Source organism: Lepus europaeus, chromosome 8, assembly GCF_033115175.1.
Source record: "Lepus europaeus isolate LE1 chromosome 8, mLepTim1.pri, whole genome shotgun sequence".
Classification (NCBI taxonomy): Eukaryota; Metazoa; Chordata; class Mammalia; order Lagomorpha; family Leporidae; genus Lepus; species Lepus europaeus.
The window spans coordinates 73,785,019-74,073,376 of NC_084834.1; the positions used below are offsets into that span (position 1 = coordinate 73,785,019).

The 288,358-nt window shown below is 37.8% G+C and overlaps 1 protein-coding gene and 1 pseudogene across 1 annotated transcript; both read left to right on the forward strand.

The window, feature by feature from the left end:
* Positions 1-35,234: 35,234 nt before the first annotated feature.
* Positions 35,235-209,231, forward strand: TACR3 (tachykinin receptor 3). Its single transcript, XM_062199133.1, has 5 exons — positions 35,235-35,788; positions 93,409-93,597; positions 95,487-95,637; positions 207,319-207,515; positions 208,919-209,231. Exons 1-5 carry the CDS (start codon positions 35,235-35,237, stop codon positions 209,229-209,231), a joined length of 1,404 nt encoding a protein of 467 aa, XP_062055117.1.
* A 36,343-nt stretch (positions 209,232-245,574) lies between these two features.
* On the forward strand, positions 245,575-246,017 carry LOC133765584 (large ribosomal subunit protein eL28-like; annotated as a pseudogene).
* Positions 246,018-288,358: the final 42,341 nt, after the last annotated feature.

Below are 288,358 nucleotides of genomic sequence, written 5' to 3' on the forward strand. Positions count from 1 at the left end.
CCTTCTCAACATTCACAAAAAGGCATATTTTAAAGTAAATGAGGCCTGTGCAATCTGATTGAATGTATTATTCAAATAAGACTTTTTTTTTTAACAAAAAATGTTCACTTCATTGAACCATGGAAAAGTAAAATTTTATACTGATCATAAGAAATCACATTGACTAGAGATAATTCATGCTGGTAAATTAACCCTCCCTTAACAAGGCAAGGGATAGTAATAGTAATAGACTTGTAAAGTTTAAATATCATATTCTTTTGATGCTCCCATACTATATATTTACACTCGAATAAAAGCATTTTTTACATTTTCCCTTCTGAGAAAATTCATTATTCCATAACATGCCATAAAATCTTGTTTAGAAGGAATAAAAAATACTCAAGTCAGAATTGTTTTGGGCTGTTCTTTATTAAGACACTGAGTAAGATAAAATACAATTTGGGCCAAGCTTTCAAAAGGAAATTACCAAGACAGAAGGGTGATAAAAGAAATATAGAACCATAAAACATACTTTGACAGCTCTCCATGAGCAACCCTGATATAGCAGTAAACATCTGCCATTTTCGAAAGTGCTAGTACTTTACAGTCTTTTAGAAGATAGAAATTAGTCATATCCATGGAGAATAAAGACAGAACAATGTTTTTTTTTTCTTAAACTAAAAATCAACTGTAAATTTTTAGGGAATATTGCATATTTAATTTAGAATTAAAAGTAACACATAGAGTATCTGTATTTTATTATGCAATGCCTTGCCATGTTGACAAGTTAATGGGGTCGTGTCCTGGGAATATCACAGAAAGGAACTCCATCTTCTCTGAAGTGGTAGCATTCCCCACCATCAGGTCTACCCCAATGAATCACAAGTGCAGATGTTCTGAAACGCCTTCTGCTACATGAAGGATGCTACTTGCACTGTGAAATCAAGTTATCAGCTCAGGGAATATCAATCATTACAACTAGTGATTTATTTATTTATATTTGAGAGACGGAGGGGAGAGAGATAGACAAGGGAGACAGAATTTCAATTCATAGTTCCCTCTCTAAATACTCATTAATGGCCACAGTTAGGCCAGGGCAAGAGCCAAGAGCAGGAAACAGGTTCCATAGGTCTCAGCTTGGTGGCATGATCTCAATTACTTGAGCCATCACCTCTGCTTCTTGGGTTCTGTATTAGCAGAAATATTGGGGTCAACATCTGTACTGAGAATCAAACCCATCCACTCTGTCATAAGACACAGGCATATTAACCATCAGCTTACACATCTGTTCCTAGAGCTGGCAACTTGTGTGATGTTTTCCACTTTCTTTTAGACAAATGAGATTTAGAAAAAGAACAAAACTTTGTTGCCAAGGGTCTTTCAGCATTTACTAACATGTCTAACTAACTCCCAGTTTAATTTGCAGACCTTCATATTCTGAAATAATAGAAAGTGTGTTGTTGTCCTGTACTGTCTGTGCAAAAAGCTTGAAGTAATATGGAATTAATATTGCCCAATAGCTTCTCTCAGACTATGACTATTGAAAAGTGGTGCCTTATGGAGCAGCTTCAGTGGTTCTCGGGTCATTTGTATATCTGTATCTTCTCTGAGATTTCCCACATAAAAGTAAGCATCAGTCATCTATGTGGGTGAATGACTAGATAGCATGCCTTCCTCTCAAATTATACTCTTACCTCGTGGTCAGTGATTTATGTACTTACAAATAAACTGCTTACACTCAACCCTTATCTCAGTGTCTGCTTGACAACCCAAACTATGATAGGCATTAGTTTCTGGGTGGAGACCTAAGAAAAACTTCTAGAACATATGAAAAGGTAAATTAATGCAGGAGCACAGTATAAATGGCACCCAAAGTATACTAGATTCCATACCAGGTTTCACTTTATGTCATATTTGTTTGATGAGTTATAAACTAAAGTTTTGCCATACAAAATTTCATCACTCCACTCTCTGCCCTGTGCACCCCAAGACTTTGTAACTGACGTAATGTCAATTTCTACAATAATTCAAGTGCTTCCTCGACACACAGCCTATACACAATGACTGGTTTCCCATGTTTGCAAGTTTGATTTTCTTCATCATCCAGATTTAACTTACATGCTATGGTGGAAAAAATAGAAATCCTCAAACGTCCACAACTTAAGCCCCAGAGGGTATGAATATGTTACTGTAAATGTCCAAAAGGACTTTTCAGATGTGATTAAGGATCTTAAATGGGGCAGTTTATACTGGATTGCTATATGAACCCAGTACAACTACAGGATCTTTATAAATAGAAAGTGGAAGCAAAGAGACACTTAACTAGGAGGTCAGAGTGATTCACTGTGCGAACTCAACTTGCCCTCAATGACTTTGAAGATTGAGGAAGAGGCCCATGAGCCAAAGAATTTAGTCAGTCTCTAAAATTTATAAAAAAGTCATGAAAATGAATTCTTACCTAGAGCCTCTCGAAGGAAACTTAGTCCTGCTGGCACTGATTTCAGTACACTGTAGTCTGCTTTGAATTTCTGAAGTATGGACATGCAAAACAATACCTTTGTGTTGATATAAACCACTAAGTTTGTGATAATGTGTCACAGCAGCCATACCGCAATAATACAGGCACCAGTCTTCAAAGAGGCCTTCTTTAATGACCCTTTCTAGAAAGGGCTTGCCTCTGCCTACTGCCAATATTCCCAGCACCTCCTTTATTCTCAGTTCTCTAAATCAGTCACCTGTTTTCTTCATCAAGCACATTGTAGTTTGTTGTTCCTTATATTGTAAACTTTGGGAGTACAGGAACCACATCTGTATGTAAACATTTGTATCTCTTGTCCTTAGATCAGTGAAAAGTACAAATAGGTGTTGAGTGAAAAGACTTCAATGAACAAATGAACTCACTACAGTTAAGTAGGACATATAAAGATTCATCAGAAACTTTAAAGGCTTGGATCATTTGAGTTCTTCTTCTATCCCTAAAATATGACAATGAATCTACTCAAGGCTTAAAGTTATAATGGTTCATAAAAGAAATGTATGCATCTGTGTATCAATATTGCTGAAAATATACTTTTGTAAAATTTTGTTTTATACCTTTGGGAAACAAATGGTTAAGAATGTTATACTACTATAGTTTTTTTAAACAACTTAGAGAATTTATTTGGAAAGTAGGAAGTAAAAAGCATGATTCTAATATTTAAGATAGGAACAAAATTAGAAAAAGTTAAACTACAGGAAAGGCAGAGATACTGAAGTTGGCTTAATGGCTATGCAATCCAAACAAGCAAACCCAAGTTTCTTTCATGCAAATAAGCATTAAGAGTATGGGAATGTTCACAGAACAAGTCACAACAAATATTTTTAAAATTTACATAATTATACATAAATGAAAAAATAAATTAGGAAATTTACAAGAAATGTTTACAGGTTACAGTGACAACTTAGCTTATTATGAATAAATCTGTAGCACATCATAGGTGTTAACATCAGATTCAGTATTAGAAAAATTAAGACATGACAAAGCTTAGACTGGACATGAATAATACAACAGACAGAATAAGGCAACAAGCTGAAATGGCATGTGTAAGTACAATTAACCGCAAATTAAGGGATTCTCTAAATTGGGACATTAAAACATCTTCTAGGCATGATTTGGTCAAAAAAATGGGCTGAATTAAGACAAGTACCATTCTGGCCGGCGCCGCGGCTCACTAGGCTAATCCTCCACCTTGCGGCACCAGCACACCGGGTTCTAGTCCCGGTCGGGGCGCTGGATTCTGTCCCGGTTGCCCCTCTTCCAGGCCAGTTCTCTGCTGTGGCCAGGGAGTGCAGTGGAGGATGGCCCAAGTGCTTGGGCCCTGCACCCCATGGGAGACCAGGATAAGCACCTTGCTCCTGCCATCGGATCAGCACGGTGCGCCAGCCGAAGCGCGCCAATCGCGGCGGCCATTGGAGGGTGAACCAACAGCAAAGGAAGGCTTTTCTCTCTGTCTCTCTCTCTCTCACTGTCCACTCTGCCTGTCCAAAAAAAAAAAAAAAAAAAAAAAAGACAAGTACCATTCAACTTCAGTAATAAAGTCAGGAGTTTTGCTGTAGTTCAAATAAAAAATAAAAATGTATAATGTATACAAAACTGTAAAACCATCTCATCATCACTTATACTCTAATGCCATCAATTATATTGCAGACAAGTAAAGTAGGCTATTAGTGTGGGTCCACAAAGTTATTTTTTATTTCTAAATGCTGTAAACTAAAAGAGGCCACTCAAAAAAGTGGCAAATTTCAAAATGGCTTCAGTATCTGTGACAACCACTGCCTGACCTCGTATGATGGTCAAGCAACGCTCATACATACGACCAAATAATTTCAAATGTACATTGTTTATGTATATCTTACAAATTACATAAAAACTGAAATGTTTTCCTTGAAAACTCTTGAACGGTTATCACTGCAATGTATTAAGAATATTTAGAAACAGCAAAAAAAAAAAAAAACCAGTAATATGCTAGGATTGAATTAGTTGTATATTTACACATTTCAAAATCTTTTTAACTTAATTCAATCCTTTCAAAAATACATTCCTTTTTAGTCTATTTAAACAAAACCCGTGGCAGCCGTGGCCAAAAAAAAAAAAAAAATTGAAAATCTAAAAAATAACCCTTTGGTTACAGAAGGAGCTAGAATGTAATTATGGATAGTCTTAAGAAAAAACAAAAAATCCCTCCCCAGCCACATGGTTCAGCACTAACCGTGGTACCTGAAATCTCACCATCAGCTCACAGCTACATGTAAATGGTAAGGTAGGAATGTCAGACACAGTGGCTTGATTATTCTCAGGCAATCCCAAGGATAAAGTATTTTAGGTCTTCAAGATATCTGATGTGGTAATTTATGGTATTTCAACTCACTTGCAGGTGATTAAACTTGTCTTACTACTATAGTTTTAATGACCTGTGATTAAAATTTACTGCATATGGGTGAAATGGTCATTTATCCATTCAATTATTGTTTATAGCCTTTCCTTATATTCACACTAAACTAAGATCTTTTTACAATGAAATCTGGTCATTTGCAACAAAATGGAGGAATCTGGAAAACATCATGCTGAGTGAAATAAGCCAGTCCCAAAGGGACAAATATTATATGTTCTCCCTGATCAGTGACAACTAACCGAGCACCAAAAAGGAAACCTGTTAAAGTGAAATGGACACTATGAAAAACAGTGCTTTTATTCTTAAACTTCTTATTTGGCGAAGTATCAAGACATTTTACTATAATATAATTTTTTAATAAAGCACTGACTTCCCCCAACATTGACTCTTTTTAAATTTTTTAAAAGATCTTTATTTATTTATTTGAAGGCGGAGCCAGAGAGACAGAGAAGTCTTCCAACTGTTGGTTCATTCTCCAGATGCCTGCAACGGCTGGGGTTGCACCTATCCGAAGCCAGGAGCCAGGAACCAGGAGCTTCTTCCAGGTCTCCCATACAAGTGGACATCTTCCACTGCTTTCTCAGGCCATAGCAGAGAGCTGGATCGGAACTGGAACAGCCAGGACTCTAACTGGTGCCCATATGGGATCCTGGCACTGCAGACGGCAGCTTTATCTGCTTCACCACAGTGCCAGCCCCTATGATATAAATTTAAAATGTTATCTCAAAAACTAAAAAAAGCTTACTTTAAATATTCAGTGTCTCTTATGTTTCCATATTAGTTTTAGCATTTTTTTTCTATATCTGAAATAACATTGTTGGTATGTTGATTGGGATCACACTGAATCTGTAAATTGCTTTGGGTAGAATGGACATTTGGATGATATTATTTCTTTGAATCCATGAACATAAAAGATTCTTCCATTTTTTTTTGTCTTCTTCACATTCCATTCTTCATTCCATTGTGAGAAGAAAACATTCATGATAGGATTTCAAAATTTTTGAATTTGCTGATACTAGCTTTATGCCTAGCCTATGGTTTACCCAAGAGAAAGTTGCATGCACTAATGAAAAGAATCTGTATTCTTCAACTGTGGGATAAATGGTTCTGTAGATATGCTATGTCTATCTGGTCCATAGTGTATATTAATTCTATTTTTCCTTTGTTTATTTTCTGTCTAGTTGGCCTATCCATTCATAAAAGCAGGGTGTTGAAGTCCCCATTTCTGTTGTATTAGATCTATTAGCATTTGTTTTACAGCATTGTGGAATCTGGTGCATATACATTTATTATAATCAAATCTTCCTGCTGAATTGGTCTCTTAATCACTACATAGTGCCCTTCTCTGTCTCTTTTAACAGTTTTTGTGTTAAAGTCTATTCTGTCTGATATTAGGATGGCTATACCTGCTTGTTTTTGCTTTCCATTATCATGGAATATCTTTTCCCACCCTTTCATTTTCAGTCTGCTAATATTTTTTTGCTGATTTGTGTTTCTTGTAGGCAGCAAATAAGATGGGTCCATTTTTTTTAAATTTTTTTGACAGGCAGAGTGGATAGTGAGAGAGAGAGACAGAGAGAAAGGTCTTCCTTTGCCGTTGGTTCATCCTCCAATGGCCGCTGTGGCCAGCGCACTGCGCTAAACCGAAGGCAGGAGCCAGGTGCTTCTCCTGGTCTCCCACGCAGGTGCAGGGCCCAAGGACTTGGGCCATCCTCCACTGCACTCCTGGGCCACAGCAGAGAGCTGGCCTGGAAGAGGGGCAACCGGGACAGAATCCGGCGCCCCAACTGGGACTAGAACCCGGTGTGCCAGCGCCGCAAGGTGGAGGATTAGCCTATTGAGCCATGGTGCCGGCCTGGGTCCATGTTTTTAAGTCCATTCAGCCATTCTGTGTCTTTTAACTGGAGAATTTATGCATTTACATTCAAGGTGACTATTGATGAGCAATGACTATGCCTCGCCATTTTTCTGTAATTATATCTATTGTTTAGATTTCCTTTTTACTTTTACTGGGAGATTTTCTGAATTCACATTCTTTCATCACGATGGCTATCTTTCTATGTTTCTTAAGCATAATTTGTAAGGCTGGACAAGGTGGCGACAAATTCTTTCAATTTCTGTTTGTTATGGAAGGTCTTTGTTTCACCTTTATTCACCAATGGGAGATTTGCAGGGTACAGTATTCTGGTTTGACTGTTGTTTTCTCTTGAGATTTGGACTATGACTCTCCATTCTCACCTAACCTCTCAGTTTCTGGTAAGAAATCAACTGTGAGTCTAATCTGAGATCTTCTGAAAGTAATCTGGTGTTTCTCCCATGCACATTTTAGAACCTTTTCTTTATGTTTTACTGTTGAAAGTTTAATTGCAATGTGTCATGGTGAAGATGTCTTCTGGATATATCTATTAGTAGTTCTATGTGCCTCATGTAGTTGGACATCCTTTTCTTTCTCCAAATTCTATAATTATTTCACTGACTAGGACTTCTAATCCATTCTCTCTTTCCACAGGAACTCCTAAGACCAGTATGTCATATCACTGGTTAGTATCCCATAAATCTCGAACACTTTTTCATTTTTTGAATGTTTTCTTTCTGATCTCAGCTATTTCCAAAGATTTGTCTTTTAGATTGGATACTCTTTCTTCTGACTCACCAAGTCTGTTGTTAAGGCTTTCCACTTTATTTTTTTATTTGACACATTGAATTATTCATTTCTAAAATTTCAGTTCGATCTCTCTTCAAAATCTCAATCTCATGAAAAAATTTTTCCTCTCTGACATGTATGGATTTCTTTTGATTAATTCCATAATAATTATTTTGAATTCCTTTTCAGGCATTTCATCAATCTCCTCATCTTCACATTCTAGCATTTACATTTTATGTTCCTTTGGGGAAGTCTTGTTGTCTTCCTTATTCTTGTTTCTTGAATTTCTGTGTTTATTTTTAGGTACCTGAGGAAATATCTGTTTGTTTTCTCCTCTGATGGCTTTATGTTTGAACTATAACTCCGTGGCTTAGTGCAGTGTTTGCTCTTTCAGTGAATGCCCAGAGATATGTGCTGGTTGTTGCCAGGGAGCTCTGGTCAGTGCTCCAGGTTGGAGTAGGTATTCAATGTGACCCCCAAAGTGGGCATGGTAAATCATCCATTGTCAGCAGGGGAGGGTATGTAATATTACCTTTGTTGACGTAATCACACCCTCACCTCCTCTCTTCCAAGGTGATCAATTCCTGGGATTAGCCCACAGTGGATGCAACACTCTCATGCAGTGCCACATGAACCACAGAAAGGATCTGTGCAGTCTTTAGTGTGAGCACAGATCCCTCTGCAATGACTTACCCCAGGCAATCAGGGAACTCTGAGTCTCTGGTGCCAGACACAATGATTGCCCAGAGACTCAGATACATCCTGTGCCCTATCTTTTATTCACAGCATCTCACAATCATAGCATCCAAGGCTCCCAGAGTCATGGGATGCAGAAGATCAACTCTACTACACTAGCCTGTCCTGTACACAGAGAGCAGAAACATTCCCAGAGCCAGCTGCATGTGGGTGATCCGCCTTGGCACTTTGAGCCCTGGAGCTTCACTCTCAAAGCTTGCATGTCCTCCAGTCGCCAGCTCTGGGATCCAGTGTGGTTTCTATGCTCATTGCTTCACATCCACACCTTCCTCCCTCTCCAGTGTCACTCTTCCTGCTGTAGAATTTTCACTGCAAACTTCTCTCCAACTATCCCCTGGCAATGCACTCCCTCCCCTTTTCTTCCTACTATTCTCCCCTTGTCTAAATCAGTATGTCTTTTCCCTATTCACCCATCTTGAAATCTGCTGCTTTGTTTCTTTTAATTATTTGTTATTGCTAAACATTTTTCTACCAGAAATCAGGAATGAGTGAAATAGATGTTTGTGAATATATGGACCTTATTTTATTGGAATTAATTCCGGGAAAAAACTTAAAAGGAAACTGATGATATAAACCACTCTCTAAAAGAAAATATTTATTTTTAGTTATTTGTTTAAATTTAATTTGGAACTAAGAGGGGGGCGGGAGAGAGAGACAGACAGAGAGAGAGGCCCTCCACTCTGTGGTTCACTCCAAAAATGCTCATAACAGCTGGGACTGGTCAAGGCTGAACTCAATCTGAATCTCCCACATGGGTGATAAGAGCTCAAATGTTTGGGCCATAATCTGCTGTTTCCAAGAAGACTATCAGCAGGAAGCTGGATCAGAAGGAGAGAAGCTGAGACTCAAAGCAGGCAGACTGATATGAGATGCAGGCATCCAGAACAGCAACCTAATGGGTATGTCAAACTCCTGCCCTGGAAAAACAGTTTAAAACAGAATTTACTCTCTACAGCCTCCAGTTCAATATTGATTTACATTCTTCTTACCTCTGCTAAGCAACAAATTACTTTTAATCTATGAAAAAATATCATGGGCTCAACTAACAATAGCTTAGTCACAAAGTGTGGCTTTTCTACTTTATCACCTTGCTTTTTCATCATCACATCATTGGCACTTTGCGCCCTGGAGCCTCACTCTCAAAGTTTGCATGTAATGTAATGATAGAAAACAAAATATTGATGTATTTTTTCTACATTTTATAGTAAATTAGGAGGAAGTTATTCAGGGCTGGTGCTGTGGCACAGTGGGTTAACGCCCTGGCTTGAAGAGCCAGCATCCCATATGGGCACCGGTTCTAGTCCAGGATGCTTCTCTTCCAGTCAGCTCTCTGCTATGGCCTGGGATAGCAGTAGAAGATGGCTCAAGTCCTTGGGCCCCTGCACCTGTATAGGAGACCTGGAAGAAACTCCTGGCTCCTGGCTTCAGATGGGCGCAGCTCCAGCCATTGAGGCCATCTGGGGAGTGAACCATCGGATGGAAGATCTCTCTCTGTCTCTACCTCTCTCTGTAATTCTGCCTTTCAAATAAATAAAATAAATCTTTAAAAAGAATGAAGCTATTAAATAATCAGATAAAATTAAAGAAAATCATGGAAAACATCCAATAAATACTTTTAACAAGCAATATAATTTTTAGTTACCTATGTAACTTATGTAAGGAGTAAAGAGAACTTGTGATTAGGATAAAGGAGATGTCCTAAAAAGTTCATGAGAAATGCATGCTACCTTTTAATTTCATTTTTCCATAAAATTTTTGATGTATCCTCATGCTAAAGAGATTCTACATTCATTTTGTCTGTTGGGGATACTTCAGGTTAGTCAGTTGCACCTATCAATGGTCATGTTCTTGAGCAGTAACTATAAGAGATCAAAGTTAGAGATTGCAGTTCTTTTTTTTGACAGGCAGAGTTAGACAGTGAGAGAGAGAGAGAGACAGAGAGAAAGGTCTTCCTTTTTCCATTGGTTCACCCCTCAAATGGCTGCTGCAGCTGATCTGAAGCCAGGAGCCAGGTACTTCCTCCTGGTCTCCCATGTGGGTGCAGGGCCCAAGCACTTGGGCCATCCTCCCCTGCCTTCCCGGGCCACAGCAGAGAGCTGGACTGGAACAGGAGCAACCGGGACAGAATCTGGCGCCCCAACCGGGACTAGAACCCGGGGTGCTGGCACCACAGGTGGAGGATTAGTCGAGTGAGCCACGGCGACGGCCAGAAATCTAATTCTAAACAAAGGGTGAGAATTTGATCTGGCCCTGACAAAGCAACTACAGGTAAGAATCAGAATTCAATAAATCTACAGCAGGCTAATTTTTAAGTTGGTAATTTTTTATGGCTTGTGAATGATTTTATAAATGTCCAAATGACCCTTGGCAGAAAAAAATGTTCCTTACCACTGTACTATATACTTATTATAATAAACTTACTTATAATACTTATTTTTTCTCTTAGAGTTCTTTTAAAATATGATTTCATTATTATATACCTAATTCTCCTACTATAAACAAACTTACTATGCAAGGTTCAAAATTTCTTTGCAGTTCTTTAAGTCCTAATAGTGTATCTCAGTAAGGCTTTATGGTCAGAATCCAGTTCGTTTCTTTCTTTCTTTCTTTCTTTCTTTTTTTTTTTTTTTTTTTTTTTTTTTTTTTTTTTTTTTTTGACAGGCAGAGTGGATAGTGAGAGAGAGACAGAGAGAAAGGTCTTCCTTTTTGCCGTTGGTTCACCTTCCAATGGCCGCTATGGCCAGCGCGTCTCGCTGATCTGAAGCCAGGAGCCAGGTGCTTCTCCTGGTCTCCCTTGCGGGTGCAGGGCCCAAGCACTTGGGCCATCCTCCACTGCCTTCCTGGGCCATAGCAGAGAGCTGGCCTGGAAGAAGGGCAACCGGGATAGAATCCGGCGCCCTGACCGGGACTAGAACCCGGTGTGCCAGCGCCGCAAGGCGGAGGATTAGCCTGTTAAACCACGGCACCGGCCTGAATCCAGTACTTTCAATCTTTATTGACTGAAAGTTATAAGAGGCATGCAAAGAAAAAAAAATGATGAAACTCATTATCATAACAAAACCTGGAACGTGTAGATTTCTTCTGATTGTTGTTCATCTCCAAATAACTTCCTCAAATATTGCTATTGGTACTGTTAACAAACCAATAGCATTCCATAGATAACACCAAACACAACAGAGACAAAACAAAATAAAATCTTGCTCAAGTGTTTAAATTATCAAAAGTTGATTTTGTTGCAAGAAAATACAGAGCAGGTCCTCATGGCAGCACCAGTTAATTTTTCCTAGTTACACACTGTTTTCTGCTCTCCTCTTCACTCATGCTGCATCACCCATCATAAATTTCTTTCTTTAAATTTTCAGAGACAGCAATGAAATACTTCTTTGCTGGAGTCAGACTGGAAGGTTTGGATCCTTCTTCATCTTCAATAGCTGTGAGTTAAATAACTTAACCTCTATTACCTTGAATTTTTTCATCTTGTGAATGATGCTAACAATAACTAAATCAAAACGTCATTGTGAGGATAATAAGCTTATAGTATCTGACACATAAATAAGTATTTAGTGATTGTCAGAAAGAGGATTTTAATCAACCAAAATTCATAGGATTCTTTATTGTGATATCTATCCCTAGGCATATCATACATTTGGACTTTTACAATTGTATTTTCTGAATCCTAACATAGTGCCACACACAGTGCAAATCTCCCAGAAATGTACATTGTAAAGAATTGATTGTGCATTAATTGAGGTAGCATTAAATTATATTTCCATTAAGGACAATCTGTGCAATATGCATAATGGTTTTCAATATTACTTGTTTAATTTAATTAACAACTGGAGTAAAGTGATTTTGAACAAAACTGAAAGTAAATTGCTCACATCATGGTGCAATCCCTTCTAGGCCTGAAAATTTTGACTCTAATAACCAGATCTATTTCACCTTGTTCAAAATCTGAAATATTTACTTTATAGAGAAGATTGAAAATAGCATAATACTTAGTGAAAACTTGAACCAATTTCCAGTACTTGAGCTATATACAGGTGAATGCATATGAAATTGGTTTTTCAATGGGTTCTTACACGTATCTTTTTTTCTGGTGTCACAATGAGACAAAATGTAAATAAATCTTTACCAAGATGTAAGCAAATCTTATTCTTTCTTAATGTAATTAATATAAAATAGTTAAGATGATATTTTATTTTCTTTTTCATATTGACTGAAGTCCAGTCTGTATTTTACAGTTAATGCACATCTCAGTTTGACCTGCCCACATTTCAAAGACTTAGTAGTCACACGTGACTGCCTAGTCTAGTGCCTACCCTAGACAGTGCAGATGCAGTGTCTTTTCATTTACTTACATCTTACTCAAGATAAAGCTTTAAGTGCTGGCTTTTGTTTGTTCTGTCTATTGATAGCTACTAAAGTTTTAACTTAGAGCACAAAATAGTCTGATATAACATGATCAGCTGCCTTGTAATTAGTCAGTTTCATTTTTGCTAAAGTTCTCTTCCTTTCTACATCTTAAGGTTCTATTTTTGATAATACACCTCAATGGATATTGTGTTCTCTGTAATTTGTTACTTATCTATATTTAAGGAAGAAATGACTTAAATAACTCTCAGAGGAAAATGTGACACCCAATCCTGCAAAAATCCTAGGTAGCTCTTCTAAATAACACTATTCAATATCCTCCTGTAAGAATTAATTGGCATTATGCTGTAATCACTTCCTAGGAAGAATCAATTTGATCTAATTTGAGTTCATCCAACTTTCCAAAATACAAAATAATAAGTTAGCTTTTTAGCATATTCAGAAGAATTAACGTGAACTTCCAACCAAGTGGATTTGTTCCTTTCTCAACTCGATCTGAAGAGTCTTACTGAAACCAATCATTGAAACCTCTCTCACTTTAACTACCAGGGTTCTCAAGGAGAGGTTTTTAAACTTATTAATGATGGATTTATTTTTTATTTTGTCCAAGAAAAATCTTTAAAGATAAAATCTAGTCTTGTTGAAGGGAGAAAACAGGACCTCATTTCACTTTCTAATACTTGTTTTTCCCTCTGAGACTTCAGAAAAATACTCTTCAGGGTGATAAGGAACCTAGTGATGAGGATGGGGCTTTTAGCTCAGCAGTTAAGTCACATGCATTCCCCATCAGAGTACCTGATGATCCCCTGCTCTGGCTTCTGAATTCAGCTTCCTGTGAGGCAGCAGCAATGGCTCAATGGATTTCTGGAATGCTTTCCCAGTTCCTGACTCTGGCCCACTCCTGCCATTGTAAACAGCAGCACTCAAACCCTGACTTAGGATTCTTGCTTGTTTCTTAAATCTTAGAAATTCATGTACACAAAGAGAATCCCCATCTTGCCCCAGTCATTGCACATACAATACTCCAAATCATGCAGCAAACATAATTTCTAAATAAATAAAAAAGTAAATGATTAAACGTAAGTAAACATAAAAGCTATCTTTATGTTTCATTATGTTATATTTATTGACAAATTCATACTGAGGATCTTGTATTTATAGAAACAAAGAAGTTTCACAAAGCATTACCAAAAGCTTTTCTCATCTTTTTGTATAGCTTTATATGGTATGGTTCTGGTTATATTCATTACTGCTTGCTGCAGTATGTTTCTGAAAACAAATGCGAAAACATTTCTCTGCTTTGCCTTTTTAAGATTTATGTATTTATTTAAAGGCAAATTGACAAAGAGAGGGAAGGGGAAAGACAAGCAGATTTCCATCCACTGGTTCACATTCCATGTGGCTGCAACCACCAGGTCTGGGCCAGGCCAAATCCAGGAGCCGGGCATTCCACCCAGGTTTCCTACCTGGGTGGCAGGAATTCAAGTGATTCAGCCATCATCTGCTCTGTCCCAGGTACATTAGCAGGAGGTGAATCTGAAGCAGAGTATCAAGTACTCTAAACCAGGATTTTTTTTAAAGATTTATTTATTTATTTGAAAGTCAGAGTTATAAAAAGAGAGAAGGAGAGGCAGAGAGAGGTCTTTCATCCCCTGGTTCAGTCCTCAGATGGCCACAATAGCCAGAACTGTGTGGATCCAAAACCAGGAGCTAGGAACTTCTTCCAGGTCTCTCATGTGGGTTCAGGGGCCCAAGGACTTGGGCCATCTTCTGCTGCTTTCCTAGACCATAGCAAAGAGCTGGATCAGAAATGGAGCAGCTGGGACTCAAACCGGTGCCTATATGGGATGCATATGCAGGCGGCAGTTTTCCCTGCTACACCACACCGCTGGCCCCAGTGACCAGCATTCTTGTCTGTACTGCTGCATTCCAAACGGGGTTTAACCTACCACACCACCAAACGTCTGGACTACCCTTACCTTTTTCAGCAAGCTATATCTATACTCTTTTTTTCAGTATTAACGACCAAATCAGAGCCATCACGCAAATATATGATTGTAAATGCTATACAAAGTGGGGATATAAGTTTCTTTATAAATAATAATATAGATAACATTCATTCTGAGTGCATAGACTCTAACTTCAAGAACATTTATTACATCAGTTTTTTACAGTGTGTCAGCTGGGTCCTGTCAGAAGAACTATTCAAATAAGCTAATAGATTTTGCTTAAAATACTATTTAGTTTCAGTTTCATAAATAAAAAAAAATCTTAAAAGAAGTATAGTTTTAAAAATTATTTGAATTTTTAAAAACTTTTATATATTTGGTGTATTTTCCTGAAAAAGTATTGAGGGCTGTTTTTTCATTTATTCACATTGTAATATGTGAATATAAATTTACATTTATTCACATGTAATATTTTATATGTTTAAATCACCTTTTCATGTATTTTTCATTGTGCTTCAAAGCAAAATATTAGAATATAAATAATAAATATGTAAATAATTGTTTAAATATATAGGTTTCTTTGAACTTGTTCAACCTGTCATAGAAAAGAAAGGCAGAGGGGCCTGGCGCTATGGCATAGCAGGTAAAGCCACCACCTGCAGTGCTGGCATCCCCTATGGGCACAGGTTTGAGTCCTGGCTGCTCCACTTCTGATCCAACTCTCTGCTATGGCCTGAGAAAGCAGTAGAAGATGGCCAAAATCTCCACATGGGAGATTCACTTATCTCTCTCTCTCTCTCTCTCTCTCTCTCTCTCTTTGCCTCTCCTTCTCTTTGTGTAAAATAAAATAAATAAATATTTAAAAAAGAAAAGAAAGGCAGAAATGCAACTTTTAAAGGGAAATGTATTATTTGAGGAAGAAATTTGTTTCAAGTTCAGATGATAGAGGCTTAATAAACACTATTTTAAAATAATAACATGCAGAAAGATGTTTATGAATCTTGATTTAAAATGCTATCCTTGTCAAACGATTAAATTTTCATTTAATTCTTATATTGAACGCTATATGCTATATTACTGTATTATATGCTATATACTTTAATATGCAGTATTTGTAATATAGCAACACTGTATTTCTGTAGTATATGCTATATTACTGAAGAGATTAAAAAGGGCTAAGGCTCATACAATAGTCTTGGGAATATTATAAGAATATTCTTAAATATGTATTTTGTATTTCATTTCCAACAGTACTAATTGACGTAGATGTTAAGGAATTCTGAGAACAAAACTTGGGGGAGAGTCATCCTTCTGCTCAAAACTTTATCCAGCCTATCCTTCTCTCCTATAGTTGTTTTAGCTCTGAAGTTTCAATCACTCTCAATAGTTTTCTCATACCCCACAACCATTTCTTTATATATATATTTTTTTTAATTTTATGTAAGGTATACAAATTTCATCTATCTTCCATATGCCATTTTATATAAGAACCTTCAGTATCTGTGGGTTTTGGTTTCCTCAAGGGTATGCTGGAATCAATATCCTGCAGCCACAAAGAGACAACTCTACTCATTTTTTGGTTCCAGTCCTCTGTTGCATTTGGATGGGATTCTTTTCATGGGCATATACGTTACTCAAGTTGATTTTCTGCTTCTAAACTCCTAAAAGTTCCCATAACGTAACATCCCACACTGAAATTTCTTTTATCTGCTAATTATCTAAGGCGTATATTCTGGATATATTATCCAATAAATGCTAAAAATCCATGCTGTATTATTATCATTATAATCTTATTTATCTAATGTCATGATAAACACCTATTAATTCTGTCCATTGAGTGAAATTATAAATTTTCTCTTTTGCTAGGCATAATCATTAACCTGTGAGAGGTCAGATGCTTTCCAGATTGGTGTCACCCCTTTGTTCTTGTGACAATGACTGTAAACCATGTTACACCTTTAGCATCTTCAGATAACTCTGTTGGAAGACATTCATTTAGCCCAATGGCTAGGTAACACCTCAGGGAGGTTTAATAAGAGACTCAAATGTATAGTAGTCCATGGTCATTTATGTGATCACTACCTCAGTGGTCTCCCTTATTGCATGTTCTGCAATGTACTATTTGCACTTAATGAAGAAAGCCTCTAGGTACTTCCCTCCAAGCTGCAATGGTGATGGCAGACAACTAAGCCCATGTTGGGTATTTCAGGTCTCAACATAACTGCATGCTGTTCACCAGTAGAAGGACTTTGAATTAAAGCCAAATAACTAGTTTACCTTTCTAATGATGCTTCCTTGACTACACACCAGTTTAATCTCTAGTCTAAAACCCCCATAATTATTGCTGAGTAGCAATTACAACCATTTGCCAGGTTCCAGGCAATTTGGGTGCACATTGCAGACTCTTCAACAACCATTTAAGGGTGCCAGGGTTAGATCTTGATGGCTTTGACTGCATTCTAGGGTTTTGAAACGCACAGGAAGCCTGATTTTTCTCAAAACTCCATTCAAAAATCAATGTTTCTCCCAGTAAACATAAAGAGGCAGTAGTAAAGTTTCCAGATAAAAGGTCAATCTTTTCTTCCTCTTATTTCAATTTTGGGTCTGGCAAAGAAAATTCATTTTTCGTTATCTGAGGGGTATTTCCAGATGATTCTACCAAGTGGAGCCTGGGAAACTTCTTATTTGTTATAGGCCCTGTGATTTAGTTGGGTTGATTAACCATGCTCTGGTAGTCATATGCTTATAAATATTTGTAATTCAACACTATTTCGGCCTCAGATTGAGATGTCAACATCATGGCATCAATTTAACAGATAACATTTTTTCAACTGAATAAATCTAAGATTCTTATCCATATATTTAGGCAATAAGTAGAATTTAAATATTCCTATGAAAGAATATTAAATGTACAATGGAGTCCATTTCCCATGAATGAAAATTGAATTTGATTTATTTCCAAAATAGAGATGAAAAGGAAGCCATTAACTGAATCAGTAATCAAATATCAGTCTCCTGTAGCTTTTTGCACAGCTCGAACTGTTGATATCAAACACACGTCAAGCATCACTCTATTCCATTTTCCATAATCTCTAGTTAACTTCCAGAATCCACCAGCTTGTATTATCAGTCATACCGGATAAGAAGGCAGTGAGTGCTAATGTATACATAAAAAAGATCCTAAATTAAAATGAAGGGCCAGTATTGTGGCGCAGCAGGGTAAGCGCCATCCCATATTGGAGTGGTGTTTTGAGTCCCAGCCTCTCCTCATCCAGCTCCCTACTAATGCAACTGGGAAAGCAACAGGAGATAGTCAAAGTATGTGGGGCCTTGCCACCCACATGGGAGACCTGGGTGAAGTTCCTTTCTCTTGGCTTCAGATTGGTACAGCCATGGCCATCGGGGCCATCTGTGGAGTGAGCCAGCAGATGGAAGATCTCTTTCTCTGTCTCTCCCTCTCTTTCTGTCACTCTACCTTTCAAATAAGTAAAATAAATCTTTAAAATTAACTAATTAATGTAAAATTTATTTATGGTTTCTATGTACCCTATATTGTTTAAAATTATCCACTGGATAGGCCTAGGTAATTCTAGTCAAACATGCCCAAATCAAACAAGATAAAAAGTAGATACTCAACATCCTTTCCCCAACAAATTGGAAAGGAGAAGCCTCTCCCATTCAAATATCATATTTATTCCAACAATATGTTTATATAAGAAGGAAACAATGACAAAACATAACTATTATTCATAAATTTTTTCTTTGATCTATATTTTCACTGATAGACCTTACACAAATTAAATGACCATATTCTGCTTATTCAAATAGGTAACATTTAATTTTTAAGGAGTTTTAAGTATGACTTTGAACATCAGTGTCTGGTGATATAACAATGTTTCTTAACTATAGCTAGGCAATTTTAGATATACAAAAGCAAAAGACTTCACGTCACCACCAAGTGACTCAGTTGCTCTATCTCTCAGATATTTTGATTAAGTAATCTCCACAGTCCCTCCAAAACAGAGACTTGATTTCTCTCCTTCAAGTATCCAAGTAAACAATCTATACAATCAGCTTCTTCTAAGCCCAGAGAAACCAAAAGGATCTATAAACCCTTGTCTGATGAGGTAACTGAAAATAAGCTGCATCTATTTCTATAAGTTTATTCACAGAATGAATAACTTCTTTGAAAAGAAATGCAGTTATTCCTGATGAATTTTAACATTTTACTTTTTCAACTGTTTCAAATTTTCATGTTACTTTATTAAACATAACATTAAATTATATTTTCTAAACTCTACCTTTGAATCTAGAGATTCAACTATCCTGGGAAATTCTTTTTGCCATAAAAACAGGAAAATAATGAACTTGTGAGTACTGTTTCAAAATTAGTTAAATTATACCAAATAATACTCTTTTCATTTCCTTGATTTAACATATGTACCAGAGTGAATAGCATATCAGAGACATGACTTGTCAATTCATTCTCAACTCTCAAAATGTAACCCTTTTGCAGAAATAAGTATGATTCCAGCGTTTGAAATGTGCATACTTTTTTTTGCAAACTGGACTCTGAATACAACCTAACACTTTAATGTGGACTGAATTGAAGAAGCAACAATCTATTGCAAAGTTGGGGGACTATTTAATTCTTTAAGAAATAGATGTGTGCATGGCAGGCGCCGCGGCTCACTAGGCTAATCCTCCGCCTTGCGGCACCAGCACACCGGGTTCTAGTCCCGGTCGGGGCACCGATCCTGTCCCGGTTGCCCCTCTTCCAGGCCAGCTCTCTGCTGTGGCCATGGAGTGCAGTGGAGGATGGCCCAAGTCCTTGGGCCCTGCACCCCATGGGAGACCAGGAGAAGCACCTAGTTCCTGCCATCGGTTCAGCGCGGTGCGCTGGCCGCAGGGCGCTACCGCGGCGGCCATTGGAGGATGAACCAACAGCAAAGGAAGACCTTTCTCTCTGTCTCTCTCTCACTGTCCACTCTGCCTGTCAAAAATAAAAAAAGAAATAGATGTGTGCTTATGCCAAATTTTATATCTGATGTAAAAGATTCTCATCTATGACTTTCATGATATAACATTCACTTGCATATATATGATAGCAGTTATACCCACGTAATCTATGCCTATTCTCCATGTATGTGTCTAGAAACACTGGTTGTGGGGACATCAATCACTTCAGAATGAGCACAGCAGCTCATACCCACCTCCTGCTCTTGGTCCCAATTTTTAAGTAATAGCTTCACCACCAGTCCTTTCGTTAGCTGGGTTTTAATTCCAATGAGATTATATACCTTCTGCTTGTTTCTTTGTACATTGGAGGGCATTTTGTTTGACTTCTAGGAAATATTAATCACTACCATAAAGCCTGAGTCCTTGAATACTTGAAACTGTTTTCTTTATATCTGAACATGAGTTTAAATATATTACTTTCTTAAATAAATTAATTTCTTGGAAAACATTGTTACTTCCTTAAGAAATCTGAAGAATTCCTCCACTACCACCCAACTGATAATGTGTAAAATTCAAAGATCATAGAGCAGGGATTTTCTGCAGCCATTAAGTCATTGCTTGAGATGCCTGAATTGCATATTGGAGTGCATGATTTGAATCCTGACTTCTGTGCTTATAATCCAGCTTCCTGCTAATGCATACCCTGAGAGGCAGCAGGTCATGGCTCAAACAGTTGAGGCCTGATATCCATCTGGGACATTTGGACTGAATTCCAGGCTCCTAGCTTCAATCTGGCAAAGTGCTGGCTGTAATGGGCATTTGGGGAGTGAACCAATAGAGAGAAGACATCCTATCTCTCTTTCTCTCCACTCCCAACCCCGTCATTCTCTCTGCCTTTCAATTTTAAATAAATAAATAAATACTCAACACCAGAATTGATTTCTTAAACTCACAGGTGATTTGATTTTGTCCTATCGCTTGCCATATTATTTCCTTATTCAGTAATCAACTAGTTTCATTTGAATATTCTTGACATGATTCTTTTGGATAAATTTTTATTGTGATGTGGTTAATCTTTCAAATACAGATTTAGTTATCTTGTGTTTAGGAAGCTTCTAATTTTATGTCTCACTGTTGAGTTTGGGAATAGGGGGAGGGACATGGTAACAATATGTGCCATAATACTCCTTGTTGAGATTCAGCTATGTTGTCTTAAGTATCACCCTGGAAGATTTTCACTTGTTTCTATAATTCTGAAAAGCTGATTTTGACTGTTTTTTGTCACTGAATACATTGTTTTTGTGTAGAAACAGGTGTTTGGAATTATCTTCTCCCCAATTTGTGCTACCAGTTTTGTATATTGTGTTTTTGTAGTAATTCCATTATATTTGATTATCTTCCTCAGAAACTCTGGGAAGGTGTTGGATCACCAATTTTTTTCAGTGCCTATAAGTTTCTTCTTTTTTTTTTTTCCTTTTTGACAGGCAGAGTGGATAGTGAGAGAGAGAGACAGAGAGACAGGTCTTCCTTTTTGCCTTTGGTTCACCCTCCAATGGCTGCTGCGGCCAGCACATCTCGCTGATCCGAAGCCAGGAGCCAGGTGCTTCTCCTGGTCTCCCTTGCGGGTGCAGGGCCCAAGCACTTGGGCCATCCTCCACTGCCTTCCTGGGCCATAACAGAGAGCTGGCTTGGAAGAGGGGCATCCGGGATAGAATCTGGCGCCCCGACCGGGACTAGAACCCGGTGTGCTGGCGCCGCAAGGCGGAGGATTAGCCTGTTAAGCCACGGTGCCGGCCGGCCTGTAAGTTTCTTTACATTCTTATTAACTTTAACAAGTTTTATTCTCACTTGATCTTAGCCAAAAGGCCGAGAAGCAATACAAGCTTTATTCTCAAACCTACTCTTCATTTTCAGTTTTACAACAGCAGCACTTTTTATTTCTGCTTCTAATATGATTTTTTGTAATTTTTTATTTTGGAGTTCCATTTAAGTATTTTGTTAGATTTCTTTAGTTTCCATAATACATTTCATTGCCTTTTAAGCTAGTTATTATTTATCTTATACCTCTTTATTATGTTTCTTTCTTGCTTTTTATTTTATGTACAATCTTTGGATAGTGAGTATAATTCATCTTTGAAGGTGTCAGGGTGTGTTTAGTCTGTGAAACAGCTATTTGTAAAATACCATCAAGTAAGAGCCTCAATCATGGGCTTGGGAATTGAATGTTTGGGTTCAGTTTTGCTATTCCATAGGCACAAAACACTTTCTGAAGGATGATCCATTCTATAGTATAAAGTTTCTGTGCCTTTTAACGAAGCTCCTCTCTCTTAAGTTTTATATAGCAATTTCTCCCCTAAATTTCTTTGGTTCTTTCAAACCAGCAATTACAAAGACATTCAATGACTACTCTTTATGTAAATCATTCTAGAACCTTTTCTTCCAAAATGGCTGGAATGCCCATTTATTTAATTTTACCTCTCGGGCCAGTTTTGCTGTTCTTGTTGTTACTTGAGTCTTAGACATGCTGATGCAATGTGTTGGAGTATCCATAATATTAAATTCTTTTTTAAAAAGATTTATTTAATTTACTTGAAAGTCAGAGTTACAGAGAGACAGAGACAGAGGCAGAGAGAGAGGTCTTCCATCCGCTAGTTCACTCCCTAATTGGATACAACAGCCTGAGCTGTATCGATCCAAAGCCAGGAGCCAGTAACTTCTTCAAGGTCTCCCAAACAGGTGCAGGGGCCCAAGGACTTGGGCCAACTTCTACTGCTTTCCCAAGCCATAGCAGAGAGCTGGATGTGAAGTGGAGCAGCCAGGATTTGAATTGGTGCCCACATGAGATGCCGGCACTACAGACAACGGCTTTACCCAATACACCACAGTGCCAGCCCCCATAATATTAAATTCTAAAAAGTAGTTATTTATTAGACATCTTAGGGGATTTTACTTAGTAGCAAAACTCTAAACCCAATGATTTATTCCCACATGGCAACTACTCCTCTTGGAATCAATACAACATTTGATTTCTTGAGTCAATTCTGCTCCATTTATTGTCTAGATCTGGGGCTACCCACAGGTTCCAATGAAGCAGTTTTCTCTTTTGTGTTTGTTTTGTTTTGTGTTCATTTGTTTCAGAGAGGAAGAAATGATATCTTTAGACCATGATACTTTGTTTGCTCCATTTGTTTTGTATTGTTTTGCTTCCTTTTGAAGATAAACTGATTAGAGGTAGAGCAATTTGGAGAAAAAACAATAGATTAAATTGCACTCAGTTGCAAATCCAACGTTTCATGTGATTTGTTTGCCAACTGTTAAATGGTTTGTTTGCCTGTTTTCTTGGAAAGATAGCATAACAGAATGACTAAAATTCCACATTCTCATATCAGATCCTGGGTACAATTCTGCCTCCCACTACTTGCTATATACTTTGTGTGACTTTAGATACGCTATTTCACCTTCTATACCAAGGTTCTTATCCAAAAAATAGGAATAATAGTAACGTCATCACATAGGATACTTAGGACATATAAATAAGTTAATTCATATAAAGGAAATGCTTAGAACATTGTCTAGGACATATTAAGTGCTCAATAAATGTTAACATTTTGTTCAAAATTATTGTCCATACTCATTTTTCACATTACTTTTATCAAAATTATTTTCCAATGTGCTGATGAATGTGAAATATTTTTGTTAAAAACATTTCTGTGAATACTAAATTCAATTCATATAGACACTATATATTAGTACCCACACCTATCAGACATTTTAACAAAAGATGTATGATTCAATGATATCATCACAATTTTATCAGGACAAAACAGCCTAAAGGGAAAAAAAAGCCATTAATTTTAAAAAGTCAGAGCCACCAAACTTTAATTTCTCAGTTTCAAAGTTTGTGTTCATCAGTTTCCCAAAAAGAGGTAAAAATAAATAATAAAAATGAGGTGTTTATCAGTTTCTGGGTTACCTTAAAACCATAAAATACTATCTTGATAATAAGTACATAGAGTCTGGATTCTGTTTAATGTGGTTTATTATTATTTAACATTGAGATATTATAGTAATGGCAATAGTATTTCATCAGATTCAATTAACTAATTATTTAGTTAGCCAGGAATTTCAAAGCCCTAATAAAAAGGTCTTCAAGAGTTTTATTCTGTATGGTACACTTTCTTAGTCACAATAAAGAGGACATTTCTTTCATCTGATCACTTGGACTCCAAAATGATTCCCCTTTGATCCCCTTCCTTTTCAATAATGAATAGTTCCTAAACCAGATCATCATTTTATTTACAATTTAGAATGTTAAAGATATGCAGATACTATAAATGTAGAAATACAGAGATGTGTAAGACTATAAAATCACACTGAAGTGTAAATAATCCTCAGGACAACAGCAACCACTAATATCAGTGGGAGAAAATATCCTCATTTTTGAAGATTTTATTTATTTGAAAGACAGAGTTTATAGAGAGAAAGAGGAGAGACAGACTGGGAGATCTTCCATCCACTGGTTCACTCCCCAAATGATCGCAACAGCCAATCTGGGCCAATCTGAAGCCTGGATCCAGGAGCTCCCTCCAGGTCTCCCACATGGGTGCAGGGGCCCAAACGCCCGGGTCATCTTCTGCTGTTTTCCGAGGTACATTAGCAGGGAGCTGGATTGGCAATGGAGCAGCCAGAACTTGAACTGGTTCCATATGGGATGCCAGCACTGCAGGCAGAAGGTTTAACCTGCTGCATCACAGCACTGGCCTTGAAATATTCTCAATTTTCTGTCTGTAAACATATAAGTAATTTATGTGATCATACAATAATATAATATGCTATATACAAGTTTATATTTTAGTTTTTGTTTTTACTTAACAATACAACATATACTATGTAATTAATAGTCTTTAAAACACATTCTTCAAGTGGAAGTATAGAAGACTTTCTTTGAAAATGTCATGTTTCATTTTTTGAAGTTACCAAAATTACTTGATGTCACTTATATTTCTTATATTTTTGCTCTCAAAAAATATAAATACAAGGTATAACATTGTATGCAAATTCTTACCACGATTTCTGGTTACTGACTTAGTTAAATTACTAGGAGTCTCTAGGAGTAAAATTACCAGACTCAAAGAATAAGATTATTTATTAAGATTATAGATATTATATAACTAAATGAGGTATTGAGAGGGAAGTAACAAATAATGAATAAAGTTACTACAGGATAGCATGAATTCCTCCACACTTCAAAATAATAAATTACCTTAAAATAATAAACCTCAAAACTTGTATATAAGTTTTAGGAAATACAAATTTTATATATACTTTCACAAATTTTCAAATTGATTTTATAGATAGATCTACTGTGTGTCCCCAAATGACATGTGCAGGAGCAACCGGGACAGAATCCGGCGCCCCAGCCAGGATTAGAACCATATGTGCTGGCACTGCAGGCGGAGGATTAGCCAAGTGAGCCGTGGCACCAGCTGTGTATTTGATGTTCAAATACTCTGTGTGTATAAATAGTATAAATTCATATAATTCTGTCATATTAGATTGCAAGAACAGGAAAGCATCTTCAAGGCTGTATGACCTAGCATCAAAATAACTTTAATATGATGTTCTATAAATCTCATGACAGTAGATAGTATTAACCTCATGTCTTTTGAGAAAAAGAAAAGGAAAATTGGTTAGTGTATTATTCACTGCATAAAACATGTTAATATGTTTTCTTAAACAATTTCTACCCAACATGACTTGAAATAGAGTTTATAAAATGACAATTTGTAATGCAAGATGAATTTCACCTATAAATAAAAAAAGCAAATAAAATAATCTAGTGTTAAAAGGTCATACTTTATGAATCAAACATGCCATTAAACTATACAGTACCCAATTGAAGGCTGTCAATTTCATATTATATATAGGAAGAAGAAACTACCTTTTAAACATTTAGCAACCCATTAAGCTATCCATTACAAGGTTCTGTGTTAATCATCTTAGTACAACCCATGCCCTGTCTTTAAATGTCATATGTGTGTGTGTATGTACACACACACTTAGGGAGAGATACAGGAATAACAGTACCTACACAATTCTGTAAAAAGAACCAAGTTACTGACATAAACTGGGTACTAAAGAACTGGCCATCATAGGAAGCTTCCCAAAAAATTAATATTTAATTTTAATATTTAAAATAAAATGTAGAGAGTATGTGATAGACTGATAGTAATGAAAAGGGTATCCCAGGAAAAGGGTACAGTGTTGTGAAGACATAATATATAAAATAGTAGGATATGCTGAAGCATTGCAAGCAGTTTTAATCAGCTAAATAACCTTCTCAAGGAGAACGGAATGATAAAAGCAGGAAACAGGAACCAAATATTGAAGGACTTTGTTGCTCTCCACTGAAAAGCTTTTGGCAGGAGAATGACTGGTCAAATTTATGTTTAGATAGATCCTTCTAAACCATGATATAATTAACAGGAAGAGTGCTGAGTAAAATCATGATGATCTAAATGAGCATGTCATAGTATCTACAAAAAAGGTAATAGGGATCTGGAATAGGGAAATATCCGTGGGAATAGAAATAAGAAAATTGATAAAGATCTGCCTAGAATGTTCACTCTACTGGACTTGGTGAGTTGTTGGATTTGTGGCAAAAGAGTAAAGAAAGGAATGTGATGAAATATATACTAATTCCCAAGATTACAGTTTGATCAATTATTAGACCAATTTTAATATATTGAAAATTAATTCAATTTGGGAATTCTAAAAGGTGTGAAATGATTGAAGGAGTCTGAAGGGAAATTCACAGTATATATTTGATTATATCATCGTGAATAAATAGATTTGGTAGACTTTTGTCTTCCAGTAAGAGAGACTTATAAAAGCTAAATATGTCAGGGGGAGTATATAGAGTAATACAAAGTGTTAAGATGGGGAACTCTGGTATCATCATATCAAATATAAATGGATGTCATAGAAAGAGAAGCTCAAAAGATATTGTCCAAGAAGAGAAAAGTAAGTGGTTTTACAGCTTTACAGAGGAGAGGCTATTCGGGATGAAGAAATGATAATAACCTCTTTGTGGGCTGAGTTGTGGGGAAGTAGTGTGTTGCTCTAACAGATACTAAAATAAGTGGTTTTAGAACGGGATAATTGATTGAGGGTAGAAAATTTTAGAAAAACCCTTGCTTGCCTTGAAGAGACTACTATAAATATAAACACTACAAGGAATACAGAAATGGAAACTAGAGGAAAAGCTACCTTTGTGATAACATAGTGAAGAATTGGGCTGAATTGCATTTTGCTTTTATGTGGAAAGTAAAACTTTTAAGTGATGAACATGGATACTTAGTTGAAGGAGATTTTCAGACAAAATGGAATATCAGGCCTAATTTCTCCTTGTTGCTTGTACTAAAATGCAAAAGGAGGTATAACTTGAAGATGGAATTGTTAAAAGAAATCAGAAGATTTTGAAAGATTTGTAAAGTTCTCAGCCTATCTATATTTCAAGAATATGAGAAATTGTGCTCTAGAAAGAACACTAATGTATATACTTTGGCTTAAAGTATTAGAGATATGATGTGGGGATTCAATCAATAACCTCATTGGAAACATTGCCAGGCTGGATGCAAGGGGACAGAGATAGGGTAAAATGAAGAAAAGCTGTTAGACATCTGAAATTCTGCAGGCAGAAAATGAGCTACTACAGATACTCAGATGCAACCTTGTACACTTTTTCATGAAAAGGGAAGAACAATTCCAAGGATGGCTCAGCCAGTAGAGCCTCTATTTCCTTGGTTCCAGGCAGAAAGATCATTGCCTCGTTGCACCAAAAGATGAGGACTTCACTGCCACCAAACGCCTAGAAGCAGTAAACAACAGACATTGGAACATCTGGAAGCAGGGACTGGTGGAGCCCCCACATAACCAGAAGACAGAGCATCAAGACACAGATAGTAGTTCTTAGGGCTTTAAATCAAATGCTGCTCACTGCTGGGTTGCAAACTTGCTTTATAAAACTGATTCCTTGGGGCCAGCGTTGTGGTGTAGGGGTCAAAGACACCATATGCCATGCCAGCATCCTATATGGGCACTGGTTCCTGTCCCAGCTGCTCCACTTACAATTCGGTTCCTTGCTAATGGCCTGAGAAAAGCAGCAGCAGATGACCCAAATGTTTGGAACTCTGCACCCATGTGGGATACCTAGATGTCACTCTTGGCTCCTGGCTTCAGTCTGACTCTGCCTGGCCATTGTGGCTATCTGGGGAGTAAATCAGGAGATGGAAGATCTCTCTTTCTCTCTTTCTCTCTCTCTCTCTGCAGCTCTAAGTTTCAAATAAATAAATTAATCCTTCAAAAAGAAAGTTCTAAAAATAGAAATATTTGTATACAAAAAAGTGATCCCTTTATCCCATCAGTTATCTCAATTTGGAAAGAAAATATCTACCCTATGCCTGTTCCAACATTGCTTTTTGGAGAAAGATAACCTATTTTTTAGTTTCAAATATTGGATGGAGAATAATTTAGTCTCAGGATAGACTATACCTAGAGTTGCATACATAGTTGATTTTTTTTCATTTATTAAACTTTTATTTAATGAATATAAATTTCCAAAGTACAGCTTATGGGTTACAATGGCTTCCCCCCTCCCATAATTTCCCTCCAACCCGCAACCCTCCCCTTTCCCGCTCCCTCTCCCCTTCCATTCACATCAAGATTCATTTTCAATTCTCTTTATATACAGAAGATCAGTTTAGTATATATTAGGTAAAGATTTCAACAGTTTGCCCCCATATAGCAACACAAAGTGAAAAAAATACTGTTGGAGTACTAGTTATAGCATTAAATTACAGTGTACAGCACATTAAAGACAGAGATCCTACATATTTTTTTAAAAATTAATTAATTTTCTATGCCATTTCCAATTTAACACCAGGTGTTTTTTTTTTCATTTCCAATTATCTTTATATACAGAAGATCAATTCAGTATATAATTAGTAAAGATTTCATCAGTTTGTACCCACACAGAAACACAAAGTGTAGAAATACTGTTTCAGTACTAGTTATAGCATCACTGCACATAGTTGATTTATAAGATGAGGATTTAATTTTTTTTTTATTTTTGTTAAGAGGGTAGAAGTACAGCTGTTCCAAAGGAGCAGTAAATAATAAATCTCAATAGGTCTATTTCATGCATACACATTACATTTTTGGTACTCTATATTATCTACCACAAATCAAAGAAAACATGACATTTGTCTTTTGGGGTTGGCATATGTCACTTAGCATAATGGTCTCCAGTTGCATCCATTTTGTTGCAAAAGATAGGATTTCATTCTTTTTAATGGTTGGCTGAGTAATGTTTCATCATATAGCTATACACAAACACATACACATATATATATATATATATATACATATATACACACACACACACACACACATACATACGTATCACATTTTCTTTATCCTGCTATCAGCTAGTAGACATCTAGGTTGATTCCCTAGCTTAGGTATTGATAATTGAGCTGCAATAAACATGGGAATACAGATAATTCTTTCATATGCTGATTTCATTTCATTTGGATAAATTCCCAAGAGTGGCATGATTGGGTCATATGGTAGATTTTTAAGTAACATTTTGGAATAAGAGTTGGTACTCTAATGGATTAAGAACTTGGAGGAAGTTGGGATGGGGTGAATATATTTTGCATATGAGAAAGACATGAATGGGGGACTAGAGAGACGATTATTGTGGGCAGAATAATGTCCTGCATATAATGTGTTTAATGTTATACCCTAGTACCTATATACAAGGCTATCTGAAAAGAGTCCTTTCAGAATTAAGAAAATTAAAATAAGGGGTAAGGTATTTGTATTTGTATAAGACACCATTTGGTGCTTCTGCATCCTATATTGGCACAATTGGTTCAAGTCCTGGCTCCAGTTCTGATTCAGGTTCCTATTAATATGAACTCTGGGAAGACAATAGATGCTGGCTGGCTGAAGTACACAGATCCCCACAACTAGGGTGGGAGATCTGAATTGAGCTCTTGATTCCTAGTTTCATTTTGGCCCAGACCTGGCTGTTACAGACAATTTTACAGTGAACCAAAGAATAAAAGAACTATCTCTCTCTCTCTCTCTCTCTCTCTCTCTCTCTCTCTCTCTGCCTATCAAAAACTGACAGTCAGTGAAATTTTAATTTAAAAATTAAAATGAAGTATACTCGTCTGGGGTTGGCCCTAATCAAATGGCAGAGGAAGAGACAGGAGTGACATACATAGCTGCAAGATTAAACAATGCCAAAGATTCTCAGCAAACAACCAGAGTTAGAACAGAGAGTATGGAGCACTTCTCCTTCAGACTTTCAGAATGACCTCATTAACAACTTGATTTCAGACATCTATGCTTCCAAACAGAGAATAAATTTCTGACATGTTAAGCCATTTGACTGGTCATACTTAGTTATGACAGCCCTGAGAAACCAATAGAAATGTCTGCAGCTATAGAAACATCAGGAATATTAAAATGGAAAGTGACCATTTGGTTTAACTTGCAGGAAACTGATAGCACAATGTATTGGAACAATAGTATTAAGTACTAAGGAATTCAAAATTGCATTGTGAGGTGAGGAAGTCAGATATTTAATTTAGATATTTTGTTATAAAGGTTCATCTAGGAATGGAAGAAGAGTGATAAAATTGGTAATGTAAAGAGCATGCAGTAAAGAAATGGGTGTATTAATATAGATTCCCAGATGTTTCAAACTAATTTAAAAAGAGAAAAAGGATGAGATATTAGAGAGAAATGGTTTGAAGAATATTTAGCTGAGCAGTTAAGAATCCTGTTTAAGATGCCTACATCTCACATCCCAGTACATGTGAAGCTCCACTTCCTGCTGCTACCTTCCAACTAATGTCAACTCTGGGAGTAATCACCCATGTGAGAGACCTGACTTGAGTGTCTGGTTTGTGGCTTCAACCTGGTCAAGCTCTGGCTATTATTGACATTTGTATAGTGAGCCCGTTAATGGGAGCTCTCTTGTGTTTATCTTTCTCTAGCTCTCTGTTTCTCAAATGATAATAATAGGCAATGGGTTTTAAAAAGAGAGAAACCACTTTCCCTGGGTTAATAACAAATGATGAAAACAATGATAAAATGCACAGAATATTAAAATCCTTGGCTGATGGCTTTCAATTTTGACAGAAAAACCGAGGAGATTATTTGCTGAGCCTGAGAAGAAAGATGGAGAACTGAAAGATTTGAGGAATAGATTCAACTTTGGAAATAGGAACTGATTGCAGGCCCACATGGAGAGAGTGTCTGATAGAGTACAGTGATTTTTTAAGGAGCTCCTGTCTGCACAATTAAGTGAAGTTGTGTTGATTGCCAGTAATACTCAGCAAGTTGACTGTAGGAGCCCAAAACTCACAGGGTGGAACTGACCCAATGGGATAAGCAACTCTGATGAAATAACAAAGGGAAGAAAAATATAAAGCAAGGTTCAGAGTGCTAGACTATAGGGATCTAAAACTGATTTTAAAAATCTCAACATGGTAGGAAAGCAATGAACATACTAAAGGAAAAGTGTGAGAGAACTGTCAAATAGAAGGTTGTTGTCAGAGAGAAATCTGGAATTTTGACAAGCTGTTCTTCCCAAAAATAACTCCTCCACTAGCCATCAACAGTACCTAAAATACCGCACTATAATGCCTATTTTTGGAGGCCTGTCAAAATAAAAATTCAAATGTGAGGCATACCACACTAAGTGTCCTTGAGTTGCAAGAGAAGAAATAACATGACAAGTATCTATTCTATTATAAATTGTTATGTTAGCAAAAGATTGTAACACATGACCTTAATGAATTCCAAACAAAAATATGCAGAATAAAACTTAGAAGATATATAATATTCTAAACATAATATTTCAAAATAAACACTTCTTGTTTATTAGGAATAGATAGTAATCATTCATATAAACTCTCATAATTTGTACATGTATTCAGTCCAATCAGCTTAGTTTGCTATTATCTAAAATCTATCGACATCTCCTCCCAAGTCACCTACCATGCTGGACTCATTTGCCAGCATGGTCACATGCTTACATGCTCACACACACTCCCAGGTTTTAAATGCCATGGGTTAGGATCAAACTCTGGCTAATCTGGCAACCTACCATTTCCTCTGTTTCTTGGATCCTTCCTTCAGTTGTTCAAGGCTAAGATTTTCTGAGTTCTTATGCTAAGGGAAAGAGGATGAAGAAGAATTAAAAATCCAGCTGAATGGGCTCAGACAAGAGCAGGATTCAGAATCCAGAGCTACAAGGGACAGATTACTCACCAAATTTTCTTGGGAAACTTCATCTTTAGCCATTATCTCCTATACTTTCTCAGTTTTCAAAGTATAAGTAAGTCTTTCTTTGCATAACTTTATTCCATCCTCACAAAGCAATTTTTGAGAAGTTGACAGACCAGAATCTTCGTACAGAGTTAAACATTCATTTCTCTCTGCATCTTATATTCCTATTTGTACACCTGCATAAAGTAAAAAAAAAAAAAACTGCTATTCATATCTGACTGTTTCATTGTTAACTTCCCAGTACCTGGAAGACAGGATATTCCAAATGTATCTGAGAAATGACAGATAATAAATGGATACTGACTACCCTTATAGAATCCAGGGAGCCTCTCTCTAAGTAAGGTAAATCTAAGTCTCTCTCTTCCCCAAAAAGGAAGAAATTCTAAACCCTTTTCATTATTTTTACTCCTATTCCTATCATTACCATTTTTTATGCCAAATCACCTCTATTCTACTATAAACCCCTGGAAGACAGAATTGCAGAATTATACTCAGTTTTAAGTAAATAAGTACTGTTAAATGAATATATCTCTACACAATGAATATTACTACGTAAAGATTAAAATATCCTTAAATACCAAACTACCACATAACTTATTTTGTAATCTTAAATAAGTGATATGTATCATATGAAAAGTTTAATTCCTCCATGTGTCATTAGGAAAGAAAAAGACATTCATTTGTCAATCAAGTAATATCTAGACAGTAAATTAGAAGAAAGTAATCTTTATTTTTTTCATTTATTAAACTTTTATTTAATGAATATAAATTTCAAAAGTACAGCTTATGGGTTACAATGGCTTCCCCCCTCCCATAATTTCCCTCCAACCCGCAACCCTCCCCTTTCCCGCTCCCTCTCCCCTTCCATTCACATCAAGATTCATTTTCAATTCTCTTTATATACAGAAGATCAGTTTAGTATATATTAGGTAAAGATTTCAACAGTTTGCCCCCATATAGCAACACAAAGTGAAAAAAATACTGTTGGAGTACTAGTTATAGCATTAAATAACAGTGTACAGCACATTAAAGACAGAGATCCTACATAATATTTTTTAAAAATTAATTTTCTATGCCATTTCCAATTTAACACCAGTTTTTTTCATTTCCCATTATCTTTATATATAGAAGATCAATTCAGTATATACTAAGTAAAGATTTCATCAGTTTGTACCCACACAGAAACACAAAGTGTAAAAATACTGTTGAAGAAAGTAATCTTTCAAAAGAAAATAGTTTAATTTAAAATTAGTAAGCAAGTAAAGTGAAATTAAGTTTACCTATGATTTATTTTCATGGGCCTCTCTGGGAAGAAATGAGAAATAATAACATCCGTTAACTATCAGGTTTCACATGCATTTATTTTGATACATGGTTGTATCAATATGAATATTTTCAGGTTGCCTCAAATTTGTTTCCTCATAGTACCCCTTTAGCCATAAAATTGCAAGAGGGAAAACAGTATTCTTTTGCAGTGGTCCTATGTGTACACAGCAGGGTTTTTGAAGAATATGTTCCTAACCAGAAAACTAAAGAACATAGAAGGCAAAACCACAAGCTGTTTTCTCTTTACATTTGACCTGAAAACGTTTAGATGAATTGCAGGATGATTACTAGAGAGAAAAGAGCCAGTGTCTGCTGAGTTCTTCCTCCTGCTTGGTGTGGTTGAAGGAAGTCAGCAGAAATTACTTACTCCACAATCACTCTGCAAATAGGAATAAAGTTTCTGCTTTCAAATGAGGATTCTGAGGCTCAAGGAATCTGAGTCAATGAGAGTACTCCAAATGGGTTGTGGGGAAATTGGATTTAAAATAACTTTCAATGGCATATAACAATTCTGAATTTGTATATATGAGGAACCATTAGTAAATCCATGGAGATGCGTATTGTGAAAACGCAATGAATGGATTTAACAAGTATTGCACCAAAATAAACATATTTTGTAATTCTATTTTTCCACAAACTCTCTGAAATACCTCCATATTTGGGAGATCTCTAAGAAATACGTTTAACTGAAACTCTATGCACTAGCCAAGAGATTAAGGAGAGGGTTTCATCTCTGGAACCTTCTGGGGACTGCCTTGAGGCGGATCCCAGCACTCACCACTTCATCCAGCTGGAGCTCCTCCAAAGTGCTACAGCTCACCTGCTCCCAGAGGGGCGCAGAAGTCAGACCTGCAGGCTGCCTTGGGAATCTCGGGTTATCATCTGTCCCGTATCCTCACAGTCAAGTCCTGAAAACTTAGGAGACAAATGCCTGCCCAAAGCCACACAACCTGGTATTTGTATGTGCACTGATCAGAGGAGGTGACATCGGGCCCAAAGGAAAGAAGCGTAAGTCTCGCCGTCCTGCAGAACACACGCACACACACACACAACATCTTACATCTCGGGATGTCTTAGTTGCCCTCAGTGTGTTGGGATTTTCCAACCCTCCAGGAGACACCCTTGCTTCAGTCTGAAAGGTATAGCGGCGGAGGGGCTAATGTCTGGTGTCCAAAAAAAAAAAGGGGGGGGGGGAATGGGTGGGAGAGAGATGAAAAAGACCTCGAGATGAGAGAAAATTAACACAGGAGCAACCGAGCAACCGTGGAGTGAAATTCCAAAAACCTGAGACCGTGCAGGGCCCGCACCCTGGCACCACCCTGAATCCCGCCTCCGCAGCACCATGAATCCTTACAATAAATGTCTGAAAGCACGAGTCTCAGCAAAATACCCTGAAGTTAAAAGAAGAGAAACGGTCTTGGAAAGATTGAGGAAGCACGCCCGAAGCACTCGTCCGCCCGCCAAGCCCCAGGAACTTGGCGCAGGCGGCGAATGAAAGAGATAGGGAGGGCGGGAGGAGGCAAGGAGCGCAATCCTAGCGGGCACAGGAGTTGTGAGGTTCAGCGCCCCCCGCGACGTCACCAAAGCTGGAGACTCCTGGAGACTATAAAGCGCGCCCGCAGCGCAGGATCCTCAGTTCTCTGCACGGCGCCCGGTAGCTTCTCCGGGGAGGGACCCGAGCTCCATCCCCGGGGCCCGGGAGCAGCCCCTATCTAATTCTCTCTCCCCGAGGATCTCACCCCTCCCTCTTGCCAGAGCGCAAACTCCGCGGAGAAAGCGCTGCTCCTGATTCTTACCACCTGCTGGCTCATAGCAATCACTATAAAAAGCAAGAGCTGGGAGCGCCTCTCCGCTTGCTTCCAGGCGGGACTGAAGGCTTGCTCGGCGGCAAAGTGACCGGGAGGTAGAGACGAACTTCGGGCGACCCGGCCGGCTCCACCCGCGGCGATGGACTCTTTCCCCGCCGCCGAGACCTGGACGGACGGCGCTGGAGGTGCGGGCGCCGACGGCCGGAACCTGAGTGCTGCCCTGGCGGCCGGGGCGGCCGCGGAGGCGCTGGGGACTGAGTGGCTGCAACTGCTAGTTCAAGCCGGTAACCTGTCCTCCTCCCAGCCGTCCACGGTGCCGGGACTGCCCACGACTTCCCCCGCGCCCTCGCAGCCCCGGGCCAACCTCACCAACCAGTTCGTGCAGCCGTCCTGGCGCATCGCGCTCTGGTCCCTGGCTTACGGCGTGGTGGTGGCCGTGGCCGTCTTCGGAAATCTCATTGTCATCTGGATCATCCTGGCCCACAAGCGTATGAGGACCGTCACCAACTACTTCCTCGTGAACCTGGCTTTCTCCGACGCCTCCATGGCCGCCTTCAACACATTGGTCAACTTCATATACGCGCTTCACAGCGAGTGGTACTTCGGCGCCAACTACTGTCGCTTCCAGAACTTCTTTCCCATCACGGCAGTGTTCGCCAGCATCTACTCCATGACGGCTATTGCGGTGGACAGGTGAGGGGCAGGTGGCGGAGGTGGGACAAGGCTGGGCAGTGGGACACAGCTACAAAATGGGTTCTACACTACTAAAAGGGCTAAAAGTTGCTGGAGAAAGGCCACTAACGCGCTTGTAGCCCTCCAGTGGCCAAACCAGTTCCTGCTTCCATGGCTTTGCCCACTCCCTAAACGCCTGAGTCTTATTAAAGGGCATCTAAAGGTTTGAAACAAGGCAGATAGGGGGGTGTGAAAATCTGGCGTCCAAGTAGGACAAACTCAGCTGGAAACCCTTCATCCTAGCACACTTCCTCAGGTGACCTGGAACAAATGTACAAAATGTATGTTTTCTGTAAAATCTATTCCGTGGTCACTATCCTGCCAGAGAAATGGGACATGAACCAATGGGGCCCCTCTCTACCTTGCCTCCTCTGGTCTGCTGATCCTAGTCTCCCAGGCCCCCATTCCCTCAATGGGCCCTAAGGCCATCACTGCTTTGTTCTCCACTCATGGAGTCTATCAGAGAGAGCAAGCTACTTGCAAATGATTGCAGTCAGTTAGCGGTGCCCACCGTGTCTCAGATTAATTTAACTTCCAGGATTCGGTAGAGCCTGTGAACTGGGCAAATCCTTGCCTCATGTGTGTTGATTCAAAAAAAAAAAAAAAATCATTGTATGGCTGCTATAAATTTAGAATTTAATTTCTTGAATGTTTCCCCATCTACGGTGGAAATTCTGAGAATATTTAGCACTTAAAAGAAGCTGAGTGAATCTCAAGTGTGCGTTGCCATATTAAAGTTTGTAAAAACTCTCCCTGTGGGGTGGGAGTGTGTGTATTTGATGTTATGGAATGTACATACTTGCAGAGAGCAAATAGTGAATCTCCTCCTGATACTGAAATTGGCTACACTTTCGCTGAATAGTATGGTAAAATGGAGCACATCAGTTCAATCCATTCTCAGCTTTGTGATTTAGATGCATGTGAGTTGCATAAGGCTGATGCCGCTTAACCTTAAACGTAAATGTTCCCATCTGCGTAAGCAAAGCACACTTGTTTTTTACGCTCACCTATTTCAAAATAAGGTTAAAAATTCTTACTGTATTCAGCTGTTACTGTGAGAAAGCAAGTGATTTCCATCAGCCCATCCTCTGTTTACTACTATTGAATTAATGAGCAGAATGGTATTAATAGCATAGATCTATAGAAACTATTTTCACATGCCATGCCCAGAGAGCGAGAGTGAGGGAAAAGTGGTGAGATGCAACTAATTGGGAAAAGCAGAAAAATCACACTTTCCTAAAGCTTCTGAAATTCTCAGTATTCCTTCCCCATGGTCTCTGGTTTCCCACACATAGTCACCTCTTCATTTCTGCCAGAGAAATTTGGTTTCTTTTTAAGTGTGTGGTTTTTAATATGATCAGGAGGAGATGTGTGAGCATATAATATTATAGAAATGCTCAGTCTTCTTGAAACGTTGAATTGAATTACAAAATTTGATAAATCTTATTGCACATAAAACTGGTACTAAAGTCTGAGGGGGCAAACAAGGTTATTTTTCCAGTTTCTTTTGCCAATATTTCTGAAGTAGGCTTGATGTGAACTGATAATGTAAGGCTATTTCATTACATTCACTGATTTGAAAGTAATATATTTATTCACAACTTGTTAAAAACATTCAATCACTAAATCTATACAAAATTAAAAGAGCAGACAGATCTGAGGTGTACTATAAAATAATTGAAAAACTGAAGTATACTCTTGGCATGCTGAAAATCAAAACAGTTCAAAAGAACATTTGAACAATGAAAAAGAACAGAAGTTGGAGGAAAATTTATTAAAGATAATTTTTAAAAGCAAATGCTATACAAATATAGCAGCACTTATAATTCTCATTGGTTAACTAGTCCTCGGAGACTTTCTGAATTTGTGTCTTATCAAACAAGAGGTGGAAAAACTGCCCCTGTGATACTTGCAGTCATTTTCCAGGTAAATTTTTCAAGGTTTACACCACAGAACGTTCAAGAGTTCTGGTTGCTTTAGTTAGTTGCATCAACTTACCTGCCTCATTTATTGGAGAACATAGTGCATAGTATGTTTTCAAATTAGTTTTCCTATACAATTAACCCTTTACTGAAATAACACCTGATTCATTCTCATTGCTAAAGAACTACATTGTTAGACTGCAATGTGAGCACTTCCACTGCTCAATTGTGAGGCTATTTCATCTGAGTTTAATATAACCTGTATTGTGTCATTCCAGCCTAATGAAACATGTTCAACTTATTCTTTCCCTTTACCCAGAGTCCCTGAAAAACTTTTCTTAATGGCCTAGCATCCAGCTTCCAGTTCTACACACTGCTTTCTTGTCTGGAAGGCTACTCATCAGCCATCACCTCTTCTACCCATCTCTACACGTGGTGGAATTACTTTTTCCTCCACTATCCTGCCCGGCTTTGCCCTTTTGAAATGTAACAGTTAGGTATAAAACACTTCAAAGATGTTAATCATAGAGCTGAGAGGCAAACCACTGTAGTCCAATCCAAGGGCCACTGTTCTCTGAACCTTTGCACTATTCTGCATCCTAATTTGTAAAGACAGCAGGTTTTGATAAGACAACTTATTCAAGAAAAATATTAATTTAGCATTTGTTTCTTACTTGTGCACATAATTTATCCTACATAGTATTTTAGTCAAGAATGTAAAGAATAGAAAAACATTAATGCAGTAGTTAATAAAATACAAGTATTTTGATTCTTGTTTTATGGCATACACTACTTGATTTATGGGGATATTAGTAGTTTAAAGTCTTCTTCCATTTTCTAAGCACATGTTTTGTGATTAAATTAGGAACTGTAGGAATGTTTTTATTAACATATTATAAATAATCATTTTAGGGCACATGGTCCAGTATTGATCTGGATATTTAATTAAAGCACTTTGTTTAAAAAAAATTTTTGACAGAGTGGACAATGAGAGAGAGACAGAGAGAAAGGTCTTCCCCTTGCCGTTGGCTCACCCTCCAATGGCCGCCTCGGCTGGCGCACCGCGCTGATCCGAAGGCAGGAGCCAGGTGCTTCTCCTGGTCTCCCATGGGGTGCAGGGCCCAAGGACTTGGGCCATCCTCCACTGCACTCCCGGGCCACAGCAGAGAGCTGGCCTGGAAGAGGTACAAGCAGAACAGAATCCAGCACCACGACCGGGACTAGAACCTGGGGTGCCAGCATCGCAGGCAGAGGATTAGCCTAGTGAGCCACAGTGCAAGCCCTAATTAAAGCACTTTCAAAACTGCATTCACAATTTACTTTTAAACCTTAAGGGAGTCATTAAATGTTTTTAGCTTAATGTTTTCTATTAGAACAGAAGCATTAACAAATGTAGCAAAAATTACATTATATTCTTTAAACCCAGAGATATACCTAACATGAATATTTATTTCTTAAAAGATCTATTTATTTGAAAGCCAGAATTGAGAGGGAGGGAGAGAGACAGATTGATCTTCCATCAGCTGGTTCACTTCCCAAATGGCCACAATGCCCAGCTTCATCTGGGTCTCCAACATGGGTTTAGGGGTCCAAGGACTTGGACCATTTTCTGCTGATTTTCCAACTGTATTAGCAGAGAGCTGGATTGGAAGTAGAACAGCAGGTACTTGAACCAGAGCACATACATGACACAAGAGTTGCAGGCAACAGCATAACCCAGTACACCACAACACCTGCCCCATGGAAAATTATTAAAAGAACTATTTCTCTGAACTGTGAAATTTTAAACAGATTTTTAAATAAAAATTATTCTTACATGCGATTATTAATTTCCTTTAGGAAATTCTATTTTATGCATTACAGTAAAATCACTATACGAAGCTCCATGAGGGGCCTTTGAAAATAATTGTAAATAAATATACAGTCATATAACTCAGTTTGCTAACTGGTGATCTAAAAGTATTGATAGATGTTAGTGTTCCTGTAGACATTGTAGATAAAATACTTTGACAAGTGTTTAATCAGAATTTGAGTACCCTGAGCCATTCTTACTCCTCTGCACTCTAGAGAATATCACTGCCTATGCAGTTGACATTCCTCATTAGTGTCACTGTCATATTGACTCATTATTTCACCCAGATGATGAACCTGATGAGTGAGTTCAGTCCAAAATCGGTTTTTCTTCTCCTTTGAATTATTTTTAAGATATTAACTAACACTATGCACTGGAAAATCTTACTGTAAGCCTTTGGTACTTTCTAAAATTTGCAGTTCTTATTTAAAGATTTAAAGTCCCAGTTGCATCCACTAAAATTACTGCTCCAATGAGCTGTGAAATTTCTATTAAAATTACAGCTCCAATTCTTACAAATTAACCATGCACACATGGTGAAAGCAATAAATATTAATTGAGCAAATGAAACACTCATAAAAGAATAACATATAAGTAGAAGTGGCTCTTACAGGAATAGCAAACCTATGGTTGATATTGAAGTTACATGACCCATGGTAGGAATGAATCTGTCCTAAAGGAATTGGCTGTGTATTTAATAGGTTTAGTGTTAAAAAGAAACCCTTAATATAACATACTATTATACATACATTAAGAAAAATATATAACCCCAATATAAAGAACAAAATACATAAATGGAAATCTCACAAAAAATGTCTAACAAGAATAAAACCACCAGTTGTGTATGCTGTGTTCTCATTTTCTGATCTTGTGTTGGCTCAGATTACTCAAATCTGAATTTTGTATGCTATATCCAGTGGGTGTTTCAGTACTCTGCTTTCTGGACCTTTCCAGGAAAAACACTATGGCTATACAAGGGTGTTTCCCTTCTTGGGTTCAAACTTTTCTGATCTCTGCTTTCTCCCGAGCCTCTTTTCCATGGCTATGTTGATGAATCTCTGCCTTCATGTAATATTTAAATGCATAGGTTCTTCCATGCTAGATCCTTGGCTTGATTTTTCTTTTTCTGTCCTTAAGTAATATTATCTATACCATGTCTTCATTTATCACTTTTAAGAGAACTCATCTTTTTGTCTAATTTTATTTTTGTCTGGATTACAGAAAACAAAGATTTATACAATGAGAAGAAAAATATAAATGAAAAATTAGGTGAGAAATACATTTATATAAATATAAACAAATAAATGTAAAGGTAGAACATTACCACGTATTTTTATCTAACTATGAAACAAGACCAAAGAATTCTAATCACTTTTGAAAGTTGAATTTGTAATAAAACTGAGTTTATGAGTAACTACACACAAAAGAAGTTAATATGGTTTATATGTGGCAAAACAATAGTATACACACATTCCTTAACTGCTAAATAATTACTGGCACTTGAATCTCCAACTTCTTCAGAAATGAGAACAGTATCCTCAACCACACTGTCAAAAATTAAAAAACAAGTTTCCTATAAGTTTTCATTTAGCATTCCTATGAGTAGGCCATAGGGATGGTGCCAAAGCATAACTCTTGATGATGAAATTCTTCGGTTACTAAACCTGTATCTGAGCACAGTTTCCAAATTATCTGGTTTGATCCAAAGGATACAAATTGCAATTTTAAACTATAAAAATAGCAATTAAATCAAAGCCTGTGTAAAATACCCTCTTCAGTGAATTCCTACTCATTTCCATCAATTTTAATAGATAAAAACTGATTTAAGCTTATATTCACTTGATTACTTTATAATTTAGTAACCTGGATTTCATGCTTGCTATGTTTAATATAATAGATGTATGGATAAGACTAAGAACAACATTGGACCTGCCTTCATGGGGCTCAAATCCAAATATAAGCACAGGCTGAGGAATTATCCATACACCTTTTTCTCGCTGCTCTGAGCATAAGTCATCTCTACTTAGGTTTCCTCGGTATACATTAGATAAATGTTATAGGAGATTGCAGCGCCTCTGCCTCATTAGACACAGTCAGAATCTCAATGCCATTTTAGACTCAGTGGGCTCACTAACACATGAGGAACGGTTAGGCAATGGGTTTAACTGTTGATTGGATTCTACACATGCAGTGATAATATACATATATATTATCATTGTGTTTGATTTGCTTTACATGGTGAAGTTTTGAGTAGTAGTATTTTTTCTTTATAATTACCTGCAACAGAATATAATTGTTTCATGTAGCAAAATAACTTAAAATATTAAAGTTTTAGATGTTGGTAATGATTGTACAACAATGTGAATATATTTAATGCCACTGAACTGTACATTTAAAGTAACTTCAATTATAAATTTATGAACATGAAGGCACTTAAAAAAGCTGAAAATGGAATAAAAATATTTTGGTACAAAAAAAATTGAAATTCTGCAAACCAAGAGTCTTAAACAATTATAGAATATGTGTGACATGGGGACTGGCATTCTGGCATAACAGGTAAAGCCACTGTCTGCGAGGCCAACATCTAACATGGACACTGGTTTATGTCCCACATGCTCCATTTATTATCCAGCTGCTTGCTGATAGCCTTGGAAAAACAGTGCAAGGTGGACACCCACATGGGAGACCCAGATGAGGCTTTTGGCCTGTGTGTGTGTGTGTGTGTGTCTCCTTCTCTGTAGCTCTATCAAATAAATCTTAAAATGGAAAAGAACATGTGTAGTATGCTAAAACTTTGTATGAATCTCAAATTTTTCATACCAAAATAAAATTGAATTTTAATGTCACTTTCCAAGAACTTTAAGTAACCTTATATTTTATCAGTTTTTATAATAACTAATTAAAATATTTTTCAAAATATAATTAATAATGATTCTGAGATCATTAAAAATTGTTCTGGTCTCCAGAAGAAACAACTTTTTCATAAATATTTTTGTGGTAGTTTTATGGCAATGTTTCAAAATGTATTTTCTAGGTTAACTTAGAAATCATGAAGGCATTTCTGACAAGAAAGTGGCTGTTGATATTATAACAGTTTATTTTGTTGGCTATAAAATCTTTTTCTCTAATTATATAAATATAGCTCGCTTGTCAAGTAATTTGAAAATCTACCTAAAGGTATAGGAATATCTTTGCATACACTTTCTATTTTCTTTGGTTTGTTACGTAGGATTTAAAATACTTGTTTCCTGTTTTGAGCTTGTGGTATCATCTCTATGCTGTTTTTTCCTTCACATTTGCCCAAGTACCAATATTATGTACAATTCTCTTGCATGTACCCCTACTGGTAATGGGAAATACATATACAATGATATCACTATGCAGTAGTATAATGAGTTGTTCTGGAGCTGGCTTATACCAGCTAGAGAGCCAGTTGTGCACATTTCTTCCCAACTCTGCATTCAGTGTTCTTTGTAGCTTGAAATCATGGGAAGATTATTTACACCATTGGAATCTGCAGACATGACAGATTGAGTTTTGTGGGGATTCTTGGTTTATTTTGGTTTTCCAGGAACACCCTGGAAATGTGAAGATGGTTTTTTTCACCATAACTGTATATTACAAATAAACTCAAAGCTGTTAAGCTAATGAAAGCATGATTTGTAGTTTAAAGTGTTTTACTTGTTAATAAAAATATTTTCAATATCTCTTCAGAGATTTACATAAGCTTGTTTCATGCTGAAGACTACAGTATTTCAAAGTCAAACAGATATGCTTATTCCTAAGGATATTTTTGTATATATTTTCTATATAAAAATTACCATACAAAGCTTTCAGAAGTGAATTCCTTTCATGAACATGAGTGAAACAGGGCATCTTGGAAACAAATATTCATATTATATGGATTCCTAAAGGTGAAGAGACAGAAAGGCCTCAGGAACCTACTAAATGAGATATTAGTTGAAAAATTCCCAAATCTTGAATGATGTAGTATACTCCATTTAGTTCTCACATACTGTCCATGGGGTTAGTATTGTTTACCATATTAATATAGTACTCTATATTGCACTACACCAAGAATTTGGCCAGGAACAGGTGTTGAGTTATCTAATGTATACTTCAGAAGCTACTTAGATGATCACATTCTTATATTTTTGAGATCATATATTAGTAGCTTCCAGTATTTAATACTTTATACTTTCCTGGGTCATATTTCCTATAAGCTTTTTAACCCCTCTGTCCTTTTTAAAATCTATTTTGCAAAATTCTGAGATTTATTTCTCTGTCCAATAACTTTCAAGTAAGTTTGAAATGGAATGGATGAATGGAATGGCCTTTATTAGTTAACTAACTAAACATTATGTAAAAGTCTGAGTACTAATTACCAAACTTAGGCAACTAGATTATGATATTTGACACAAGCAGTTCGTGCTTTGGAAAGTAGAATGGGACTATCAAAAAGACCATGCAAATTGAAATCATATAGAATGATCAATATAAAAATAAACCAATATAAAATCAAATTCATAAAACATTAAGAACTTAAATGTATGAGACATAGAGAAGTGAAAAATAAGAACTAATACTTAGTGAATGTAATATAGAAATTGAGAATGTTCTTTTGTAGCAAACATATCAGGAATAGTTTGAACAGTGTTTTCCTTGTTGTCAGATAACATGATACAGGCAAGCATATTTTCTGTGCATCTAGCAAAGTGTCTTGATGCTTGTAAATATGAATCTGCTTCCAACATCTCATCCTTGCCACTTTGACAGTGTAAAACTATCTTTGAGAGTTTTTCAAAGATTTTAAAAAGCTGAGAGATTGAAAAGGGGAGACAAAGAGTTTTTCCATCTGCTGATTCACACCCTGAAGTCCTCAATGGCTGGGGCTGGTCCTGGCCTAAACCAGGAACCAGAAAATCCATCTAGGCCTCCCACATGGGTTGGCAGGGGCCCAAGTATTCTACATTCACAAACACATTCGTTTATATAAATGAAAATAGAATCACATACTAAAAGGATCAGCAAAAATATCATTTAAGGTTCAATGTAATTCCAGTAAAACTACAGTGGAGTTTAATACAACTTAAAATAGACTAAAGGCTTTCTGATTATAAATTCCTGGGATTAACCAAGAAATGCTTGTTAATAATGAAAACGATGATGAAGGAACGGACTACTGAGATTATACTTCAAATTATAAATGAAGACATTTGGAACTGGAACAAGAATTATCAGATTTGTAATATATGTAATGAACTTCCAATGCATATATTATTACAAATAAAGTGCCATAAATCGGTGAGAAAAGCATAATCACTGAAAAATTCTTAAATTAACTGGGGGGAAAACAAATCAATCTTACTTCACACCATGTACTAATATAAAAATTACATAATATAAAAATTACATAAAATAAATAGTATTTCCCCCAATAATCCTGTTCTATTTTGCTATCATTGAACTTCTCTGGAATGAAAGGCATAAGAACAGCAGAGAAAAAGAACAATTGATCTGATAAGATAAAAACATATAACCAAAACCTTATACAAGGATGCTTCAAAAAAGAATTTGAAAATTTTTGCACCAAAATGAGTTTGTTATCAAAATACATGCATACAGTGGGCCTTCAAAAGATGTGTGGGAATGCATACTATGAATAAACTGTGCATGGATTTTGAAATCTTTATGCACCAAAACAAACTAGCCTTTTTGAAAAAAACTAATTTGAAAAAAGCTATGGTGATGGAGAGTGCCCATCCATTGAGGCAGTCCTCTCTAATTTATTAATGCCCAGGAACATGATTTTTCACCATCAGCTAATTTAGGGTTTTGTTTGTTCTTCTTTTCCCAAGTCATTGAGATGTATCATTAGGTCATTTATTTGAGACCTTACTTTTTTAATGTAAGCACTTAATGCTCTAAAATTCCTTGTTACTACTACTTTCACTGTATCCTACAAGTTTTAGTTTCATTTTCTTTTAAGAAAGTTTTTGATTTCCTTAATTTCTTCTATGCTCCACTGATCATTCAGTAGCATGTTGTTTACTAATCAAGTATTTATGATTGTTGTTGATTTCTAGTTTTATTTCTTTGTGGTCTGAGAAGGTACGTGATCTGATTTCAATCTAATTTTACTGAGACTTTATTTGTGGTCAAATAAATGATCTATCCTACAGAATGTTCCATGTACTAGTGTGAAGAATGTGTATTCCGTAGTTGGTTGACATGTTCTGTAAATGTCTGATAGGTCTATTTGCTGAATAGACCTATACATATACATCAACTCTGTATCATTGTTGATGTTTCTGTCTGGATGATCTGTCCATTGAAAAGAGTGGGGTGTTGAAGTCCCCTATTATTGTATTGGAGTCTATCTCTCCCTATAGGTCTGATAGTATTTGCTATATATATATTGCGGTCTTATATTGGGTACATATATATTTGTTGTTACATCTTACTGAATTGATGCTTTCTTCAATATATAATGTCCTGCTTTATCTTTGTATTACATTTCTTAAAGTAAAGTCTTTTTTTTTTTATATGAATACAGCTGCTTCTGCTAGTTTATGGTTTCCAACGGCCTGGTGTGTCTCTTTCCTGCCCTTCACTTTCAGTCAGTGTGTATCTTTGTGAATTGTGTTTCTTGGAGGCAGCATATAGTTGGGTATTGTTTTCTATCCACTCAAATGACCTAAATCTTTTGGCTTAGAATTTGGTCCATTTACATTCAAGGTTAGTACTGATAGAGAAATATTAACACCTGTCATTTTATTGCCTGGTTACTAAATTATAGCTGTCCTAGTGAATTTTGTAGTGTGATGTGTTTTCATGTTTACTTCTAATGTAAGACTTTCTTACAGTAGGATTTCTTATAAGTCTGGTTTGGTAGTGATGATCTCTCTCAGTATTGCTTATCTGGTAAATACCTTATTTCTTCCTCAATTCTAAAACATAGGCTTGCTAGATAACGTTATTAGCTGAAAGTATTTTTTCTTTTTAAAACTTTAAATATGTAACCCTACTCTCAGTTTTCCTTTTTATATGATTTGATTAATTTCATGCTTTTCTACATCTTTAGGATTGTCTCATTGTCTTTAACAGTTGACAATTTGAATCCAAGATGCCTTACAGAAGCTTTTTATTTTATTTTTGTTCATTTGTTTTGGTTCAGTCTGGTTGGGATCCTTTGAGCTTCCTGTATTTAGATGTCCATGTCTCTTTCAAGACTTGGGAAACTTTCAACTAATCTCAGTTAAGAAGCTATTGATGCTTTTTTTTTTTACCTATTTTCCTTTATAATATGAATATTTGATCACAGAGTAATATCCCATATTTTGCATAGGTATTTTTATTTATATTTGTATTTGTATGGGTTATTTCAAAAGTCTTGTGCTTGAGGTTAGAAATTCCTTCCTCTACTTGCTCTAATCTGTTCTTGTGGCTCTCAATCATATTTTTTATTTTGTTGATGTTTCATCTCCAAAATTTGTTTATTCATAATTTCTATCTCCTTAGTGAATTTTTCATTCATGCCAACTATTTTCATTTTTTAAGCTGTGTTCTCTTTCATCACATTGTTTCCTGACAATTATTATTTTTGAATTTATTTCTGGAGTTTCATAGATTTCCTTCAATCAGGATCTATTTCTGGAGACCTATGTGTTCTCTTGGAGGTATCATGCCGCTTTACTCCTTCACATTTCCTATATCCCTACATTGGTGTCTGCACTTCTGGTTTAGTAATCCCTTGTTTGTGAAAACATAAGCCCTAGTTGCAGTACTGAGGCTTGTCAACTGAACCACACTCTAGTCCTATGGTCCCACGAGGTAGATTCTAGGGTATTTGAGGTATTTAGTACTGACTGTTACTCTTTTGGTGCTGCAGGATACAGTTTGGTCATTGCCCATAGTTTAAGTCAAATGTTGGGTGGTTGTAGCCACTTGCCTGAGTTGTAATGTAATGTAATGTAAATAGAGTACTCCATATACGAGTGTGAGTTACTCCAATGATTTTAACACCAACATCAACACAGATGGAACTTCTTCCAGTTTTCATGTGACATGCAAGGGTGATGCTGTTGCTTTGTCTGGGACTCCAGCACCATTTGCCAAGAGGCGCAGAGGGAACTTCCTTAGGTCAGGTCTGGATTTTTTATGTGCTGCTGAGGGAATCTCCATTACCCCCACTAGCTGCATTGAACGGAGTAAGTGAACACAGACCTGGGGCTTATGCCCAGAATTCCCACAGTTGCAGGAAATAGGGAATCCACTCGCCACACTGCAGACTATGCTGGCTCCAGTGCCTTCCAGCAACAGCATGGCTGCTTGCTGTCTAAGTCAGAACCAACTCCAGCCGTGATTCCACCACATCCAGTTGAATGTGGTGCTTTTTAGGAGTGAGGAGGAGGAGAATGGCAATGTGGCCTCCCCCAGAGGAGCAAAATAATCACTCAGCCTCCAGTCAGCTTCACAGGCCTTACTCACAGTGTTGGACCATGAAATTCTCCCTCACACAAGGCTGCTGGTTGCTGGGCTCTGCAGCCCATGGGCTCAATCTTCCTACATTGTCGTGGGAAAGTGGAGACTCCCAGCTAGGAACCAGCTGCTTACTGTAGATGCAGGGTATACCTGGTTGTCTTTTTTTTTTCTCATATCTTAGTTCTAGTATCTTAAATCAATGCAGCTTCACTCTTCAACCATCTTGCATCTGTAGAAATATTAGTATTATTGATTTTTTTTCTAGTTTTATTCACTTTTATATTACATACTTTTATTCTGATCTTTATTATTTCCTCATTTTCTTCTGCTTATTTGGAGTTTCATTTAAGTTTCTAAAAGTGGATACATGACTGCAATGGCCATTGGTGGGCCAAGTAAAGTTTGGGAGACAGAACTCTATCAGGGTCTTCCACAAGGGTGCAGGAACCCAAGGACTCAGGCTATCATCGACTGTCTTTCCAGGTCATTATCATAGAACTGGTCTCAAACTAGCACTTATTTAAAAACAGGAAGGGGAATTCCAGCATTGCAGGTGCCAGCACGACAAGCTGGCCCTATAGTTCTTAATTTCTTGCGATTTATTCTTCAACCCTTTGTTTATTTGGGAGAATGTTCTTTACCTTCTCATATTTGCTAATTTCCCAAGTATCTTTCTGTTGTTGATTTCAAATTTCATTTTATTGTGAACAAATCAAAAAAATTAAGCTTTGTAGCTTTAAATTATTTTTAAACTTTTATTTAATAAATATAAAATTCCAAAGTACAGCTTTTGGATTACAGTGGCTTTTTACCCCCATAACTTCCCTCCCACCCACAACCATCCCATTTCCCACTCCTTCTCACATCCCATTCACATCAAGATTCGTTTTCAATTCTCTTTATATACAGAAGATCAATTTAGTATATACTAAGTAAAGATTTCAACAGACTGCACCCACACAGACACACAAAGTATAGAGTACTGTTTGAGTACTAGTTATAACGTTAATTCATGTAGTACAACACTTTAAGGACAGAGATCCTACATGGAGAGTAAGTGCACAGTGACTCTTGTTATTGACTTAACAAATTGACACTCTTGTTTATGGCATCTGTAACCTCCCTAGGCTCTTGTGATGAGCTGCCAAGGCTATGGAGGCCTTTTGATTTTGCCAACTGCAATCTGACTTGGACAAGGCCATAGTCAAAGTGGAAGTTCTCTCCTCCCTTCAGAGAAAGGTACCTCCTTCTTTGATGACCTGTTCTTTCCACTGGGATCTCACTCGCAGAGATCTTTCATTTAGGTTGTTTTGTTTTGTTTTTTTGTTTTTTTTTGGTTGTGTTTTTTTTTTTTTTTTTTGCCTGAGTGTCTTGGCTTTCCATGCCTGAAATACTCTCATGGGCTTTTCAGCTGGATCCGCATGCCTTAAGGGCTGATTCTCAGGCCAGAGTACTGTTTAGGACATCTGCCATTCTATGAGTCTGCTGTGTATCCCACTTCCCATGTTGGATCGTTCTCTCCTTTTTAATTCTATCAGTTAGTATTAGTATTAGCAGACACTAGTCTTGTTTATGTGATCCCTTTGACACTTAATCCTATCATTATGATCAATTATGAACTGAAACTGATCACTTTGACTAGTGAAAGTTTGCTTTAAGAGGCCGAGTCAGGGAGACAGAGGTTTCCCATCCTTGACTCACTTCCCAAATGCTCAGCAGCCCAGGCTGGTTCAGCGACAGCCCAGGAGCTGGAAATTCAGGTTTCCGATGTGGGAGGCAAGAGTCCAGTTACTTGAACCATCACAGCTGCCTCTACCCTATAGTATGCATTCACAGGTTGCTAGATTTGGGAATCAGAGCCAGGAATTAAATCCTAGCACTTTTAGACAGCATGTAAGTATCTTAACTGTTAGATTAAATAACAACTATTCTAAAAGTTTTGAAACTTATTTTATAGAATAGATATGGCATATCTTAGAGAATGTTCCATACTGCTGAAGAATATATCTTCTGCTGCTGTAAGATTGAGTGTTCTATATATGATACAGCTAATTTATGGACAGTTTTGTATAAGTCTTAAGATGTTCTCACTGGTTTTATATCTAATTTTATGTCTATTGAAATATACAGGTATTGGTATTGAACTGATTATTCCCTTTTAAATCTGTTTTTCTCCATATATGTTGAAACTCTTGTTAAGTATATATGTTTACCTTTCTGTATTATCATAACTACCTACTGCATTTTTAGAAACTTTTTTTGTCTTAAAATCTATATTGTCTGATATGATGTGGCCATTCCATTTATGTTTTACTTATTATGCAATATTTTTGTGATATATTCTGTTTTGTTTTGCTTTAAATCTACTTGCATTTTTTATCTGATTCATTTTCTTAATGTGCATAATAGGTACCATTTGATTCTAATATTTTCCCTCTATAAAATCCTCTACTACTTACTTAAAACCGGACTGTTGAGTTTAAGTCTTACTTATCTAGGAATTGATTTCAACTTTGATTTTGTATGATTTTAGCAATTTTCCTTTTAATACTTTGAATATTCCATTCCATTCTGTTTATACACTTTTATTAACAATTATAAATATCTATGTGATAAGGTGTGATGTTCCACGTTTTTAGATTTTATTTAAGATATACAAATTTCATGTATTGTCTATTATAAATTCAGGAACATAGTGATACTTCCCACCCTACCTTCCTTCCCACCCACACTCCCACACATCTTATTCCTCCCTCTCCTATTCCCATTCTTAATCTTTACAAAGATCTATTTCTAGTTAACTTTATTTAGTGTAGGGTTAGTCTTATGAGTATAAAGGATTCAACTAATAGTATGAAGAAAAAACAAACTATACCTTAATAGTTGAAACAAGGGATGTAAACAATCATGAAATCTCAATGTTAATTTCACTCCTGTAGTTTTATATATAGAACCATGTCATTTGTCAAGAGGGATAATTTGACTTCCTTCTTTATAATTTGTATCTATTTGATTTCTTTTACTTGCCTAATGTCTCTGGTTAAAACTTACAGAAATATATTGAATAGCAATGGTGAGACTGGGCATCCTTATCTGGTTCTAGATTTTAGTGGAAATGTTTCCAACTTTTTTCTACTCAATAAGATGCTGGCTATGGGTTTGTCATAAATTGCCTTGACTGTGTTGAGGAGTGTTCCTTCTATACTTGCTTTGCTTAATATTTTTTTTCATTTTTCATGAACTTTTTTTAACTTTTATTTAATAAATATAAATTTCCAAAGTACAACTTTGGGATTATAGCGGCTTTTCCCCCCTATAACCTCCTTCCCACACGCAACCATCCCATCTCCCACTCACTCTCCCTTCCCATTCACATCAAGATTCATTTTCAATTATCTTTATATTCAGAAGATCAATTTAATATATACTAAGTAAAGATTTTAATAGTTTGCACCCACACAGAAACACAAATGCTTTTTCTGCATTTATTGAGATAATCATAGTTTTTATTCATCAGTTTGTTAATGTGATGTACCACATTTTTTGATCTGTGAATGCTGAACCATCTGAGCATATGAGGAATAAATCCCACTTGGTCCAGGTGAATGATCTTTGTGATGTGTTGTTGGATTCCATTATCTAATATCTTTGAGAATTTCTTCATCTTTATTCATCAGGGATACTAGTTTATAGTTTTCTTTCTCTGTGTCTTATTCTCATTAGGAATTAATGTGATGCTGGTCTCATAAAAGGATTTTAGGAGGATTCCCCCTCTTTCAATTGTTTTTAATAGCTGAAGACAAATTAGAATTAGTTCTTCTCAAAAAACCCTGGTCAAATTCAGCAGTGAAGCCATCTGATCCTGGCTTTTCTTTGTTGGGAGAATCTTTATCCAAGTTCCATCTTGGATATTGGTCCATTTAGGTTTACTGTGTCTTCATGACACAAGTTTGTTAGATTGCATGTATCCAGGAATCTATCCATTTCTTCCAGGTTTTCTAATTTGGTGGCATAAAGCTCTTTGTAGTAATTCCTGATTTTTTTTATTTATTTCTGTGGTATCTGTTTTTTTTTTATTAAACTTTTATTTAATGAATAAAAATTTCCAAAGTACAGCTTATGGGTTACAATGGCTTCCCCCCTCCCATAACTTCCCTCCCGCCCTCAACCATACCCTTTCCAGCTGCCTTTCCCCTTCCATTCACATAAAGATTCATTTTCAATTCTCTTTATATACAGAAGATCAGTTTATTATATATTAGGTAAAGATTTCAACAGTTTGCCCATCTAGCAACATAAAGTGAAAAAACTACCATTGGAGTAATAATTATAGCATTAAATAACAATGTACAGCACATGAAAGACAGAGATCCTACATATTTTTTTTAATTAATTAATTTATATGCCATTTCCACTTTAACACCAGGTTGTTTTTTTTTTTCATTTCCAATTATCTTTATATACAGAAGATCAATTCAGTATATAATTAGTAAAGACCTCATCAGTTTGTACCCACATAGAAACACAAAGTGTAAAAATACTGTTTCAGTACTAGTTATAGCATCACTTCACATTAGACAACACATTAAGGACAGATCCCACATGGGGTGTAAGTACACAGTGACTCCTGTTGCTGACTTAACAATTTGACACTCCTGTTCATGGCGTCAGTAATCTCCCTAGGCTCTAGTCATGAGTTGCCAGGGCTATGGAAGCCTTTAGAGTTTGCTGACTTTGATCTTATTCCGATAGGGTCACAGTCAAAGTGGAAGTTCTCTCCTCCCTTCGGAGAAAGGTACCTCCTTCTTTGGCCCCGTTCTTTCCACTGGGATCTCACTCACAAAGATCATTCATTTAGGTCTTTTATTTTTTTCAATGATATCTTGGCTTTCCATGCATACAATACTCTCATGGGCTCTTCAGCCATATACGAATGACTTGAGGGCTGATCCTGAGGCCAGAGTGTTGTTTAGGACATCTGCCATTCTATGAGTCTGCTGTGTATCCTGCTCCCCATGTTGGATCTTTCTCTCCCTTTTTGAGTCTATCAGTTAGTATTCGCAGACACTTGTCTCGTTTGTGTGATCCCTTTGACTCTTAGACAATCAGAGCCATCAATTGTGAGCTGAAATTGATTACTTGGACTAGTGTGATGGCATTGGTACATGCCACCTTGATGGAATTGTGTTGGAATCCCCTGGCACATTTCTAACTCCACCATTTGCGGCAAGACCGATTGAGCATGTCCCAAATTGTACATCTCCTCCCTCTCTTATTCCCACTCTTATATTTAACAGGGATCACTTTTCAGTTAAAATTTAAAGACCTAAGAATAATTGTGTGTTAATTACAGAGTTCAACCACTAGTACTAGAACAACAACAACAACAACAAATACTAAAAAAGATAAAGTATTACATAGTACATCTAAAGTCAGGACAAGAGCTGATCAGGTCATTGTTTCTTTTTTTTTTTAACTTTTATTTAATGAATATAAATTTCCAGTATACAGCTTATGGATTATAATGGCTTCCCCTTCCCATAATTTCCCTCCCACCCGCAACCCTCCCCTCTCCCGCTCCCTCTCCCTTTCCATTCACATCAAGATTCATTTTCAATTCTATTTATATACAGAAGATCAATTTAGTACAAAGATTTCAACAGTTTGCACCCACATAGAAACACAAAGTGAAACATACTGTTTGAGTACTAGTTATAGCATTAAATCAAAATGTACAGTACATTAAGGACAGAGATCCCACATCAGGAGCAAGCGCACAGTGGCTCCTGTTGTTGACCCAACAAATTGACACTCTAGTTTATGGCGCCAGTAACCACCCTAGGCTCCCGTCATGAGTTGCCAAGGCTATGGAAGCCTTCCAAGTTCCCCGACTCTGATCATATTTAGACAAGGTCATAAAAGACAGGGTGAGGATAGTAACCAATGATCCAAAGAGTGGCCTTAACCAGGTCTGAACAATTATACAGCATTAAGTGGGGAAGAGGACCATCAGTACACACAGGTTGGGAGTAGAGCCATTGGTGGTAGAGTAGAGGTTATGATTACAAAGGAATGAGGCCCAAGTGGACTAGACAGGGTCTAGAACAAAGGACAGAGTCATTATTAGAGGAGCTAAGAAAGGTGCTGTCTAAGCTACAAGTAATTTTTCTGATTGAGAGGCAAATAGAACCTGATAGAAGGGGCTTGATAATAATCTGTTGGGCTTTAGGCCTTGTAAGTTAAGAGGCCCAGACCTATCTATCTCTTCACATGGGGTATATCCTAAGGGAGGTGTGAACCTCCTAGGGGAAGGCACTCTGTTGACTTTCATTACTTGGCTGGCCTGGGAGGAGGGCTGGCCAGGTAAAGGCAGGGGGCATCTCTAACAAGAAATTTACAGTTCTGCCTGCAATGTTGCTGACCCTACTTGGCTGTCCCCTCAACTGCAGTGGTCACTTTGGAAGTTGGGCTGAGTGAAGGGCTTTTCAGCTTGGAGCCAATAAGCTCTGTGGCTCTGACCTGGGCATCCATCGATTCCAGGGCAGGACCATTTCCAGTGATCCAACTCTTGGCAGAGCTGCCAGGGCTCTTCACAAGCTGACTTCTGCTGAAGCCCAGGCTTACCACATTGAAAGCCACTGCAGTGGACTGGCCTGTTGGGTCTGCTTGAGGGCAGATCACTGTACAGATCAGCCATTAATAGGCCTGCCACCCATTGCTTCTGATGCCTAGCTTTCTTTTCCTCCTGGTTTGTGCAGGTCATTGTTTCTTATAGTGTCCATTTCACTTCACAGGTTTCGCCTTTGGTGCTCAGTTGTCACCGATCAGGGAAAACAAATGATATTTTTCTCTTTGGGACTGGCTTAATTCACTCAGCATGATGTTTTCCAGATTGCTCCATCTTGTTGCAAATGACCGGGTTTCGTTGTTTCTTACTGCTGTATAGTATTCTATGGAGTACATGTCCCATAATTTCTTTATCCAGTCTAGTGTTGATGGGCATTTGGGTTGGTTCCAGGTCTTAGCTATTGTGAATTGAGCTGCAAAAAACATTAATGTGCAGATGGCTTTTTTTATTTTCCAAATTAATTTCCTTTGGGTAAATTCCAAGGAGTGGGATGGCTGGGTTGTATGGTAGGGTTATGTTCAGGTGTCTGAGGAATCTCCAGACAGACTTCCATAGTGGCTTAACCAGTTTGCATTCCCACCAACAGTGGGTTAGTGTCCCTTTTTCCCCACATCCTCTCCAGCATCTGCTGTTGGTAGATTTCTGAATGTGAGCCATTCTAACCGGGGTGAGGTGAAACCTCATTGTGGTTTTGATTTGCATTTCTCTGATTGCTAGTGATCTTGAACATTTTTTCATGTGTCTGTTGGCCATTTGGATTTCCTCTTTCGAAAAATGTCTATTGAGGTCCTTGGCCCATCTCTTAAGTGGGTTGTTTGTTTTGTTGTTGTTGAGTTTCTTGATTTCTTTGTAGATTCTGGTTATCAATCCTTTATCTGTAGTATAGTCTGCAAATATTTTTTCCCATTCTGTTGGTTGCCTCTTCACTTTCCTGACTGTTTCTTTTGAAGTACAGAAACTTCTCAATTTGATGCAATCCCAAATGTTAATTTTGGTTTTGACTGCCTGTGCTGTTGGAGTATTTTCCAAGAAGTCTTTGCCTGTGACTATATCTTGCAGGGTTTCTCCAATGCTCTCTAATAATTTGATGGTTTCGGGTCGTAGATTTAAATCTTTAATCCATGTTGAGTGAATTTTTGTGTAAGGTGATAGGTATGGGTCTTGCTTCAAGCTTCTGCATGTGGAAATCCAATTTTCCCAGCACCATTTATTGAATAGGCTGTCCTTATTCCAGGGATTAGGTTTGGATCTTTGATCAAATAAGTTGGCTGATCAAAATAAGTTGGCTGTAGATGTTTGGATTGATTTCTGGTGTTTCTATTCTGTTCCATTGGTCTATCCATCTGTTTCTGTACCAGTACCATGCTGTTTTGATAACCACTGCCCTGTAGTATGTCCTGAAATCTGGTATTGTAATGCCTCCGGCTTTGTTTTTGTTGTACAAGATTGCTTTGGCTATTTGAGGTCTTCTGTGTCTCCATATGAATTTCAGCATCATTTTTTCCAGATCTGAGAAGAAGGTCTTTGGTATCTTGATTGGTATTTCATTGAATGTATAAATTGCTTTTGGGAGAATAGACATTTTGATGATATTGATTCTTCCAATCCATGAGCATGGAAGATTTCTCCATTTTTTTGGTATCCTCTTCTATTTCTTTCTTTAAGGTTTTGTAGTTTTCATCGTAGAGATCTTTAACGTCTTTGGTTAAATTTATTCCAAGGTATTTGATTGTTTTTGTAGCTATTGTGAATGGGATTGATTTTAGAAGTTCTCCCTCAGCCGTGGCATTACCTGTGTATACAAAGGCTGTTGATTTTTGTGCATTGATTTTATATCCTGCTACTTTTCCAAACTCTTCGATGAGTTCCAGCAGCCTCTTAGTAGAGTTCTTTGGGTCCCCTAAATAAAGAATCATATCATCTGCAAAGAGGGATAGTTTGAGTTCTTCCTTCCCCATTTGTATCCCTTTAATTTCTTTTACTTGCCTAATAGCTCTGGCAAAGACTTCCAGAACTATATTGAATAGCAGTGGTGAGAGTGGGCATCCCTGTCTGGTACCAGATCTCAGCGGAAATGCTTCCAACTTTTCTCCATTTAATAGGATGTTGGCCGTGGGTTTTTCATATATTGCTTTGATTGTATTGAGGAATGTTCCTTCCATACCCAGTTTGCTTAGAGTTTTCATCATGAAAGGGTGTTGTATTTTATCAAATGCTTTCTCTGCATCTATTGAGAGAATCATATATTTTTTCTTCTGCAGTCTGTTAATGTAGTGTATTCTTTTGATTGTTTTGCAAACGTTGAACCATCCTTGCATACCAGGGATAAATCCCACTTGGTCTGGGTGGATGATCTTTCTGATGTGTTGCTGCATTCTATTGGCCAGAATTTTATTGAGTATTTTTGCAGCTATGTTCATCAGGGATATTGGTCTGTAATTCTCTTTCAATGTTGCATCTTTTTCTGGCTTAGGAATTAAGGTGATGGTGGCTTCAGAGAAAGAATTTGGGAGGATTCCCTCTTGCTCGATGGCCCTGAATAGTTTGAGGAGAATTGGGGTTAATTCTTCTTTAAATGTCTGGTAGAACTCAGCAGTGAATCCATCTGGCCCTGGGCTTTTCTTTGTTGGGAGGGCCTTTATTACTGTTTCAATTTCTGTGTCAGTTCTTGGTCTGTTTAGGTTTTCTATGTGTTCCTGGCTCAATTTAGGTATGTTGTATGTGTCCAAGAATCTGTCCATTTCTGATAGATTTCCATGTTTGCTGATGATTCTTTTTATTTCTGTGGCGTCTGTTGTTAAATTTCCCTTTTCATATCTGATCCTATTGATTTGGGTTTTTTCTCTTCTTTTTTTAGTTAGTTGGGCCAATGGGGTGTCGATTTTGTTTATTTTTTCAAAAAACCAGCTCCTTGTTTGGCTGAATTTTTGTAATTTTTTTTTTTTGGATTCAATCCTGTTGATTTCTTCTTTGATTTTAATTATTTCTCTTCTCCTACTGGATTTGGGTTTGGTTTGCTGCAGATTTTCTAGATCCTTGAGATGACTTGAAAGCTCATCTATTTGGTGCCTTTCTAATTTCTTGATGTAGGCACCTATTGATATAAACTTTCCTCTTAACACTGCTTTTGTTGTATCCCATAGATTTTGGTATGTTGTGCTTTATCCTCATTTACTTCCAGAAAATTTTTGATTTCTCTTTTAATTTCTTCTATGACCCATTGTTCATTCAGGAGCATGTTGTTCAATCTCCATGTGTTTGCACGTGCTCTGGGGATTCCTGAGTTGCTAATTTCCAATTTCATTCCTTTATGGTCTGAGAAGTTGCATGGTATGATTCTAATTCTTTTGAATTTGCTGAGACTTGCTTTATGGCCTAGTATGTGGTCAATCCTAGAGAAGGTTCCATGTACTGCTGAGAAGAATGTAAAGTCCTTAGATGTAGGATGAAATGTTCTGTAGCTATCTGTTCGATCCATTTGGGCTATAGTGTCATTTAAATCTACTGTCTCCTTGTTGATCTTCTGTCCTGTTGATCTGTCTATCTCTGAGAGTGGAGTATTGAAGTCCCCCAGTCCTATTGTATTGGGGTCTAAGTCTCCCTTTAAGTCCCTAAACAAGTCTTTTAAATAAGCTGGTGCCCTGTAATTAGGTGCATATACATTGATAATCGTTATATCTTCCTGTTGAATGGATCCTTTAATCATTATATAGTGCCCCTCTTTGTATCTCCTAACAGTTTTTGTGGTAAAGTTTATGTTGTCCGATATTAAGATGGCTACGCCCGCTCTTTTTTCATTTCTGTTGGCATGGTATATCTTTTTCCAGCCTTTCACTTTCAGCCTGTATGGATCATTTTTGGATAGATGAGTTTCTTGTAAGCAGCAAAAAGATGGGTTTTGTTCCTTAACCCAGTCAGCCAATCGGTGTCTTTTAACTGGACAGTTCAAGCCATTAACATTCAATGTGACTATTGAGAAGGAGTAACTTTGCCCTGCCATTTGCCAAAGATACTTTCTAATATATGGTTTGAGATTCCTGTGATCTTTTGCTGTGAGGTTTCCTTCCTTTACCTTCTTTCATATTGGTGACCGTGTTTCTGTGTTTCTGTATGTAACACATCTTTAAGCATCTTTTGCAGGGCTGGACGAGTGGCGACAAAACTTTCAATTTCTGTTTGCTGTGAAAGGTCTTTATTTCACCTTCATTCATAAATGAGAGCTTTGCAGGATATAATATTCTGGGCTGGCAGTTTTTCTCTCTTAGTACCTGGGCTATATCTCACCATTCTCTCCTAGCTTGTAGGGTTTCTGGTGAGAAGTCAGCTGTGAGTCTAATTGGAGATCCTCTGAGAGTAATCTGGCGTTTCTCTCTTGCACATTTTAGGATCTTTTCTTTATGTTTTACTCTGGTGAGTTTGATTACGACGTGTCGTGGTGAGGATCTCTTTTGGTCATGTTTATTAGGGGTTCTATGAGCTTCCTGTACTAGGATATCTCTGTCCTTCTCCAAACCTGGGAAATTTTCTGCTAGTATCTCTATTCACTATTTGCTTTTCCCTAGCTGAATGCAAAGTTTTTGTTTTTATCTTGTCCCTCACTTCCAAGATTTTAATTTTGAGCTTTTTGCTTATTGGATTAATATTCTTCATTGAACTATAGTGGTTTTCAGGCATTATTTTCTAAATTATATTTTCCATTCCTTTCTTCATTCATTGGGACTCTGATTATGCAAATGTTGGTATATTTTTGGTGCCCCATAGCTTCCTGAAGCTCTGTTCTTTATTCTTAATTTTTTAAAAAAATTTCTTTTTAAGTTTGAAAATATCTACTAATATATCTTTAGGTTCCTTGATGCCTTATTCATCCAGCTCAAAAATATCTACATAGATTTGTTGTTGTTGCTGTAATTTCCACCTGAAGAATTTATATGATTTCTATGATTCCTTTAAATTTGTCTCCTTGGAAGTCTATATTCAATGAATCATCTCATTCTAAATTCAAATCATGGCTGCTTGTAGTTTTCTGAACATATTTGTAATAATTGCTTTGAAGTCCTTGCTAAATGAATTTCCAAGCCCGCTCAAAGATAATCCCCAATTATTTCAATTATTTCTATGTATGGGTCACATTTTCCTATTTCTTTTATGTGTCATAATTTTCTGTTGAATACTGGACCTATTTCATAATATAATATAGAAATTTTGAATTCTAAGTCCCACACTGCACCCTGGAGCTTGTTATTGTAAGGATCTTGCTTGTTTGTTCAATGGCTTGCTAATTATTTCACTCTATTTCCCTCATTGTTTATGGACCAAGGTGTCACTATTCTTTCATGTTTTATTTTTAAATCCAACATTCAAGTATTTGCCTCTGGATCAGCCAATTAGTCAATGTTTAGTCATTGATTGTATTTAGGTATTTTGAGCAGGTAAAATTTTACCATTTACCAATGTATTTTTATTGTGAGTGTATTTACACATCTTGGGAATTCACAACTCTTTTACATTTATTCAGGATATTGTGGCTTTCAGAGGCTTTCTCTAGGCTCTCCTAAGTGACAGCAGGCCTCCGCATTCCTGCTCTCTCTCCCTTTGAATCATACTATTAGATTTGAAACTGGCTGGCAGTCTTATTTTATTCAACTAAAACTTATTTTATTAGCCGTTTCTAATTTTCACCACTCAAACCTCTGTAGTTTTCAACAAAACCCTAACTGTATTTTTTCCATGCTCTACTCTAGAAAAAAGCACTCTCCTGCAACAGGGAAGCAGTTAATAGTTCTCACAGATGTGCACATCTGTGTAGGGCAGGACTTTCCTACCAAGAGCCTGAGAGAAGAAACTGTAGACCCAGGCTGCAGCTGCTCCTAGAGATCACTGCAATGATGAATACTTAGCTAATGTGACTTTTGTATACTTTTCAAAACTTTCAATATTTAATTTTGTTGTTTGTTTCATTGGTTTGGGGGGAGAGAATTTCTGTATCCTCACGGAGTCTATTGTGGAGTTTTGAGTATCCTTCATGTAAGGTATGGTTTTTTTAAATATTTCCCAATCTGTAGCTTATCTTTCTATTCCATTTGTAGTGTCTTTTGCAGAGTGAAAGTTTTCAATTTTCATCAAACTCAATACACTAGTGCTTTTCTTTATGCATTATGCCTTCATTGTCATATCTAAGACCGCTTTGCCTATACTCTGGCTACAAAGATTTTCTCTGGGTTTCTTCCTTTTTTAAATAAAGTTTATTGAAAGGCAGAGTGGCATGCACACAGACAATGGCAAAGGGTAATCAAGTGTGGAGATGGAGATTTTCATCCACCAGTCGACTCCCCTAATGGTTACAGCTTCCAGGTAAAGGACAGGCTGAAATCGGGACTCAACAAACCCAGCTCAGTCTTCCAGATGGTTTGCAGGATCCTGAATAGTTGAGCCCTCTGCAACTGCTTCCCCAGGCACATTAGCATGAAGCTGGACTGGAAGAGCATCCAGGACTTCAACCAGCACCCTGATATGGGAAGCTAACATTGCATGTGTCAGCTTATCCTGCTTTTACTTTTCATTAGTTTATAATCTATTTTCAGATATCTGATCCATTTGAGTTAGTTTTTGTGCAAAATGTGGTTGGAACTGTATGTAAAATTTTTGGCATATAAACATCCAAATATTTCAAAATGCTTGCATTACATTTTATATAGATCTATTTCTGTACTGTCCATTCTATTTTATTGATCAATGTCTATGTCAAATCCACATTTATCTTGATTCTTCAGCATGAAGTGTATCTTAAAATACTAGTGTACTTCCTACAATTTTTATTTTTTTCAAGGTTGATTTTCCTGTTTGTATTTTTGCTTATCCACATAAATTCTAAAATCTATCTACAAAATCTTAGTGTTTTGAATTACTAAACAGGTAGCTCACTTTGGAGATTATCAACAAGTTTAATATGTAAAGTTATCTGAACGATGAGAAAGGTTTATCTTTTCCAACTATTTGATAGTTTTATTGTGTTTTGTAGTGTTCAGCTCATAGATAATACACATTTATTAGTTATGCCTTATATATTTAAATATTTTTGAGTTAGTATAAATGGTACCATTTTTAATTTCAGTTTTAAATTATTCCTGGTTAATATAAAAATGCTATTTTTTTTAATTTGATGCATCTTTGCTGAAATGAATTATTAGTTCTAGGGTTTTTTTAATGGATTTGATTGTCTGTATAAAAATTTTGGGTGGGGCATCTTTCATTTCTTGTGACTCTTATGTGTTTCTATGTTTTTTTTTTCATTTATTAAACTATTATTTAATGAATATAAATTTCCAAAGTACAGCTTATGGGTTACAATGGCTTCCCCCCTCCCATAACTTCCCTCCAACCCGCAACCCTCCCCTTTCCCGCTCCCTCTCCCCTTCCATTCACATCAAGATTCATTTTCAATTCTCTTTATATACAGATTAGTTTAGTATATATTAGGTAAAAATTTCAACAGTTTGCCCCCACATAGCAACACAAAGTGAAAAAAATATTGTTGGAGTACTAGTTACAGCATTAAATAACAGTGTACAGCTCATTAAAGACAGAGATCCTATTGTGAATTGAGCTGCAATAAACATTAATGTGCAGATGGCTTTTTTATTTGCTAAATTAATTTCCTTTGGGTAAATTACAAGGAGTGGCATGGCTGGGTTGAATGGTAGGGTTATATTCAGGTTTCTGAGGAATCTCCAGACAGACTTCTATAGTGGCTTAACCAGTTTGCATTCCCACCAACAGTGGGTTAGTGTCCCTTTTTCCCCACATCCTCTCCAGCATCTGCTGTTGGTAGATTTCTGAATGTGAGCCATTCTAACCGGGGTGAGGTGAAACCTCATTGTGGTTTTGATTTGCATTTCTCTGATTGCTAATGATCTTGAACATTTTTTCATGTGTCTGTTGGCCATTTGGATTTCCTCTTTTGAAAAATGTCTATTGAGGTCCTTGGCCCATCTCTTCAGTGGGTTGTTTGTTCTGTTGTTGTGGATTTTCTTGATTTCTTTGTAGATTCTGGTTATCAATCCTTTATCTGTAGTAAAGTTTGCAAATATTTTTTCCCATTCTGTCGGTGGCCTCTTCACTTTCCTGACTGTTTCTTTTGAAGTACAGAAACTTCTCAATTTCATGCAATCCCAAATGTTAATTTGATTTTGACTGCCTGTGCTCCTGGGGTCTTTTCCAAGAAGTCTTTGCCTGTGACTATATCTTGCAGGGTTTCTCCAATGCTCTCTAATAATTTGATGGTTTCGGGTCGTAGATTTAAATCTTTAATCCATGTTGAGTGAATTTTTGTGTAAGGTGAAAGGTAGGGGTCTTGCTGCATACTTCGGCACGTGGAAATCCAATTTTCCCAGCACCATTTACTGAATAGACTGTCCTTATTCCAGGGATTAGGTTTGGATCTTTGGTCGAATATAAGTTGGCTGTAGATGTTTGGATTGATTTCTGGTGTTTCTATTCTGTTCCATTGGTCTATCCATCTCTTTCTGTACCAGTACCATGCTGTTTTGATAACAACTGCCCTGTAGTATGTCCTGAAATCTAGTATTGTGATGCCTCTGGCTTTGTTTTTGTTGTACAAGATTGCTTTGGCTATTCGAGGTCTTCTGTGTCTCCATATGAATTTCAGCATCATTTTTTCCAGATCTGAGAAGAATGTCTTCGGTATCTTGATTGGTATTGCATTGAATGTATAAATTGCTTTTGGGAGAATACACATTTTGATGATATTGATTCTTCCAATCCATGAGCATGGAAGATTTCTCCATTTTTTTGGTATCCTCTTCTATTTCTTTCTTTAAGGTTTTGTAGTTTTCATCATAGAGATCTTTAACGTCCTTGGTTAAGTTTATTCCAAGGTATTTGATTGTTTTTGTAGCTATTGTGAATGGGATTGATCTTAGAAGTTCTCCCTCAGCCGTGGCATTACCTGTGTATACAAAGGCTGTTGATTTTTGTGCATTGATTTTATATCCTGCTACTTTTCCAAACTCTTCGATGAGTTCCAGTAGGCTCTTAGTAGAGTTCTTTGGGTCCCCTAAATAAAGAATCATATCATCTGCAAAGAGGGATAGTTTGAGTTCTTCCTTCCCCATTTGTATCCCTTTAATATCTTTTTCTTGCCTGATAGCTCTGGCAAAGACTTCCAGAACTATATTGAATAGCAGATATGCTTCCAACTTTTCCCCATTTAATAGTATGTTGGCCATGGGTTTTTCATATATTGCTTTGATTGTATTGAGGAATGTTCCTTCCATACCCAGTTTGCTTAGAGTTTTCATCATGAAAGGGTGTTGTATTTATCAAATGCTTTCTCTGCGTCTATTGAGAGAATCATATGGTTTTTCTTCTGCAGTCTGTTAATGTAGTGTATTACGTTGATTGTTTTGCAAACGTTGAACCATCCCTGCATACCAGGGATAAATCCCACTTGGTCTGGGTGGATGATCTTTCTGATGTGTTGTTGCATTCTATTGGCCAGAATTTTATTGAGTATTTTTGCATGTATGTTCATCAGGGATATTGGTCTCTAATTCTCTTTCAATGCTGCATCTTTTTCTGGCTTAGGAATTAAGCTGATGCTGGCTTCATAGAAAGAATTTGGGAGGATTCCCTCTTGTTTGATGGCCCTGAATAGTTTGAGGAGAATTGGGGTTAATTCTTCTTTAAATGTCTGGTAGAATTCAGCCATGAATCCATCTGGTCCTGGGCTTTTCTTTGTTGGGAGGGCCTTTATTACTGTTTCAATTTCTGTGTCAGTTATGGGTCTGTTTAGGTTTTCTGTGTCTTCCTGGCTCAATTTAGGTAGGTTGCATGTGTCCAAGAATCTGTCCATTTCTGATAGATTTCCCTGTTTGCTGGCATACAAGTCCTTGTAGTAATTTCTGTTGATTCTTTTTATTTCTGTGGTGTCTGTTGTTAAATTTCCCTTTTCATCTCTGATCCTATTGATTTGGGTTTTTTCTCATCTTTGTTTTAGTTAGTTGGGCCAATGGGGTGTCAATTTTGTTTATTTTTTCAAAAAACCAGCTCCTTGTTTGGCTGAATTTTTGTAATTTTTTTTATTCAATCCTGTTGATTTCTTCTTTGATTTTAATTATTTCTCTTCTCCTACTGGGTTTGGTTTGCTGCAGATTTTCTAGATCCTTGAGATGACTTGAAAGCTCATCTATTTGGTGCCTTTCCAATTTCTTGATGTAGGCACCTATTGATATAAACTTTCCTCTTAACACTGCTTTTGTTGTATCCCATAGGTTTTGGTATGTTGTGCTTTATCCTCATTTACTTCCAGAAAATTTTTGATTTCTCTTTTAATTTCTTCTATGACCCATTGTTCATTCAGGAGCATGTTGTTCAATCTCCATGTGTTTGCACATGCTCTGGGGATTCCCGAGTTGCTAATTTCCAATTTCATTCCTTTATGGTCTGAGAAGCTGCATAGTATGATTCTAATTCTTTTGTGTTTGCTGAGACTTGCTTTATGGCCTAGTATGTGGTCATTCCTAGAGAAGGTTCCATGTACTGCTGAGAAGAATGTAAAGTCCTTAGATGTAGGATGAAATGTTCTGTAGCTATCTGTTCGATCCATTTGGGCTATAGTGTCATTTAAATCTACTGTCTCCTTGTTGATCTTCTGTCCTGTTGATCTGTCTATCTCTGAGAGTGGAGCATTGAAGTCCACCAGAACTATTGTATTCGGGTCTAAGTCTCCCTTTAAGTCCCTAAACAAGTCTTTTAAATAAGCTGGTGCCCTGTAATTAAGTGCATATACATTGATAATTGTATATCTTCCTGTTGAACGGATCCCTTAATCATTAAATAGTGCCCCTCTTTGTCTCTCCTAACAGTTTTTGTGGTAAAGTTTATGTTGTCCAATATTAAGATGGCTACGCCCGCTCTTTTTTCATTTCTGTTGGCATGGTATATCTTTTTCCAGCCTTTCACTTTCAGTCTGGATGCATCATTGTTGGAAAGATGTGTTTCTTGTAAGCAGCAAATAGATGGGTTTTATTCCTTAACCCAATCAGCCAATCGGTGTCTTTTAACTGGACAGTACAGGCCATTAACATTCAATGTGACTATTGAGAAGGAGTAACTTTGCCCTGTCATTTGCCAAAGATATTTTGTAATATATGCTTTGAGATTCCTGTGATCTTTTGCTGTGAGGTTTCCTTCCTTTACCTTCTTTCATATTGATTACCGTGTTTCTGTGTTTCAGTATGTAACACATCTTTAAGCATCTTTTGCAGGGCTGGACGAGTGGCGACAAATTCTTTCAATTTCTGTTTGCTGTGAAAGGTCTTTATTTCACCTTCATTCACAAATGAGAGCTTTGCAGGATATAATATTCTGGGCTGGCAGTTTTTCTCTCTTAGTACCTGGGCTATATCTCACCATTCCCTCCTAGCTTGTAGGGTTTCTGGTGAGATGTCTGCTGTTAGTCTAATTGGAGATCCTCTGAGAGTAATCTGGCATTTCTCTCTTGCACATTTTAGGATCTTTTCTTTATGTTTCACTGTGGTGAGTTTGATTACAATGTGTCATGTTGAGGATCTCTTTTGGTCATGTTTATTAGGGGTTCTATGAGCTTCCTGTACTAGGATGTCTCTTTCCTTCTCCAAACCTGGGAAATTTTCTGCTAGTATCTCACTAAAAAGGCCTTCTAATCCTTTCTCCCTCTCCATGCCTTCAGGAACTCCTAGAACCCGAATGTTGGGTTTTTTAATAGTATCCTGTAGATTCCTGACAGTATTTTTTAGATTTCTGATTTCCTCTTCTTTTCTTTGATTTGACTGTTTCCTTTCCTGTTCTCTGTCTTCTAATTCCGATATTCTCTCTTCTGCTTCACCCATTCTGTTTTTAAGGCTCTCTAATGTGTTTGTCATTTGATCTATTGAGTTCTTCATTTCATTATGGTTTCTTGTCACTATCACAGTTTCCTGTTCTACTAGTTGTTTCATTTCATTTTGATTCCTCAATATTTCATTTTCACGAGAGAGATTTTCTATCTTGTCCATTAAGAATTTCTGTAGTTCAAGAATTTGTTTTTGAGAACTTCTTAATGTTCTTATCAGTTTTTTGAGATCCGCTTCTTGCATTTCCTCTATCTCTTCATCTTCATAATCTTGCATTGGGGGGTCTTGTTCATTTGGGGGCATCATAGTGTCTTCCTTGCTCTTGTTACCTCGGTTTCTACGTTTGTTGTTGGGCATGTTGGAGATAATTTATGGTGTGTTTTTGTTTGTTTGTTTGTTTTTTTTGGCTGTGGTGTTTTTTTTTCCTTGTTATACTATGCCTCTAAGTGGGCTGTCTGCTTTGATGGATCCTTAGAGGCTGTGGTGGGTGTGGCCAGAGAGCTCTGCTTGATTCTTCAGGTGTAAGGCTGTGCAAAAAGTGACTCACCCAGATTGTTCTCTCCCTTGCTCCTTGCTGGATCTCTCTCTCTCTCTCTCTCTCTCTCTCTCTCTCTCTCTCTTTTTTTTTTTTTTTTTGACTCAGTTGGGAAGTAATTCCGCACAGCTGAGTGGAATTGAGGGTAGTTGAAATCTGGCCTCTGTGAGTATTCGTTTGATCTACCCCTGGGACCACACAGAGTTTATGCAGCCCTCAATGTGTTCTCAAGTTTCACCATAGACCCAAAGTTACTGAGTTTGTGTACTGGTTGCCACTTTACATATGTAAAATGGCTCCTGCTCTTTGTTTTGCTCGGGTTTTTTTAGGTGAGTGGAGAGAGAGGCCTCTGCCTTTCCCCACCAATGTCTCGGGTTTCTGAGGTTTTTGTCTTACCTCTAGTTCCCGCGTGTTTCTATGTTTTTTTTTTTTTATTACTTACTGCATTTTAAGTATAATGTTGAATGGGAGTGCTAAGACAGGATATCCTTTCATTATACAGGTCATAGGGGGAAAATGTATTTCATCTTAAAAATGGCATTAGTTCAAGGTTATTTGAAGATTCTCTTTATCAGAATGTGGAAATTATCCTCTATTTGTGATGAGATTTTTGGTGTATGAGTGAATTTTTATCAAATTCACTTTTGGCATCAGTTGATATGATTATATGTATATTTTGTTAAATGGTTTATTTTGGTTTTTTTTTAAAGATTTATTTTATTTGAAAGAGTTAGAGAGGTAGAGATAGAGAGGTCTTCCATCCGTTCGTTCACTCCCCAATTGACTGCAACTGCCCGAGATGTGCCGATCCGAAGCCAGGAGCTTCTTCCGGGTCTCTCAAGCAGGTGCAGGGACCCAAGGGCTTGGGCCATCTTCTACTGCTATCCTAGGCCTGGATAAGAAGATCCAGAGAGATGGATCAGAAGAGGAGCAGCCTGGACTAGAACCGGTGCCTATATGGGATGCCGGCACTTCAGGCCAGGGCTTTAACCTGCTGCGCCACAGTGCCAGCCCCTAAATGGTTTACTCTGAAATATTAAAAGCTATATTAAATTACATGGATAAATACCATTTGCAGATTATGTATTTCTCTCCTTCCTCCTTCACAATTAGATAACCAGACTTTTGAAGATTATATAAGGATTTTTTACATCTGTCATAAGGAATGTTGGTACGCAGATTTCTCTTCATTATATTGTCTTTGGCTTAAATATTAGGGTAATATTGACTTCAAAATGAGTTGTGAAGAATCCTCTTTTTTTTAATAGTGTAGTATTTTGAATCATTTTTCCCAGAAAACATTTATTTGAGGAATACAAACTTCACACATTTCATAATCACACATTTCATAATTACAACTTTAGGTACATGGTGATACTTCCCACTGTACACACTCTCCAACCCACTCTCCCACCCTTCTTTATTTATCTTTATCTTTATACATCTTTATATCTTATATCTTTATCTTTATATCTTCCTTATTCTTGTTTCCTGAATTTCTGTGTTTGTCTTTAGGCATTTGTGGAGTTGAATTTTGGATTTTTTTCTGATGGCTTTTATCTTTTAGCTATGACCCTGTAGCTTAGTGGAATGTTTGTACTTTCAGTGAATACCAATAAGTGTGCGAAGGGTGTGGCCAGGGAGCTCTGGTCCGCGCTCCAGGGTGGTGAGGGTATCCAGGGTAAAACTCAAGTTGGGCATGGCAGATCTCAATGCCCAGGTGTTAGCCCACGGTGTGTTTCATGCCACCGTATTAACCACGCAAATGATCTGTGCAGTGCTCACTGTGAGCATAGTCCCACTGCAATGACCTGCTCTAGGCAACCAAGGAGCTCTGCGCATGTGAAGCTTCACCCAGTTATTTCCCAGAGACCTAGCTACACCCTGCACATTCTCATGTAACCACCAAGTCCCCATGATCTCCGAATGCAAGGATCCCACAGTTGCTGGGTGCAGATCTTTCTCTCTGCCCTACCAACCTGTCAAGGTGACAGATGTTTCCTGAGACAGCTCCACCTAGGCATCCTGATCTGCAAGGATGCAGGTGCCTCACTGTCTATGTAGTTGCCCAGCCACCACTCACCCAGTGAGAACTGCTGATTGTTCTCTCCATTTGAATCTCTGGATCATGAGCATACCCCAGAGCCACTGGCCAAATTTTGCTCTCTCCCTGCCACTGCCACCAGTACTGCCAAGAAGATGGTATCCTGTCCCAGCCAATCATTGTGTGTGTGTGCACAAAGTCTTCCACAGCTCCCACCCAAACCCAAAATGACGCCCGCCCTTTCTCAGTTGGGCAGCGGATGCTGTTGTGGGGACATTGGGGCAAGACAAACATGCCCTCTCTACTTTCACTGGGCCTGTGGTTAACCACTAGCAACTGCTAGCTCTCAGGGCTCCAGTCCAGACTCATGCCGCACTTTCCCACTGGTGACCTCACCACTAATTGCTGCAGTCCAGTTTTACCTCCATCTCCAAGCTGCCACCTGCTCCAGCACTTGACTGCTATAGTGTGTTGTGTCCATTTTTATGCTCAGGTCCATAGCATTCCTCTTCCCCTTGTAGGGTATCTAGTGTGGTTTTCTTTCCAATTCTCCCCTGAGAATGCGCTTCCTACACTTTTTTTTTTCATGTTTTTTCTCTAGCCTAGTGCAGTATGTTGTTCCCTAGTCCATCTTCTATTTCATGAATCTGTTGTTAAGTGCATTTAGGATTATTCCTTTTTTTTTAAACATTTATTTATTTGATAGGGACAGAGAGAGAAAGGGACAGAGACAGACATGGTAGGTCATTTCACACCACATTACTTTAAATATACATATAGCCATATGCATGATCAAGTTCAACTATAAATTTTATAAATTATGACTCGAGATGAATTGAGAGAAAATGTGAGAATGAGATGGTATATCTGAGATTTCAGATATGTTCTAGAACATGAGAAAGACATATTTTAGGATACAGCTCATATCATGGAGTTGGAATACTGTATATGTTGTGACTTTCTTTGAGGTTTTAAAACTTAGTCTTATCTTGAGTTTGAGTTTTTAGTGTCTCTTTTTGCTAGTTTTTTTTTTCCAGTTTCATTCTGGTTTTTAAAATACCAGCTCTAATATTTTATAAGGAAGAACATCACTTTCTGTTTTCAATAAAATACTTATCTTTGCAAGAAAAAAATAAGAAATTAAAATGGAAAATCTAAGGAAGAAAGGGGTAAGCTTTAAGAAAAATTAATCCAACCAGAAGGAAAAATATCCAAAAAAATATAATTTTCTTTTGACAAACATTGTGCATGCCAATATCAAACAAGTTGATGTACAGGTACAGTTATCAGAAGAATTTCACTCCCAATAGCTCTACTAGTCCTATTAACTGAGAACATAAATGAGAGTTATTATGCTAAATTTAAAAATATCCTCATGCGATGAAGAAAAAAGTAGTCTAGAAAATCTGTAATTGTCACAATTTCTGGTGGTGAATGAGGTGGATTAAAGATGTTAAAGTTGAGAAACTAGGCTTCGGAATAGGTTTCCATTCTTACTACATTAAAGTAAAATTAGATATTTTTATATAACTGCTACTGCATTTCCCCTTGATAATTATGAAGAAGCTACCTGTCCCTTAAATTAACATAGACACTTTCTGATATATTATCACAACCAAGTTCCAAAAGTGATTCTTATAATCTATATACCTTCATTTATCATGGTCTGAAATATCCTGTCTAGTGCAGACTAAACATGTATCCTTATCTCAACAGAAAAAGAATTGTTAAAGATTGTGTACCACCTTATGTTCCATGAGTCTACTATCAATTGCTTAGTTGTTCAAGCTAATGGTGGCAAAAGTGTCTAAGCTTCTATAGGCCAATTAACTTTTTTTTTCATGGGGTAAGTTTTACTGCTAGATCTGTAGGTACTCTTAGAAAGGCATTACACAAGTAACAGTCATAATGTAGAGGGAAATTCACTATAACAAAATGTATTACCACTTAAAAATTATGTCTAAGTAACAACTATGTTGACAGGATTATAAAAGCATCCATCTGTTCTGAGAAATAGTTAGTAAATTCCTTTTTAGTACTTCTAGGGTAGACCAAACAGTATTTAAATTGCCAATAAACATCCAATAATATTTTCATATATTCATATGAATGCTTCCTAATATCCTCTACTATATATGATGTAAATATCATAGCATGGGTCTGAGGGAAATTGCTAAACATGTAGTGATTATTGTATACACACCAAATAGTGTCCATTGTTTTATCTGTAGCGTCAGTATGTACATGTAGGACAGTCACTGACTTTACCAGTTGTTAGTCTGAGCTATTCCCTGAAGTTGCCCCTTCTGCCCATGAGACCCAGAGAATGGTCTCATGCCAAAGTGAGGCTAAGGCTTTCCAATGACTGAATATTGCACATTTTTATAATGTAGTGGAAAGTGTAATTTTATCTAGCTAGACGTTCTTCAGACAGATTTCAATTACTCCAAGTTCTTATTAGTATGTGCTTTATGATTAATAAAATGTTAGATTTCTAAAGTTTCTAACTCTTGTGATGTAATTTCTGTTCCTAGCCCTTGTTTATATTACTGCAGAACTGGTCTTCCTACTTTTTACTTGTTGAACATTATGATTAGTGGTGAATTATGCCTGTGATTACAAAGAGAATTGAAATTATATATTTGCAAAAATTCAAAAAAGGAAGAAAGGAGGGAGACTGAGATAGAGAAGGAAGGAGGTATGTATAGTTATCTTAAAGCTGTACCTATGAAATACAAGAAAGCTGTTCTCTTTATATTAATTTTTAAAATTCTCATAGGCAACTCAAAAAATTTGCAGCGGTGCCGTGGCTTAACAGGCTAATCCTCCGCCTTGCGGCGCCAGCACACCGGGTTCTAGTCCCTGTTGGGGCGCCGGACTCTATCCCGGTTGCCCCTCTTCCAGGCCAGCTCTCTGCTATGGCCCGGGAGTGCAGTGGAGGATGGCCCAAGTGCTTGGGCCCTGCACCTGCAAGGGAGACCAGGAGAAGCACCTGGCTCCTGGCTTCGGATCAGCGAGATGCCCCGGCCGCAGCGGCCATTGGAGGGTGAACCAAAGGCAAAAAGGAAGACCTTCCTCTCTGTCTCTCTCACTATCCACTCTGCCTGTCCAAAAAAAAAAAAAAAAAAAAAAAAATTTGCAAGATATTTCCCATCAACCTCTAACCCTCACTTATTTCCATGGAAAGCACCATAGTTTTATATATTCTTAAGTACAACACATTGTTTGGACATAGTCTAACAGTATTTTGAGATATACCTTGATAAGTGTTAGAGTACTTTCAACTAAAAAATTTAAGAGTACTAGAAAAGAATTATCAATATAATTTGGCTTATTTCATGGAATTGGAGATTTTACAAGTCATATTTCATGTCAACTACCCCATGCTAGTTATAAAAAAGACAACCTAACATAGCAGAGTTTATATTAGTTTGCCTCAAGTCCTATAGTCCAAGTAGTTTCCATGCTAGAGAACACTGGTACCCATTTTTTTTCCCTTTTACTTCACTAACAATGGATAGTTTTTATTAGAAGTTTCCATTCTATCAGCCACTCCTTGTGGGTCTCCAAAGTCATCTTAACATTATCAAATATTATTAATATTTGAATTTGTGTCCTCACAAAGGTTGAAAGAGGACCATTTATGCTTGTAAAAGAAGAGCTCAATTAAAAGGATTCATTTCATCTTCTCTCTTCCCCCAACTTCCCAAAAACGTACCAGTCACTAAGGTTGTTGTTGAGATGTATTTTTAGTTTGTTCAAAGCCTAAGGATGAGCGAGTATCTGATTGGAGAAATGTTGCACCCTTTTCATGAAAACCAAAATTACTACTACTACATCAAACATTTATTTGTAGTTCTTGCTCCAAAGAACCTGATTTGATGACCCTTCAGTATATCTTCAGCACTTGCTTAACAATTCCAGGTATAAGGTTTGAAATACACTGTTACATGCCACAGTGTCATCACCTTAAAGACAAAAACACAATTCTACCCATAGAAAATATGAATTCAATTTTGTTTTGGAATACGGGAATACAAATTCAGGATTATGATTGGTCCTTAACAAGAAGAAAGCAATGCAACAGGCCAGAGTTAGGGCCTTCAAAACTAAATTTTATTTTCTTGTATTTAAATGGTCATGAATCATAAGAGATATCAGTCAATACTTTGTAGAGAGATAATGTAAATGAAATAAAGTTCTTAAATTAATGGAAATGAAATTGAGTATACAGAAGACTGATAATTCAGTGTGACAGTCCGGTCTCCTGAATTGCTTCAGTGGTGATACATGAAAATGACAGAATTGAATAATGTTTACTCACTGAATTTAGACGGTTAATTCATTTGCTTACCATGAGCTCAGAAAGACTTTGAAAAGTTATCGCCATCAAAAAGCAAAGGACATTTCAAACAGTCCTATAGTTGTGATGTGAGAACAGAAAAGCAGCTCATAAAAAATTGAACAGCTACGTTTTCATTTTATCATTATTTCTCATGTTTTAACTGAACACTGTCTCAAACAGCCCCATATCATTTTCAACCCACTTACTCTATTTTTTCATAGTACCTATTATCTATTTTGTTTTCTACAATATTCATAGGGTAATGCTCATATTTATTTGGCACTCAACATATGTTTATTGCATGGATGAAATGAATGGTGGCAATTTTTAAAAATTGCTTTCCTAATATGTTATTAACTTCAACAAGGTACCATGAAAATATACTTAAAACTCGAAATCAACAATGGAAAAAGCCTCCATTTCTGATCTTTATTGTCTGAGTTTTCAGGTTAACTAATACCTGCTCTCTTCAGCCTGCACAGTTAAATAGGAATTTAAATCATCACAACTTAAATACCCTTACTATTTGGAGATCTTTGTACCCGATGGGTATAATTATCTCTGTGAGTTTAAGGATGATAAACTGGGAATCAGAGGCTACCATTTAATTGCATTAGGAAATTGGTGGGTATGGAAACATACTAGACAAAATTGAAGGGAACCAATTATTAGTGTTAAGGAACTTACAAAGTCTCCAAGCATAACATTGGACATTTCCACTGATTCAATGAGTACTTAGTTTCCCTTATCAGTGGCATGAGATTTCATTACTTTATAAGTAATATTACTTATAATCTTTATGAGGAAGATAACCTATACATTACTCTGATGAAATAGGTTTCTGAGTAAAATCCAGGGTCAATATCTAGCTTAATCCAGGTCTTCCACATGGACCATATTCTGCTGCTTTCCCAGGTGCATTAGCAGGGAACTGGATCAGAAGTAGAACAGCAGGGACACGAAACAATGCCCATATGCGATGTCAGTATCACAGGTGGCATGTAACCCAGTGCTGGACCCTGAGTGCCCCTTTCTTAAGACTTCCTCTTCTCATTTCAGATTCTAGGGTCCTTTCGTGTTTCAGGCCTAAGAAAGCAGAGGCACCCACTCCCTGCATTGCTATTCCTAATGCTGCAGAATATTCATTCCAAGTTGGTTTTCTTTAACCTCACCACAACCTTATGACATTTGCAACTCTTTTTTTTTTATTATCTTCAGTTTATGCATTGATTGTACCATATGTTTTTCTTGGAGCATTTTGTTTTAGCTTTCTAAAATTGCTTCAGAGGGAGAGAAAGTGCAAGTGAGCACCAACTCCCATTCTACAGTTACTCCACAGATGCCAATAGTTGGCACTGGACCTGAGAAAAAGCCAGAAATTTAATCCACGTCTCCCATGTGAGTGGCACGAGCACACTTACTTATGTTACTACTGTCTCCCAGGGTCTGCTTTGGCAGGAAGCTGGAGTCAGGAGCCAGAATCAGGAATCAAACCCATGTATACCAACAAACTGCTTGGATAATAGCCCACTCCTTCCTTGGCTTTTACTGATACAATATGGTAGGTTTAGTGGAAAAAGTAATATATATGTTTAGTTTACCTGGGGTAAGGGTTATGCAAAATTGCAGTTAATCATGTAGTGAGTGAAGAAATGAGAGTATTTTAGAAAGACAACTTTGAAGACATTGTATCCTATACTAGGAAAGAGTAGTGGCAAAGAAAGCCATTATGATGTTTTAGTTTGTCCAGGCAGTTGTGGAAGTGAGGAATAGAACAATTTAGTGTTGTCAGATATGGGATTGATAATATTTGTGCAAAGGAAATGAGAAAAAGGGAGGAATTCAGAATAACTCACAAATGCATATGAATATTTAGAATGAGGGCACTCAAAAATACTGATTTTGCCAAGAGTAAAAAACCTATTAATGAAGCATGAGTATATTTTTATATAATTATATTAACATTCTGGTTTATTTTGAAGTAAATCATACTTTAGGAGGTTAGATTAAAAAAACTCTCCATGATAGTCTCTTATAGCATTTTCTTTTTAATTTAAGAGCAGCCATTTGATGCAGCCACCTGAGAGGCAAACATAGCATATCAGAGTGCCTGGTTCAAGTGCTGGCTTCTACACTTCAGATCCAGCTTCCTGCTAATATGTACACTAGTAGACAGCATATTGAACCCAAGCTAAAATACTTGGGTTCCTGCCACCTTCACAGAAGGCCTGGATTCCAGACCTAAGAGATCTGAGTTACAGACTTCTGGCTGTTCAAGGCCAGAGTGAGCCAATGGATTGAAAATCTCCCTGTCTTCATTTTTTGGTATCTTCTTCTATTTGTTTCTTTAAGGTTTTGTAATTTTCATCGTAGAGATCTTTAATGTCCTTGGTTAAGTTTATTCCAAGGTATTTGGTTGTTTTTGTAGCTATTGTGAATGGGATTGATCTTAGAAGTTCTCCCTCAGCCGTGGCATTGCCTGTGTATACAAAGGCTGTTGATTTTTGTGCATTGATTTTATATCCTGCTACTTTGCCAAACGCTTCTATGAGTTCCAATAGTCTCTTAGTACAGTTCTTTGGGTCCTCTAAATACAGAATCATATCATCTGCAAAGAGGGATAGTTTGATAGATAGAGACAGACTTCCCATTTGCTCACTGACTCTCCAAATGCCCACAATAGCAAAGGGTAGACCATGGCCCAATCTGGGAATGGGAACTCACTCCAGGTCACCCATGTGGATGGCAGGAACTCAATTCCTTGAGCGAGTAACACTACCTCCCAGAATCTACACTGATAAAAAACTGGAATCGGGGACCATAAACAAATATTGAATGAAGCCACTGCAGTATGGGACTCAAGTATCCTATCTGGCATTTTAACTGCTAGAACAAACTCTTACCCTTCACAGCATTTTTTTTTTGGAAAAATTAAATATTTATTAAACAACAATTCGATGTGAAGACACTATAATAGTTGCTGAGGATATAGCAGTGACTTAAAGGGACAACAACCCTGTTTTTGTGACATTCTTAATGTAGCTATTGGTAGAGATAAATGCCTGCTAAAACTATTGATTTGTAATTTCAGTAATATGTACCTTTTTTGATCACATGCATAGATGGTGTGTAACAAAAGAAGCCAATTATAGGAGACAGATGCAAGAGAAACTTGTTTCAGTACTATTTGATATCTGATTCATACTTGTAGCATTCTGCAAGTTAAATAATAACAGTTGCTTACAACTTACACAATTTTCAACTTGCCAGCTTGTTCCCAAATCTGCTCCCTGTCATGTTCCTGAATAAAAGGTCCTAGAACTGCGAGTGGTTTTCAGAAAAATCTCCAACTCATTAGATGCAGAATCTCAAAGTTGAGAGGATGCCTGCCTCCACCTATTTCAACAATTTGGTAGTTCACTGTTATTTGTTTCACTCAATAAGTGGTCATTCACTCTATTCTTGAGTGCCTCAAACAACAGAACATAAAGCTTTTTTGTCACTGGAGACCCTCCAATGCACCCTGGACAATTGTTATCTCTTTGTCACATAAGCCTTTTCATCATAGCTCTACCTTCTACAGTGACCTAGCACTGCCCTAATATATTTCTGCCCTACATTACAAAATGTCATGTATTGAACTAAAGCCAATAAGTATCGTTCCTCTTTTGGGGCCAAAGATTTCACTTCCTGTATTCGTTGTTACTTGATGTGTCTATCACTAGAAGTTTCTTTGGCTGTTAATATAATGCTTCTACATTTGGGCAAACTTTATACTCTCATTCATCTAAAAACTCCTCACCTTATAAAATTAAAACTAGATTAAATGTTTTTCCTATTATCCTTTAAACTGAATTTGCATACATTTGAATAATCATTACTTTATGGTCTAAAGAGAATGTTTTATGTAGTTGATTATGTAGTGTTAGCTCAATAAATCATTGATAATGTAAATATTACTTACAGATATATTTCAGCTAATGTGTATTTGAACGAAGGTATCTCTTTCAACAAAACACTTTGCCAAGAGCTCAAAAGTATTTTCATAGGGAATTAAACTCTCAAAGTAATTTTACATGTAATTGATAATATCAAAATAACTTTGTGAAACAGCTATTTAGAATTGACATGTAGAAGTGATTTTGTAGTATTTCCTATTTTCTGAGACAATATAGAGATGACACAAATCAGTGAATTTGACTTCAAAAATTGATTTTCTATTTAGAATTTTGTACACAAACTGTAACTTGTATATTTGAATAATCCATCTCTTCTCCATTAGACTCGGAACTCTACAAGGACAGGAACTACATCCATTTTGTTCTATGTGATCAAAGAATAAAACAGATTCCTGGAAACGAGTTGGCATTCAAAAAATGCTTAAATAGTAGATAATAAATAAATGGAAAAACAATCATTTTGTTTAATTTTTTAAAAAAAGTTAAGATAGTCTTAAATTTACAGAAGTTGTAGAGTTGTACAAAGAATTCCCATAAACACCTAACTCAGCTTCCCCTGTTGTTAATATCTTATATTAGTATATTTGTCACAATGCATAAACCACACCTAACTTCCCCTAACTATTTTAAATATGAATGTTTTCCCTGACAGCCATCTCAAACTCTAGTAATCAACTTTGTGTTCATTTTGAGACTTTTTCAGTTCCCATGTATGAGGAAGAACATATGGTATTTGTATTTGTCCCACTCCACATAATGTCCTCTAATTCCAACGATTTATTGCAGATAACTGGATTTTTCTTTTTATGGATGAATCTATTATATATACACACACAAACACATATCTGTGTGTGTATCACATTTTCTTTATCCATTCATCTGATAATGGATACTTTGAGTCCATACTTTGGCTATTGTGAACAGTGCTGCTATAAACATCTTCGAGCAGATGTCTCTTTGATACAGTGAGTTCAGTTCTTTTGTGTATATACATAGTAGTGGGATTGTCAGTTCATAGAACAGGTCTATTTCTAGTTTTTTAAGAAATCTCTGTACTCTTTTCCTCCCTGGTGGCACTAATTTACATTCCCCCCAACAGTGTATAATTGTTCCTGATTCTTTATCTTCACAAGCATTTGTTACTTTCTTTTTGACAATAGCTATTCTAACAGGGGTGAGGTGATATCTCATTGCATTTCCCTGATGACTATTGATGTTGAGCATTTTTTTAAATAGGTTGCCCATTAATATTTTTTTCTGCTGAGACTTGTCTATTTAAGTAATTTGGTTGTTTCTTAACTAATCAGTTGTCTTTTGGTTGTTGAGTTTCTGATATAGTCTGGATATTAAACTTTTATCTGATAAGAAGCTTTCAAATATTTCCCCCCATTCTGTTGGATGTCTCTACTACATTGACTGTTTCCTAGCTTCAGAAGTTTGAGTTTTATATAATCTCATTTATTTAGCTTGGCTTTGTTGCCTGTGCTTTTGGTATCTTATCCTCCCAAAAATCATTGCGTATCCCAAGTCTTGAAGTGTTTTGCTTATGTTTTCTTCTAGCAATTTTATAGTTTCAGGTATAAATCCATGGCTTTTATCTATATTGAGTTTATTTTTGTATATAATGAGAAATAGGAATCTAATTTCATTCTTCTACTTATGATTCTGTATGAATTTTAGAATTGTATTTTTCTAATTCCTTAAAGAGTGTAATTGCTATTTTGATAGCTATTGCATTTAATTTCTTTAGATAGTATGATATTTTGATAATAATTTTTAATCCATGAAAATGGAATACCTTTAATTTTTCTGTCCTTATAAATTTCATCAGTGTCATAATTTTCATTTTCTAGATCTTTTACTCATTTGTTTAAATTTCTTCCTAAATATTTGAAATTTTGTATGTGTTGTCAATGTGATTTCTTTTTCTCTTTGAGCAAGATATTTCCAGTGTATAAATAGGCTACAGTTTACATAGGTTGATTATGTATCCTGCACCTTTACTGAATTTGGTTATCAGTCCTAACAGGTTTCTGGTGGAATGTGTTTAGTTTTCCATGTACAACATCATGTCATCTGCAAACATGGATATTTTTTATTTCTTCCTTTACAATTTCAATGTCCATAATTTCTTCACCTTAATTGATTTTGCTAATAATTCTAATACTATATTAAATAAGAATGGTAAAAGTGTACATTGTTTTTTTCTACATATCAGAGGAAATGCTTTCAAATTTTTTCCTCTCAGTATGATACGGCCTTTTGTTTTTTCATATGTAGCTTTAATAATTGTGAGATATGTTTCTTCTGTAACAAATTTGTTGAAGGTTTTTATCATCAAGAGATGTTGAAACTGATGCTTCCTTTGCATCTATTGAGATGATCGTATGGTTTTTGTTCTTCAACTATTGATGTGATTTCCGGAATTTACTGATTTATGAATACTGAACCAGCCTTGCATCCCAGGGATAAATCCCATTTGATCATGATGCATATTTTTCCTTTAGTGTTGGATTTGGTTTGCTAATATTTTCTCTTTTTTATGTTTATTTATCTGAAAGGCAAAGTTACAGAGACACACACACAGAAATAGGCAGAAACAGAGCGATCTTCCATCTGTCATTTCACTTCCCAAGCAGCCACAATGGCTATAGCTGAGCCAGGCCAAAGCCAAGAGTCTGGAACTCCATCCAAGTCTCTCATGTAGGTGCAATAACACAAGAACTTGGGCACTCTTCTGCTATTTTCCCAGTTTCAGTATCAGGGACTGGATCTGAAGTGGAGCAGCTGTTGCTCATACGGGATGCCAGTGTTGCAGGTGGAGACCTAACACACTGTTCTACAATGCCAGCCCCTGTTGAGAATTTTTGCTTCTATGCTCATAAACGATATTGATCTGTAGTTTTCCTTCTGTGTTGTGTCCTTGGTTTTGGCATCAGTGTAATACTCCCTCCCTCTTAAAAAGAGTCTGGTGGGAGAGGCGCTGTGGCATAGTGGACTGAGCCTTTGCCTGCAGTGCTGGCATCCCACATGGGTGCTTCTCTTCCAATTCTACTCTCTGCTATGGCTTGGAAAATCAGTAGAAGTTGATCAAAGTGCTTAGACCCCTGCACCCGAATGAGACCCAGAGGAGACTTCAGATCGGCCCAGCTCCAGCTGTTGTGGCAGAGTGAACCAGAGAATGGAAGACCTTTGTCTGTAACTCTGCCTCTCAAGTAAATAAAATCTTAGAGTTTGGCAAAATTCTTTCTTTTTCAAGATTTGAAGAATATTGGAGTTAGCTCCTCTTTAACTGGTTTGCACAATTCAGTTCTAAAGCCATCAAATCTGTACTTTTCTTTGATGGGATACTTCTAATCACTTCTTCTATCTTGTTATTTGTTATGAGTCTGTTTAGATTCTCTATATCTTCTTGTTTTAACATTGTTAGGCTATTTGTATCCAGACATTTATAGATGTCTTAGTGCTTTTCTGATTTGTTATTTGAGTTTTTTCTCCTCTTTTCTTTGTCAACCTGTCTAAAGTTTTGTCTGTTTTGTTTATCATTTGAAAACATATTTTTCTACTGTTGATCTTTTGTGCTTTGTTTCAATTTCATTGATTTCTACTCTGATTTTTATTATTTCTCACCCTCTGCTAATTTTTGGCTTTGTTCTTCTAAGTCTTTGAGATTTAGCATCATAATATTTATTTGAGATGATTCTGGTTTTTTTGTTTTTGTTTTTTAATATGAGCAAGTATCAGCATAAATTTCCCTCTTAATGCTGCTTTTGCTGTTCTTCAGAGGATTTGATATGTTCTGTTCTCATTTTCATTCAAGACCGCTTTTAATTTCCTTTTAATTTTATTCAATGACCCATTTGTTGTTCAGTAGCATGGTGTTTAATATACATGTATTTGTACATTTTCTATTGTTTTCTAGTTTATTCCTTTGTGTTTTAGAGGATACATGGTATGTTTCAATCTTCTTGAATTTAGTGAGACTTGATTTGTGTTCCACTATATTGTCTAAGCTAGAAATTGTTCTATGTGCTGATGAAAAGAATGTGTATTCCATAGCTGTTGGTTGAAGTGTTCTGTAAATGGCTGTTAGGTCCATTTGTTCAACTCTGATATATCTTTAATATTCTTTCTAGATTAGCTATCCATTGATGAATGTAGGGCGTTGAAGACTCCCATTTTTGTGTTGAAGTCTATTTCTCCCTTCAGATCTAATATTGGCTTTGTTTATCTTTGTGGTCTTGAGTTGAGTGCATATATATTTATGATTGGCATATCTTCTTGCTGAATCAATCCTCTAATCAACTTACAATGCCCTTTTCTGTTTCTTTCTAATATTTTTAAATCTGTTTTATCTGATATTGTACATCTTCCATCACTGGTTCACTCCCCAATTGGCCACAAGGGCCAGAGCCAGGCTGATCAAAAACCAGTAGCTTTTTTCAGGTTTCCCACGTTGGTGCAGGGGCCCAAGAACTTGGGCCATCTTCTGCTTTCCCAAGCCTTAGTGGAGAGCTGGATCAGAAGTGGAGCAGCTGAGATTCGAACCCCAGTGCCCATATGGGATGCCAGAACTGCAGGTCAGGGCTTTAACCCTCTGCACCACAGTACCAGCATCTGATTGTGTTATTTTATTCACTTGGTCCATCTGTGTATTTTGACTGGGAAAGTTAATCCATTACAACTCAATGTTAATTTTGATAAAATATGTGGTCATTGTTGATTGATTACTGATTGTATCTGATCTGTTAGTGAATTTTGTAATGTCTTGTATTTTTGTTATGGATATTTCTATTGTACAGTCCCTTTATTTCTTGTAAGGCTGGTTTGATGATGATGCATTCTGTTTTTGTTTATATAGAAAACACTTCATTTCTCCTTCATTTCAAAGAGTAGTTTTGCTGCATGTAATATTTTTGGTTAGATGTCTTTTTCTTTCAATAACTTTAATATGTCATCCTACTTTCCTCTGGTCTCTAAGGTTTCTGTTGAAGTCTTATATTCATCTAGTTGGTTTTCCATTATATGTAACTTGATGTTCCTGTCTCACTATATTTAGAAATCCTTCTCTTTAACTTCAAAAATTTGAATATAATATGCCTCGGAAATATCTTTTTGGGTTGAATCTGGTTGGGGTCCATCCTGTATCTGGATGTCCATATCTTTCTAGACTTGATATTTTCAACTGTCATTTCATTCAGTAAGTTTTCAATGCCTCTTTCCTTCTCATCTCCTTAAGGTATCACTATAATGCAAATATTTGTTTACTTAATGATACCTCTTATATTGTATAGGCATTCTTCATTATTTTTAGTTTTTTAATTTTTTTTTTTTTTGTGATAGGGAGACAGACACACACACACACACACACACACACTTTACATCTACTAGCTCACTCCCCAGATGCCACAGCAGCTAGGGATGGATTGGGCCAAAACCTTCAGCCAGTAACTCAATACACCCTTCACATGGGTGGCAGGAAACCAATTACCTGAGCCAACACTCCTTTTCCTGGTTCTCCTTTGGTAGGAGAGTGGAATGAAGAGCCAGAACTAAGAATCAAATTCAGTTACTCTGGCTATTCTTTAAAATTCTTTTTTCTTTATTTTTGTCTTACTTAGTCCTTTCAAAAGTCGTGTCCTCCTGGTTAGAAATTCTTTCCTTTCTTGTCTATTCCATTGTTAAAGCTCACAACTTTTTATTTTGATTTTTCAATTCTTTTTTTGTTTGTTTGTTTATATTGTGCCTTTATTATACTCTTTTTAAAAAGAACTAAACTAAATTGATCTCTGATTGTTCAATTCTAAAATTTGTTTAGTTCTTTTTAATGATTTGTATCTATAGAATTTCTCATCTGTGGTTTAACTCATTTCCTTAAATTTCTGTAGGATTGTACTTGCATCTCACTGAGTTTCCTTAGAACAATTATGTGAATTCTTCAGACATTTCATAGATTGATTTCAGGACCTAGTTCTGAAGAACTGTTACGTTCCTTGGGAAGTGCCCTGCTTCCTTCTTCATATTTTCTCTTTCTGCATTGATGTCTGCCCATCTGGTATAATTCTTTGTTTATAGAGTAGGTTCTGATGGAAAAGACTTTGTTTAGGTGGAAGGCAGGGTATCACTATGATTCTTTTGCTTTGGTTCTGGGTGAGCACAGAAGAATAACTTCTGAGTGATTGCTTTAATAAATGTCAGTACTATCTATTTTACCACAATTGTCTGCATCAGCTTGTGAAAATAGAAGTGTAACTTTGAAGTGTGCATGGAATCCTAGGGTGTGTATCTGAAGCCCCCAGCAAATTGTGTTTCAGTCACACTAGGATTTTTTTTTAATTAAACTTTTATTTAATGAATATAAATTTCCAAAGTACAGCTTATGGGCTACAATGGCTTCCCCCTCCCAAAACTTCCCTCCCACCCGCAACTCTCCCCTTTCCCACTCCCTCTCCCCTTCCAATCACATCATGATTCATTTTCAATTCTCTTTATATACAGAAGATCAGTTTAGTATATATTAGGTAACGATTTCAACAGTTTGCCGCCATATAGCAACACATAGTGAAAAAAAAATACTGTTGGAATACTAGTTATAGCATTAAATAACAGTGTATAGCACATTAAAGACAGAGATCCTACATAGTTTTTTTAAAAAAATTAATTTTCTATGCCATTTCCAATTTAACACCAGGGTTTTTTTTTTTTTTTCATTTCCAATTATCTTTATATACAGAAGATCGATTCAGTATATAATTAGTAAAGATCTCATCAGTTTGTACCCACGCAGAAACACAAAGTGTAAAAATACTGTTTCAGTACTAGTTATAGCATCACTTCACATTAGACAACACATTAAGGACAGATCCCACATGGGATGTAAGTACACAGTGACTTCTGTTGCTGACTTAACAATTTGACACTCCTGTTCATGGTGTCAGTAATCTCCCTAGGCTCTAGTCATGAGTCTCCAAGGCTATGGAAGCCTTTAGAGTTCGCTGACTTTGATCTTATTCCGATAGGGTCATAGTCAAAGTGGAAGTTCTCTCCTCCCTTCAGAAAAAGGTACTTCCTTCTTTGATGGCCCCGTTCTTTCCACTGGGATCTCACTCACAGAGATCTTTCATTTAGGTCTTCTTCTTTATTTTTCTTTTCCATGGTGTCTTGGCTTTCCATGCCTACAATACTCTCATGGGCTCTTCAGCCAGATCCGAATGCCTTAAGGGCTGATTCTGAGGCCAGAGTGTTGTTTAGGATGCCTGCCATTCTATGAATCTGCTGTGTATCCCATTTCCCATGTTGGGTCTTTCTCTCCCTTTTTGATTCTATCAGTTAGTATTAGCAGACACTTGTTTGTGTGATCCCTTTGATTCTTAGACCTATCAGAGCCATCGGTTATGAACTGAAATTGATCACTTGGACTAGTGAGATGGCATTTGTACATGCCACCTTGATGGGATTGTATTGGGATCCCCTGGTACATTTCTAACTCCATCATTTGGGGCAAGTCAGATTGTGCATGTCCCAAATTGTACATCTCCTCCCTCTCTTATTCCCACTCTTAAATTTAACAGGGATCACTTTTCAGTTAAAATTTAAACACCTAAGAATAATTGTGTGTTAATTACAGAGTTCAACCACTAGTACTAGAACAACAACAACAAATACTAAAAAGGATAAAGTATTACATTGTACATCTAGAGCCAGGACAAGAGCTGATCAGGTCATAGTTTCTTATAGTGTCCATTTCACTTCCACAGGTTTCCCCTTTGGTGCTCAGTTAGTTGTCGCCAATCAGGGAAAACAAATGAAATTTGTCTCTTTGGGACTGGCTTAATTCACTCAGCATGATGTTTTCCAGATTCCTCCATCTTGCTGCAAATGACTGGGTTTCATTGTTTCTTACTGCTGTATAGTATTCTATGGAGTACATGTCCCATAATTTCTTTATCCAGTCTACTGTTGATGGGCATTTGAGTTGGTTCCAGGTCTTAGCTATTGTGAATTGAGCTGCAATAAACATTAATGTGCAGATGGCTTTTTTATTAGCCAAATTAATTTCCTTTGGGTAAATTCCAAGGAGTGGATGGCTGGGTTGTATGGTAGGGTTATGTTCAGGTTTCTGAGGAATCTCCAGACTGACTTCCACAGTGGCTTAATCAGTTTGCATTCCCACCAACAGTGGGTTAGTGTCCCTTTTTCCCCACATCCTCTCCAGCATCTGTTGTTGGTGGATTTCTGAATGTGCGCCATTCTCACCGGGGTGAGGTGAAACCTCATTGTGGTTTTGATTTGCATTTCTCTGATTGCTAGTGATCTTGAACATTTTTTCATGTGTCTGTTGGCCATTTGGATTTCTTCTTTCGAAAAATGTCTATTGAGGTCCTTGGCCCATCTCTTCAGTGGGTTGTTTGTTCTGTTGTTGTGGATTTTCTTGATTTCTTTGTAGATTCTGGTTATCAACCCTTTATCTGTAGTAAAGTTTGCAAATATTTTTTCCCATTCTGTCGGTGGCCTCTTCACTTTCCTGACTGTTTCTTTTGAAGTACAGAAACTTCTCAATTTGATGCAATCCCAATTGTTAATTTTGGCTTTGACTGCCTGTGCTCCTGGGGTCTTTTCCAAGAAGTCTGCCTGTGCCTATATCTTGCAGGGTTTCTCCAATGCTCTCTAATAATTTGATGGTTTCGGGTCGTAGATTTAAGTCTTTAATCCATGTTGAGTGAATTTTTGTGTAAGGTGAAAGGTATGGGTCTTGCTTCAAGCTTCGGCACGTGGAAATCCAATTTTCCCAGCACCATTTATTGAATAGGCTGTCCTTATTCCAGGGATTAGTTTTGAATCTTTGATCAAATATAAGTTGGCTGTAGATGTTTGGATTGATTTCTGGTGTTTCTATTCTGTTCCATTGGTCTATCCTTCTGTTTCTGTACCAGTACCATGCTGTTTTGATAACAACTGCCCTGTAGTCACACTAGGATTTGTGATGGCCTCTTTCTTGGTGGTGTGAGACACATAGCTAGGCTCTCCTCTTGTCCCACCTGAATGATGCTGGGCCTTGTGAAACTAAAAGCTGTGATTCTGGAACTATCATGTTTTATAGGACCTTCCCCAGGTCCTGCTGGGACAGTGGGACTTGGGCTGGAACTGATGGCACCAAAAGCCCTAGTCCCAGCACTGGGAGATGAAAAGCAATTTTGTCCCAAGTCTACAAGATGATATATTACATACTGGTGATTTTTCATGGGAAGGTGTTGGTCTGGAGTAGTAGAAATCAGGTAGGTTCTTCCATATGTCCCACAGGGTAGATTCTAGTGATCTTGGGAATCTAGTACTAATAGTTACAGTCCTGGAGCTACAGGATATAGTGAGATCACTACCCAGTTCTAACAGAGTGAAAGCCAACTGTGCTGGAGAATATGGACTGCTAGCCACCAGCCTGAAGCAGAAGAATGCAGTTGGGGGTCTCAAGATATCACAGGTGAATGTGAGTTACACTAAGGATTATAATACTACCACAAAAAGTCCCATATCATCAGGGCACAGACAGAACTGTCTCATTTTCCACAGGGGATGCAATGGTGATTCTGAGGTTTATGCCTTAGGCACCCAGCATCATATGCTAAAAGATGCAGTGGATCCTTCCTCAGGTGTGGTCCTCTCAGAATCTTTTGCTCTACTGCTTCTGCTGAACCCCCAAAAGTAGAGAGCAGCTTCCCTATTCGCACAGAGTGAGCAAGTGAAACTGTGGTTCCCATAACTGCCACAGCTACTGTGTACAGGAGATGAGATCTACTCTTTGCCCTGGAAAGTACCCTTTTCTAGCTCTGGTGGCTTCTGATAGCAGCCGGGCTGCTTAAGTCAGAATAAAAGTTAGTGGCTGCTCTCCTACAACATCTCAGACCCTGTCCCTTTAGGGGCAGAGGGAGTCAATGACGGTACCTTTTTCAGAGCGAGGTAGTCAAATCCCAGTCAGCTTTCTAGGCTGGAGTTAACATTAGAGGGGACTGTGGAATTCCTCCCTTAGTTAGGGCTGTGGGCCTGTTTATGGGTCACTTTCTTTTTATCGTTTCCTGATAAGATGACATCTTTAGCCAGGTAGCCTGCGCAGAAGCTGTAGTGACTGTGGGATGTTTTGCTGCTGCCTCTCGGTCTCTGAGTCGTTTACTATTTTGGTCACCTCTTAACTGAAATACCCCTCAATCAGTCTCCTTAAAATATGGTCTTTCCTTTGTCCTGGTATTTTTCTGTTATTGAAGTGAGTGATATTTCTCTGTATTCATCCATCTTTGGTTCCCCTCTAATTGTTTTTTTTTTTATATATTTATTTAGAAGAGAAAAAGTTGGGGGGAGGGAGAGAGATCTACTATCCACTGATTCATTCCCTAAATGCCCAAAAACCAAAACCAGGCCAAACTAAAACCAGGAGCCTGGAATTCTGTTTGGTCTCCCATGTGGGTGTCTGGTCTCCCATGTGGGTATCTATCTGGTCTCCCATGTGGGTATCTATCTGGTCTCCCATGTGGGTATCTATCTGGTCTCCCATGTGGGTATCTATCTGGTCTCCCATGTGGGTGTCAGGGAACTGATCATTTGAACTAGTGCCACTGCCTCCCAGGATACACATTAGTAGGAAGCTGGACTGGTGGTAGAACAACTGGGACTGAGACTTCAACAAGGGATGTGAACATCCCCAGCTCACACTGTGATGTTAGAATGCCCGTGCCAGGAAAGCTAAATTCTAAATTTAAGTTAAAAGCATATATAATGAAATTCACATACATCATTAGTCTAAAGCTATTTCAAGTAACAGTGTATAAATTTTACTGACAAAGAATTTGAGAAAATGAGCAAGTAATTTTTGTCAGCTTATGTTTCAAGTTCCTATTATATGTGTACAATGATGAATGTATGTGCATATACATATAAATTTATTTTAATAAATTCTTGTTTCAAAATTCATAAAATATTTATAATTAACTAGTTACTAGCTCATTATTACATTTGTTTAATACTTTTATGAAATGTACAAAATAGGAAATGTAAGTTAGAGCAAAATTATGTATATCTGAAATGATTTTCAAAGCAGAAACTACCCTAGCATCAAGGTGAGAAATTGAAATTTTATGAAAAGCTATTACAACTAATCATTATTTTGCACAGAGTAGTAGCCAGACCACATATATGTGGGATTTACAGACTACAACAGCTACTCTGGCCAGAATAAAATTGGAAAATGATAAAATCCATATCATTTCAGGCAAATTCAGTACAATTAAGTAGACATCTGAAAGCTGCACTCTGTCTTCATTGCAAAACTTTAATATGTGTAACTGCACATAAATCCTAAGAAAGAGCTTAATAAGATACCGACAAGAAGTGGAATTTTAGCAGATACCAATGACAATAACAAAGCTGGAGAGACTGACTTATTGAGTGTTGGCAAACAAAAGTTGTGACAGAACATGCAATTTTTCCAAAGACATCAAATTAAGCATAAAAGACTCCCTCCATTACAGCAGAGAAAAGTGGTCTCAGTATAGGGGAAAGAAAACAGAAAAGAGATGGCACTAAAAATGAGTCTTTAGCAGATACGTCTGAGAATTTCAGCCTCTATGAAAGACAGTAAGAAGTGGCTTTTAAACTTGATGATAATGCTAATTTTAAGAGCAAAGAATCTGACTTTAGCTGTTGCTGAAGACAGAACCATACCAAGGAATTTGTAGTGCCTTTGGCACTTTGGCGAAGGGAGTGACAGTGGGCAGTTCAACCAAAAGTCTAGTAAAGCTTATGTGATCACATGAAAGATTTATATTTCTTTAAAGACATAAATTACAAATATTCAAGGGATATTATATCTAAAATTGAATCATTTCTTCTCAAATTCAAGAGAGTATTTGTCCAGACAAACTTAAGTATCCATATTCTCCATAGGTACTCTGGAGCAAACAATTGTTGTGGAGAAACAGTAGGAAATATTGGTACCAAAATGAATTCCTATTCACCAATTTCATATTGATCTTCAGCAGTAATTAGCTGAGTGAATTAAGCCAGTCCCAAAGAGACAAATATCATTTGTTTTCCCTGATCGGTGACAACTGAGCACCAAAGGGGAAACCTGTTGAAGTGAAATGGACACTATAAGAAACAATGACCTGAGCAGCTCTTGTCCTGACTGTTGATGTACAATGTAATACTTTATCCTTTTTAGTATTTGTTGTTGTTGTTGTTGTTGTTGTTCTAGTACTAGTGGTTGAACTCTGTAATTAACACACAATTATTCTTAGGTCTTTAAATTTTAACTGAAAAATGATCTCTGTTAAATATAAAAGTGGAAAAAGAGAGGGAGGAGATGTACAATTTGGGACATGCTCAATTGGACTTGCCACAAATGGTGGCGTTAGAAATGTGCCAGGGGATTCCAATACAATCCCATCAAGGTGGCATGTACCAATACCATCTCACTAGTCCAAGTGATCAATTTCAGTTCACAATTGATGGCTCAGATAGGCCTAAGAGTCAAAGGGATCACACAAGACAAGTGTCTGCTAATACTAACTGATAGAATCAAAAAGGGAGAGAAGGATCCAACATGGGAAGCGGGATACACAGCAGACTCATAGAATGGCAGATGTCCTAAACAGCACTCTGGCCTCAGAATCAGCCCTTAAGGCATTCGGATCTGGCTGAAGAGCCCATGAGAGTATTGTAGGCATGGAAAGCCAAGATACCATGGAAAAGGAAAAAAAGAAGACCTAAATGAAAGATCTCTGTGAGTGAGATCCCAGTGCAATTCTACCTACTTCTTTGGTCAACTGGCTCTGTCAGTAACAGCATTTTGTCATTTCCTTTTGTCTTCAAACATTTACTTAATTCTAAGCAATTTCAGAATAGAATTTGAACCTAGATCTGCTTGATTCCTAAGACTATGGCATGATTATCATTGGCTGAATGTGTGAATGCCTGATTCATCATTCTTACATTCAAAGCCATGTATAAGCAGGCCACTACCCATTTCAAAGGACACTTTATTTTCTATGTTTCATTATAGCATTTCTAGAACAAAAATGCTAAAAGGGATAAAGTGTTAAATTGTACATCAACAGTCAGGAGAAGGGCTAATCAAGTCACTGTTTTTCATAGTGTCCCTTTCACTTCAACAGGTTTCCTTTTTTGTGGTTGGTTAGTTGTCACCTGCATTTCTAAACCAAGATATTGTTTTTGCAGTTACTCTTTTAATATTTATTGAGGTATAATTGATGTAAAAATTTTACAAATTGAATGTGAGTTTGGATGTAAACATACACCTCTGATAGAATCACCACAATCAAGGAAGTAAGTACATCCATCTTCAGAAATTCCTTTTTGCTCTTTTGTATGTGAGAGGGGATTTTTTTTTTTTGGTAAGAATATGAAATCTATGCTTTTGACATATTTTGTAGCTCCCAGTATCACTTGATAGCTGTTGGTACTATGTTGTACAAGAGGTCTCTAGAACACGTTTGTTCTGCCTAGCTGAAACTTTGTTCTCACTTAACAATTTCCCATTTTTTTTCCTCTCCCCAACTCTGGCAACTTCCATTCTATTCTCTGCCTCTATGAATTTTACTATTCTTAAATACCTCATGTATGCCGAATCATGTACCTAAGTGAAATAAGCTAATCACAAAAGGACAAGTATGATTACTTTTTCACATTTAAGATTCATATTTATTATTAGATGCCATACTTAATAAATTAAGGATATTTCTTTTAGGTAAGAATAAGATATACATATTCTAATATATCTGCTAAAATCTAACCCTGCCTAATAGTTGTAAAAGCAAAGAGCAATAAACAAATTATCTGGACCTTGAACTATTTATTTAAATGGTTAAAACTCTTTGGGCTTTTAAGTTGCTCAGACAGCACCTTTCTTAGCTCCTCTAATAATGACTCTGTCCTTTGTTCTAGACCCTGTCTAGTGCACTTGGGCCTCATTCCTTTGTAATCATAACCTCTACTCTACCACCAATGGCTCTACTCCCAACCTGTGTGTACTGATGGACCTCTTCCCCACTTAATGCTGTATAATTGTTCAGACCTGGTAAATGCCACTCTTAGGATCATTGGTTACTATCCTCAACCTGTCTTTTATGACCTTGTCTAAATATGATCAGAGTCGGCAAACTTGGAAGGCTTCCATAGCCTTGGCAACTCATGACGGGAGCCTAGGGTGGTTACTGGCGCCATAAACTAGAGTGTCAATTTGTTGGGTCAACAACAGGAGCCACTGTGCGCTTGCTCCTGATGTGGGATCTCTGTCCTTAATGTACTGTACATTTTGATTTAATGCTATAACTAGTACTCAAACAGTATGTTTCACTTTGTGTTTCTATGTGGGTGCAAACTGTTGAAGTATTTATACTAAATTGATCTTCTGTATATAAATAGAATTGAAAATGAATCTTGATGTGAATGGAAAGGGAGAGGGAGCGGGAGAGGGGAGGGTTGCGGGTGGGAGGGAAATTATGGGAGGGGGAAGCCATTGTAATCCATAAGCTGTATACTGGAAATTTATATTCATTAAATAAAAGTTAAAAAAAAAAACTCTTTGGGCTTAAGTTGTATTCTCTAGCAAAAGTATTTTTGAATTATGGATAAATCATAATTTTCCAAATAAAAATGGCCAACAGCAAAAAGAAAACAATTATGTTTCATTAAATAGAAATATAGAAATTTGGGATGGGTACTGGGCACAGCTGTTAGGATGCCAGTTGGGATACCTGCATCTTATACTGGTGTGTCTGGGCTGGAGTCTTGGCTCTGCTTTCAATTCCAGCTTCCTGGTAATGCACTCCCTGGGATGTAGCAAATGATGCTCAAATACTTACCTACATTCTTGCCATCCACATGGAAGACCTGGATTAAGTTCTTGGCTCCAGGTTTTAGCTGCAACCAGCCTATGCTGTTGTGGTTATTTAGGGAGCAAACCAGTGGATAAAAAATGTTTCTATGTCTGTGTGTCTCCCTCTTTCAAATAAAGTAAAAACTTCAAATTTTTAAAGAATATAAAAATTTAATTAGTCTGGTTTGTACTATTTTCTTCTCTGAATGTTAGCCAGAATTTGACAATTAACCATATTATATTCAATTTTAAACTGGAAATGTTTTCTCTCTATTATTATCTTTGCAAAGTCAAGAGTTCTCAATTGCCCAAAAAGTTGTAGTCTAAAAGCACTCTATGTGTGCTTTTTAGAACCTCAATTCTTGTTTCCTATAGCAACTCTTTTATACATAATTACATAGATAGACTCCATGAAAACTTTCACAATTCAAGCATAATTCAATTTGTGGGCTAACAGGAAGGTACAGCCTCAGTCAAACGTGATATCCCTGAATCCTGACCTTATCTCTGGCTGTTACATGGATGTGTCATCTACCTATTTCACATGAATTCCTCCTCTTTTTCAATTATGTAGTTATTATCCATTTTATTTCCCTAGAATTTTATTTTAAAAAGTTAAGTGGTCATAATAGAAATTAAGATTTTAAGGTGTGGGCCTAATATTTTTAAGCACTTCTCATGTGCTTTTCCAGTTCAGTTCAGCAGACATTGCTGAATTCTGATAATGTGTTAGTCACAGTACAACATAATCAATAACTTTCACCTACATGATTTCTATTGATTCCCTACTTCACTCCTAAGATGTCAGTGTTCTTATTGCTATTTTTCATTTCAGAAAGACTAAGCAATTTCAGAATAGAATTTGAACCTAGATCTGCTTGATTCCTAAGACTATGGCATGATTATCATTCTTTGTTGTCTCTACTCAAGCAAAATCCTTGTTGTGTTTAGCACATAAGGGGCAACGCTAGCCTTTGAAACTCTGTTAAACTCAAATACAAGAGAACCAACAAGATGGTCTGTTTGTGTCTTTATAGGTATATTGCCATTATCGATCCCTTGAAACCAAGACTGTCTGCCACAGCTACCAAGATTGTCATTGGAAGTATTTGGATTCTAGCATTTCTGCTTGCTTTGCCTCAGTGTCTTTACTCCAAAACCAAAGTCATGCCTGGACGTACTCTTTGCTATGTGCAATGGCCAGAAGGTCCTAAACAACATTTCATGTAAGTTAACTATTATGGTTTTAAATTCAATTTATTGAACTTTTCAAAAACTACAATTTGGGAGCAAGTAAGACATTAACGTTTCCCTCAGGGTTCACACATCATATGGGAAAAAGAAATACCTAAAGATACTAAATATCAAATGATGTATTACTTCTACCTTTGACTTTAAATCAATACTTAATAAGCTACCAGAAAACAAGGCAAGTATATTTGATTATAAATTGTCATATATTATAAATAGTTATATAAAACTTATTAGAAATATGAAGGCTTCTATATGTGATAGCACTAGAGATTCCTATTCCTAAAGTTAAGAAATAATGAATTTACTTTAAGGAAAGAAGCATTGTTATTGAAGGAAAAATAAGTGAGAAGTGAGGAACCAAAGCCCACAAGTTCTGATTGCCTCTTTTAGAAGCCTGGCTAGAGAGAAGGGAGTCCTGATGGGTTCCTCAATTTTATTTTGGTTTGATTTGGTTTGTGCTCGTTTGCTTCAACATTAAGAAACTGGAGGATGAGGTTGGAAAGGAAATAGGAATCCTTTATGATGGAAACTACTGTTTCATATTTTGGACTTAAGAAAAGCAAGAGTCCCAAAACCTAATTGTGTAATTTATCCTATTGTATTATTTTATTCTGGTCATAAATTTTATTCAATAAAATTATTTTCTATTTTAATGAATCATTTTTACTTCTAATAGTAAGTCCTGATGTCCTATTGTGGTGGGATGATTATATGATAAGGCACTGTATATATCTTTAATAATCTAGAAGAAAGGATTTTTAATGTTATCACCATTAAAAAAATAATTTATCTTGGTACAAGTAATGGCATCTTTGAAAGCATTTATTTTATCCAACTTTGCCTAAAGTTCAAATTTTAGGGAAAATATCAGGAGGCACTTTTTTAAGGAAAAATCTATCCATTATTGCTAGTAAATGTTACTTTGTATGAAAATATCACCCTCAAATTGTTGACTGAGATGCTTTTCCACTAGCTTAAAATCAATTCTTATAAAGCTACCAGGAAACCAGAATGCAAATTTTAAGACTCATTTACAAAGAAAACAAATGTATTAAAAAGACTATTGTTAACAAACTAATTACTTTAGAGGCTTCTAGGACAATAGAAGCCACATTAAATTTTATAAAATTCTGTTCAGACTGTTAAATTATGGGATGTCCTTACATTCCTTCCTAATTGCATACTTGTAATTTTAATTAAAATACATGAAATTACAGAATTTAAAAATTTATAACATGACTTTGATATGACTTATATAGCTTCATGTGATTTACCAAATTAACAATACAATCAAAGGCACCATGATATTGAAAACATGTGTGTACATATCTTTACTTGATTTTCTCAAATCATAGTCAAATAATATGTGTATCTAATGTGGCTGAGATTTTCTAAAATTGTGTTTTCAATCAAAAGTAATTTATTTTAAATATGTCTGTTATAAGACTATATAGAGTAGTGCTACACAGGACAATATATTTCAGTTGGTTAATTTATTCTGTCTCATCCCTTTTTCTCATAAAACATTTAATTAGTTTAGCACAAGAATCACCAAGCACAACATTAAGCAGAGAAAAAGTTTTTAGACTCCATTTCTAGGTAAAGAGAACATGTGTAGTTTAAATGAACACTATTCATCTGAGGTAAGTTTTTCTATATGAAGTAAAATTGGCAGAAGTCAACTGAAAGCATGTGAAGCACGACCACAGGTGACAATGGCAGGTTATTTTGATATATATGTGAAATGAGGATATAGACAAATTATAGAAAGGTTTTTGGAATTTTTAATTATGATTTAAAGAACTAATGTATATTTCATCCCGCTAGATTGTTTACCATGTGTTTTTCTTATTTCTTGTAGCTACCACATTATTGTTATCATACTGGTGTATTGTTTCCCATTACTCATCATGGGTATCACATACACCATTGTTGGAATCACGCTGTGGGGAGGAGAGATCCCAGGAGATACCTGTGACAAGTATCATGAGCAGCTAAAGGCAAAAAGAAAGGTACCTTCTATATAATTGACCTATCATTTGTGTAAAGTGTGTCACATCACAGAGGGAAAAAAACTTGTGGCATTTTCATATAATTGACTTGAGTATCTACCCTGACTTTTTAATTGTCTTTTCTTTGTCTTTTAAACATTTTTACCTTTCGGGGGGGGGGGGTTCTTCTATACACCACTGTACATGTACAGTATCAGAATATTAGTCTGCAATAAAAGAGTTACTTCCTTGCAATTTAGCTTTTTTTTTTTTTTTCAATTTGGCTTTTTAAGCAGCTTTTGCCGAGTATTCCCAGTTACTCCACTTGAAATTGCTGAAATTCATTTCAAATGGAATCGTATTTCTTCAACTATAATCATTTTTTACTTTTATTGAATAGTGTCTCTGATGTCTATAACATACCCAAATCTTCTTTTATCCCAATAATGTCATTTCTCCTTCAAAGTGGTATAACTCGTTAATTTCTTTTTTTTTTTAACTTTTATTTAATGAATATAAATTTCCAGTGTACAGCTTATGGATTACAATGGCTTCCTCCTCCCATAACTTCCCTCCCACCTGCAACCCTCCCCTCTCCCGCTCCCTCTCCCCTTCCATTCACATCAAGATTCATTTTCAATTCTCTTTATATACAGAAGATCAATTTAGTACAAAGATTTCAACAGTTTGCACCCACATAGAAACACAAAGTGAAACATACTGTTTGAGTACTAGTTATAGCATTAAATCACAATGTACAGCACATTAAGGACAGAGATCCCACATGAGGAGCAAGTGCACAGTGGCTCCTGTTGTTGACCCAACAAATTGACACTCTAGTTTATGGCACCAGTAACCACCCTAGGCTCCCGTCATGAGTTGCCAAGGCTATGGAAGCCTTCCAAGTTTGCCGACTCTGATCATATTTAGACAAGGTCATAAAAGACAGAGTGAGGATAGTAACCAATGATCCTAAGAGTGGCCTTTACCAGATTTGAACAATTATACAGCATTAAGTGGGGAAGAGGACCATCAGTACACACAGGTTGGGAGTAGAGCCATTGGTGGTAGAGTAGAGGTTATGATTACAAAGGAATGAGGCCCAAGTGCACTAGACAGGGCCTAGAACAAAGGACAGAGTCATTATTAGAGGAGCTAAGAAAGGTGCTATCTAAGCTACAAGTAATTTTTCTGATTGAGAGGCAAATAGAACCTGATAGAAGGGGCTTGATAATAATCTGGTGGGCTTTAGGCCTTGTAAATTCAGAGGCCCAGACCTATCTATCTCTTCACATGGGGTACATCCAAAGGGAGGTGTGAACCTCCTAGGGGAAGGCACTCTGTTGACTTTCATTACTTGGCTGGGCTGGGAGGAGAGCTGGCCAGGTAAAGGCAGGGGGCATCTCTAACAAGAAATTTACAGTTCTGCCTGCAATGTTGCTGACCCTACTTGGCCATACCCTCAGCTGCAGTGGTCACTTTGGAAGTTGGGCTGAGTGAAGGGCTTTTCAGCTTAGAGCCAATAAGATCTGTGGCAATGACCTGGGCATCCTTCGACTCCAGGGCAGGTCCATTTCCAGTGATCCAACTCTTGGCAGAGCTGCCAGGGCTCTTCACAAGCTGACTTCTGCTGAAGCCCAGGCTTACCACATTGAAAGCCACTGCAGTGGACTAGCCTGTTGGGTCTCCTTGAGGGCAGATCACTGTACAGATCAGCCATTAATAGGCCTGCCACCCATTGCTTCTGATGCCGAGCTTTCTTTTCCTCCTGGTTTGTGTTAAAGCAGACCAGAGGATGCAAGTCAAGGGAGTGCCCATGTCCCATCTCTAATCTTTGGTGGCCTGAACTACAAGTCTATAGTCACAGGCATGTTCTGTAGTAGTTTTTCTAAGGTAGACAGTGCCCATGAGGAAAATTATATTCTCACTTTAAAACTTTCTTTCCCTTTGGTCTGAAAGGGAGGTTTTTTCTACTTACTGTATACTTCGCTGATGGCAAAGTGAATCTAGCTATGAGATTATTATTTAAGTTCTTATTTTGGCTATGCTATTGCAGAAAAATGTTAGCCATCTCTTTTATAAGGTCTAAAGATTAAATTGTGCATCCTACAGATTCCTTCATAATAGAATTAGTTTCCTACCTTGAAGAGAATAGAGAAATGAAAGAACAAGTTGGGTTTAGAAGAGAGAAATGAGGGAGCAAGTCCTAGATCGCTTGCTGACAATAGCAATATCACATGAATACTTAGCAAACCGTTTCAACCATTAGATAACAACTTAAGAAAACATTTACCAGAAGGTCCAATGCCTTCCATAAATTTTAAGAATCATGTATTTGAAAACACCTCTTAAATATCTAACATGGTGTAGTTTGTTTAGCCTTTAAACTTAAGCACAACCATATAAAATGTTTTTAGTTTCTTTCTACCAACAAGTCTAAAACATATGATACACAGATTCAGGTCCCACAAATTAAAATGTATCTTTGATTGATTTTAGCAGCTTAAATTTATGGACAATCTTATCTATAAGCCATTTAAAATAAAACTCTTAATAAAATTTCCCCATGTGGACATACAATATGTACACACATATAATATAGCATAATAGACCAATATAGCAATTTTAATAATAGCTTTTAAAATCTTTAACTCTTTTTGTAGATCTACAAAAATAGTTAACTCCTTAATTTCTACCTCTTGTGTCTCTGTCTCTTTCCCTCTGTTCTTCCTCTTGACCAGCCACAATATTTATTTGATTTAGGGATGACAATCACTATGTTCCTAAATCTCTGTGTGTATGACATTCATGAAATTTGTTCACCTTCAAAACTAAATGAAGAACAGTGTTTTTTTTTTTTCTTCTTACTATTTGTTGAACTCTTATTGTATGGTTAATCTTCTAAGTATAAAGTAAACAATGTATATCATTGTAAAATTTAATTTAGAGAGGAAGGATAAGGAAGTTTTGGAGCATGGGTGGGAGCCAGGTAGGCTCGGAAATTTCACTATGTTCCTAATTCTGTATATGTTAATTTAAAAGTGTCCCTGAAATGCCCAAATCACATATTGGAGCACCCAGGTTTGAGTCCTAGCTTTGCTCCCAATCCTCTCTTCCTGCTAATGTGCACCCTGGGAGGCAGCAAGTGATGACTCCAGTAGTTGGGTCCCTGCCACCTACGTGGGAGACCTGTATTGAGTTCAGGGGCATGTGAATTTAGCCCAGAGCAGCCCTGGCTATTAAAGACATTTGGGGAGTGAACCAGCACATGCTAGAATGATTTCTCTGTCCCTCTCATCCCCTCCTTCCTTCCCTACCACCTCCTTGTCTCCTCCCTCCTTCTCCTCCCCATTCCATTCCTCCATACCTCTCTCTCCACTCTCTATCCCTTTTCGTGTCCCAATCAAAACAATAAAATATATTCAAATAAAAATTTTATGTTGTGGAAATGCCATAAACAATGTTTGTTAGAAACCATGAAAATGTTTTACAGTTTTATGATCTGCTAGTTGATCAGTTGAAAAATGGACTGGTTGCAGGTGTCATTAACATTGGCTGAGCGCACACACTCCACCTGTGCTGAATAAAATAAACTCCATCTGGAGGGAAGATTCCAGGACATGGATCTTTGCCCTCAGTACCGGCATGTTTAGATTTGATGAAAACAAAAATATGAGCTCTTGGTGGCCATGATAATTAGAATATGCAAATAAAGACAGAACACTAAATAATTAGGAACTAGGAAAACAAGAGCACAATGACATGCCTATGCCATACATATGACAGTTTGTGCATGCTAAGGTAACGTGTTTCCATAGCTGATTAGAAAGAGCAGTATAAGGGCCAGCATTGTGGCATTGCTTGTAAAGCCGCTGTCTGAAACTCCAGCATTCCATTGGATGCTGGTTTGAGTCTGAGCTGCTCCTCTTCTTATTCAGCTTCCTGCTAATGCACCTGGGAGAATGGCCCAAGTGCCTCTCTCTCGCCCCCTTTCAAATAAATGTTTTTAAAAACAAAAAAGCAGGGTCCTAAATCATTTTCCACTGTCTCCTCAGGCACATTTGCAGGGAGCTGAATGGGAAGTACAGCAGCCTTCCCATGTCGGATGCCTGCTGCTCAGATGGCAGCTTAACCCACTGAGCCACAAGGCCAGCCCCTACTATTAACATCTTCTATCAGTATACTTATCATAATCCATAAGCCATAAGGCACACCCAACTTCCCTTATTTTTAAATCCAAACTCCCTGTGTTACTCCACCCCTTCTAGTCTCTTGTAATCAGCATTCTTTGTTCAGATAGGTTTCATTTTGAGAATCCACTTTTGAGGGAGAATCATGATATTTATGTTTCTGCTTATTTCACTTAACATGATGTATTCTATTCCCATGTTTTCACCCCTGTGGATAAAAGGGCCTCATTATTTTCTCTGGTTGAATACTACATTTATACATATTCTTTGTCCATTCATCTGATGGACACCTTACTTTATTCCATATTTTGACTTTTTTTAAAGATTTATTTGAAAAGCAGAATTAGAGAGACAGAGAGATCTTCCATCCACTGGTTCACTCCCAAATGACCACAATGACCAGAGCTGGACAATCTGAAGCCAAGAACTTTCTTCAGGTCTCCCAAGTGGGTTCAGGGGCCCAAGCACCTGAGCCATCTTCCACTGCCTTCCCAGGCCATAAGCAGGGAGCTGTATCAGAAGTGGAGCATCCAGGTCTTGATCTTGTGCCCATTTGGGATGTCAGCATTGCAGGCGGTGACCTCACCCACTACACCACAGCGCTGGCCCTCATATTTTGACTTTTGTGAACAGTCCTGCTAAAACATGGTGGAGCAGTTTTCCCTTTAATACAATGAGTCCATGTCTTTGAGTGTATACTCAATAGTGGGATTGCTGGATCTATGGCAAATCCATTTCTAGTTTTTAAAGAAATCTCCATACTGTTTTCCACAGTGGCCACATGGATTTGTGTTGCCATTAAGGGTACATGGAGTTCTACTTTCACTACATCCTCATCAGCATTTTTCACAACAGCATTCTGATTGGGGTGAGGTAATACCTCATTGTGGTTTTGATTTGCATTTCCCTGATGGCCAGTGATATTGAAAAATTTCTCATGTGTCTCTTGGCCACTTGCATTTTTTTTCTTTAATGTATTATCTTGAAAATCTGAGTTACAGAGAGGGAAAAACAGCCAGACGTAAATAAAGAGGTCTTCCATCCATTGGTTCACTCCCCAGATGGCCACAACAGCCAGGGCTGTGCCAGGCTGAAGCCAGGAACCAAGAGCTTCATCTGGGTCTCCTGCCATCTTCTGCTGCTTTCCCCAGGCAATTTAGCATTGAGCTGGATGGGAAGTGGAGCAGCCAGGACTTGAACCATGCTCAAATGGGATGCTAAAATCATAGGCAGTGGCTTTACCATCTATGCCACAACACCAGCCCTTAATGTATTTCTTTTGAGAAATGTTTACTCAGGCATTTTGCATATATTATTTTAGATTGGTTGCTTTTTGAGGAGTGTCAAGTTTTTTAGTTGCTCCTGTATTAGATGGGTGACTACCAAATGTTTTCTTTCATTCTGTTCTATGTCTCTTCACTGTTGATGCTTTCATTTTCTATGTGGAGGTTTCTGTACATGATGTGGTCCCATTTATCTAGTTCTGTTTTTGTTGGTGATTCAGAGATCATATTTTTAAAAATCATTGCTCTTACATCAATTTTTTGAAATGGTATCCCTGTGTTTTTTTTTTCTATCAATTTCATGTTTTCACATATTATATTTGGGTCCTTACTCAATCTTGTGTTGATTTTTGTGTATGTTGAGAGGTGGAAATTAACTTCTTTTGCATGTATGATCCAGTTTTATCAGCACTATTTGTTGAAAAGACTCTGGTGTATGCTCTTGGTACCTTTGTCTAAGATTGGTTGGCTGTATGGATATGGATTGATTTGGGGGCTGCTTTTATTGATCTCTATGTCATTTTTATGCCAGTATCATCTCTTTTATTGTCTACAGCTTTATATTGTGCTTTGGGATGAGAGATTGTGATGCTTCCAGCTTGACTAACTTGCTCACAATTGCTTTAATGTCCAGGGTCTTGTGTTCCATATGAATTTGGGTTTCTTATTTTTCTGTTTCTGTGATGAAGGTCATTGGTGTATTGATGACAATTGCATTGAGTCAGTGGATTTATTTAGGTACTATGGACTTTCAGTAATACTAATTCTTCCAATCCATGAATACAGGGTATTTTTAAATTTTTTATGTTTCTTTGATTCCTCTCATAAGTGTTTTATAAATAAATTTATGGAAATCTTTTAATTTCTTGGTTAAATATATTTCATTTTTTATAAAAACTTATAATTTTTTTAATTTAGTAAATATAAATTTCCAAAGTACAGTTTATGGATTACAGTGGATTCCCCCCCCCATAATTTCCCTGCAACTTGCAACCATCCCATCTCCCGCTCCCTCTCCCATTCCATTCACATCAAGATTCATTTTTAATTCTCTTTCTATACAGAAGATTGATTCAGTATATACTAAGTAAAGATTTCATCAGTTTGCACCCACACAGAAACACAAAGTGTAAAATACTGTTTCAGTACTAGTTATAGCATTACTTCACATTGGACAACACATTAAAGACAGATCCCACATGAGGAGTAAGTACACAGTGACTCCTGTTGTTGACTTAACAATTTGACACTCTTGTTTATGGCGTCAGTAATCTCCCTAGGCTCTAGTCATGAGTTGCCAAGGCTATGGAAGCCTTTTGAGTTCTCTCAATTTGATCTTTTTCCAATAGGGTCATAGTCAAAGTGGAAGTTCTCTCCTCCCTTCAGAGAAAGCTACCTCCTTCTTTGATGGCCCCGTTCTTTCCACTGGGATCTCACTCACAGAGATCTTTCATTTAGGTCTTCTTTTATTTTTTCCCCAGACTGTCTTGGTTTCCATGCCTAAAATACTGTCATGGGCTCTTCAGCCAGATCCAAATATCTTAAGGGCTGATTCTGAGGCCAGAGTGTTGTTTAGGACGTCTGCCATCCTATGAGTCTGCTGTGTCTCCCGCTTCCCATGTTGGACCTTCTCTCAATTTTTGATTCTGTCAGTTAGTATTAGCAGACACTTGTCTTGTGTGATCCCTTTGACTCTTAAACCTATCAGAGTAATCAACTGTGATCTGAAATTGAACACTTGGATTAGTGAGATGGCATTGGTACATGTCACCTTGATGGGATTGTATTGGAATCCCCTGGCACGTTTCTAACTCCACCATTTGGGACAAGTCCAATTGAGCATGTCCCAAATTGTACATACATCTCCTCCCTCTCTTTTTCCATTCTTAAATTTAACAGGGATCACTTTTCAGTTAAAATTTAAAAACCTAAGATTAATTGTGTGTTAATTACAGAGTTCAACCACTAGTACTAGAACAAAAAACAATACTAAAATGGACAAAGTATTACATTGTACATCAAGAGTCAGCACAAGAGGTGATCAGGTCATTGTTTCTTATAGTGTCCATTTCACTTCAACAGGTTTCCCCTTTGGTGCTCAGTAGTTGTCGCCGATCAGGGAGAACATATGATATTTGTCCCTTTGGGACTGGCTTAATTCACTCAGCATGATGTTTTCCAGATTCCTCCATCTTGTTGCAAATGACCGGATTTCATTGTTTTTGACTGTTGCATAGTATTCTATAGAGTACATGTCCCATAATTTCTTTATCCGGTCTACTGTTGATGGGCATTTGGGTTGCTTCCAGGTCTTAGCTATTGTGAATTGAGCTGCAATAAACATTAATGGCAGACAGCTTTTTTGTTTGCCAAATTAATTCCCTTTGGGTAAATTCCAAGGAGTGGGACGGCTGGGTTGTATGGTAGGGTTATATTCAGGTTTCTGAGGACTCTCCAGACTGACTTCCATAGTGGCTTAATCAGTTTGCATTCCCACCAACAGTGGGTTAGTGTCCCTTTTTCCCCACATCCTCTCCAGCATCTATTGTTGCTAGATTTCTGAATGTGAGCCATTCTAACTGGGGTGAGGTGAAACCTCATTGTGGTTCTGATTTGCATTTCCCTGATTGCTAGTGATCTTGAACATTTTTTCATGTGTCTGTTGGCCCTTTGGATTTCCTCTTTGGAAAAATGTGTATTGAGGTCCTTGGCCCATCTCTTAAGTGAGTTTTTTGATTTCTTTGTAGATTCTGGTTATCAACCCTTTATCTGTAGTATAGTTTGCAAATATTTTTTCACATTCTGTCGGTTTCCTATTCACTCTCCTGACAGTTTCTTTTGAAGTACAGAAACTTCTCAATTTGATGCAATCCCAAATGTTAATTTTGGTTTTGACTGCCTGTGCTTCTGGGGTATTTTACAAGAAGTATTTACCAGTACCTATATCTTGCAGGGTTTCTCCAATGCTACTAATTTGATGGTGTAGGGTCATAGATTTAAGTCTTTAATCCATGTTGAGTGAATTTTTGTGTAAGGTGAAAGGTAGGGGTCTTCCTTCATGCTTCTGCATGTGGAAATCCAATGTTCCCAGCACCATTTATTGAATAGGCTGTCCTTATTCCAGGGATTAGTTTTGGATCTTTGATCAAATATAAGTTGGCTTTAGATGTTTGGGTTGATTTCTGGTGTTTCTATTCTGTTCCATTGGTCTATCCATCTGTTTCTGTACCAGTACCATGCTATTTTGATAACAACTGCCCTGTAGTATGTCCTGAAATCTGGTATTGTGATGCCTCCGGCTTTGTTTTTGTTGTACAAGATTGCTTTAGCTATTTGAGGTCTCCTGTTTCTCCATATGAATTTCAGCATCAATTTTTCCAGATCTGAGAAGAATGTCTTTGGTATTTTTTTTCTTTTTTTTTTAACTTTTATTTAATGAATATAAATTTCCAGTGTACGGCTCATGGATTACAATGGCTTCCCCCTCCCACAACTTCCCTCCCACCCGCAACCCTCCCCTCTCCCGCTCCCTCTCCCCTTCCATTCACATCAAGATTCATTTTCAATTCTCTTTATATACAGAAGATCAATTTAGTATAAAGATTTCAACAGTTTGCACCCACATAGAAACACAAAGTGAAACATACTGTTTGAGTACTAATTATAGCATTAAATCAAAATGTACAGCACATTAAGGACAGAGATCCCACATGAGGAGCAAGTGCACAGTGGCTCCTGTTGTTGACCCAACAAATTGACACTCTAGTTTATGGCGCCAGTAACCACCCTAGGCTCCCGTCATGAGTTGCCAAGGCTATGGAAGCCTTCCAAGTTTGCCGACTCTGATCATATTTAGACAAGGTCATAAAAGACAGGGTGAGCATAGTAACCAATGATCCTAAGAGTGGCCTTTACCAGATTTGAACAATTATACAGCATTAAGTGGGGAAGAGGTCCATCAGTACACACAGGTTGGGAGTAGAGCCATTGGTGGTAGAGTAGAGGTTATGATTACAAAGGAATGAGGCCCAAGTGCACTAGATAGGGCCTAGAATAAAGGACAGAGTCATTATTAGAGGAGCTAAGAAAGGTGCTGTCTAAGCTACAAGTAAGTTTTCTGATTGAGAGGCAAATAGAACCTGATAGAAGGGGCTTGATGATAATCTGGTGGGCTTTAGGCCTTGTAAATTCAGAGGCCCAGGCCTACCTATCTCTTCACATGGGGTATATCCTAAGGGAGGTGTGAACCTCCTAGGGGAAGGCACTCTGTTGACTTTCATTACTTGGCTGGCCTGGGAGGAGAGCTGGCCAGGTAAAGGCAGGGGGCATCTCTAACAAGAAATTTACAGTTCTGCCTGCAATGTTGCTGACCCTACTTGGCCATACCCTCAGCTGCAGTGGTCACTTTGGAAGTTGGGCTGAGTGAAGGGCTTTTCAGCTTAGAGCCAATAAGATCTGTGGCAATGACCTGGGCATCCTTCGACTCCAGGGCAGGTCCATTTCCAGTGATCCAACTCTTGGCAGAGCTGCCAGGGCTCTTCACAAGCTGACTTCTGCTGAAGCCCAGGCTTACCACATTGAAAGCCACTGCAGTGGACTAGCCTGTTGGGTCTCCTTGAGGGCAGATCACTGTACAGATCAGCCATTAATAGGCCTGCCACCCATTGCTTCTGATGCCGAGCTTTCTTTTCCTCCTGGTTTGTGTTAAAGCAGACCAGAGGATGCAAGTCAAGGGAGTGCCCGTGTCCCATCTCTAATCTTTGGTGGCCTGAACGACAAGTCTATAGTTACAGGCATGTTCTGTAGTAGTTTTTCTAAGGTAGACAATGCCCATGAGGAAAATTATATTCTCACTTTAAAACGTTCTTTCCCTTTGGTCTGAAAGGGAGGTTTTTTCTACTTACTGTATACTTCGCTGATGGCGAAGTGAATCTAGCTATGAGATTATTACTTACGTTCTTATTTTGGCTATGCTATTACAGAAAAATGTTAGCCATCTCTTTTATAAGGTCTAAAGATTAAATTGTGCGTCCTACAGATTCCTTCATAATAGAATTAGTTTCCCACCTTGAAGAGAATAGAGAAATGAAAGAACAAGTTGGGCTTAGAATAGAGAAATGAGGGAGCAGGTCTTAGATCGCTTGCTGACAATAGCAATATTACATGAATATTTAGCAAACCGTTTCAACCATTAGATAACAACTTAAGAAAACATTTACCAGAAGGTCCAATGCCTTCCATAAATTTTAAGAATCATGTATTTGAAAACACCTCTTAAATATCTAACATGGTGTAGTTTGTTTAGCCTTTAAACTTAAGCACAACCATATAAAATGTTTTTAGTTTCTTTCTACCAACAAGTTTAAAACATATGATACACAGATTCAGGTCACGCACTGGAAATTTTAGAGTCCAGATTGTTTGAAACTTTGATTTTTTGAATGCCGGTCAAGAATGCCAAGAAGGCTCAAAATCAAAAATATCTGCTTGAAATAAGATTCCTTAATATCATGACATAACATAGACCAAATTTGATCATTGTTACAAGGTGATTATTCAAGTCTTTGAAAATAAGCACATATTTAAATAACCCATAGCTCTTAATAAAAATTCAGCTGTTTTTGAACAATTAGAATTTAACAGACATCAAGAGAACATAATAGATTACTTTAACACATTGCTTTAACAGAGCATTAGAGTTTAATTCTATGTCAAAGAGAAATTGAGCTTCCTGTGATCTTTTGCTGTGAGGTTTCCTTCCTTTACCTTCTTTCATATTGGTGACTGTGTTTCTGTGTGTAACACATCTTTAAGCATCTTTTGCAGGGCAGGATGAGTGGCAATAAATTCTTTGTTTCTGTTTGCTATGAAAAGTCTTAATTTCACCTTCATTCACAACTGAGAGCTTTGCATTATATAATATTGTGGGCTGGCAGTTTTTCTTAGTACCTGGGCTATGTCTCACCATTCCCTTCTAGCTTGTAGGGTTTCTGATGAGAAGTCTGCTGTGAGTCTGATTGGAGATCCTCTAAGAGTAATCTGACGTTTCTCTCTTGCACATTTTAGGATCTTTTCTTTATGTTTCACTGTGGTGAGTTTGATTACAATGTGTCGTGGTGAGGATCTCTTTTGGTCATGTTTATTAGGGGTTCTATAAGCTTCCTGTACTAAGATGCCTCTGTCCTTCTCCAAACCTGGGAAATTTTCTGCTAGTATCTCCCTGAAAATGCCTTCTAATCCTTTCTCCCTCTCCATGCCTTCAGGAACTCCTAGAACCCGAATGTTGGGTTTTTTAATAGTATCCTGTAGATTCCCGACAATATTTTTTAGATTTCTAATTTCCTCTTCTTTTCTTTGGTTTGCCTGTTTCCTTTCCTGTTCTCTGTCTTCTAAGTCTGATATTCTCTCTTCTGCTTTGCCCATTCTGTTTTTAAGGCTCTCTAATGTGTTTGTCATTTGATCTATTGAATTCTTCATTTCATTATGATTTCTTGTCACTATCACAGTTTCTTCTACTAGTTGTTTCATTTCATTTTGATTCCTCCTTAATATTTCATTTTCATGAGAGAGATTTTCTATCTTGTCCATTAAGGATTTCTGTAGTTCAAGAATTTGTTTTTGAGAACTTCTTAATGTTCTTATCAATTTTTTGAGATCTGCTTCTTCTTCTATCTCATCATCTTCATAATCTTGAATTGGGGTGTCTTTTTCATTTGGGGGCATCATAGTGTCTTCCTTGTTCTTGTTACCTCGGTTTTTGCGTTTGTTGTTTGGCATGTTGGAGATGTTTGGTTTCTTCACTGGGGTGTTTTTTCTTGTAACACTATGGCTCTATATTAAGTGGACTGTCTGCTTTCGGTATAGTCTTAGAGGCTCGAGATGAGTGTGGACTGAGAGCTGGGTTTGGTTCCTCAGGTTTGAGGGTGTGTCAAAGATGACACTCCCAGGTTAGGCATGGTAAATCTTTCTTTTTTTTCTTTTTTTTTTTTTTTTTTGATTCAAAAGGGAAGTAATTCCGCACAGCTGAACGTAATTGGAGGTAGTTAGCAGGCGAATGATATACCCACAGGAGCCAGAGATCGGAAGCTCTTTCCCAAGGACCACACAAGGAATCTCTGCTGCCCTCAGTGTGGGCTCCAATTCTCCTGCAGTCTCCCACTGTGTTGCCAAGTTAGATGCTAATCTTCTGTTATTTCACCCCTCCCCCCAGAGTCAGGTTTTTCTGCTAGGTTCAGGACCAGTGCGGACCTGAGGTCGCCCTGCTTATGACGTATGTCCAAAATGGCGCCTGCTCTGTCTTGCTCGCCTTTGAGAGGTGAGCGGAGAGAGAGAAACTCGCGTCCGTATTGGTCACTTTTTTTTTTTATTTTTCCTCTCTCTCTTCTAGTCAGCCTGGTGAACTTTTCCCCACGGAGTTTCAAGCCTCGTTCCCTCTAGTCTCCTCTTTCCACTAACCGCTGGTGTCTCGGGCTATTGAGGTTCGGCTCACCTCGCGTTCCAGCGCTGGTGCGTTGAGTCTGCCACTGGTGTCCCGAACTTGGGCTCCCACGCTCTCCACGCAGGTCCACTGTGAATCACTAGTTCCGGAAGAGTTTCATCTGCTGTTTCTTCCCCTACTCTTCCTTGAACCTGCAGTATCTCCACTTTTACTAACATCTGTCTAGCCGAACTCTCAATGTGCTCCCTTCCTATTCCGCCATCTTGCCGCTCTCCTCGTCTTTGGTATTTTGATTGGTATTGCATTGAATCTATAAATTGCTTTTGGGAGAATGGATATGTTTATGATGTTGATTCTTCCATGCATGAGCATGGAAAATCTTTTCCATTTTTTGTATCCTCTTTTATTGCTTTCTTTAAGGAATTGTAATTTTCATCATAGAGAACTTTAACACCCTTGGCTAAGTTTATTCCAAGGTATTTGATTGTTTTTGTAGCTATTGTGAATGGGATTGATCTTAGAAGTTCTTCCTCAGCTGTGGCATTGCCTGTGTATACAGAGGCTGTTGATTTTTCTGCATTGGTTTTATATCCTGCTACTTTGCCAAACTCTTCTATGAGTTCCAATAGTCTCTTAGTACAGTTCTTTGGGTCCCCTAAATGATCATATCATCTGCAAAGAGGGATAGTTTGAGTTCTTCCTTCCCCATTTGTATCCCTTTAATTTCTTTTTCTTGCCTAATAGCTCTGGCTAAAACTTTCAGAACTATATTGAATAGCAGTAGTGAGAGTAGGCATCCCTGTCTGGTACCAGATTTCAGTGGAAATGCTTCCAACTTTTTCCCACTCAATAGGATGCTGGCTGTGGGTTTTTCATAAATTGTTTTGATTGTATTGAGGAATGTTCCTTCCATACCCAGTTTGCTTAGAGTTTTCATCATAAGAGGGTGTTGTATTTTATCAAATGCTTTCTCTGCGTCTATTGAGAGAATCATATGGTTTTTCTTCTGCAGTCTGTTAATGTGGTGTAACACGTTGATTGATTTGTGAACATTGAACCATCCCTGCATACCAGGGATAAATCCCACTTGGTCTGGGTGGATGATCTTCCTGATGTGTAGTTGCATTCTATTGCCAGAATTTTATTGAGGATTTTTACATCTATGTTCATCAGGGAAATTGGTCTCTAATGCTCTTTAAATGCTGCATCATTTTCCGGCTTAGGAATTAAGCTGATGCTGGCTTCATAGAAAGAGTTTGGGAGGATTCCCTCTTTTTCGATTGTTCTAAATAGTTTGAGAAGAATTGGAGTTAGTTCTTATTTAAATGTCTGGTAGAATTCAGCCATGAATCCATCTGGTCCTGGGCTTTTCTTTGTTGGGAGGGCCTTTATTACTGTTTCAATTTCTGTCTCAGTTATGGGTCTGTTTAGGTTTTCTATGTCTTCATGGTTCAATTTAGGTAGGTTGCATGTGTCCAAGAATCTGTCCATTTCTGATAGATTTCCCTGTTTGCTGGCATACAAGTCCTTGTAGTAATTTCTGATGATTCTTTTTATTTCTGTGGTGTCTGTTGTTACGTTTCCTTTTTCATCTCTAATTATATTGATTTCGGTCTTTTCTCTTCTTTTTTTAGTTAGTTGGGCCAATGGGGTGTCAATTTTGTTCTTTTTTTCATTTATTAAACTTTTATTTAATGAATATAAATTTCCAAAGTACAGCTTTTGGGTTACAATGGCTTCTCCCCTCCCTTAACTTCCCTCCCACCCGCAACCCTCCCCTTGCCTGCTCCCTCTCCCCTTCCATTCACATCAAGATTCATTTTTCAATTCTCTTTATATAGTGAAGATCAGTTTAGTATATATTAGGTAAAGATTTCACCATTTGGCCCCCATATAGCAACAAAAAGTGAAAAAAAATACTGTTGGAGTACTAGTTATAGCATTAAATAAGAGTGTACAGCACATTAAAGACAGAGATCCTACATAATTTTTTTAAAAAATTAATTTTCTATGCCATTTCCAATTTAACACCAGGTTTTTTTTTTTCATTTCCAATTCTCTTTATATACAGAAGATCGATTCAGTATATAATTAGTAAAGATCACATCAGTTTGCACCCACACAGAAACACAAGGTGTAAAAATACTGTTTCAGTACTAGTTATAGCATCACTGCACATTAGACAACACATTAAGGACAGATCCCACATGGGATGTAAGTACACAGTGACTCCTGTTGCTGACTTAACAATTTGACACTCTTGTTTATGGCGTCAGTAATCTCCCTAGGCTCTAGTCATGAGTTGCCAAGGCTATGGAAGCCTTTAGTGTTTGCTGACTTTGATCTTATTCCGATAGGGTCATAGTCAAAGTGGAAGTTCTCTCCTCCCTTCAGAGAAAGCTACCTCCTTCTTTGATGGCCCCGTTCTTTCCACTGGGATCTCACTCACAGAGATCTTTCATTTAGGTCTTTTTTTTTCCCCCAGACTGTCTTGGTTTCCATGCCTAAAATACTGTCATGGGCTCTTCAGCCAGCTCCAAATATCTTAAGGGCTGATTCTGAGGCCAGAGTGCTGTTTAGGACATCTGCCATCCTATGAGACTGCTGTGTATCCCGCTTCCCATGTTGGATCCTTCTCTCAATTTTTGATTCTGTCAGTTAGTATTAGTAGACACTTGTCTTGTTTGTGTGATCCCTTTGACTCTTAGATCTATCAGTGTGATCAATTGTGATCTGAAATTGATCACTTGGACTAGTGAGATGGCATTGGTACATGCCACCTTGATGGGATTGTATTGGAATCCCCTGGCACATTTCTGACTCCACCATTTGGGGCAAGTGAAAAAACCAGCTCCTCATTTGGCTAATTTTTTTGTATTTTTTTTGGATTCAATCCTGTTGATTTCTTCTCTGTTTTTAATTATTTCTCTTCTTCTACTAGATTTGGGTCTGGTTTGCTGCAGATTTTCAAGATCCTTGAGATGAATTGAAAGCTCATTTATTTGGTGCCTTTCCAATTTCTTGATGTAGGCACCTATTGATATAAACTTTCCTCTTAACACTGATTTTGCTGTATCCCATAGGATTTGGTGTGATGTGCTGTTATCCTCATTTACTTCCAAAAAATTTTTGATTTCTCTTTTAATTTCTTCTATGACCCATTGTTCATTCAGGAGCATGTTGATCAACCTCCATGTGTTTGCATATGCTCTAGAGATTCCTGAGTTGCTAATTTCCAACTTCATTCCTTTATGGTCTGAGAAGCTGCATAGTATGATTCTAATTCTTTTGAATTTGCTGAGACTTGCTTTATGGCCTACTATGTGGTCAATCCTAGAGAAGGTTCCATGTACTGCTGAGAATACTGTAAATTCTTTAAGTGTAGGATGAAAAGTTCTGTATGTATCTGTTAGATCCGTTTGGACTATAGTGTCGTTTAAATCTGTCTCCTTGTTGATCTTCTGTCCTGTTGATCTGTCTCTGAGAGTGGAGTATTGAAGTCCCCCAGTACTATTGTATTGAAGTCTAAGTCTCCCTTTAAGTCCCTTAACAAATCTTTTAAATAAAGTGGTGCCCTGTAATTAGGTGCATATACATTGATAATCGTTATATCTTCCTGTTGAATGGATCCCTTAATCATTATATAGTGCCCCTCTTTGTCTCTCTTAACAGTTTTTGTGGTAAAGTTAATGTTTTCCAATATTAGGATGGCTATGCCTGCTCTTTTTTCATTTCTGTTGGCATGGTATATCTTTTTCCAGTCTTTCACTTTCAGTCTGTATGCATCTTTGTTGGAAAGATGTGTTTCTTGTAAGCAGCAAATAGATGGGTTTTGTTCCTTAACCCAATCAGCCAATCTGTGTCTTTTAACTGGACAGTTCAGGACATTAACGTTCAATGTGACTATCGATAAGTAGTAACTTTGCTCTACCATTTGCCAAAGATATTTTCAAATATATGCTTTGAGTTTCCTGTGATCTTTTGCTATGAAGTTTCCTTCCTTTAACTTCTTTCATGTTGATGACCGTGTTTCTGTGTTTCTGTGTGTAACACATCTTTAAGCATCTTTTGCAGGGCAGGACGAGAAGCATCAAATTCTTTCAATTTCTGTTTGCTGTCAAAGGTCTTATTTTCACCTTCATTCACAAATGAGAGCTTTGCAGGATATAATATTCTGGGCTGGCAGTTTTTCTCTCTTATCACCTGGGCTATATCTCGCCATTGCCTCCTTGCTTGTAGGGTTTCTGGTGAGAAGTCTGCTGTGAGTCTAATTGGGGATCCTCTAAGAGTGGTCTGATGTTTCTCTCTTGCACATTTTAGGATCTTTTCTTCATGTTTCACTGTGGTGAGTTTGATTACAATGTGTCGTGGTGAGGATCTCTTTTGGTCATGTTTACTAGGGGTTCTATGAGCTTCCTGTACTAGGATGTCTCTGTCCTTCTCCGAACCTGGGAAGTTTTCTGCTAGTATCTCACTAAAAAGGCCTTCTAATCCTTTCTCTCTCTCCATGCCTTCAGGAACTCCTGGAACCCAAATGTTGGGTTTTTTAATAGTATCCTGTAGATTCCCAACAATATTTTTTAGATTTCTAATTTCCTCTTTTCTTTGATTTGACTGTATACTTTCCTGTGCTCTGTCTTCTAACTCCGATATTCTCTCTTCTGTTTCACTGACTCTGTTTTTAAGGCTCTCTAATGTGTTCGTCATTTGATCTATTGAGTTCTTCATTTCATTTTGATTTCTCTTCACTATCACACTTTCCTATTCTACTAGTTTCTGCGTTTCATTTCGATTCCTGCTTAAGATTTCATTTTCTCGAAGGAGATTTTCTATCCTGTCCAGTAAGGATTCTGTAGTTCAAGTAATTGTTTTTGAAAACTTCTAAATGTCCTTATCATAAGTTTTTTGAAATCCATATCTTGCATTTCTTCCATCTCATCATCTTCATAATCTTGGCTTGGGGTGTCTTGTTTATTTGGGGGGTGTCTTAATGTCATCCTTGTTCTTGTTTCCTCCTTTTCTGCGTTTGTTTCTTGGCATTGTGTAGATATTCTTTGGATTCTCCTTCCCTCGCTGTGGTGTTTTTTCTTGTTATGACTGTATTAAGTGCACTGCCTGCTTTTGATGGAGCCTTAGAGGCTTAAGATGGGTGTGCCTGAGAGCTCTATTTGGTTCCTCAGGGTTAAGGGTGTGCCAAAGGTGACACTCCCAGGTTAGGCGTGGTAAATCTTTTTTTTTTTTTGATTCAAAAGGGAAGTAATTCCACACAGCTGAACTGAATTGGAGGTAGTTAGCAGGCAAATGATATACCCACAGGAACCAGAGATCGGAAGCTCTTTCACAAGGACCACACAGGGAATCTATGCTGCCCTCAGTGTGGGCTCAAATTCTCCTGCAGTCTCCCACTGGGTTGCCAAGGTTACCAAATTGTAGCGTCTCTGGAGAGTACTCACATGAGTTCTCTACCCCACTGTCTCTTTTTTCACAGTCTCAATTCATTAGCACCACACATTTACTAGGTCCTAATCTCCTGTTATTTCACACACAAAACCCCCTCAGAGTCAGGTTTTTCTGCTCGGCTGAGGGCAGGTGCAGACTTGAGGTCCACCCACTTATGACGTATGTACAAAATGGCACCTGCTCTTTGTCTTGCTCACCTTTGAGATGTGAGCAGAGAGAAACTCGTGTCCGTATCGGTCACTTTGTTTTTCCTCTCTCTTCTAGATAGCCTGGTGAAATTTTCCCCATGGGGTTTCAAGCCTCGTTCCCTCTTGTCTCCTCTTTCTGCTTTCAAACCGGTGTTCGGGCTATTGAGGTTCGGCTCACCTTGCATTCCAGCGCTGGTGTGTTGATTCTGCCACTGGTGTCCCGAACCGTGGGCTCCCACGGTCTCCACACAGGTCCACTGTGAATCACTAGTTCCGGAAGAGTTTCCTCTGCTGTTTCTTCCCCTACTCTTCCTTGAACCTGCAGTATCTCCACTTTTATTAAACTGTCTCTTCCCGGGCTATCAGTGTGCTCCCTTCCTATTCCGCCATCTTGCCGTACTCTGAGATGGTTAAATATATTTCTAAATATGTAAATATGCAGTCGTTGTGAATGGTCTTTTGTTCTTGATTTCTCTTTCAGCAAGATCATTATTGGCATATAAAAATGCTCTTTTTGGGTTGATTTTGTATCTTTCAAGCTAAATACAAAGTGGATCATTTTTAAAATTGAACAAGGTTCTGGCTTTCAAAGATTTGTATTCTAATTCTTGCCATGTGTAAATGTGATTTATAGACACTTCCCTTTAACTTTCTTGTGCCTTGTTTGCTGAAATCTGTGGAAGCTTGAAGAAGCTTATACATAAATTCCTTTTGAAATTTAGCTTCTCTGTCTCTAGTGTCCCTCATTGTGTCTTATATCACAGGTACTTAATCCATGTTGATACTTTTTCTCATCACATTTTTTTACCTTTATCAATATGAAGAACCTAAAATTGGTTGCAGAATTCATGTTAATAAATTGATACCTGATTTTTATTTTTCTCCTTTTAATTAAGAATCTTTAGGGCTGCTACAGATTTTATCAAATTTATAATCAAGGTAAACTGAGTACACTAGGATAAATTCAGTTTTTATGTACCCTGATTTTCTGTGCACTAATTGTACAAAAATATAAATGGCAAGTTCCTATGACCACATTCAGCCCTAGTAATAATAATTATAGCAACAACCATGGAGGAAACCTATTTTTCATTTTTCAGATTTAGCCTATAAATGAAACCTTTGACTCTTGGAGAACATCAATTAAAACAATCTGAGAAAATAATTTGATAGCACATTTCCTTCTGTGCATTTTAATATTTAATTGTATTTTATGCTTTAATCTGAACTTTGGCTGAACAGTTGCCTTCCATTAGCCACCCAGCTGTAGCAATCAAGGAACACAGTATGTATGTTTTTTTTTAAAAGCACAGTTCACTGTGTAATAAATTTTTATAAAAGGAGAGCTCACTGTGTAGTATCAGCAGAAGTAAAGGTTCAAGGTAATTGTGAAACTGCAGAAATGCTGACATTTTGAAAAAGCCATTCTTTGACTGTTTCCCTATAACCAATTTGTTTCATGAACTGCACTTGATGCAATAGAGAAATCTGAAATTACCCACATGACTTAGACTACCAATATTAAAATATCAAAAATATTCAGTGTATCTATAATACAAATGTGATTTAACAATCTTTGTGGTTTTCTCATTTCTATACCTCAGTGACAAAGTTCCACTAATTTCATCTTTCCACAACACATTGTCATAATATTTTTTTTTCAGTAAGTCTTGATTTATTCATTATATTTCCCCAGGGAAAGAAGGGATGGGGGGAGTCAGCATATGTGTTACAAAGCAATTAGAAAATGGGAAAGGGGCCAACACCGCAGCTCAATAGTCTAATCCTCCACCGGTGGCGCCAGCACACCGGGTTCTAGTCCCGGTCAGGGCCGGGTTCTGTCCTGATTGCACTTCTTCCAGGCCAGCTCTCTGCTGTGGCCTGGGAGTGCAGTGGAGGATGGCCCAAGTGCTTGGGCCCTGCACCCACATGGGAGACCAGGAGAAGCACCTGGCTCCTGGCTTCGGATCAGCACGGTGCGCCGGCCGCAGCGGCCATTGGAGGGTGAACCAACAGGAAAGGAAGACCTTTCTCTCTGTTTCTCTCTCTCTCACTGTCCACTCTGCCTGTCAAAAAAAAAAAAAAGATAAAAAGAAAATGAGAAAGGAAGAACCCAGTACAGCAAAAATCAACCTTCAAATACACACACCCCAGTGATGGGGTCACCAAACCCAAGGGGGCTTAGTTTCCTGAAGCTCAGGAATGAGGGGAGGGGATCAGAGAAAGAACAGATGCAAGCTTTCGTACCCTTCCTCCCTTCCTATCTTCCTCCCTGCCTCCCTCCCATAAAGTCAAAATTTCACACAAAGCTTTGGTTTCTAGCAGTAAACATGGATACATTCCTCCATCTCCTGTCAAACAATCTTGTGGCCACTTTGACATAAGTTTCTTGAACCTGCATAAAAGTTTCTGAGTGACTTGAATGTACATTCATAGTCCCCTTCTCTGTCTCCAAAGCCCACTGTCTACACAGAAGATGCCCAGTAGGTTCTCTTTAGGATACACATTGAGGTTTCACCCATCCAAATACGTCAGTGTCCTAAGTCTTTGGCATGAATCACATCAGGAAATGGTCTTGACTCAGGAGGTTGACAACAAGGGGTAGAGACTTCCTATTTTCTTCAGGATTTTTGTAGGAATCCTTTAGATGTGTGGAGACACCCCAGAATTAAATGTTTATGTGTGAGAGTGCAGGTTTCCTTTGTGGATTAGGGAATAGAGAAGAGGGTAGTGTAGGAGTCAAATTTTAAGGATAGAAGATCCAGAATAGGGTAGGGGCAGGGGAACACAAAACAAAAGATAGTTTAAGATCCCCACTTCAAGAACAGAGCTTGCTGTGTTTCAGATCCTTTTGCCTCGTGCAGAACCTTCCATCTAAGATGCTTTGGCTATTTTTCTCAATACAAAAAAGTTTTTAAACAATAAAACACCGGCCCCTGAAGGTTTACATGTTTGGAAGGAATGCTGCTCCATCCTCATTGGAGCAGCAACAGTGATAGCAATACAGGAAGTATTTATCATTTCCAAGGTGATTCATTCCATTCCATAGATGCCATTTCATTTCCCTGCAGCTGGAAGAAGGACTTTGTGTAGCATTTCTTGAGTTCCGGGCAAGATGGCGGAATAGGCAGAAGCACACTTAGTCCGGGGGGAGAGAAAGTTTAATATAAGTGGAGATACTGCAGGGTCAAGGAAGAGTAGGGGATGAAACAGCAGAGGAAACTCTTCCGGAACTAGTGATTCACAGTGGACCTGCGTGGAGAGCGTGGGAGCCCAAGTTCGGGACACCAGCGGCAGATTCAACGCACCAGCGCTGGAACGCGAGGTGAGCCGAACCTCCATAGCCCGAGATACCAGCGAGCAAGCGGAAAGAGGAGGCTAGAGGGAACGAGGCTTGAAACTCCGTGGGGAAAAGTTCACCAGGCTAACTAGAAGAGAGAGAAAAAAAATAAAAAAAGTGACTGATACGGACACAAGTTTCTCTCTCTCCGCTCACCTCTCAAAGGCGAGCAAGACAGAGCAGGCGCCATTTTGGACATACGTCATAAGCTGGGCGACCTCAGATCTGCACCGGCCCTGAGCCTAGCAGAAAAACCTGACTCTGGGGGGAGGGGTGAAATAACAGGAGATTAGCATCTAACTTGGCAACCCAGTGGGAGATTGCAGGAGAATTGGAGCCCACACTGAGGGCAGCACAGATTCCCTGTGTGGTCCTTGGGAAAGAGCTTCCAATCTCTGGCTCCTGTGGGTATATCATTTGCCTGCTAACTACCTCCAATTACGTTCAGCTGTGCGGAATTACTTCCCTTTTGAATCAAAAAAGAGAGAGATTTACCACACCTAACCTGGGAGTGTCATCTTTGACACACCCTCAGCCCTGAGGAACCAAACACAGCTCTCAGTCCACACTCATCTCAAGCCTCTAAGGCACCACTGAAAGCAGACAGTCCACTTAATATAGAGCCATAGTGTAACAAGAAAAAACACCACAGTGAAGAAACCAAATATCTCCAACATGCCAAACAACAAACACAAAAACCAAGCTAACAAGAATAAGGAAGACACTATGACACCCCCAAATGAAAAAGACACCCCAATTCAAGATTATGAAGATGAGGAGATTGAAGAAATGCAAGAAGCAGATCTCAAAAAATTGCTAAGAACATTAAGAAGTTCTCAAAAACAAATTCTTGAACTACAGAAATCCTTAATGGACAAGATAGAAAATTTCTCTCATGAAAATGAAATATTAAGGAGGAATCAAAATGAATTGAAACAACTAGTGGAACAAGAAATGGTGATAGTGATGAGAAATCATAATGAAATGAAGAATTCAATAGATCAAATGACAAACACATTAGAGAGTCTTAAAAACAGAATGGACGAAGCAGAAGAGAGAATATCAGACTTAGAAGACAGAGAACAGGAAAGGAAACAATCAAATCAAAGAAAAGAAGAAATCAGAAATCTAAAAAATACTGTCAGGAATCTACAGGATACTCTTAAAAAACCCAACATTCGGGTGCTAGGAGTACCTGAAGGCATGGAGAGAGAGAAAGGATTAGAAGGCCTTTTTAGTGAGATACTAGCAGAAAATTTCCCAGGTTTGGAGAAAGACAGAGACATCCTAATACAGGAAGCTCATAGAACCCCTAATAAACACGACCAAAAGAGATCCTCACCACGACACGTCGTAATCAAACTCACCACAGTGAAACACAAAGAAAAGATCCTAAAATGTGCAAGAGAGAAACGCCAGATTACTCTCAGAGGATCTCCAATTAGACTCACAGCTGACTTCTCTTCAGAAACCCTGCAAGCTAGGAGAGAATGGCGAGACATAGCCCAGGTGCTAAGAGAGAAAAACTGCCAGCCCAGAATATTATATCCTGCAAAGCTCTCATTTATGAATGAAGGTGAAATAAAGACCTTTCAAAACAAACAGAAACTGAAAGAATTTGTCGCCACTCGTCCAGCCCTGCAAAAGATGCTTAAAGATGTGTTACATACAGAAACACAGAAACACGGCCACCAATATGAAAGAAGGTAAAGGTAGGAAACCTCACACCAAAAGATCACAGGAATCTCAATCCATATATTAGAAAGTATCTTTGGCTAATGGCAGGGCAAAGTTACTCCTTCTCAATAGTCACATTGAATGTTAATGGCTTGAACTGTCCAGTTAAAAGACACCGATTGGCTGATTGGGTTAAGGAACAAAACCCATCCTTTTGCTGCTTACAAGAAACCCATCTATCCAACAATGATCCATACAGGCTGAGAGTGAAAGGCTGGAAAAAGATATACCACGCCAACAGAAATGAAAAGAGAGCGGGCGTAGCCATCTTAATATCGGACAACATAAACTTTACCACAAAAACTGTTAGGAGAGACAAAGAGGGGCACTATTTAATGATTAAGGGATCCATTCAACAGGAAGATATAACGATTATCAACGTATATGCACCTAATTACAGGGCACCAGCTTATTTAAAAGACTTGTTAAGGGACTTAAAGGGAGACTTAGACCCCAATACAATAGTACTGGGGGACTTCAATACTCCACTCTCAGAGATAGACAGATCAACAGGACAGAAGATCAACAAGGAGACAGTAGATTTAAACGACACTATAGCCCAAATGGATCTAACAGATATCTACAGAACATTTCATCCTACATCTAAGGACTTTACATTCTTCTCAGCAGTACATGGAACCCTCTCTAGGATTGACCACATACTAGGCCATAAAGCAAGTCTCAGCAAATTCAAAAGAATTAGAATCATACCATGCAGCTTCTCAGAGCACAAAGGAATGAAATTGGAAATTGGCAACTCAGAAATCCCTAGAGCACGTGCAAACACATGGAGATTGAACAACATGCTCCTGAATGAACAATGGGTCATAGAAGAAATTAAAAGAGAAATCAAAAAATTTCTGGAAGTAAATGAGGATAACAGCACAACATACCAAAACCTATGGGATACAACAAAAGCAGTGTTAAGAGGAAAGTTTATATCAATAGGTGCCTACATCAAGAAATTGGAGAGGCACCAAATAGATGAGCTTTCAAGTCATCTCAAGGATCTAGAAAATCTGCAGCAAACCAAACCCAAACCCAGTAGGAGAAGAGAAATAATTAAAATCAGAGAAGAAATCAACAGGATTGAATCCAAAAAAACATTACAAAAAATCAGCCAAACGAGGAGCTGGTTTTTTGAAAAAATAAACAAAATTGACACCCCATTGGCCCAACTAACTAAAAAAAGAAGAGAAAAGACCCAAATCAATAGGATCAGAGATGAAATGGGAAACGTAACAACAGACGCCACAGAAATAAAAAGAATCATCAGAAATTACTACAAGGACTTGTATGCCAGCAAACAGGGAAACCTATCAGAAATGGACAGATTCCTGGACACATACAACCTACCTAAATTGAGCCAGGAAGACATAGAAAACCTAAACAGACCAATAACTGACACAGAAATTGAAACAGTAATAAAGGCCCTCCCAACAAAGAAAAGCCCAGGGCCAGATGGATTCACTGCTGAGTTCTACCAGACATTTAGAGAAGAACTAACTCCAATTCTTCTCAAACTATTCAGAGCAATCGAAAAAGAGGGAATCCTCCCAAATTCTTTCTATGAAGCCACCATCACCTTAATTCTTAAGCCAGAAAGAGATGCAACATTGAAAGAGAATTACAGACCAATATCCCTGATGAACATAGATGCAAAAATCCTCAATAAAATTCTGGCCAATAGATTGCAACAACACATCAGAAAGATCATCCACCCAGACCAAGTGGGATTCATCCCCGGTATGCAGGGATGGTTCAACATTCGCAAAACAATCAACGTAATACACTACATTAACAGACTGCAGAAGAAAAACCATATGATTCTCTCAATAGACGCAGAGAAAGCATTTGATAAAATACAACACCCTTTCATGATGAAAACTCTAAGCAAACTGGGTATGGAAGGAACATTCCTTAATACAATCAAAGCAATATATGAAAAACCCACGGCCAACATCCTATTGAATGGGGAAAAGTTGGAAGCATTTCCACTGAAATCTGGTACCAGACAGGGATGCCCTCTCTCACCACTGCTATTCGATATAGTTCTGGAAGTTTTGGCCAGAGCTATTAGGCAAGAAAAAGAAATTAAAGGGATACAAATTGGGAAGGACGAACTCAAACTATCCCTCTTTGCAGATGATATGATTCTTTATTTAGGGGACCCAAAGAACTCTACTAAGAGACTGCTGGAACTCATCGAAGAGTTTGGAAAAGTAGCAGGATATAAAATCAATGCACAAAAATCAACAGCCTTTGTATACACAGGCAATGCCACGGCTGAGGAAGAACTTCTAAAATCAATCCCATTCACAATAGCTACAAAAACAATCAAATACCTTGGAATAAACTTAACCAAAGACGTTAAAGATCTCTACGATGAAAACTACAAAACCTTACAGAAAGAAATAGAAGAGGATACCAAAAAATGGAGAAATCTTCCATGCTCATGGATTGGAAGAATCAATATCATCAAAATGTCTATTCTCCCAAAAGCAATTTATACATTCAATGCAATACCCATCAAGATCCCGAAGACCTTCTTCTCAGATCTGGAAAAAATGATGCTGAAATTCATATGGAGACACAGAAGACCTCGAATAGCCAAAGCAATCCTGTACAACAAAAACAAAGCCGGAGGCATCACTATACCTGATTTTAGGACATACTACAGGGCAGTTGTTATCAAAACAGCATGGTACTGGTACAGAAACAGATGGATAGACCAATGGAACAGAATAGAAACACCAGAAATCAATCCAAACATCTACAGCCAACTTATATTTGACCAAAGATCCAAATCTAATCCCTGGAATAAGGACAGTCTATTCAATAAATGGTGCTGGGAAAATTGGATTTCCACGTGCAGAAGCTTGAAGCAAGACCCATACCTATCACCTTACACAAAAATTCACTCAACATGGATTAAAGACTTAAATCTACGACCCGAAACCATCAAATTATTAGAGAGCATTGGAGAAACCCTGCAAGATATAGGCACAGGCAAAGACTTCCTGGAAAATACTCCAACAGCACAGGCAGTCAAAACCAAAATTAACATTTGGGATTGCATCAAATTGAGAAGTTTCTGTACTTCAAAAGAAACAGTCAGGAAAGTGAAGAGGCAACCAACAGAATGGGAAAAAATATTCGCAAACTATACTACAGATAAAGGGTTGATAACCAGAATCTACAAAGAAATCAAGAAAATCCACAACAACAAAACAAACAACCCACTTAAGAGATGGGCCAAGGACCTCAATAGACATTTTTCGAAAGAGGAAATCCAAATGGCCAACAGACACATGAAAAAATGTTCAAAATCACTGGCAATCAGAGAAATGCAAATCAAAACCACAATGAGGTTCCATCTCACCCCGGTGAGAATGGCTCACATTCAGAAATCGACCAACAACAGATGCTGGAGAGGATGTGGGGAAAAAGGGACACTAACCCACTGTTGGTGGGAATGCAAACTGGTTAAGCCACTATGGAAGTCAGTCTGGAGATTCCTCAGAAACCTGAACATAACCCTACCATACAACCCAGCCATTCCACTCCTTGGAATTTACCCAAAGGAAATTAATTTGGCAAATAAAAAAGCCATCTGCACATTAATGTTTATTGCAGCTCAATTCACAATAGCTAAGACCTGGAACCAACCCAAATGCCCATCAACACTAGACTGGATAAAGAAATTATGGGACATGTACTCCATAGAATACTATACAGCAGTAAGAAACAACGAAACCCAGTCATTTGCAACAAGATGGAGGAATCTGGAAAACATCATGCTGAGTGAATTAAGCCAGTCCCAAAGAGAAAAATATCATTTGTTTTCCCTGATCGGTGACTACTGAGCGCCAAAGGGGAAACCTGTTAAGTGAAATGGACACTATAAGCAACAATGAACTGATCAGCTCCTGTCCTGACTTTAGATGTACTATGTAATACTTTATCCTTTTTAGTATTTGTTGTTGTTGTTGTTGTTCTAGTACTATTGGTTGAAGTCAGTAATTAACACACAATTATTCTTAGGTGTTTAAATTTTAACTGAAAAGTGATCCCTGTTAAATCTAAGAGTGGAAAAAGGGAGGAGATGAACAATTTGGAACATGCTCAATCGGACTGGCCGCAAATGGTGGAGTTAGAAATGTGCCAGGGGATTCCAACACAATCCCATCAAGATGGCATGTACCAATGCCATCGCACTAGTCCAAGTGATCAATTTCAGCTCACAATTGATAGTTCTGATAGGTCTAAGAGTCAAAGAGATCACACAAACAAGACAAGTATCTGCTAATACTAACTGATAGAATCAAAAAGGGAGAGAAAGATCCAACATGGGAAGTGGGATACACAGCAGACTCATAGGATGGCAGATGACCTAAACAACACTCTGGCCTCAGAATCAGCCCTCAAGGCATTCAGATCTGGCTGAAGAGCCCATGAGAGTATAGCAGGCATGGAAAGCCAAGATATCATGGAAAAAAAAAAAAGACCTAAATGAATGATCTCTGTGAGTGAGATCCCAGTGGAAAGAACGGGGCCATCAAAGAAGGAGGTACCCTTCTCCGAAGGGAGGAGAGAACTTCCACTTTGACTATGACCCTATCGGAATAAGACCAAAGTCAGCGAACTCTAAAGGCTTCCATAGCCCTGGCAACTCATGACTAGAACCTAGGGAGATTACTGACGCCATGAACAGGAGTGTCAAATTGTTAAATCAGCAACAGGAGTCACTGTGTACTTACACCCCATGTGGGATCTGTCCCTAATGTGTCGTCTAAAGCGAAGTGATGCTATAACTAGTACTGAAACAGTATTTTACACTTTGTGTTACTGCGTGGGCACAAACTGATGAGGTCTTTACTAATTATATACTGAATTGATCTTCTGTATATAAAGAGAATTGGAAATGGAAAAAAAAAAAACAACCTGGTGTTAAAATGGAAATGGCATAGAAAATTAATTAATTTGAAAAAAAAAATTATGTAGGATCTCTGTCTTTAATGTGCTGTACATTGCTATTTAATGCTATAATTAGTAATCCAATGGTAGTTTTTTCACTTTGTGTTGCTATATGGGCAAAATGTTGAAATCTTTACCTAATATATACTAAACTGATCTTCTGTATACAAAGAGAATTGAAAATGAATCTTTACATGAATGGAAGGGGAAAGGGAGCGGGAAGGGGGAGGATTGCGGGCGGGAGGGAAGTTATGGGAGGGGGGAAGCCATTGTAACCCATGGGCTATACTTTGGAAATTTATATTCATTAAATAAAAGTTAAAAAAAAAAATAAACAATAAAACACAAAAGAACATGGAGAAAGACCAACGTGTTATATTTATACAAACTAGGCCACTTAGCAATCACCAGCTCAGAGACTCTGTCATATCATAGTCATGATTCATAGTATTATTAATCATGGAATCATAATATAACCTTTACATTTTTGATTAAAAAGTATACTTGTATATTTTAGGGTACTCTTTAACATTTCAACACGTGCAATGCAAACTGATTGAACCAGGCGGCTAGCTTTTCCATTTCCTTTCCTTTTGTGTTTGGAACTTTCCAGCTTCTCTCCTCTGATTCTCCTTTTAAAATCTCATGTATTCTTTGCTGGCGCCACAGCTCAATAGGCTAATCCTCTGCCTTGTAGCGCCGGCACACCAGCTTCTAGTCCCGGTCCGGGTGCCAAATTCTGTCCCAGTTGCCCCTCTTCCAGGCCAGCTCTCTGCTGTGGCCAGGGAGTGCAGTGGAGGATGGCCCAAGTGCTTGGGAGCCTACACCTGCATGGGAGACCAGAAGCACCTGGCTCCTGGCTTCAGATCAGCACAGTGCACTGGCCGCAGCGTGCCAGCCACAGCGGCCATTGGAGGGTGAACCAATGGTAAAGGAAGACCTTTCTCCCTGTCTCTCTCACTGTCCACTCTCCTGTCAAAAAAATAAAATAAAAATAAAAATAAACCTCATGTATTCTGCTTCGTTTTAAATATACATATTATCCAGGTTTGAATTAAACATTTTAATATTGAGTTTCCTAGAGAAATGAAAGTCAAGAACAGAAAATATCTTTTTAAATTTCTATCATATACCATGAAATATCTCCTCCAATTAAAATTATATAAATTTAACATAATTATTTGCCAATTTTTCAGCCATATACTTTGAAAAAAATCCCATGTTGGTTGATAAATTAATAATACTATCAGAATGTATTTACCTTGGGTATTTCTGAAATCACACCATATTTTAACCCAGCATGATATGTTGAAAACATACCATTGGCTATTTAAAATTCTCATTATCCTAAAAGAACTAAAAATTAAGAAACACCCAAGACCTCTGATAATATTACCATATAATGTTTCGAATTGAAACAGTAAAACTTAGAGAGCTGATAGCTGCTTGTTTCATCCAGTTAACTTCATCTTCCCCACCCTATTCTCTAACCTGCAATCAAGGTCTCCTACATTGGAGCTGGGCATTGATTGTCAATACTTCCTGGTTTCAACCCTTTGATTAAATATTCTCCATGCTTTCATGTGTGGCAGTAGGTGGGAATCACTTTGAAAAGCCTAGAAAATTTCTGCTTCCTTTTGATTTTCTTGTAATAGTTGAGAAGTGGAAGTGATTATACTTTCTTTCTTTAGGAAGAAATCTCTAGAGTCTGAGTGCTTGACAATCACTTGAAAAAGTTTCTTAGAGATGGCCCATTAGTGTTTCTCACTCTGTAATTACAGGTCCTGAGAAGATGGAATTAGACTCAGACACCATGGAGTCCTGTTAGGTAGTGAATTTTAGGATAGGAAATCTGTAACAATGCTATAGCTAGTTCTCAATAGTTCAAGATTTACATTCCACACACAGGTGCACACCACAATTGAAAAGCATATCAATTACTGTATGTTTTATAAAATCATGGATACAATAAATTTAATCGGACTCTTCTGGTTGTTTTATAATGTATTTGTTATTTAAAGCTTATATCCATCTGAAGTTCATTTGCAAGAGTTGGATGGGCCTCAAACTATTTTTCTAGATGCTTCCACGTTGTCTGCAACATAATTGTATTGAGTAATCCATCTTTTTCAACACTAACTTAAAATGTCACATTTACCTTATTATATTCAAATATATATTTTAGACTTAGGACTTTTTATTCTGCAGATATGATCTGACTGTTCTTGTATCATTACCACACTGGTTAAATTAAGGAAGACATAACTACATTCTACTACCTGACAGGATAACTTTATATCCCATTTACTCATTTTTTTCAGAATTTTCTTAGCTATTCTTATTTTACATTTAACATTTATAATCATTTTTCTTAATGAGTTTTAAGGAATTTGATTGCATTTACTACCTTTGAGAGAATTAATAAATATTTTGTAAGGGAAATACAGATTGATGGATGAGTAAATGAATGGCATTCTTTACATTACTCAGTAGAACATAGTGGCTGGGAACAGATGCTTGTAGTCATTGTGCCAACCTGAAATATTTGTGTTAGGACATACCTTGGGCAAATACCTTATCTGAGCCTCATAGAGGTCACAGTACTTCTACAATGAAGTGAAAATAATAGCCTCTACTCATGTGACTGGATAGAGATCAGACGAGGCGATCTATGTTAAACACTCGAATGTTTCCAGCACTCGGACCTGCTCTCAGCATCATCTCTCACTTAGGCATTTTCGTGTGAATATAAATACCTTATTGCAGAAAATTAGATATATAAATATGGCTACCTATATTTAATAGGTAATAGTCTGTAAATAAATTCTATACATTTAATATCTAACATATCTATGTGAGTTTTAAAAGATATACAACATGTCACCATTGTGGAATTGTTAAATCAAGCTAACATATCCATCATGTCAACATACTTGTCATCATTTTATGTGGTGATAACATTCAAAATTACTGAAAGTAAAAACAATTTTGAAACTATAACCATGCTGTGCAATAGATCAAAAAATATACTTATCTATCTGAAACCTTGTACCCTCTGAACAATGTCACTCTCTTCACCTGTCCCCAATTCATCCTCTGCTAGTCCCCATTCTAGTCTTTGTTTCTATAAGATTGAATTTTTTAGATTCCACATATAAGTGAGAACATGTGGAATTTGTCTTTTGGGTCTTGCTTTACTTAACTTGGCATAGTATCCTCCAGGTTCATTCATGTTGCAGCAAATGATAATCACCTGCCTTTTTCAGATTAAATTATATTCATTATATTTGTATGACACATTTTCAACCTATTCATTTATTGGAGTATATGTAATCTTGGCTATTATGAATAAGGTTACACCAAACAGGGAATAACAGATATCTTTTGGAAATACTGACTTCAATTCCTTTGGATATATATGGAGAAATGTGACTATTGGTTCATGAGATAATATTCCTTTGAGTTTTTTTGAGAAATTTCCATATATTCTACAATTTTTGTACTAATTTACACTCCTAGCAACAGTGTAGAAGAGTTCCATTTTTTTCCACATCCTCACCAACAGGTGTTATCTTGTAATAGCCTTTTGTGAGATGATATCTCACTGTGGTTTTAATTTGCATTTCACTGATAATTTAATGATTTTGAACACTTTTTCATATATCACAGGAACTATCTGGAGTTATCACACCACTGTTTATAAATGCATTTCATAGCCTTGACTCAACAGGCTAATCCTCCGCCTTGCAGCGCCGGCACACTAGCTTCTAGTCCTGGTCAGGACACCGGATTCTGTCCCGGTTGCTCCTCTTCCAGGCAAGCTCTCTGCTATGGCCCAGGAGTGCAGTGGAGGATGGCCCAAGTGCTTGGGTGCTGCACCCCATGGGAGACCAGGAGAAGTACCTGGCTCCTGCCTTTGGATCAGCGCGGTGCGCCGGCCGCGGCAGCCATTGGAGGGTGAACCAACGGCAAAGGAAGACCTTTCTCTCTGTCTTTCACTGTTCACTCTGCCTGTCAAAAATAAAAAAATAAATAAAAATAAATAAATAAATAAATAAAAATAAAAATGCATTTCAGGGGGGCCGGCGCCGTGGCTCAATAGGCTAATCCTCCGCCTGCGGCGCCGGCATACCAGGTTCTAGTCCCTGTTGGGGCACCAGATTCTGTCCTGGTTGCCCCTCTTCCAGTCCAGCTCTCTGCTGTGGCCCGGGAGTGCAGTGGAGGATGGCCCAAGTGCTTGGGCCTTGCACCTGCATAGGAGACCAGGAGAAGCACTTGGCTCCTGGCTTCAGATCAGCACGGTGTGCTGGCTTCAGCATCTGGCCGCAGTGGCCATTGGAGGGTGAACCAATTGTAAAGGAAGACCTTTCTTCCTGTCTCTCTCACTGTCCACTCTGCTTGTCAAAAATAAATAAATAAAAATGCATTACAGGGGCTGGCACTGTGGCATAATGGGTGAGGCCCCACCTGCAGTGCCAGCATCCTATAGGTGCCGGTTCAGGGCCCAGCTGCTCTACTTCTGATCCAGCTCTCTGCTGTGGCCTGGGGAAGCAGTAGAGGATATCCCAAGTCCTTGGGCCCCTGCACCCACATGGGAGACCTGGAGGAGGCTCCTGGCTTCAGATCCACACAGCTCTGGCCATTGCAGCCAGTTTGGGGGGTGAACCAACAGATAAAAGACCTCTCTCTCTCTCTCTCTGCCTCTCCTCTCTCTGTGTAACTCTGACTTTCAAATAAAATCTTAAAAAATGCATTACAAAACTATGGTAATCAAATCCACATGTCACTAACTAAAACACACACCTAGATCAATGGAATGAAGGTGAAAACTCAGAAATCAACACACATATTTACAGTTGATTGATTTTTAACAAAGATGCCAAGGTTAGGCAACAGGGGAAAGATAGTAGACTCAATAACTGGCGATGACAAAACTGGATATCTACTTGCAGAATAGTCCCTTATGCCATGTACAAAATCAACTCAAAATAGATTTAAATTTCAGATTATTAAATTTAATTCTTTAAACAATTAGAAACAATCTTAGGATGAAACAGAACATTTGCCTAAATGAATTTTTGAATTTGATCCCATCCGATAAGTACAAGTCATAAAAGTAAAATCAGATAAATGTGATTATATCAAAATACAAATCTGCACAGCAAAAGAAATAATTGAAGTTACAAACTACCAATTATGAGCAAATATTTACAAACCATACAGTAGTAAGATTAATATTAAAAAATATAGGATAGCTACTCAATAGCAAAAAGTAACTCAATTTTTAAGTAAGAACTGAATAAACAATTTTTCAAAAGAAGGTATACAAATAGCCAACAAGCATGTGAAGGATTGATCAACATCACTAATCACTAGGGAAATGCACATTTTTCCCTATTCTTAATTCTTATTACATGTTGTATCTCAGCTGAATTGTGCCACAGTAGAAATTTCCTTTGGGGCTGGCGCTGTGGCTCAGCAGGTTAGCACTCTGGCCTGAAGCGCCGGCATCCCATGTGGGTGCCAGTTCTAGTCCTGGCTGCTCTTTTTCCAATCCAGCTCTCTTTTGTGGCCTGGGATAGCAGTGGAAGATGGCCCAAGTTTTGGGCCCCTGCATCTGCATGGGAGACCCAGAATAAGCTCCTGGCTCCTGGCTTCAGATTGGCACAGCTCTGGACATTGCAGCCATCTGGAGAGTGAACCAGCAGATGGAAGACCTTTCTTTCTGTCTCTACCTCTCTCTGTAACTCTTTCAAATAAATAAAATAAATCTTTAAAAAAGTTCCTTTGCGAGATGACAGCCAATGTGACTTCCTTGCCTTTTTGACATCATACCTAACAAATATACACACATATCTCTACAGTGGTATATAAAGGGGGAAAGAGGCATCTTGTCTGTAAGCATTGGATGAGGATAGATCAAGATAATACCTATTTCAAAGTGTCTGATAAATAATGTTCATGAATACACAAATCCAATCTGATCTATTTGTGAGACAAATAAGCCTAATTATAATTATTACAAGAATAATGCTTGTGAAAAATTTTAAGCACAACTGCCATTTATTAGTTCTTTTTGTAGGCCAGGTACTGACTTCTGTGGTTTGTATGGATTAGCCAGCAGAATCCTTGCAACCAGGAAGGCACTATTATTAACTTTATTTTGTGAATGAAGAAATAGAATAATTATATACCTTCTAGAGACTTATCTTAATATATGTATTACACTGATATTTTTGTACTTAATGTAGAAAAGTAAATAAGGTAAAGTAATTCTTATCTCTTTAATGCAAGTAACACAAATCTAATAATTCAGAATTAAAAGGCATTTATAGGTTAAACTAATCAAAAGTCTTACATCATTTCTAGGGCAAAATTGTTTTCTGTCACCAGAAATCATTGTAAAAATCCATTTGAGTGCTAGCAGTCAGTCAAAATATTTTTTGGAAAAAAATCGGGTGGCATTGCATGTACTTACCAAAGTGACATGTGCTAATGTAAAATCTATTTCTGTCATTAAAAACTGTAAATTTTCAAAGTATGTAGTATTTTTTGTTTATATTAGGTTCAGAAGATTTTGTTAGGAATAAAAACTCCTTTCAGAATATACTGGGGGAAAAGGACACAAACTCCCTTAACAAATTCTCCTTAGGTAACGTAATACCATAAATCACATTATCAAGTAATGGTTTTACTGCAACTAAGACAACTCAAGAATAATTAATTTCCATTGTTAAATCACAGCAGACAGATGCAAAGATAAAAATATAATGGTTTCTTATTTTTTAAGAAATTCTGGATTTGTGGAACCAAACAAGCGTGAAGCTTTATGAGCTCATGGAAGAAAGAGAAAAGGATGCAAGGAGGGAGCAGAGGTGGGAAAGGGAGACAGAAACACACCATGGTAAGAAAGATCAGATCATGATATTACACAAAAGAGACAAAGCTTTCATGATACGGAGGAAAGAGGACTGGAACTCAGATCTGGTATAATAATTAAATATTAGTAGAATCACCACTTTTCTCTGAGTTAATTTGTTGGGCTTATTTCTTTTTTTTTTATTAAACTTTTATTTAATGAATATAAATTTCCAAAGTATAGCTTATGGGTTACAATGGCTTCCCCCCTCCCATAACTTCCCTCCCGCCCGCAACCCTCCCCCCTCCCGCTCCCTTTCCCCTTCCATTCGTGTAAAGATTCATTTTCAATTCTCTTTGTATACAGAAGATCAGTTTAGTATATATTAGGTAAAGATTTCAACATTTTGCCCATATAGCAACATCAAGTGAAAAAACTACCATTGGATTACTAATTATAGCATTAAATAGCAATGTACAGCACATTAAAGACAGAGATCCTACATAATTTTTTTTTCAAAATAATTAATTTTCTATGCCATTTCCATTTTAACACCAGGTTGTTTTTTTTTTTTTTTCATTTCCAATTCTCTTTATATACAGAAGATCACTTCAGTATATAATTAGCAAAGACCTCATCAGTCTGCGCCCACACAGAAACGCAAAGTATAAAAATACTGTTTCAGTACCAGTCATAGCATCACTTGGCTTTAGACGACACATTAGGGACAGATCCCGCATGGGGTGTAAGTACACAGTGACTCCTGTTGCTGACTTAACAATTTGACACTCCTGTTCATGGCGTCAGTAATCTCCCTAGGCTCTAGTCATGAGTTGCCAGGGCTATGGAAGCCTTTAGAGTTCGCTGACTTTGATCTTATTCCGATAGGGTCATACTCAAAGTGGAGGTTCTCTCCCCCCTTCGGAGAAGGGTACCTCCTTCTTTGACGGCTGTTGGGCTTATTTCTAAAAATGATTGAACTCCCTTAAGTTTTCTTGCAACTATAAATAACCATCATTAAGATTCATCAAGTATGTGTTCACATGTATCAGGCATGTGCATGAGTGACTTTTATTTGAGCTGTATAAAATCATATCTTTTTTCTGGCCACAAATATATGTGGGCTAAACCTATAGAAAAATTTCCTACTTGGTGTGGAAAGAGAATGGATTGGAAGGCGTTTTCAATGAAATAATATCAAAACTTCTAACAGAGGTAGATTGATAATAACAACCAAATTCAACAAATAATCAGGAGCCCCAACAAGTTAGACCAGAAGAGAAATTCACTACGACACATCGTGGCAACAGTCAGCTCAGTGAAACACAAAGAACAAATCCTAAAATGTGCCAGAGAGAAATGACAAATCACATTCAGGGGTAATTTAATCAGACTCACCCCAGACTTCTCATCACAAACGCAACAGGCAAGGAGACAATGGCATGATATATTGCAAGTTTTAAAAGACAAACAATGCCAACCTAGAATACTATACCCCAAAATACATAAACAGCTCATTTTAGGAAACGTGACCGGAAAAAGACAGTACTTAAGGCCATTCACATTCAGTGTGACTATTGTTAACTCTACTACCAAGAGACACAGATTAGCTGATTGGATCAAAACAAGAGAATCCATCTATATGCTGCCTTCAGGAAACACACCTTATCAGCAAAGATGCACGCACACTGAAAGTGAAAGGATGGAAAAAGATATTCCAAGCTAACAAATCAAAAAAGAGCTGGTGTGGCCATCCTAATATCAGACAAAATAGACTTTAACACAAAAACTATTAAGAGACAAGGGTATTATATAATGATTAAAGGATCAATCCAACATGAAGACATTACTATTATAAATGTATATGCACCTAATTACAGAGCGCCTGGCTACTTGAAAGAATTACTAAAAGACTTAAAGGGAGATATAGACTCAAATACAATAGTGATAGGGGACTTCAACACCCCACTCTCACCAGTGGACAGATCAACCAGACAGAAAATCAACAAAGAAACAACAGAGCTAATTGACACTATAGACCAAATAGACCCAGTAGATATCTTCAGAGCCTTCCACCCCACAGCCACAGAGTTCAGATATTTCTCCCCAGTACATGTAACCTACTCTAGGATTGACCATATGCTAGGCCATAAAGGGAGCCTCAACAAATTAAAAATTGAAACTACACCATACATCTTCTCAGACCACAGTGCAGTGAAACTCGAAATCAACAACCCAAGAATCTCTACACCATATGCAAACACATGGAGAATGGACAACATGATTCTGAATGAACAGTGGGCCGTAGAAGAAATCAAAAGAAATCAAAAGATTTCTAGAAACAAATGAAAATGACAACACAACCTATCAAAAATGATAGGATACAGCAAAAGCAGTGCTAAAAGGAAAGTTTTTAGCAATTGGTGCCTCTATCAAGAAACTGGAAAGGAACCAAAAAATGACCTCTCCATGCACCTCAAGGATTTAGAAAAACAGCAAGTCAAGCCCAAACCCAGCAGAAGGAAAGAAATACTAAAGATTAGAGAAGAAATAAACAGAATTGAAACAAACAAACAAAAAAAAAACAATACAAAGATCAACAAAACCAGGAGCTGGTTCTTTGAAAAAATAAAATCGACACACAATTGGCCCAACTAACCAAAAAAAAGAAGACCCAAATCTGTAAAATCAAAGATAGTAATGGAAATGTAACAACAGACACAACAGAAATAAAAAGAATCATCAGAAACCACTACAAAGAGATGTATGCTAACAAATTGGGAACCCGGAAAAAATGGATAGACTCCTGGACACATACAACCTTCCTAAACTGAGCCAAGAAGATATAGAAAACCTAAACAGACCCGTAACCATGAAAGAAATTGAATCAGTAATAAACGCACTACCGAAAAAGAAGAGCCCAGGACCAAATGGCTTCACTGCTGAATTCTACCAGACATTTAAAGAAAAACTAACCCCAGTTCTTCTCAAATTCAAAACAATTAAAAGGGAGGGAATCCTCCCAAATTCTATGAAGCCAATATCACCTTAATTCCTACGCCCAGAAAAAGACACAACAGAGAAAGAAAACTGATGAACATAGATGCAAAAATACGCAACAAAATTCTGACCAATAGAATGCAACTACACATCAGAAAGATCATTCACCTGGACCAAGTGGGATTTATCCCTGGTACGCAGGGATGTTTCAATATTTGAAAATCAATGAATGTGATACATCATTTTAACAAATTGAGAAAAATCATTTGATTTTCCCAATAGATGCAGAGAAAGCATTTGACAAAATACAACACCCTTTCATGATGAAAACTCTAAGCAAATTGGGGTTAGAAGGGACATTCCTCAACACAATTAAGGCAGTCTATGATAAACCAATGGCCAGCATAATATTGATTGGGGAAAAGTTGGAGGCATTTCCATTGAAAACTGGCACCAGACAAGGATGCCCACTCACACCATTGTTATTCAATATAGTCCTAGAAGTGTTAGCCAGAGCCATCAGACAAGGAAAAGAAATTAAAGGGATACAAATGGGAAAAGAGGAAGTTAAACTATCCCTATTTGCAGATGACATGATCCTATGTATAGGGGATCCAATAAATTACTATAAGAGACTATTGGAACTCATAGAAGAGTTTAGTAAAGTAGCAGGATACAAAGTCAATGCTCAGAAATCAACAGCCTTTGTATACACAGATAATGCCAGGGACGAGGAAGAACTTCTAAGATCAATCCCATTCACAATAGCCGCAAAAATAATCAAGCACCTTGGGATAAATTTAATCAAGGATGCCAAAGACCTCTATGATGAAAATTACAAAACATTAAAGAAATAGAAGACACAAAAAAATGGAAAAATTTGCCATGCTCATTGATTGGAAGAATCAATATCATCAAAATGTCCATTCTCCCAAAAGCAATTTATGGATTTAATGCAATACCAATCAAAATACCAAAGTCATTCTTCACAGACCTAGAAAAAATATGCTGAAATTCATATGGAGAAACAGGAGACCGTGAATAGCTAAAGCAATCCTTTACAATAGAAACAAAGCTGGAGGCATCACAATTCCAGACTTCAAGACATACTACAGGGCAATTATAATCAAAACAGCCTGGTACTGGTACAGAAACAGACGGATAGACCAATGGAACAGAATAAAAACACCAGAAATCAATACAAACATCTATAACCAACTCATATTCGACAAAGGACCTAAAACCAACCCCTGGAACAAGGACAGCCTCTTCAACAAATGGTGCTGGGAAAACTGGATGTCCACATGTCGAAGTATGAAGCAAGACCCCTACCTTACACCATATACAAAAATCCACTGAACATGGATCAAATAGCTAGAGATACACCGCGACACCATGAAATTGAGTTTCGAATATAGGGGAAACCCTTCAAGACATTGGAACAGACAAGGAATTCCTGGAGAAGAACCCAGAGGCATGGGTAGTCAAAGATAAAATAAACAAATGGGATTACCTCAAATTGAAAAGTTTCTTTACAGTAAAAGAAACAGGAAAGTGAAGAGGCAACCAACAGAATGGGAGACATTATTCGCAAACTACACAACTGATAAAGGATTAACAACTAGAACCTATAAAATGATCAAACTCTGCAGCAACAAAACAACCCAATAAAAAGATGGGCCAAGGACCTTAACAGACATTTTTCAAAAGAGGAAATGCAAATGGCCAACAGACACATGAAAAAATGCTCAGGATCCCTAGCCCTCAGGGAAATGCAGATCAAAACCACAATGAGGTTTCACCTCACCCCAGTTAGAATGGCTTACATACATAAATCAACTAAAACAGATACTGTCGAAGATGTGGGGAAAAAGGGGCACTAATCCACTGTTGGTGGGAATGCAAACTGGTTAAGCCATTATGGAAATGAGTCTGGAGAGTCCTCAGAAACCTGAATATAACCCTACCATACAACCCAGCCATCCCACTCCTTGGAATTTACCCAAAGGGAATTAAACTGGGGGAAAAAAAGAGCTGTTTGCACCTCAATGTTTAATGCAGCTCAATTCACAATAGCTAAGATCTGGAATCAACCTAAATGACCATCAACAGATGAATGGATAAAGAAAGTATGGGACATGTACTCTATAGAATACTATGCAGCAGTAAACAATTAAATCCAGGCATTTGCAACAAAATGGAGGAATCTAGAAAATATGCTGAGTGAAATAAACCAGTCCAAAAGGGACAGATAACATATGTTCTCCCTGATTGATGACAACTAACCGAGCACCTAAAAGGAAACCTGTTGAAGTGAAAGGGACACTATGAGAAACAATGACAGGATCAGCCCTTGTCTTGACTGTTGAGGAACAACTATTTTATTCCTTTTAGAATTTTTTTGTTGTTTCTTTGTTCTACATAATACCATTGGTTGAACTCTGTAATTAATACACAATATTATTAGGCATTTAAAATTAACGGAAAAGTGATCTTTGTTAAATATAAAAGTAGGAATAAGAGAGGGAGGAGATATACAGGTCGGCACATGCTTACTCGGACTTACCTCCAGTGGTAGAGCTAGAAATCTGCCAGGGGATTCCAATTCAGTCTTATCAAGGAGGCATGTACCAATGCCATCTCACTTGTTAAAGTGATAATTTTAAGTCATAAAAAAAGATAGGTTAAGTGTCAAAGAGATTTCACAAATAAGACCAGTGTCTGCAAATAATGAAGGATAGAATTAAATGGTAGAGAATGATCCTGTGGGGGAAGCAGGATACACAGCAGACTCATAGAATGGCAAATGCCCTAAACAGCACTCCTGCCTCAGAATCAACCCTTGGGGCATTTGGATCTGGCTAAAAGGCCCATGAGAGTCTCATAGGCATGGAAAGCCAAGACGCTGTGGCAAAAATGACCAGAAAGAATGGGCCATCAAAGAAGGAGGTACCTTTCTCTGAAGGGAGGAAGGAACCTCCACTGTGATATGGCCTTGACTAAGTAAGTTCAGAGTTGGTGAACTCAAGAGGCTTCCATAGCCTTGATAGCTCATGGCAAGAGCCTCGGGTTATTACTGATGTCATAGAGTGCCAATTGTTAAATCAACAATGGGAGTCACTGGGTACATGCTCCCCATGTAGGATCTCTGTCCTTAATGTGTTTTACTATGAGAATTAACGGTAAAACTACTAGTTGAACAGTACTCTATATCTTGTGCGGTTGTGTGGGTGCAGTCTGTTGAAATCTTTGCTTAGTATATACTAAGTTGATCTTCTGTATATAAAGATAATTGAAAATAAATCTTGATGAAGAGTGGGATGGGAGAGGGAGTGGGAGATGATATGGCTGCGGGTGGGAGGGAGGTTACAGGGGAAAAAGCCACAACAATGCAAAAGTTGCACTTTGTAAATTTACATTTATTAAATAAAAAAAATTTTTCCTACTTGGTTCTATGAAGTTGATTTTTGGTTACAGCCAAAATTTTCCCTCACACCTTTGCCCCACACAAGTAACCAGTCAACACATTATACTAAGTCCAGCAAAGCTTGGAAGAATTTTTTATGCTTAGACTTTAGGTTGTCTGCAAGTGGTATATTGTGCAAGGGAATAGGGGTGGGAACACCCACACTTAAGGGCAATTCAGCATGGAGCCCTCTGAAAACTAAATTAAAATTATTGCAGTTGTCCTCTTTGCTCCTTCTGCCCCAAGTCCTACATAGTTGAGGGAAAGGGAAAACAATTATGTTCTTTGACTTATATGTAGGCAAGTGTGTCACAGGACTGCTAGTGCAAGAAGAAATTTGAAGAATCACAGAAACATTGAACCTGAGAATATTAATTCATATTATCATATATACCCTGTTCATATGTAATAGTCCTGTCTCTGTGGCTCACCTAAATATGAACATAGTTATATAACATATGTGTTATATACAACAGCATTACAGATGGTAAAGCAAGGAACCAGTAATAGAGTCTGAAACTAGATAAAAATCTATGAAAAAATTCCCAATTCTAAAATATGTAGCACACGATCTATATTATCTTATTCATACTTATAATAATTCCCTAGGTTAAATAAGAAAGGTTTTATCTTACATTAGAGATACATAATTAAAGTCGAAGCTGAAAGAAAAAGTGAAATAGAAAGAGATCAATGTAAAAGACTTTGAAAATAACCATCAGAGTTTTGTGAGTGATTAGATATGCAGACTGAGAGAAGGGAAATGAAAAAAATTCTACTTCAAGAATCAATTGCTGAGAAAATGAGAACATTATTGACAGAAAAATAGAGAGCCTGTGAAAAAACCAAGCAATTTTTGGCTGAAGAAGATGAATTCACTTTGAGAATCCAGCAAAGTAGAAATAGTTCATATGTACCTGGAAATAGGCATCAGTTTGTACTGATGAAGGTGACAACTGCTGATAATCTATGAACATAGCTCCATATCAATCCATTCTGTACTCTGATTAGAAATTTTCATAAGAATATTCTGTCCTATGAATGGTACAATAACTGGACATACATGAGAAACCTCTGGGTATCAGGGGCACAAATTCCTCTGCTCGCCACTCATGCCCTTTCCTCACAAATCTCAACTCCCCAGCCTCTGGAAGCCCAGTTCAGAGAAGCAGAGAAAAAATGTTATGACAGAACCATTGGCTTCTATTCACATTCACGTCATTATTTCTATTTATTTCTAAGTAGAAGAAATATTTTCAACTAATGCAGAAAAATTCATTAGCATTTTCCCTCTATAGGGTATTGGTTAATAATAGGTTAATAAGATATTTGAAAAAGATGAGTTAATAACCAATAATTCATGCAATTATTTTTGTGCTCTCAAAAGTAAGAAGGTTGCTGCCACCTGTGTTCATGTATTCCTATTTTTGCATCACAATCATGTGTCTTGTGTTGATAATAGTGTGCATTCGTCTAGCTTTGACCTTTTGTCAGCAGAAGACGTGTCTATAGCTATTTATTTGGCATGGTGATAGATTGATTGGTACTGACTGACACTTAAATACTTTCTCCAGCTTCTATTTTAACAGACTCTATTTGAAAAAGGACTGAGTTTGGGGGAATCAGTGATCATAACATAAAAAATACACCTAACCAATGGAGTAACTAAGCCCTAAGACAACATGCTGAAGAAACCAGCTAGCTATTGGTTAAAAAGACTCGATTGATAAAAATCATCTTATTGAAATATGTGGTAAATACTAAATCCCATGGTCATCTGCTACTTTCTTCACTTACCCATTAGTATTATGAAATCTAGATATATTTTCCTTTAGATGCTCAATTTTACTTAAAATGGATAATTACTTTAAATTATAATAAGGCTAAATGCCTAAGCACTGTTAGTAACATATACACAGAATAGCTAATTTAATAGCCCCATTAACATTTTAATACATTATTCAGCAGTGAAACCATCTGGTCCTGGGCTCTGGGGTGGGGGGGAGTGGGAGGGTCTATTACTGTTTCAATCTCTGTCTTGGTTATTGGTCTATTTAGTTTTTCTAGGTCTTCCTGCCTCAATTTTGATAACTGATGATGTAAGCAGAGCTCAAATCATTTCACTTAATATTATTGTATCAATAAGTGGGGGAATATGATCTAGTACCCAAATACTTAGTTGACTTTATATTTCCTTGTATACACTTAAATTATAGTTAACACCAGTAAAAGATCTTTTAAAGGGCAAAAGAGGATGGATGAAGCAATAATATCCCCATGTTAACACTTTTTAGACTTATCTACAACATACATAAAATATATAAATTTTAAGAAAACAAATTCCTTCAATAAACTAAATAACTTTTTCCCATATAACACATAGTACATCTTACTTCTTTTGATTATATATAGATAACTGTATTTGCATGGACAAGCCATTGTTAAATTTCATATGTAGTGCTAAAATGGTCTTCTGCCTTCATTGTGTAATCTCTTCTGGAAATATATTGGTCCTAACAATTCAAGGTACTATTTTTCTTCTTTTTCATGAGGAATAATCCAGCTTTTAGTGCAACTTTTAGCATGTTGAGCTTCCTGTCAGAATTAGTTTGAATATTTTCTGTATTTTACTTGACATAGAAAATCCCTATAAACATTATTGTCTCTAACACTAATGTTCATTTCCAAGTGTTAGCTATGTTCTCCTATTTTACCTGGCTTGAATAGTTACTTATTAAGATTTATTTATTCATTGATAAGGCAGAGCTACAGAGAAAGAGGGAGAAACAGAGACAGAGAGGGATCTTCATCCACTGGGTCACAATGCTGCAACAGCCATGGCTGGGCCAGGCTGAGGCTTAAACCTTATAACATCATCCAGGTCTCCCACATGGGTGCAGGGACCCAAGCACTCAGGACATACTCATCTACTTTTGGAGGAATGTTAGCAAGGAGCTGGATGGGAAGTGGAGTGTCCAGGACCAAAAAGGTACTCGTATGGGATGCCATCTTAAACTACTGTGCCACAATGCTTGTCCTTTAGTTTTTCTTTTTTTTTTTTTCCCAAAACTAGACTTTCAAAGTTTTATTGTTTACTTTTTTTTAAAATGACACATAAGAATTGTATATATTTTCAGCACACTTGCGATTTTTTCTTTTTTTTAATTTTTTTATTTAGTAAATATAAATTTCCAAAGTACAGTTTATGGATTACAGCGGCTTTCCCCCCATAATTTCCCTCCTACTTGCACCCCTCCCATCTCCCGCTCCCTCATCCATTCCATTAACATCAAGATTCATTTTCAATTATCTTTATATACAGAAGATCGATTCAGTATATATTGAAAAAGATTTCATCAGTTTGCACCCACACAGAAACACAAAGTGTAAAATACTCTTTGAGTACTAGTTATAACATTACTTCATATTGGACAACACATTAAGGACAGATCCCACATGAGATGTAAGTACACAGTGACTCCTGTTGCTGACTTAACAATTTGACACTCTTGTTTCTGGCGTCAGTAATCTCCCTAGGCTCTAGTCATGAGTTGCCAAGGCTATGGAAGCCTTTTGAGTTCGCCAACTTCGATCTTATTCCGACAGGGTCATAATCAAAGTGGAAGTTCTCTCCTCCCTTCAGAGAAAGGTACCTCCTTCATTGATGGCCCCGTTCTTTCCACTGGGATCTCACTCGCAGAGATCTTTCATTTAGGTTTTGTTTTTGTTTTGTCTGTTTTTTGTTTTTTATTTTTTGTTTTTTGTTTTTTGTTTTTTGCCAGAGTGTCTTGGCTTTCCATGCCTACAATACTCTCATGGGCTCTTCAGCCAGATCTAAATGCCTTAAGGGCTGATTCTGAGGCCAGAGTGCTACTTAGGACATCTGCCTTTCTTTGAGTCTGCTGTGTATCCCACTTCCCACGATGGATCCTTCTCTCCATTTTTGATTCTATCAGTTAGTACTAGCAGACACTAGTCTTGTTTGTGTGATCCCTTTGACTCTTAGACCTATCAGTGTGATGAATTGTGAACTGAAACTGATCACTTTGCCTAGTGAGATGGCATTGGTACATGCCACCTTGATAGGATTGTATTGGAATCCCCTGGCATGTTTCTAACTCCACCATTGGGGACAAGTCCAATTGAGGATGTCCCAAATTGTACATCTCCTCGCTCTCTTATTCCCACTCTTATATTTAACAGGGATCACTTTTCAGTTAAAATTTAAACACCTAAGAATAATTGTGTGTTAATTACAGAGTTCAACCAATAGTACTAGAACAACAAAAAAAAATTACTAAAATGGACAAAGTATTACATTGTACATCAAGAGTCAGCACAAGAGCTGATCAAGTCATTGTTTCTCATAGTGTCCATTTCACTTCAACAGGTTTCCCCTTTGGTGCTCAGTTGTCGCCAGTCAGGGAGAACATATGATATTTGTCCCTTTGGTTCTGGCTTAATTCACTCAGCATAATGTTTTCCAGATTCCTCCATCTTGTTGCAAATGACCAGATTTCATTGTTTTTGACTGCTGTGTAGTATTCTATAGAGTACATGTCCCATAATTTCTTTATCCAGTCTACTGTTGATGAGCATGTGTGTTGGTTCCAGGTCTTAGCTATTGTGAATTGAGCTGCAATAAACATTAATGTGCAGACCGCTTTTTTGTTTCCCAATTTAATTTCCTTTAGGTAAATTCCAAGGATTGGGATGGCTGGGTTGTATGGTAGGGTTATATTCAGGTTTCTGAGGACTCTCCAGACTGACTTCCATAGTGGCTTAACCAGTTTGCATTCCTGCCAACAGTGGGTTAGTGTCCCTTTTTCCCCACATCATCTCCAGCATCTATTGTTGGTAGATTTCTGAATATGAGCCATTCTCACCAGGGTGAGGTGAAACTTCATTGTGGTTTTGATTTGCATTTCCCTGATTGCTAGTGATCTTGAACATTTTTTCATGTGTCTGTTGGCCCTTTGGATTTCCTCTTTGGAAAAATGTCTATTGAGGTCCTTGGCCCAACTCTTAAGTGGGTTGTTTGTTTTAATGTTGAGCAGTGCACAAAAATCAACAGCCTTTGTATACACAGGAAATGCCACGGCTGAGGAAGAACTTCTAAGATCAATCCCATTCACTATAGCTACAAAAACAATCAAATACCTTGGAATAAACTTAACCAAGGACATTAAATATCTCTATGATGAAAATTACAAATCCTTAAAGAAGTAGAAGAGGATACCAAAAAATGGAAAAATCTTCCATGCTCATGGACTGGAAGAATCAATATCATCAAAATGTCCATTCTCCCAAAAGCAATTTATGGATTTAATGCAATACCAATCTAAATACCAAAGACCTTCTTCTCAGATCTGAAAAAAATGATGCTGAAATTCATATGGAGACACAGAAGACCTTGAATAGCCAAAGCAATCTTGTACAACAAAAACAAAGCCGGAGGCATCACAACACCAGATTTCAGGACATACTACAGGGCAGTTGTTATCAAAACAGCATGGTACTGGTACAGAAACAGATGGATAGACCAGTGGAACAGAATGGAAACACCAGAAATCAATCCAAACATCTATAGCCAACTTATATTTGATCAAGGATCCAAAACCAATCCCTGGAGTAAGGACAGTCTATTCAATAAATGGTGCTGTGAAAACTGGATTTCCACGTGCAGAATCATGAAGCAAGACCCCTACCTTTCACTTTACACAAAAATTCACTCACCATGGATTAAAGACTTAAATCTATGACCCGACACCATCAAATTATTAGAGAGCATTGGCGAAACCCTGCAAGATATAGGTATGGGCAAAGACTTCTTGGTGAAGACCCCAGAAGCATAGGCAGTCAAAGCAAAAATTAACATTTGGGATTGCATCAAATTGAGAAGTTTCTGTACTTCTAAAGAAATAGTCAGGAAAGTGAAGAGGCAACCAACAGAATGGGAAAAAATATTTGCAAACTATGCAACAGATAAAGGGTTGATAACCAGAATCTACAAAGAAATCAAGAAATTCCTTTAATTTTTAATGTACACTTTTTTTAAGATTTATTTATTTGAAAGACAGAGCTACAGAGTGGTGGAGAGAGAGAGAGAGATCTTTCATCTGCTGGTTTACTCCACAGATGGCTGTAAATGTCAGAGCTGCGCCAATCTGAAGTAGGAGCCAGGAGCTTCTTCCAGATCTCCCATGCTGATGCAGAGGCCCAAGACGGGGCATCTTCTATTGCTTTCCTAGACCATAGCAGAGAGCTGGATTGAAAGTGGGGCAGCTGGGACTCAAACCAGCACACACATGGGATGCTGGCACTGCAGACAGTGGCTTTACCTGCCAAGCCACAGAGCCCACCTCCCTTATATGGTTTTAACTAGGCTGTTTGTGAATACTTAAAATATTCACTTTAGTCAATAATGACATACTCTTTAATAACCATTTATAATTCTTTGGTTTACAATTAAACCTCCTTTAAGAATAATTTCAAAGGGCAGGCATTTAATGCACCAGTTAAGACACCAATTAGGGCACCTGTATACCACACACAATGCCTTGGTTCAAGTTCTAGTTCTGCTCTTGATTCCAGCTTCTTGCTAATGTATACCCTGTGAAGCAGCGGGTAATAGCTTAAGTAGCCGGGACCCTGTCACCTATGTGAGATAAAGAAGACTGTTCCTGGCTTCTATCTGGCCCAGTACTGACTGTTGCAGACATTTGGGTAGTAAATCAGTCAAGTTTTGTGGAGTACAATGCAATATTTCTACACATGTATATGTGTAAACTTTCTAATCAGGCAATCAGAATTTCCATATCTTCTGTTTCGAGTCTTCCAACTCTCCTAAATCTTCTTACAGTATGTAACACATTATTACATTATTGTGGACTGTAGAGTCACCTCACTATGCTGTGACTGCTTTTTCTAACTCTATAAAGAATGCCATTGGTATTTTGATAGGGATTGCATTGAATCTGTAGATTTCTTTAGGTAGTATAGACATGTTAATGATATTCTTCTGATCCATGAACAAGGAATATCTTTATATTTTGTTTGTGTGTGTCCTTGATAATTTCTTTCATCAATGTTTGATAATTTTCATTGTAGAGATCTTTCATTTCATTGGTTACATTTATTTCTTAAATATTTGAGTTTGTGTGTGTGTAGTCTTTTGTGAATGAGATCTCTGTCTTGATTTCGCTTTTCACGATTTAATCATTAGCATACAAAAAAGATGCTGTTTTGTTTTCTATGTTGTAGCCTGCAAGTTTATTCAATTGGTTTGTCATTTTCTAACAGTTTTTTGGTGGAGTCTTTAGGTTTTTCCATATATAACATGTCATCTGCAAACATGGATAATTTGACTTATTCTTTTCCTTATTTCTTTCTTCTCCATAATTGCTCTTGCTAAATCTTCCAGTACTATATTGAACAAGAGTGGCAAAAGTATATATCCTTGTCTCATTCCAAATATGAGGGGAAATATTTTCACTTTCTCCCATTATGTATGATACTGTTTGTGCTATATAACCTGTATAATTTTGAGGAATATTCCTTCTGTACCTAATCTGTGGAAGGTTTTATCATTAAGTGCTGTTGAATCTTACTAAAATGCTTTCTCTGAATCTATTGAGATGACCATATAGTTTTTATTTTCATTCTACTGATGTAATTTATGGCATTTATTGATTTGCAAATGTTAAATCACCCTTGCATTTCTGAGATAAATGCCACTAGATCCTGGAGTATGATCTTTTTTACGTGGTTTTGGGGTTTGATTTGCTAGCATTTTGTGGAGAATCTTTGCATCTGTGTTTGTTAAGGATATAATCTGTAGCTTTCTTTTCATATCCTGTCTTTGGTTTTGGTATCAAAGTAATGCTGGCCTCATAAAAAAAGAGTTTGACAGTGTTCCATCCTGTTTGATATTTTGAATAGTTTGAAGAATATTGGAGTTAGTCCTTGTTTTTGTAGAGTTCAGTAATAAAGCCATTACATCTAGGACTTGATGGGAGACTTGATTACAGCTTAAATCTCATTGTTTTAAATGGGTCTGTTAGGTTATCTATATTTACTTGTTTTAATCTTAGTAGTTTTATGAATCAAGGAATTTATCTACTTTGAGGTTTTCCAGTTTATTAGCATATAGTTCACAGTGGTTTCTTGTGAGTCTTTCTATTTCAGTGGTGTCAGTTTTTATGTCTCATTTTTCATCTTTGAGTTTTTTTTTTTTTTTTTTTTTTTTGACAGGCAGAGTGGACAGTGAGAGACAGAGACAGAGAGAAAGGTCCTCCTTTGCCGTTGGTTTACCCTCCAATGGCCGCCGCGGTAGGTGTGCTGCGGCCGGTGCACCACGCTGTTCCGATGGCAGGAGCCAGGTGCTTATCCTGGTCTCCCATGGGGTGCAGGGCCCAAGGACTTGGGCCATCCTCCACTGCACTCCCTGGCCACAGCAGAGAGCTGGCCTGGAAGAGGGGCAACCGGGACAGGATCGGTGCCCCGACCAGGACTAGAACCTGGTGTGCCGGCACCACAAGGCGGAGGATTAGCCTACTGAGCCGCGGCGCCGGCCTCATCTTTGAGTTTTTTTTTTCTTTTCTCTTTTTTAGTCTGGGTAGTGGTTTATTTTATCATTTCAACCAACTTTTAGATTTGTTTATCTTTCATTTTTTTAGTCAAGATATATGATTACATCATTAATTTGAGATGTTTCCCCTTTTTATGTGAAAGGATTTAATGGTATAAACTTCCCTCTTAATGATGTTTTTGCTGTTTCCTACAGGTTTTGATATGTAGTGTTTTCATTTATTTCAAGCAAGTTTTTTATTTCTTTTTTAATTTCTTCAATGACAAATTGATCATTCAGTAGTATGTTGTTTAATTTCCATGTATTTATGAGTACTCTATTGTTATTACTGATTTCCAGTTTCATTCCTTTATGGTATGAGAAGATACATGGTATGATTTGAGTCTTTTTAAATTTGCTGAGACTTCATTTGTGGCCTAATTTGTGATACACCCTAGAACATATTTCATGTGCTGATGAAGCTGTTGAGTAAATGTCCTGTAAAGTCTCTTACGTCCTTTTCTAGACAGTATGTTTGAACTTTGTGTCTTTATTGATTTTTTTTCTCTGAATGATCTGTCCATTGATGGAAAAAAAAATTTTTAAGTTTTTGATTTAAAGTCTGTTTTATCTGATATCGGGATAGCGACACCTGCTCACTTTTTGTTTCCATTTGCCTGGTAATGTTTCTGCAAACCTTCACTTTCAGTTTGTTTGTATCTTTGTGAGATGAGTTTATTGTGGGCAGCATATAGTAGAGTCCTGCTTTATATCCATTCAGCCAACTGAAGTCTTTGGTTGGTGAATTTAATACACTTACATTCAAGGTTAATATTGATAGATAAGAACTAAGAACTATCATTTTGCTGATTGAACAATGAATCTAGCTGCTGTTACTGAATTTGGTGGTGTCATGTGTTTTATTGTTTTCATGTTTACTTCTAATGCAGGATGCCCTTCAGAATTTCTTGTAAGGCTGTGCTAGTGGTAGTGAATTCTGTTTTGCTTATCTGGAAAACACTTTATTTGTCCTTCATTTTTAAAGGATACCCTCACTGGATATAATATTCTTGGTTGGAAGAGTTTTTTTTTTTTTTTTTTTAAGACCTTGAATATATTTTCCTACTCTCTTCTGGTGTGAAGGTTTCCACTGAGAGGTCTGATGTTTACTCTAATTGGCTATCCTTTATATGTAATTTGACATTTTTCTCTTACTGTATTTAGAATTCTCCCCTTTAATTTTAACAATTTGACAAAAATATTCCCTGGAGAAGACCTTTTTTGGTTGAGTCTGGTGTTCTTTGAACTTCTTGTATCTGAATGTCCATGTCTCCTTCAATAATTGGGAAATTTTCAACTTTTATTATCAGTTTTCCATGCCTTTTTACTTTTCTTCTCATTCAAGATTACCTATAATATGGATATTTGGTCATTTGATGAGATCTCATATTTTGCATACACTCTCTTCATTCTTTTTTGTTCTGATTGGGTTATTTCAAAATTCTTGTCCTAAAGGTCAGAAAGTCTTTCCTCTACTTGGTCTATTCTGCTGATAAAGCTCTTAATCATATTTTTTATCTCACTGATTAAAGATTTAATCTCCAAAATTTCTATTTGGTTCTTAATGAGTTCTATCTCCTTAGTAACATTTTCATTCATATCACTCATTGATTTCCTAATTTTTTTAATCTGTCCATCTGTGTTCTGTTGCAGCTCATCGGGCTTCTATAAGGTCCTTGTTTTGCATTCTCTCATCTCATAGATTTCCTTCAGTTCAGGATCTAATTCTGGATGAGTATTGTGTTGTTTTGGAGTTTATGGTTTAGCTGGAATACAGGTTATCATTTGGTTTATTTCTTTGTTTTTGGTTCTATATTTGCCCAGGAGTATATTCTCTGAGTTATTTTGTCGTAATCCTGGCTGTGTCTATAAGTGACACATTGGTCTTATCTACTGCAGTTCATAGCGATAAAAGTGTAGCTTTGAGATGAATAAGAGTTTCCCTGGGTGTGTACTTCTGGTCCACTAGAGTTTGGTGTTAGTGTCCCTGATAATTATGATAGCCAGGGCCTTATTCTTTGTGCTGAGGCAGACAAAGGTGGCTGCCCCTTTGTCCTACTGGCAAGCCTGAGTGATCCCAAGGCTTGTGGCACCAATTTCTGTGGCTCTAGGACTGTGTGATATGGATGGACCCTTCCTCAGGTTCTGCTAGGAGAGTCCAATTGGTGCTCTGGCTTATAATACCAGCAATCCTAATCCAGGACTAGAGCATGTGAATAGGGCCCTGTTGTAGTCCTACAGGGTGACTACAAGTTATAGAGATTTTTCCCTGCAAGATATGAGTCTGTGGGCCGGTGCCATGGCTCAATAGGCTAATTCTCCGCCTGCAGCGCTGGCACCCGGGGTTCTAGTCCCGGTCGGGGCACTGGATTCTGTCCCGGTTGCCCCTCTTCCAGTCCAGCTCTCTGCTGTGGCCCGGGCATGCAGTGGAGGATGGCCCAAGTCCTTGGGCCCTGCACCCGCATGGGAGACAAGGAGGAAGCACCTGGCTCCTGGCTTCAGATCAGCACAGTGCGCCGGCCACAGCGGCCATTGGAGGGTGAACCAATGGTAAAGGAAGACCTTTCTCTCTGTCTCTGTCTCTCTCACTGTCCACTCTGTCAAAAAAAAAAAAAAAAAGATATGAGTCTGGAGAAATAGGATTCAGGTAGGTTCTTTCCTATGTCTACTGGGTAGATACCAGTAGCACTAAAATTTTAGAATACATTGTTATAGTGCTGGTGGTACAGGTTATAATGGGGTCATTACCCAGATATCCCAGGGTGGGAGCAGATGTTTTTTTTACTAGATCCTTCTGGTATTAGCTCCCAGAAGTTAAGGTTAATCCCCCTGGTTCATGTAGAGTGCATGATTATAGCTCTGGAGCTAATTTCCATAAACTCCCTTAGTTGTAGGATGCAGGGGATCTGTCCTTTGCTCCACACATTGTCTTGACTGACTACAACGCTGATGGGAGCATAACAGAGGTGCGCTGAACAACTCTTTGCTGCTGAACATGGTGTTCTGCACAGGTGGGGGCTGGAAGAAAAGCAATAATGCTTCCCTGCTCCAAGCCCAGCAGTTGCTAAGACCTCAGTAAGCTCCCCAAGCTGAAGGAAAAGTCAATGGGTAACTTCAGAATTCCCTCTCAGCTAAAATTGGGAGCACAGGGTGCAAGGTAATTTTTTCCTACCTTGATGTGGTAAGATGGTGGCTCCCAGCCAGCAGCAGGCTGTCCTGCATGTCTGGCTGCAGCAGTGTTTGTCTTCTCTTGTCCCATGGAGTCTTCATTGTTTTTGTTTTGACTTCTTCGTTGAAAATTTCCATCAGTCAGAGCCCTGGAAATGTAGTCCTTCCTTTTTTCTTTCATATCGCAGAGCACCATAAGTTTGTGTGGCTATACCCTATTCAGCCATCTTGGATCTCCCCTGCTAACTTTTTAAAGAAAACTTAGTTATGTTTTTATAATTTAAGCTCTGTCACTCTTCCTGTAACTCAAATAATTCCCAACTTGTAAATCCCTGTCTATATCCGTTACCCTTTAGCAAACAAAATATTCTCCCTATGACCAGTTTCAATCTTTCAGCTCAGAAGGGAATTATAAATAGAAAAGTGTTTTATTTCCACACTCCATGTTGTACACAAGCTTTATTTACATGTTTTCAATTATTTGCTCTAAATCTTTTTAGGTGTCTCTTCATACTGTTTGTATTTTAATTTCAGAGGAGAGGTTTCAGCTAATGTGCTTATGTAGTAGCACCCAAAAAAGCTATATTTTCTATATAATTTTTGTAAGATGTACACCTTGTATATTTTACTCGGTGACTTTCCAAATTTATGGCTTTGGCAAATCATTTATATGCCCCTCAAAACTGCCTGTAATCTGTTTTTTCTTGGAAATATTTAAAACTGGTAGAATAATACATTGTGATACCTTGGTTACTTCTGATTCTTGGGTATTATCCTTGGATTAGTTCTGCCTCATTATTGCATCACTGCCCAACAAGATGTGACAGCATTATACAAATCTCTGAAATAGGAATTTCTTTTTTTTTTTTTTATTTTTTTATTTTATTATTTTTTTTTGACAGGCAGAGTGGACAGTGAGAGAGAGAGAGACAGAGAGAAAGGTCTTCCTTTGCCGTTGGTTCACCCTCTAATGGCCGCCGCGGTAGCGCGCTGCGGCCAGCGCACCGCGCTGTTCCGATGGCAGGAGCCAGGTGCTTATCCTGGTCTCCCATGGGGTGCAGAGCCCAAACACTTGGGCCATCCTCCACTGCACTCCCTGGCCACAGCAGAGAGCTGGCCTGGAAGAGGGGCAACCGGGACAGGATCGGTGCCCCGACCGGGACTAGAACCCGGTGTGCCGGCGCCGCAAGGCGGAGGATTAGCCTGTTGAGCCACGGCGCCGGCCTGAAATAGGAATTTCTAAAGTCTTTTGCTACAGCTATATAAGCCCAGATGAGGAAAATAATTTTCACTGACATTCTGAAGAAACATGTACATGCTTCACATTTAAATTCTGCAAAGGCACAGAGCATCCTTCAGAGAACTGAAAGTAATGCATACAAGAGGAATTACACACATAAATGGAATCAGAATGAAAATATTAATTAGAATAAATATCAGGTCCTTCAAATGCTAAATATGCTAATTAAAAGGCTGGAGATCAAGTATAAAATAACCTCCTTCATATAAACAATGTCTCACAAGAAATTGAAAACTAATGTGTGAGTTGGTCTCAAATTTATATGCCACAGTTGACTGAGTTTGAAAAAGTTTCATGTAGAATTAGAAGTCATTGTTTCACTTACTTGATTGAGAATACTAGCCAGGTCTCCATCTACCACCTTCTACACATAAGACTCCAGGGGTGGGGAGGCTGGCATTGTGGCATGGCAGGTTAAGCCACCACCTGCAAAGCTGGCATCCAATAATGTAACTTCTGTCTTATGTGACAACTATTTCTATCCTACTTTTACTTTGGCGAGTATTCTTTAGTTGTTAATTATTCTCTTTAATAAGTTATTTTTTGAAAATGTTTCCATACTTTAATCCTTTCTGAATTATTCCTTAGTGTAAAAAGCATTTTTTTCTTTTTTCTCTTTTTTCTTTTTATCTTTGAGGAAAGATAACACAAGCATATAGAACATACATTTGACTTATATTTGCTTTAGTGTATAAATTAGCACTGACACAATATCATAATTTACAAAAGTAAATGTGTACAGAAACAGTTTTGCAGCCACTATTGAAATAAAATGCAGACAAGTGTCTATTTTCTCCATCTGTAACATATCAAAAATAAACTCAGTGGGTACAGTGGGTTAAGCTGCCTCTGGGAACACCTGTATGCAATATTCTAGTGCCGGGGATCCAGTACTACCTTCACATCCAATCCAGGTTCCTGCAAATATGCAACCTAGGAGGCAGCAGATGATGGTTCAAGTATTTGCATCCCTGTTACCCATTATGTTGGAAACATTAATGGAATTCCTGGATCCTATCCCAGCCCCAGCTGTTACAGGCATTGGAGAGTGAACTGGCAGGTAGATGGATATTTCTTTCCTGCCACCCCCACAGCCCCCTCACCCCCTTGCCCTAGTCCTCTCTCCCTCGCCCCCCCACCCTCTCCCTCCCTCCCTTTCTCCTTTCCCCTTTTAAATAAATAAACTTTAAAAAATAAACTCAAAAGCAACATGAAACCTATGCTATACACTATATTGTACAGTTCTGTATTATATATTCTATGTCTTTGGTATCCTTAGAAGCAATCCAATTTCTGAGTAGTTACAAATACATTAAAATGTATGTGAGGAAGAATAATTGTTTTCTGATCAAATCTATTCCTCAGTTTAGATAGTGGTAGTGCATCCTACTTATTGATACCACAGTTATTTATTGAGCATGCACTATGTACTGTCTATGTTTCTGGGCACGTTGAGCATTGCGATTAAAAATTTTGGAGACATTAGAAGTTGCTCTAGATTTTCTTATAAAATCCAAAAATTTGCCTGCATATACATTCGATTTTCTTTCATCCATTACAATGAGATAACTCCACCTCTCAAAAGTTTGTGGATTCCATTTGCTCAATAATGTCTTGAAATACACATGTCTTCAGTTCCCTTGATTATCTGTAGGGTTGTTCTAATGGCATTTGGGCATCTTTTAGTATGTCTATCTCTAGAAAGCTATCATTTGATTGCCTTCTCTTCCCCAAATGTTTCCAACCTATCTCCTAATATTAAAAAAAAAAAAGAACAACCAGAAGAGTTGCTTATACTTGTAGCTTCATATCTCATTCACATTTTAACCCACGAATTTGGGTTTTAGCTCCACAACTTAACCAGAACTCCTCAGTTTTTCACTTGTCTCAATGGAAACTAATTTTTTTAATATTACTAAAGTGTGGAGTGGCATTCCCCAGAACTAGCAATCCTCCCCCTGAAAGGAGAGAAAAATTTCATCTCGACTTTCCTGACTACATTCTAGTATTTTCTTGCCAAATCCTTGTTCCTTCTTCAGGTCCTTTCCAGTTCTTTGCGTTTACCTGACTTTAAAACATCTAAATTACTCAGCATTTGATTTGTGTTATTCCTCACTCTTCATTCTTTAAGTAATTTCTGTCATTCCCAGGACATTGAATACAGTCTATACATCACTGACTATGAAATATATATTACATTTTAAAAATTTTCTTCTAAGTTATATTTTATTTCATTTTTGCTGTAACTACATTGATTACTGTTTTCCTCTACTAAATGTATAATTTGTATATGACTTTACAGTATTACCTTGCAAATGAAAGTTAATGTAAAAAACAAACTTCCCAGCATATGAATTGTAGATATTGATTCTATATTTATCATTTTATTCATAGATTTTGACTTAAATATACTAGCCAGTGTTTGTTAATGTTCTTATTTTTTAAAAGTTTTACATGTTTATGGAGTATCATGGGACATTTCTATACATGTATTACTGCATAATATCCAATAAGGGAAAAACATATCAATCTCTTCAAATATTTAACATTTATTTCTCACAAAAATATACAAAATCTATATTCTCATGTTTCTTTTTCTTTTTCTTTTTCTTTTTTTTTTTTTTTTTTTTTTGGACAGGCAGAGTTAGACAGTGAGAGAGACAGAGAGAAAGGTCTTCCTTTTTCTGTTGGTTCACCCCCCAAGTGGACGCCATGGCTGGTGCACTGCGGCCAGCACCCTGCACTGATCCGAAGCCAGGAGCCAGGTGCTTCCTCCTGGTCTCCCATCCGGGTGCAGGGCCCAAGCACTTGGGCCATCCTCTACTGCACTCCCGGGATACAGCAGAAAGCTGGACTGGAAGAGGAGCAACCGGGACAGAATTCAGCGCCCCAACCGGGACTAGAACCCGGAATGATGGCGCCACAGGTGGAGGATTAGCCTAGTGAGTCGCAGCACCGGCCTATTATGGTTTTGAAAAATACAGGCACCCTCCTTTGCAGTAGAACAAGAGAACATCTTACTACCATCTAACTATAATCTAGTACCAGTTAATCAACCTTTCCCCATCCCTAATTCCCTGCTTTATATTTTTAACTTCTATGAAATTGACATTTTGTATTCCACATATGAGTGAACTCATGCAGTATTTGTCTACCCATGCTTGGCTTATTTCACTTAACATAATGAACTTCAGTTACATCCATGTTGTTGCAATGATGATTTCATCATTTTTATGGCTTAAAGCTACTCCATTGTGTATATGTACTGCATTTCTTTATCCATTCATCAGTTGATGTAACATAGATTATTTGTATTTATTGGCCATTGTAAACAGTACTGCAATACATATGGGGGTCAATACTTCCAGTATGAGCTTTAAATTTATACATCAGCTGTTATCTGACATCTTTGCTTATTTCTCAAGCATTTTTAAGTTGCATAACACTGATCTCTGAGGCTAACTCGCCATGTTAAAAAGAGGCTCTTCCTATACTTACTGAGACAAAAGTAAATGGCATTTCTATTCACCCAAATCCTAAATTCATAAAATACACATTTTTGAATATTCCATCTTCTGTTAACCTCCATCTGATGCATCATTAAGTCCCAATGACCCTTCTCTGCCCCCCCCAAAAAAACCTCTTCTCTTTCTACCCCCCTCAATTTCCAGTGCAATACTTAACTGAAACACTATAAGTAAACATCAGAAATACACCAATATCCTCCCAAATTGTTTTCCCTAGATCTACACTTGTTCTCCCCAGATACATTTTCCACTCAGTATTCAAAAGGATGTTTTTGAAAATGCAGACCAGTTCATGAAATCTGCCTACAAGTACTCAGTGGATTTCCAATATATTTAAGAGAGTAAATCAAATGAATTGTAAATCCTATCATTCTACCTATTTTGATACAAATGATAAATTTCATCCTTTTTTTATATCTGAACAATAGTTCATTATATATATATATACATATATATGATATACACTGAGAGATATATGCTCCTATACATCATTTTCTTTATCCATTCATCTGATGATATACACCTTGGTTGATTCCATGTTTTGGCTATTGTAGATAGTGCTGCTGTAAACAAGTTGGAGCATCACTTTGATAAAATGAGTTCATATCTTTTGGGTATATACCCAGTAGTGGGAATGATGGAAGATATGGAACTATTTTTTTTCTTAAGAAATCTTCATACTCTTTTCTACAGTGGCTACACTAACTTATATTCCCATTCTTACATACAACAGTATGCAAAAGTTCTTTTCTCCACATCTTTTCTAACATTTGTTATTCTAAATCTTTTGGATAATAAATATTCTGACAGAGATAAGGCAATATATCATTGTGGTTTTGATTTGCATTTCCCTAATGGATAGTGATATTGAACTTTTTCACATAATTGTTATCCATTTACATTACTTCTTTTAAGAATGTCCTTTGTCCAATTTTTTTTTCATTTATTAAACTTTTATTTAATGAATATCAATTTCCAAAGTACAGCTTATGGGTTACAATGGCTTCCCCCTTCCCATAACTTCCCTTCCACCCGCAACCCTCCCCTTTCCCGCTCCCTTTTCCCTTCCATTCACATCAAGATTCATTTTCAATTCTCTTTATATACAGAAGATCAGTTTAGTATATATTAAGTAAAGATTTCAACAGTTTGCCCCCACATAGCAACACAAAGTGGAAAAAATACTGTTGGAGTACTAGTTATAGCATTAAATAACAGTGTACAGCACATTAAAGACAGAGATCCTACATAATATTTTTTTAAAAATAATTTTCTATGCCATTTCCAATTTAACACCAGGGGTTTTTTTTTCATTTCCAATTATCTTTATATACAGAAGATTGATTCAGTATATAATTAGTAAAGATTTCATTAGTTTGTACCCACACAGAAACACAAAGTGTAAAAATACTGTTTCAGTACTAGTTATAGCATCACTGCACATTAGACACACATTAAGGACAGATCCCACATGGGATGTAAGTACACAGTGACTCCTGTTGCTGACTTAACAATTTGACACTCCTGTTCATGGCGTCAGTAATCTCCCTAGGCTCTAGTCATGATTGCCAGGGCTATGAAAGCCTTTGGAGAGAAGGATCCAACATGGGAAGCAGGATACACAGCAGACTCATAGAATGGCAGATGTCCTAAACAACACTCTGGCCTCAGAATCAGCCCTTAAGGCATTCGGATCTGGCTGAAGAGCCCATGAGAGTATTGTAGGCATGGAAAGCCAAGATACCATGGAAAAGAAAAAAAGAAGAAGACCTAAATGAAAGATCTCTGCGAGTGAAATCCCAGTGGAAAGAACGGGGCCATCAAAGAAGGAGGTACCTTTCTTTGAAGGGAGGAGAGAACTTCCACTTTGACTATGACTCTATCGGAATAAGATCAAAGTCAACAAACTTTGTCCAATTTTTTAATTTATTTTTATTTGACAGGTGGAGTTATAGACAGGGAGTGAGACAGAAAGGTCTTCCTTCCATTGCTTCACTCCCCAAATGGCTGCTACAGCCGGCACTGTGCCGATCCGAAGCCAGGAGCCAGGTGCCTCCACCTGGTCTCCCATGCAGGTGCAGAGGCTCAAGCACTTGGGCCATCCTCCACTGCTCTCCTAGGCCACAGCAGAGAGCTGGACTGGAAGAGGAGCAACTGGGACTAGAACCCTGCGCCCATATTGGATGCAGGTGCTGCAGGCAGAGGATCAACCAAGTGAGCCATGGCGCCAGCCCCTGTCCATTTCTTAACTGGATTTATTTTTGTTGTTGAGTCCTTTAGTTGCTGATATATTAATCCTTTATCATATAAATAGATTACAGACATTTTCTCCCTTTCTGTCACACCTCTTTATTGATTGTTTCCTTTGCTATACAGAAGCCATTTGATATAATCCCATTGGTTTTGTTTTTGTTGTCTGTGTTTTCTGGCTCTCAAATAAGCCAGACAAATAAAGACAAATACTTCATGTTCTCCCTTATTTGTGGGAACTAAAATTTAAAGAAAGAGAAATGTCTATGTACATCAGTTTTGCTGCAAATACAGTTTATCAAACTTGTTTTAAATAATTGTCAAACAAATTGATAGGATTAATACTATTATACTATCAATGATTTTGTGACTATTTTAACCTTTATATGAGTGATGCTAAACACTTTTTCACTTGCTTATTTTTTATAGCCCTTGTATTTTTATCCTGCTGGAATATGTACTTTTTACTTATCTATTGAATTATTTAGTACAGCCATTAAGCCATTGACTGAATTGAGAATATTTTTCTTTAAACAATAATTCTCAGCTCACCTTTTATTTATATCACATGATTTATTTTTAATATTTTCAATCATTTATAATTTTATTTAGCATATACAAATTTCATATATATAGATTCAGAAACATCGTGATATTTCCCACCCTATCATTCCTCCCCACATGATTTTCATTTTAATTTTTTTTACCACTCTGTAGTATTCCATGGTGTACATATACCTTTTTCAAAGATATGTTGGTTGTTAATGTGTGGATTGAATTCTGGCATTTCTGTTCTAGACATCTATATTTTAGCAAGTACCAGGTTGTTTTCATTACAACTGCCCTGTAGTATGTCACAAAATCTGATTCTGTGATGCCTACAGCTTTGTATTTTTTGAATATAAGATTGCTTTAGCTCTTTGGTGTTTCTTGTATTTCCTTATGAATTTTAGCATCATTTTTTCTAGATCTGAGAAGAATGTCCATCATATTTTGATTGGGATCTCATTGAATCTGCAAATTGCCTTCAGTAATGTAGATATTTTGATGATATTTATTCTTCTAATCCATGAACATTGAATATTTTCCCATTTTTGTGTCTTTTTATTTAATATTATAATTTTCACTGTAGAGCTATTTGACTTCTTTGGTTAAATTTATTCCAAGTTATTTAATTATTTTTTAGTTATTGTGAATTAGATTGATCTTATAAGTTCTTTCTCAGCTCTGGCATTGTCTGTGTATATAAAGACTATTGATTATTGTGTGTGAATTTTATATGTTGCCACTTAACCAAACTCTTCTATAAGTTCAAATAGTCTCTTATGGAGTACTTGGTTCTCCTATATATAGAATCTTGTCATCTGCAAATAGGGATAGTTAGACTTCCTCATTTCCAATTTGAATCCTTTTGATTACTTTTTCTAATTGCTCTGGCTAAACCTTCTAAGACTATATTGAATAGCAATGGTGAGAGTGGGAATGCTTCCACCTTTTGCCCATTCAATAAGATCTGGTTGCGGGTTTGTCATAAATTGCCTCAATTGTGTTGAGGAATGTTCCTTCTGTACCCTAAATGCCTAAGGTTTTTGTCATAAAATATGTTGTGTTTTATTAAATGCTCTCTCTGCATCTATTGAGATCAGCATATGGTTTTTGTTCTTCAGTTTGTTAATGTGACATGTCACATTGATTTGCAAATGTAGAACCATCCCTGCATACAAGGAATAAATCCCACTTGGTCCAGGTGAATGATATTTCTGAAGTGTTGTTGGGTTTGATTAGATAGTATTTTGTTGAGGATTTTTGCATCTATGTTCATCAACGATATTGGTCTATAGTTCTCTTTGTTGTACCTTTTTCTAGCTCAGAAATTAAGGTGATGCTAGGATCGTAGAAACAGTTTGGAAGGATTCCTTCCCTTTAAAATATTAGGAATATCTTGAGATTTGGAATTAGTGTCTGGTAGAATTCAGCAGTAAAGCCCTTGGGTCCTGGGCTTTTCTTTGTTTGGAGCATCTTTATTACTGATTCAATTTCTATCTTGGTTATGGGTCTGTTTAGGTTTTCTTTGTCTTCATAACTCAATTTTGGTGGAGTGTATGTGTCCAGTAATCTATCCATTTCGGCTAGGTTTCCCAATTTGTTTGTAATTAATGATGTTTCTTACAGCTCTTGTGTCTATTGTCACATTTCCTTCTCTCTGATTTTATTGATTTAGGTCTTCTCCCCTTTTTTTTTTTTTTTGTTGGGCCAATGGTGTATTTATTTAAAAAAAAAAACAGCTCTTCATTTCACTGATCTTCTGTATTTTTTTGTTTGTTTCAATTTTGTTTATTCTCTAATTTGGATTATTTATTTCCTCCTACTAACTTGGGGTTTTGTTTGTTGTTTTTGATATCCTTGAGATCTATTGCTAGCTCATTTATCTGCTATCTTTCCAATTTATTGATGTAGGCACCAATTGCTATAAATGTCTCTTAACACTGATTTTGCTGTATCCCATAAGTTTTCTTATGTTATATTGTCATCTTCATTCATTTCCAGAAATTATTTTATTTCTCTTTTGATTTTTTTCTGTGACCTACTGTTCATTCAGGAGCATGTTGTTTACTCTCCATGTGTTTGCATACAACCTAGAGATTCTTGAGTTGTTAATTTCCAGTTTCCTTCCATTGTGGTCAGAGAAGATGAATGCATGTGAATTCAATTTTTTTAATTTGCTGAGAATTGCTTTATAGCCTAGCACATGGTCTATACTAAAGAAAGTTCCATGCACTCATGAGAAGAATGTGTATTCTGCAACTGTGGGATGGAAAGTTCTGTAGATATCAGTTAGATCCATTTGGTCCATAGTGTGGATTAGCTCTGTTGTTTATTTGTTGATTTTTCTGTCTATTTGACCTGTCCATTAAAGAAAGTGAAGTGTTGAAGTCCCCATTTACTATTGTATTAATATCTATGTCTCCCTTTGGATCCATTAACATTTATTTTAGATAGTCAAGTGCACTAGGTGCATATACACTTATTACAGTCACATTTTATTTTGAATTGATCCCTTAATCATTACTTAGTGACCTTTTTTGTCCTAACAGTTTTTGTGTTAAAGTCTATTTTGTCTAATATTAGGTTGGCAACACCAGCTCTTTTTTGATTTCTATTAGCATGGACTAACTTTTTCCATCCTTTCACTTTCAGTCTGCATATATCTTTGTTGATGAGATATGTTTGTGTAGGTGGCATATAGATGGGTCTTGTTTTTTAATCCATTCAGCCAGACTATCTCTTTTAATTGGAGAATTTTGGCCATTGACATTCAAGTTTACTATTGATTTGCCCCTGACATTTTTCCATAAATATTCCTGTTGTTTACTTTGGATTTCCTTTATTCTTTTACTGGGAAGTTTTCTGCCTTCACATTCTTTAATAATGATGACTATCTTTCTGTGTTTTGATGTATAGCACATCCTTAAGCATCTTCTGTAAGGCTGGGCGAGTGGTGACAAATTATATCAATATCTGTTTGTTATGGAAGGTATTTATTTCATCTTCATTCACAAATGAGAGCTTTGCAGGATACATTATTCTGGGTTGACAGGTTTTTTTCTCTTAAGTCTTGATCTATATCTCTCAAGCCTCTACTAGCCTGTAGCATTTCTGATGAGAAATCAGCTGTGAATCTAATTCGAGATCCTCTGAAAGTAATCTGGCTAGTCTCTCAGGCACATTTTAGAATATTTGATGTTTTATTCTTGAATGTTGGACTACAATGTGTCATGCTGAAGATCTTTTATCCTGTCTGATGTGAGTTCTTTCTGGGCTTAGACATCCCTTTCTTTATCCAAATTTGGGAAGTTTCCTATAATTATTTCTCTAAATAGGCCTTTTAATCCATTCTCTATTTCCATACCTTCAGGAACTCCTAAAACCCCTATATTGGGTTGTTTGATAGTATCCTACAAATCTCCACTGCTTTTTAATTTTTCCAATTTCTTTTCTTTTTTTTTTTTTGAGAAATTTCCAAAGATTTGTGTTTTTGCTCAGATATTCTTTTGTTTCACCAAGTCTATCGTTAAGGCATTCTACCACATTCTTATTTGACCTATTGAATTCTAAGTTTCCTTTAAATTCTCAATTTCGTGGGGAAATTTTTTTGTTCATATCATGCATGGAATTTAATTAATTGATTAGAAAATAATTGCTTCTGAGAATACTATGATTAATCTCTTGAATTCCAATTCTGGTATTTCATCAGATTCTTCATCTTCACATTCAAACATTGAAGTGTTGTTGTTTTCCTTTGTGGGAGGGGTTCATGTTGTCTTCCTTATTCATGTTTCTTGAATTTCTGCATCTATTTTAAGCCATTCTTGGAGATACTTGATGGTTTTTTCACCTGGTGAATTTTTATCTTTGTATTATGTTTCTGTGGTTTAGCATAATGTCTAATTTATCAGTGAATACCCATAGGTGTGTGCTGGGTGCAGCCAGGGAGCTCTAGTTAGTGCTCCAGTGTAAGGTGTGTAACTTGGGTGATACCTAAGATGTCCTCTTTTTAACAGAAGGGGGTGGGTATGAGCACCTCTGTTGGCATAATTACTTCTCTCCCATGATGATCAATGCCTGGGCATTAGCCCTCAGTGGGTACAATACTCATCCTCGCTTCCACTTGAACTTCACAGAGGTTCTATACAGTACTCAGTGTGAGCATGGATCCCTCTGCAATGACCTACCCTTTACAATCATGGAGTACTAATTGTGTGGCACTGCTCACAGTGATTACCCAGTACCCAGCTACATCCTGTGCCCAATTTAAGTCACAGAGTTCCCACAGTCTTAGCACACAATATTCACACAGTCATGGGGTGCAGAGGAGCCACTTCCTCCACTAGCCTATGTACAGTGAGGCTGAGATGTTCCCAGAGCCAGCTACCTTGGATATTCTGCCTGGATGTTTTGAGCCCCGGAGCTTGTGATATGTTGAGAGGCTGGGGCACCTCATTGTCATATGTGTGTGCTCATCTCCTTTGTCAATTTTTCCTCTGGTAAAATCCCTAGATCACACATGTGCACAAGAATCACTGGCCACAGCTCTACTCTCACAATCATATTTCTTCTCACCGGTTGCTGGGCATTTACAATAGTCTCTGCAGTCAGTACTAATGTCAGAATGGCTCCCCCCCACCCATTCAAGCTGCTATGGTTGCCTCTGCTGACAAGATGGCATCTGTCCCTGCCAGTTGCTGAGTGCACACACAAGAGCTGCCAGAGCTACAACATACTTATGTCTAAAATGGCACACCACCTCTCAGCTGGTTGCAGGGCATAATTTTGGGTGGGGTGGGGAAAGAGAAAAGTACCTTTTTTTTTTCTCTGATTGAGTGGGCATTCTGTTCCCTTCAGGCCTCTGGACCAGACTCAAAAACAGTGAAGTATGTTAGGCTCTCCCTCCAGTAATATAACTAGTGGCATCGGCCACTGCATGCTGATCTCTGTTTACTCTCCAAAGCTGGAAGTTTCTCCAGCTCAGGGCTTTTAGGGTCGTGTGTTGTCCTCTTGCTGCATGTCTGCACTTTCCATACAGATCCACAGCATCCAGAGCATTTTTCCTCCTTCTGCGGACTCTCCACTGCAGTTTTCCCACCAGTTCTCCCCTGAGAATGCATTTTCTCCACGTTTTTTCTTTTACTGTTTGACTAGCCTAGAGCAGTCCACCATATCCCTATTCCATCATCTTGGAATCCTGTACTTTTTTCTTAAGGCTGTGCTATCACTAAGCTCAAATAGTCATTGTTTACAAATATGCTAAACGAGAAAGGATTGTAAAGATTATATCAATGTAGATATAGCATGTTTTAAAGCATTTTTGTCTTATTTTAAAAAGTGACAATTGCTATTACATGCATAATAGAACTAAGCACTGGTAAGGCAAAGATAACTAAATGATGTTTCTTCCCACTGAAGTGTTCATAAAATGAGTGGGAAACAAGATATCCTCTGTTAACAAGTATTTACTGAATGTCAAGAGTTGTGCTAAGTTCTACAGACACAAAAATGAATAATACATATGCCTTCATCTGCACTAAAAGACAACGCTGATTATCCTGTGCTATGAAATATATGTAGGGGACCGGTGCTGTGGCGCAGCGGGTTAAAACCCTGGCCTGAAGCGCCGGCATCTCATATGGGCACCAGTTCTAGGCCTGGCTGCTCCTATTCCTCTCCAGCTCTTCCGATCCAGCTCTCTGCTGTGGCCTGGGATCGCAGTGGAAGATGGTCCACGTCCTTAGGCCCCTGCACCCACATGAGAGACCCGGAAGAAGCTCCTGGCTTCGGATCGGCACAGCTCCAGCCATTGCGGCCATCTGGAGAATGAACCAACAGAATGAAGGCCTCTCTCTCTGTCTCCACTTCTCTCTGTAACTTTCTTTCAAATAAATAAAATCTTTAAAAAAAGAAATATATATATAGAATATGCTACATCTAATTATAAAGTGTCTAACACTATTCAGAGAAATGAACTTGGGGTGAATTCCCAAGGAAGGAGTGAAGTATTTTATAGGCAAATAAGTGGAATCAGAGTATTCCAAGGAAAAGAATAAGTATGCAAATCATGTAGATTTATGTCACTGTATGTACAAATAATGAGAACATTACTTATATACCATGATTACTTAGTTTACCAGATACTATAAAGAAATATATTAATTTTCAGTTACTGATTTAATTTTCTACTAGATTCAAGACTGGAAAGAGTAATAATATTGTAAATATTATTTAAATATATTTTAGATGTCTGCTGTTTCAAAGAGCAAATAAAGTATTTACGCATTCAAGGTAAAATGCCAACTGAAAATTATCTTGACAGTGGCTGGCTCAACATTAGAGACCACAATGCTATGAATAATGCTGTGTTTTTAAAGGTCAAGTTATATCAACATATAGCAAAACATACTTCATTCTGGCAAAATAGATGTCAGCCTAGCCCTTTCCACCTGGCCACTTACACGTTACCAGGTCTTTCCATGCAATTCCTGGAGCAGAGAGGAGTGAGATGAGTATGACCCTATGTTATGAAGCCAGCAGGCAGGCAGGCAGCTGCAGCTATTTCCTATTGCATTGCTGTTTGCCAGAAAATATAACTGAGGCAGAAAATCTGCTTGACTTGCCCCTTTCGTAAAAGTCAAAGAACTGTAAACCGTTTCAGTGATTATTTGAAACCAAAACAGTCCTTTCAGCAGATATGCTTTCTAGTTTCTAAGTTTAGGCAATATACTTCTTATCCATTTGTCTATCTTTTTAGGAAAATAACAGTATGTTTTAAATGTTGTTATTTTAAAAATAACACAAAATAATAGAATATATTACTATTCAAAAGGCATATATAAGATGTATATATCTTTGCCCAATACAGTATACAGAATACACTCAGAGATTTTTAAACCCAAAGAAATTCCTGTTCAGGGAATTAAGTGTTTACACAATTGTTGAAGAAGCTCTTCATGAGGCCAGCAATAGTGTCTAAGAAAACATTCCAGATTTAATCTACTAGTAACCAATGCTGAAAATAAGTAAGATGAGGAATCAGGAGGTCACCATTGAAAAGCTGTGAACATATTATCCTTCCTCCTGATTTCCATATTTTATTCAACATGTAATTAGTTGTCAATGTAACACAAACTTTCAAATCAGATCTGAGCTTGGACTTCTTTTTATTGAAAAACATACCACAAACTTCTCTCTCCAGAACATGGCTCATGAATGGCTATCAGTATAAACCTCTTTCTTATGAAACAGTTCGTACATTCCCCTTGCTCTCAATGTGTTGTGAAAGCAAGGAATATAGAACACTACCAATTTGTCTCTTGTGAGATATTTCACCAGGTATATAAAGTCGTGTATGTGTAAGGCACTGTATAAATAATAAATAAGAGCATTTATGTCCTTCAGGGAATGACTGAAAACTTTCCTGCTTTAATTGAGTTATTCTGTTTGTGCTTTTGATGTTTTATTTATATTGTGCTTTGTTGGAAGGATTTTTCCGTTTATTGTTGTGATTCCTATTCTGTTTCAGCACTGGAAATAGCTCCTGTCTTGCCTTGCCCTTTTCTTTGAAATTCTGTTTTTTGTTTTGTTTTCTTCCTCTTTTAAAAAAATTTTTATTAACATAAAGAGAACAAATATCATGCATTCCATAGGTATAATTTCAAGAAGACAATCACAATCCCCTCACAACTCTGTTCCCCGACCAATCCTCCTCTCTGCCTCCCATCTCTTCATCAGCTTTTGCAAAGACATAATTTTGATCCACTCTATATTCACAGGCTTAATTCAACACTAATAATATTCAACAAGTAAAAAGTGGAAATACCACAGTTGCACAGGAGTATAAACAAAGGATAAAAGTGACAATAATATCACAAAATGTCAATTTCATTCAAATACCTTGTATGTATTCTATACTAACTACCACATACCAGAGAAAACACATATTTGTCTCTTTGAGACTGCCTTATTTTACTAAGCATATTGGTTTCTAGTTGGATCTGTTCATGATAAAAGTCAGGATTTCATTCTTTTAATGGCTGAGTAGTATTCCATAGTGTACACACACACATACACACATACATATATCACATTCATTATCCAGTCATCAGGTGATAGACATTTTGATTGATTCCATAACTTAGCTATTGTGAATTGAGCTGCAATAAACATTTCGTTTGGATAAATTCTCAGGAATGGGATGGCTGGTCATATGGTAGATGTCTTTTCAGATCTCTGAGGAATCTCCAGACTGTCTTCCAAAATTGTTGTACTAGTTAACATTCCCACAAACAATGAATTATGGTACCTTTTCCTCCACATTCTCACCAGCATTTATTGTGTGTGTGTGTGTGTGTGTTTTATATTTGGATGCTAGCCATTCTAACTGGGGTGGGGTGAAATCTCATTGTGATTTTTTATTTGCATTTCCCTGAAAAATAGTGATCTTGAACCTTTTTTTTATCTGCTGCCCATTTGTATTTCGTCATCAATAAATCTACCACATGACCCAGCCATCTCACTCCTTGGAATTTACCCCAAAGAAATGAAATCAGCATATGAAAGGGTCATCTGTAACCCATATTTATATATCTTAGCTATTGTGAATTCAGCTGCAATAATCAATTCAGATGTTCATCAACCAATGATTATAGAAAGAAAATGTAGTATATATACACTATGGAATATTACTCAGCCTTACAAAATAATAAAATCCTGTCTTTTGCAATAAAATGGATGAAACAAAACCATTATACTTAGTTAAATAAGGCAATCCCAAAAATAAAAATATCATGTTTCTCTGATATGTAGTAACTAATAGAGTAAAAAAGTAACATCTATGAGCAAAATTGGGATTTTGAGATTTGATTATTTTTTTTGACAGGCAGAGTGGCTAGTGAGAGAGAGAGAGACAGAGAGAAAGTCTTCCTTTTTTGCCTTTGGTTCACCCTCCAATGGTAGCTGCGGCCAGCGCACTGCGCTAAACCGAAGGCAGGAGCCAGGTGCTTCTCCTGGTCTCCCATGCGGGTGCAGGGCCCAAGCACCTGGGCCATCCTCCGCTGCCTTCCCAGGCCATAGCAGAGAGCTGGCCTGGAAGAGGGGCAACCAGGATAGAATCCGGCACCCCAACCAGGACTAGAACCCGGTGTGCCAGCACCGCAAGATGGAGGATTAGCCTGTTGAGCCACGGTGCCGGCCAAGATTTGATTATTGTTACAGCCCTTTTCACTATCATTGAAGAACAGTGTTTATTCTTTCTCTTTTACTACTTGTTGAATTCTTTACTTAGTGGAGCATTAATCTTATGATCATGAAGTGAATTCAAAGTATGTCATTGTAAAAATTAAAAGAATAAGAAAGGAAGGAGAGAGGGTGAAAGCAACAGAGGAAGGAGGGTAGGGTGGGAAGTATCACTATGCTCTTCAATCTGTATATATGAAATATATTAAATTTATTCACCTTGTATAAATTTACTAAAAAGAAAAGAAAATTCCTTTTCACATCCTTTGTCCATTTCTTAACTGCATTGTTTGTTCTGCTGTTGAGTTTCTTGATCTCTTTGTAGATTCTACATATTAATCCTTTATCAGTAGCATAATTTGCAAATATTTTCTTCTCTTAGTGGCCTCTTCACTTTTTGAGCATTTTCTTTGCAATGCAGAAACTTCTTAGCTTGATATAATCCCACATGTGTATTTTTGCCTTTATTGCCTATGTTTCCAGGGTCTTTTCTAAGAAGTCTTTACCTATGCCAGTAACTTGCGGAGATTCCCCATTGTTTTCCTGTAGTAATTTGATGGTATCAGGTCATGGATTTAGGTCCTTGATGCATTGTAAGTTTATTTTTGTATAAGGTGTAAGATAGATGTCTTGTTCCATACTTTTGCATGTGTAGGTTCAATTTTCCCAGCTCCATTGCTTGAAGGCACTGTCCTTTCTCCAGGAATTGATTTTAGCTCCTTTGTCAAAGATTAGTTGGTTGTAACTGTGCGGTTCTGAGGTTGCAATTCTGTTCCGTTGGCCTATCTGTCTATTTCCATGCAAGCAGCAGACTGTCCTGACTATCCATGCCCTATATTATGTCTTGAAGCATATATTGTGATATCTCTGGCTTTGTAGTTGTTGTTTAATATTGTTTTAACTATTCAGAGTTTCTTGTGTTTCCATAAAATGTTTAGCATTTTGATTGGAATCACGTTGAATATGAAAACCAATTTCCATAGTATGGACATTTTGATGATATTCTTCCAATACACAAAAATTTAGATTTTTTTCTAATTTTTTTCTTTTTTTTAACTTTTATTTAATGAATATAAATTTCCAATGTAGAGCTTAAGGATTACAATGGCTTCCCCCCATAACTTCCCTCCCAACCGCAACCCTCCCTTCCCCGCTCCCTCTCCCCTTCCATTCACATCAAGATTCATTTTCAATTCTCTTCATATACAGAAGATCAGTTTAGCATATACTAAGTAAAGATTTCAACAGTTTACACCCACGTAGAAACACAAGTGTTTCTATCTCTATCTCTGTACCTCTGAGGTTAAACAATTATAAATAACAAATAAAATTTTAGTTAAATTTTAAAAGTTGGTTTTAATTTATATATTTTCATTTTATTTCAAAGAAACAAAGACAGGGAGATTTTTTTTCAACTTTTATTTAATGAATATAAATTTCCAAAGTATAGCTTATGGATTACAATGGCTTCCCCCCACCATAACTTCCCTCCCACCCGCAACTCTCCCCTTTCCCGCTCCCTCTCCCCTTCCATTCACATCAAGATTCATTTTCAATTCTCTTTATATACAGAAGATCAGTTTAGCATATACTAAGTAAAGATTTCAACAGTTTACACCCACGTAGAAACACAAGTGAAAAATACTGCTTGAGTACTAGTTATAGCATTAAATCACAATGTACAGCATATTAAGGACAGAGATCCTACATGGGGAGTAAGTGCACAGTGACTCCTATTGTTGACTTAACAAATTGACCCTCTTGTTTATGGTGTCAGTAAACACCCTAGGCTCTAGTCATGAGTTGCCAAGGCTATGGAAGCCTTTTGAGTTCACCAACTCATCATATTTAGACAAGGTCATAATCAAAGTGGAAGTTCTCTCCTCCCTTCAGAGAAAGCTACCTCCTTCTTTGATGACCTGTTCTTTCCACTGTGATCTCACTCGCAGAGATCTTTCATTTAGGTTTTGTTTTTTTGTTTTTTTGTTTTTTGTTTTTTTTTGCCAGAGTGTCTTGGCTTTCCATGCCTGAAATACTCTCATGGGCTTTTCAGCTGGACACACATGCCTTAAGGGCTGATTCTGAGGCCAGAGTGATATTTAGGACATCCTCCATTCTAGAAGTCTGCTGTGTATCCCGCTTCCAATGTTGGATTGTTCTCTCCCTTTTTTATTCTATCAGTTAGTATTTGCAGACACTAGTCTTGTTTGTGTGATCCCTTTGACTCTTAGTCCTATCATTATGATCAATTGTGAACAGAAACTGATCACTTGGACTAGTGAGATGGCATTGGTACATGCCACCTTGATGGGATTGAATAGGAATCCCCTGGTATGTTTCTAACTCTACCGTTTGGGGTAAGTCATCTTGAGCATTTCCCAAGAAATCAAGAAACTCCACAACATCAAAACAAACAACCCACTTAAGAGATGGGCCAAGGACCTCAATACACATTTTTCCAAAGAGGAAATTCAAAGGGCCAACAGACACAGGAAAAAAGGTTCAAGATCACTAGCCATCAGGGAAATGCAAATCAAAACCACAATGAGATTTCACCTCACCCCAGTTAGAATGGCTCACATTCAGAAATCTACCAACAATAGATGCTGGAGAGGATGTGGGGAAAAAGGGACACTAACCCACTGTTGGTGGGAATGCAAACTGATTAAGCCACTATGGAAGTCAGTCTGGAGAGTCCTCAGAAACCTGAATATAACCCTACCATACAACCCAGCCGTCCCACTCCTTGGAATTTACCCAAAGGAAATTAAATTGGCAAACAAAAAAGCGGTCTGCGCGTTAATGTTTATTGCAGCTCAATTCACAATAGCTAAGGCCTGGAACCTACCCAAATGCCCATCAACCGTAGACTGGATAAAGAAATTATGGGACATGTACTCCATAGAATACTACACAGCAGTCAAAAACAATGAAATCTGGTCATTTGCAACAAGATGGAGGAATCTGGAAAACATTATGCTGAGTGAATTAAGCCAGTCCCAAAGGGACAAATATCATATGTTCTCCCTGATTGGCGACAACTAACTGAGCACCAAAGGGGAAACCTGTTGAAGTGAAATGGACACTATGAGAAACAGTGACTTGATCAGCTTGTCCTGACTGTTGATGTACAATGTAATACTTTATCCATTTTAGTATTTTTGTTTTGTTTTGTTCTAGTACTATTGGTTGAACTCTGTAATTAACACACAATTATTCTTAGGTGTTTAAATTTTAACTGAAAAGTGATCCCTGTTAGGAATCTGGAAAACATTATGCTGAGTGAAATAAGCCAGTCCCAAAGGGACAAATAGCATATGTTCTCCCTGATCGGTGACAACTAACTGAGCACCAAAAAGGAAACCTGTTAAAGTGAAATGAACACTATGAGAAATGGTGACTTGATCAGCCCTTGCCCTGACTGTTGTTGAACAACTTAATACGTTATCCCTCTTAGTATTTTTTTGTTTGTTTGTTTGTTCTACTTAATACTTTTGGTTGAGTTCTGTAATCAATACACAGTTATTCTTAAGTGTTGAAACTTAACTAAAAAGTGATCGCTGTTAAATATAAGAGTGGGAATAAGAGAGGGAGGAGATTTTTTTCTAATTTTTGATACCTTTTATTTCTTTAATGTTTTGCAATTTTCACTGTAGAGATCTCTCACATTCTTGGCTAAGTGTATTTCAAGTGTATACTGTCTTTCACAATGGCTATGCTAGTTTATATTCCGACCAACAATGGATTAGGGTACCTTTCTCTCCACATCCTGGCAAACATTTGTTGTCTGTTGACTTCTGTATAAAAACCATTCTAACAGAGGTGAGGTGAAACTCAATGAGGTTTTCATTTGTGTTCCCTTATGGCTAGTGATCCTGAGCATTTTTTCAAATGTCTGATGCCCATTTGAAATTCATCCTTCAAAAGTAGAATAAAAGTAAATAAAAATGAAACAACTGTTCCTCGACAGTCAAGACAAGGGAAGTTCAAGTCATTGTTTCTCATAATGTCAGGTTCACTTCTACAGCTTACCTTTTAGGTACTCTATGAGTTATCGCAGATCAGGGAGAACATACGGTATTTGTCCCTTTGGGACTGGCTTATTTCACTTGGTATGTTGTTTTCTAGATTCATCCATTTTGTTGCAAATGACCGGATTTCATTTATTTTTCTTACCACGGTGTAGTATTCCATAGAGTACATATCCCATAATTTCTTTTTTTTAACTTTTACTTAATAAATATAAATTTCCAAAGTACAGTTTTTGGATTGCAGTGGCTTTCCCTCCCCCCCATAACTTTCCTCCCATCTCCTGCTTCCTCTCCCATTCCATTCACATCAAGATTCACTTTCAATTCTCTTTATATACAGAAGATCAATTTAGTATAATATATTAAGATTTCAACAGTTTGCACCCACACAGAAACACAAAGTGTAAAGTACTGTGTGAGTACTTCTTATAGCTAAATCACAAGGAACAATACATTAATAACAGAGATCCTACATGGGGAGTAAGTGCACAGTGACACCTGTTGTTGACTTAACAGTTGACACTCTTGTTTATGGTGTCAGTAATCACCCTAGGCTCTTGTCATGGGTTGCCAAGGCTATGGAAGCCTTTTGAGTTCGCCAACTCTGATCTTATTTAGACAAGGTCATAGTCAAAGTGGAAGTTTTCTCCTCCCTTCAGAGAAAGGTACTGCCTTCTTTGATGGCCCATTCTTTCCACTGGGATTTCACTCGCAGAGATCTTTCATTTAGATTTTGATGTTTGTTTGTTTGTTTTGCCATAGTGTCTTGGCTTTCCATGCCTAAAATACTCTCATGGGCTCTTCAACCAGATCTGAATACCTTAAGGGCTGATTCTGAGGCCAGAGTGCTGTTTAGGACATTTGCCATTCTATGAGTCTGCTGTATATCCCACATCCCATGTTGGATCGTTCTCTCCTTTTTAATTCTTTCAGTTAGTATTAGCAGACACAAGGCCGGCGCCATGGCTCAGTAGGCTAATCCTCTGCCTTGTGGCGCTGGCACACCGGGTTCTAGTCCCGGTCGGGGCACCGATCCTGTCCCGGTTGCCCCTCTTCCAGGCCAGCTCTTTGCTGTGGCCAGGGAGTGCAGTGGAGGATGGCCCAAGTGCTTGGGCCCTGCACTCCATGGGAGACCAGGAGAAGCACCTGGCTCCTGCCATCGGAACAGCGCGGTGCGCCGGCCGCAGCGCGCCTACCGCGGCGGCCATTGGAGGGTGAACCAACAGCAAAAGGAAGACCTTTCTCTCTGTCTCCCTCTACTGTCCACTCTGCCTGTAAAAAATAAAAATAAAATAAAATTTAAAAAAGTATTAGCAGACACTAGTCTTGTTTGTGTGATCCCTTTTTCTCTTATACCTATCAGAGTGATCAATTGTGATCTGAAATTGAACACTTGGATTAATGAGATGGCATTGGTACATGCCACCTTTATGGGATTGTATTGGAATCCCCTGGCACGTTTCTAACTCCCCCATTTGGGGCAAGTCCGATTGATCATGTCCCAAACTGTACATCTCCATAATTTTTTTATACAGTCTTCCACTGATGGGCATTTATGTTGATTTTATGTCTTAGTTATTGTGAATTGAGCTGTAATAATAATGAAGGTACAGATGACTCTTTTATTTGTCAATATCTTTTCCTTGGGTAAATTCTGAGAATGGGATGGCTGGCTTGTATGGTATGACTGTATTCAGATTTCTGAGGTATGTCCAAACTGTCTTCCATAGTGGTTTTACCAATTTACCTTCCCACCAAGGGTGGATTAGGATTCCTTTTCCCCCACATCCTCACCAGCATCTGTAGTTTGCTGATTTCTGAATGAAAACCATTCTGACTAGGGTAAGGTGAAACCTCATTGTGGTTTTGATTTGCATTTCCCTAATGGCTAGTGTTCGTGAACATTTTTTCAAGTGTTTGTTGGCCATTTGGATTTCCTCTATTGAAAAATGTCTGTTTAAGTCCTTGGCCCATCTCTTAAATGGGTTGTTTTGTTGTTATGGAATTTCTTGAGTTCTTTATATATTCTGGTTATTAATCCTTTATCAGGTGCATATTTTGCAAATAATTTCTCCTATTCTGTTGGTGGCCTCCTTACTTTCCATTTTCTTTTACTGTACAGAAACTTCTCAATTTGATGTAATCTCAGATGTTAATTTTGGCTTTGGCTGCCTGTGCCTCTGGGGTCTTTTCCAAGAAGTCTTTGCTTTTGCCATTATCTTGCAGGGGTTCTTCGATGTTCTCTAATAATTTGTTGCTGTTGTGTCATAGAGTTAGGTCTTTATTCCATTTTGCATGGAATTTTGTGTAAGGTGTATGGTAAGGGTCCTGCTTCATATTTCTGCATGTGGAAATCAAGTTTTCCCAGCACCATTTTTTGAAGACTGTACTTGCTCCAGGGAATGGCTTTAGCTCCTTGGTCAAATAAAAGTTGATTATAGATGCTTAGATTGATTTCTGGCATTTCTATTCTCTTCCATTGGTCTATCCATCTATTTTTGCATCACTACCAGGCTTTTTTGATTATAACTGCTTTGTGTAGTATGTTTTGAAATCTGGTATCGTGATGCCTCTGGCTTTATTTTGTTATATAGATTGCTTTAGCTATATGAGGTCTCTTGTGTTTCCAAATGAATTTCACCATCATTTTTTCTAGATTTGAGAATATCTTTGGTATTTTGATTGGTATTGCATTGAATCTGTAAGTTATTTTCAGGAGAGTGGACATTTTGATGATATTCTTCCAATCCATGAACATGGAAGTTTTTTTTCCACTTTTTGTGTCTTCTATTTCTTTCTTTAAAGTTTTGTAATTCTCATTGTAGAGATCTTTGACCTACTTGGTTAAATTTATTCCAGGTATTTAACTTATTTAGCTATTATGAATGGGATTGATCTTAGAAGTTCTTTCTCAGCTGTGGCATTGTCTGTGTATACAAAGCCTGTTTTTTTCTTTGCTGATTTTATATCCTGCTATTTTACCAAACTCTTCTATGAATTCCAGTAGTCTCCTAGTGGAGTCTTTCAGGTCCCCTATATATATAATCATATCATCTGCAAATAAAGATAGTTTGACTTCATCCTTACCAATCTGAATTCTGTTGATTTCTTTTTCTTGCCTGATGACTTTGGCTAAAACTTCCAGAACTATAAGGAATAGCAATGGTGAGAGTGGGCAGCCTTGTCTGGTTCCGGATCTCAGTGGGAATGTTTCTAGCTTTTCCCCATTCAATAGGACACTGGCCATGGTTTTGTCATAAATTGCCTTGAAGATGTTGAGGAATATTCCATTCTAGACCCAATTTGCTTAGAGTTTTCATCATGAAGAGGGGTTTTATCTTATCAAATGCTTTCTCTTCATCTATTGAGATAATCATATGGTTTTTGTCCTTCAATTTTTTATTGTGATGTATCACATTGATTTGTGAATGTTGAACAAACCCTGCATAACGGGAATAAATCCCACTTAGTCCAGGTAAATGATCTTCCTGATGTGTTGTTGGATTTGATTGGCCACAATCCAGTCCTGGGCTTTTCTTTGTTGGAAGGGCCTTTACTACTGATTCAATTTCTGTCTTGGTTATGGTTCTGTTTGGGTTTTCTGTGTCTTCATGGCTCAAATTAGGTAGGTTATATGTCTCTAGGAATCTGTACATTTTTTTCTAGATTTCCCAGTTTTTGGCATACAGCTCTTAGTAGTAATTTCTGATGATTCTTTTTATTTCTGTGGTATCTGTTGTTACATTTCCTTTTTCATTCTAATTTTATTGATTTGGGTCTGTTCTCTCCTTTTGTTAGTTGGGCCAATGGTGTGTCAATTTTATTTTTTCAAAAAGCCAGCTCTTCATTTTGCTGATCATTTGTATTGTTCCAATTTTGTTGATTTCTTCTCTAATTTTAATTATTTTTTCCTTGTACTTTTAATATTTTGGGTTTGGTTTGCTGCTTTTGTTCTAGATTCTTGAGGTGCATAGATAGTTCATTTATTTGGTGCCTTTCCACTTTCTTGATGTAGGTGCCAATTGCTGTAATCTTTCCTCTTAAGACAGCTTTTGCTGTATCTGACAAATTTTGGTCTGTTGTATTGTCATCTTTGTTTGTTTCCAGAAATTCTTAGGTTTCTTTTTGATTTATTCTGTGGCCCACTGTTAATTCAGAAACATGTTGTTCTTTCTGCATATGTTTGCATATGATGTAGAGATTCTTGAATTGTTTATTTCCAGCTTCATGGCATTGTGGTCCAAGAATATGCATGGTATGACTTCAATTTTTTTGAATTTGCTGAGACTTGATTTGTGGCCTAGCATGTGGTCAATCCTAGAGAAAGTTTCATGTCCTGGAGAGATATATGTGTACTCTTTAGCTATAGGGTAGAAGGTTCTGTAGATAACTGCTAGGTCTATTTGGTCTATGATGTCAATTAAGTCTGTTATTTCATTGCTGATTTTTCTGTTTTGTTGATCTGTCCATTACTGAAAGTTGGGTATTGAAGTCCCCCAATACTATTGTATTTGGGTCTATATCTCTTTTTAAATCATTTAATATTTCTTTAAATAGCCAGTACCCTGTAGTTGGGTGCATATACATTGATAAGTCACTTCTTCCTGCTGAATTGATCTTTTGATCATTATATAGTGTCCTTTGTCTCTTTTTATGGTTTTTGTGTTAAAGTCTATTTTGTCTGATATTAGGATGGCCACACCAGCTCTTTTTCGGTTTTTGATAGCATGCATTATCTTTTTCCATCCTTTCACTTTCAGTCTGTGAGCATCTGTGTTGGTAAGATGTGTTTCTTGTAGGCAGCAGATAGATGGGTTTTCTTTTTTTAATCCATTCAGCCAGTCTGTGTCTTTTAACTGGGGAGTTGAAACCATTTACATTCAGTGTTACTATTGTTAAGAACCAACTTTGCCCTGCCATGTTTCTATAAATAGTTCTTTTTACGTACTTTGGATTTCATTGTTCTTTGCTGGGTAATTATCTATTTTTGTAGTGATGTTCCTGTTCCTGTGTTTAGCACATCTTTAAGCATGTTTCATAGGGCTGGAAGAGTAGTTAGAAATTCTTTTAATTTCTGGCCGGCACCATGGATCATTTGGCTAATCCTCCGCCTATGGTGCTGGCACCCCAGGTTCTAGTCCCAGTTGAGGCGCCAGGTACTAGTCCCTGTTGCTCCTCTTCCAGTCCAGCCCTCGGCTGTGGCCTGGGAGGGCAGTGGAGGATGGAACAAGTGCTTGGGTCCCTGCACCCACATGGGAGACCAGGAGGAAGCACCCGGCTCCTGGCTTCGGATCTGCACACAGCGCTGGACATGGCAGCCATTAGGGGAGTGAACCAATGGAAGGAAGACCTTTCTCTCTGTTGCTCTCTCACTGTCTATAACTCTCTCTCCGTCGCTCTCTCACTGTCTAACTCTGCCTGTCAGAAAAAGAGAAATTCTTTTAATTTCTGTTTATTGTGGAAGGTCTTTCTCCTTGATTCATAAATGAGAGTTTTGAAGGTATAGTATTGTGGGTTGACAGTTTTTTTGCCTCTTAGGACTTGGAGTATGTCTCACCATTCTCTGCTTACCTGCAGGGTTTGTCATGGGAAGTCTAGAGTGAGTTTAATCAGGTTTCCTCTGAATGTAATTTGTCATTTCCTTCACACGCTTTTTAGGATATTTTCTTTATGTGTTACTGAGGAGAGCTTTGCCACTATATGTCTAGGTGAGGATCTTTTCTGGCTGTGTCTATTGGGAGTTCTGTGTACTTCCTGAACTTGGATGTTTCTTTCTTTCTCCAGAATGAGGAAATTCTCTGCTATTATTTCATTAAGAAGGCCTTCCAGTCCATTCTCTGTTTCAATGCATTTGGAATTCCTAGGATCTGAATGTTGGATCGTTTGATAGAATCTTGCAGATTTCCAACCATGTTTTTTAATTTCATGATTTCTTGTGTTTGGTCTGACTGTGTTATTTCGAGAAATTTGTCTTCTAGTTTTGATATTATTTCTTCTCTTTCATTTAATCTATTATTAAGACTTTCTACTGTATTTTGCTCTATTGAATTCTTCATATTTAGTATTTCATTCTGACTTCTCTTTAATATCTCAATTTCTTGGGAACACTTTTCATTTAGATCTTGAATTTGTTTCCAATTGCTTCTAAGTAATCTGATGATTAATTTTATGAATTCCATTTCTGGCATATCCTTAATCTCTTCTTCCAATTCTATTATTAAAAGGAGATGTAGTGTCCTTTCTGGGGCTCATACTGTCTTCCTTATTCTTATTAAAATTTTTCTCCATGGTTTTCAGCATTTCTAGTTCCTTTATCTTTAATATGTGTCTTGGTGCTTAGGGCAAGATTTCCCTCTGCTATATGTCTGTGCATTGTTGGGGGAACACACAGCCCCACCTCTGGAAGGACCTCCTCACTTCTGGATGGTGATGGGGCAAATAGGAGAGCTGTGGTGTGCTAAGCCGCACCTACTTGGGCTGGGCTCTGGTGTGTTTATAATGAGCTAGGAATTCCAATGTTTAGAACTTCTCCCATTGTACAGCTTGCATAGTGGTGGGGGGAAACTACTCTGAAATGTTGCAATTCTTGTTCTCAGGTTGGGGGGTATGATGAAATGGCCCCCACAATTGATAGGCATGTGCACGAGAGGCAAATTGATAGCACCCTGTTTACATTTGGAGATGTAAACAGATAATATGGCTTCTCCCAGCCAGCTGCAGGTCCAGTTGGGGGCAGTGGGATATGTGGATGGGCAGGATTGTGCCTCAGTTCTCCATCTATTCCCTATTTTTCCCACTTGGAACTTCAAACACAGTATGCTGGAGTCTCCCACCTGCTCACTGCTAACCGCAGCTCTGTAGACTCACGACCTGTGTCTCATCTGGTCTGCCTGGGGAGGGAGAGGGCGTGGCATCAGTTGCCCCATTCAGACTCTCCACTGCACCTCTACCATGTCTCTGTGACTCTTTGCTCCCTATATGTGGACCTGCTCAGTCTCTGCTGGACTTCTGGGCTTCTCCCAGTAAAACTCTTGTCGCTGTGTCACCAGCCCATATCCCCTTTCCTTTTTAACTATTTTTCCCCCAACAACTCAAAGTCCTGTTGCTATACCGCCATCTTGGTTCCACACTCCAAGTAGTTTGTCTTGAAATCTTATATTGTGATGCCTCCAGCTTTGTTTTTATTGTATCTATCTATATTTTTAAATATTTGTCACCTAGCTCTGATATTCTTTCTACTGCATCATTAAGTCAATTGTTAAAACTTTCCATTGTATTTTTTATTTGACATATTGAATTATTCATTTCTAATATTTCAGTTTGAGCTCTTTTCAAAATTTGTAGCATGGGAAAATTGTTTTCCCATTTCTTTAACTCACAAATTTGCTTTTCATTGCTTCTGAGTAATTGTATGATTAATCTTTTGAATTCCTTTTCAGGCATTTCATCAATCTCTTCACCTTCACATTCTAATATTGAAGTGTTAAATTCCTTTGGGGGATTTCATGTTTTCTTATTCTTATTTCTTGAATTCCAGTGTTTATTTTTAGGCATTCCTGGAAATTGTTGGTTTTCTCCTCTGATGGCTTTTATCTTTGAACTATGCCTCTGTGGCTTAATGGAGTGTTACTCTTTCAGTGAAAACCCAGAGGCATGTGTTGGGTATGGCCTGGGAGATCTGGTGAATACTCCAGGTTGGATTAAGTATCCAGGGTGATACCCAAGTTGGCTGTTGTTGATCTCCTCTATTGTCATTAGGGAGGTGGGTATGATCACCCCTGTTGATCTAATCACACTCCTCTCTTCCAAGGTGATCAATGTGTGGTTAGTGCATCGTGGGTGCAACTCTCACCCATACTGCATCATGAACCACACAAGCGATCTGTGCTGTCCTCAGTGTGAGCACAGATCCCACTTCCATGATCCACCCCAGGCAATCAGGGAGCTCTGAGCCTCTGGCGCCACACATAGTGATTGCCCAGAGTCCCAGCTGCACCCGCTTCCAATTTTGTAGTCAGTTTCCACAATCTCAGCCCACAAGACTCCTACATTCATGGGGTACAGAAGGTCTGCTCTACCGCACTAGCCTATCCCATCCATGGTGAGACCAAAGATGTTCCCAGAGCCAGTTGCCTGTGGGAGCTCCACCTTGATGTTTTGAGCCCTGGAGTCTATGATATCTTGAGAGGCTGGGGACATCTCACAGTTCTATGTGGGTTCCAGCTCTCTGTCAACACTCCCAGCCAGACTCAAAGTAAGAAATGTGGGTTTTTCCCTCTGGTAAAATCTCTGCATCACAAGTGTGCACAAGAGCTGCAGCTGCTACCAGTGTCAAACAGCACTTTCTTACCATGAGTTGCAGGACACCCTTCTGAGGGCATGAAGAGAAAGCAAAATGCCCTTTATTCACTAGTATAGTTGGGTCCTCTGTCTTCCGTTGGGACTCCCCACCTACTAAAACTGTGCTCCAGCAGTGGCATGGGCTGCACCAGTCTGTTGTCACCTCACTCTCCAAAACTGGCACTTTCTCTGGCTCTCAGTTATAGGGATCCCATGTTGTGTCCACACTTGTTGCTGTACTTCCTCACCTTCCATGCTGATCCATACTGTCCCTCTTCCTTCTGTAGAATTTCCACTGCCAGCTTCTCTCCAACTCTCCCTGGGAATGCACTTTTTCCACATTTTTGCTACTATTTTCCCCTCATCTAAAACAGTACATCTTTCCCAATTCAGCCATCTTGGAACCTCTGGAACATCTTGAGTCACCTTCATTCATAAATGAGAGCTTTGCTGGGTACGATATTCTGTGTTGACAGTTTATTTCTTTTAGTACTTGGGTTATGTCTCTCTATTTTCTCCTAGCCTGTAGAGTTTCTGATCAGCTGTTATCCTAATTTGGGATACTCTGAAGGTAATCTGGAATTTCTCTCATACACATTTTAGAATCTTTTCTTATGTTTTACCATTGAGTGTGTGACTACATTGTCACATTGTATTGTGGTGAAGATCTATTCTGATCATGTCTATTAGTTCTGTTTGTTTCCTGTACTTGGATGTCCCTTCTTTCTCCAAATAAGGGAATTTTTCTGCTGTTATTTCACTGAATTGCCATCCTAATCCATTCTCTTTCCACACTTCAGGAACATGAAGAGATGTATATTTTGTTGCTTGATAGTATTCATTAAATCGTGAACATGATTTTGGGGTTTTCTAATTTTTTCTTCTTTTTATTCTCTGAGATATTTCCAAGGATTTGTCTTCTATCTTGGATATTCTTTCTTCTGGCTCATCAAGTCTGCCATTAAGACTTTCCAATGTGTTTATTTGACATACTGAATTCTTCATTTCTAATATTTCAGTTTTATTTCTCTTCAATAGCTGTCAACAAATTTTTCCTCCATATGGACTTCCTTAACTCACAGATTGTTTTTCTGTGTTTGAGTAATAATCATTCTTTTGAATTCCTTTTCAGACATTTCATCAATCTCTTCATCTTTACATTCTGATATTGAAAGTGTTTTTGTGTTCCTTTTGGGGAATCAAATTGTCTAGCTTCTTGTTTTTTGTATTTTTATTCTTATTTTTAAGCATTTGTGGAAATACTTGTTTTTCATAGTGCACAAGTCTTCCATAGTCATAGGATGCAGGGGATGCACTCTCAGCCCATGTGCCTGCCCTGTCCACAGGGAAAGCAGAGGTGTTGCCAGAGCCAGCTTCCTGTGGATGCTCTGCCTTGCAATTTGAGCCTGAGAGCCTGTGATAGACAGATGTATGGGAGCACCTCACTGTCCCAAGTGGGTACCCAATTCCCTGCCAACCCTCCAGGCAGGAATAAAAGTCAGTGGGTGTATCCCTCACATAATAGTTCCTAGTTGCAGGCACCCAGGAGCAGCCCCACCCTCTACTCATAATAAAATGTTTCTCCCTGCTGGTTGCCCAGAGTCCTTGGTTGGGGAGGGGATGGGGAGGAAGAATTGTGCTCTTCTTTCTCAGGGATAGTTGGGCACCCTAATCCCCACTAGCTCTCAAGGCTAGACTCAAAGTTATTGTGGTCTGTAAGGTTCTCCCTTAGATAATATCACCAGTAACATGGGCTGTCGTAGTCTACTCTCACTGCTCTCACTCCTAGATGATGGCCTATCCATTTGTCTTTATGTGCTCTCTATAACAAGAGTGCATAAAAATATTAAAGTATTAAATCTCTATTTCATTATTTTAGTTCAGATTAATCTGCCCAAATTCATGTAGAATTAAATAAAGCAATCTCCAATCTTCAAGCCCCCATGCCCACTTCAGTATTGCAACTTAATTTCTTTTTTATCTTAATTTCTTTTTTGTCATTCTGTTTGAGAAAAATATCTATCTCATATAAAGCTAGGAAGGGTAAGAGTCTGTGACTACCCTTCAAATTAAACATTCCGTGAACATGGTAAATGCAGAATGAAATAGGGGCTATATCCGAGGGTCCCGAGAAGCATGGTATACAGGGTCCTTTTAAAAACTTCGTGGTAAATAGAGTTAAAAGATGTGTTTATTTTGGTGCATAAGCATTTTGAAATCCCTGTCTAGTTTTTACACAGTACTCACTTGCCATGAATTTTTAAAGACTCTTCATTTACAAAATGAGCTCCACCTAATAAGAAAGTAAGAAATGGTAATCCTAGCACAGAACTTGCCTTTGGGATCTTGACAAATGTTTGTCAAGTCCATTATCCATCAGTCAGGAAATTACATATGTAAGCAAGATTGGTTGTGTAGATTAAAAGCTTCCCAACTCAGTAACTGATTTAAAGTGTATATAAAAATCAAAAAGCATTTTACTAAAGTCAAAGATGAACACAGCTCCACTGACTATTCCATCAGAGCTTGCCCTCACATGTGTCCTCTGGCTCTGCCGACAGTGTGCTTTTCCTTTGGTGATTCACAAATGGGTGTTAGGAACACCTGGTTAGTGCATAGAGAGAAGCACTTGCCTGTGCTGGGCATGATGGTCTTTAACAAAGTCTGCAACAACAGAAATTGGCCACAGAAAATTAGTAAGGGGAAAGATAGAAACAGATGTTTGAAAGGTAAGATGAAAATGTTCTTAAATCAAACACAGCATAAAAAATTGAAAGCATTGCTATGTCTTCTAGGATTTACCAAAAGAATTGGAAATGCAGAAGCAGGAACAGGCTCTCTACTGTCAAGTTAGAAAGTAATAACCCGTTGTCTCAATAAAAACAAAATACACTGATGACGAAATTCTAACTCCATTCCCATAACAAAACTACCTTCATGTACTCAATTATGAATTAGTATTTTATTTTTCTTTTTAATGCTTCAATGATTTATTTTATTTATTTATTTGAGAGAGAGAGACAAAGCTCACTCTTCCACTTATTGGATTACTTCCTCAGATGCCTGCAATAGTCATGGCTAGGCCAAGCAAAGCCAAGAGCCAGGAATTCCATACACACAGTTCTCCCACATGGGTGGCAGGAACACAACTGGGTCAGCATCCTTGCTTCCCAGATAAATTAGCAGAAACTGGACTGGAAGTACAGAGTAGCCAAGGCTTGAACCATACATTCAAGTATGTGATATGGAGATTCCAAACAACATCTTAACCTGCCTGTGCCCCAGACCACATATCTAACCTTATTTGACATGCCTCCCTTGCTAATATAACAAATGCCTCAAAAATGTGAATTGGTTCTAATATTTATAATATCAGAGTTTTTATTTAAAAATCTGTGGAAATTGGTCTTAATTATTTGAACACATGAAATGCTGTTAAATTCACCTGCTACTGTTGTTGTAAAACATAGAAGACAGCCAGAAAACCCACTTGTAATTTAATTCTTTGCTAAAAATCAACAAATCATATCAGTTCTGTGCCTTCAGAGGTGAATATCCAAACATGATAAATAAAAAACCTTGTGCTTTAATCAAAGAGACCATCTTCAACATAAGCTCAAGAGACAGGTTCAGTTGCATTCTTGAGTTGTATGTAAGCCAGAAAAAATCTCTGGGGGCACTCGGTAAACAAGCTGTGTGCTTGTCATTCTTTCTGCTGCAAGAGAATCCACATGGAAAATAGTGCTCCTGAAGAAGATGTATTTAAACTGAGAGGCTCAACCGATGCTATCAAAACCCTGGCCTGTCCCTCCTGTCACCAAAAGCAGTTCTATAGAAATTTCAAACCACTCTGGAGTTCCCCGTTTTCTTTGGGACCCCATATAGTATTCAGCTTCCTCCTTTGCCGGAATAAAGTCATATAACATTCTATCATCAGCATCTAAATCAGGCATTGTATTGGAGAGGTCTTCTCAGCTTGCCACAATGAAGTACTATAGACTGAGTACTAAATACAGAAACTTAATTTCTCAGACTCTGAAGGCCAGAAGTCTGAGATCAAAGTATCAGCCAAACTGGTTACAACACTGCCTCTACCTCTTCTTTCCTCTGTACGGCTTTGTATCAGTCTCTTCTTCTTTTAAGGTTAATAGTCATATTAGATGAGTGCTTGCTCTAATAACCTCATTTAATTCTTTAAAAATTACATCTAAATATAGCCAGACTCTGAGGTAGTGGATATTTAGTAATCCAACAAAAATGTTTGGAGAAATACAATTCATGAAATAGCAAGAGTCTTAAGTAACCTCTTATTTTCATAAATGTGTAAAATAAATCTTAGTAATTCTGCCTTAATGTACTTTTCTGCCATCAATTGTCTCTTCCATTTTGTGACTGAACATTTTTCTTTAAGATAATTACAGACCTAAAATCCTACAATATTGTAAATGACCAAGTTCTAGGATAGGGGAAATTTGGTTAATAAGAAAAAGAAATTCTAATGTTCTATGGACAAGTAGGATGACTTTGTTTTCACTACAAAAAATGATAAATATTTGAAGATATGTTTTATCTTGTTTTGACCATTACATAATGTATACATGTATTGAAATGATTGAAATATCATAAATACATATAATTTTATGTGTAAATTTTTTACAGTGATATTGTGGAGATGGTATTTAGCCAATTGCTAAAATGACTAAACTGTACAGTTATAATGGGTGAACTGTATTGTATATAAATAATACCTTGAAAAAATTCCTTTAAATACAAAACCACAACACACATACACAATTTTTTCTATACTTACCTCAAATGCAACTAGAGTATGTGCATTTATATGCAATTTATTTTAGCTTCACACCAGAGTAATATCAATTAGGTAGACATGATAGTTGGATTTTGGGTGCAACAGTGTCCAGGTTTTTATATGATATCAATATATATTCTCACATATTCCTTAAATAAGAATTAAAATTCATCTCATCTGGGCCACCATGCACAAGCATTACTAATTTCTTATATTCTCACTTTACATAGAAATTCTTCAGCAGACTATGAAACGGAGGCAAAAACAAAGGCAAACCTAAATAGCCTATGAAATAATATTTTGTATATTGATTTTTTCATTAACATTTGTTTATGATATGCTCTTGAGAATATTTTTAAGTTTTCTAATTTGTGCTTAAAATAAGCAGGCCAGGTATTTTCACTTCAAAGCGTGTAGTGTTCCATTTGAGAATATTTGCACAGAGGCAAAATATGAAGAAATAGAAGGGCATGGTCCATAAAATGGTTCTTTAAAACATATGCTCTGAGGAGATTTCAATCAAATTAAGAAATTTCCTGTCACACAGAGTCAACCACTTCTAGTTTAGACATTTGGAAGCAATAAATTCTGCACTGAAGAATATAACTCAGATTTTTTTTTTAAATAGTTGATACTGGAGCTGGTGTTGTGGCATAGTAGGTAAAGCCATCATGGCCTTTGATGCTAGCATCCCATATGGGTGATGGTGAGAAACCCAGCTGCTCCATTTCCAATCCAGCTCCCTGCTAACGCACCTAAGAAGGCAGCAGCAGATGGCTCAATGCTTGGGCTCCTGTATAAACATGGAAGACTGGGAAGAATCTTCTAGTTTCAACCTGGCCCACCCTGGGCCATTCCATCCTTTGGGGGAACCAGATGATAGAAGCTCACTCACTTGCTCGCTCTCATATATTTATAAATATATACACATATAAGTATTGCCTCATTTGATATATATAAATATATATAGTATATATAATCTGTGCCTCTACCTTTCAAATAAGTAAATCTTTAAATAATTGGCAGTATTTTATTTAATTTCTTAGAGTAATTCTGTCTTTTTTACGCAAAACATCAGAATCATCCATCCTACACTAATTCAAAGTGATAGATAAGAACAGCTGCTGGCATTTAGTCTAACCCATATAGGATACAAAATTCAGTTTTATTTATTTCTTGATACACACAGAAAATGCACCCAAAGTATATTCTAAAACATGGCATGGATTCCAGTCCTGCCTCTGTGGTTAAAGCAGATCCTTAATTACTAAAAAGATTACTTAATTACTAAAAATTTTATGAGAACAACATCCCTCCTCCTGCTGGTAAGGTCCTATACACAATGACATTGGTGGCTGCAACTGAACTTGTTGCCATGGAAAATAATTCCCTTTGCCTCAGAAGCAGGATATATTTTTCAGTTTCATGAAATAACCCAATATCAATCAGCCTTTATGTCAAGTTACATAAAATTTGCTAAGGTATGACAAAAGATTTGAATCTTCACTATCTCAGACTGAGATCTTGAATGAAAATCTCAACAGCTTAGGAAAGTCTACCAATTGATTATTTTTCCTGCTTAGCATCCATAGCCTGTCTGTGCCAAGGCCATGGCCCAGCTATGCAACATGACGATAACAGCTCACAGCATTTGCATATCATTGCTGGAGCTCTGTAGTTCAAAGAGGTTTTTATGTGAGCATTTTATGAGGAGGGTGATTAAAACTTCATGATTTCAACATTTCCCAAAGAAAGAACAATCGCCTAAACAAGAGCTTGCTTTTTATATTCATATAAAAATGGGGTCATCAGAGTTCAAGCTCTGAGAGTTACAGTGACAATATTTTAGAGATAAAATGTAACAGTTCTTTTAAGAACACTCTATTTTAGGATCTTTCAGAATTCCTCAAAATTCCAAATAAATTTCTAAATCAGCTGCAAGATCCTAATGGCCTTAAATTGGAAATTAGAAGTTTTCTCCTGTTTAATTCTGTTTCTTCTGTTTAATTCCCCAAATGAATTTTAGTTTTTCACATTTTCTGGACATTTCCCATGTTGATGGTTAGATATTATTTAAAAATACTCTGACCTTAGTGGGTCTTTAGCCATGGCTGGAAAACAATTTCATGCATAGTTTGTGGTCATTCTCTAAAAAGATTCAAAAAACTGTTGACATCTGTATAGATGTGTTTCTTTTTAACAATCATTCAGAATACAGTTTAATGCTTTTATGTATTCTAAACAATATATAATTACATTGTTTTTACATTCATTCTCTTTGCCTGAATTTATTTGCTATGAAACAGCTGAGACTCAACCATGTGCTTGTATGGAATGCCAGCATTTCAGGTAGCAGCTTAACTGGCTGCACCACAATGCCTGCCTCTCATTTATTTAAATATTTTTGGAGCCCCCATTTTGCTGCAGTCTAGTATGGGTGTCTGAAATACATCAGTGAACAAAACAAACAGAAAAGCCTTGCTCTTTAATTTTTGTTTCTTCAAACTAGAGTGTAAAAGAATACCATAACAAATTATCTAAATATAAAGATTAAGCTAAGGAGTTCTGGGAGTGCTAGAATGGCAGATGAGAGTAAGATTCATAGGAGATGTGAAAATTATACTAACTCTCATGGTGATGAGGGAATTAGCCGGTAGAATAATTGACAGAAGAACACCCTAAGTAGAGAGAGTAGTTGGAAGAAATAACCCTGAGCAGGATTTTGCCTTCCTTGTTCAACAATGAAAGCATCAGTGGAACCCATGTCATTCAGGCTAATATCCACTGAGACTACAATTAGCAGGCATATATTAGTTTTCTCTTAATTATCATAACTATCTTCTTACAATATTATTTTCATATTTTACTTGTACATGTTATACTTTGTATGCATTTATACAAAAATTTTGCATGTTTGTAATATTAATATAGCTTTATAGATAGGAATTAATCTTTACTATTTTATTTACCAATATATGGTTTTTTCCAGAGAAACCTTTTAAGGAATACAAACTTCATACATTTCATAAGTACAACTTTAGAAATAGTGATTCTTCCCACATGTCTGACCTCTCACCCACACTCCCACCCCGCCAATTCCTCCCTCTCCTATTCCCAGTCTTATTTTATCCTAAGATCTATTTTCAATTAACTTTATACACAAAAGATTAAGTATAGTAGGTAAAGAGTTCATCAATTTGTATAAAAAAAGAAAAAACTTTTAAAGAATAGAAAAAGAAAAATTTCTTCTCAACAATGGAAATAAGGGCTGTTCAAAGTCATTGCGTATTGAAGTTATTTTCACTATTTTGCGAAACTTAATTAAAGAAGCACTCAAGAATGATACATCTTTTGTGAGCACTTAGACATAACTGTAGTTTGTGGGACATAAAAATATTGTCCCTTTAGTTTATTAAAAGAAAGTAAGTCTTTGGGAACAAGTTTTATCATTAATTAATGAAGCACCTAAGAAAACAAGAAATGGAGGTGGACACTTTGGCATAACTAAAACTTATGAGACATGAGTATATCCTCCACTTAATATACTAAAATGGACTAAATCTTTGAAGACAAGTTTTACTTCTAACTCTCCTACTACAACTCTGTGAGGGCAGAGCTCCAGCACAGTGACCCCTGTTGTTAGTTTAACAATTAACACTCTTATGTATAACCTCAGTGATCACCTGAGGCTCTTGACATGAGCTGCCTTGGCTGTGGAAGCTTTTTGAATCGACAAACTCTGTCAAATTTGGACACGGCCATAAGCAAAGTGGAGTTCTTTCCTCCCTTCAGAGAAAAGTACCTCATTCTTTGATGACCACTTCTTTCCACTGTTGTCTCACCCAACAAGGTCCTGCATATAGGACATTTTTTTGACACTGTGTCTTGGCTTTCCATGCCTGAAATGCTCTCATGGGCTTTTCATCCAGACCAGAGTGCCTTAAGGGCTGATTCTGAGGTCAGAGTGCTATTTTAAAGTGCTATTTTAAAATCATCTGAGTCTGCTGTATTGGCGGCTCCCCATGTTGGAACATTTGCTCCTTTTTAATTCTGTTATTACTGAACACTTAATCACGTTTATATGATCCCTTTAGCACCTGATAAAATACACAGGATCACTTTAACATTTAAAATGCTATTTTTACAACCCAGCTGAAGAGGATTTGTGGTCCAATGGCAAGTTATAAACTGTACCATTAGAAGTAAGTCTGTAGGAATGTATCACAGAACTATATAGCTTTATAGTTACAAAATTCATACACTTCCTAATTACAACTTTAGAAACATGGTTATTCTCAGGACCGGCGCTGTGGCACAATGGGTTACAGCCCCAGACTGCAGCATTGGCATCCCATATAGGTGCTGGTTTGTATAATTTTTTTATATATTTTTTTTGACAGGCAGAGTGGATAGTTGGTTCACCCTCCAATGGCCGCTGCGGCCGGCGCATCATGCTGATCCGAAGCCAGGAGCCAGGTGCTTCTCCTGGTCTCCCATGCGGGTGCAGGGCCCAAGCACCTGGGCCATCCTCCACTGCCTTCCCGGGCCACAGCAGAGAGCTGGCCTGGAAGAGGGCAACCGGGATAGAATCCAGCACCCCAACCGGGACTAGAACCCGGTGTGCCGGCGCCACAAGGCGGAGGATTAGCCTGTTAAGCCATGGCACCGGCCTAGGTGCTGGTTTGAGTCCCGGCTGCTCTTCTTTCAATCCAGTTCTCTGCTATGGCCTGGAAAAGGAGTAGAATATGGTCCAACTCCTTGGGGCCCTGCAGCCACGAAGGGGACCTGGAAGAAACTCCTGGCTCCTGGCTTTGGATCAGCCTAGCTCTGGCCATTGCAGCCAACTGGGGAGTGAACCAGCAGATGGAAGGCCTGCCTCTCCCTCCCTCCCTCCCTCCCTCCCTCCCTCCCTCCTTCCCTCCCTCCCTCCCTCTCTCTCTCTCTGCCTCTCCTTCTCTCTCTGTGTAACCGAATTTCAAATAAATAATTCTTAAAGAAAAACACAACATGGTGATTCTTCCTACTGTAGCCTCCCTCCCAACCACACTCCCACCCCTCTTCCTCCTCCCTCCTCCCTCTTATTCCCACTTACTTTTTACTAGGATTAATTTTCAATTAACTTTATACACATAAAATTAACTCTAATTAAAAAGTTCAGGCCGGCGCCGTGGCTCAACAGGCTAATCCTCCGCCTTGCGGCGCCGGCACACCGGGTTCTAGTCCCGGTCGGGGCACCGATCCTGTCCCGGTTGCTCCTCTTCCAGGCCAGCTCTCTGCTGTGGCCAGGGAGTGCAGTGGAGGATGGCCCAAGTGTTTGGGCTCTGCACCCCATGGGAGACCAGGATAAGCACCTGGCTCCTGCCATCGGAACAGCGCGGTGCGCCAGCCGCAGCGCGCTACCGCGGCGGCCATTAGAGGGTGAACCAACAGCAAAGGAAGACCTTTCTCTCTGTCTCTCTCTCACTGTCCACTCTGCCTGTCAAAAATAAAAAAATAAAAAAAATTAAAAAAAAAAAGTTCAAAAAATAGTAAGAAAAACTGTTTCTCAACAGTCAAAACAAGAGCTATTCAGAGTTATTGCATCACAGAGTATCAATTTCACATCTACAAATTGCCTTTTAGGTGCTCTATTGGTTATCACATGTCAGTGAGAACATATAGTATTTGTGCCTTTGGTGGTTATTTTACTAAGTATGATGTTTTCTAGTTTCATCCATTTTGTTTCAAATGACCACATTTTTTTTTATCACTGTGGTATTCAATGGTATATATATCCCATAATTTCTTTGTCCAGTCTTCAGTTGACAGGCATTTGTGTTGATTCCATGTCTTAGCTATTGTGAATTGAGCTGCAATAAACATTGGGGTACAGATAACTCTTATTTACTAATTTAATGTCCCTTGGGTAAATTCCCAGGAGTGGGATGGCTAGGTCATATGGTAGTGATATATTCAGAGGTATCTCCATACTGTCTTCCACAGTGGCTTTACCACTGTGGAAGTTTACATTCCCACCACCAATGAATTAGGGTACCTTTTTACCCACATCTTCACCAGCATTTGTTGTTTTTTGATTTCTGTATTAAATCCATTGTAATGGGGGTAAGGTGAACTGGCATTGTGATTTTGACTTGCATTTCCCTGTTCTAGTGATCCTGAGCATTTTTTGTGTGTCTGTTAGCCATTTGGATTTCCTCTTTTGAAAAATGTGTTAAAATCCTTTGACCATTTCTTAACTGTTTTTTTTTTCATTTTGTTGCTGTTGAGTTTCTTGATTTCTTTATATATTCTGGTTATTAATCCTTCATCAATTGTATAGTTTGCAAATAGTTACTCCCATTCTGTCGGTTGCCTCTTTACTTTTCCAAGTGTTTCTTTTGCAGTACAGAAGCTGCTCAATTTGATGTAATCCCGTTTGTCAATTTTGGCTTGATTGCCTGTGCCTCTGGGGTCTTTCCCAAGAAGTCTTTGCCTATGCCAATGTCTTGCAGGGTTTCTCCAATGTTCTCTAATAATTTGATGGTATCAAGTTGCAGAGTTAGGTCTTTAATCCATTTTGAGTGTATTTTTGTGTAAGGTGTAACGTATGGATCTTGCTTCATACTTCTGCATGTGGCAATCCATTTTCCTGGCCCCATTTGTTGAAGAGACTTTCCTTGCACCAGGAATTGGTTTTAGCTCCTTTGTCAAAGATAAATTGGTTGTAGATGCTTAGATTCCTTTCTGGTGTTTCTATTCTGTCCCATTGTTCTTCCCACCTGTTTTTGTACAAGTACCAAGCTGTTTTGATCAAAACTTCCCTGTAATATGTATTGAAATATCATATTATGATGCCTGTGGCTTTTTTTTTGTATAAGATGGCTTTAACTATTCAGTCTCTTGTGTTTCCATATGAATTTCAACATCAGTTTTTCTAGATCTGAGAAGAATGTCCATGGTATTTTGATAGATATTGCATTGAATCTGTAAATTGCTTTCAGTAGTATGGATATTTTGAGGATATTGTTTCTTCCAATCCATGAACATGGAATATTTTCCTTTTTTGTATCTTCTATTTTTCTTTAATGTTTTATAGATTTCTTGACATCATTGATTAATTTTTTCCAGGGTATTTGATTTTTTTGTGGCTATTGTGAATGGGATTTATCTTAGAAGTGCTTTCTCAGCCTTGGCATTGTTTGTGTGTACAAAGGCTGTTGATTTCTGTGTGTCGATTTTATATCCTGCTACTTTACAATTTTTTAAAATTTATCTATTTATTTGAAAGTCAGAGTTACACAGAGGAGAGGCAGAGAGAGAGGCTTCATCCATCCACTGGTTCACTCCCCAGTTGGCCGCAACAGCCAGAGCTGCACAACAGTCAGGAACTTTCTCCACGTCTTCCCATAGAGGTGCAGGGGCCCAAGGACTTGGGCCATCTTCTGCTTTTCCAGGCCATAGCAGACAGCTTTATTGGAAGTGGAGCAGCTGGGACTCAAATCGGTGCACATATGGGATGTGGGCACTGCAGATGGCAGCTTTAGCCGCTACACCACAGCGCCAGCCCCCTAAACTGTTCCATGAGTTCCAATAGTCTTTTAATGAAGTCTTTTGGATCCCCTAAATACAGAATCCTGTCATCTGCAAATAGGGAGAGTTTTACTCTCTCTTTCCCAAAATGTATCCCTTTGATATCTTTTTTTGCCTAATGGCTCTGGCTAAAACTTCAAGGGCTATATTGAATAGTAATGGTGAGATTGGGCATTCCTGTCTGTTTCCAGATCTTAGTAGGAATGCTTCCAAATTTTCCCCATTCAATAGGACACTGGCCATGGTTTTGCCATAAATTGCCTTGATTATGTTGAGGAATGTTCCTTCTATACCTAATTTGCTTAGAGTTTTCATCATGAAAAAGGTGTTATTTTATCAAATGCTTTATCTACATCTATTGAGATAATCATGTGGATTTTCTTCTGCAGTTTGTTAATGTGGGGTATCACATTGATTTGTAAATCAATGTTTGAACCATCCCTGCGTGCCAGGGATAAAAATCCCACTTGGTCAGGGCGAATGATCTTCTTGATGTGTTGTTGGATTCAATTGGCCAGATTTTTGTTGAGGAATTTTGTGCCTATGTTCATCTGGGAAATTGGTCTCTAGTTCTCTTTCTCTGTTGTATCTTTCTGGATTTAGAAGGAATTTGGAAGGATTTCCACCTTTTCAATTGTTTCTAATAGCTTAAGAAGAATTGGACTTAGTTGTTCTTTAAGTTTCTGTTAGAATTCAGCAATGAAACCACCCAGTCCTGAGCTTTTCTTTGTTGGGAGGACCTTTATTATTTAATTTCTGTCTTGGTTATTGGTCTGTTTAGGTTATCTATGTCATCATGACTTAATTTTTGTAGATTTACCTTGGATTTTCTCTTATTTCTATGATGTATTCTTCATTCAGGAGCATTTTGTTCCACCTCCATGTGTTACATATGTTCTAGAGAATCTTGAGTTGTTGATTTCTAGCTTCATTCCATTGTGGTCTGAGAAGGTACATGGAATGATTGTTATTTTTTTTTTTAATTTCTTGAGACTTGCTCTGTGGCCTAGCATATGTTCTACCCTAGAGAATGTCCCATGTACTAATGAGAAGAATTTGTATTCTGCCACTGTGAAGTGAAAGGTTCTGCAGATATTAGGTTTACATTAGGATTACACTGTTGATTAACTCTATTTTCTTGTTAATTTTCTGTCTGGTTGATACGTCCATTTTTGAAAGTGGGGTATTGAAGTTCCCAGTTACTATTGTATTGGAATCTACAACTACATTTAGATCTATTAACATTGTAATTGGACGAAAATATACTTATTATAGTCACATCTTCCTGTTGGATTGATGCTTTCATCATTACATAGTGCCCTACTTCATCTCTTTTAAGTTATATTCAAGTCTATTTTGACTGATATTAGGATAGCAACACCAGCTCCTTTTGGTTTCTGTTAGCATGGACTTTTTCCATCATTTCACTTTCAGTCTGTGTGTATCTTTCTTGCTGAGATGTATTTCTTATAAAGAAAGCAAGTAGATGGGTCTTATTTTTCAATCATTCAGCCAGTCTGTATCTTTTAACTGGTAATTGAGGCCATTTACATTCAAGGTGACTAGTGTTAAGTAACAACCTGACCCTGACATTTTCCATAAATATTACTATTTTTTTACTTTAGATTTCTTTTTGTATTTCTATGGGTGGTTTTTCCTGCCTTCTTAATCATGATGGCTATCTTTGTGTGTTTCTGTGTGTAGCATATCTTTAAGCATCTTTTGTAAGGCTGGATGGGTAGTGACAAATACTTTCAATTTATGTTTGTTGTGGAAAGTATTTATTTCACCTTCATTCATAAATGCAAGCTTTGTGAAGTACAGTATTCTGGGTTGACAGTTTTTTTTTTTTTTTCTTTTAAGATTTGGACTATATCTCAGCATTCTATTCTGCCTGTAGGGTTTCTGATGAAAAGTCAGCTTTGAGTCTGAAACTCACTGGCAATTCCCTCCTATTTGTTTTAGAATCTTTTATGTTTTACTGTGGAAAGTTTGACTACAATGTGTCATGGTGAGTGTCTTTTCTAGTCATGATGGTTAGAAGTTCTGTTACCTATACTTGAACATCACTTTCTCCAAATTGGAAGTTTTCTGTAATTATTTCACTAAATAGGTCTTCTAGTCCATTTTCTCTTTCCACTCGTTCAGGAACTCCTAAGAGCAATAGTTGGATCATTTTATAGTATCCCATAGATCTCCAACACTGTTTTTAAGTTTTCTATTTTTTTTGTCTGACTGTAAGATTTCCAAAAATTTGTCTTCCTATTTGGATATTCTTTCTTCTGCCTTGTCAAGTCTACTGTTAAGACTTTCCATTGCATTTTTTATTTGATCCATTGAATTCCTCACTTCTAAAATTTCATTTTGATTTCTCTTTGTATTCTCAAATTCTTGGGAAAAATTGATTCATGTCATTTGTGGTTTTCTTTAGATCATAGATTTGCCTCTTTTTTTTTTTTTAGTAATCCTATGATTTATTTTCTGTTTCTGGCATTTCCTTGATCTCTTCATCTTTGCATTCTAATATTGAAATGTTGTGTTCCTCTGGGGTAGGGGAAGTCATGGTAACTTTCTTATTCTTGTTTCTTGAATTGTGACTTATTTTTCAGCATTAGTGGAGATGATTTTTCATTTTTTTCTTTTGGTTTTTATCTTTGGGATTATGCTTCTGTGGCTTCATGGAGAGTCTGCCTTTTCAATGAATACCAGGTGTGTAGTGGGTGTGGCACAGGATTAATGCTGTAGAGTTTGGCTAGTTTTCAGGGTAACACCCACATGGGATGTGGTAGAACTCCAAATCTAGCTATCCCCTATACATTTTTGGGTAGCTGCACAGGTCCCAAGCTGTTAGAATATAGGGCTCCCATAAATACAGAGATGAGAGAGCACTGTTGGTGCAGGCACTCCTTTGTATTTTGTAGTTGACCTGCCACCTTCTCACAGAGCTCTGAGGCAGGGGTGCTGTGGGCTGTTCCCTCCATTGGTAGCTCTGGATCACATACGCACACTAGAGTCCCTGATCTAATGCCTGCCCACTGCTGCTGCCAGTGCTGTGTTCAGGTGTCCCGTCTCAGTGACCTATTATGTACACATCTCCAGGCTTCTGAGTCATAGCACTGATTTAAAATGGTGCCTGCCCCCTTTCTCAGTCAGGCTGCAAGTTTTGGAGAAATGGGTTTGAATCATCCATCCCCCTCCACTTCTCCAGGACCCCAGGGGACTTCCAGCTCCCTTGGCTCCAGTCTGGACCCATGTCATGCTCTCTCTGGCTCTGTCCCCATGGATTGGTACAGAAGAACCCCCCCCCCCTCAATAATGCCACCCACTCAGGTGCTCATGAACAGTAACCATTCTGTTTCAAACCAATTTTCCTCCTCCTATACGGCTTTCTGGGTGGTGTACCTCCTACCCTATTCTCCACATTTTTTCTTCCTACCCCTGCATAGCATGCTGCTCCCTGATCTGACATTTTCCCCCTCGCAGTAATGTTGGTCTTTTTGTTTGTTTATTTGAGAAGCAGAGAGACAGACACACTGAAAGAGCTCCCATCCAAGGGTTCACTCATAGAATGCTAATAGCTGGGTCAGGGGCGAGGTATAAAGCTTTGGAATAAAAATTACCTCTGGGGGGGGCGGAGCCAAGATGGCAGAATAGTGAGGGCATGCACTGATAGTCTGGGAAAAGATAGTTTAATAAAAGTGGAGTTACTGTAGCCTCAGAAAAAGGCTCAGGGAAAAATTGCAGAGGAAACTCTCCCGGATCTAGTGGATGTGACACGGAGGACCTACGGGGAGAGCAAGGTTGCCCACCACATGGAAGCCCAGCCCCGCCGAGCCGCCGCCAGAGCCCAGCTGCCGTGGGGGAGCTCTGGAAACTGAGGTGAGACAGGGCGCTCGTCGGGCACCACTGTACCAGCTGCTGCCGCTCTTCCCCCAACCCACCCTGGGATGGACATTGAGACACGCATGACCGAGTGAGGGAGGAAATAGAAAATGGAGCAGAGTGAGTAGCACCTGCGGAAAGAGAGCGCGATTCAGGGGGACTAATTGAGGGACTAAACAATCCACGATCCCTCCCCCAAATTGGAACTGCAGAGGGTGGGAAGCAGCCATCTTGTTTATTTACATTCAGGCTTAAAGGAGAGCTGCTTCCCCGCCACACTAACCTTCGGGGGTGGAGCCCAAAGGTGGAATGGAGCAACATGACACCTTGCGCAGGGGTGGGCAGCTCAAAGCCCTGACACCAGTCTACTCAAGTTACCAGAAAAAAAAAATCTGAATAGTGCCCTCGGGAAGAGAGCAGGATCCAGAGGGGTGAACTGAGGGATCAAAAACGCCAGGATCCTTAGGAACCGCCCAACCCACAATCAGAGCTGCAGCGGGCAGAGTGTAGCCATCCTGTTTGTTTACATTCGGGCTTAAAGGAGGCTGGCCTCTGCTCCAAAGGGGGAAGCAGCAGGGGCGGAGTCCAAAGGTGGTCTGAAGCTACTTGACACTCCTCACGCAGGAGGTGCAGTGAGAGAGAGTGGCTGACCAACGAACCCCAGGCACAGACACATAAGGGCAAACATAGGAACAAGGAAACCGGCCCCTAAGGGGCGGAGATTGGCACCTCAAAGCCCTAAAACCAACCCACGCAAGCTACAAAAATAAATAAATAAAATTTAAAAACAAAAGATAAGTAAAAAATAAATAAACAAACTGTAGAAGGCAGAGCAGCCTGCTTACACTGGATATTGGTACAGACTCACAGCAGTCTATAGCAGAGGGAAATCAACCAGAAAAACCACTCAGACAGAATGCAAAAAAAAAAAAAAAAACCACACAATAAGGATACAGAAGAACATATAAACTCACCAATGAAGCAGACTAAACCAACCATAACAGAGGCTGAAGAAGAATTTGAAACCATGCCAGAAAAAGAATTCCGAAAATTAATAATCAGATTACTTAGAAATAATGAGAAACAGTGTCGAGAGCTGAACGAAAAACAAGCCCAAGGATTAGAGATCCTAAAGAGAAGCCAGAATGAAATACTGGAAATGAAAAACTCAATTGACCATATAAAAAACACCGTGGAATCCCTCGGAAATCGAACAGATGAAATAGAAGACCGAATATCAGAATTTGAAGACAAACTTCCAGAAATAATACAGTCAGTTCAAATGCAGGAAGAAGAAATTAAAAAATTAAAAAATATGGTCGGAGACCTACAAGATTCAATCAAACAGTGTAATGTTCGGATAATAGGAGTCCCTGAAGGGGTGGAAAGAGAGAATGGATTGGAAGGTGTTTTCAATGAAATAATATCAGAAAACTTCAAACAAAGGCAGCTGGATAACAACAGCCAAATTCAACAGATAGCCAGCACTAGGGTAGACTAGAAGAGAAATTCACCGTGACACATTGTAGCAACACAGCTCAGTGACACACAAAGAACAAATCCTAAAATGTGCCAGAGAAAAACGACAAATCACATTCAGGGGTAAGTTAATCAGACTCACCCCAGACTTCTCATCACAAACACTACAGGCAAGGAGACAATGGCATGATATATTTCAAGTTTTAAAAGACAAACAATGCCAACCTAGAATACTATACCCTGCAAAGCTATCATTTATGAATGAAGGGGAAATAAAGATCTTCCAAGACAAACAGAAACTGAAAGAATTTGTATCCACGCGTCCAACCCTACAACACTTGCTCAAAGACGTGCTGCACACAGAAATACAAAAACAAGAACTTCACTATTAAAAAAAAGCGAATGTAGAGTAACCTACAAACAAAGTTCAAAATACATAAACAGCTCGTTTCAGGAATCATGAATGGGAAAAGACAGTACTTAAGACCATTCACATTCAGTGTGATTACTGTTAATTCTACTACCAAAAGACATAGACTAGCTGACTGGATCAAGAAAGAGAATCCATCTATATGCTGCCCTCAGGAGACACACCTTAGCAGCAAAGATGCATGCAGACTGAAAATGAAAGGATGGAAAAAGATACTCCAAGCTAACAGAAATGAAAAAAGAGCTGGTGTGGCCATCCTGATATCAGACAAAATAGACTTTAACATAAAAACTATTAAAAGAGACAGAGAAGGGCACTTTATAATGATTAAAGGATCTATCCAACAGGAAGACATTACTATTATAAATGTATACGCACCTAATTACAGGGCGCCTGGCTACCTGAAAGAATTACTAAAGGATTTAAAGGGGGATATAGATTCAAATACAATAGTAACAGGGGACTTCAACACCCCACTCTCACCAATAGACAGATCAACCAGACAGAAATTCAACAAGGAAACAACAGAGTTAATTGACGCTATAGACCTAATAGACCTAATATCTTCAGAACCTTCCACCCCACAGCCAAAGAGTTCACGTATTTCTCCCCAGTACGTGGAACATTCTCTAGGATTGACCATATACTAGGCCATAAAGGGAGCCTCAACAAATTCAAAAAAATTGAAACTATACCATGCAGCTTCTCAGACCATAGCGCAGTGAAACTCGAAATCAACAACCCAAGAATCTCTACACCATATGCAAATATATGGAGAATGGACAACATGATCCTAAACGAACAGTGGGTCATCAAATAAATTAAAAGAGAAACCAAAAGATTTCTAGAAACAAATGAAAATGACACACAACCTATCAAAACCTGTGGGACACAGCAAAAGCAGTGCTAAGAGGAAAGTTTATAGCAATTGGTGCCTACATCAAGCAGCTAGAAAGGAACCAAACAAATGAACTCTCCATGCACCTCAAGGATTTAGAAAAACAGCAGCAAATCAAGCCCAAATCCAGAAGGAGGAAAGAAATACTAAAGATCAGAGAAGAAATAAACAGAATTGAAACCAAAAAAAAAAAAAAATACAAAAGATCAACAAAACCAGGAGCTGGTTCTTTGAAAAAATAAACAAAATCGACACACCATTGGCCCAACTAATCAAAAAAAGGAGAGAGAAGACCCAAATCTGTAAAATCAAAGATAGTAATGGAAATGTAACAACAGACACAACAGAAATAAAAAGAATCATTAGAAAAAACTACAAAGAGATGTATGCAAACAAATTGGGGAACCTGGAAGAAATGGATAGATTCCTGGACAAATACAACCTTCCTAAACTGAGCCATGAAGATATAGAAAACCTAAACAGATCCATAACCATGGAAGAAATTGAATCAGTAATAAACGCACTACCAAAAAAGAAGAACCCAGGACCGGATGGCTTCACTGCCGAATTTTACCAGACATTTAGAGAATAACCCCAGTTCTTCTCAAATTATTCAAAATGATTTTTTTTTTCAGTTCACAAGTGCTTTTTTATTGTTGGAGGCAGGGTTAAAGCCTTTTATAAAGACAAGGATATATGTGCCGCGAGATTGGAGGTGACATCGGACTAGTCTAGCTGCCCTTGCGCAGAGCTCTGGCGGCCCAGAACGTGCCCTAGACAAAGCCTGTGTTGATGTCTCTAATCTAAGGGCCTGGGTGGGACTGAGGGCAGCCCGTGGGAAGCACTGCCCCAGCATGGCTGCGCAGATCTAACAGAGAGGTCCTCGGCTCTGGTGATGAACGGACCTGCGAGATGATGGTGAACACTGAGCATTCTCTACTTATTAATGGTCGTGAAGATGCTAATGTTCACTTGTCTTAACCACTGATTCAGGAAGGTGGTGCCATCTATATTCGGGGCTGCTGCCAACCTCAATTCATGTCATCAAGGGCTGTCTCCCTTCAGGAGGCCACAGACTCCAGAAACGGCTGAGGGCTGGGAAAGTAGGTTCTTCCTGGCCAGCTTAGGGAGGCCTGAGTCATCGGCTGTGATTATACATTCAATGCAATACCCATCAAGATCCCGAAGACCTTCTTCTCAGATCTGGAAAAAATGATGCTGAAATTCATATGGAGACACAGAAGACCTCGAATAGCCAAAGCAATCCTGTACAACAAAAACAAAGCCGGAGGCATCACAATACCTGATTTTAGGACATACTACAGGGCAGTTGTTATCAAAACAGCATGGTACTGGTACAGAAACAGATGGATAGACCAATGGAACAGAATAGAAACACCAGAAATCAATCCAAACATCTACAGCCAACTTATATTTGACCAAAGATCCAAATCTAATCCCTGGAATAAGGACAGTCTATTCAATAAATGGTGCTGGGAAAATTGGATTTCCACATGCAGAAGCTTGAAGCAAGACCCATACCTATCACCTTACACAAAAATTCACTCAACATGGATTAAAGACTTAAATCTACGACCCGAAACCATCAAATTATTAGAGAGCATTGGAGAAACCCTGCAAGATATAGGCACAGGCAAAGACTTCCTGGAAAATACTCCAACAGCACAGGCAGTCAAAACCAAAATTAACATTTGGGATTGCATCAAATTGAGAAGTTTCTGTACTTCAAAAGAAACAGTCAGGAAAGTGAAGAGGCAACCAACAGAATGGGAAAAAATATTCGCAAACTATACTACAGATAAAGGGTTGATAACCAGAATCTACAAAGAAATCAAGAAAATCCACAACAACAAAACAAACAACCCACTTAAGAGATGGGCCAAGGACCTCAATAGACATTTTTCGAAAGAGGAAATCCAAATGGCCAACAGACACATGAAAAAATGTTCAAAATCACTGGCAATCAGAGAAATGCAAATCAAAACCACAATGAGGTTCCATCTCACCCCGGTGAGAATGGCTCACATTCAGAAATCGACCAACATCAAATGCTGGAGAGGATGTGGGGAAAAAGGGACACTAACCCACTGTTGGTGGGAATGCAAACTGGTTAAGCCACTATGGAAGTCAGTCTGGAGATTCCTCAGAAACCTGAACATAACCCTACCATACAACCCAGCCATTCCACTCCTTGGAATTTACCCAAAGGAAATTAATTTGGCAAATAAATTGAGAAACAAAAATCATGATTATTTCAATAGATGCAGAGAAAGCATTCGACAAAATACAACACCCTTTCATGATGAAAACTCTAAGCAAATTGGGGTTAGAAGGAACATTCCTCAACACAATTAAGGCAGCATATGATAAACCAATGGCCAGCATCATATTGAATGGGGAAAAGTTGGAGGCATTTCCATTGAAAACTGGCACCAGACAGGGATGCCCACTCTCACCATTGCTGTTCAATATAGTCCTAGAAGTGTTAGCCAGAGCCATCAGGCAAGAAAAAGAAATTAAAGGGATACAAAAGGGAAAAGAGGAAGTTAAACTATCCCTATTTGCAGATGACATGATACTATATATAGGGGACGCGATAATCTCCTATAAGAGACTATTGGAACTCATAAAAGAGTTTGGTAAAGTAGCAGGAAACAAAGTCAACGCTCAGAAATCAACAGCCTTTGTATACACAGATAATTCCAGGGCCAAGGAAGAACTTCTAAGATCAATCCCATTCACAATAGCCACAAAAACAATAAAGTATCTTGGAATAAATTTAATCAAGGATGCCAGAGACCTCTATGATGAAAATTACAAAACGCTAAAGAAAGAAATAGAAGATGACACACACACAAAAAAAATGGAAAAACCTGCCATGCTCATGGATTGGAAGAATCAATATAATCAAAATGTCCTTTCTCCCAAAAGCAATTTACAAGTTCAATGCAATACCAATCAAAATACCAAAGTCATTCTTCAAAGACCTAGAAAAAACGATGCTGAAATTCATATGGAAAAACAGGGGACCGAGAATAGCTAAAGCAATCCTTTACAATAAAAATAAGGCCAGAGGCATCACAATTCCCGACTTCAAGACATACTACAGGGCAGTTATAATCAAAACAGCCTAGTACTGGTACAAAAACAGATGGATAGACCAATGGAACAGAATAGAAACACCGGAGAACAATCCAAACATCTATAACCAACTCATATTCGACAAAGGACCTAAAACCAACCCCTGGAATAAGGACAGCCTCTTCAACAAATGGTGCTGGGAAAACTGAATGTCCACATGTTGAAGTATGAAGCAAGACCCCTACCTTACAGCTTATACAAAAATCCACTCAACATGGATCAAAGAACTAGAGATGCGCCGCGACACCATGAAACTAATTGAGAGCATAGGGGAAACCCTTCAAGATACTGGAACAGGCGAAGAATTCCTGGAGAAGACCACAGAGGCACGGGTAATCAGAGATAAAATAAACAAATGGGATTACCTCAAATTGAAGAGTTTCTTTACAGCAAAGGAAACAGTCAAGAAAGTGAAGAGGCAACCAACAGAATGGGAGACGTTATTCGCAAATTATACAACAGATAAAGGATTAACAACTAGAATCTACAAAATGATCAAAAAACACCACAGAATCAAAATAAACAACCCAATAAAAAGATGGGCCAAGGACCTTAATAGACATTTTTCAAAAGAGGAAATGCAAATGGCCAACAGACACATGAAAAAATGCTCAGGATCCCTAGCCATCAGGGAAATGCAGATCAAAACCACAATGAGGTTTCACCTCACCCCGGTCAGATTGGCTTACATACAGAAATCAACCAACAACAGATGCTGGCAAGGATGTGGGGAAAAAGGGACACTAACCCACTGTTGGTGGGAATGCAAACTGGTAAAGCCACTATGGAAGACAGTTTGGAGAGTCCTCAGAAACCTGAATATAGCACTACCACAGGATCCAGCCATCCCACTCCTTGGAATTTACCCAAATGGAATTAAAGGGGAGAAAAAAAAGCCATTTGCACCTCGATATTTGTTGCAGCTCAATTCACAATAGCTAAGACATGGAATCAACCTAAATGTCCATCAACAGATGACTGGATAAAGAAACTATGGGATATGTACTCTATGGAACACTATACAGCAGTAAAAAACAATGAAATCCGGGCATTTACAACAAAATGGAGGAAGCTGGAAAACATCATGTTGAGTGAAATAAGCCAGTCCCAAAGGGACAAATATCATATGTTCTCCCTGATTGATGGCAACTAAATGTGCATCTAGAATGATACCCATTGAAGTGAAAGGGACACTATGAGAGACAATGACAGGATCAGCCCTTGTCTAGACTGTTGAGGAACAACTTACTATTTTATTCCTTTTAGTATTTTTGTTGTTGTGGTTGTTGTTGTTGTTGCTCTGTTTGTTCTACATAAGACCACTGGTTGAACTCTGTAATCAATGCACAATCATTCTTAGGCGTTTAAAATTAACAGAAAAGTGATCTATGTTAAACATATGAGTGAATAAGAGAGGGAGGAGATATATAGGTTGGCACATGTTCACTCGGACTTACCTCCAATGGTGGAACTAGAAATGTGCCAGGGGATTTCAACTCAGTCTTACCGAGGAGGCAGGTACCAATGCCAGCGCACTTGGTAAAGTGATAAGTATAAATACACAACCGATCAAAAAGATAGGGTTGGGTCGAAGAGATTTCACAAATAAGACTAGTGTAAGCAAATAATGAAGGATAGAATTAAAAGGGAGAGAATGATCCTGCGGGGGAAGCAAGACACACAGCAGACTCATAGAATGGCAAACACCCAAAACAGCACTCCTGCCTCAGAACCAACCCTTGGGACATTTGGATCTGGCTAAAAGATCCATGAGAGTCTCACAGGCATGGAAAGCCATGACACGGTGGCAAAAAATAATCTAAGTGAAAGACTCTGGTGAACAAGACCCCAGCAGAAGGAACAGGCCATCAAGGAGAGAGGCACCTTTCTCTGAAGGGAAGAAGGAACCTCCACTGTGATACGGCCTTGACTAAACAAGTTCAGAGTCGGTGAACTCAAGGGACTTCCATAGCCTAGACAGCTCATAGCAAGAGTCTCGGGTGATTGCTGACGTCACAAGTAAGAGTGCCAATTGTTACATCAACAATGGGAGTCACTGGGTACATGCTCCCCACGTAGGATCTCTGTCCTTAATGTGTTTTACTATGAAACTTAAAAACACTACTAGTCGAACAATACCCTATACCTTCTGCGGTTGTGTGAATGCAGCCTGTTGAAATCCTTGCTTAGTATATACTAAGTTGATCTTCAGAATATGAAGGTAATTGAAAATGAAACTTGATAAAGGGCGGGATGGGAGATGGAGAGGGGAGGGCCACAGGAGAGAGGGAGGTTAGGGGGGAAGCCACAACAATACAAAAATTGCACTTTGTAAATTCACATAAAAAATAAAAATATAAATTACCTCTAGGTCACTTACTCTCTTGATCAGCACCTATAGCTTCCTAGGGTCAGCATTAGTGGGAAGCTAGAATCAAGAGCCAGAGCCAGAAATCAAACACAAATACCTTAATATGGGATGCAGATTTCCCAACCAGCATTTTTTTTATCTTCTTTTTTTTTAAGCTTTTATTTAATGAATATAAATTTCCGAAGTACAGTTTATGGATTACAATGGCTTCCCCCCCCCATAACTTCCCTCCCACCCGCAACCCTCCCCTTTCCCACTCCCTCTCCCCTTCCATTCACATCAAGATTCATTTTCAATTCTCTTAATATACAGAAAATCAGTTTAGCATATATTAAGTAAATATTTCAACAGTTTGCCCTCACATAGCAACACAAAGTAAAAAATACTGTTGGAGTACTAGTTATAGCATTAAATCACAGTGTACAGCACATTAATGGCAGAGATCCTACATGATATTTTTTAAAAATTGATTAATTTTCTATGCAATTTCCAATTTAACGCCAAGTTGTTTTTTTTTTTTCATTTTCAATTATCTTTATATTCAGGAGATCGATTCACTATATACTAAGTAAAGATTTCATCCGTTTGCACCCACACAGAAACACAAAGTGTAAAATACTGTTTCAGTACTAGTTATAGCATTACTTCACATTGGGCAACCCATTAAGGGCAGATCCCACATGAGAGGTAAGTACACAATGACTCCTGATGTTGATTCAACAATTTAACGCTCTTGTTTATGGCGTCAGTAATCTCCCTAGGCTCTAGTCATGAGTTGCCGAGGCTATGGAAGCCTTTAGAGTTCGCTGACTTTGATTTTATTCCGCTAGGGTCATAGTCAAAGTGGAAGTTCTCTCCTCCTTTCAGAGAAAGCTACCTCCTTCTTTGATGGCCCCATTCTTTCCACTGGGATCTCACTCGCTGAGATCTTTCATCTAGGTCTTCTTTATTTTTTTTTTTTTCAGAGTGTCTTTGCCTTCCATGCCTAAAATACTCTCATGGGCTCTTGAGCCAGATCCGAATGCCCCAAGGGCTGATTCTGAGGCCGGAGTCTTAGGTGTTTAAATTTTAACTGAAAAGTCATCTCTGTTAAATATAAGAGTGAGAAAAAGGGAGGGAGGAGATGTACAATTTGGGACAGGCTCAATCAGACTTGTCCCAAATGATGGAGTTAGAAACGTGCTAGGGGCTTCCAATATAATCCCATCAAGGTGGCATGTACCAATGCCATCTCATTAGTCCATGTGATCAATTTCAGTTTACAATTGATCAGGCTGATAGGTCTAAGAGTCAAAAGGATCACACAAACAAGACTAGGGTCTGCTAATACTAACTGATAGAATCAAAAAGGGAGAGAACAATCCAACATGGGAAGTGGGAGACACAGCAAACTCATAGAATGGCAGATGTCCTAAATAGCACTCCGGCCTCAGAATCTTTTTTATCTTCTATAAAATAATTTTATTTAATTCTATAATTTTATCTCATGTTATTCACTGGATTAAATTTTACCTCACAACAGTTTTGTTAATCCTACTATACAAATAATATGACATTAATCTATACCATGTCTTGGAAATGTAAGAGTGATAGAAACAATTCTCCAATTACTTCATTATGAGTCAATTCGTGATTTAGTTTGTTAAATCAGAACGTAACTGGAGACAAGAGTTTAAGAAAACTTACCATGGTAACAGTCACTATCCTTCACTCCTTTTGTTCATTTATCAACCAGCACCTTAACAGCTAGGCCTAACATTCACCCTTTCACAAGTGTTTTTCAATGTAAGCAGGAAATAAGTTAAAGTATTAAAACTTAGATTCTTAAACATTTCTTAATGATGTGATTTATAGTGGTCACATGATTGGTCTTTTCCTCAGGTCACAAATGTGCCTTTGAAAGATAGTAAGTTGTCAAATATGTGAAATAGTTAGAAATGTAAATTGTACTGTAGCTCTGACTTCAATCCTAAAAAATTAGTATATGAATAAGAAATACTGGAGATGGAAACAAAATACATACATATGAATGCAGCTCTTCAGGGAAAAAGATGCAATTTGAAGCACACTGAGAAAATCCAAAGAATTGTCATGGTGTGTTCAAAGATGCCATTCTGTAAACTATTGACCTGGATATTCAGCTCAGAAGACACATTTTCCATCAGTTCCATACTAGTAACATGGAAGGCACAGTGATTATGCCCATGGGGAAACTTTGCCTTCCACGTTGATCTATTTAATGCTTTGTCTATTTCTAGATCACAAATCTTAACTTTTAACCTTGCCAACTTTCTGCTGAGTCCCCAACTTGAAATCAGATGAAAAGTCCAGTTCATAAATAGTGCATTTTCCTCATCGTAAGTTGTCTCATATACTATTTACATTAAGACTTTCTCTGATTGGCATTACTCTGATTGTAGATAAGCCTCAAAACTATTTAATATCTTATGCTAAACTTTTTATTATTTCAAGATTTCCCCAGAGAAATGAACAAATTTTAGACATATAAATGATGAGAAATATTAAATAAGACTATGGCACTCCTCTTTTGTGCTCAAAGCCAAGGGCTAAGTGTACAGTATTTTTATTCCACCACTTTTTATAGAAAGACAATTGAATACATTCTATTTTATTTAGACACAAGACCTTCTGTCATTCAATAAATTGTGCATTACCATTCATCACTCATTCATCTGTACCTATTGTTTTATCTCCAACTATACCAGGGACAGCACTACTGCTGAGAATATTAGATATTTTCCATGCCTTTCAGTAATTGAAGGCCTAATGTAGGAGAAATTGATATTGGCATTGTACTTTTCCTTGAGTCTTTCATGATATTATGGCCCAAAAGAATGGAATCAAGAAAATGAACTATACTGACAAATTCATATGAGCTGACATAAAACCAGTTGTATAAGCTGTTGTCTATTTAAAAAAATATACAATTGGCGTGGGCATTTGCCATAGCAATTAAAAAAACACATGACATTCATACATCCCACCCTGGAGTGCCCTGGCTCAAGTGTCAGCTCAGTTCCCAATCCTAGCTTCCTACTAATATGCACCCTCGGAAGTAGCATGTGGTACTTCAGGTTGTTGGATCCTTGCTGCTATATGGGAGACCTAGCCTGAGTTCCTAGATTCTGGTTTCAGCCTGACTCCCACTTATTAAAAGTATTTGGGGAGTGAACCAGTGAAAGGGAGAACTATATCTCTCTCCCTTGAATAAATTATATTTTTAATTAGCATTATTTCCTTGAACTAATTGAATATTCATAATCACAATTCAGGGAAACATATCCCACTGTAGAATTAAAAGAGAAACTAAATTAATATTCATAAGTTTGCCTAGTAAGCACGTTATTAAAAAAATCTTAATACTATTATGCTGTAGTCAAGTTATAATAAATACTGAGGAACCAGTATTGCAAGCCAATAGCTACATGGTTCTCAACTCTGTGCCCAATGTTGTACAGTGAAGGCTATCTCAGCCAAGTCCCAGCTCCTGTTTTTCTCCTCCCCCAGCTCTCTGTGTGTTTTTTTTTTTTCAGGTCAATTAAAATCTATTTATATTTTAGCTGATGCCAGCCATTCATTCAACTAGGTAGAGATGGAACAGTAACACAAACATACATTCTTAAGACGGACCTTGCCATTTTACTCTATCATTTTAGTGTGTTGAGTATTTCTTAGGTATGCTATGTAATTAACTATATTGATAGAAAATTTTGATTTGTGGCCGGCGCCGCGGCTCAATAGGCTAATCCTCCACCTTGCGGCGCTGGCACACCGGGTTCTAGTCCCAGTTGGGGCGCTGGATTCTATCCCGGTTGCCCCTCTTCCAGGCCAGCTCTCTGCTATGGCCCGGGAAGGCAGTGGAGGATAGTCCAAGTGCTTGGGCATGGGAGACCAGGAGAAGCACCTGGCTCCTGGCTTCAGATCAGCGAAATGCGCCGGCTGCAGCGGCCATTGGAGGGTGAACCAACGGCAAAAAAAAGGAAGACCTTTCTCTCTCTCACTATCCACTCTGCCTGTCAAAAAAAAATTTTTTTTTGATTTGTAGTAGGTAATTGGAATTATTATATCTAATGATTTTTAAATTTGCCAAACATGAATTCTTTCTTTCTAGGTTGTAAAAATGATGATTATTGTTGTGGTGACATTTGCCATCTGCTGGCTGCCTTATCATATTTACTTCATCCTCACTGCGATCTACCAACAGTTAAATAGGTGGAAATATATCCAACAGGTCTACCTGGCTAGCTTTTGGCTAGCGATGAGTTCAACCATGTACAATCCCATCATCTACTGCTGTCTGAATAAGAGGTAAAAACAAAATGACCTATTACAACTTTCTTGTCATTACTACTTCCTTACAATGTTGTCCTAGCTTCTTGGTGAAAATATAAAGAAAAGAAAATCTAAAAATTCACTAATGGAAGCATATAAGTTAATTTTTTAGACTCTTTCTTACTTTACAAAATGTCGCACCTTAACAGTTATGTGTTCAAAAAATATTATTAGAAGTTGTAACTGGGAGATTTTTATATGGGCCAACTTTTTCTTCCAAAAGTTTCAGGATTTTGTCTACCAAAGAAAAATGTTCTAATGATTGAAGAAGGTGTATTAAAAATATACTGAAATCCTCAAAGAAATGAAGGCACTTCCTAGAAATTCATAAATAATTTTTGTAAGATAAATAGATGATGCCACAAGTTAATCAGATGCATTTAAAAGAACATCTTATAAATAAGTTTTATAAATCCAGAATAGATGTGACAGTGGGGGGAAGCAACAATAGAGACAACCCCTCTTCCTTTGTAATGCGGGGGAAAGGAGAAGGCACAGCCTCCATGGGAATGGTTAATGAATAATGGGGTAATCCCGGGAATGATGGTTGTATTTAAGTAGGAATAGTCAAAATTGAGACTATAGAAAACACATAAAATGTTTTCCAGGAAAAAAAGTACATCTTAGTTGTAGAATCAACAGAGAAGTAGGATTAAAATTCACAGGTTATTAATTCCCTTAATAAATAGACATGTTTTGTGTATAAGTAGAAATGGGACTTATTGTAATTAACTACATGAGCTAAATCCTAAGCTTTCTTCCTAGGTAGGGCCCTACCATACTGTGCTTTAAGTTGTTAAATAATTAGTTCTTACTGTTTTTCACTAACTTAATAAGCTATATTCCAATTTAAATACCACAAGCAGTACATCTGCTTTTAATCAAGTTCTTTTCATGTTTTGCAAAGGTAAGCACTTTGTACGTTCCTATATGATTACAAAAAACTATTAAGATGTGTAAATGTGTAATTCTTAGACTAATGAGATTTTATAAATGCATAATTACGTCTGAAAGAAGCTATTTTGAAATACAGTGTGTCATTTTTAAGTACCTTAACTGACCAGTCTGATTCAATTATATTTATGTAATTACATACAATAATTACAGAAAGGTACACTGTTTCTCTGTTGGTTGGTTCCCTGATGCTGTGCTTATGCTATTTAATGACTTCCTTACCAATGTGACATTAAGGATCAATTCAAACAAGAATTTCTACAACTAATACCAATATGTGGCATAGGCTCTAAGACTTTGACTGGAAAATCAAATTGAAACACTGATTTACCATAACTTCCTGAAGTAGGGTTTTTCTGTGGCAACTGAAGGAAGTATCTACTTGAAAATATGACTTTTCCTTTCTCTGGTCTGCTTCTCCTAAGATTTCGAGCTGGCTTCAAGAGAGCATTCCGCTGGTGCCCTTTCGTCCAAGTTTCTAGCTATGATGAGCTAGAGCTCAAGACCACCAGGTTTCACCCAACTCGGCAAAGCAGCCTGTACACAGTGACCAGGATGGAGTCCATGACAGTGGTGTTTGATCCAAGTGATGCGGACAACACCAGATCTAGTCGGAAGAAGAGAACTATACCAGGAGACACAAACTTCAATGGCTGCTCCCGCAGGAATTCCAAATCTGCCTCCACCACTTCAAGTTTCATAAGCTCACCCTATACCTCTGTGGAGGAATACTCTTAAAACCACTTGCTGTTGTGAAAGATGAGTGTAAAGCTATCACAGTCCCATTCTCTTTATCAGTTCTGTCCTACAAATTCTGGAAATAGAAGGGCAATGCTTAAAGTGACAAAGCTAAGATAAATGTGACACAAACTTTAAGATATTAGCTGTTTCCTCTAAAAAATGAGCTTTGACTTTTACACATATAATTCTAAATTATATATGCAACAAAATTATATCTTAAAAACACTTATCAAATATACAGTGTTTTTCTCAATTTAAAAATGCAGTACATAATTGTGATGATAGAATGGCATACGATTTTCCTAAAAGATTAAGGAGGCTGTATAATATTGTGAGTACAGAGAAACAATCTGTATATGATGGAATGTTTTCATCTACAGCTATAAAATAGAAAAAAATTGAATGACTAATTTTCCCATTACACTGATGGAAAATTAACATCAAGAAGTAGGAGATAATGAAAATTTTTACTCATGAAATTCATTTAACATTTTCTCTCAGGCATTGATCTAAAGGAAAACCTAGTGAAACCACTAGATCATCAAGAGAATGAAATGAGCATATTTTCTCTGAGAAAGTGACTTTTTGACCATTAAATATTTTAAATGCTAGTCTAAAAAATGAAAATCGTGAATTTAAAACCATGAAGAAAATTCCTATAATCCTTATTTTTCAGTATTTGTAAATAAAATAGGTTGTAAAACACTACAGATACCTTCCAGTGAAGAAGGGAAGAAAAACCTATTTACCTGTAAAACTGGCTGCCATTTATAGGCAATGAAAAATAATATCTATAGTTATGAAGACAGAAAAAGCATCTTCTAGTTCCAAAGGAAGGTGTTTTCTTACTTATCAACTATTCAGTATCTTCTTCCCTTCCTCTCCCCACCATGGAAAATGAAGAAAGAAGCAAGAAAAGTATCAGCATGCATATTCAAGTACAAATCCCTAGGGAAAAAATATAAGCATTATGGAAGGAAGTATAATTAGAAAATTATTAATATAGAGAGAGGTAAACTAGACAGGATATTGAAAGGTGAGTCACTTTTTGCCCAAGCTACAATACAGTTTGGATACATGTGAACGAAAACCAAGTGAGCAGGAATATTATGCACACCCTCAGAGAGACTTCTTTTGTCTGCCTAGAAAATTTACAAGTCCCACCAGAACAAAATGAGGTAATAATTCTGAGGAAATACCCATTTTACAGCAATATATGTATGTAAAATGGGTATTTCCTTAGAATTATAAATATATATATGTACATATATATATGCTGTCATATTTCTGAGACCCAAAGGAAACAAAGGAACACCCTTCACTGAAAAGTTTATCATCAGACCTCAGTGCTTATAAATCCTCTTTCCTTGAATGATGAATCATAGTCTATTAGTAATAGTCTATTACTACTCATTCATCTCTCTACCCTCTTTCCTGTTTTGAAGTCTGAATCAGAAATATTCCATTGTTACAAAGTGTTAAAAGTCTAAATAACTTATCTGTATTTGTGCTGGATTTCATGTGATAACAATAAACACACTGACACACATCAAAGTATCAACACATGCAATCATCTATTAAATGTAACAACTTAATTATTAAAGATTGAATACTGAAACAATAGCTTCACTACCAGTTTGTTGCAACTCAATAAAGTATGAAGCTTGTGTGCATGTTTTAGATAACTTTATTTAATATTTAATAATTTGGGCATGATGTTTTTAAATGTTCCTTAAAATCTAAATGTTTATCAAATGTAAAAGTGTCAAAAGAAATCCTAATATGTAAAAGTAGGTGATATTTTCTTCTGAAAGTTGGAAATGATATAGGTCCAGGGCTAAAGTTCTAGACTTCACCATATTCAAAAGTAGAATACAAATGTGAAATTTGGCCCTCAAATTTAATATAGGCAACCTCCACCAAATTGAAAAATAATTCCTGGTCATCACACAAGTTGGGCAAATTCTGTAGAATTTGTAAGATATTTAAAGGAATGATACTTCCCTAATCAGCTGCATATATATATATATATATATATACACACACACACATATATATATTTTAGTTGTAGCTTTGCTTACCAAGTATTATCCCTCCAAGTGTTACAGGAATACTCAAGGGTGGATAGAATTTTTAAAAAGCATTTTAAGAAAACTCAATATCACTCATTACTCATCACTCTTGTTTTTTTGTATTTTTGTTTTGACAGGCAGAGTTAGACAGTGAGAGAAAGAGACAGAGAGACAGGTCTTCCTTCTGTTGGTTCACCCTCCAATGGCCGCTGCAGCCGGCGCATTGTGCTGATCCGAAGCCAGGAGCCAGGTGCTTCTCCTGGTCTCCCATGCGGGTGCAGGGCCCAAGCACTTGGGCCATTCTCCGCTGCACTCCCGGGCCACAGCAGAGAGCTGGACTGGAAGAGGAGCACTTGGGACAGAATCCAGCGCCCCAACCAGGACTAGAACCAGGAGTACTGGTGCCACAGGTGGAGGATTAGCCTAGTGAGCTGCAGCGCCAGCTTTTTTTTTTTTTTTTTTTTTTTTTTTTTGACTCATCACTCTTAAATCAGAAGGCCAATGTTTGTCTGTTTCTTTGGTTTTTGTTTTGTTTGGTTTGGTTTTGTTTTGACAGGCAGAGTGAGAGAGAGAGAAAGGTCTTCCTTTTTCCATTGGTTCACCCCCAAAATGGCCTCCACGGCCAGCGCGCTGCTCTGATCCAAAGCCAGGAGGCAGGTGCCTCCCCCTGGTCTCCCATGGGGGTGCAAGGCCCAAGGACCTAGGCCATCCTCCACTGCCCTCCCGAGCCACAGCAGAGAGCTGGACTGGAAGAGGAGCAACCAGGACAGAACCCGGAGCCCTGACAGGGACTGGAACCCGGGGTGCCAGTGCCGCAGGTGGAGGATTAGCCCAGTAAGCTGCGGCGCTGGCCAAGTTTTTTAAACTTAAAATAGAATAACACATCAAGGGTAAGATTTTAGCTCTTTTTTCTTTGACACTAAGAATTGTAAATGAGCTTCAGCTGGTCTCACATTAAGTAAATCTATGGTTATGTTTTTATATTTTTCAGGATTTGGAAGAAGGTGTCTCAAATTCTCCATACCTTCTGATGTTAAAGTTCAATATGAATCTTTTTCATTGTTTGCAGGCAAACGCTGCCTTGGATTACAAGGCAGATCGTTACAGCATCCTAATATTTTTAGATTTAGATCAGCAATAGAAAATGCAAAACATATTTGGAAAAGTTTTTAAAAGAAAAGGATACATTTTCAATAGCCTTATATTGCCATTTTTAAAGCACCTGTATAAGCAGATTTCACCATTGTAGAATCCAATCTTCTGTCTTTTACTTTTTAACAAGTTCCACAAGCTGTTGCATGATTTCACCACTGTACTTCATGATGTTGTCATTTCTGATCGAACAGCACAATTCATATTATTTCCAGATCCTGGAAAAATCTCTTAAACAGTGATCTGACCAACTTCAAAAAACCAAGTTTTGGGGCCTGGGCTGTGGCACAGCAAGTAGGCTAAGCCACCATCTGCAATGTTGGCATTCTATATAAAATCTAGGCTGCTTCACTTCTGAACAGCTCCCTGAATATGCACCTGGGAAAGAAATAGATGATGTGTCAAGTGCTTGAGCCCCTGACACCCACATGGGAAACTCAGATGGAGTTCTGGGCTTCTGGCTTCGGCATGGGTCTAGTCCTGGCCATTGAAGCTAGCTGGGGAGTGATCCAGGAGATAAGATTTTTTTTTTATATCTCTCCCTCTGTCAGTCTTTCAAATATATAATAAAAATAAACATTTTTATAAAGATTTGAAAGGGAGAGAGAGAAAAGATTTTCCATCTGCTTATTCATACCCCAAATGGCAAAAATGGGCAAGGCTGGGCCAGGCCGAAGCCATGAGCTTCTTTCAGATCTCCAGAGTGGGTGGCAGAGGCCCAAGTACCACTAGATCAGAAGTGGAGCAGCTGGGACATGAACCAGAATCAATATGGGATGTTGGTGTCACTTAACCTGCTATTCCACAATGCTGATACCTAAACCTCGTCGTTTAAAAGTACCAAGAAGTTTAGTATCAAGCCTAAGAAACACAAGATAAATGTGAAAATTCAGCACGCGCCATCTCAAAATTTGAATTTGGTATCTGTTAATGCAGAAATTATTCAGAAAATCAGATTAATGTTTGGCAAGTTATTTCATCAAATGGATACACAACAATTTCTCACACTTCAAGCAAAAATTTGAGTTCCCACTGGCCATCAATAACATCCTAAATGTTTGCTTAAACCACATATGAACCTGGCCATTTAGAATAATTGAGTTGTAGTAGTTTCCCTTCAGGCCAAGCAAGAATAAAGTCCAACAAGGCTGTAATTGTCTAATCTATACAGTGAAAATTAAGTAAATGTAATGTGTGTAAAGTTTGTAGCAAGTGAATAAAGTATTTTCAAGTTGTATTTATATAGAATGTACTTAATAAAGTCATACACTTTGCATATGTGGTAATGTATACACATTTAATTCACATTTTTTAAAACATTAAAAATGGGAAATTTTAAAGCTCTAATATTTTACTGTTTGGTGGCAAAACATGTAATGGAGTATCCTATCTTTTCTAAGCATACTGTCCCCAACCGCCCCTCAAAACCTGCATTGTGCTCCCTTTTTTTAAATTATAAGTGTGGTTTTCCTAATTCAGAAAAAGCATTTATGAGGTACAAAGTTATCAAAATGTAAAAATAGTCTGTACAGAGAGTAGAAGTGTGTTCATGTAGAAAAGAACAGAGTCTGGTGTTTTAGGGCTATAATATGCAGGCTATACTGACTGGAAGAATCGGGTTTAAATCCAAGCCCTCCAAGAGGTTGCTGGAAAACCTTGGGTGAGTGATTCAATGCTCTGAGCCTCACTTTATTTCTCAGTAGAAACATGAAAATAATTTTCTCAGGGTGCTAATATAAGGATTAAATGAATTAGGGTCCTGTGCTGTGGCATAGCAGGTTAACGCCCTGGCCTGAATCGCTGGCACCCACATGGGCTCCAGTTTGAGACCAAGCTACTTACTATGGCCTGGGAAAGCAGTAGAAGATGGCCTAAGTCCTTGGGCCCCTACACCTGCATGGGAGACCCAGAGGAAGCTCCTGGCTTCAGATCAGCACAGCCATTGCAGCCATCTTGGGAGTGAACAAGCAAATGGAATAGTCTCTCTCTGTCTCTGTCTCTGTCTCTCTCTCTCTCTCTCTCTCTCTCCCTCCCCCTCTCCCTTTCCCTCTCCCTGTGTAACTCTGACTTTCAAATAAATAAATAATTTTAAAATTATTAAATGAATTAATGTAATAAATGAATTAAAGTATAGGGCAGAGCCAAACAGAATAAGTGTTCAAAAATATTATTACTGTGTCCACAGGGAGAAATATTGGAGCAAACCATTTAGCCCATATCTTTCTAAAGCTCATTGAGGGCCTGTAAATAGCCTTATATCCTCCTGTCACTTAGCCCTAGGCTATTTTCCAAGTTCTCATGAGATCTCCTAAACTGTATGCGTGCCCTGGGAATTTGTCCTGAGCAGGATAAAACTGTACAGGTGAACAGTTAGAAATGACCAACCAGGGGCCGGCGCCATGGCTCACTTGGTTAATCCTCCGCCTGTGGCACCGGCATCCCATATGGGCGCCGGGTTCTAGTCCCAGTTGTTCCTCTTCCAGTCCAGCTCTCTGCTGTAGCCCAGGAGGGCAGTGCAGGATGGCCCAAGTACTTGGGCCCTGCACCCGCATGGGAGAACAGGAAGAAGCACCTGGCTCCTGGCTTCAGATCGGCCCAGCTCCAGCTGTAGCGACCATTTGGGGAGTGAACCAATGGAAGGAAGACCTTTCTCTCTCTGTCTGTCTCTGTCTCTCACTGTCTATAACTCTACCTGTCAAATTAAAAAAATGACCAACCAAAAGTTGGAGTGGCTTTAAGGATATGAATCTAAAGTCACTTCTTGAGAAAGATGCAGTTCAATATGTTATTTTTAGATTGAAGAATGCAAATATTAAACTTCAGGGAATAATCATTGAATGAAATCACAAAAGTTTTGAGGTTTTCTTGGCTGCTGCACTACTTGCTGTCTCCTCTGCAGTGCACCAAGGAAGAGAAGAAACAAGATATAAACTTGCTCACCACACATCCAAAGCATTAGGATTAGTTCTTAAAATAAACCCAGAGTTCTATGGGTTCACTGTATCAATTACTGCAAACCTGGCCCTTTCATGAATTACTAATTAATACAATGACTGAATGTGGGGGAGGGGCAGTGGTATTCCTGCTAATATCCATATTGGAAACACAAAATGAAAGTGACAGGCTTAAGGCTTTTAACCACAACAATAATCAGAGGAGCACTGAGTTTATAAGGTAGGCTTAAAATAATTTATGGTTCTGAAGAGAACAGATGAGACATTATGTACAACTACATAACCTGTATCTCTGCAGGAAGACAAAAGAGACTTTAGGTCAAAAACTATTCGAAGACACAAGGATGTTACTTAGTGACAAAAGGGTCAAGTCATTCATCAAAAAGAACAATTATAAGCATAAACACCTAACAACACGGTCCCAAAATACACAAAACAAAAATGTTCACAAAGTAACAGAATTGTTTTATAGTAATAGGAAATTAAATGCCCTCTATGTTCAGCAATGGACAGAACAGCTAGACAGATAACAAATATGGAGCATGAATAACACTAAGAGTCTACTAGCCTTAACATACATAAATAGTACTCTCCACCCAAAAACAGACTATACATTCTCCTCAAGTGTATACAGAACATTGCCCAGAATAGAACATTTTATGCAATTAAAAAACTCAAAGAAATTGAAATCAACTCAGTTTCTCTCTAACCCAATGAAATGAGGCTACAAGTAAAAAAATAGATGAAATACTAAAAAATTCACAAATTAAACAGTGGAAATTAAACAATATATCCTTGAGCAACTGTGATAGCTGATTTTATCTTTCAGTTTGACTGGATCACCTGATTCTTAGTTATTCTACCAAGCATTATTTCTGGATATCTGAGGGTGTTTCTTGATGATATTAACATTTGAATCAATGTGCTCAATAAAGCAGATTGCCCTTCCTAGTATAGTCCACCTTATTCAATCTACTGGGGGCCTAAATAAAGCAAAAGGTGGAGAAAGGGAGAATTTGCCTCTTTTGCCAGTCAGTTGATGTTAGAATATGGGTCTTCCCCTACCCTCAAATGGAGACTTACACAATCGTTCTCTTTGGCTATCAGCTGTTGGGCTAGGACTGAACTAATCTATTGGCTCTCCAGGGTTTCAGCCTATTGACAGCAGATTGTACTACGACTCAGCTCCCATAATCATTTGCACAATTATGGAGGAGCAAATTAAAAGAACAATGAAATACCATTTCACATCCACTAGGAAGGCTGTAATCAATAAGGTAGACAATAATATGTTCAACAATGATGTGGAGAATTTGAATTGAGTGTAAAATAATGTAGTCACTGTGGCAAATATTTTGATAATTCCTTAATCCTTAACACATGGAGTGACCATAGGATCACAGACATTCAACTCCTGGTATCTGCTCAAGAAAAATGAAAACATGTCCACAGTAAACTTGTACACACAAGTTCATAGCAGCATTAGTCACAATTGCTAAAACAGTGGAAACCAAATGAATATAAACTGATGAATGCATAAACAAAACATAGTATTTCAATTAAATCAAATATTAGTTGGCAATCTACAAAAAGAAATATTGATTTGTGCCACGATATAAATGAACCTCAAAACCATTATACTAAGTGAAACAAGCCAGCCTCAAAGAACACATACTGAATGATTCCAGTTACAAGAAATGAATAGGTAACTCTAGAGAAAAAGTGGATTGTTAGGTTACCCAGTGCTGGAAAGGAGAGGAAAGAGTAGAAAGGAGCAGTAATTGCTATGGGTAACAAGGTTGCTTTTCGGGATGATGAGAATGTTTTAAAATTGTATTACTGTGCTGTCTACACAACTTGGTAAATACATGAAAAACACTGGATTCAACACTTTAAACAAGCATAAACTATATGTTAATTAACTTTAAAAAGAATAGGGATTTCATGGAGCAAAAGTCTAATTTAAGTATCAATAACTTGTATCAGCAAAGAAGCCGAGAAAAAAAAAATATCAAATAAGGAACCAAAACATGTTGAACAAACTATGACAAGGAACTTTTAAAAAAAAAAGGAAAGGATAAGTTCCTGTCTGCAAAATGCAACTATTTATTAATGTTTTCCCTTGTTATGGATTTAACAGATATTGTACATAATAATTTCCTTTGGAAAATCTTAGTCCAGGAACTGGCACCTGTGACACCAGCATCCCATGTAGGCACCAGTTCACACCTCAGCTGCTCCACTTCCATTTCAGCTTCCTGCTAATGTTCTGAGAAAAGCAACAGAAGATGCCCCAAGTCGTTGGGCCCCTGCTCCCCATATGGGACACCTGGAAGAAGCTCCCGGCTTCTGGCCTCAGCCATCTAGGGAGTAACAGCAGATATAAGATCTCTTTCTCTGTCTCAGTCTCTCCCTCTCACTCTCCCTTTTAAATAAATAAATAAATATTAAGAAAAGAAAATCCTAGTCCAGCACCAACTGTTTGGCAAAAACCCACAGCATGTATCAGAGTGGCTGGTTGAATCCCAGCTTCTCCACTTCCAATCCAGCTTCCCGCTATTGCAACTCTAGGAGGCAGTAGGTGATAGCTCAAGTACTTTAATCCCTTCCACCCACCCACATGTGAGACCTGGATTGGGCTCTGGGCTCCTGACTTAGGCCTGGCCCAGCCATGGGTGTTGCAGGCATTTGGAGAACAAATCAGAGAATAGAAGATCTCTCTCCATCTGTCTTTCCCTCTTTCTTTTCCTTTAAATAAAATTAAATTTTTGAAAACATCCTAGTCCATAAGTAAAACTTACTTGACTCAAGAATGTTAAAATGTAATTAAAACCATATTAAAAACATCCACTATCTTCAATGATTTTTAAGCTATAGAAATTAATCAAGGCCGGTACCACAACTCACTAGGCTAATCCTCCACCTGCAGTGCCGGCACACCGGGTTCTAGTCCCGGTCGGGGCACCGGATTCTGTCTGGGTCGCTCCTTTTCCAGTCCAGCTCTTTGCTGTGGCCTGGGAAGGCAGTGGAGGATGGCCCAAGTTCTTGGGTCCTCCACCCGCATGGAAGACCAGGAGAAGCACCTGGCTCCTGGCTTCGGATCAGCGTGGTGTACCAGCAGCAGTGGCCATTGAGGGGTGAACTAATGGAAAAGAAAGACCTTTCTGTCTCCCTCTCTCACTGTCCACTCTGCCTGTCAAAAAGAGAGAGAGAGAGAGAAACAAGGAAGGAAGGAAGGGAGGGAGGGAGGGAGGGAGGAAGGAAGGAAGGAAGGAAGGAAGGAAAAAGATCTTAGTAATTAAACTTCATAAAGTATATTTAGGTAACTCCCAAATTCTGAGACTTTAGAAGAACAGGCTTGGGCCAATGCCATCACTGGCAATAAACCACAGCTCTGAAGCATTACGGTAGTTACACTGCCACCAGAATTGCTGGGTGCAATCACTGTTACTTGCAAAATTTCATCACCAGAAACAGGCACCTGGCCCTTCCATTGCTGCTACTGCTTCTGCCTCTGGAAATTGAATGTCAGTGCAGCTGACGCACCTCCCGCTTTGGAATAGCTTCTCCTGTGTTTCTGCCTCTTTACTTCATGAGCTTTCAATCCAAAGCTCTGTGGTTACATCAGCCTGGTCTAGCATAAGCCAGTATGTTTGTTCCTAGCTCCAAGACCAGCCGACAAGGGCACTGGATTTTCTGCTTGTAAAATGGGATGAATAATCTGCTCCTAAAGTGGAAATTCCCCAAATGCAGAAACAGAGGATTCAATAAGAATAGCTGTCTGTTATAGAAGCCTTAAGTAAAGAAAAATACCTAAATGTTGTGTCAATGTCTTTGGTTAGTAGAAACACTGTTTAAATTTTTCCTTTTCCTATACTAATCTCATTCTCCTTGATAAGCATGAACTGCATAAGTAATAAAATGTTTAAAGAGTCTTTTTTCTGAGGAAAGAGGTGAACATTTTGCTTTAGCTGAATTCAGAGGAAATACCTCTATTTTTCCCCTAGGGTTATTATTATCCTGATTTGCAAAGACAATTACTGCAGATTTTCAAGGTTAGAATGGCTGCTGACAGATGATATCACGATTAGGAGAAATTAACATAATGACTGTCTAGATACAATGTCACATTCACGAAAGGGAGAGGGAGCGGGAAAGGGAGGGTTGTGGGTGGGAGGGAAGTTATGGGGGGGGGGCATTGTAATCCATAAGCTGTACTTTGGAAATTTATATTCATTAAATAAAAGTTTTTTTTAAAAAAAAGTCACATTCACAAAGGCATAGTATAAATCAAACAGAAATTCCTGTGACTCTGAAAAGAGACAGAGGCAATGGTGAACAACCCAGTATCCTCTGAGACAACTTGAATTTCTTCATGGTCTGAGATCTCAGAGTAAAAGGTAAAGACCTCTTTTGATTAAATATTTTATTATCAGCAAAACGTTCCTCTCAGTTTATAAAAATATGACTGCAGTCCATTGCAAAATATAGTGGAAAAGTTATAGAAAAGAATCCTAGTAAATGAAGAAAATCATCAGAATATTGTTCTGTGTTCCAAATCATTATTATCACAAAAAAGTGATTAAATACTTCATATAATGAAAACAGTGATTAGCCCAATTTGATAATTCCACCATATATGTATCAATATATCAAATGTACCCCATAACTATACATATAGTTATAAATTAACAATGAAATAAAGCTTTACCAAAATATAATTCTCTTTCTGAACCAGAAACATCAATTGTTGAGCCCATCTCCCTTCAACCTGCAAGCAGTCTTAAAATAGATCTGCTTGAGCAGTCATAGGCTGAGATTAGAAACATTTAACTAATTCCACTCCTGTGCTGGTAAACAACCCTAAGGAAAGCACTATACCATTTAAAGCTTCAGCTTAATGCTCCTAAAAGGCAGTGACCCCAAAAGGACATGACCATATATTTAGCAAAGCATCATGAATTTGTGGATATGCAAATGTAGTTAGTTGTAGATGGTTTACAAGATACATGAGTAAATCAATTTATGTCAGAATATTCAATAATGCTAGCAACAAGTTCCAGGAACCTGACTATGAAAAGAGAAACCAAATGGAACCAACTGCCCAGTGGGGGTTTCACTGGGGACTCAGCATCAGTGAAGTATAACATGATGATTTTAGAAAAGAGAATTGGGTGCAAAAATGTTAGGGACTGAGGCAAAACTCAGGAGCCCCAATGAAATTTTTGCATACTTAAATATGTTTATATATTCAAACAATTGATTCTAAAATTGAATCTTTATAAATATGACTAAAGACTAAATGATAGCCGGTGCTGTGGCTTAACAGGCTAATCCTCCGCTTTGTGGTGCCAGCACACCGGGTTCTAGTCCCAGTTGGGGCATGGGATTCTATCCCGGTTGCCCCTCTTCCAGGCCAGCTCTCTGCTGTGGCCCGGGAGTGCAGTGGAGGATGGCCCAAGTGCTTGGGCCCTGCACCCGCATGGGAGACCAGGAGAAGCACCTGGATCCTGGCTTCAGATCAGCACAATGCGCCGGCCGCAGCGGCCATTGGAGGGTGAACCAACGGCAAAAAGGAAGACCTTTCTCTCTGTCTCTCTCTCTCACTATCCACTCTGCCTGTCAAAAATAAAAAAAAAGACTAAATGATAAAAGAATTTGGTTGAAAATAAACCTCCTCTGCCTATATCATGAAAGCAAAGGAGAAAAGAAATTCTTTCCAAGCTCCGAGTCAATGATATCTCAAAATCACAGCCTCCTCTATAAGTGCTTTATTAAATAAAGAAGGCTTAGAACTGGTAAATCTGGTTCTTAAATGCATTCCTCTGATAGTATCTAGACAACGGACATCACCTACCAGAAACGGATCCAGAGAAATATAGAGCTTTACCAAGAAGGTGCTTCTTAGAACAAATTTTGCCCAATGACAGGGCAGCATACTCTTTGGTGGAAATCTAGCCTTCTGTCTCAGACTACCCATCTGCCTTCCAAATCACAATGAGCATCATGTGTGCCCAACACAGAACGTACTCTAACATCTCCCATTATTGACATCCCTAACTGGCACCCGGGTACTTCATCCAGCTACAAGCTCAAGATATCCAGCTGGTATGCAAACCATTCCACCTGATTTGAACAGGGTTACTAATAACTCTACGATGTAACATCAAAATGGCAAACCACCAGTCCCTCCCAGTCTTCAGCATAAGCACTAGAAAAGCATAAAAATAATGAGGAAATCAAATTCAGAAAAGAGAAGTATGGGAAGTATACAGCAAGCACTGTACCATAGCATTGATAAAATTCTAAAGGTTAAGTATTGTGGGAATCTCCTTTCTGAGCATAGCTATATTTCAATATCTTATTTTAATATCTGTCATATCAATGGGTGGCATTGTGGTGCAGCTGGTTAAACCAATGCCTAGGATGCTGGCATCACATATGACTGCCTGTATGATTTCCACCTTCTCTACTTCCAATCCAGATTCTTGCTAATGTGTCTGGGAAAGCAGCAGAATATGACCCAAGTACTTGGACCACTGCCAGCCAGCCATGTGGGACACCCTGGAGTTCCAGCCTCCTGGCTTCAGTCTGGACCACCATCAGCTGTTGCAGCCATCAGAGAAGTGAACCAGCACATGGAAAATCAGTATCTCTCTCTCCTCCTCCCTCTCCCTCTCCTTTCATCTCCTTCCCTAACTCTGCAAATAATAATTCTTTAAATAAATAAATAAAGCTTTAAAAAATCTGTCACATCTGAAAATACATGCATCACAAAGATAAATGTGGATGCAAAAAGTATATTGTTAGCTTTCCTGACTATTGATGTTAAAACATAATTCAATAAAATACTTCTGAGAATATATGCATACAAATGATTAAATCATAAGATTTCTATTTCATCAACTATACAAAAAGTTTTTCTTAAACTGTAATGTTTGAATTTCTGCATTCAATAACATTCCTTCATACTAAAAGCTGCTATATTATCTTAGGTGAATAACATTGTAACATGTTTACACAAACATTAAGGAATCAAACTCAACAGAATATTTAAATATTTTAGAAATTTTTGAGATCTGGTTTTATAAACAGGCACACAGATCTCAGAGGAAGTAAACTCCTTTGCTCTTGGATTATGAGAATCATTTCAGGATAAGAGCTTCAAATTCACAGTGAAGCAAAATCAAGTGACTGCTTTGAAAGTTTTGATCTTATTTTGAAAGCTTTGAAAGTTATGTGACCCCGAGTGTGACAACTAAAGTTCACATGCTAGCTGTTCTCCTCAGGCTGAAAAAACCTATCATGTCACCTTAAGTCAGAAGAGTTAGCTGTTTCTTCTCCATGGCCTAATAGATTTCACCTCTTGATTTCTCTTGGGAAAAGAAGGAACTTCTGCAAACACCAATCAACCATGTCTCTTTCAGGCCTGTCAGAATCCATGGACATCATAGCCTAATATTAAATGCAGTTCATATACTTCATATGATAACAGAATAAACCATGACTAATAAGGAAAATCTCTTACAGATAAAGGTGAAACAATCAAAAATATATAAGCACTGTATAATTGCATTGCTGATACTCTTCTGTTACCACGTAAAAATTCACCATAAGGAATGAATTTGAAACCACTGTGATGTTTCAATTTTCCATTCTAATCATTCTCAGAGTGCAAATGCTACATAGAACATCAGGGCTGCAGAAAATTTACAATTTATAATGTTATGCCAAGGAAATAAGGATTGCCTTTCTATGGGGGCTAAGAGATTGCTGAAGTTATTATTCTTGTTTCATCTGTCTTCAACAGAAAATATATGTGAGAAGGCAAGAAAAAAATATTTCCAATCTGGTAAAATAATTTTTTAAAGTTGACATTTTTTCAGCAAATCTAATTCATTGCCATCTTTGATCAGGCTTATACGGTTTATTGTCAATTTAATCACCTATGGCTTATCAATCTTACCACACTTTTTTATGTTTAACTTTTTAATTTGTATGTAAAGGGAACAAATTTCGTGTATTTTGTACTTACAGTTTCAACAGCAAAATGATACTTCCCACTCTACCACATCTCCCTCCCTCACTCTTAACCTGTCCTCCTTTTTTTATTTTTGTTTTTACAATGACAATAGTTTGTTTTCTTTCTAATCACCAGTTTAACCCTCCACCAAATATAGAATTCAACTTATAGAGCATTATCCCAATCCTACAGACAGATTAAAACACAGAGATTTTAATTATATTGCCCAAATTATATAATTTGCTACTGGTAAAATGCAACTTGGAACCCAGGTAGTTTGATTCCAGAACTTACCCACAGCTGAGTATATTGGTTTGTGAGGTCCAGACACATAGCCATAAGGTATACTCCTGACTCATAGAACTCTTATGGCACATGCAACCCAGCAAAAATGTGTCATCTTAAACTTTAAAGTGTGAGTAGAGCACAATTTTGGTGACAAATTTAGAGTATATGAGCTACCACTGCCAAACATTTCAAAGCGTGTAGTGTTTTCAGAGAAGAGCTGACCAGTTGGGTTGTAAGACTTTGCATGAAACCTAGTTAGCCTGCTGAATTAGCCCCAGTCCTGGTTCTCATTCTTAGCATGAAGCTAACCCATGGCTGAGTCCAAATCAGAACAGTTAAGTAACATTAACAAAGTTTACAGGAACCCGAAACAAAATAAGAATATTGGCCAACTAGCATATTTTCTTGCTACATGAAAATCCAATATTCAGAAAATGTGATAAGCATGTAATAAGACATGGTTTATAATATTTTTATTGGCTCTGTTTATATATTGCTCCTTGGACAACAATTCTTGCCTCTGAGTAAGATACCGGTGACTAATATAAGACCTACTATTGTTAAATCACTTTTACCTAATTATCAAAATACAAGTTAAGCCAATTATATTTGTGAACAAACAACTATAACAACATACACATTTAAAAATATAGGAGGGCACTTCAAAAAGTTCGTGAAAAATATTATTAAAAGTCATTTATCATTGTGCAAAAAAACCCTGAAATAATACTTTTTAAAATACATATATTTTTCAAAAATTTTTGAAGACTTTTTATGTGCTTAGATTTCAAAGGTTTTGCACAAAAATAAAATTATCTTTTAATTCCATCTTCCGAGAACTTTTTGTCATGAGAGTGGACTGGAAAATGTAATTAGGGAAAAAGAAGAGGTGAATGGGGAATAGTTTTCATGAAGAAATGGTACTTGAGTTAAATCCTTCGAGTAAATAGGAATTCTCTGAACAGAAGAAAAAGCCAAGCACACAGAACACAGTGTGCAGATCAGACAGGCTGAAATAATCCACAAGAGTCTTCTTCCCTCACTAACTGCTAAATTGCATTCAAAGTTAAGGGTGAAGAAAGTTAATTGTCCCTCATTAAGCAACACTAAAATTATCTTAAGGTTTGACAATGCCAAATAGTAAATTTCTTCTGCCAGACAGAGCCACGTACCTTTTAAAATGTCAATTTAGATTCACACGATGCAAGGCTCAGATCCTCCTCACATTCTTCTCAAGTTCTCCCAGCCATGCATCAAAGTCATATGAATGGACACTAATCTGATTACAAATGATCAAGGCCTTTTCAGTCTGTAACATTTCAGATCTAATTCAGTGTGTTTCCTGAACCATTATTTTAAATGAACAGAAAGGGGAGGGATTTTTTAAAATTATTTTACACTATTTATAAAGCTTTGGAACTACTGAGTGTGTAACATTTTGACCCAGCCACGTTAATGCAATCATTTTTATTTCAAGAAGACTTTGATTAAATAGTCAGCTTTGTTTTATTGTGATAAAATTTTAAAATAGATGTGTTCATTCTATGTCAGAGGCATATATTTTAAGGTCAGAGATTAAATTAAGAAAAAGATGAATATCAAATAAATTTTAAAAAGGACTGGAAGAAAAGAAGTAAGGATGGAAAGATAAGTGCAGAGTGAGATCATGTTTAGAGAAAGGATCACAATTCAAGTAAGGAGCACCTGACAGTGAAGGGACAGGCCCACATCAAAATGCTCTGCCTCGGGATCCTTTCTACTACCAGAAATAGATGATTTATAATGAATCCATCAAATAACAGAAAAATAACTCTGAAACGCTATTCCATTGCTGACTAAATCTTCCCATGTTTGGTTTTCATTAATATGCTTTATTTGTATGCTATGCTAAAAGCACAACAAAAATAGATTTTATAGGCAAAAATCACAAAAATATAGATATTTGATAAATAGGATGTGACTATGAAACTATATAAATTTGCATAGTCCCCCTGAAATTATTTCTTAATTTGTTTCATTTATTTGAGAGACACAGAGACAGAGTGTTTCCATCCTCTGGTTCACTCTTAAAATGCCTGAAATGGAACACAATCTGTTTCATTGATTGATTCACTGACACACTGATTGAATTTGGAAGACAGAGAGTTAGACAAATGGATATAGAGACATTTCCCTACCACTGGTTCTGTTCCCAAATGTTCTCAACATCCAGGGTCTGAAATAGGCCCAAGCCTGGAACTGGGAACTCCATTTAGGTCTCCCAAGTGTGCAGCAGGGACCCAATTACTCGAACCATCACCTGCTGCCTCCAAGGGTGCACAGAAGCAGGAAATTGGAAATGAACTGTTACTAGGACTTGAATCTACTCTGATATGAGATGGGACATTCCAAGCAGCATTTTAACTGCCAAACTAAACGCCCACCTTGACATTAATTTTAGGTAGATAGTCGAGTTCAAAGTTTGATGAGATATTTATAACAGTAATGTGGAGACAATTAACTATAGCAATAGTAATACTCTGATAAAATAATTTCAATGTTATCTTAGTCATAAGAAAAAAAAACTATAATGGATATTATACTTATCCCTAACTTTAAATGAATTCCTTAAATTTCCACTTATTGCTGAGAAAAATCACATGAAAAAGAGCAAATAGTATTAAGCGTGAAAGATTGTCCAAAAAGAAAAAGAAAGGATGGAACTTGTGAACCATCTGTCACCACTCCCCAAACTCAAAAATGCCCCTTAGGCATTTATTTTTATTTTACTCCTGTAATTAGAAAATATTTACTTTTCACTCAATGGATACCAGGACTTGTGTATCATGAAGCACAGAATACACAGAGACTTCAGAGAATTTCTATAGTCAGTTGAAGGATATAATAACTACGTGGACATGAGCTGAAGATGACTGAGGAGTCGTGAGGGAAAACTCAAAGAGTCCATAGCAGGAAAACATTAGCTAATTTATATGTTCAGAAGAATTTCCTGAAAAAAGACACATTTGAGATGTAAGGTGATCCTGATGTTGAGGTTGTCCAAAAGAAAAAGGAAGGTTTTGTTTCTTGTCTTTGTTTTCAAATGAAGATCAAAGCACATGCGAGTGCCTTGAAGTGGGAGCTTGTGTTATTTGTGAAGCTAGAAGAAGGTTAGCAAATCTGCAGCACAGCTGTTGAGAGAATTTATCATGAGAAGACGACAGAGAAGTGTGATAGTGTTACACCTCTGCCTGTGTGACTTCTCCACTGATAAGCAATTGCCCATTAGGCAGAAAACATAAATTCTTACAATGACCTCTAAGTGTGAGACGAAGCCAACACCCTACAGGAGAACCTGGGCTAATTTACTGTATCCATTTGCCTTAAATAGGGGACCGGACTCGGTCTTTGACCATGAGAATTCCATTGTTCATATAAGCCAGAATTTTAAAAACTCTGGTAATTTTCCACGCTGAAAATCTTTCCCTGGCTTACAAAGTCTTAAGATTTTATTTTGCCTGCCTCCTTAACTCATCTTGTCACCAACTCTGCTTACACCACATTAAATTTCTTCTTTCCCTAGAACTTAATAACTTGTTTTTGCTTTGGAGATTTTACATAGCTGTTCTTTCTGTCCAGAAGGAGCTTCTTTCTGGCCTTGTCTTGGTTGGCCAATTATCATCATTCAAATTCAGCTAAAATCATATTGACTTTTAGATATATTCCCTGCTCATCCAATTTCTACCACATAATCTTTTACTTTTCTTCATACATGTATAGTTACCTTTCATATTCCTTATGTTTTTCTAATTTACTTGATATTTGCTACCTCTCCCAGACTGGAAACAGGTAAGAGCAAATATCTTGATTGGCTTACTCACCACTGTAATTTCAGTATCAATTGTCATGCTAGACATAAAACAGGAAATTAATACTTAGTGGTGGGATGGGCATTTGGCATAGCTGTTAATAAACTGCATAGAACATCCACTTCCTATATTAGAGTTCTGGGGTTTGAGTCTCTGCTCCACTCCCCATTCAAGCTTCTTGCTAATGAGAAGGTGCAGGTAATGGCTCAAATACTTGGGTGAGTGTCACCCTGTGGGAGAGTAGGGTTGAGTTCAAGGCCCCTGACTGTGGTCTGGACAAGTCCCCATCTATTGCAAGCATTTGGGGAATGACCATGGGAGGGGAGATCTCTCTCCCTTTCAAATTAAATAAATAAATATTTAAAAGTATATATTTAATGACTCAAAGTATAAAGAAACAGGTGAAACAAAGGCATGCAATTGTTAAACCACAAATTTGTGATTTACACAGGCTGTTTTTAAATTCCATTACCTTTCTGATTTATCTGAATCTTAGCTTTCTTCTGCAAAAGATGAATAATAAATAGTTCATGTAAGTTTAGAGAAACTGCATTAAATGTGATCAATTTTAAAGTACAAACAATTCCTTTAATATATTACCCACATTATAATAAAAATTATTATTAAGCAAACATTAGTCTTTCTACTAAAGTCAGCTTCTAAGAAAACTCTTAGGAGACAATACATAGATGATGGATGTAAAATCATAATTAAATCTCCAATTCATTTCAATCACTCAATTGCTTGCATACATTTCCTTCTTAAGCGAATCGACAGAAATTTTGTAACTTCCTTGAAAGCTTCTGATCAAAATCCACTTGTTAAATTATAAATAAATGACCGGAAAATGATGGAAGAAAAAGGGAGGAACTGTATTCCCTGGGACAGTTCGTGAGAAGTTGACAATCCAAGTCTACAAAAAGAAGAGAGATACCATATTGCAGCAGGGGCAAGACAACCACGCAGCAGAGAGCAGGACACTGCCATGAACTCCCACAGCCAGTGGCTGGAGAGGATGCCATTTTCCTGAAGCAAGGCACCTGGTAACCAGCAGGAAGGTAACACCATCCATAAAAGGCAAGAAGAGGAGAGAGATTCCAATATGGTGGAATGTAGGGGGAGTTTACTGCTCTCATCTAGGGGAAGATAGTTAAAAAAAAAAAGTGGGGGGAGTGAAATCTCATGGAAGAGTAAGGGAGAAAACTGCAGAGGAAACTCCATGCAAATTAGAGGGACGCTGTGGACATACATGAATGGTGTGGACACACACAACTCAGGACCTCACCAGCTGAGAGCCTCAGCACCAGCTGTGGAGTGAGCTGAGACTAGACTGCAGAGCCCATAAAGCTACAGGACAACAGACAATGGCAAGACGTATTCCAAGTCCTAAGAGGAAAAAAAACTGTCAACCCAGAATACTGTACCCTGCAAAGTTCTCATTTATGAATGAAGGAGAAATAAAGACCTCTTCCATAGGCCGGCGCCATGGCTCAGTAGGCTAATCCTCCGCCTTGCGGCGCCGGCACACCAGGTTCTAGTCCCGGTCGGGGCACCGATCCTGTCCCGGTTGCCCCTCTTCCAGGCCAGCTCTCTGCTGTGGCCAGGGAGTGCAGTGGAGGATGGCCCAAGTTCTTGGGCCCTGCACCCCATGGGAGACCAGGAGAAGCACCTGGCTCCTGCCATCGGAACAGCGCGGTGCGCCGACCGCAGCGCGCCGACCCGACCGCGGCGGCCACTGGAGGGTGAACCAATGGCAAAAAGGAAGAACTTTCTCTCTGTCTCCCTCTACTGTCCACTCTGCCTGTCAAAAAAAAAAAAATTAAAAAAAAAAAAAAGACCTCTTCCATAACAAACAGAAATTGATAAAATTTGTTACCACTTGTTCAGGCATACAAAAGATACTTAAGGATGTGGTACACACAGAAACATGGTCACCACTATGAAAGAAGGTGAAGGCAGAAAATTTCTCAGTAAAAGAACAAAGGAAATCCAAAGTAAACAATTGGAATATGTATGGAAAAATGTCAGGGCCAAGTGGTTACTTATCAATAGTCACCTTGAATGTAAATGGCTTCAACTGTCCACTTAAAAGATACGAACTGGCTGCATGGATTAAAAAACAAAACCCATCTATGTGCTGCCTACAAGAAACACATATCACCAACAAACACGTGGGATGAAAGTGAAAGAAAGGAAAAAAATATGTTCCATGCCAAAAGGAAACAAAAAAGAGCTGCTGTAGCCATCCTAACATACAAAATAGACTTTAACACAAAAACTGCAAAAAAGAGACAAAGAAGGGCACTATACAATGATTAACAGATCAATTCAACAGGAAGATATGACTATAATATATGTAAATGCACCTAATTACAGGGCACCTAGCTATTTAAAAGAAATGTTAATAGATCTTAAAGGAGATATAGATCCAATACAAATTTAATGAAGGAATTGAATACCCTGCTTTCAACAGTGGACATATCAACCAGACAGAAAATCAACAAGGAAACATTGGAGTTAATTGACACTATAAACCAAGTGGACCAAACAAATATCCACAGAACTTTTTATCCTACATTTGCAGAATATATTTTCTTTTCATGAATACACAGAATTTCCTATGGATAGACCACATGCTAAGCTATAAAAGAAAGTCTCAGCAAATTCAATAAGACCAAAATCACACCATGCACCTTTGACCACCATGGTAAAAAGCTGGAAATCAACAGTGTTGCAGCCAATTGGGGAGTGAACCAGCAGATGGAAAACTCTCTCTCTGGGTAACTCTGACTTTCAAATAAATAAATAAATCTTTTTTAAAAAAAAGAAGTAATAGTAGTGAATACTTGTTCTGCTCTAATCTGAGTAGATTATAACCATCAATAACCACATTGTATTATGTAATATCATTGTGATTATAATGGGACAACTAAGCTGGACCCTCGTTAGCTTTTAGTGTATATAGTTATCTTCAATTATTTTAATAGTTACCCTAAAGATTATAGTACCCGTCCTTGACTTATTAATATACTTTCCTAGAAAATACAGAGATCTAATTCTATTTGCCTCACTCCTGCTTTTGTGTTACTATGATCATACATAATATCTCTTCTGTGCATTGCTTTCTTATTGCTTTCACTGTCATATAAGTTATTTATGAAGAAGGTAGAACCAGACCCTAGTCATCATGACCTGAGGTTCAAGCCTTCTGAGGTTTTTTATTTGTTTTATTCTGTGTGGCTTGTTTTTCAATTTTTATGCCAACAAACAAAATGGCATTCTTTATATTCTACAACCATAATCCATCATCATTAAAGCATCTACGGCTCCACATTACCCTGATTCCTCCAGTATTTTCTCCCTGTTTCTCTGTAAGCTTGCTTTCTCTGTACATCTTGAATTCCTGCATTCCCAATACTTGATCCTTATCCATTTATTTCTCTTTCAGTCCTTTCTGCAGCAGTACTTGTGTAGTCTCTTACTTTCAATTATTTTAATTGAAAAACTATATATGGAATACAACATGTTTTGAAAATATATATAATTGTGAAACAGCAAAATAAATCCAAATAGCCAAATGCATTACCTTACAAACACAGGAAACAGATAGACTTCAAAGTGTAAAAAGCAAAGAGGGAATGAGCTTTTGGAAATATAAAACTAAAAATTGTTTATGACAGCAGATTAAAGAGAAAATTGTAGGGTCTTTAACTATGTTCCTTCCAAGAACAGATATTTCCCACCAACTATTCGCTTATGTTGAACCTATCACTTAGTAATGGTTGGCAGTTGTAAGTTCCACTGAACTAAATGGCTTACAAATTCATTTTGAGGATGGAGCCTGAAAAGAGACTATTTTCCTTCAAAAAGATAGTTACAGAATAAGTACAGAAATTCCCTGAAACTATATAAAGTAGGAGTGGTAGAAAAAAATCTTATGGAAAATTCAAAATAACAAAGACTTATTATTAACTCTAAAGTTCTTTGGAAGAATTCTCAACATCAGTGAGAACCAAATAATTTGTTACTTTAAATTACTTTAGGAGCTATTTGGGAATTAAATTTTATGGAGTAAAAATTTTACTGGTAGTTAAATGAGCAGTTGTTTACTTTTGTCTTGTTGATTTGGGGGAAACAAATAATTTCTATTAAAAGGAAATATCTGGTCTCTACCATATAGAGTTTTTGAGTTGCTTACATACAGTCAGAGTGAAATTTATCCTAAATTTCTTTTTGAACTACTTTTCCACAGAAACTAATAAATTAACCAGTAAAGTTTTGTTTAGTCAGTTTATGATTAAATATGAGAACTGTGCCAGGGAGTTGAAACAAAGTTACTCCTAAGTACATGTATACTTACTTTTTTTAAAAAAAGATTTATTTATTTATTTGAAGGCAGAGTTACAGAGAGGCAGAGAGAGAGAGAGAGTCTTCCATCTGCTGGTTCACTCCTCAGATGGCTACAACAGCCAGAGCTGAGCCGATCCAAAGCCAGGAGCCAGGAGCCAGGAGCTTCTGGGTCTGCCACGTGGGGTAGGGGCCTAAGCACTTGTCCATCTTCTAATGCCTTCCCAGGCCATAGCAGAGAGCTGGATAGGAAGTAGAGCAGCTGGGACTTGAACTAGCACCCATATGGGATGCCAGCACTGCAGGGGGCGGCTTTACCCACTACCCAATAGCACCTGCCCCACATGTATACATTCTATTAGAAGGAATATAGTTAATAATGAAAATACTTGTAGCCAAATCATAAAAAGGAAGAGAAAATGAAAAATTTAGAAAATGAGATAAAAGCATTGACCTCCCTGACATGTCTCTAGCTCAAGACAGAACACAATTATTAGTTGTGCTTAAGTTGCTTATTGGATTTACTAAAAAAAAAGTCCTTCAAGGTGCTCACGCAGTGAAATTATTTGACTACAGTTAACTTTCAGGACTTCAATATGGTTCTGATGGTTCCATCATAAAATGTCAAAAACAATAAGGACCTTAAAGGAACTACACAAGTAGGATTTTTTAACTCCTTTTTAAAAAAGATTTAATTATTTATTTGAGAGATAGAGTTACAGACAGAGAGAGGGAGAGACAGAGAGAAAGGTCTTCCATCTGCTGGTTCACTCCCTAAATGGCAACAATGGCCAGCACTGGGCCAATACAAAGCCAGGAGTCAGGAACTTCTTCCAGGTCTCCCACATGAGTACAGGAGGAATCCAGGCACTTGGACCGTCTTCTGTTTTCTTAGGCCATAACAGAGAGATGGTCAACAAGAGGAGCAGCAAGTTCAGGAACCAGTACCCATATGGACTGTCAGCACCATAGGCAGAAGCTTAGCCCACTACATCACAGCGCCAGCCCCCATAAGTAGGTTTAAGATACATCTCAGGTCATAAAAATATTCTAAAACCCCATACCACAAAATAGCTAATTGACACACCAGAAACACAAGAAAAATCATAGTAATCCAAGGCAATTATGTCAACAATTCAAAATAAATTATTTTAATAATAGTTAAATCACTTAGCAGAACAGGATTTCACTTAACTTCCCATCATACCATTAAAATATAAAAGTCATACTGTACCATGTTTCTTTTATTAATATGCTTTCTCAATCATACAGAGAAAAATGAAACTGCAACAGAGTATATAAATGGGATTTCCATTTAGGTAACCAAATATTTATTAACCTTATCATAGATTAATGCATATATATTCTAAATGCTAGTTATGTTGCCTCAGCAACAGTGACTCCTGTGGGCTTCAAACACACACACACACACACAAATACACATACACCCTTAAGATTGGATCATAGGGCCGGCGCCGTGGCCCAATAGGCTAATCCTCCACCTGCGGCGCCAGCCCACCGGGTTCTAGTCCCGGTCGGGGCGCTGGATTCTGCCCCGGTTGCCCCTCTTCCAGGCCAGCTCTCTGCTATGGCCGGGGAGTGCAGTGGAGGATGGCCCAAGTGCTTGGGCCCTGCACCCATGTGGGAGACCAGGAGAAGCACCTGGCTCCTGGCTTCGTATCAGCACGGTGCACTGGCCACAGCACGCCAACCAAGGCAGCCATTGGAGGGTGACCCAACAGCAAAAAGAAAGACCTTTCTCTCTGTCTGTCTCTCTCACTGTCCACTCTGCCTGTCAAAAAATAAAAAAAAAAAAGATTGGATCATAGAACAAATCACTTTTAATGTTTCATGTTTATATGGTGGTTCACAGATTTCAAAGCATTGTTACAAAAATTATTTTACTCCTTCACAATACCTATATATAATAGGTATTAATTCCTATATTTTACATTAAGCAGATTGGAGTTTCTAACAGTTCAATTATTCAAAATATACAAGTGCATATTAATTTACCTCTAACACATTTAAAAAAAAATATGATCCAGAGAAGGACTTGTAATTTAAGACATATAAGTGCAATGTATAACTTATTTTAGATTGGTCATTGTATATGCCGATGTTTAAATTGTTTGACAATTGTTTAAAGTCTGATTTCTTAAAAACTCTTGTGGAAAAAGAAAAGATAATATATCGTTCTTTGTGTGCCACAGTTCCATTGCAAAGATACAAAACTACTCTAAGAGGTTTAAACAATAGCAAGTAAACTCACTCAGCTATCAAAATCATCGGAATGTCTTGAAAACTATACCCTAGGCATGACTCCAAAAATAAGTGCAGGAACAGCATCACAAAACCTATCTAACGAGAGTGCCACTCACTATACCTCTCAGTGGCACAATGATCAGATCACCCTTATCTTTTATCCAGCATGAGTTCAAGATCATCCAGGATATGCCTCCTATACAAAGACCTTACAGACACCTCTGTAACCTGTATGATGTTAGCAAAACGCTTGTGTCATTTTGCTTTTCTTATTTGTTTTGATATGTAATTTCCTTTTTATTTCTTTTTTTTATTAAAAACGTTGATTTAATGAATATAAATTTCCAAAGTACAGCTTATGAATTACAATGGCTTCCCCCCTCCATAACTTCCCTCCCACCCGCAACCCTCCCCTTTCCCGCTCCCTTTCCCCTTCCATTCACATCAAGATTCATTTTCAATTCTCTTTATATACAGAAGATCAGTTTAGTATATATTAGGTAAAGATTTCAACAGTTTGCCCCCATATAGCAACACAAAGTGAAAAAATACTGTTGGAATACTAGTTATAGCATTAAATAAAAGTGTACAGCACATTAAAGACAGAGATCCTACATGATATTTTTTAAAAATTGATTAATTTTCTATTTCCTTTTAAAAATCATAATTTAGGCCAGCGCCGTGGCTTAACAGGTTAATCCTCTGCCTTGCGGCGCTGGCACCCCGGGTTCTAGTCCCGGTTGGGGCGCCGGATTCTGTCCCGGTTGCCCTTCTTCCAGGCCAGCTCTCTGCTGTGGCCCGGGAGTGCAGTGGAGGATGGCCCAAGTGCTTGGGCCCTGCACCCACATGGGAGACCAGGAGAAGCACCTGGCTCCTGGCTTCGGATCAGTGCGATGCACCGGCCACAGCGGCCATTGAAAGGTGAACCAATGGCAAAAAGGAAGACCTTTCTCTCTGTCTCTCTTTCTCACTATCCACTCTGCCTGTCAAAAAAAAAAAAAAATCATAACTTAAGGATGACTTTTTATTTGACAGGTAGAGTTATAGACAGTGAGCGAGAGAGACAGAGAGAAAGGTCTTCCTTCCATTTGTTCACTCCCCTCATGGCCAGCACGGCGCCGATCCAAAGCCAGGAGCCGGGTACTTCCTTCCAGTCTCCCATGTGGGTGCAGGGACTCAAGCACTTGGGCCATCCTCCACTGCCCTCCTAAGCCACAGAAGAGAGCTGGACTGGAAGAGGAGCAACTGGGACTAGTACCCGGTGCCCCAATCGGGACTAGAACTCTGGGGTGCCAGCGCCGCAGGTGGAGAACTTTTAGCCAAGTGAGCCACGGCACCGTCCAAGGATTACTTCTTTCTATAGCTCTCTTTTGTGTCTGTCACGGGCCCTAAGGTATCACAAACTCTCAATAAATTTTATTTATCCTTATTTCATATTAGCTATAGCTCTAAGTCATTTATTTAAATTAATAAATCTTTAAAAATTGAATAACTTAAATCATTTAAAGGGAGAGACAGACAGACAGACAATGAGAGGCAGACTTTTCCCATAAGCTGATTCACTTGCTAAATGCTTCAACAGCAGTACTGGGTCATGCTGAAGCCACAAGCCAGAAATTCTATAATGGTTTCTCACACAGGTGGCATGGATTAAGTCATTATCTGTTGTTTTTTCAGGCACCCAATCAGACATACCAGTACTTGAACCAATATTCCCATATGAGATTTGGTTATCCCAAGCAGTAATTTAACTAACTGCACCACAACACTCACCCCAACTTATTTAATATTCATAATTTCTCTGTGAGGATAGTCAAATTATTATCCTCATTGGCTGCAATGCAGACCTAGAGCTTGCATCCTAACAACTACAGTACATTTTCGTATTGTAAAAGTAATTTCTCCCTGATGTAGCAGCTTCAGGAAGTTGGAGAAAAGCATAAGCAAAACAAATAGAAGAAAATCAAATAACAAATTCAAATATAAATCAAGCCATAGAGACTTGAGACAAATGGTTTAAAGTAATCTAAATGGAACTTTATGAAAAGGATTTTAAGGGACATGCATATTGATACAAGTAACCATGTATTGTGGCTTATAACTTTTTACAATTGAACAAAATGTTAGATCATCTTTGTATAGGTTTTAAAGGTCACACTATGAAAGCAAATATAATAGATCATGACTTAATCTATATCTTCAGTTCAGTTCCTCCTCATCTGAAGATAAATGAGGTAAAGTCCATTTTTTATTAATAGATTTCTGAGTTTAAAAACAAACATTGCTAGAAAACGCATTCATTCAGGAGCATGGGAGTAAAGAGCTATTGTCTTTTTAGGACATTTATGTTACCTTTAGCTAATGTTTGATATTAAGCAGACTGAATAAAAACATCTACAATGAAGTACAATTTTCCCTCTCTCTTAAAGTCGTTTCAGTGATATATGCCATAAAAGATATGCAGCATGAGGAAGAGTAAAAACAGGATCCAGGATAACCTAGAAATTGGGTAATGGAGGACTATAAAACAGAAACTACATCTTTGAAGTAGCATATACACCTTTTAAAAGCTTTTATGGAGTAGTTCAACTTTCCATAATCCACTTTTTATCAACTGAAAGAAAGGCAAGTTCAAAAACTCAAGACTTCCCAAAGTAAGGCAGTGGGAACTTTGAGCCCATTCTCTCATACTCCATAATGTACCAGCCTTTGTGTGCCTGATGAGGATTATTTTTCTCATAGAAGTGACAAACACCACAGATAAAAATGAACCAGTATTCCAAGACCCCAAAACCCAAATGAGAACACTAAGGAAAAAAAATTATTTACAAAAGACTTTTCTAAACCAAACTTTTAAATCAATTCCTCATAAATATTTTATTCCTTTTTCTCTGTCCAAGATAACTACAATGATCTTGGGCCACTGCTTAAAAAAATAGAGACTAAAACTATCAGGTCTTTTCTAAATGATAGTTTCTGCCACCAAACCATCTTTGTAAAGATAGTCTTAAATATTTGTTTGTTCATAATTTAAAAAGCTATGGATATTATTTTAGAATTTTTGTTTTGCTTAAATGGTGAGCAGAGAAACAAAGAAAAAGAAATATAGACCAATATACATGATGAACATAAATGCAAAAATCCTCAACAAAATACTATCTAATCAAATCCACCAACACATAAGAGACAGGGAGACAGAGCAACCTTCCAACTGAAGGTTTACACACCAAATATCTGAAATAGCCTGGTGTAAGCTATGCCACTGCCAGGAACCAGGAACTCCAGGTCTCCCATGTGAGTAACAGGAACTCAGTAACTCAAATCACCGCTACTGCTCCCAAGGGTTTGTACAACACATGTTGTATGTATGGAGTGAAATAATGAGAACATTATAATAAATATGAGAACATAGTAAATCATGAGCTAAAGATTCATCTCAAATAGTCTTATTTTCAAAAAAGTATGTATCTTTCATTTCAAAAAACTGTCTATATGCAACTCATGTACAGTGAGGAGACATACCAATATGACCACATATTATATAAGATCTGATAATGTTTTTCTGTTCCATTGTATATATAACAGATTCAATTTTATTGACACTAGTATGCATAAATGAACTACATGACCAAATTTTTAAGGCTTTAAATCTTAAATTGCTTAATCACTGCTAATTATCATCACAAACTTAGCAACTCCCAGGAATTTAAGTGCTACTGAACCTTATGTGAGAAATGTATAAGATACAATAGCAATAGCAAATTTAAAAATCCACTAAACTCTCAGACTACCTGTTTCCCACATAAAATGAACTTGTATCTTGGTTCTCTGGTTGCTCCAGCTGACTTGGCCAAATAATTTTTTATTTTTTTATTAAACTTTTATTTAATGAATATAAATTTCCAAAGTACAGCTCATGGGTTACAATGGCTTCCCCCTCCCAAAACTTCCCTCCCACCCACAACCCTCCCCTTTCCCGCTCCCTCTCCCCTTCCAATCACATCATGATTCATTTTCAATTCTCTTTATATACAAAAGATCAGTTTAGTATAAATTAGGTAACGATTTCAACAGTTTGCCCCCATATAGCAACACAATGTGGAAAAAAAAAATACTGTTGGAGTACTAGTTATAGCATTAAATAAGAGTGTACAGCACATTAAAGGCAGAGATCCTACATAATATTTTTTTAAAAATTAATTAATTTTCTATGCCATTTCCAATTTAACACCAGGTTTTGTTTTTCATTTCCAATTATCTTTATATACAGAAGATCGATTCAGTATATAATTAGTAAAGATCTCATCAGTTTGTACCCACACAGAAACACAAAGTGTAAAAATACTGTTTCAGTACTAGTTATAGCATCACTGCACATTAGACAACACATTAAGGACAGATCCCACATGGGATGTAAGTACACAGTGACTCCTGTTGTTGACTTAACAATTTGACACTCCTGTTCATGGTGTCAGTAATCTCCCTAGGCTCTAGTCATGAGTTGCCAGGGCTATGGAAGCCTTTAGAGTTCGCTGACTTTGATCTTATTCCGATAGGGTCACAAAGTGGAAGTTCTCTCCTCCCTTCGGAGAAAGGTACCTCCTTCTTTGATGGCCCCGTTCTTTCCACTGGGATCTCACTAACAGAGATCTTTCATTTAGGTCTTCTTCTTTTTTTCTTTTGCATGGTGTCTTGGCTTTCCATGCCTACAATACTCTCATGGGCTCTTCAGCCAGATCCGAATGCCTTAAGGGCTGATTCTGAGGCCAGAGTGTTGTTTAGGACATCTGCCATTCTAGGAGTCTACTGTGTATCCCACTTCCCATGCTGGATCTTTCTCTCTCTTTTTGATTCTATCAGTTAGTATTAGCAGACACTTGTCTTGTTTGTGTGATCCCTTTGACTCTTAGACCTATCCAAGACATCGAATGTGAACTGAAATTGATCACTTGGACTAGTGAGATGGCATTGGTACATGCCACCTTGATGGGATTGTATTGGAATCCCTGGCACATTTCTAACTCCATCATTTGGGGCAAGACTGATTGTGCATGTCCCAAACTGTGCATCTCCTCCCTCTCTTTTTCCACTCTGAAATTTAACAGGGATCACTTTTCAGTGAAAATTTAAACACCTAAGAATAATTGTGTGTTAATTACAGAGTTCCACCACTAGTACTAGAACAACAACAACAAATACTAAAAAGGATAAAGTATTACATTGTACATCAACAGTCAGGACAAAAGCTGATCAGGTCATTGTTTCTTATAGTGTCCATTTCACTTCCACAGGTTTCCCCTTTGGTGCTCAGTTGTCGCTGATCAGGGAAAACAAATGATATTTGTCTCTTTGGGACTGGCTTAATTCACTCAGCATGATGCTTTCCAGATCCCTCCATCTTGTTGCAAATGACTGGGTTTCATTGTTCCTTACTGCTGTATAGTATTCTATGGAGTACATGTCCCATAATTTCGTTATCCAGTCTACTGTTGATGGGCATTTGGGTAGGTTCCAGGTCTTAGCTATTGTGAATTGGGCTACAATAAACATTAATGTGCAGATGGCTTTTTTATTAGCCAAATTAATTTCCTTTGGGTAAATTCCAAGGAGTGGGATGGCTGGGTTGTATGGTAGGGTTATGTTCAGGTTTCTGAGGAATCTCCAGACTGACTTCCATAGTGGCCTACCCAGTTTGCATTCCCACCAACAGTGGGTTAGTGTCCCTTTTTCCCCACATCCTCTCCAGCATCTGTTGTTGGTAGATTTCTGGATGTGAGCCATTCTCACCGGGGTGAGGTGAAACCTCATTGTGGTTTTGATTTGCATTTCTCTGATTGCTAGTGATCTTGAACATTTTTTCATGTGTCTGTTGGCCATTTGGATTTCCTCTTTTGAAAAATGTCTATTGAGGTCCTTGGCCCATCTCTTCAGTGGGTTATTTGTTTTGTTGTTGTGGATTTTCTTGATTTCTTTGTAGATTCTGGTTATCAACCCTTTATCTGTAGTATAGTTTGCAAATATTTTTTCCCATTCTGTCGGTTGCCTCTTCACTTTCCTGACTGTTTCTTTCGAAGTACAGAAACTTCTCAATTAGATGCAATCCCAAATGTTAATTTTGGCTTTGACTGCCTGTGCTCCTGGGGTCTTTTCCAAGAAGTCTTTGCCTGTACCTATATCTTGCAGAGTTTCTCCAATGCTCTCTAATAATTTGATGGTGTCGGGACATAGATTTAAGTCTTTAATCCACGTTGAGTGAATTTTTGTGTAAGGTGATAGGTATGGGTCTTGCTTCAAGCTTCTGCACATGGAAATCCAATTTTCCCAGCACCATTTATTGAATAGGCTGTCCTTATTCCAGGGATTAGTTTTGGATCTTTGATCAAATATAAGTTGGCTGTAGATGTTTGGATTGATTTCTGGTGTTTCTATTCTGTTCCATTGGTCTATCCATCTGTTTCTGTACCAGTACCATGCTGTTTTGATAACAACTGCCCTGTAGTATGTCCTAAAGTCAGGTATTGTGATTCCTCCGGCTTTGTTTTTGTTGTACAAGATTGCTTTGGCTATTCGAGGTCTTCTGTGTCTTCATATGAATTTCAGCATTATTTTTTCCAGATCTGAGAAGAATGTCTTCGGTATCTTGATTGGTATTGCATTGAATGTATAAATTGCTTTTGGGAGAATAGACATTTTGATGATATTGATTCTTCAAGTCCATGAAAATGGAAGATTTCTCCATTTTTTGGTATCCTCTTCTATTTCTTTCTGTAAGGTTTTGTAGTTTTCATCGTAGAGATCTTTCACGTCCTTGGTTAAGTTTATTCCAAGGTATTTGATTGTTTTTGTAGCTATTGTGAATGGGATTTGATCTTAGAAGTTCTTCCTCAGCCATGGCTTTGCGTGTGTATACAAAGGCTCTTGATTTTTGTGCATTGATTTTATATCCTGCTACTTTGCCAAACTCTTCGATGAGTTCCAGTAGTCTCTTAGTAGTGTTCTTTGGGTCCCCTAAATAAAGAATCATATCATCTTCAAAGAGGGATAGTTTGAGTTCTTCCTTCCCGATTTGTATCCCTTTAATTTCTTTTTCTTGCCTAATAGCTCTGGCCAAAACTTCCAGAACTATATTGAATAGCAGTGGTGAGAGTGGGCTTCCCTGTCTGGTACCAGATCTCAGCGGAAATGCTTCCAACTTTTCCCCATTCAATAGGATGTTGGCCGTGGGTTTTTCATATATTGCTTTGATTGTATCGAGGAATGTTCCTTCCATACCCAGTTTGCTTAGAGTTTTCATCATGAAGCGGTGTTGTATTTTATCAAATGCTTTCTCTGCGTCTATTGAGAGAATCATATGGTTTTTCTTCTGCAGTCTGTTAATGTGGTGTATTACGTTGATTGTTTTGCGGACGTTGAACCATCCTTGCATACCAGGGATAAATCCCACTTGGTCTGGGTGGATGATCTTTCTGATGTGTTGTTGCATTCTATTGTTGGCCAAATAATTATTGGTGCCCTTTCACTCTCTGCATGCTCTACTTAGATGACTGATTAAATGGTTTCTCTGCTCATTGATAAGATTCTATTGTATCAGTGAAATTTGTAAAAATCTTTAATAATGATATTCCAAGATGTCTGAACTCATAAGGGAGTTTGTTAAAGAAAAAGGATGTAAAATCAGTGCACAAAAAATCAATTGAGTTTTTTTTTTTTTTATAGACAATACCATGGTTGAGAAAAAAACTTTGAATCAGTCCAATTCACAATAGCTACAAAAAATTAAATACCTTGGAATAAATTTATCCAAGGAGGTGAAGGAACTCTATGATGAAAATTATAAAATTTTAAAGAAATAAATAGGAGAAGACACCAAAAAATGGAAAAAATTTTCTATGCTTGTGAATTGGAAAAATTAATATCGTCAAAACATTCATACTACTGAAAGCAATTTACAGATTCAATATAATCCAAATCAAAGCACCTGTGATATTCTTCTCATTTCTAGATAAAAAAAATAGTAACTTTCATATGGCAACCCAAGATACACCAAATAGCTAGGGCAAACTTAAACAACAAAAACAAAGCCAGAAGCATAACACCACCAAATTTGAAGATATACTACAGGACTGTCATAATAAAAACAGCCTGGAACTGGCACAAAATAGACATGTAAATAATTGGAACAGAGAAGAAACACCAGAAATCAATCCACACCACTATAATCAACTTCTCTTTGACAAAGGAGCTGAAATCAATTCCTGGAGCAAGGACATTATCTTCAACAAATGGTGCTGGGAAAATAGGATCTCTGTATGTAGAAGCATGAAACAAGACCCCTGCCTTTTACTTTATGGAAAAATGAACTCAAAATGGATCAAAGATCTTAATCTATGACCTGACACCATCAAATTAATACAAGAAAACACTGGGGAAACTCTACAGCATTTTAGCATAGGCAAAGACCTCTTTGAAAAGATCCCAGAATCATAGGCAATATAACCCATGTCTGCCGCCGTGACTCACTTGGCTAATCCTCTGCCTGTGGCGCCAGCACACTGGGTTCTAGTTCCGGTTGGGGCGCTGGATTCTGTCCCGGTTGCTCCTCTTCCAGTCTAGCTCTCTGCTGTGGCCCGGGAGTGCAGTGGAGGATGGCCCAAGTGCTTGGGCCCTGCACCCACATGAAAGACCAGGAGGAGGCACCTGGCTCCTGGCTTTGGATCAGCGCAGCACGCCAGCCATGACAGCCACCTGGGGGGTGAACCAATGGTAAAGGAAGACCTTTCTCTCTGTCTCTGTCTCTCTCTCTCTAACTCTGCCTGTCAAAAAATAAATTAAAAAAAACTAGTTCTAATTTGTTAATGAAAATTATCCTCCTTTAGCATTATAGATACTAGTAACTTTCTTTATACATATCATACTGTAAAACATTTTCAAATAATATTATGTTACCAGCTAAGCTGTATTGTCAGTTTGCGAGTAATTATACACTGTTTAAAATAAAAGAAGTTTATAAAATACTTAGAAACCAATATACAAAATTCTGACAAGAATATATAACAACAAAAATTCTCATTTACTGCTGATGGGAATACAAATTGATACAGTCATGTTAAGAAAGTTTTTGACAGTTACTTGCAGAGGTAAACAAACCATAATCATAAAACTTATTTCACTCCTAGGCATTTGCCCAGGTAAATTTATATTTCATAGTCACACAAAAAATTGCATACAATATTCATGCAGTTTTATTCATAATTTTCCTGAGCTGGATGTTCTTAAATAGGCAAATAAGTTTTTAAAATATCTTATGATACACCTATACAATGAAATTCTTTACAAAGAAATAAAATGCAATGAACTATTGATCATGCAAAAACATGGAAAATTTAAAATTCAATTTTCAAATTAGAGAAACCATATCTAAACCTGTGTATTATACTTGTCCATTTATATGACATTCTAGAAATGGTAAAAAACTATAGGGATGGGAAACAAATCTTTAATTGCCAAGGGTAGGAGAAAATTCTCACTACAAAAGAGCTGCACAGGGTATTTTAGGCAGATGGAACTCTGTGTGGTACTGTGGTGGTGGATACATTTCCTTATTCATTTGCAAATCAAAAAACCCATATGCCACAAAAAGCAAACTTTACTACTCACAATTTTAAAATACAATTAGGTTTTTAGGAATCCAGCCTATGAAAATGAATCTACTCACAATACAAATGTACAGTTTAATCTTTTTTTTTTTGCATTGTTAAAATGTCTTTTTAAAAACTTTTATTTAATGAATATAAATTTCCAATGTACAGCTTATGGGTTACAATGGCTTCCCCCTCCCATAACTTCCCTCCCACCCAAAACCCTCCCCTCTCCCGCTCCCTCTCCCCTTCCATTTGCATCAAGATTCATTTTCAATTCTCTTTATATACAGAAGATCAATTTAGTATACATTAAGTAAAGATTTCAACAGTTTGCACCCACATAGAAACACAAAGTGAAACATACTGTTTGAGTACTAGTTATAGCATTAAATCACAATGTACAGCACATTAAGGACAGAGATCCCACATGAGGAACAAGTGCACAGTGGCTCCTGTTGTTGACCCAACAAATTGACACTCTAGTTTATGGCGCCAGTAACCACCCTAGGCTCTCATCATGAGTTGCCAAGGCTATGGAAGCCTTCCAAGTTTGCCGACTCTGATCATATTTAGACAAGGTCATAAAAGACAGGGTGAGGATAGTAACCAATGATCCTAAGAGTGGCATTAACCAGGTCTGAACAATTATACAGCATTAAGTGGGGAAGAAGATCATCAGTACACACAGGTTGGGAGTAGAGCCATTGGTGGTAGAGTAGAGGTTATGATTACAAAGGAACGAGGCCCAAGTGCACTAGACAGGGTCTAGAACAAAGGACAGAGTCATTATTAGAGGAGCTAAGAAAGGTGCTGTCTAAGCTACAATTAAGTTTTCTGATTGAGAGGCAAATAGAACCTGACAGAAGGGGCTTGATAATAATCTGGTGGGCTTTAGGCCTTGTAAGTGAAGAGGCCCAGACCTATCTATCTCTTCACATGGGGTATATCCTAAGGGAGGTGTGAACCTCCTAGGGGAAGGCACCCTGTTGACTTTCATTACTTAGCTGACCTGGGAGGAGAGCTGGCCAGGTAAAGGCAGGGGGCATCTCTAACAAGAAATTTACAGTTCTGCCTGCAATGTTGCTGACCCTACTTGACCATCCCCTCAGCTGCAGTGGTCACTGTGGAAGTTGGGCTGAGTGAAGGGCTTTTCAGCTTAGAGCCAATAAGATCTGTGGCTCTGACCTGGGCATCCTTCGACTCCAGGGCAGGTCCATTTCCAGTGATCCAACTCTTGGCTGGCAGAGCTGCCAGCGCTCTTCACAAGCTGACTTCTGCTGAAGCCCAGGCTTACCACATTGAAAACCACTGCAGTGGACTGGCCTGTTGGGTCTCCTTGAGGGCAGATCACTGTACCGATCAGCCATTAATAGGCCTGCCACCCATTGCTTCTGATGCCGAGCTTTCTTTTCCTCCTGGTTTGTGTTAAAGCAGACCAGAGGATGCAAGTCAAGGGAGTGCCCAAGTCCCATCTCTAATCTTTGGTGGCCTGAACTACAAGTCTATAGTCACAGGCATGTTCTGTAGTAGTTTTTCTAAGGTAGACAATGCCCATGAGAAAAATTATATTGGAGGTCAGCGTGGTCCCTCCGCTTGCCCAGCATGGCTGCCGGCGCGCGCCGGCTCCCGCATTCTCTGGGCACGCAAGAGCGCCCGCGTCCTCCCTTCCGTATCCCTGCGTGTCGGGCGCCACCACCGTAGGCCCGGTCTCTGAGGGCGGCGCGCGCCCCATTTCTCCGCAGCCGCCGCCATGTCCACGCACCTGCAGTGGATGGTCGTGTGCAACTGCTCCACCTTCCTGATCAAGAGGAAGAAGCAGACGTACAGCACGGAGCCCAACAACCTGAAGGCCCCCAACTCGTTCCGCTACAACAGGCTTATCCACCGCAAGACCATGGGTGTGGAGCTGGTGGCCGAAGGCTCCGGTCATGAAGCGCAGATCCGGCCAGCGGAAGCCGGCCACCTTGTACGTGCGCAACACCATCAACAAGAATGCCTGGGGCCACGCTCAGCAGCATCTGGCTGGCATCTGGCACGTGATTCGCAAGAACAAGTACCGCCCCGACCTGCGCATGGCCGCCATCCGCAGAGCCAGCGCCACCCTGAGCAGCCAGAAGCCCGTGATGGTGAAGAGGAAGCGCACCCACCCCACCAAGAGCTCCTGAGCCCCCTGCCCACAATAAACAGACCTGTCGCAAAAAAAATAAATCAATTAATTAAATAAAATTAAAAAATCCGTTTAATCTTTTGAAATATAAAATGATAAAGTAAAAGAGCATATTAACTAGATATTATAAAACTAAAACAAAAACATGAAAGCTACACTACACTGCCTTGCAGGAAGATCATTTATAGGTAGAAAAGCTTTATTTCACTCACAGTTGTGGAGGCCAAGTTCCAAGAGAGGGAGAGCCCAACTCATTTATGCTGTGGTGACAGCAGCAGATGATGGCACACCATGGCAGGAGTGTGTGTGAAAACAGACAATTATATCCCCTATAACTGAGCAGAGAGAAAATGGCTGGGGCCACACTCAGGCTTTTATAACAATCCTCTGGCAAGAGCTCAAAGAGTTTCATGGGAACTTCCTTTGGAGACCATGCCCCCAAAGACCTAAGGATCTCTCAATAGACCCTGCTTGCAAAAATTCCCATCACCTTCCTGTGCCACCCTGGGGACCAAACTTAACCATGTACCTCTGGGGACATCCAAGCTGATAGCCAAATCATAGCACATGTATAATGTGGCATGCATGTAAATAAATACAATAAATAATTAATAATAGATACTGGGAAGCCAGATTCTCCTTGTCAGAAAAAAAGTTACAACACATAACAGGAAGGCTAGAATAAACCTTATAGTGCTGGATTAGAGTCAGACCTTTCAGTGTAAATTCATAATTTTTTAAAATGTACAAATAAATATACATATAAACATTTACACATAGAAATGAATGTGTATATTCACATATTTCCTAACTCTTGGGCCTCAGAGGTGCTAAGATTGGTGACATATCATTAGTAATCATCACACTAACTGCCCTGATAACATGCATCACTGAAATAAACCAGGACCCTTAGAGAAATGACCTGATGGTACGGGTGAGGGAAAACTTCATGGTGCAGTTGGAGAATTTATCATTTCATAAAGGATACAAGAACCAACATAGAAGCCCCAGTGGCTAAAGATGAAACAATTTGGTCAAAAAAATAATGACAATATTGGATTATAGTTCAAGATTGCAGTAATTGGAGGGCTCCAAGATGGCAGAATAGAGAGGGAGCTCACTGATAGTCCAGGAAAAGATAGTTTAATAAAAGTGGAGATACTGTAGTCTCAGGGAAGAGATAGGGGGAAAAAAACTGCAGAGGAAACTCTTCTGGAATTAGAAGGACACGGTGGACCTATGTGGAGGGCATGGGTGCCCACAGCTCAGGACCCCAGATGCCGAGTCTACACACCAGCACTGGAGAGGGATGTGAGGCAAAACCGCAGTAGCCCAAGACACTAGTGAAAAAACAGAAGGAAGAGCCTAGAGGGAACGAGGCTTGAAGCCCTTTAGGGGAAAATACACCAGCCTAATAAGAGGAGAGAAAAAAAATAATAAAAGGGACTGGGATGGACATGATTATCTCTCTCCACTCACCTTACAAAGACAAGCAAGACAATAGAGCAGGTGCTATTTTGGACATACTTAACAGCTGCGCCAGCTCAGGGCTGCACCTGCCCTCAGCCAAGCAGAAAAACCTGACTCTGGTGGGGAGAAATAACAGGAGACTAAGACCTAGTGAATGTGTGGAGCTTATGAACCAGGACTGTGGAAAAAAAAAAAAACTGAGGGTGTGTGGGAGAACTCACGGTGTGGCTGAGAACTGAGTAGTCTCAATGGGAGACACCACAAATTCAGGCAGCTTTGGCTACCCAGTGAAAGACATTGCAGGGGAATCTGAGCTTACACTGAGGACTGCACAGATCCTTTGTGTGGTCCTTGGGACAGAGCAGACAAATATTATACCCACTGGAGCTAGCACTCAGGCACTGATTGCCATCAAGGAAAGAGCTCAGCTGAGTGGAATTACTTCCCTTCTGAATAAAAAAAAAAAAACAAGAGAGAGAGATTTACCATGCCAAACCTGGGTATGTCACATTTGGTACACCCTTAACCCTGAAGAGCTCTCTGGCCACACCTACCACAAACCTCTAGAGATTCACCAAAAGCAGACAGCCCACTTAATCTAGAGTCATAGTATAACAAGAAAAGCTACCACAGCGAGAAAAAAAGAATAAACCAAAAAATGTCTCCACAATGCCAAACAACAAACACAGAAACTGAGGAAAAAAGAACAAGGAAGACATCATGACACTCCCAAATGAACATGACACTCCAATACAAGATTATGAATATGATGAGATAGAAGAAATGCAAGATATGGATTTCAAAAAATTTATGATAAGAATATTTAGAAGTTATCAAAAACAAATGCATGAACTACAGAACTCCATACAGGACAGGAAATCTCTCTCGTGAAAATGAAATCTTAAGGAGGAATCAAAATGAAATGTGGACTTTAGTAGAACATGAAATTGTGATATTGAAGAGAAATTCAATAGAACAAAAGACAAACGCATTTGAGAGCCTTAAAAACATAATCAGTGGGGCAGAAGAGAGAATATTGGACTTAGAAGACAGAGCACAGCACAGTATACAGTCAAACCAAAGAAAAGAAGAGGAAATTAGAAATCTAAAAAATATTGTTGGAAATCTACAGGATACTATTTAAAAAATCAATATTCGGGTTCTAGCAGTTCCTGAAGGCTTGGAGAGAGAGAAAGGATTAGAAGGCCTTTTTAGTGAGATACTAGCAGAAAACTTCCCAGGTTCAGAGAAGGACAGAGACATTCAAGAATAGGAAGCACATAGAACCCCCAATAAACATGACCAAAAGAGATCCTCACCACGACACATTGTAATCAAACTCACCACAGTGAAACACAAAGAAAAGATTCTAAAATGTGCAAGAGAGAAGTGTCAGATTACTCTCAGAGGATCTCCAAATAGACTCACAGCAGACTTCTCATCAGAAACCCTACAGGCTAGGAGAGAATGGTGATATATAGCCCAATTACTAAGAGGAGAAAACTGCCAGCTCAGAACATTATATCCTGCAAAGCTCTCATTTATGAATGAAGGTAAAAGAAAGACCTTTCATAACAAACAGAAATTGAAAGAATTCGTCACCACTCATCCAGCCCTGCAAAATATGCTTAAAGATGTGCTACACACAGAAACACAGAAACACAGCCCTCAATATGAAAGAAGGTAAAGGAAGGAAACCTCCCAGTAAAAGATCACAGGAAGTTCAAAGCATATATAAGAAATATCTTTGTACAGTTCGGCACATGCTCAATCAGACTTACCCTTAATGGTAGAATTAGAAACATGCCAGGGGATTCCAATTCAATCCCTTCAAGGTGACATATACCCATGCCATCTCACTAGTCAAAGTGATCAGTTTCAGTTCATAATTGATCATAATGATAGGGTTAAGAGTCAAAGGGATCACATAAATATTACTAGTATCTACTAATATTAACTAATAAAATTAAAAAGGAGCGAATGATCCAACATTGGAAGCAGGATACACAGCAGACTCATAGAATGGCAGTGGTCCTAAACAGCTCTTTGGCCTCAGAATCAGTCCTTAAGGTATTTGGATCTGGCTAAAAAGCCCATGAGAGTATTTCAGGCATGGAAAGCCAAGACACTCTGGGAAAAAAAAAAAATAAACACCTAAATGAAAAATCTCTGTGAGTGAGATCCCAGTGGAAAGAAGGGGCCATCGAAGAAGGAGGTACCTTTCTCTGAAGTGAGGAGGGAACTTCCACTTTGACTATGACCTTGTCTAAATAAGATCAGAGTCGGCAAACTCAAAAGGCTTCCATAGCCTTGGCAACTCATGACAAGAGCCTAGGGAGATTACTGACGCAGTAAATTTAGATTTTTCATAGCAATATGTTTATGTTAAGTGAATCATAAAATACTATAAATTTTGATAAACAAGTTGAAAAAAATCCATTGTGGAATAGACAGGACACAAAGAACTCCGGTCCGAAGCCAGGAGCCAGGTGCTTCCTCCTGGTCTCCCATGTGGGTGCAGGGCCCAAGCACTTGGGCCATCCTCCAATGCCTTCCCGGGCCACAGCAGAGAGCTGGACTGGAAGAGGAACAACCAGGACAGAATCCAGCGCCCCAACCAGGACTAGAACCCGGGGTACTGACACCACAGGCAGAGGTTTAGCCTATTGAGCCACCACGCCGGCCCTCATTGAGTTATTTTAATTAGAGATCAAAAGGTCATAATTAGTAAACAAGGAATTGAACACCTTTGCTACATTGTTCAACATGGAAAGCATTGATATTCCTAATAAACTACAATGTGAAATCATTCAGCTGCAAAGCAGTGATGAGCTGAAAGTTAGGCACAATTTCCTACTACTAGAGATTGATAAATATTACATAGCAATGATGCATTGCTCACTTTGAGAAGACATGCACAGAAATATGCATCTGTGTTCAGAAAAATGTACAGATGCAAGAAGTTTTTTTTTTCCAAAGTTACCATTGCAACGAATCTTCTAAGCTCCAGAACTGACTGATGCAAACCTACCAAAGCAGTTAGAAGTAGAAATATCAATAGCAGCAAAAATCACATGACTCACCAAAAAGAGGCAATTCCAACCACCACAATGCAGATGAGTTAGATATTTGATGAAATATAGCAGGCTAACTTTTAAATTCATAATTTTGAATGGTCTGTGAATGATGTTATAAATACCCAAATGTCCCTTGGCAAGAAAAGATTCCCAGCATTAGCGCTGCAGTGTGGCAGGTAAAGCCTCCGCCTGTAGTGCCGGCATCCCATATGGGTGCCAGTTCAAGTCTCAGCTGCTCCACTTCCGATCCAACTCTCTGCTGTGGCCTGGGAAAGCAGTGGAAGATGGCCCAAGTCCTTGGACCCCTGTACAAACATGGGAGACCCGGAGGAGGCTCCTGGCTCTGGATCGGTGCAGCTCTAGCAGTTGCGGCCATCTGGGGAGTGAACCTGCGGATGGAAGATCTCTCTCTCTCCCTCCCTCTTTCTCTCTCGCTGCCTCTCCTTCTCTCTCTGTGTTACTCTTTCAAGTAAATAATAAATTTAAAAAAAAAGATTCCCCACATTTGTTCTAGGAGATAGAACTTACTACCAGCCCCTGGAATCTGGGGAACACCTAGTGATTTGCTTCTAAGGATTAGATATAGAAAATGCCATTTAGCCAACTGGTTAAACATAATGTCAGTGCTAGCATGTTGACAACATGTACCACTGGTACAGTGTGATGAGAGTATTTCACCTGTGTGGTTTTCTTCCTTTATGTCCATAACCTCAGTTCAGTCAAGAGAAAATGTTGTACTATGTGAATTAATGGTAAAACTACTACTCAAACAGTTCTCTATGCTTTGTGTGTCTTTGTGGGTATAGTCTGTTTACTTAGTACATACTAAGTTGATCTTCTGTATATAAAGATAATTGAAAATGAATCATGGGATGGGAGAATGGGATGGGAGAGGGAGTGGAAAATGGGATGGTTGCAGGTGGGATGGAAGTCATAGGGGGAAAAGGCACTGTAATTCAAAAGTTGTACTTTGGGCCAGCGCCACTGCTCAGTAGGATAATCCTCCACCTTGCAGCGCCGGCACATGGGGTTCTAGTCCCGGTCGGGGCACTGGATTCTGTCCTGGTTGCCCCTCTTCCAGGCCAGCTCTCTGCTATGGCCCGGGAGTGCAGTGGAGGTTGGCCCAGGTCCTTGGGCCCTGCCCCCGCATGGGAGACCAGGAGAAGCACCTGGCTCCTGGCTTTGGATCAGCGCAATGCGCCAGCTGCAGCGCACTGGCCACGACGGCCATTGGAGGGTGAACCAATGGAAAAGGAAGACATTTCTCTCTGTCTCTCTTTCACTGTCCACTCTGCCTGTCAAAAAATTTAAAAAAAAAAAAAGTTGTACTTTGGGAAATTTATATTTATTAAATAAAAGTTAAAAAAAAAAAAGAAACTGAATGTGAAAAAAAAGAAAATTTCAGGCAAACTCAAACTGAGGGTCATTATACAAAATGCTGCACCATTACTCATCAAAGGTATCAAGGTCATAATAGAGAAAAAAATCTAATACATTGTCACGAATGAAAGACAATAAGGAGACATGACAAGAAAATGCAAAATGTTACCCTGGATTGAAGCCTGGAATGGACAAAAGATATTGGTGGAAAACTGGTAAAATTTAAATGAAGTCTACTGTCAGTTAACAGAAATGCATTAATATTATTACAGAAATGTAAGCCATTAATGTTTGTGCAAAGTGGCTAAAGGCTATATGAGAACTGCCTGAACTATCTAAGTCTTCTATAAACAGAAAATTATTTCAAAATAATGAATATTTTAAAGAATTAGACATTCACTTGATAATAATGATATAGTAGAAATAACTGCTAAAAAACCTAATTTATAATTATGCAAAGAATATGGAAAATCAGATCTCTTTATTTTCAAGTAGACAATAATAGACTAAAGTTCATGTAATAAATTGGCTTACCTGACTTATTTATCTAAATTAGATTTGAAATTCTTTGTGTGTTTTTACTAAGTCTAAACTATTTCAAAGCATTCTGTTCTTGGTTTCCATTAGAAACCTTATTAATACAGACAGGCTTAGGATATAATTTTTTCAAAAAGTATCCGAAATTCTATTTTTTTTAAAAAATTTTATTTATTTATTTGAAAGTGATAGCTACAGAGAGAGATGGAGACAAGGAAAGACAGAGAGAGAGAGAAAGAGAATCTTCCATTTGCTCATTCACTCCCCCATATGGCCACAACAGCCAGGGCTGGGCCAGGACTGAGCCAGGAGCCTGGAGTTTCATCCAGGTTTACCACATGAGTGGCAGGTCCATGCATATGGGCCATCTACTGCTGCTTTTCCTAGGCATTAGTAGGGAGCTAGATCGGAAATAGAACAGCTAAGACATGAACAAGCACCCATATAGGATGCCAGTTTCATTGGCAGCATACCCAGTTATCAAAATGCCAGCTCCAGATTTCTGACATTAAACTAAGTGCATTATAAATGGACAAAATGTAATCTACCATCGCTAAGAATCACTTATTCATCAAGTCTTTTAATGTCAATATTTCAAAAAAAGCAAAAACTGATGGTTTTGAGAATGTTTTGTATGAAAATGTTTACATGCCTGAAAATTATGTTTGTAATAACTTTAAACAGCAGAATATATTCTATATCATGTATTCATTTAAAAAGGTAGAAGTTAACAGGTAATAGCAAGTCAGTGCCATGGTGCCATTGCTTTTCTCCTCAAGAAACACTTTTAAACTTTTTTTGTTTTCATTTTACCAAATCATAGCATAAGTTAATATTTAGAGTGGTCCAAATATAGAATCATTTACCTGCATTGTTTCACTATATTTTTACAAATGCCCTGTGATATTAGTGCTATTACTTTGATTATTCTATAGAAGAGAGTAATAAAGTTTAGTAAGACCAAATAAGGCAAACAAAGCCATACAATTAATCCATCAAAAGGCCAGAATCTGAACCTAAGTAGTGTACCTGCAATACTCACATTTACTTCACATGATAAAATGATATTAAATTTCCTTTAGCAATATTGTGGATAGAATTTATATGCAATGTTATAAAAACGGAATTTTCTTTGCACAAATAAAGAAGTAGTTGCTCTAAAGTTCATGAAACATCCAGCATACTCAGATACTCAGTGTGATCCAACAAATGAGGTATGGCATGTTTTTACAATCCCTACGTACATTGAAAAAAGCCACAGATTAGAATCTTTCAATCTCATGATATAAAACCAATCTGCTCCCTAGGAGATGCCCCCAAGATAGCTGTTTAGAGCAGCCAAAAGCTCCTATACCTAAATCTTGGATTTTAAAGTGCCTTTAGAGATCCCAGAATAAAAGATTCAGGAAGAATCTGCTCTACTTTATTTTTAAGGAAAATTTATTTTTTATTTATTTGAAAGGCCAAGCAAGAGAGAGAGGGGAGTACAATCTTAAATCTGGTTTGCTTCCCAATTTGTTGCAACAGCCAGGGCAAGACTAATCTGGTTGGATTCATACCAGTAATGGTTACCATTCTAGTGTAATATTCAATAATCTTAGTTTCCTTACCCATTCCTACTGTGGTTGGCTTTATGAAGCATAAAAAAATCATCTATGGCATTTCTATGTGAATTGTACTCCCCTGAATTCTCAACCAAATGTATAAGGCAAATTCTTTATGCATCTGACATGCAGCATACATGCTTTTGGCATCTTATGTGCTCTTTAGCCTATTAGGCTATATCCAAAGACTATGGAAAAATACAATTAAATGTTCTTTATTTGGTGCAAAAATTTAAAACCCATGTATTTTTTCATAATATTCATATTTCATGAACTTTTAAAAGACTTCTAACATGTAAAGATTTCAAAAACTTTTACTACCAAAATAAACTTGCCTTTTAATTCCATTGTCCATGAACTTTTTAAACCATCTTTGTGTAATAAGTATGAAATCATTATACTTTTTCATGCCAGAGATGTAAGAACAACTGTAGTTAAGTGATTATGTAAGTAAGCAATCTGATTTTGTCTTAGCAACAGATATTCAGCCTCTGCACAAATACTAAAGATCATCTGCTTATACTACAGGTGCTACTTCCATTGGCCACAAGTTCTGGGCCACAAGAGGGCATCCTAGCAACCCCAGGGTGTAAAAATCTGTGGGCCTAATACATGTGTGAAAGCCATCACTATTAGAATAACTTACAAATCATACTTACTCACTTATAATGAAAAGTAAAGTAATATGTGATAGTATTACTGCCTCATGACAGAGTTCCAAGGGGTATAGATTCTGGAACTCATGTTTGTTTAGAGGCTTTCAACTCTTATGTTAAATATTGGCATATTCTAGCATACTGTGATATGAATAGTGCCATAAAAAAAAAGAAATAAATCAGGTTGTAACACATTAGCCAGGACTATCATAAGTTACATTAACAATAAAAATACAGGGGCCGACACTGTGACACAGCAATTAAAGCCACCACCTGTCGTGCCGGCAACTCATATGGGCACTGGTTCAAGTCCCAGTTGCTCCACTCCCAATCCAGCTCTCTTTTGTGGCCTGGGAAAGCAGAAGATGGTCCAGGTCCATGGTCCCTTGCACCCACATGGGAGACCCGGAAGAAGCTCCTGGCTCCTGGCTTCAGACTGGCACAGCTCCAGCTGTCACAACCAATTGGGAAATGAACCAGCGGATGGAAGACCTCTCTCTCTCTTTCTGCCTCTCCTTCTGTGTGTGACTCTGACTTTCAAATAAATAAATAAATAGATCTTTAAGAAAATACAAAGACCTGTCAAAAGCCTTTTCTCTATATTTTGAAAATAGGCAGAGGTGTTTAAAATGAGCCACCATGCACAGTACAATGTGCTTCACACTGAGTAAGTTAGAGAGATTTCATATAAGAGATGTTCAACAGATCAAAGAAACTACAATCAGGACTAAAACGTCAGTCTTGCTGTTGTATACTATCACTATATTCACTCACGGGAACATCGGTTGTTGTGATTGTATGTCAATTTGCATAATAAATTTAAGATAGAGACATATATATGATGTAGAGATATGAAGAAATTTGAGTTAGCTGCAGATGTGTTTCCTTCACTTTTTAAAAAAGATGTATTTATTTGTTTGTGACAAGGAGAGAGGGAAAGACAAACATAGATGGAGAAAAAGGAAAAAAGAGACAAAGATCTTCCACCCACTAATTCCCTCCCCAAATGCCAACAACAGCCAGGGCAAGGACAGGCCAAAGCCAGCTGCACCCACACGGGAGGTGTGCATACGAATGGTAGCGACAAGCGTTTGAGCCGTTGTCTACCACCTTCCTAGGCACATTAGCAGGAAGCAGAGTATCTGGGACTAAAACCAAGCACTCAGATATGGCATGCAGGCATCCTAAGTGGAGATTTAGCACCTTTAGCACAACGCCCACACCCACTCATATTTCTGTATAATAGACATAAATTTCAGGCTATGTAAAAACCAGGAAGTACAGTAAGACTGTTCAGCTGATGCAACAATCCATTCATAAGACAGATGGTCTAAATCTGCAGAGAACTCTCCTTCCTACCAGATTCCTCATCAGTCTTCAGACAATCGGATTGGTTCTACTGAATCACTGTGGAACACTTGACATAAATTAAGTGTAACATTTTCACCAAAATTATGATCTCCTAGAAAATATGAAGTCATTATGCTTTTCCTAAAATATTACTAGAATTCATGCAACTTCTGTTTATCTTAACTAGAAAATATAAATGGAAAATATAAATTCATATTATATACTTTGTAAATACAGCATGCACTGTTTGCATATTGTTTGTATATGTGTTTATATATATATCCAAACAAGCAATATGAGTTTAAATTGTGCAAGTCATATATCTCACTTTTGATCTAATATATAAATATGATATTTACTTGCATCACTCACCTCAAGTACTATTAATCATTGGTCAACATCAACAAGATGTCTCTAGGACTAGCATTACAAATTTAACCCCTTTGAGTGGCAAAAACTTCATGTAACTGTTACTAAAAATCATTAGTCCCCCAAAAGAAATTTAAATGTTTTAAGAGTTTGAGTTAGTATTTTCAGTTTGAAAAGCAAAAAAATTCAGACTCTCAGTTTTCCTTGATAAAGAAAAGCATCTGCTACCAAATAGGGAGAATCAATTGAAAGCCTGAAGTTATTAATGAAATCAAATAATAAAACAAATCCTAGATTTTTCTCCTCTAAAAAGTATATTGGGAAAATGAAACAGAGTCTTGAGATTATACCAGTAGATTGTGGCCATGTTGAAAAGTGTTTGCTATTTATGGATCACTTAATATTTCATTCGCATTAAAAATTAACTATGATTTAATCATATTTTCGAATAGGATGGTTTCTTTGTGCATGATGATCAACAATTTTTTTCTAGATTCAAGAATCTAGATTTAAGAATCTGACATGGGGCTGGTGCTGTGGCTCAGCTGGTAAAACCACCGCCTGCAGTGCCAGCAACCCATATGGGTGCCAGTTCGAGTCCCGGCTGCTCCACTTCCAATCCAGATCTCTGCCGTGGCCTGGGAAAGCAGTAGAAGATGGCCCAAGTCCTTGGGCCCCTGCATCTGTGTGAGAGACCCAGAAGCTCCTGGCTCCTGGCTTTGGATCGGCGCAGCTCCAACCGTTGCGGTCAACTGGAGAGTGAACCAGCGGACAGAAGATCTATCTCTGTCTCTCTCTCTGTCTCATCTCTCTGTCTCTCTCTGTCTCTCTCTCTCTCTCTCACTCTGACTTTCAAATAAATAAATATTTAAAAAAAGAGAATCTGAAGTAAGACTTATATTTTAATATAATGAAAATGAAATTCTACCACCCCAGAAGTAATTGAGCTTTTTGTGTAATGGCTTATGTTCTTTTCCAAGAAAAATACTAAGGAGTACAAATATTTCTGACTTTTGAAGCTCAACATGTAACCTGGACAATGGATATTTTCCTAGTCTTTGAGGCAAAAATGTGCACCTGATTATAGTGTGTGGAGTTTTTTCTCAATTTTCTTATATTTTCTAAATAGCCCTTTGTCAAAGTTCCAAATGCATGATTCCTAAACCAAGAATAAATAAAATAGAGAATCCATAAATAAACCCTCACTTATAGGATCAATTTTTTTATTTTTAAATTTATTTTTTATTTGAAAGGCAGAGAGACAAAAAGACAGCGATGTTTAATTTTCTGGTTCACTGCCTAAATGTCTGAAATAGCCAGGGCAGAGGTTGAAGCCAGAAAATCAATCTGTATCTTTTTTTTAAAGATTGATTTATTTATTTTAAAGGCTGGGGGAGGAGGGGAGAGAGATCTTCCATCCACTGGTTCACTCCCCAGATGGTCTCATGGTTGGAGCTGGGCTGATCCAAAACCAGAAGCCAGGAGCTTCTGCCAGGTCTCCCACGTGGATGCAGAGGCCCAAGGACTTGGGCCATCTTCTACTGCTTTTCCAGGCCATAGCAGAGAGCTGGATTGGAAGTAGAGCAGCCAGGACTTAAACCAGTGTCCACATTTGATGCTGGCACAGCCCGCAGTGGTTTTGCCCACTATGCCATGGCCCTGCCACCAATCTGCATCTCTTACCTGGGTGGCAGGGACGTAAGTATCTGAGCCATCACCTACTGATTTCTAGGAAGTCTTTAGCTGGGAGCTAGAATTGGAAGCATGGCAGGGAGTTGAACCCAGCACTCTTATATAGGATGTGGGCATCACAAGCTGCCTCTTAATTGCTGTGCTAAACACCTGCCCAAGGAATCAAATTATTTTCTATAAGAGTCTGAAGAGCATCCTATGGAGTAAATATGTTTTCAACAAATTATGCTGGAAAAACTGGATATTCACATGCAAAGGAATTATTAGACCCTTTATATACATCAATTAACTGTAATTCAACCAAAGATCCAAACATAAGTGCTAAAACCACAAAATTCTCACAAAAATAAATAAATAAATAAATAAATGCTTCAAGATCATGGGTTTGGTAAAAAATTCTTAGGCAAGACATCAAAGGTAGTGGTGACCAAAAAAAAAAAAAAAATAGGCGAATTTGTTCTCATCAAAATTGAAAACTTGTGCATCAAAAGACACTATCATTATAAAGCAACCCATGAGACAGGAGAAAATATTTTCAAATCACATACCTGATAAGGAATTAATGCCTGGAATATACTAAATATTCCTACAACTCAACAACAGAAAACAAACAACCTTCTCCAAAAATGATCAAATGTCTTGAATAAATATTTCTTCAAAGAAGATGTACAAATAACAATAATCCCATGAAAGTATGCTGAATAGCACTGATGATTAGAAAGATGCATAAGATACAACTTATATGAATAATGAAAACCACAATTAGTTACTGCCTCACATCCATTGACATGCCAGATAGATAGATGACAGATAAATAGATCGATAGAAGATAAATAGGAAACCTTGTGCACTACTGATGAAAATATTAAACATAAAAACAATACTACTGTATAGTAAAGTTAATCTATTCCTGGGTGCAAAACCCAAAGAATTAAAAGGACTAAAACAGATATTTGTATTCTCATGTTTGAAGCAAAATTGTTCACAGTTTCCAAAAAGTTAAAGCAACCCAATTTACTGTTCACTGACAGATAAAATGAGGAAGAAATCCAGTATATACAATCAATGAAATACTACTCAGCCTTAAAATGGAGGGAAGTCTGACATGTGTCACAACATGACTGAAACTTGATGACATGATCTAAGTGAGATAAATGAGTTATAAAATGAAAAATACCCTATCATCACTCACACAAATTACTTAGAATAGTAAGTATTCATAGAGAATAAAGATAGAAAGCTGGCTGTCAGAGAGTAGGACAGTGGACATGGGAGTAATTGTTAAATAGGTATAAAGTTCCAGTTTTGCAAAGTGAAAATGTTCTGTGCATGGATAATGGTAATGTTTGCATGACAATGGGAATGTACTTAATGCTACTGAACTGTTCATTTAAAAGTGACTAAAATGGAAAAATACTCATAAAAATGGAAAAATCAAAATACCGCCATTAATTTATTAGTTGAATTATTTAAACTAGTATATAGAAGAATTTCTAGGCCTAGAAGTTTTCACTAGAAAATTCTTCCAAATTGTTAAGATGTAAGTAACATCAACCTTACATAAACAGGAAGCACCTGGCTTCTGACTTTGGATTGGCACAGCATGCCAGCCATAGTGGCTATTTGGGGGGTGAACCAACGGAAAAGGAAGACTTTTCTCTCTGTCCCTCTCTCACTGTCTAACTCTGCCTGTCAAAAAAAGAAAAAGAAAAAAAGAAAAGTGAATATAATATCCAAATCAATCTTATGAGAACAATCATAATTTTGATTCAAACACTGAATAATAAAGAAAAAAAAAAAAACAGAAAAAGAAGAGAGACGCCATGGACAGTATGGACAGTACAAACAGGCAGGAGCAAGCAGCTGGACCACTTGCAACTTCCCTAGCAGCCTGGGGCTAGGGGAGACAACAGCTTCTGAGGACCAAGTGAGAGATTGTGGCAGCCCATGTCACCAGTGATATGGCCTAAGGGGAAAGCTGGTGGACCACATTGACTTTAGTCCTAGCTGGACCCTTGGTAGGGCACTGTGAAAGAAAAAAAAATAAAGCATATTTTCCCCCAGTCCCCTAGAAGGGTTCCCAGCGACGAGCAGGAGAAAGTGCCATCTTAACCCCAGTAAAGGCTGGGGCAGCTCTCTCATGTGACCAGGGGATTTTATCAGAGAGAAAAATCCACATTACCCACTGACTTTGAATCTGACCTGAAGAGTTGTCAAGGGACTGAGTGCTCACTTAGGACTGTAAGGTGTTCTAATCCCTGCTCCTCACTATCTCAGGCCCCAGGGTTCACATTGCCATGATAAGCATCCACAGGCAGCTGGCTCTGGGAATGTCTCTCCTCTCCTCATAGACAGGGCCATCACACAGGTTGAGAGTGGATCCCCTGCATCTGTGACTATGTAAGCCTTACACACTATTACTGGGAATTCTGTGACTGTACAATAGGGCTTTCAGTGTAGGTGGGGTCTGTGCAGTCACTGTGTCTGGCCTTAGAGTCTCAGATCTCCCCAAGAGCCTGGTGTGGGTCAATGCAGAGGGTTCTGTGTTCAAACTGAGGACTGCACAGATCCTTTGTGCCATTCATGCACCTGCATGGTCTGGGTTGTAGCCACTGTGGACTAACACTTGGCATTGATCACCTAGGAATGGGGGGTGGGGGAAGCTGCATTATGCTAACAGACATGATCACCTTCCACCCTGCTGAAAATGGCAATCTACCACACTCTACTGGGTGTCACCCCGGACTCTCACCCCACACTTGAGCCCTGACCAGAGCTCCCTGGCCCCACTCAGCACATGCCTCTGGATTCCAACTCAAGGAGCAGACACTCCATTAAGCCACAGAGCAAGAATTCAAAGGTAAAATGCAGCAAATGGGAAAACCAACAAGTATTTCCACAAATGCTTAAAAATAAGTAGGGAAATATAAGAAAAAAGAAGGAAGACAATATGATTCCTCAATGGGGACACAAAAACACTTCAGTATTAGATCTGAAGACAAAGAAATTAATGAATTGCCTGAAAAGAACTCAAAAGAATGATCATAAGATTACTAAGAAACAGAGAGTGACAAACTAAGAAATAAAGAAATCCATACACAATATGGGTGAAAGATTGAGAGGTATAAAATTCAAATTTTAGAAAAAAATTCAATATGTCAAATAGAAAATGCAGCAGAAAGCCTCAACAACAGACTTGGTGAGAGAAGAAAAAATATCAAATCTGGAAGACAAATCCTTGGAAACAGACAAAAAAAGAAGAAAAAAATAGAAAAACTGAAGATAGTGTTTGAGATCTATGAGATATTATCAAAAAACCAAACATATATGCATTAGTAGTTCCTGAAGGCAGGGAAAGACAGAATGGATTAGAAGGCATATTTCATTAAACAATTGCATAAAGCTTGCCTAGTTTGAAGAAAGAAATGTACATCCAACTACAGGAAGGACATCAAACTGCTGATAGACATGATCAGAAAAGATCTTCACCATGACACATTATGGTAACTTTCAACAGTAAAACATAGAGAAAATATTTTTAAAGTATATGAGAGAAATGCCACATTAACTTCAGAGGATCCCCAATTAGACTGACGTGATTTCTCATCAGAACCCTACAGTCTAGGAGAGAATGGAAAGACATAGTCCAATCCGTAAAAAAATAAAAATTCAACCCAAAATACAGTAACCAGCCAAATTCTCATTTATAAATGAATGGACATACATGGTCCAAGCCACACAAGAAAGAAACTGTCAACCTAGAATATTGTACCCAGCCGCCAAGTCTTCATTAATAAATGAAATAAACTTACCAGAACAAACAGAAATGGAAAGAATTTATCACCACTTGTCTACTCTTACAAATGATTCTTAAGTATGTGCTAAACACAGAGAACAACAGTCAATATTATGAAATAATGTGAAGGAAGAAAACCTCCTAGCAAAAGTACAAATGAAATCCAAAACAATAGAAATATTAATGGAAAAACCAAATAATCAAGCAGAAGCCTAGAAAGAAAATTTATACTGTAGGTATGTTTAGAGAATGGTCTTGCTAGACTGGTTTCTGTGAGTAAGATGAAGTTTCAGCTATTTTTATCACTATGTTCCCAAAATCTAAGTCTTCTATGCCACCCTCAACTTCTGAGACCAGAGCTGTGGCCAGTAATTTAAAACAAAACTTTTAATCAAATACATATATTGTGGTACTAGGATATAAAATAGAAGAGTATACATTGTGAGTAAATTACATTAATTTTGTAATATATTCATCTATATTGAATACATATTATTGTCAGGTCTAAGTATATATTCTGGGCATATTGTTTGTTGGAATGTGTATGTGTGTGTGTGTCTGTAAACACACATGCAAATATAATGTATATGTATTCACAAAATGTCAAGTAGATAAAAGTGCCTCTCCAGCTCAAAAAAAAAAAAAAAAAAAAGTTAAGGAGGGAAAGAGTATAGCGCCTAAGGGAGAAAATGAGCCATTAAAATAGAATATTGGATAATGGAGTTTCTCAGACTGTGACACTTGGTAATATCTTGCCTAAATAAAGGCACAAAGTAAATATTAGAATCCAGGATGATTTGACAGCACCATGTTCATTATAAGTGCTCTAGCTCCCCTAACCATAAAGCTCATTCTCTAAAGGAAAATTTTAAAGTCTTCCTCTAAATTGCTAATAATTCATTCTATTGATACTTAAAATGTATTAGCATTTTAATAAAGACTTTATTTTTTTATTTTTAAAATAAAAAATATATAAAAAACTTATGGTCTACAATAAAGTATTTCAATACATGTATGTAATATATACAGATCAGACCAGGGTAATCATTTCCCCTTCTTTGACATTACTTTATGATTGAAAGTGTGGAGCTCCTTTCTTCTGTGTGCTCATAAAATATATACTTTGTTATTGTGACCTATGGTCACCAGTTGAGCTGTGTAATATTAGGAACTTATAATCTCATCCTAACTCTGGTTTATTATCCATTATCCAAAGACCGTCTAGCCCCCATCACCTCCAGCCTCTGACGCTCACTATCCTGTAATGACATTGAATACATATGAAGAACTTGCAGTATTTGTCTTTCCATGTATCACTTATTTCATCTCAAATGATGCCCTCCACATCCATCCATTTTGTGAAAACAGGATTTAATTTTTTATGATTGAAAACTATTCCATTGTATATATGTATGTATGTATGTGTGTGTCACATTTTCTTCATCCATTCCGCTGATGAGAGACACCTTGGTTGAATGTATTTATGTATTTCCTAATCAAAGCAACCCATCATGAAAATGGCACCACCTAGTGACAGAATCGTCCTCCATAAATATCTATAGATCATGTCCTATACATTTAAACCAATAAACAGATGCATAAAATAAAACACTAATGACTACAGCAATATCACTTCAGTTTCTGTTCTAGTAAAGACTACCAGGTTGACTAAGTTTGGTTAAAATGACCAAAACGTGTTAACAGTAAATTATATTAATTTGTGTTAATTTATGTTGGATATAGAATAGTTAGAAATGATCATTTTTATAATGTGTTTTTTCATTTTTAACAGAACTAATATGACCAACACAGCCAAATTTAAAGAAAATAGTGGATAATTCCTGGATCATTCAAACTTTAAGTCAAATGAATTAGCACAATTTGGTTTTGAGAAAATATATGTATTTTTTAAAAGACAAATATCATGATCATACTTATTTGTGTAGTCTAAAAATATGTTACATGAAAAATATATTTGTGGTTACCAGAGGTTGGGAAGGAAAGTGGGGAGGGAGAGAGTTGATTGATGGGTCTTAGGTTGTAGCTAAATAGTGGTGAGAAGTTCAGTCCCATTGAAAGTACAATGAAGCTAGATAATGTTAACTCACTGTATACTTCTCTAGAAAAAATTAAAAGGATTTTTGATCTTTTTCACTATAAAATGTTAAATTCTTGAAAGGGTATATGCATTTATCATGATTGTACATTACAAAATGTATTCATGTTACAAAACATCATGTAGAATCCAAATACATACAATTATATTTCAGGTAAAATTTTTATATAAAAAATTAAAATATCATATAAAACACATTTATATTATTCACTGATGCCATAAGTTCTCCAGAAACAGTATCTGAATTGGTCGTCCTAGTATGGCATTTCTATATTGTTATTCATACTTGGTCTTTTCATCTGGATAACCAAAGCCATTTGGCAAAGTTCTACCACTACTAATATTACTCTCCCTAAAATAAAGATCTTCAGCACCTGTAGGCAGCCTTTGGACAAGTTAAGGCTAATCTAGGCCTGTGGAATTCCTGGGATAAGAAAGTCACATACTCCCATCCTGAAGGAGGATGACATCCTGAAGGAAGACGATAATCAAGAACACTGTTAAAATTATCTGTGCCATCGGAGGCCCCGATAAGTTGCTTACATATGTTGTTATCTTTTGTGCTTCTCTGTGCTTCTTTGTTCTGCAGCTGGTTATGTATAAATACTGCTGCGAATTTAGAATACACAAGCCTTGATCAGCCTTGTTGTCTTGGCTCCATTCTCTGCGATTGCTTGTTTCTCTTTCAGTTCCCTCTCCCTCCCTTAGGTTCTGTTAGACTGGTGCAGCTGGCCTGCACAAGTACCTCTTCCCAATCTTCCCCAAGTGGAAGTATTTTTTATCAAAGAAAATCTTAAGTTTAATTATGATGAAAGACATTTAAAATTATACTCAGCTTTAAACAAATGCAAAACATTAATAATATTTTTATTTAGTCATTTAGACAAAACTAAAGATACAAAAGATGAATTTTGTATCTTTGACAGATGGTTCAGAGACAAATATATCAAGTACATAAAGCTTTAAGGGTCCCAGGACCACAATACGCAATAAGTGGGGTAAATGAGTTACGTCTATGGTGCTGGTTCCAGTCTTGATGGCCCACTGCCAATCTAGCTCCCTGCTCCCTGCCAATATGCCTGAGAAAGCAACAGAGGGCAGCCCAAGGATCTGGGCCCCTCTACTCACGTGGGAAACCTGGATGAACTCAGCCCCAACCATAGCGGCCATTTGAGGAGTAAACCAGGGGTGGAAGATCTCTTTGTCAGTTTCTCCCTCTCTGTCACAATGCCTTTTTTTTTTTTTTAATTTATTTATTTATTTTTGACATGCAGAATGGACAGTGAGAGAGAAAGAGAGAGAGACAGAGAGAAAGGTCTTCCTTTTTTGCCGTTGGTCCACCCTCCAATGGCCGCCTCGGCTGGCGCACTGCCGCTGGCGCATAGCGCTGATCCAAAGCCAGGAGCCAGGTGCTTCTCCTGGTCTCCCATGCGGGTGCAGGGCTCAAGGACTTGGGCCATCCTCCACTGCACTCCCGGGCCACAGCAGAGAGCTGGCCTGGAAGAGGGGCAACTGGGACAGAATCCGGCACCCTGACTGGGACTAGAACCTGGTGTGCCGGCACCACAAGGCGGAGAATTAGCCTATTGAGCCATGGCGCCAGCCACAATGCCTTTCAAATAAATAAAATAAATTTTTTTTTGTTTTTGGTTTTGGTTTTGTTTTTTTTTGGTTTTTTTTGTTGTTGTTGTTGGTTTTTTTTTTTTGTTGTTGTTTTTTTTGACAGAGTTAGACAGAGAGAGAGAGAGAGAGAGAGAGAGAGAGAGAGAAAGGTCTTCCTTCTGTTTGTTCACTCCCTAAATGGCTGCCACAGCTGGAACTATGCCGATCCGAAGCCAGGAGCCAGGCACTCCCTCCCAGTCTCCCACACGGGTGGAGGCACCCAAACACTTTAACCATCCTACACCACCCTCCCGGGTCACAGCAGAGAGCTGGACTGGAAGAGAAGCAACAGGGACCAGAACGCAGCGCCCATATGGGACACCGGCACCAAAGGCAGAGGATTAACCAAGTGAGCCACAGCGCCAGCCCAATAAAATAAAATCTTTTTTAAAAAAAGCTTAAGAGTATAGATCCTATAAGAGAATTAAAGAGAACTACAGTATTTTTACACTTTGTGTTTCTGTGTGGGTGCAAACTGATGAAATCTTTACTTAGTATATACTGAATCGATCTTCTGTATATAAAGATAATTGAAAATGAAAAAAAAAAACCTGGTGTTAAATTGGAAATTGCATAGAAAATTAATTAATTTTTAAAAAAAATCATTTAGGATCTCTGTCTTTAATGTGCTGTACTCTACTGTTATTTAATGCTATAACTAGTACTCCAACAGTATTTTTTTCACTTTGTGTTGCTATGTGGGTGCAAACTGTTGAAATCTTTACTTAATATATACTAAACTGATATTCTGTATATAAACAGAATTGAAAATGAATCTTGATGTGAATGGAAGGGGAGAGGGAGCGGGAAAGGGGAGGGTTGCAGGTGGGAGGGAAGTTATGGGGGGGGGGAGCCATTGTAATCCATAAGCTGTACACTGGAAATTTATACTCATTAAATAAAAGTTAAAAAAAGGGGAATTAAAGAGAACTAGGCTAGGAAAGAGTCAGTAAAAGGAAAAAGGTGATTTAAATAAATTTTTCAAATATTTAAAGGAAAGCGATGGGTAATTTTTTAAATAAAATGTTTTATAATCAAAAATAAACATCATATAAGGAAACAAAATTGAGTTTAGCCTATAAATTCTCTGGAAAAATCATTCTGAGAAATTCATACATATCTACACAATTTTGTATTTCATCCATCTGTCTATCCCAGAACATCTATGGAACAAACAACAACGACAACCAAAAGGCAGACATAGTACTCTTCCTTGAATACTTTGGGATTAAAAACTAGAAGTAAAATAATCAATCTCCAAAGACAAAATTCAATCTATTTTAATATGTTCCATAGGTAAAGAAATCAACAAATGACAAATATTGGCAAGGTACTCTGATCCACTGTTGGTGGGAACATAAAGTGGTGCAGTCACTATGGAAGACAGTATGGAGAAACCTCAGAAATCTGAATTTAGACTACCATATGATCCAGCTATCCCATTCCTGGGAATTTACCCAAACCAAAAGAAATTCATATATGAAAGAGTTATCTGGGGCCATGGCTCACTTCGTTAATCCTCTGCCTGCAGTGCCAGAATCCCATATGGGCACTGGGTTCTAGTCCCAGCTGTTCCTCTTCCAGTCCAGCTCTCTGCTGTGGCCCAGGAAGGTATTGGAGGATGGCCCAAGTGCTTGGGCTCCTGCACCCGCATAGGAGACCAGGAAGAAGCATCTGGCTCCTGACTTCGGATTGGTGCAGCACGCTGGCCGTGGCGGCTATTTTGGGGTGAACCAATGGAAGGAAGACCTTTCTCTCTGTCTCTCTCTCTCTCACTGTCTATAACTCTACCTGTCCAAAAAAAAAAAAAAAAAAAAAAAAAAAAAAAAAAGGGAAAAGGGTTATCTGTACTCCCTTGTTCATTGCAGTACAATTCACAATAACTAAAATACGGAATCAAAGCAGATGTCCATCAACTGTTTACTAGATAAAGAAATTATGGCATATATACACTATGGAGTACTACTCAGCTGTAAAAGAAAAAATGAAATCCTTTCTTTTGCAACAAAATGGATGCAACTAGAAACTATTATACTTAGTGAAATAAGCCAGTCCCAAAAAGGCTGATATCATATGTTTTCCCTCATCCAAAGTAACAAATAAAATACCTAAAACATAATGTATTGGAGTAAAAATGATATTTTGAGATTTGATGATTATTTATAGCCCTTGTCTCCTCTGTAGAGGAGCAGTCTTTTTTTTTTTCTCTTTATACTATTTGTTAAACTCTTTTACTCAGTGTAGGGTTAGTTATATGATCCTTAAGTAAACTTAAAATAGATTTTTATAAAAATTAAGAGTAGGAATGTGAGAGGGAGGAGGAAGAACAGTTGGTGCATGGGTAGGAGGGTAGGGTGGTAAGTATCACTATGTTCCTAAATCTGTCTATATCAAACACATGAAACTTGTATAACTTAAATAAAAATGTTTAAAAATAAAAACATATGGTTTGAATGCAATCAGTTATGATACAGAAGGACCACAGGAAATAAATGTTCAAAAGTGATGAATCTGGCCTCACAATTCCCCTGATGCCATTTGTGTCATTCTGGCTCTTGGAAAAGTACAATGGAACAGTCTCCTGAAGTCTGCCTAAGAGATTATACTCTTTAAGCTCCCACCTGTAACTATGTACTTTCACACTTTTAAAATCACAAGAATTGTGTTCACTCATTTCAAATTATCTTCCATAAACTGCAGTATAGGTGAACTTTCATTTCAAGAGTGAAATATTAATCAGCTTAATGTCAATTTCCTAAAGATACTAATCTGCCTATAAATTGTAAAATATTTGAGATTCTCCAAAAATAGCTTTGAAAAGCAACATGGGGTATAAAATTTAAACACGTTTATGCCAATTTCCAGGGTTTGATAAGTTCTTATTTACAATCTGTTCTTTATGCATTTTTTTTGTAGAAGCTTTCTCTTGAATCATCCATTTCAAGAAATACATATTCTGTGTGGCCATTTTTAAAAAGCAGAATAATATTTCCCAACCATCTCCAGACTTGAGAGAAAGATTATGATATATCCTCCTATTAATTTGCAAAACTATTATGTGAGAATGAATTTTGTTTATTAACTAGACTGGGCCATGAGTTCCCAGATATTTAGTCATACATTATTCTGGGTGTACCTGTGAGGTAGTTTTGGGATAAGATCGAAATTTGAATCAGGAGACTGAGTAAAGAAATAGGTCTCTCTCAATGTGGGTTAGCCTCATCCAATACAATTAAGATCTGAATAGAAAAATAAAATGGAATAATTCAGAATTTGTTTTCTGTGCTTGACTATCTTGCTGGGATATTAGTCTCCTGCCTTTCGACTATAACTTGGAATGGTACCTGATACCATGTCTTGTTTCTCAGGACTTCATACTCAGATTGAAACGATTGTCTCATTCGGATCTGGCTAAAAGGTCCATGAGAGTCTCACAGGCATGGAAAGCCATGACACGGTGGCAAAAAACAATCTAAATGAAAGACCCTGGTGAACAAGACCCCAGCAGAAGGAACAGGCCATCAAGGAGAGAGGCGCCTTTCTCTGAAGGGAGGAAGGAACCTCCACTGTGACACGGCCTTGACTAAACAAGTTCAGAGCTGGTGAACTCAAGGGACTTCCATAGCCTAGACAGCTCATAGCAAGAGTCTCGGGTGATTGCTGACATCATAAATAAGAGTGCCAATTGTTAAATCAACAACGGGAGTCATTGGGTACATGCTTCCCACGTAGGATCTCTGTCCTTAATGTGTTTTACTATGAAACTTAAAAACACTACTAGTCGAACAATACCCTATACCTTGTGTGGTTGTGTGAATGCAGCCTGTTGAAATCCTTGCTTAGTATATACTAAGTTGATCTTCAGAATATGAAGGTAATTAAAAATGAAACTCGATAAAGGGCGGGATGGGAGAGGGAGGGGGGAGGGCCATGGGAGGGAGGGAGGTTGGGGGGGGGAGCCACAACAATACAAAAGTTGCACTTTGTAAGTTCACATTTATGAAATAAAAAATAAAAAAAGAAAAAAGAAATGATTGTCTCTTGCTATTGCCCCCATATTTTTATACATGTCCTTTCACAAGTTTGACATTAGTATTGCTTGGATACACCAACAGCCATTCCTAACAGTGTTCTAATAACTATATCAAAATATTGAAAAATCACATACATACTTCCTTTTTCAGTTTCTTTTGCAGATATTAGTGACCATGGGACCAATTTGGGCCAACAGACCTAAGGAAAATCCTGCTATAGCGCATCTGGTCATATTTTTTCCTTCTTGATGAAAGATGAGAAACAGAAGCCAATTTTTCCCTTATTACTTTGAGCTAACACTGCCTCTTTGCAACCAAAGATGACAATTCCAAGGATTAAAATCAATAATTGAGGGCCAGTGCTGTGGCATAGTGGGTAAAGCTGCCACCTGACTGCCGCCATCCCATATGGGCACCAGTTAAAGTCCCAGCTGCTTCACTTCTGATCCAGCTCTCTGCTATGGCTTGGGAAAGCAGTCGAAGATGGCCCAAGTCCTTGGGCCCCTGCACCGATGTGGGAGAAAGGGAATAATCAATCTCTGTCTCTCTCTCTCTCTTTTTCTCCCTCTCTGCCTCCCTCCCTCCATCTCTCCCTCCTCCCCTCCCTCCATTTCTCTGCATCTCAAATAAAAACAATAAGAAAAAAAAAAAAAAAAGGAACTAGGTCCTTGATGACACCCTTGTACCTTGAAACACCTACAAATGGGCTTCAGATTAAAAATAATTAAAACAGCTATTATGTTTCAAGACTCTGTTATTACTTAAAACTATCATAACTGATTCACAAAAATGTTTTTTCCAAAGAAATATGGGCATTAAATTTAGAATTTCTAATAGAAATTTATGTTTGAAGAAAGGAAAATCACTATATCAGTCCTATTTTGCAAGCCGAGGGAGTGACTTTTTGGAGGGGAAAAAAAAAGAATATTCAAAGATTATCAACATACAACTAATTTTCCCCCTGGTAAAGATCTAACATAAAATTAGATTAAGTAGCTCCAGAGAAATTGTATACTTCAAAAATTGCAAAGATATAGGAATGTAAAATTCAGGGCATTAAATTCCTGAGATCTTAATTCCAAGGAGCAAATATTGATCTATCAAAATTACCTTGCTGGTGATGCCCTAAAACTGAATAAAATGTTTGACATTTGAAGATTAATCTATGCCATTTCTCTGTGATCAGTATATTCTAAATTCGTAGTAAAGCAATTTCTAACAGAAAAAGTATAATAGCCTTTTAGCATATCTGATCAACCATGTTTTACTATATAGAAATTATTATTCTCTAACTTCAAAGAATTATTTCTTTGTATTTAGTCAAATTTACCCAGTAAATTACCTTCTTCATGGAAAATTAAAATTTAACATTAAGAAATTAAATCTTTTAGGAAAATACTTATAAATGCACATATTGATCTGAGCTCGTAGACCTTAATGTGTTTCTGTAGATAACCTCATGCAGCACAATTCACAATAGCTAAGATATAGAATCAACCCAGATGTGCATGAACTGTTGACTGAATAAAGAAATTATGGTATATACACTACTCAGCTGTAAAATTTTAAAAAATGAAATTCTTTTGCATAATAGACACAACTGGAAACTATTATACTTAGTGAAATAAGCCAATCCCCACAACATAGATATCATATGTTTTCCCTGATCTGAGGTAACTGTGGAGTACCTAAAATGTAATGTATTGGAGTGAAATGGACATTTTGAGATTTGATGATTGTTTACAGTCCTAGTCTCTTCCATTGAGGAACAGTGTTTTATTTTGTTTTGTTTTTTTTCTTCATTCTATTTGTTGAACTCTTTTACTTAGTGTAGGTTTACTTTACAATCATTAAGTAAACTGAAAATAGATCTTTGTAAAAAAAAAAATTAAGAGTGGGAGTGAGAGAAGGAGGAAGAAGGGTTGGAGCATGGACAGGAGGGAAGGTAGAGTGGTAAATAGCACTATGTTCCTAAATCTCTGCATATGAAATACATGAAAGTTGTAAAACTTAAATTAAATTTTAAAAACACATAATTTTGAAATGGGTAGAAGATGGTTACATAAAAACACTTTTTTGTTATTTTTAACTTAGGGCAAGTCTAAATAGATGGGAGTAAATGTATGGTTTGCTAACAGTTATATGGGAAAGACTAAAAAGAAGAGAACTGGGAAATAGGCAAGCAAGATGTGCCTACAAGATTTAGAGCTAAAATAAACTTCTAAATGCTGTGCAGTTTCCAATCAATAGCTATTTTAGAATGATCATGGACTGTCAAGGTTAGAATAGGGATATTTACCAAGTAAACGGACTCAAATTATAGAATTCTGTTAAACTTCAGTGTCCATAGTATGAAAGAATAAAAATAGAATTGATATTGACCTTATCCCCAATGAGAAGGTCGACTATTTTGGTCAAATCCAAATTACTGCTATTGTTTTTAACATGGATTATTTTTAAGTTTGATATGCCTATAATGGTTACTTTTTATGTGCTTTATACTAAATAATATCTTAAATTATCATAATCTCATTAAGTAGAAGTAAAAGTTAGATCACACCATAAATTAGCACATGGTCAGGTTTCAGAGGATTAATGAAGGATTTATGATGAGAGTTTTGTTTGAGCCGTGCCCTGGGAATGAAGAATTAGCTAGAGATGAGAGAGGAGGACAGCACTGCAGCATAAACAAGGTGATTGAAAGCCTCAAATAAGCATGGAGAACATGCAGAAAAGTTCAGCAAAAGTTCTTTCCTGGAATAAAGAATTGTTTTTTTTTTTTTTTTTTGGACAGGCAGAGTGAGACAGTGAGAGAGAGAGACAGAGAGAAAGGTCTTCCTTTTCTGTTGGTTCACCCCACAAATGGTTGCTGCAGCTGGTGCACTGCACCGACCCGAAGCCATGAACCAGGTGCTTCCTCCTGGTCTCCCATGGGGTGCAGGGCCCAAGCACTTGGGCCATCCTCCACTGCACTCCCAGGCCACAGAAGAGAGCTGGACTGGAAGAGGAGCAACCGGGACAGAATCTGGCCCCGTCCGGGACTAGAACCCGGTGTGCCGGCGCCACAGGCGCCGGCCCTGGAGTAAAGAACTTAAGCATGGGAATGGACTTGAAACTCTGCCTTAACCCTAATTTGTTCTCTTCCATGGACGATCTTGGTAAGTACTAGCAGAAATCATTGTCATTCTTTTCCCCCCTCAAAGGTCATGTGAGAGTTTGAAACAGTAGCCCTTCAGCTCTCATTTAACTAGACTGCATTTTGGCTTCACTAAGACCTCTGGAGCTAATGGTTTCCCAGGAAGAAGCCATGCTAAACTGAGTAGATTATAACAAAATGTCTGTTTTTGAAGGAAAAACCATGAAGTGTAAAGGAAATGTTCATTAATTCAATGCAGTAAGATTCTACTATAAATGAAGCAAACATATCATTAGGAATTTTGCTATGAGTTAATAAATCCCAAGATAAACCTTCATAAGGCTAATCTGAGTTGGAGGACATTGAACTAGGCCTTAAGACATTCTGTTTTATAATAATATAGCCTTTCACAATGAAAAAAAAACTCAATATGCAGAACTTGAAAAATTCTTGTACAATTTATTGTAAAAGAAAATTTGGCAGCTTTCTTTGGATGTCAAAACCAGAGGCACTTCTAAGTTACATTCATGGGAAAAGTCTAGACAATCCTAGAAATGAGTTTATGTTTGCTGTAGCTGTCACAATTTGCTCTCTAGGAAGATGCTTCCTTCCAATTATATCCTGCTATCAGCATATTCCGTATTAATGTAATTTTCATATATTGTGAGGTCTATAGTTATGTAATTTTCATAATTTTATGAGGTGAGGTCCTGGTTATCAGCAGATGATTGATACAAAGGAACTACAGGGGGGTGGGCAGCGCTGTAGCATAGTGGGCTAAGCCTCTGCCTGTGGCATCAGCATCCCATTTGGGCCCCAGTTCATATCCCAGTGGCTCCTCTTCTGATCCAGCTCTCTGCTATGGCCTGGGAAAGCAGTAGGAGATGGCTCAAGTGCTTGGGCCCCTATACCCATGTGGGAGACCCCAAGGAAACTCCTAGCTTCCGGCTTTGGATCAGCCCAGCTCCGGCCATTGCGGCCATTTGGGGTGTGAACCAGTGGGTGGAAGACCTTTCTCTCTCTCTCTCGCTCTCTCTCTGCCTGTAACTCTACCTCTCAGTAAATAAATTTTTAAAAAAAGAAATAGTACATGTAAAGTAAAATATGCAAGAAGCACACTCACAGTTGGCAGTCTCTCATAAAATTAAAACACATTTAATGATGCATGACACAAAATTCCCACTCCTAGCGACCTACACAAGAGAAATAAGCTTATGCTCAAACACACATGAATGTAAAAATCTCATCCTAAATGATATCAGTTTTCTGAAGCCCTAATTGGGTCCATCCTCCAGTGTTATCATGCTTACAGAACACTGATAGACCACAAGCATATATGAAATATTATATGCTTGTTGACAGTTAAAGAAAAACACATTGCCTGAGTAGTTAATTTTGGCTTTTAAGAGAATCAAAATGTAGTTAATGCTCCCAAATAGACTTTTAACAAGTCGTGCTTTAGAAATTGACCCTCATGATGTGTAACCCTGCAGAATACACTTTCAGTTCTGCCAAACAGACCATTAACTTACTCCAAATAGTGACCTAGGGAGGCCACATCCAAAGTTTGATTTTCAACCTCTTTGAGATCTTTAACCTCCATGGGTTGTAGAAAATTCTACAAAACGCAATATTGTAGAATGAAGATATAAAGGATCTGATTATAATTAAAAGAATATGTGAGGCCGGCGCCGCAGCTCAATAGGCTAATCCTCCGCCTGCAGTGCCGGCACACTGGGTTCTAGTCCCGGTCAGGGTGCCGGATCCTATCCCGATTGCCCCTCTTCCAGGCCAGCTCTCTTCTGTGGCCCAGGAGTGCAGTGGAGGATGGCCCAAGCGCTTGGGCCCTGCACCCCATGGGAGACCAGGAGAAGCACCTGGCTCCTGCCTCCGGATCAGCGTGGTGTGCTGGCTGCGGCGTGCCGGCCGCGGCGGCCATTGGAGGGTGAACCAACGGCAAAAGGAAGACCTTTCTCTCTGTCTCTCTCTCTCACTGTCCACTCTGCCGGGAGACCTTTCTCTCCATCTTACTCTCTCACTGCCCACTCTGCCTGCCAGAAAATAAAAAAAATATATATGTGAATGCATTTTAGAGATTATATAACTTAATCTTTCATCTTAGACATTTATCTAGTATCATGACATTTTATTCATGAAAAGTGATTGAACTATAAATTTGGTTTGTTTTACTTTAATGTTAGTCTTCTAATCTCTCATTTAACCTTTTTTATCAGTTTTTTCTCTTTTTCAATTTTTTGTGAAAAGCATGTTTGAATATTTGGTTGATAAGAAAAGAATATCTTTCATTCTAATTGTATTAGGTTAAGAATTAAAATGTTTCTTGTCTCAGAATTTCAACTAAGGCCTCATAACTGGAGTAAATGGGGGAATACATTGGACTAAATAAGAGATACTCAAATTGTCCCTTTGAAAATTTCAGGTAACATAAAAATGAAGGAAATCTATAAATGGAAATCATTATCATAGTTCCCTTGCAGAGGGAAAGGTGTCTGCATTTCACTCAGCTTAAGTTGAGAGAAGGAAAACGAAGCTCATAGGATTTGTGACCTCCAGGCTCCCACTTAGTGCTGCCTGATGGTAACAGGAATCATTGTGATCCAGAAATGGACCCCTTTGAACATCAAAAGCATGTCCATCTAAAATAGAATCCCAATTACTTACATATCTCTACCTTCTGACTGCACCCCACATATAAACTCCAGGTAGTCCTTAGGCATAGTGATTCAGAGATCAGGCTTTTTCATCGAGCACATTTGGGTTTTCATCCTTCCTTTATTGTTTATGGAAACTTAGGTGGTTATATGACCATTTGAAACTTCAGTTCACTCATTCACCAAATAGGAATATATTATATACTTGATTTCCATATGTGAAGGGACTTCAAAAAGTTCATAGAAAATGGAACTAAAAGATGAGTTTATTTGGTGCACAAAACCTGAAATCCATAGTTTTTTCCATAATATGAATTTTTCATGAACTTTTTGAAGACTTTTTGTATATAAATTTAAATACCTGAATGGTATACAAATTAACTCTTTTAAAGATTTTAATTTATTTTATTTGAAAGAGTTACAGGCAGAGAGAGGGAGAGACAGAGAGAAGGGCTTCCATCTGCTGGTTCACTCCCCAGATGGCTGAAACGGCTGAAGCTGAGCAAGCTGGATCAGAAAAGGAGCAGCTGAGACATGAACTGGTTCCCATATGGGATGCTGTTGCCACAGGTAGAGGCTTAGCCTACTACACCACAGTGCCAGCCCTCAAAGTAATTTTTTAAGATTTATTTTATTTATTTGAAAGGCAGAGTTACAGAGAGAGAGAGAGAGAGAGAGAGAGAGAGAGAGAGAGAGGTCTTCCATCTACTTGTTCATTCCCCTAATGGCCGCAACATCGAGGGTTTGGCCAAGCAGAAGCCAGGATCTTCTTCCAGGTCTCCCACATGGGAACAGGGCCATATTATGCTGCTTTTCCAGGTGCATTAGTAGGAAGCTTGATCAGAAGTAGAGCAGCTGGGACTTGAAATGGCACCCATATGGGATGCCAGCACTGCAGGCAGCAGCTTAACCTACTACTCCACAGCTCCAGCCCCTATACAAATTAAATACTATGCATAAAACACTTAGCACAACATCACACATAGTTACCACAGTTATTCTTCCATAGGTGATATTATTGTTACTGACATTAATATTTCTTTAAGGTCAGAGTTCATATTACCAAATATTCCATTATTAAGTTATTTTGTCAAACTGACCAATATTGCATATATGTATTATCTCAATGGAAGCAAATATTTGAGAAAGAAATTGTCTGTTGATGAATATTGTTCTCAGAGAGCCACTTGGTAGAAGATTGAATCATGTCATTGGAAGATCCATTGAAACAAGGAGAGGTCTATATTGGTAGTTTAAATGTAAGCATCTAGTTATCTTAACTTAATAAATATTCTGTAGCACTTCTCTAAGTCCAGGAAAAGATGAATACTTGCATCTCTGTTACATAGGAAGTTAGAAATTGGCCTGTGTGTGAGAGAGAGACCTTAGGAAACCTGCATCTGTAGAAGCCCAGCATCTATACTTCAAAGTCCTGCCCAGACCCTGACAACCTTCCAGGCGGTCCCAGCCCACCTGGAGAGAGAGGGAAAGCTCTCTCCTCAGCACCATATGGGTGACCTGGCCTGATAACATAGAGCAACACAACCATTACATCCTACCTCCAAGGAAGGTACCCTAGGTGGGCGCCATAATTCCCCCCTCTCCAGTCTAATACTGAGTAGAAGAGGGAGGAGATAAAAAGAAACCAGCAGGAATGAACTGGACCCTTCCCAATAAAACCTTGCTACTCTTCTCTGTGTCTCACACCCAAATTCTTTCTTGCACAAAGACAAGAACCCCATGACTTCTCCCTGGTGACATTTTCAATTTTTTGGTGAACACAGCTTCCAGTAATTTTAGCAGGCTTGGAAACTTTTCTTTGATGATCAATTGCTCTAACCTATTTCAACTCATTTTTACTCCTGAATTCACAAGGAATCAGATTACTTTTGAGAAGCTGGAATTTAGAGAAATGACAGAAAAGATTTATTGTAAGTGACTATCAAAGCAAAAATCACCCCAAACAAAGGTAAACAGCCAAGAAAGACCTTACTCAAGTCCATTTCAACAGAGGTCAGAAATCAGTCTGTTTTCAACTCCACAGAAACAAAAGGGCAAGAGGGAGAATCTGGTCTGTTTGTAAATAACTTCCCTCATCCAAAGGAAACACAAACTTTCTCTTCTCTTCATGATAAAAGATAGTTTTATAACTTGGAGCAAGGCACCCACTGAAGTTACGGTTCTATCCTCCCACAGGGACTGGGAGATGGGGCCACTAGCTTCCTTGATAATAACATTTCAAAGAGATGATAACATTTCAAAGGAGGTCAGAGGCTCACAGAGAAGTAGAAGTCTGTCTAAGGTAAGTGAAGCTGAGGGAAATATCAAAGCTGTGGTGGCCACAACCCAACAACGTGCCATCAATCCCCAGCTGGGACCTTCAGACTAATTAGTTACTGGCAAGTACTTCCATCTTCCTCTTTATCCCTTGCCTTTTAGTTCCTGTCATCAATAAACCATATTGCAGACTTTCCTGTTTGATTACATCTTCTTCTTCCCAGAGCTATCATTCTCTTGCTGATTCTACTTCTGACTTTTTTACAGTAACTACACAGAATTTCATTCAATTTCAAAGAAACGTCAATAATGTACAACACAGGCACTATTTCCCTTCACTTTTTAACCCTAACTGAAAACTATCCTCAAAAATATAATTTTTTTCCTCAAAAAGTCCTTCAAAGAAGCTGTTACTTCTCTATTTTGTAGTGAGGGGTTCACCTATCTTTCTCTTATTTATCCTGATATTTTATTTTCATTACATCTGAAGTTCATTAAAAGTTCTTCATTTGAGCTCTTAAAATTGGACTGTAGGGGCCAGTGCTGTGGCATAGTAGGCTAAACCTCTGCCTGTGGTGCTGGCATCACAGTTCTTGTCCTGGCTCTTGTCCTGGCCTCCTCTTCCAATCTAACTCTCTGCTCATAATCTGGGAAAGCAGTGGAAGATGGCCAAGTGCTTGGGCCCCTGCACTGGAAGTCCTGGCTCCTGACTTTGGAGCTGCCCAGCTCCAGCCATTGCAGTCATTTGGGAAGTGAACCAGCAGAGGGAAGACCTTTCTCTTTGTCTCTCCCTCTCTGTGTGTAATTCTACCTCTCAAATAAGTAAATAAAAACCTTTAAAAAATGGACTGCATTGTATGTTTCATCTTTACTGTTCAACCTCCACTTCCCTATGCCTCATGTAGTGAGAAATTCGGTATCTGCATTTTAGTCTTTCCACCAATTCCTGTCATTCTGAAAGACAGCAACCATGTGGACAGCTATCTAACAAACTCCACTCCCATTTCCCTCCAATAAAACACTCATATGCACTGTGGCGCAGTGGGTTAAAACCCTGGCCTGAAGCGCCAGCATCCCATAAGGGCACTGGTTCTAATCCCACTGCTCCTCTTCCGATCCAGCTCTCTGCTGTAGCCTGGGAAAGCAATGGAAAATGACCCAAGTCCTTGGGTCCCTGTACCCATGTGGGAGACCCAGAGGAGGCTCCTTGCTCCTGGCTTTGTATTGGCGTAGCTCCTACCATTGCAGCTAATTGGGGAGTGAGCCATCGGATGGAAGACCTCTCTCTCTCTGTTTCTACCTCTCTCTCTAACTTTGTCTTTCAAATAAATAAAATAAATCTTTAAAAAAAAAAAAACTCATAAGGACTATATTCTGGACCTTGTCATTTTCCAAAATTATTTATGGATCTGAAATTTGGAAATACAGTTCTCATACTACCATCTCCACCCCTTCCTCCTCCCATTAACTTTCCAAGGAAACTATATGTTCTTTACACTAACTAAACCCAGGAACGAGAATGTCAAGGGCATTGTTCATCACTGCTAGCTTCCTGTCATATTCACGTTTGCACCAAGCCAGCCTTGTGAATCTGTCTTTGACATCTGACAGACTTGAGTACAAACCAACATTTCTCTGATTACTAATTGTAGGAATATGCCCTTGTGACATTTACTTATGCTCCTTGAAATTTAGTCTCCTTATCTACAAAATAAGGAAGTGGTTGAAAATATTAGATGAAAAAACCACACATAAACTCTGACCTAAATCAATATATTGTAGCCATTATTAGCTACTGTCACCTCCAAAGTTCATTTTGTCTGAATAATACCAGAGAAAATCATTATGGCTAATTACCACTAGTGTTGTGGTAATTAAATATGCAAACTTGGATAATGATTTTTCAACGATAATCAAATACAAAAACATAAACAATGTTTTTTTGTTTTTTTCTTTTTTATTCATCTTTCCATCATTTTTTCTTGTAGCTATCAAAAATTGAACTAATCTCTAGTTTTCTTTCTGCAGCAACCTATACTGCTTTTATAAATATCCTTAATGGAGAAAACCTGGCACAGATTATTTTGTCAATCAAACCTCAGCCAGTCTCTTGAATCTTCTCCTATGACACCTTTGTACTTCCCTTATGAAGTTCAGTTTTAAAAATAACCCTTCAAGTTCAGTGTAGCAAGAACTCCCCATGGTTAATATCTGACCAGTCAACTCCTCCTCTCTCTCATACTCTACCTTCCCACAGGTGATATCTGATCACTCCAGCCAGTTACTCCTCAGCTAGAATTCTTCAAGTTAACCAGAATCCCTCTCCCTCTCACATTTTCTTTTTACAGTTTTCCATCCACTGACACCCAATCCACTGAAATTATGTTCTAGGCTAGTCTTTTTCCATGTATGCTCTTATGGCTCATGAAAAACGGGAACCACATTTTATTGAGAAATACTTAGTTTTCTTCCTGCCTTCCCTTTATCCAAGGGTATTTAATATAGGTGATTTTTTTTCTCCTAAAAACTGAGGCTGTTGAGAATTTCAGTCTTTCTTATTCATTCCCCAGGCATATTTTTGTTTCATTATAAAAAATTAAACAATTTAAAAAAAATAAAACCCTGGCCGGTGCCACAGCTCACTTGGCTAATCCTCTGCCTGTGGCGCCAGCACCCCGGGTTCTAGTCCCAGTTGGGGTGCCGGATTCTATCCCAGTTACTTCTCTTCCAGTCCAGCTCTCTGCTGTAGCTCAAGAAGGCAGTGGAGGATGGCCCAAGTGCTTAGGCCCTGCACCCACATGGGAGACCAGGAGGAAGCACCTGGCTCCTGGCTTCGGATCTGCGCAGCAGCCATTTGAGGGGTGAACCAATGGAAAAAGGAAGACTTTTCTCTGTCTCTCTCTCTCTCTCTAACTCTGTCAAATAAATAAATAAAAACCCCTAAATTAACAACTGTTTTTCCCCCATGATAGGATCTCATCCTTGTTCATAACCAATTCATATTTTAAATATTTGGAAATGTAAATATAATCTTACATATTTTCCATATATATTCATATTTCCAATTTGTTTTATTCAGTATCTGGACGTGTTCTCAGTTCAATACCACACTCCATATCCCAGCAAGTTTCTGATTTTAGGAAGGAACACAGGAGTTTCACTGTTGGTTCTGAGTCTTAAAAAATGAGGGCATTTCGGCCGGCGCCGTGGCTCAACAGGCTAATCCTCTGCCTTGCGGCGCCGGCACACCGGGTTCTAGTCCCGGTCGGGGCACCGATCCTGTCCCGGTTGCCCCTCTTCCAGGCCAGCTCTCTGCTGTGGCTAGGGAGTGCAGTGGAGGATGGCCCAAGTCCTTGGGTCCTGCACCCCATGGGAGACCAGGAGAAGCACCTGGCTCCTGCCATCGGAACAGCGCGGTGCGCCGGCCGCAGCGCGCTACCGCGGCGGCCATTGGAGGGTGAACCAACGGCAAAAGGAAGACCTTTCTCTCTGTCTCTCTCTCTCACTGTCCACTCTGCCTGTCAAAAAAAAAAAGAGGGCATTTGAATGACCAAGAGGAGGGCACTGTCCCACAGCTTGTGAGAAAGAAGGCAACCTTGTGCATAATTTTCAGCTCTCCTTTTTCATGCCCTCTCCATTTGCAAAGGTCTCCCCCTGCTAATCCTAGTTCTGATGAAAGAAGTTAGCAATACAAAAAGTCAGATAAAGATATTGATGGCTTAATGTGTTTATCTAAAAGACGTGTTCCCCCCTCACTAGATTTAGATAATCTTAGAGCAACTACCCAACAGTGAAATTCTAAAGACTGCTATATTTGATTATTGGACATATTGTGGAGAAGACTTTCTGGCATCCAACAAGTTGTTTCCTTCAAAACAGTGCAGAGTCCAATGCCACTCATTTCCCCAAACATACAATATAAAATTAACACACCATACAATTATAGAAACAAATAGTTCAGTCAGTGTTCTCTTTTTATCAGCTGCTTCTAATTTTATGGTAAATTGAGACTGGAACTTATCTATGTATTTATAGATAGATCCATTATATATTCTCATGGATCAAGTCAAATTCTTCTATTATTCACCAGATCCTCATTATCTTCCCCCTTAAGTGTTACTAAATGCATCTATAAAAAATATTTCCTACTCTTTTCATATCCTTTACTTAACAGTTTTGTACATATCAGAACTTAGTTTTAATAAAAATTGAAAACTTCTACATCTGTTCCTAAATTGCATTCTTTTCTACCATATGTAAAGGAAGTACAGTGTTCCTCAATTTGCCTTCATTTGAGGTTATTTGCTTTCTTTAATAGATATTTTAAGTAGGTTGATTGTATATTTCATGAGCTGAGAGAAAATGTTCTTAGAATATTTCAAAAAGTAATAACCATTAAATGCAGTAGCTATAATATTTTTAATATATTGCAAATTTCAAAGACCCAGAACTAATAATGTTCTGTCCAATAAGTATTGGTTTATATAAATGGATAACATGAGATGGGGAGTTCTGAGATAATGAAATTGACAGATTTCAGAATGCTGTTCCTTGACTACAAATTAGTAATTTTTGCAACAAAATATTCAACTGGACTTTTCTTATAATCAATAATTTACTCTACGGTTGGCAACATAATAGTGCTTCCAAAGATGTCTGCCTGAATCTCTGAAAGCTATGAACAATGTGTTTTGTACTTAATTGTATTCCCCTCGAGTGAATGTGTTGAAGCCTTCATCCCAATATGACTACGTCGGTAGATAGGCCCTTTACACAAGTAATTAATATTACATGAACTCTTAAATGCAGATTCCTACTCCTTCTATCCATCTATCCAGCCATCCATTTATCTATCTCTATCCTCCCCGCACACACATGCACAGAGAAGAATACCATGTATGGACACAGAAATGGTTGTGTAAAGGCCAAGAAGAAAGAGCCCAGCAGAAGCCTATCCTAATGGCAGCTTGATCTTGAACTTCTAGTCTCCATAAATGTTAGAAAACAAACTCGTCTTGTCACCAAGTGAATGATATTTTGTGATGGAAGCCCAAGAAGACTAAGAAACTGTGGGAAAAACAAAAATATACAAACCAAACTTGTTAACGCTTGTAAGAAGGAGGAAGAAGCCTATGAACCCAGGAATATGGGAATCCTCTGGAAGCTGGCAAATTCAAGAAAATGGGTTCTCCACTAGACGATCCAGAAGACAATCCCGCCAACACCTTTATCTTAACCCAGTGGGCTACATATATTTCTGATTTACAGATCTGTCAGTAAAGTTGGGTTATTTTAATCTACAAAGTTTATAATAACTTATTACAGTCACAGAAAATTAATGTATTTTTCAAGATGTAAAGATGAGTTAGTTACACTGGAATTTCTAAAAGGAGATCTCAAATAAGTTTGTGACTTTACCTCAGCACTCTGCCAGTTTTTCTCAAAATACTGTAACTATAATGTGAAGAAAGTTTTGAAATACTGGTTATAGGTCTAGTACAAATAAGGTAGTGTTTTCTCTTCTATACTGAGCATAAGGCAAGGTAGGGGGGTGTCCTCAAAGCTAGAAGTGAACTCCTAGAGACAGTAACGTGCATACCAAGACAGACTGACTTAGAATTCACCAACTGGGTGTTTGCTGACTACAGAAGCTAGTGAACCTCTGCTCTGCTGCTACGGTGGAGACAGCATGTAAAATGCTGTTTGAAGAAAATTTAGGAATTAGGTACAAACAGCTTGACTTTCTCCTGGAATACTTGAAAGACAAGAAGTTAGCAAGAGCTGCTCATGGTTCCTGAACCAGAAAGAGACAGATTGCAAAAATCAAGGCTTGAACTTGTAAAGCTTCATGAAGGAACATAAATAAGTATAATTTCCATAAACTAAAGTTGATCCTTTGAAAGTTATGTAGGCCTCATTAGTTTCTAAAGGATCCCTGTGGAAGAGATCCAAGGAGAAAGAAGCAGTGTTACTTTTGCCAATTCGAACAGCTATTGAACAAGAGCCATGATAAGCTAATAGAGGTCAATGCATCAGGAACTGTAGTATCAAACATACCAGCTAGGATAGGGAGAGCTCACAAGAAGCCCACAAAAAGTTTCTATGAAAAAAGATAACATTGATAGATCTGCCAATAGAGACTAAAGCCAAATAACAACAAAAGTTGTTTTGTTTTGTTTTCCTGTTGGGTCTCTTTCCTTTCCTGATGTGTTAGGAAAAGGAGCACTGTGAGGTGAAGAGAGAGAAGAAAGGCAGGTGGAAAAGGGCAAAAGTATACGCCGTGATCTCTTCCTCCCTTCCTCTATTAGACAAGAGGGCCTGGCCTGAGCTGAGGATGAGGTTACAATGGGTATTTTAAATGAAAAAGATTCAAGTTGTGATTCAGATGGGGCTTCTGAATGTTCAGAAATCAGAACTATTAGTTAATACTTGAAGAACAACTAGCAAATAATCATTCCTACTCTAAAGTCTAATGTCAGCACACTCAAGGCAATGTTACTGACCTACTTATAAGTTTATTACTTTTTAAAAACTCATCAATAAAATCATAGCCTATTACCAAAAGGTGAGCTCTTGTCAACAGTACCATCAAAAATATTGAGGACAAGGTTTGAGTATGAAAGAGAAAGGAAGTTTAATCTATAAATAGATGAGGACAATAGCATACTTCCCAGTATCAAAAACTAACATCTTCTTTAAAGGATGTTGAGCTGATGAACCAGGGGCTGAAACTGATTGTGGGTCTGATATACAGGGTATCTCAGATGCCCATGCAATCCCTTGAGAAACCTACTTGACTTTGTTGTGAGGAGATAGCACGACATTCTGTACATTGGGTAGCCACAAATATTATTTGGCTGAGAGCTGAAAGAAGTAAAGTATTATGTTAATATATTTTAGTGTTTCATTAATCATGATGAATTCCCCTCAGCCTAGAGCCCAGATTTATCTGTTACAATAAATCCAACCTTCCAGTCATGCTGAATACAGAGGGCCAAATTACTTTGCAACTTCAGATAACTTTCTTAAGGCTAGTTTCTAGAATTCATAAGCAAGATTATCTTTTTGAACAATGTGTCATTCTCAAGCTCAATGATTTCCTTTTGATCACTAAAGTGTGAAAAGGATAAGCAATATGCATTTGATATAATTACAACTTTTGAAATTCTATATTCTCTGTTTATACTCTCTTTTATATTTTTTTCTTTTCTGTATTTATAGCTCCTGTATGGGTACTTTCCCATTTAGTGAGACTTATTCCACTTGAACATCTGTTTGGCTATTTCCACAAATGTGGGTTTTGCACTGCAAGAGTAAGCTGGCTGGAAAAGTTAACCACAAGGCCAATTATGTAGCCAGGAATGTCCCTTGCCTTTGGGCTTGGTTCACCTTGCTTTTCAATATTTAGTAGGTGAAAAAAGAGAAGCTACTTAAATCCCACCTTACGCTGTATCTAATGATACTGTTTTACCTCCTCCTTCACCACCACCTGGCAGAGAGTGGTCTCCAGTAGCAGGCTACATTGTACACAAGAAAAATTACATCTGCCTTCAGCTCTACACCCATGTTGTGGTATCTGTGATGTAGAACCAAGTCTCTAGAGCCTCTTCATGCAACAGATCTTCTTGTTTTATGATAAGCAAAGGAGTATTCAGGAAGTCTTAAGGAAAATATCTCTTACTTCCAAAAACATCAGCATATCCTAGATCAAGAAACATGAATCATCTCTTTGCATCTTCTTTCATATGGATTTATACTTTACTAACACTAAAAGACTTTTACATATTTAATAAATGTTGGCATGTTCTAGATGTAACCTTTCACTTATTTTCACAGTGTCTGACTGATAGTCAATGGTGGGGAATTGTTCCTACTTCTTTTATTGTTATTGTAAATTATTTAAATAAAAATATTATTACTATTTGGAAGACAAAAGTTTACAGCCTCGTGTTCAAACACTAAGTCATCGGAATGTTTTGCTCTCATCAAATGCTATGTTTCCTAATTATCTGAGTAGAGAACACAGAGTTCACAATCGAGGTGTCTGACCCTGCTTCTATGTCCACCTCCCAAACATTTACTCATTCATGACATTTTGAAAATTACTTCTTTGTGACAGTTTCTCTGATTTCCCAGGAAGAGTTAGTCAGCCATCTCTTCCTCTATGCTCCCATAGCAATTTCTTCCTGTCTTATCTATAATATTTGATCTTTAAAAGGAAGCCTCCTCTGAATTCTTGATTGGATTAAGCCTATCTCTATAAAAATGCCTACAAAAATGTCCTTTTAAATTTCTGATGTAATGCTCTCTATTAAAAATACTAATGCATTTTAGTGCTTGTTAGATTTAATTAGCTATGTAATTTTAGTTGATTCTGTCAGTTAATAAACAACTTCATAAAATATCAATTAAATGACAGGTTCACTGCTGACTAAAGAGATTGTTACTTCAGCAGAGAAGTCATTTTAAGGTCTATGAATCATCTGATTATTGTGTTGATATAACCTGAAGGACATAAGCCCTCGTCTTAGTGCAATTGGGATTGCTAGGAGGTATCAACCTGAGTGAGTGATATTTGATCTGAGTGTTAAAAAGAATGATGTCCCCAGAAGCACAGGCAATAAAGACAAAAATAAACAAATGAGATTACATCAAGCTAATAAGCATCTGCACGGCAAAAGAAACACTCAAGGAAGTGACAAGGCAACCAACAGGGAGAAAATATTCACAAACTATGCAACTGATAAAGAATTAATATCCAGGATCTATAAAGAGCTCAAGAAATCAACAACAAAAACAATTCATCTTTTAAAAAAACGCACAAATAAGATGAATGGGTAATTTTCAAAGGAAGAAATACAAATGGCTAATAGACACATGGAAAAAATGCTCAGGATCACTAGAATTCAGGGAAATGTGAATCAAAACCACAATGAGGTATTATGCCACTACAGTTAAAATGCCTATCATCCAAAAATAAAAAAAAAAAACAATAAATTCTGGTGGAGATGCGGTGAAAAGGTACACTAATCCACTTTTGATGGGAATATAAACTAGTACAACCATTATGGAAGATGATATGGAGATTCCTAAGAGATCTGCAAGCAGATCTAATATATCACCCAGCCATCCCACTACTGGGAATTTACCAAAATGAAATGAAACAGCATATGAAAGAGTTAGTTGTACCTCCATGTTTATTGCAGTTCAATTCACAAAAGCCAAGATGCGGAATCAACCCAGATGTCCATCAAATGATGATTGCATAAAGAAAACATGGTATATATTTCACTATGACATACAATTCAGCCATAAAAAAGAATGAAATCCCGTTTTTTGCAACAAAATGGATCCAACTGGAATAAGTCAGTCTCAAAAAGACAAATACACATGTTTCCTCTGATATGTGGCAGTTAATACAGAATAAAAAGTGTATAGGGGGCTGGCACTGTGGTGTAGCAGGTAAAGCTACTGCCTGCAGTGCTGGCATCCCATATGGGCACCAGTTCAAAAGCTGCTTGTTCCATTTCTGATCCAGCTCTCTGCTATGGCTTAGGGAAGCAGTAGAAGATGCCCAAGCCCTTGGGCCCCTGTACTCACATTGGAGACCCAGAGGAAGCACGAGGCTTCTAGCTTCAAATTGGTGAAGCCATTTGGGGAGTGAACCAGCAGATGGAAGTCTGTCTGTCTGTCTGTCTCTCTCTCTCTCTCTCATTATGCCTCTGCTTCTCTGTAACTCTGCCTTTCAAATAAATAAATCTTTTTTTAAAAGGAAAAAAAATAATGAAGAAAGAATTTTCTTCCTTCTCTCTGACTACTTATATCCAGTCAATCAAGTTTTCATCACATTTACCTAGCAAATATCTTTGGAATATTTTAGTTCTCACCCATCTTTGCCTGACCATTCTCATCGATGTTAGCATTATCTTTCTCCTAGACCAATGCAATGCCACATTATGTTTCTCATTTCATGCATCTGCAATAATTTGAAATACATTCTTAAATAGTGTACTATACCAAGATATGTTTTATTCATATCCTATGTAATGAGGATCAACAAAAGTTACAGACAGGAAAGAAACAAACTCTGCTCTAATTTTTGGCATGGTTATCCTGGAGATAGGATGGAAGATGAATGGAGTGGGTAGAAAATGATGGCATATAGATCATCTCAAAATTTATTAGAGGACATAATGTTACCTTGGACAACAGAATAACTGTGATGGAAGAAAGGAGGCCTGAATTTATTGATATATTCATGGTAAAATCAACACTATGTAACAACACATTGTTAGTATTTTAAAGGGAAGGTCTCTAGATAATGAAGTTATATGAATGCCATCCTCCGTGGCCAAAATAAATATTGAAGTAAGAATGGGTACATATGAGATGATAGTTATTCCCCACTTTGACACACCACATTGAATGTTCATGCAATGTATCTAGTGATTGTTAATATAAACATAGGGAAATAAGGAGGTGGGAATGATATTTGTGAATCCTCAGAATGAGAGGTGGCAATTGAAACATAAAATTAGA

Excerpts from the sequence above, each read along its gene's own strand:
- TACR3 (XM_062199133.1), top strand. The coding sequence starts at position 35,235 with ATGGACTCTTTCCCCGCCGCCGAGACCTGGACGGACGGCGCTGGAGGT. Across the intron at positions 93,598-95,486 it reads GGTCCTAAACAACATTTCAT|CTACCACATTATTGTTATCA; the intron begins GTAAGTTAACTA and ends TATTTCTTGTAG. Across the intron at positions 95,638-207,318 it reads AGCTAAAGGCAAAAAGAAAG|GTTGTAAAAATGATGATTAT; the intron begins GTACCTTCTATA and ends CTTTCTTTCTAG.